Genomic DNA, 284,697 nt, shown 5'->3' with positions numbered 1-284,697 from the left:
GGGACACAAGTAGGGCCTCTCCCCAGTGTGGATGCGTTGGTGGCTGACAAGATGGGAGTTCTGCTTGAAGCCCTTACCACAGTCGGGGCAGAGGAAACGCCTCTCCTCGGAGTGAACCCGCTCATGCAGGAGGAGATTTGAGCTGCTGTGAAACCTCTCCCCACAAGTGGGGCACATGTAGGGCCTCTCCCCAGTGTGGATGCGCTGGTGCATGATGAGGTGGGAGTTTTGCTTGAAGCCCTTCCTGCAGTAAGGGCAGCGGAAGGGCCTCTCATCCGTGTGAATCCGCTGATGTACAAGGAGATTGGAGCTGCTGTGAAACCGCTTCTGACACTTGGGACACTCGTAGGGCCTCTCCCCAGTGTGGATGCGCTGGTGCATGATGAGGTGGGAGTTTTGCTTGAAGCCCTTCCTGCAGTAAGGGCAGCGGAAGGGCCTCTCATCCGTGTGAATCTGCTGATGTACAAGGAGACTGGAGCTGCTGTGAAACCGCTTCTGACACTTGGGACACTCATAGGGCCTCTTCCCAGTGTGGATGCGTTGGTGGCGGACAAGGGCAGAGCTGCAGCTGAAGTCCTTCCCACATTCCCCACACTCATAGGGCCTCTTCCCAGTGTGGATGTGTTGGTGGCGGACAAGGGCAGAGCTGCAGCTGAAGTCCTTCCCACATTCCCCACACTCGTAGGGCCTCTCCCCAGTGTGGATGTGTTGGTGGCTGAAAAGGGCAGAGCTGCAGCTGAAGCCCTTCCCACATTCCCCACACTCGTAGGGCCTCTCCCCAGTGTGGATGCGTTGGTGCCTGATGAGGTGGGAGCTCCAGCGGAAGCCCTTCCCACACTCCCCACACTCATAGGGCCATTCCCCGGTGTGGATCATCAGGTGTCGTTTCAGATTATTGATCTGCCTGAAGCTCTTCCCACACTCTGAGCACTCGTAGAGCTTCTCCCCATCATGCTGCTGCTCAGGGACCACCAGCTCCGAGCTCTGCCTGGAGCTCTGGCTGAAGCTCTGTCCACCTTCCTGGCCCAGAGTGGGTCTTTCCTCCTCAGAGCATCCTGGGCTGGGCTTGCAGCCCCTCCTCCTGTGGTGTCGCTGGGGATTTTCCTCCCTGTTGGATTCCTGCGCTGTGGAGTTGCTTAAAACAGCTTCTTCCATAAGGTTCTGCTGCAGGGATTTATCCTTCCTGGTCTCCATCCTCAGCTCCTGCTCTGGGGTAGGAAGGACAAAGAGAGGATGGTATTTGCCTCCATGCCACAGGGAAGGGCAAGGAGATCCCCCCAGGGCATCCCCAGCAGGAGGGCACCAGCAGCGGGGCTGTCCTGCAGCCGGGGGCTGTGCTGGGCTGGGAGATGGAGCAGGAGAGAGGGGGAAAGGGGCACTGACTTCCTCCTCACCTGCTTGTGGGTCCTGAGGCATCTTCCTCTTCCTCACAACCTTCTCCATGTGGCGAATGTTTGGGTATGGGAAATCCTGTTTTGGGAGGAAAACAAGTGATGAGCAAAGTGAGTTTTGTACTGGCTTCAAAGCAAACCAGGGGGAGAGTCTAGCCAGAATGACAATTGAATAAGAAAATTAAGATCAAAGCAATGATACAGAAACGCTGGTTTAAACTCACAGAATCAGGATATAACCTGACACGCCGTTGCTCAGGGTGGTGGTAGCTGTCTGATGAACTGGGGGCTGCAATCCGGCTCTGAAGGTCCAGTGGTGCTTATGGAGCTCTTGTCCTCTGGGAATCCAGTAGTCAAGGTGGTTGTGGTGTTGCAAGGGTGAGATTATATCCACATAGGAATGCTTGGTTCCTCCCCCTGGGCGGAGCATCCCACAATGGGATGATGTAATTTTATCAGTCCTGCAGTGACACTCAATGGCCCATTAACAGAAGATGGCCCCTGGAGAGCGTTATCAGGGCTGAGCCATGGAAGAGATAAAGAACACTGCCCCACCTGTTGATAACAGTTTATGGAGATGGGGACTGAAAACACTTTTGGTTACATCTGACACTGTAACCTGAAACAGTGAGGCAATCCCTGCTCGGGGTGGGGGGTGAACACCACCCCCCTTACCCAAACTGGCTCAGGTGTAAAACCCTCACCCTGGGAAGGCCACGCACACAGGGGACAATGGCACACTTGCCCCGCCCCATGGGACATTTCTGTCCCTGTCACTCCCTTGCTCTCCCCCCTTTTCTCTTTCTTTCCATCTCTCTGTACCTCACATGTACTGTTCAATAAAATCCACTTTGGATTTGGTCTTGTTAGCACCTTATTTGGGGCAGAGGCATCTCTCTAACAATTTTGTTAACCAGATTGCAACATTATTTTGGCAGAGTGACTTCAGGGCACTGTTGTCTGATCCCAAGTGCCTTTGACAACAGCCTGGTTCCCTCCTCTGAGGAGCTTGTGGCTCTTTCTGGAGGAAATCTTAGAAACTACAATGTAGCTTCCTCTTGAAATGAACAGGGTCTATGCCTTTATTAGTGTTCATCTCTTTATTAAAAAGTCAGCTCGGCGGGGGGGGGGAGTTGTAGCTTCTTCTGGTAGCCGAAGGGTGAGAAGGCTGCAGAGTCTGTCCCTGGAGTCTCCGTGGCATGCTGGTAGCCAGAGGTGAAGAGGTGTCCAGTCTGTATCTGAAGTCCGGATCAGCAGAGCGTCCTCTCTCCTTTCCTCCTGGCACACTGGTAGCCGCAGGGTGGGGGGATGTGCAGAGCCTGCTGCCAAGGTCCAGCAGCAGCTATCCCTCTCCTTCCCTCCTGGTAACACCAGGAAGAGTGTCTGATTCCTTGTGCCTGCTTCCCACAGCCCAGTCCAATCTGGTTCTCTGCAGGTTATAGTGACAGGTTAAACACAGACTAGGGATGGGGTTCCCTTTTCCCCAACCAGCACACCCATCCAGCCCCCTCCACTGTGCCCCTCTTTTTCATTTTGGGGTGTTTTTCATCCCCAAAAACCCTCTCCCATGATTCCACTGGCTTATTTTGCATTCTAGTCCTAGTTTGGGTGGGGGTGTAGGTGATTCCCAGGAGCGATTAGCTAATTAACATTTCAATGTCAGTACTTAGTTCGAGCCAAGTGTCCCTGCCAGGCTGTTTTGTTCATAACACGCTGAGCAACTTTTGGGAGAACTTATGAGGAAAATTGCTTTTGTGGGTGGCCATTGTAAAGAAAATATTTTGTTGTCCTTCTCTGAAAAGTTTGTTAAAATCACTGGAGGAAAGGGAACAAATGATACCAACGAGACTGACAAGGATCATTCACCACGCGGTGAGGAACACAAGGCTACTAAAGTCCTACAAGAAGCCCAGCTCAAGTAGCTAAATTCCCAAATAACTCCTGAATTCACGGGCTTTTGGGGGAGAAGCATTATTTTCTTGGTCCCTCTCACCTTTGTGACAGCTACACAGACCTTTCCCTTCCTTTTAATAATCTGTATTGGGACAAATTTCGACTTTTCTTTAATCAGAACCTGCCAGCATCTGAGCTGGAACTGTGCTGGAACTGATGAAATTTGGAATTGCCACAGAATTGCCTCTGTTGTTGGTTTATTAATGTTTGGGATTTGTTTGCATTTTCAATACAAGTGACTTGTGGGAAGAGCAAATCTTCCTCAAGGCATTTTATGGAGGGTTAAATTTGATTTCTGCTGAGTTTGTTTTGTCCAGTGCTCAGAGGATGCTCAAGGGGTCTCTGGTTTTGGTTTGTCCCTAATTTTCTTCCAATTTGTCTTTATCACTTAAAAGCACTTGAAAAATAACTAAAATTGTTATTGACCAGAGATGTCAAAAGTCCCACCATTTAAGAGGTATTTGAGGTGGAATTTATTGTTTGGGAACATATTCTGAAGGATTTGTGGCTTCTTGGGGGATATCTGGTAGTATTCTCCATATCTTTGCACTCCAAATAACAAGGTGGATTTGTCTGTCACCTCAAAATGACTGAATCCCACTGGAAACCCCTCAATCTAACCCCAAAATTGCTCAATCCCACCTCAAAATGGCTGGTTCCCACCTCAGCCCCATGCCAAAATTACTCAATTCACAGTCTCCAGGATGAGATGGGGTTGGAAGGAGATTGGGAGAAGTGAGATCCAAATTTGAGGTTGTGGGATCAGAATTGTGTGGGGCTGGGTGGTTGTGATTTATTTTGATAATAAATAAAACGATCAGAATTATTGATTTCTGTCCCATTCATTTTCTGTCAGTTCTGGTTTGCTTTTCAGAGTGCTGCCTTCTCAGCTGATTTTGTGACCTCCTGTCCCAGACTGAAAAGCAAGATGTGTTCTATTTGCCATCTGCATGGCAGTTGTCCTGTGTTAAGTGGGCAGTTTTCCTTATCTCTTCCACAATCAATCCTCCCTCAGGGGAGACATCTGCTGATAATGGGCTATTGAATGTCACAGCATGACTGATAAGAACTGTTGTGAGATGCTCCACCCAGAGGGAGGAGCCAAGCATTCCTACCTGCATCCAGTCTTGAGATTCTGGCCCACCAACACAGCTTTTCTGGGCTGGATTTTCCAGAGGAACAGCTGCCTCTTGCACTGCCTCTTCCGGAGAAGACACTCTTCTCTACAGGATCACTACTCCAACAGAACCACACCTATCACTCCAGGAGGACTGCAGCCACAATTCCAATTGGACTGTGACCAACAACCTGTTCAACAGAGTGTCAGGTTGTATTCTGGCTCTCTCAGTGTTGTTCTGGTTCACTGCATTGTTCATATTTTCATCTTCTTCCCTAATAAAAAACTGTTATTCCTCCTCCCATATTTTTACCTGAGAGCCCCCCTTAATTTCAAATTTATAACAATTCAGAAAGAAAGAGCCTACATTATTTCATTTCAGGGGAGGCTCCTGCCTTCCTTAGAAGACACCTGTCTTTCCAAACCAAAACACCTCCTTTCTCTCCTGCCTTCCTTTGCCTGCTCTGTTTCTCTCTCAGTGTCTCCCTTGAGCCAGGGAAGCTCCCACCAAAGACCCTGCCCTGATTTCATTCCCAATCCATGAGATGCAACAACCATGGGTGAAGTTAGGAAGGCTGGTAGTGAAATGTCACTGTAGGATCTTGCTCCACTTGGATTGTGGCTCCTAGTTAAGAGCTTTGCCTTCAAGAGCAGGAACATCTTTTCCTGTCTGGGAACTGGAATTCCAGCCCCTGGGAGTGTGTGCCATGGATCCCAGAGGGGCATTCCCGAGGCTCCCAGGGTTCTGCTCCTGCCGTACCTCCCAAGGAGCTGTGCAGGGCAGGGGACAAGGTGCAGCAGCTGTGTTGGTGCTCAAGTGCCACAACGGCCCCTGGTTCCAGGAGTTTCTGCACTGCCAACAGCGGTTCCTGGGTTCCATGATGCCCTGCTGTGTCCCCATGGATATTTGGTGCCATGAAGTTCTTCAGTGTCACAATGCCCACCTCGCTCCATGAGCTTCTGCAGTGTACAAATGCGCTCCTTAGACGAGCAGTGTCACCATGGACCATTGGCTCCATGCAGCCCCGCTGGGTCACCATGGACTCCTTGGTTCCATGAGGTTCTGGGGGTGTCTCCATGGTCTCCTTGGATCCACAGTGTCACAATGGACCACTGGATCCACGTGGCCCTGCTGTGTCACCATGGCCCCTTGGTTTCATGGGTCCCCAGGGTCACAATTGACTCCTTGCTTCCATGTCACACCCTCAGTGCCAAAATGGCCAATTTGTTCCATGTGGAACACAAAAGATTGATAGAAACATTGAGAAAATCCTGCTTAACACAGCTGGGAACATCTGTTTGCATTCCAAAGAGAGGTTAAAGGTGAGGCTGGCACCAGCAGCTTCCATCTGCAACAGAGATCCAGGGAAAGGACAGGGACAGATAATTCAGCTGGGAGACTCAGAGAATTCTGCTTCCAGAGATCAGCTCTGGTCATACTGTCCCTTGTAGAAAGGTGACACCACTCCAGGCAGCCTGTACTGAGCAGGTGGCTCCTGAGTGGGGTTTGTTGTTTAGGAAACCTGCTCAAGCTTTTCCATTCTTTCTTTCTCAACAGGAAAACTTCTCCTGGACGTGTGTGCAAGCAGAGCCCTTAGGAGAGCAGGTGGGACATGGTGTAATGGGCTGGGACATGGAGCTGCAGAGCTCAGGGACAAGGTTCTGCTGCAGGGCACAGGGATGTCAGTGCCAGGTGGGCAATGTCAGACATGGTAAGGCTGGGGGTGAGGAGCAGCTTGTCCAAACAGGGTCAGCCCTCAGGGGGCTCATTCTTCTACATGCCCAGACCTCCTAAGGAGACAGTGAGCATCAAGATCACTTCTATCAGCTCTTCTCTGAACTGGAAAAAAAAAAATACTCTGTTAAAATAAATAATTAATGTTCCATTAAATCTCTTTTCTTAAAGGATCTTTAAACTGACTCCAATCTGCTGTACAGGGCCTGAAAACTTGTAGACAATTGCAGGAAGAGGAAGCCCGCCCCACCGAGGGCTTTGTGTACTTTAATGAGCCCTACAATGGATCTTCAGCTGAGTCCAGGACCCTCAGGCACTGAGAGAAAGCTGAAGAAGCTGCTCATGAAGTCAGGAGCAAAACTCCAAGTCCCTTGGAGCATCACAGAGCCCCAATGAGGGCAGGGACTGCCAAAGGCTCCCAGGGACTGGTGAGAGCAGATCCTTGAGGCCAGGATTGCAGGGAGCCCAAGGCTCAGAGCAGGGAACTGCAATGCTGAGCAAGGCCTGGGCTTGCTGGGGGAAGCAGAAAGGCCAAGCCCTGAGCCCAGCCAGGCACAGCAGGGCCTGTCCCTCACGGGTGGCTCGGGGCTGTTTGTGGGGCAGGGGGATGTGAGGGGCAGCAAGGACAAATGCCAAAAATCTGCAACCCCTGCCAGTCTCCTCAGGGAGGGGCACGGGAGAACCAAGGTGCAGCCCCTCTGTCGTGGTTTGACACAGAAAGAGAATTTTTTTCCCGAAGGAAGAGGTCAATTTAGATATTGACCAATTGAAGTTGAACACGCCTCTGAGAACACAGAGGAGTTAAAAGCAGAATTCCCAGGGGAACTCGCTCTCTTTGGTTCTGGTCAGCGTGCAGTGCAAACTCTCCCCTGCCCAGCCACGAGCTGGGTGGGAGAGGGGAAGCCCCATGGCCTGAAAGGTAGGTCCCAAGGGTGGTGGAAGGACTGGAACCGGGCTGGCCCCTGCAGATGGAAGGGTGGAAGAAATCTGGGATATCTCCATTCCCCCCCCCACCCCAGAGTTTCTCTCCCGAGAAGGAGAGAGAAAAGAGACAGTGGCAGTCAGCGGCGGGGGGAAGCTGCAAGGTGCCCAGTTGCGTGGGAGTTGCTGGATGTCCGGGCATCGAGCCATCCCTGGGAGTTCGGACTTTTAACCCTTCCTTGAGAAATGAAAGCTTGTGAATTTTTCCTTCCCCTCCTCGGTTTGAAAGAGAGGAAGAGGGACACCTTGGACCCTGGGATGTTAGAAGGAGGAATTCTAGATGGGAGGGGGACAAGGAGTGGCTTTTGGCTGGACTTTTCCGTGTTAGCCACAACCTGAACCAATCTTCTCCTTCAAGAGGGACTGTGTTTTGGGAGGATGCCAGTGAGTCAAGAGACCTGCTTCGGCTGGGAAAAAGACAAAAGTGAACAGAGAAATGTTAGGGGGTTTGTGGTGTCGCCCCCTTGTCCTGGAAAGGAAAGAGAAGAGAAGAAGATCTGTGCTCTCGAGCCCTCGGCCCCAGGGGAAAATGGGGGGGACTGTGGTCCCAAACAATGAAAAATTGAACTGTTGTTTTCTCCCCTCTTGGCAGGGCATCCTTGAAAGGAAAAATCCTAAAAGCAGTCTGTCCATCCATGCATTGGTGGTGAGAGCACTGTGCATGGAAAGGAGAAGGGTCACCATGGCAAACTTTTTCTCTGGGCGGTGCCATGTGTGACATGGAAACACAGGATGTGGAGTGTGTTTCTTGGGGGGTCTGTGGCACAGGGGAGACTCTGTTCCCTCGATGGACTGAGTATCGATTGTTTGGAGGGTGGAAACCTGATTGGGGTCCAGATTGTGTCTCACTGTGGTTTGTTGGAGTTGGGTGGTGGGGGGAGGAATGTTTTGCAAGGTTTTCATTTGATCTTTGTGTGCTTTTTTTTTTCCCTTCTTTAGTTTTCTCTTTTCTTTTGTAGTAGTAGTTTAATAAAGTTTTTTTCTGTTATTAAGCTTGGGCCTGCTTTGCTCTGTTTAGATTCCACTTCACATCATTCAAGGGAGGGATCACATTTTCATGGGGGCACTGGCATTGTGCCAGTGTCAAACCATGACAGCCTCCGAGGAAAGTTCCTTCTGTGGGCCCTCCAGAGGTGCTGCCCGAGCCCAGGGACAAAGGCCTGGGTGCCTCTGTCCCTGCCCAGCCCTGCCCAGCCCTGCCCAGCCCTGCCCATCTGTCCTGGGGCTGTGCCCCCTGTGCACGCTGCTCCTCTGCCCTGGCCGGCTGCACTCGCCCATCTCACTGTGCCCCAGCATTTCTCACCCAGCGTTTCTGTGCCCTCCCTGGGCTTCCTGCACTCAGCGCTGCCGGCTCCTGGCACACAGAGCCAGGCCAGGAGCCCACCCTGCCAAGGGCCTTTGGAGCTGGGCGGTGGCTGCGATGGCTTCTGAGCTCAGCAGCTGCTCCTGGGATGGCTCCATGGAGACCCAGCCCAGCAACGCTGCTGTGCATATTCCCTGCTGAGGGTCACACACCGGCGGGGCACATTCCCTGGCTGCAGGATTCGTGCCCGACCCAAGCACTGCTCTTATGGCTCCAGCACTGCTTTCCAACAAACACAGGGGAAGGCAAACTGTGTGTAGCTCATGGTATGTTAGAGTGTCTAAAACTTGGTAAGTCACCAGTCTTAGAGGTGACATGCATTTGGAATTTATAAGATGGAGAACAAGATGGAAAAGGGGAGCATAGAAATAAATAGGGGAAAATATTTCAGATTGTTTCTTTTCATTTTCATTTCACTTCTGGAAAGCTGTTTTAGTTTTTCAGGAATCTTCTCCATAGTCCTCTTTGCTCTTCTCAAGAACCCTTCCTGGAAAATGAGGTCGAGCTCCTGTCACAGGATGTGCCACCAACTGCAGCTTCTCTTGGCTTTCCACACCCTGTGTGCTGCTGGACTCTTGCAGCAGAGCAGGACAAAGGTTTGGATAAGTTGACAGCTTGTCCTTTCTTTAACTGGTGGACTGGGGAGTTGTGCTGGGGGTAACGTTTTCATTGTTACTGTTGTAGGCTATGAAAACAGGAGGTGGTACCAGGAATTGTTAGGAAATACAAACCTGTCTGAATTCAGAGAAATAATCTCGAGCCTGCAGCCCAAAGTGGAGAGTTGTGTAATAATAATAACTCCAGCCTGTCAGTGGACATCTTGAAAATGATCTGGAATGTGAAAATGCTCTGATAGAGGGAGTTTGTTTCTGAGTTCAGTGTAGATGATTCCACATCTGGTGCATTGATGCATAAATCAAGAGTACAATCAGTTCCTGATAAGCACTAGAACAAGCTGGACCTCTCAGAGTAGCCGACTGAAAGAATCTGAAAAGGAGAAATGCAGGCAATGACTCGGTGAACCTTGCCTGGAAGAAAGGTGTTTTTCTTCTAATAATTACTAGTCCATTCCCATGGCTTTTGGCTTTATTAACAAGCACATTTCCATCCCAGATTCACCATGAAATGAGAAGCCTGAGCTTGTGGAAGTGCCTGAAAGATGCCCTGTTCCTCTGCAGGGACACTCAGGCTGGAGCAGGAGCCAGAGCCCTCTCTGGGGAAGCCTCCTCTGAGCTGGAATTTGTGCTGTGCTGGGAGAGGAGGAGGAGGGGGAGAAGGCTGGATGCTGTGTGGCAGGAGCAGGAGGTTTGGGCCGCAGGACATTCCGTCTGCGCCGCTGCCCCGCAATGGGCGGCCGTGCCCGGGGCTCTGGGCCTGGCCCCGCGTGCGCTGAACTCCCTGGGCTGGGCTCAGGCTCCCGCTGGGACTGGGCACAGGCTGGGCTCTCACTGTGCTCACCAGCAGGGAAAACACATCTGGGCTTTGACATTTCCTGCTGCTGGGAAGAATAATTGAAGCAAATTGAGAAGTTCTGGTTTCTGTTTCTCCTGGTGGATGTTTAAATTTAGTTCCACACTGCAGAGGCAATTTCTGTAATGGCCTCTGTCAGTTTATTCTATTTCATCAGCACCAGCAACAGGGCTGTGTTCGAGTACTGCAAATGTGACCTGTGTGGCTTTAATTCCCCTCACCTTAGTGCTCAGGAACTGGTGGGCATTCCAGTATCTGCTGATCTTTATGCCTGCAACAAAAATACTGACTTTGCTGTCATGAAAGCACTGTGGGTAGCACCAACTGAAAGAGGCACTTGCAGTTTTATGGATAAAATTCAGGTGGTAAGTAGCAGGGCAAGAGCAGCCGTGATCTGCAATTCCCAAGGCGAAGGCAGCAGCAGCCTCCTGCTGTCAGCTCAGGGTGAGTAAAACAGCGCTGAAAACAGCGCTGGAGCCCGATCCTTCCTTCCCCTGGGGGCTGGCTCGGGGCAGCACAGGCGGGCCCTGGGGAGCCAGGGCTGTGTGCGGGTGCTTGTTGCTCTGCTCCAGAGTCCATCTGGAAAAGCCCTCGGCAGCCGAGGCAGGAGCAGGCGGGAAGGGGCCGGCGCTGCTGCTGCTCCTGCCGGGAGCCCCGGCCGGGCCGGGCCGGCGCCCGCTGCGCTGCGGCTGCTGCTGCTGCCAGAGCCGGGCGGGGTCGGGACAGGGACGGACACGGCACAGCAAAGGCCGGGGCTGCAGGGCTGCTGGTGCTCGGCCAGCGCCGGCACAGAGCTTCAGCCCGCAGCCAGCCCAGAGCGAAAGGCTGGGAAAGGCTCCATTCCAGCCTTCCTTTGCTCGGCACTGGGAAGGGACTGAAATTAAAGGAGAACAGCAGGGCCCGACCCCTTCTCCTTGGGGAGGAGCCCCACAACTGGGGCTGTGAGGGGCCATGAGGGGCTGTGAAAGGCCAGGCACCTCATGGAACCAAGGGTCCATTGTGACACTGCAGAACCAAGGAGATCATTGCTGACAGCACTGAACCTCATGGAACCAAGGGGCCATTGGCACAGCAAGGCCTTGTGGAACCAAAGGGACCATGGTGGCACTATGGAACCTCATGGTACCACAGGTCCATTGTTACACAGCAGCCACAGCAGGGCCGCAGAACCAAGGAGATCATTGTGACACTACACAACCCCATGGAATCAAGGTGTCCATGTTACACTATTGAACCTGATGGAACCAAGGGTCCACTGTGACACTGTGGAAACAAGGAGACGGCTGTTGGCAGTACAAAAGCTCATGGAACCAAAAGTTCATTGTGGGGACTCATGGAACCATGGAGACCATTATGTGACGTGGGCAGTGGGGAAAAAGGCACACAATCAATATGATTGATAGCAAGCTCCAACTTTAATCAAAAAGCCACTTAGCTTATATAGGTATTCTACAAGCATAATCAGCAGTAAGCTCTCATTAGTTAATTTGCAAAGGTCTTTGTTTTATTTCTCCTATATGCAGTTACAGCTGCAGACAAGTTTCTCAAGCTAAGTTCTCATCTCTAAGTCACGTCTTCCAAGGACATTTCATCTTTGTTGAACATATCTTGTCTTACAGCCTGTTCTTGTACAAGCATATCTTCAAGGCTATGCCTGGCCTTATTATCTCATTCCTAGACCTTGTACAGAATGTGGTTTCCCAGGCCTAGACACAGAGCCTGGTTCCCAAGCTCTGTTCCCGGGTCAGACACAGCCTGATTCTGGGGTCTTAAACAGAGGTTTTTTGAAACAAGTATTCCATAGAATCATGGCCTTGTTCCAACAACCATTCTCCAAAAATTATGACATTTCAGGACTCACTGGAACCAAAGGGGCCATTGTGACACTACGGTGACTTGTATAACCAAAGGGTCATTGTAGCATGGCATGGCCTCATGGAATCAAGGGGATCACAGTGACAATGTGGGGCTCCATAAGGGGCCGTGGGGCTCCATAAGGGCCCGTGGGGCTCCATAAAGGGCCATGGGGCTCTATAAGGGGCTGTGGGTCTCCATGAGACCACGGGGTCATTCTGATTGTGGAACCAAGCACACCATTGTTACACTATGGGGCATCATGGTACCAAGGAGGCCATTGTGAAGCGTGGGGGAACCTGCTGAGACTATGGTGACACTTCAAGGGACACCATGGAACTGCAGGGCCTCATGGAACCAATGAGACCATTGTGACATGGCCCAGCCTCATGGGAGCAAGGGGCCCTTGTGACACTGTGGGGCCTTGCAGAACTGAGGGGACATGGTGACCCTGTGTGGCACCATGGAACCCAGGAGAGCTCTGTGACACTGCAGGGCTCTGTGGCACTGAGGACTCATGTAACAGTGAGGAGCCCAATGGAACCAAGGATCCATTCCGTACTGCAGGGCTTCAGGGAACCAAGGTGCCAGTGTGACACTGTGGAACCAATGAGACCATTGTGACACTGCGGGGCTCCATGGAACCAATGAAACCATTCTGACACTCCACGTCCCCATAGAACCCAGGGGCCATTGTGACACCACAGGGCCTCACAGAACCAAGGCAACCACTGTGACACTGCCAGGTCTCATGGAAGCAAGGGGCCATTGTGACACTGCTTCCCCATGGAAGGAAGGGGCCAGTGTAAACACATCCAGGCCTGGTGGAACCAAGGGGCCATTGTGACCTTGGGGAACCCAACAGAACCAAGGGACCATTTTGAGACTCTGTGACCTCATGTAACCAAGGGGCCATTGTGGCATTTTCCCATGGAAACAAGGAAACCATTTTGACACTGCAAGGCCTCATGGAAGCAAGCGGCCATTGTGCCACTGTGGAGCCAAGGAGACCATTGTGATATCACTGGGCCTCATGGAAACAAAGATCTGTTGCGATCCTACAGGCCTTCATGGAACCAAGGGGAAATTGTGATGCTGCAGGGCCCCAAGGATCCAAGAACATGGAACAGGTCTGGCTGGCTGGGCCTCCAGGGGTTGCATGACTGGTCCAAGTGACCTTGGTGTGTTGAGGGTTGTTTCTCATCTGTCCCTGAAACCCTAGAGTTCCATGCTTTCCTTCCTGTGGGAAGAACTGTCCTTCTCCTCCAGGGGTTCATGGCTGAAATTAGGATTATTCCTCTAAATTTGATTATATCCAAGGATTATTCCCATGTGAAAGCTGCCAGGACAGACAGCTCTGGGCTGGCCTTGGCCTCTTTGGGGCTACCTCTCATCTGCCTTCAAAACACTGGGGGCTGTGCCTTTTCTTCCCATGGAAAAAAAATATCTTTCATGGCCAAAATTGAGAATCCACCTCCAAAATTCCTTATATCATGGACAGCTCCCAGACAAAACCTGCCAGGACTGTCTAGGTTCCCTGGGCCAGGTCTCATATGCATTTCAAACACTGGGGCTGTGTACTTTCCTTTGTATGGAACACAACTGTCCTTCTTGTCCCAATGCCCATAGTCAAAAGTGGGATTTGGCCTCCCAGATTATATCTATCCAAGAATTCTTCCCTGAACCCAGGTCTGGCTGGCAGGTCTGGCTGCCTTGCCCTCCTTGGGGCTGCCTCTAATCAGCCTTTGAAACACTGGGACTCCACCCTTTCCTTCCCATGAGAGCTGTCATTCCAGTCCAGGAACCCACAGCTGAAATGGAATTCCAACCCTAAAACTCCCCATATATCCGAAGGCTGCTTTCAGACAAAAGCTGCAGGTACAGACAGGTCAGACTTGCCTTGGCCTCTGGTGACAGCTTCACATCAGCCTTCAAAGCCCTGGGGCTCTGTGGTTTCCTTCCTATAGACAAGAACTGTCCCTCTTGTCCAGGCGTTCTTGGCCTCAGGCACTTGACCACTCTACAGGGACAAAGGAGCTCTGTGCTCAGTGGGGTGGAGACAGAGTAGAGCAGAGGAGAGCAGAGGAGAGCCCTGGGAAGGATTGAAGGGTGATTGCAGAGATGGTAGATCCTTCTGACATAGCAGAGAACAGCCAGAGCAAGAAAGAATTAATGCCAAGGGCAGCTGGAGAGGCCCAGACCGGACAGCAGGAGAAAGGAATTTCCCTCCCAGGGCAGGGCTGTGGTGCAACATGTCCCCAGCAGGAGCCTGGAGCAGCCCAAGGCTTTGTGTGGCCAGGCAGGGGCAGCAGGAGGCAGAGCTGCCAGCAAAGGAAGGGCCAGCGAGGTGGGGCAGCCGGGGGTGATGACAGCTTGCAGGGACAGAGGCGCAGGGCAGGGACACCGTGGGACAGCCTGGGCTGCAGAGGGCTCAGGGATGTGCAGCAGCTGCAAGGCCCTGACAGAGCCAACCTGCGCAGCCCTTTGGCTACGGCTGCTGGCCCTGGGCCTGAGGCCACCAGGGGACAAGTGACCCTTGCAGCCCTGGGGCCTCAGTGCCTCCTTGTCCCTGCTCAGCAGCCTGGCAGGGGCCGCCCCATGGTCCTGCCCTTGGCACTGCACATCCCCACATGCCAGTGCCCATCCCGGGAAGAGCCCTGAGCAATGAGGGAGGGACAGGATCTGCCTTGCCAGGGGCTGTGGCTCAGGCCTGGGCCCTTTGCATTCCTGGAACACATCCAGGTTTGCTCAGCACCAGAGACACCTTTGCCTTGCTTGTCCCCAGCTGTCACCAGTGCCTCCAGTGTTCTGCTCTGACTGGAACCTGGGGACACTTTCTCAGTCCTGTTCCTGACAGGGATATTTTCAAAGTACAAGAACTTCGGAGTTTCAATGTAACTGAGGTCTTGAGGGTTTTGTGACATCACTGAGGCAATTGTGACATCACAGAGCTGGCTGTGATGTCACAGAATATGGTGTGAGGCCATAGATCAGACTCTGCCATCATCGAGGGTGGCTCTGTGGCATCAGAGAGAGGGTTGTGACATCACCAGGTGGCTGTGACATCATAGAGCAGGCTGTGTCATTGCAGGGTGACTTTGTGACATCATGGAGTCTTCTGTGACATCGCAGCACTGCTGTATGGCATCACAGGGTGACATCATAGAGCTGGATCTATGACATCACAGAGGCTGTGTGACATCACAGAGATGTCTGTGTGACATCACAGAGAGCTGTGTGACATCAAAGGAACAGTGTGACATCACAAAAAATGTCCTTATGAAATCGCAGAGATGTCTGTGTGACATCAAAGGAACAGTGTGACATCACAAAAAATGTCCTTATGAAATCGCAGAGATGTCTGTGTGACATCACAGAGATGTCAGTGTGACATCACAGGGACAGTATGACATGACAGAGATGGCTGTGTGATGTCATGGGGGTGTGACATCACAGATAAGTTTGTCTGACTTCACAGGAGTGTATGACATCTCAGGGGCTGTGTGACGTCACAGGAAGGCTGTGTAATATCACCATGCTCTTTTAAATGCTTTAAAGTTATTTTTAAGGTTTTCTATGCCTCCTAATGGTATATATGTCTTCTAGATTTCTCATACACTGTTCATGTAAATACTAATTGCTATACATTCTTCTTTATAAGAAGAGAGAATTGCTGGACTGTTAGTTTAAATAGTGAAATTAGAGAAGTAGCAATTACATCCTCTAATCCATTGCCGCTTTTAAATTTCATATAGTACAAAAATAAAAAATAATTGTTACTTCCTTTTACTCTTTTAATCTTCATATGAGTATGTGAGTTATTTTGTGGTTTAGTGCAACAGTATGATATGACAGGGGCTGTGTGACATCAAATGAAGCTGTGTGACATCACAGGGGCAATATGATGTCACATAAATGTCTGTGTGACATCACGGAGAGCTGTATGACATCAAAGGAACAGTGTGTCATCACAGGACTCCGTGTGATATCACAGGAGGTTGTGTGACATCACAGAAATGTCCATGTGTCATCACAGGATGCTGTGTGACACCTCAGGGGCTGTGTGACATCATGCAGCAGGCTGCGACATCACAGAACTGACTGTGACATTGCAGGGTGAATGTGACATCACAGGGGCAGTGTGACAACACAGAGATGTCTGTGGCATCACAGAGAGCTGTGTGACATCACAGAGATATCAGTGTGACATCACAGAGATGTCAGTGTGACATCAGAAGAGGTGTGACATCACAGAAATGTCCTTGTGACATCTCAGGAGGCTGTGAGACATCACAGGCATGTGCGACATCACAGGAAGGCAGTGTAATATCAACATGCTCTTTTAAATGTTTTAAAGTTACCTTAAAATTTTATCTGCCTCCTAATTTTTACATATTTCTACTAGACTTCTCATGCACTGTTCATGTAAATAATAATTGCTGTACATTCTTCTTTATAAGAAGGGAGAAATGCTGGACTGTTAGTTTAACCAGTGAAGTTAGAGAAGTAGCAATTACATCCTCCAATCCACTGCCACTGTGGACATTGTGACACTGTGGGGCCCTGTGAGACCAAGGGACCAGTGTGACACTGTGGGGCACCAGGGAACTATGGAGGCCATTGTGACACTGAGGGGACTCATGGGATCATGAGGACCATTGGGACACTATGAGGCCCCACGGAATAAGCAAAGCATTGTGACACTGGGAGTCTTCACGGCACCAGTGAGACCATTGTGACCCCCTGGGTGACCACAGAACCAAGAGGACCATTGTGACACTGTGGGCCTCGTGAAACCAAGAGGCCTTTGTGGCACTGCAGGGCTGTGGAACCAAAGGTCCATTGTGAAATTGTGGGGCCTCGTGTCATCAGTGCCCCATTGTGACACTGGGGAACCAAAGAAGATCATTGTGGCACCACAGGGCAGCATGGAACGTAGGGGCCATTGTGACATGATGGAACCCCATCAGGCCAAAGGTTCATTGTTATACTGCAGGGCTTTCTTTGGTTTGGAAAGACAGGTGTCTGCTAAGGAAAGCAGGAGCCTCCACTGTAATGGGAAAAAAAATGTAGACCCCCTCCCTCCGAATTGTTATAAATTTGAAACTAAGTGGGCTCTCAGGCAAAAATATGGGAGCAGGAATAACAGTTTTTTATGAGGGAAAAACATAAAAAGATAAAATAAGCAATGCAGTGAACCAAAACAACACTGACAGAGTCAGAATACAACCTGACACCCTCTTGGTCAGGGTGTTGACCACAGTCCGATTGGGAATTATGGCTGCAACCCTCCTGGAGTGTCAGGTGTGGTTCTGTTGGAGCAGTGATCCTATTGAAAAAGGGTGTAGTCTTCCTCTGAAGAGGCAGTGGAAGAGGCAGCTGTTCTTCTCAGAAAATCTAGCACAGAAAAAGCTGTGCTGGTAGGTCAGAGTCTCAAGACTATATATGCAGGTAGGAATGCTTGGCTCCTCCCTCTGGGCGGAGCATCTCACAATGGGATGCTGTCACTTTTCTCAGTCATGCAGTGACATTCAGTAGCCCATTAACAGCTGATATCTCGCCAGAGGGAGGGTTGGTTTGTGGAAGAGATAAAGAAAACTGCCCAAATAAGGGAAGATAACAGCCACACCTCTAGCAGATGGCAATGGAATACATCTTGCCTTGCAATCTAGGACAGGGCTGCAGGGAACCAAAGCTCCAGAGTGACACAGAGGGGCCTCCTGTCATCAATGGTCCATTGTGACACTGTGGAGCCGGGGGAGATCAGGAGACCTTTGTGGCACAGCAAAGCCCCAGGGTCCAGACGTCCATTGTGACACTGCAGTGATAATGGAACAGAGGAGTGACGTGTCAGTGTGGGGCCTGGGGAACCATGGAGACCTTTGGGACACTGCAGGGCCTCATGGAATCATTGGGACCTTTGGGACACTGCAGGGCTGGCTGGAACCTAGGGGCCATTGCCACACTGTGGAAGCCCATCAAACCAAGAGCTATTGTGACACTGCTGGAGCCCATGGAATCAAGGCCCTGTTCCAAGGTGCCACTGTGACACTATGGGGCACCATAAAACCAAGGGAACCTGAAAGAGGTCTGGCTTTGCCTCCTGGGGACCACCTGAGTCGTCCAGCTGACCTTGTTATGTGGAGGGTCTCATCTGCTGCTGAAACACTGGGGCTCCCTGCTTTCCTTCCTATGGAAAAGAACTGTCCTTGTCCAAGTGCTCATGGCCAAATTTGGGTTCCACCTCCAACATGGCCTATTGTGACAGACTGGGGGAGATTGTTGGCTGGAAACATTTCATGTGTGGGGGAGGAAGGGGCAGGTCCAGCCCTGCCCTGCCCTGGAACCCCAGCCCTGCCCTGCCCTGGAATCCCAATCCCCTCAGAGCCTCTATCCCAGCCCAGCAGTGTCTGCCAGTCCCTGGCACAGCACAGGCAATGCTGCACAGCCACCTCTGGAGCCCCAGCTCAGCTCCTGAGTGACCAAATGACCCCAAGTCCCACCTGGGGGAAGGGCCCAGGAACACCAAGGGGTATTTAAGGCTGACCACAAGGCAAGTGCACATCTTGACCCTACCTCCTCTTGGAATTTCCATCTGAACATTGCTGGAATCCAAGAGGAGGTAGGGTCAAGATGTGCTTCTCTGTATTTTATTTTTCTCTCTTTCTGTATCTACCTCTTCTATTTCTGTACTCTTGCAAATATTGATTAACTTTAAATTGAACAGGCTTAGAGTTTGTGAAGTTGAATGGGCCAAGTTAATGCTTAGAGAAGTTTTTTTTGTTGATTGAATGCCATATTAAAATGTTTGCCAAATTTTCTCTGATTTTTCTAAATTTCCTAGTAAAGGCTGTTTTGTTGTTTAGAGCTCCTGAGAAACTCTTGATAGTATTGCTCCAGTGCATCCAACTCAGAGGACACAAATTATTGTCATTCCTTTTAAATGTCTCCTTGAGAGAGTTTTTTAGTGAATGGGGCTCGGGGCTTGTCAGTCCTGCTTGGCACAGCCCAGGCAGGGCTTTCACAGCCCCATCCCACACTCCATTTCCCAGCTGGAGCCACTGGAGCCTCTGAGTTCTGCTACCCCAGCCCCAGGGACGCTCTCCTTGTCTGCCCATTCCCCCAGGGCCTCTGGGCAGGGATGGCCTCAGTGGGGGCTGCTGACATCCTCAGACACTTGGAGGCTGCTGCTGAATTTTACTGCTCCAGAGGCTTCTTCAGCCTTCAGCTCTTCAGTTCAGGAATTCAGTGCCCCAGGGTTCATTAATATTCAGAACACCTTAAGGAATCAAGCCTCTGGAAACAATTTGATCTAAGTTTTCAAATCTTCTGCAGCTAAGTAGAATTCAGAAGTGTATTTGAAATATATTATATGTAGCAAGTCAGTGAGAAAAGATTTCCTACGTCCTATTTAGGTTTTTTTTCCCCTTTTAATTCACTGTTATGTGCAATCTCCTATTGACACTGAATCCAAGCACCTCCTCATGCAATTTGAATAGATATGAAAATCAAATGTGGGCGTCAGAGGCTGCCTGGGGCACAGGGACCATGAAATAATCAAGTTTTCAATGATCTGTGAAAGAAGGAGGAGCAGCAACAAAATTTCCACACTGGAATTTAGGAAGGACAGCCTTTGGCCTATTTAGGATGCAGATTTGGGGAGTACTGAATCAGGTACTGATTTTTTAGGGGAAACAGCCCTTAAAAACAAAGGGGTCCAGGGAGAATGGACAGAGTTCCAGAAAGTAATCTTAAGGGGGAAGGAGCAGCCTGTACCAGTGTGGCAAAAATATGACCTGGTGAGGAAAATGACTGTCCTAGCTGCCCATGGAGACTTTGTGGGAACTCAGGGGAAAGAAGAATGTGCATCAACTTTGGACAGAAGGTCAGGCAACTTAACAAATGTTTAAGGATGTTGCTAGGTCATGCAGAAAATAAAGGAAAGAGGTGAAATCTCACTAAGAGATTAACCTGGCCACTTCTGTGAAAAATAATAAAAAATATTTTTTATGAATAAATTAATAGCAAAACGTGGGATAAGGAGAACCTCAACTCTTTTTTGGATGCAGAGAAAAATAGAGTAAGTAAAGATAAGGAAAAGGCAAAACTATTTAAGACTTTGTTTGTCTCAACTTTCAATATACGGAGAGATTGTCCTCAGGACAAGAGTTCTCCTGAGCTGGTAGATGGGCACAGGGAGCAGAACAGCCCCCTGTAATCCAGGAGGAAGCAGCTGCTGACCTGCTGAACCACTCAGATGCTCACAGGTGTATGGGATGAGATGGGATCCATCCTGAGGGGATGAGGGAGCTGGTGGATGAGCTCCCCAAAGTTGCTCCCCATCATTCACCATCAGTCCTGGCTCACCAGGGAGGTCCCAGAGCACTGGAGGTGCCAGTGTGAGCCCATCCCCAAGAAGGGCTGGAAGGAGGATCTGGGGAGCTCCAGGCCTGTCAGCCTGACCTCGGTGCCCGGCAAGGTTATGGAACAGATCACCTTGAGAGCCACCACAGGGCACCCACAGGATGGCCGAGGGGTCAGAGCCAGCCAGCGTGGATTTAAGAGGGGCAGGTCCTGCCTGAGCAACCTGATCTCCTTTTATAACCAGGTGACCCACCTGTGGATGTGGGAAAGGCTGTGGATGTGTCCATGTGGGCTTCAGCAAAGCCTTGGACACTGTCTCTGACAGCATTCCCTGGAAAAGCTGCAGCCCATGGCTTGGGCAGGTTCCCTCCTGGCTGGGAGATGGAAGAGCTGGCTGGAGGCTGGGCCCAGAGAGGGGTGGGGATGGTGCTGCACCCAGCTGGTGTCCAGTCCCTGGTGCTGTCCCCCAGGGATCTGTGTTGGGCCCAGTCCTGTTTAACATCTTCACCGATGATCTGGGTGAAGGGATCGAGTCCAACATCCCCAAATTTGCAGGTGACACCAAGCTGGGTGTGAGTGTGGATCTGCTGGAGGGCAGGACAAGAAGACACAGCCTCCAGCTGCACCAGGGGAGGATTAGGCTGGACAAGAGGAAGAAGTTCTTCACAGAAAGGGTGAGTGGGCATTGGAATGGGCAGGCCAGGGGGGAGGTGGCAGAGTCACTGTCCCTCTCCAGTGGCACTCAGTGGCATGGTCTGGGTGACAAGGTGGTATTAGGGCATTGGTTGGACTTGATGATCTCAAAGGTCTTTTCCAGCCTATTTGATTCTGTCATTCTGTGATGATTGGGACACTCTGGGACCATTGTGACACTGCAGGGCCTCGTGGAACTAAGAGGACCATGGTGACACTGTGCAGCCCCATAGAACCAGGGCTCCATTGTGGTGCTCTGGGGCCAAATGGAACCAGGGAGTCCCCGTGACACTGGGTCCTGGTGGAACCACAGAGGCCATGGTGACACTGCGGGGCCTCGTGTGACCGAGGGGTTTCATTTCACCACTGTGACACTGCCAAACCAAGGAGAGCATTGGGAGAGTCCAGGGCCCAGTGGAACCAAGGGGTCCTTCTGACACTGCGGGGCCTCATGGAACCAAGGGGACATTGTGACACTGCAGGACCTTGTGTAACCAAGGGGCCACTGTGACACTCTGGGGCCTCAGGGAATCTGGAAGGCTATTGTGACACTGTGGCCTCGTAGAAACAAGGAGTCCATTGTCACATTTTGGGGCCCCATGGAACCAAGGAGACCAGTGGGACAGTGCAGGGCCTGGTGTAACCAAAGGGACATTGTGACACTGAGGGGCCCCTTGGAACCAAGGACATCTTTGCAGATGACACCAAGCTGGATGTGCATGTTCATCTGCTGGAGGGTAGGAGGGCTCTGCACAGGGCCCTGCACAGGCTGTATCCAGGGCCCAAATCCAACAAGGTGAGGTTTAACAAGTCCAAGTGCTGGGTCCTGCACTTTGGCCACAACAACCCCTGCAGTGCTACAGGCTGGGACAGAGGGGCTGGACAGCAGCCAGGCAGAAAGGGACCTGCAGGGACTGATGGACAGCAGGCTGGACATGAGCCAGCAGTGTGCCCAGGTGGCCAAGAAGGGCAATGGCTCCTGGCCTGGATCAGGAATGGTGTGGCCAGCAGGAGCAGAGCTGCTGTGCCAGCACTGATCTGCCCCAGCTCTGCACACAGACATTGCTGCTGCAGCTCCAGAGAAGGAAACAAAAGGGCATCTCTGCAGAAAACTCTGCTGGGAGATCCTTTAGTTCCTTTAAAGCCACTGAGGGCACAGCCCCTCATTGACACAGTCTGGCACAGGGAAGGTGGAGAAAAGCAAAATGAGAAATGGCTCAAAAAATTACATTAATTGTGGAAAATATGAAAAAAGAAAAACAAAGGAAAAAAATCTCCACATCTAAACCAACAAGAAATACCAAAGATGACTTTTATTACAAGTGATTTGCATAAATTGACCAGCAGTTTAATGTCCCTGAAAGCATCCAGTCATCAGGCTCCTCACTGCAGCCTTGAGCTCCTGGTTCCTCAGGCTGTAGATGAGGGGGTTCAGTGCTGGAAGCACCACCGAGTACAGAACTGTCAGGACCAGATCCAGGGGTGGGGAAGACATCGAGGGGGGCTTCAGGTAGGCAAATATGGCAGAGCTGAGGAAGAGGAAGACCACAGCCAGGTGAGGGAGGCAGGTAGAAAAGGCTTTGTGCCGTCCCTGCTCAGAGGGGATCCTCAGCACAGCCCTGAAGATCTGCACATAGGAGAAAACAATGAACACAAAACAACCAAATGCCAAACACACACTAACTGCAATGAGCCCAAGTTCCCTGAGGTAGGATTTGGAGCAGGAGAGCTTGAGAATCTGTGGGATTTCACAGAAGAACTGGCCCAGGGCATTGCCGTGGCACAGGGGCAGGGAAAATGTATTGGCTGTTTGCATGAGCGCATTGAGAAAGGCACTGGCCCAGGCAGCTGCTGCCATGTGGGCACAAGCTCTGCTGCCCAGGAGGGTCCCGTAGTGCAGGGGTTTGCAGATGGACACGTAGCGGTCGTAGCACATGATGGTCAGGACATAGAACTCTGCTGAGATGAAGAACAGAAAGAAAAAGAGCTGTGCAGCACATCCTGTGTAGGAGATGTCCCTTGTGTCCCAGAGGTAATTGTGCATGGCTTTGGGGACAGTGGTGCAGATGGAGCCCAGGTCGCTGAGGGCCAGGTTGAGCAGGAAGAAGAACATGGGCGTGTGCAGGTGGTGGCCGCAGGCTACGGCGCTGATGATGAGGCCGTTGCCCAGGAGGGCAGCCAGGGAGATGCCCAGGAAGAGGCAGAAGTGCAGGAGCTGCAGCTGCCGCGTGTCTGCCAGTGCCAGCAGGAGGAAGTGGCTGATGGAGCTGCTGTTGGACATTTGCTGTGGCTGCACATGGGCACCTGTTCATGGAGAAAGGACAGTGAAGGGTTAGAGGAGATACTTGTAACCAACATCGAAGCCATTTCCCATGCACTCTTTTCTGGAGCACACTCAGACTCTGGAGCACACATTTTTATTTAAGAGTATGTATTTGTTTATAAGGTCCACAATATTTGTCACAGTATTCCTGGATATCAAGATCTCTGCATTTCTAGTTCCCCCAGGGAGAACAAAGCAAGTTCTCTGAAACAAAGTGAGGAGTGGAGAATGAGGGGAGGTGATCTCTCGGTCTGACCTGTTCAGATTTCTCTGGGCTTTAATCTCTCTCACCTTGAGGGTGATCACCTTCCCATGCGTCCCCTAAAATGTCACCAGGTACTGCTGAGAGCAGATGGATCCACCACAGCCCAGCTCCACATTTGGAGCCAAGGACTCACGTTGTTTATTTCACAAACCCAACAGCATTTGCAGTGTCACAACACCTCTTTCCCCATCAAACTTAAAACTCAAACATTCTCTAAGATAGGTTTGCACCCTGCATTGAAGCCCCCAGCTTGGACTGAAATCTCAGGGACACTTCCACGTCTCCTTCTGATGGCACTGGATGAAGGGAGGTGCAGCTCCTTCCCTGGCTGCACTGCCAGCATTGCCCAGAGCCGGGCACTGGGGACAGCTGTGTCACCCTGAGCCAGCTGTGCCCCTGCCAGAGCCCCCAGTGCCGGGCAGCTGCTCCCAGCCCTGTGCTCTGCAGAGGGAACTGGGCCCGGGGCTGCAGAGCTGCCCCACGGCTCTGCTGCAGCTCTGCCTGCACAGGAGGGGCTGCACGCCTTGGAGCCCCGGCCCTGAGGGCAGAGGCTTGGCTGGGGCACAGGAGGGAGGGGGCTTGTGCAGAGGGAGGGGCTGCACTGGAGGGGATCCTCTGGACATCTCTAAACTCTCCCTGCCTCAGCATTTCTGGGTTTTGTTTTCTCGCCTTCCCTGATCTTCTCTCTGCTTCCTGGAGATTTTCCTCCTGCAGCTGTTTCCCTCTGCCTGATCTCTCCCTGCCAGCATTCCCAGACCCCAAATCTCTGTGCACTCTCCTTGGCCTGACAGAACCCTGCCTGTTTGCAGGGCACTGGCTGGGGGCAGGTTCTGTTTGCAGCTTGGAGAAAGGACAGCTCAGACTGAGCCCGGTGGCTCCAGCAAAGGTGATGCTGGTGCTGTCCATGGGCAGAGTGGCTGAAAGCACATTAGGGATCTCCTGTGAATCTATAGATCACTAAAAGTAACAGTTCAGATGTCTCATGCACTAGTCAATATTCATAATCAACCTTTAATATTTATCCTTCTTTCCCTGCCACTCTTCAATAGTAGACAGCTGACTACAAATTCTTAGGAAATTTCCACATTTTTATCAAAATCCTTGTCTTGAAAATATTCTATGACTAATCAGAAGCCCTCAGTATGTCAGAGCTTCATGAGCATTTCACCTCCCCTGCACCAGAAATACTCAGTACTCACAGGATCTGTGGGCATTGGCATGTTCCAGCTTTAGGAGATCTCTCCAGGAGCTGCAGCTGCATTGTCCTGCAGCCAGAGGTTCCTGTGCCAAGGGCTAGTATGATTCTGTCCCAGGCACTTCTAAGCCCCTTCCCAGCCCTGACTGATTGAAGCTCTCTGTGCCTCTGTGCTGTGCCCGGGCTGGCTGCAGGCAGTGCCCCAGCCCTGCTGGGCTGGGAGAAGAGCTGCTCAGCAAGAGTAATGTGCTTTTGAAGCTCTGTTTGGTTACCAGGATCACCCTCTGTGCCAGGAGCCCGGCCCAGCTCAGCAGCACAGACACAGCACAAGGACTTTAATGACCGTCTCAGGGGCTGCTGTTGTTTTCATTAGTCTCATTCCCAGAGAGTGTGCTCAAAAAACTTCTCAAGAACTCAATGTATGATTGAAACACTGAAGTTTCTTGGACTTTTAATGGGTCCCACTGAGGGACACGACTGAGAAAGTGTCCCCAAGTAGAGCATAATGCTGGAGCAGAGATAACAGCAAGGGACAAGCAAGGGGAAGGTGTCTCTGGTGCTGAGCAAACCTGGATGTGTTTCAGGAATGCAAAGGGCCCAGGCCTGAGCCCCAGCCCCTGGCAAGGCAGATCCTGTCCCTCCCTCATTGCTCAGGGCTCTTCCCGGGATGGGCACTGGCATGTGGGGATGTGCAGTGCCAAGGGCAGGACCATGGGGCGGCCCCTGCCAGGCTGCTGAGCAGGGACAAGGAGGCACTGAGGCCCCAGGGCTGCAAGGGTCACTTGTCCCCTGGTGGCCTCAGGCCCAGGGCCAGCAGCCATGGCCAAAGGGCTGCACAGGTTGGCTCTGTCAGGGCCTTGCAGCTGCTGCACATCCCTGAGCCCTCTGCAGCCCAGGCTGTCCCACGGTGTCCCTGCCCTGCGCCTCTGTCCCTGCAGGCTGTCGTCACCCCCGGCTGCCCCACCTCGCTGGCCCTTCCTTTGCTGGCAGCTCTGCCTCCTGCTGCCCCTGCCTGGCCACACAAAGCCTTGGGCTGCTCCAGGCTCCTGCTGGGGACGTGTTGCACCACAGCCCTGCCCTGGGAGGGAAATTCCCTTCTCCTGTGTCCAGTCTGTCCTTCCCCAGCTGCATTTGTGGAATAATTTCTCTCCCTGCCTGATTCCCACTATGGAGAAAAGCTCCACCATTTCGGAATTCACCTTTCAAGCCCTGCCAGGCCACTCCTGATCTGTCGTCAGTCTCTTCACAGCTGAGCCCAGGCACATCAGCCTCCATACATGGGTTATGTTCCTGAGGCCTGCAAAACCCAGCTCGGGAGATCTCTGGGCCCTGTCCAAGGTGTTTTCAAAGGAAAACATTCTGCTCATATCACCAGAGGCCAAGGCCAGGCAGAACTGTATGTCCTGGCAGCTTTTGTCTGGGAGCAATCCTAGGATAGATGGAATTTTGGCGGCCACATTCCAGTTCCTGCCATGGCCCCTGCACAAGAGGGTCAGTTCTTTTCTGCAGGAAGGAAGGCACAGAGCCCCAGTGCTTCTGAGGCAACTGAGATGCGACCATCAGAGGCCAAGGCCAGCCAGAGCTGGAAGGTTTTTTTCTGGCAGATACCCTTACATACAGGAAATTTTTTAGGGGAAATACCAATTTCGTCCATGGGTGTCTGAAAAGAGGGACAGTTCTTTTCCATAGCAAGGAAAGCACAGAGCCCCAGTGGTTCATGGGCAGATGAGAAGCAGCCCTTGACATTCCAAGATCAGCCAGATCTGTCAGGTGGTCCCTGGGAGGCCAAGCCTGCCAGACCTGTTCCCTGTTCCCCTCATTCCATGGAGCCTGGTCCCTTGTTTCCAGAAGGCCCTGAGGTGTCACAATGCCCCCTTGGTGACACCAGGCCCTGAAGGGTCGGAATGGTCTCCATGGTTCCACAAGGCCCCACAGATTCATGGTGGTCTCTGGGTTCCATGGAGCCCCATGGTGTCACCGTGGCCCCAAAGTTTCACAATGCACTCCATGGTTCCTCCAGGTCCTCATCATGCCACCATGCTCCGCACAGGAAGGGAACAACCCAGCCCCAGTGCTGCAGGGGCAGATGAGCCACAGCCACCAGAGGCCAAAGGCAGCCAGATCAGATGGTGCTGGCAGATTTTGTCCTTGGATATAGGGAATTTTAGAGGTGGAATGCCAGTTTCAGACCTGGCTGCCTGGAGGAGAAGGACAGTTCTTTTCCATAGGAAGACAAGCACAGAACACCGGTGTTTCAGGGGCAGATGAAAGGTGACCATCAGAGGCCAAGGGCAGCCAGACCTCTCTGTTCTGGTATTTTTTTGTCTGAAAGCAACCCTTGGATATAGGGAATTTGGGAGGTGGAACCCCAGTTTCAGCCATTTCTGCATTGTTAAGAAGGATGGTTCTTTTCCATAGGAAGGAAAGCCCAGAGCCCCCGTGTTGCAGGGGCAGAAGCAGAGAGAGAAGGCTCCTGGGAGGCCAGGCCAGCCAGACCTGTTTGTCCTGGCAGCTTTTGTCACTGAGAAATCCTTGGACCTAGGGAATTCTGGAGGAGGATTCCAAACTTTGGCCATGGGCATCTGGTTGAGATGGATGGTTTTTCCCATAGGAAAGAGAAGCGTGGAGCCCAGGTGTTTTGGAAGGAGATGAGAGGTGGTCACCATAGGCCAAGAGAGCCAGACGTGTCTCTCTGGCACCTTTCATCTGGGGGAAATCCTTGGATATTCAGAATTTTGAAGGTGGAATCTCAGTTTTGGCCATGGGCACCTGGGCAGGAAGAAGAGTTCTTTTCATCAGAAAGAAAAGCACAAAGCCCCAGTGTTTCAAAGGCAGATAAAAATCAGCTCTTTGGAGACCAAGGCCAGCCAGACTTGTCTCTCCTGGAAGTTTTCACCTGGGAGAAATCCCTGGATATAGGGAATCCTGGAGGCGGATTCACAACTTTGGCCATGGGTGCCTGGATGTGAAAGGTGCTTTTTTCCCATAAGAAAGAAAAGCACAGCGTCCCAGTGTTTCACAGGAAGATGAGAGGTGGCCCCTGGGTGCCCAAGCCAGCCAGGTCTGTCTGTCCTGGCAGGTTTCATCTGGGAACAATCTTTGCATAGAAGCAAACTAAGAAGAGGAATCCAAATTTTGGCCATGGGCACCTGGAAGAGAAGGACAGTTCTTTCCACAGGAAGGAGAGCACCGAGCCACAGTGCTCCAGGGGCAGATGAGCAGCAGCCCTGGACATGCCAAGGTCAGCTGGACCTGTCAGGTGGCCCCCAGGTGGCCCAGCCAGCCAGGCCTTGATGCCTTGAGAGGCCACCTAGAGCAGAGGCTGGACAGTGTTACAGGAGTAAAGTGGGGATTTATTAAAAAGGCCTTCAAAGGATTCACCTGGGCAGTACAAGGGCCTGGCTGAGGGTACACCCAGGATGGACGCCAGGTCACGTGTTTACATACTTTTGTAAGATTTGGTTCATTTCCATATTGGGGTTAATTGTCCAATTATACCTTCAGGTTATGCAGCCCCACCCTCCCAGTCTGCTCTCCTCAATTCGCTGGTGTTTTCAATTTTTGGGCCTGAAGCTGCAGCGGTGTCTATGGTTCTCGGGCAGGAAAAGGATTGTTTTGTCTGACTACACTGTAAGAGAACTTGCTGACACTCTGTATGAAGTTCAGAGTTACAGACTGATACAGCACAGAATTGGGAAAATATGGAAGCTAAAACTTAAGGCATCAGCCTGTCCCATGTTCCCTTGCTTCCATGGGGACACACAGTGTTAAAATGGCTCCTCCATGACACTCTGGGCTCCACAGTGTCACCCTGGGCCCTTGGATCCATGGGAGCTTCCCAATGGTCTCCTCTGATTCCACGAGGTCCCCACAGTGTCACAACTGACCCATGGCTCCATGAGGTTCCCCAGTGTCACCAGGGTGTCCTTGGACCTGCCTTGTCACAACTGACCCATGGCTCCATGAGGCTCCATGAGGTTCCCCAGTGTCACCGTGGTCGCTGTCAGAGGCTGGATGAGATCAATGTTCCCAGACACCTTGGGCTGAGCTGTCAATCAGTCACACAGATGGGACAGCGCTGACCCAGCTCTGAACACCTGAGATATCAGAAGTCCCAGCTGGGGGGAGGCCCACAAAGGCCCAGGGGCTTAAAACCAAGGAGCACAAGGTCAGCCCCTGGTATGGACTCTGCCTTCTCCTGGGGTTTGTGTCTCACCCACACTGGAGCCCCAGGAGCTGGGAGCCACATGTGTGTCTTTCTGTGGAGCTTCTGTCTTCCTGCCTCTCTCTCTTTCCTCTCCTTCTAATGCTCTTTATATGGAACAGTTTTGGGCACCTGAACAACTGCAGTGTTTAGGGGTTTCCAGGTTAAATGGGCTGAGGGAATGAAGTTACAGCTGTGACAAGTGATTTAAGTTGGATTGGATTTGTATTAAATACTTTTCCAAAGTTCCTTGTTCTTTTGTACTTTGCCAGTAAAATTTTGGGGGTCCCGAATGGGCGCTGAGGGCACTTGGGGGTCCCGGAGGGTCTGGGGGACACTGATGGGAGAGATGGGGGCGGTACCGGGGTTCTGTGGAGCGCGGGGCATGACGGGCGTTGTAGTCCCGGCTTTAATGGGGCTCTATGGGGCCGCAGAGCATGACGGGAGTTGTAGGCAAAAGAAAAGATGGCGCAGGCCTTAGGCCCCGCCCCCAAAGCCGTGATCCCACGCGCTGATTGGTTGGAATCGTGATAGGCGGGAGCCTCGGCCAATGGGAGGCAGTGTGGGTGGGAACAGCCATTCAACCCCTCCAGTCCCTCCCAGTACAGCCCAGTTCATCCCCAGTACAGCCCAGTACAGCCCCAGTGCCCCTCCAGTCCCTCCCAGTACAGCCCAGTCCCTCCCAATACACCTGAGTTCATTCCCAGGCCCTCCCAGTTCCCCCCAGTTCCATCCATATCCCGCTCCAGTGTCCCCCAGCCTTCCCCACAGTGTTCCTGCCCATTGCGGGGCAGCGGCGCAGACGGAATGTCCTGCGGCCCAAACCTCCTGCTCCTGCCACACAGCGCCAGCCTTCTCCCCTCCTCCTCCTCTCCCAGCACGGCACAAATTCCAGCTCGGAGGAGGCTTCCCCAGAGAGGGCTCTGGCTCCTGTCTCAGCCCGAGTGTCCCTGCAGAGGAACAGGGCATCTCTCAGGCACTTCCACAAGCTCAGGGTTCCCATTTCATGGTGAATCTGGGATGAAAATGGCCTTTTTCAGAAAGACAAATGCAGAGGAGATGGATTAGAAATTATTTGGGAAAAGTGACCCTTCTTTCAGACAAAGTTCACCAAGTCATTGCCTGCATTTCTCCTTTTCAGATTCTTACAGTCATCTCCTGAAAGGTCCAGATTGTTCTGGTGCTTTTCATGAACTGATTGAAGTCTTGATATATATCAGTGCATGAGATGTGGAAGCTTCTAAAATGAACACAGAAACAAACTCCCTCTGTCAGTCCATTTTCATCTTCTACATCACTTTCAAGCTGTCCATGGGGATGTTGGAATGATTATCACACAGCTCTCCATTTCTGGCTGCAGACTCTGGAGATTCTTTCTCTGCATTCAGTCAGGCTTGCATTCCCTGACAATTCCTGGTAGCCCATCATGTTTTCTTAGGGTAGAACAATAACAGTGAAAATCTCACCAATGGCCCAACTGCCCAGCCCACAAGGAAAAGAAAGAACAAATTGTAAACTTTTTCAACTATTTGTCCCGCTTTTCTGCAAGAGTTGAGCTGCACACACGGTGTGGAAAGGCAAGAGAAGCTGCAGCTGGTGGCACATCTTGTGACAGAAGCTGCTCAAACCTTCCTCGTTTTCCAGCCAAGGTTCTTGGAAACAGCAAACAGGACTGTGTAGAATATTCTAGGAAAACTGAAACAGCTTTTAAGAAATGAAATGAAAATGGAAAGAAAAAATCCAAGATGTTTTTCTCTGTTTATTTTTATGCTACCCTTTTCTATCTTTCACTACTTCTCCTTCCCACTAATTGCAAATGGATCTCACTTTTATAATCCACGACGTGGCAAGTTTTAGACAAGTTTTGAGGTTGTGTTTTTTTTTTTTTTTTGGATATCAGTGCTGGGGACTAAGTGCAGTGCTTGGGTCAGGTACAAATTCAGCATTCAGGGAATGTGCTCCAAGAGTGTTTGACCCTCAGCAGGGACAATGCACATTCCTGTGCCCCTGGGCAGGACTCCAGACTCTGGGTCTGGGCTGGACACGGCAAAGTTCCCGTGTTTGGACAGGCTCAGGGGCTGCCCCGGGGAGCGCGGGGCTGGGCACGGGGGCAAGCGGGCAGCAGACACACGGACACAGGGACACACGGACACGGGGACACACGGACACGGGACAGATGGATACAGGGACACACGGACACGGGGAAACACAGACACGGGGACACACAGACACGGGGACACACGGACACGGGGACACACGGACATGGGGACACATGGACATGGACACACGGACACGGGGACACACGGACACGGGGACACATGGACATGGACACACGGACACGGGGACACAGGGACATCGAGCTTAAGCTGCAGCGGCAGCAGCAGCAGCGAAAGCAGCGAAAGCAGCGAAAGCAGCGAAAGCAGCGAAAGCAGCGAAAGCAGCGAAAGCAGCGAAAGCATCTGGCACTGGGGCGAGCTGGTGAGCGAGCGGGGCCAGCGGCAGAAGCCGGGCCGTGCCGGGCGGGGCTGAGCCGGGGCCCGGCAGGGTGGGAGCTGCCAGGACGCCTGGAGGGAGAGCGGGCGTGGGGCCAGCGCAGGGCGCAGAGCATCCCGGGCTGGCTGAGGGGTTCCCGACCCCCGGCACGGCATCAGCCCCACTGACGGCATCGTGCTCCTCCCGCAGCCCCACGGCACCAGCGCAGCCCTGGAGATCGCGCTGCTGGACAAGGTCTCCTCTGGCTGTGCTGGTGTCATTCAGCTCCAGGAGTGGCTTCAGCTCCCCGACAGCTTTGTGCTGGTGCTGGAGCATCCGGAGCGCGGCCAGGACCTGTCGGGTTTCCTGGCGGAGCGGGGGTTCCTGCCGGAGGAGGAGGCACGGGGGCTGTTCCGCCAGGTGCTGGAGGCCGTGCGGCGCTGCCCCAGCTGCGGGGTCCTGCACAGGGACATCAAACCAGGGAACATCCTGCTCGACCTGGCCACCGGGCAGCTGACACTGATCAAATTTGGCTGTGGCACTTTCCTCCAAGACACAGCCTACACCCAGTTTGCAGGTGAGCCCTGCCAGGGGATGCTTCTGGGCATCTCATGGCCCAGCCGAGGTGCAGCACCCGGGCTTCCCCTATTGCAGCCAGGATGGGATTAATGCTGGAGCCAGGTTGATTTGAGTGGGGTGTGAGGGGGCCAACTCCCATCCCTGCCGACAGCCTTCAGCACCCACTGTGCCCTGGGCTGGGGCTGGAGCTGGGGCAGCCAGCCCGACAAAAACCCCCATGGGGGTAGCAGAGAGGGGGGTCTGACCCCATGCCCCAGACAGTTTGGTGTGCAGGTGAGAAAGGGCTTGGACTGCTGTGCTCCCCTTGTTTGCCTTGGCTTATTAACATTTTGTGGGGCCATGCAAGCAGGGAGGAGAGGGGGTTTTCTCCACCACTGGGTGAGTTTCTTTTGTGTGTCATGGTTGTGCCTTCCCAGGGCTTCTACTGCCCTCTTCCAGCACCAGTGGCTTCTTTTCCAGGCCTGAGTCTGTACACAAGTCCCAGGTGCTGGCGAGAGGGCAGCGGTCACACCGTGTGCCACTGGGGCAGCCCCCACATGCCCAGGGGTACTGGGGCCAGGCTCTGGGAGCAGCAGCATCCCCCTGATGAATGTATCTGTGTTCCACAGGAACCCTGTCCTACAGCCCACCAGAGTGGATCCACCACCAACACTACCATGGCGAGGCAGCGACGATCTGGTCCCTGGGCCTCCTGCTGCACCACCTGGTCATGGGGAAGCACCCGTTCAGGAGGGGCCAGGAGATATCTGGGAGCAGATCTTGTTCCCAGGATGGCTTTCTCAAGGTGGATCCTCATCTCTGGGCACAGGGGCAAAGCCAGGGCGGGGAGACAGCAGCAGCTCATGCGCATCCTGCTCTGGTAGCTGCTGAGGAGGTGGCACATGTCCTGTTCTCCTGCTCTCCTCCAAACAGAGAATCCATGGGGAAGTTTAGGCCCAGCTCTGGGCACACCCAGCATGGCGTGGGCACGGAAACAGGGGGCAACTTCTCCAAATGACTGGTGATTTCTGGTTTCTCTCCCCAGAGTGCCAGGATGTCATTAAGAGGGGTTTGTCCATGCAGCCCTTGAACAGGCCATCCTTAGAAGAGATTTTCCGTGATCCTTGGGTGCAGGGTGTTCCTCTGCCCTAGAAGATGGGAGAGATCCAAGTGCACAGTTGGATCCAGGGGCCTGGCAGATAACAGCTCCACACATCTCTTGGCACTCAGTAGCAAAGCCAACCAGACAGGTTTTGTCCTGCCTGTAGCTCTGAGCAGGGATCAGCAGAAGGGAAGACGCAGCTCATGGGCTGGAGCTGAGCTGGAGACCTGGTGTGGCAAGCACTGGGGCCCACCATCCCCCTGGTTTTGCTTGCCATGGTTCATGGATGGCTGGGGCCCTGGGCAGAGCCCTGACAGCCTGGTCTGGCCCAGGGAAGGAGAAGGAGCCCCTCGAGAAGCTGTCCCAGGTGGGGCTGCTGCTGCTGGGGACAGTGAGGATGACGTCAAGGATGACAACCTCTTGCTCCACCTGGTCTCTGGCAGGCTGGAGATGGTGGACTTTGATTCTGACACCTTCTCCAAAGCCAGGTTCCACAGGGAATTTGCAGATGAGTCCACACACAGGGGGATGCTCCCAGATTTGGGCATTGTGCAGCCTGTCTGGGAACCAAAGGTTCCCCCTTTGCTGGGGCGGATGCAGCTGATCCTTCAGTCGGCTGCCAGGCTGCTTTTGGCAGGGCTGGGGACATGGGCTGGGGTGGGTACGAAATGGGAGTGAGCTCCTGGCCCTGCCAACAGCCCCCAGCACCCACCGTGCCTCGGGCTGGGGCTGGGCTGGGGCAGCCAGCCCGACACAAACACACCCCCATGGTGGGAGCAGAGGTGGGACTCCAGACCCTGTGCAGGGGCTGCTTTGCTTTGCAGGCAAGGAAGGGCTTGGGCTGCTCCACTGCCCTTGTTTGCTTTGGGATCACCATGGGGGCAGTGCAGGGGAAGGGAGAAAGCCTGGGATTCCCTCCCCCATGGTGCTTTTTTCCGTGGCATGCAGGGGTTGGGCCTTCCTTAAAACCCTGACAGAGGTAAGATTTTTGACCTTTTTTCTTGTTCCCCTTTTTGTCTGTAACCTATTTTCCATAATTTGATGTTTGTCTTTCTAGAGGAAGTGTTCCAGGTGGGGCCCAGTCTGGATCAGGACGTGCTTGGGAGCAGCTGCAGCGTGGATGGGCCGTGCCCTTGGAGAAGGCTGAGGGCATCGTTTGGGACCAGCTTTTCTTCCAGCGGGGCATGGCGTGAGGTGGGTCCTGTCTGCTGGGGATGGTGGGATCAGAGCTCTGGGGAGATGGCAGCGAGCACAGGAGCGTCCTGCTCTGGGCAGCTGCTGAGGGCTGGAGGTGCCGTGGCTGGCTGCAGGCTGGGCACATGTCCTGCCCTCCTGCTCTGCTCCCAAAGGCAGCAGTGATGGGCAGCTCTGGGCACAGCTCTGGCACGGCCAGCATGGCCTGGGCACCGCGGGCGGCTGGGACAAGGGGACAGGAGCCTTCAGCTGACGGGGCTTTCTGGTTTCTCTCCTTGCAGCCGGGCTCTGCGGGTGCTGAGGCTGCTCTGGGCTCTGCCAGGGCCCTGCTGGAGCTCAGCACCGGGCTGCAATCAGCCAAAGGAGAAATGAGGTGCCCTGCAGCACAGACTGGCTTGAGCATTTTAGCAATACAGCTCAAGAAAACATGCAGCCACCCAAAAAATAAACTTGTTCAATAACTTCTGAAATGAAATCAATCTGGGATGACCCCAAATGACTTTTTGCAGCTTGCTCAAGCAGTACCTCAGCCCTTCTCTGAACTGTTCTCTCCCCCACCTGCCTTTTACTTCCCAGCTGCTCCCTCTTTTCCCCCAGTGAGTTCCCAGCCCATTCCAGTCTCCATCACACTGTTGCGTTCCTTGTTGCCCCTCCCCATGAGGAAGGCTGAGCCCCAGGCTTAGGGACTCATCCTGTCACTGGCTGAGGAGCAGCAATGTCTCAGAGGTCCGGTGGGATTTTAGTGTCATTCAGAGCTTCTCCCCAGCCCCCAGCTCTCCTCACTGCTGAGTTCCCGCTCCCTTTTCCTTGTCCTTGCAGCAGGATGAGCTCTGTGAATCCCCTGGAGCCTCCCCACTCTTTCCAGCCCACGCACCCACCTCAGTTAGGCTGAAGCTGCAGCTTCTCTGTCTCCTCTGGCACACCAGTGCAGTCCCCTGTGCGGGGAGCCCCAGCCCCAGAGCACAGCACTCAGCAGTGCAGTCGGGGCTGGAGCAGCTGCCCTGCAGCCCTGCCTTGGCTCTTTGTGGCAGGGAATGCTCCCTGTTTGCAGCTGTCCCTGCAGGATGGCCCCAGGGCAGAGCCCAGCCGGGCTCCCACTGCAGCCCCTGAAGCTTGGGGCAGACAGTGGTCCCAGAGCTGAGGTTCACGGGGAGCTCCCGGAGCTGTGCCTCGCACTCTGTTGCCGTGTGTCACCGTGCAGGCTGGCTTGTACGGGGTGAATGTACCAGCCCTGCTTTGACTGACAGGGGCCGGGCCCATCACATCTCTCCCAAGGCTGCAGGCATTGCCCAGGCCAGAATCTGAAGGGGCACAGAGATCAGAGCAGTGAAATCATCCAGACCGGGTTTTCAAAGGCCCTTTAGAAGGAAGGGCTTGAGAATAAACGTGCTCTGTTTGCCACAAAAACATCAGGGTGAGTGGTCTCTTTGGCTCCAAACCACTTTCCTCCCCGAGCCAACGTTACCTTCTCCCTCACACGTCCCCCTCGTGCCTTCCCACTGCCTTGTCCTGTCAGGGCTTCCGCAGCCCCTCATCCCTTCATGGCCCCGTCCCCTCAGGGTCTCCCCAGCCCGGCCAACCTGCCCGGCTGCAGCGACGCAGCCCCACAGGAGCTCCAGAGGAGCCCCACCAAGAGGCACCTGGGAGCCCTCAGCAATCCAGCCAGCAACACACAGGCAGGAGGACACGGATGGCGCTTCCTGCCTGGGACAGGGCTTGTGGCCATCTCCAGGCACCGCTCTCACAGAGATCCCCACAGCTCCAGCCCCTGCCCATCTGCTCTGTGGGCAGCACAGAGGCTTCAGCAGAACCACCAAAGGCCAAGGGGCTTCTGGCCATTTTCCCTGCAACCCTGCAAGCCTGGGCAGCTTGCTGAGCCCAGGAACCCTTTTCTCCCTCTTCCCCTTGTCCCTGCAGAGCCTGGGCAGCCAAAGAAAGATCCTGGGAGTCTGTCTATAGCAACACATCCTATATTAACATGCTAAAAAAAAACAAAAAGAAAGAAAAGAACAATCTTAACGAAACAAAACATTCCTGCTGGCTCAGGTGGCCCCAGCAGACAGAGCCTCTGGAATCAGCTCTCTGCAGAGCTCCAGCAGCGCAGCCAGCCGAGCCCCGACAGACGAGGCCGTCTCCTCCATGCCCTGCAGAGCCGATCACGCAGGCTGTCAAAGATGGAATATGGAGCTCTCTCTGCTTCCTGGACGATGTACGGTGTTTGAACTGCCAGGCTTGCGACGGCGTCACTGATGTCATTGGCTGTGCCTTCAAGGGCTGAAAGAGAGAGGAACAGAGCCATGGTCAGTTCCCACATCTGAGGGGACCCGAGGGGACTCTGTGCCAGGGCCATCCCAGCCGGCTCTGGCCATGGCCAGCAGGGAGCAGGGACCAGCTGGATCAGCCCGAAGCTGCTGGCCACGAATCCCCCAGGTGCCCTGAAAGCTCTGTGTGCTCTGCCCACGCCGGCCCTGGTCCACACAGGGAGCAGAGCCCTCCGCAGCCGGGGCAGGGCTCGCAGCTCCCCCGGCAGCCCCCGCTGGCAGCCCGCTGCCCTTGGTCACCCTCAGAGAGGAGCTGGAGCTCTTCCTTCCTCCCCCTCAGGTGCCGCCCGGCCGTCCCTGGGAACACAGAGCCTGTCAGGCCCAGGGCACAGCTCCCTGCCAGCGGCGCCGCCAGCCCTGTGCCCACACGCCCTCCTGGCCCGGCTCGTGGCTCACCCATGAACCTGACGGCCGCCTCTCGCAGGGGCTCCTGTGGGCTCTGCAGGTAGGGCAGGGCCCGGCGCAGGTGCTCGGCCACGCTGCTGCTGTCCTCTGCCAGCTGGAGAGAGCGGCAGGAGGGAAGGGTTGGCCCCGCAGCCCCCCGGGCCGGGGCTCCATGGGCACCCGGCTGGGGCCGCAGGAGCCTGGAGCAGAGCCCGCGCGGCCTCGGGCTGCAGCAGCGGGCAGGGGCACAGCTGCCAGCCCGCACACCGAGCACCGCGCTCAGGGGCTGCTCCAGGCTGGGGCTGCGGCTTCCCGGCCCTCCTTACCAGGCACTCGGGGAACTGCCACAGCTTCTGGTTCTTCACCAGCTGTTCAAGGTCCCTCCTCCTGAGGAACTCGGTCGCACAAAGCAGTGTTTCCTGAGAAGCCTGGAGAGCAGCAGAGACGCGGAGATGGCCCCACAGCCCAGGGCGCAGGACCCCGTCCCTGTGCCAAGGCCAGCAGGAGCTGCAGCCTGCGAGGCGCCAGGGCAGGGCCAGCCCAGCCCCTGCCAGGGGCCAGCGGCAGCTGCCGAGTCCTCACCTCTGCCACTTGCTGGTTCTCATCGTGGCAGTGGAAGAAGAGTGGTACCAGGCTCTGGCGCACGTGTGCCTTGAGGACCTTTTTTTCCTCTTCCGGAAAAAAATCCAGCATCTCTCGGAAGATAAACAGGGAGCACAACTGCACCTGGCTGTCCTCCTGTATGAAAGGAAGGAAGAAAGACCTCAGCGTCAGCTGCTTCAGGCCCACCTGGGCACAGCCTGTGAGTGCACAGGGCACAAAGTGTGCGGGCAGCACCCACTGGCCGTGGCTGGAGGGGCAGAGCCTTACGTTATCAAAGAGTGGCAGGAGCGCCTCAGCCAGCTGCAGGGCGAGGGCGCTGGTTACTGGGGCACAATTGCAGAAAAATAACGCTCTGAGGAGAACCGTGGTCATCCTGAGCATGGTGCTGTCATCTTCGTGCAGGAGCTCCACGAGCCTTTCATGCAGGCTCCACATCCTTATGGCCATCTACTTGTGGAACACAAGTGTGTGAAACACCATCCTGCTGCCACAGGGCCCAGGGGCCAAAGGCCTGTGCCAATGCCCTGGGGCAGCTGCAGCAGGAGGCAGGAGAGCTGGCAGCAGCTGCCCCAGTGCCCCAAGGCCAGGCAAGCCCCAGGGACTGCCTTCCCCAGCCCCACGCTGGCAGCACGGCTTCAGCCCCTGCGCTCTTCTCACCGAGACACTGGTGGTGCCGAGCGCCACGAGGCCTCGGAGTGCCAAGCGACGCCTCCCCCTGCACTCGCTCTGCAGGTGCTTGGACAGGAACTGCAGGACGCTGTCACGGCACTCACTCAAGTTCAGGTGCTCCAGGATCTGAAAGGCACAGGCCGGTGACGGGGGAGCGGCCGGCGGGAGCCCAGAACCGCCCAGGGCCGGGCCCAGGCAGCAGCACAGGGCGCGGGCTCCGTCCCAGGCACTGCGGCCAAGAGAGGGCAGAGAGCCGGGAGGCAGCTCAGCGAGGCAGCGCCGGCCTTCAGGCTCACCTCCACAAGGAACGCCAGGGTGGCCAAATCCCGGCACGGCGTGTCCTTGCTGAGCAGCCCGAGCAGGTGGAACGCAATCCCGGAACACGCGGCTTCGGATGCGCGGTGCATTTCTCTGACAGGAGGAAACACGAGTCAAAGCCCTCAGCCAGCGGGGGCAAACCTCTCCCAGGACTGCCTCACAGAGGTCTGGCCTTTCTCCACCACCCTGCAAGGGGCAGCTGAGCCCTCTGGGAGGTTGCTGCCCTTGGGCATGCTCCTCTCCCAGCCTTTTGCAGCCTCCTTGGCCGTCCCTTGGTGACAAGGCCTTCTGGCCCACGGCCACGGGGACTGTGTGGGGCACCTCGGGCACAGGGCACACATGCCGGGGACAGCTGGGGAGCAGGGGGTCTCACCTGGCCAGCACGCCCACAGCACAGTGGTGGGTGTCAGCACAGAGCAGTGTGTCCCAGCCACGCTTGTCTTCCATGGCCACCACCACATCCTCATAGTGAAGTTGGCAGAGCAGGGCCTTGAGGGTCTGCTCTGCAAAGCTGTGCACAGAGCAAAGCTGAGGTTACACTGGGAGCACTGGCCCCTGCCCTGGGCACATGGCAGGGACAGGAGGACTGGCATGGAGCACCTGCTGGGGCTGGTGGCAAGACCATGTTGCTGCTGGCATCCCTTCCAGAAGGTATCGACCTCCTCTGGCACATCCAGAGTGCTGAAGAGCACTTGGAAGAGCAGATGCACAAAGAGGCCGGGGAAATGCACGGTGACTACATGTGGCACACAGGGCAGCTGGAGGATCTTCCACATCACCACGGTTGCCTGCAAAGGACAGAGCAGCCTGAGACAGCGCTCAGTGCCGAGGTGTCCGTGTGGCAGGGCCCGAGCACAGGAGGGAGATGCCCGGAGAGACACAGGGGGAGCACCGGGCCTGGTGGCCCTGGAGCTGCCCCGAGGCCAGGTTTCAGCCCAGCGCCTGAGGCAGGGAGATGCCGTGGGGGAGGGAGGATGGAGAGCTGCTGGAAAGGTGGCCTTGGGGCCAGCAAAGGCAGAAACTCACAGCCAGGGCAAGGACAGCCGTGTGGTCCCCATCGGAGGTGCACGTGCTGTGCTCTGGCCAGCTCCCCAGCACATCCAGGAGCATGAGCATGGCCGGCTCTGCAGTCCTCAGCGAGCACATGATGTTCTTCCACATGGCCAGAGCAGCTCTGTGGGGTCAGAGCTCTGTCTCAGAGGAGTCTGGGACACAGCAGCGTGGCCTGGGCGGCAGCGGGGAGCTGAGCTGCTCTGCCAGCCCTGCCTCTGCCCACTGCCCCTCACTGGCAGCACGCAGGCAGCCCAGCCCTGTGGGCACTGGCCCCTGAGGGGCAGGGGGAAAGCATGGCAGCCCTGGCAGGGGCCAGGGCTGGCAAAGGGAGCAGCCAGAGGGCCCTGGAATTCTCTGTGTCAGACACCTGGGACAGGCTGCACAGGGGGAAGGGCTGCTGAGCCCTGAGCCCTCTGGGCAGGTGGGCCCCGTACCTGTCACACAATGGGGCCACACGCAGGAGAGCCATCACCACGTCAGAGGGCTGTGCCTCTGTCAGATCCAGAAGGGGCCTGTACAGATTGTATTCAGGAAACTCATTGGCCACGAGCCACTGGTGGATGTACCTCACCATGGCGGGCACCTGGAGAAGGAAGGGGAGACTTGGAAAGCTGCCGGAGGAAGGAATGTGCCCAGCTGCCCCAGAGAAGTGCTTCCCTTGCCTCCACACTGCCATGGCCTCAAAGGCTCCCAGGGAGCAGCAGGTGTGGCTTGGGAGGCCAAGCAATTGCTGGGAGAAGAATAGCCAGGCCACAGGCTGCTTACTTGCTTTGGGCTGGAAGGACCCTCCTTCACAAGCATATCCAGCAGGGCAGCGCTGGTCTTGGTTTTGAAGATGGGAGAGTACGCTCTTAGCACGGTGCCCATGGCGCTGCTCTCTTCCTCCCGAATCCTCTTCATGAATTTGCAAACCATCTGCAGCAGAAGGGCAAGAAGCCCGGGATGCTGCATGGAGTGCTCCGAGCACAGTGCTGGGCTGAGCAGTGCCAGCAGGCCCAGCCCAGGTGGGGATGGCTGCAGGTACCTGCGCTGTTCTGCGGAAGCGGCCCCGGGTGCGTTCCTGCTCTCGTGTGCGCTGCACGGCTGCACCTGGGAAAGAGCGAGCGCAGCCCGAGCTGAGGGGCTGCGGGAGAGGCCGGAGAACACAGCCCAGCCCTGCGCTGCCCAGGCAGGGACAGCCCCGCAACGGCCCAGGGCACGGAGCACGGCTGTGGGGTGTCTGCCCGGCCCCTATTCCATCCTGTCCATGGGCATGGCCCCAGGGGATGGGATGGGATGGGATGGGATGGCATGGCATGGCATGGCATGGCATGGCATGGCATGGCATGGCATGGCATGGCATGGGGCCAAGCTGGCTGAAGGCACCAGCCCTGTGGCCCAGCTCTGCCACTCACCCTTCTGCCGTGGCTGGAACTGCTCCAGCTCTTCAGGCTGCTGTGCTGGGGCAGCTCCAGGGCCTTCTTTCTCCTCCTTCCCCCAGGCCAGCTTGGGCACGCTCGCAGGTCTGAGCTCTACGACACTGCCTGGATTCATGGCTGCTTGCAGAAGGTGAAAAGGAAAAGGTCCAAGTCAGCAAGTGCTGCAGTCGTGCCTTGAGGGCACCTGCAAGAGTGAAGACTTGGCAAGGCTACAGGACAGCAAGTCCTGCACTCTGGTCCTGGGGGCTCCAGCCACAAGGACAGGAGACTCCTGACAAGGGCAGTGAAAAGCAAATACCACGGTCTGCCCTCGAGGGCAGCTGCAGAAGAGATGCCTCGGGAAGGCCAGGGGTCACCAAGTGCTCTGGTCTGGCCACGAGCTCACCTGCAGGAGTAATACCTTGGGAAAGCTCTGGGTCAGCAAGGAACAAGTAGCTGTGCGAGGGCTCCTCACAGCACCGCTCTCTCGCGTCCTCTCTCGTCGTGTGCACCGAGCACTGTGGAGGGTAACTGTAACTTGTAACTGCCAACACCTCTGCCAGAGCGTGTCACCAAGGGCCCTTGGAATCCCTGTCCCGTTCCATTCCACGGTGACCATGCTGCACCGTGTCACAAAGGGCCCTTGCACGCACTGCCACCTGCCCTGGGGCCACCCCCAGCCCCCCAGAGTGGCCCAGGGTGGAAGGAATGCCTTGCCCCAGGTGTGTCAGACAGCCCAACAGGATCTTTAGGAAGGGCTCAGCCCATCAGCAAACGCTGCCCTGCTCTGCGGGCTCAGAGCAGCAGGAGCCCCCGCAGCTGCCGACGCAGCCGCGGCGGGAAGGGCACGGGGCCTCCACAGAAGCTGGCACGGCCTCCTCGGGACGCGTCCCACATGGTGGCCATCCTAAGCACGGCCGTGGGACACAGACCAGGAACGTGTGGGCCAGGGCAGGAATGCTGCTCTGAGCCCTGGGGCCCGGGCAGCGCTGACAGCAGCAGGTGAGGCACAGTCCCTGCCCAAGCAGAGTTCCCCCAAGCCCTGGCAGCACCGGTGCCCGTCTCCTGCCCCAGAAACCTGTGCCCCAAAAGGGCTTCTCTGCCCGAGGGCAGCCAAAGCTGGTGTGCACTGGGGGCTGTGCTCCGTCCTACAGGGGCTGTTGGTAGCAGCACCTGGAGCAACTGGTGGCAACACTTGGCGCGTGTCAGATGTTGTTGCTCCTTCCCAGAATGATTTTTTCATGGAATGGATTAGCAGCAGTACAGAAACACCAACAACTACTGAACAGGACAAAGAGACTCCACTGAAACACTGCCATGTTTCCGTATGCTTTTGCATCTTTCTTGCACTCTGAAAGAAGAAGAATTGGCCCAAGCCCTGCTATTAAAATCTCCAGCTGCTGTGTGTCTTCCTGTGGCAGCTCACTGCAAACACAACTGGCTGCCTGCTCAGCTGGGCAATGGACGGCCACAAACAGGGAGGGCCCTGGTGAACATCTCTTTGGTCTCGTGGGGCAGCGAGGGCACAGGAGACAAAGACTGCTCCTCCCGAGTTCATGGGGCAACAGAGAGATTTTATTTCCCAAGCCCCCCCTTACACAGGGCATTTGAAAGACCAGGCCTGGAAGCTCTCATTGGTTTGAGCTCCACGCCCCTTCAGGTTCTGGCCCGTGAGGTGCCTGCAGTTTTGGGAGATATTTGATTGGTCAAGACCCCTGTCAATCATGGGAACACCTCACCCTTCTTTTCTTTATAAAATTCTGTGTATTGTTCTCTGTCACCCATCTGCAAGGGCCCTTTGCCAACATGGTGACAGAGGACAGCGTGCATCTAATTTGCACTGGAGCTTCAGCATTCCCCTCCAGGAACTGTTAGGGGAGAACTCAGGCCACAGGCATAATGCTTCTTGGTTACAAATTGAACTTATCTCTAAAAGCAGAAAGCTATTTAACCCTGAGCCCATTTAACCCTTAGAGAAAAACCCAATTTTAAAAAAAAACCTTTAAGCACTTGATCCCTTGGGGAAAAACTGAACTCCCAGAAAACAATCTGTAAACAGAAAAACTGTTTGTAAACATGAGAAATAATTTGTAAACAAATCAAGTCCTTATATGAACTGTCCATGAGGCAGGTGATCATTTGTAATGCTGTCTGTGGTTTCCAGTGTCCATATTTTAGGCAGCTGTATTGTACTGTTGTAGGATTTATTGTAAAACATGAGAACAGACTCAGAGGGGAGGAGGGTGTACCCTCAATCCAACCCCTTTCCCCTTTTTTCGTTGTCTAAGAAATAATAATAGGATTAGAACATGGATTTTGAATACTATTAACTTATGCAAAATTTCATCCACGTTTACTGATAATATTTTTCTTTACCAGCCAGGTTCAGGGTGAAGAACTTGATTGGGAGATGTTTTGATCAGGGCAAGGAACTTGGTTAGGAGACATTTTCTGTATTTCTATTTTTTCTAGTGCAAACCATATACTTTTTTCCCTTTGTTCAAAGTTAGAAATTTTGTTGTTGACTTTAATAGCTGACTTTTAAAATGATGACAAGTGGCAGAATTTCAGTGAAAAAACTTTGCAACTGCAATTTGCTTATGATAAATCGATGTTCTATGTGTACCTCAGTGGATATTCTTTGAATCATACCAGTTTATCTTGAAACAATGCAAGAATAATTACTAGAATATTAAGAAAAGACATGTTAATACACATACTAGGACATCTTTAAGACAATGATTTACTGAAATATGAGTATCAATTTAATATTGATATCCAACTGAGATGGACAAAAACTCTCTAAGGGTTTAAAGTTAGAAAGTGTATGTTTATTGAGACAGCCGGGCAGTACATGGGATAATTCCCTAATGCACACTGCAAAAATCACAGGTATTACAAAGCTTTTTTATTTGCAGAAGTCTTGAATACACAAATATGAATGCATATTCATATCCCTGTCACTTCCTCTGCTCCGCTTCATGGGCTAATTGGCAAAAAGGCAATTAAGCATGTGTAGTTCTGTTCCCTGAAATGAGTCAGGGGTCCATTTTGGGGAGGGGTCTCCAAAATGAAGAAGCAAAATAAGTCTTCCTTGTTCTGACCTTTCTGCCTTTCCCATGCATACGTGACAAATGAATCTTTGCCGTTTTCCTGTGCTTAATGGATCCCTAAAGTATGGGAAGTCTGCAACTGTTTTTGTGCCCCTGAAATCTGTTTATCACCAGGAGCGGGGCTGGGATGTGCCCTGGTGCCTGGGACATCATCAGGAGCGGGGCTGGGATGTGCTCTGGTGCCTGGACATCACCAGGAGCAGGGCTGGGATGTGCTCTGGTGCCTGGGACATCACCAGGAGCGGGGCTGGGATGTGCTCTGGTGCCTGGGACATCACCGGGAGCGGGGCTGGGATGTGCCCTGGTGCCTGGGACATCACCAGGAGCGGGGCTGGCTCTGATGCTCTCTGGTGCCTGGGACATGACAAGGGGCGGTGCTGGCTGGGGTTTGTTTGGTGCCTGTGCAATCCCAAGGGCAGTGTCACAGCGGGGCAGCTCTCAGTGTCCCCAGCAGGTCACAGTGTCCAGGGCAGCCCGTGCCAGTGGTCACTGCGCACACGGGGCAGGCTGGGCTGGACAGGGGACGGGGCAGAAACGCTGCCCTGGGACTGGGGTCTCCCCCTGCCTCTGGGGCCCAGCCCCTGCTGGGAGCGCCTTGGGCAGGGCACGGGGCTGCTGCTGGGCCAGGGGGACAGGCCGTGCCCCCTGTCCCCTGCTGTTGGGCCAGGGGGACAGGCCGTGCCCCCTGTCCCCTGCTGCTGGGCCAGGGGACAGGCCGTGCCCCCTGTCCCCTGCTGCTGGGCCAGGGGGACAGGCCGTGCCCCCTGTCCCCTGCTGCTGGGCCAGGGGGACAGGCTGTGCCCCCTGCCAGCTGCCCAGGCCCCTCTGATGCCTGTCCCTCGTCCCTGTGGCTTCTGTCCCCACCACTCCCCACCACCTTCACTCCCTCTGTCAAAGCCCCACTCAACCCCTTCACAGTGACCTCTGGAAAGAAAGAATGAATGAAGGAAAGGAAGTGTTGTCTGTTCACCCTGGCTGGATGTCAGGCACCCACCAAAGCTGCTCTCTCACTCCCCTCCAGAGATGGACAGGAGGGAGAAAACAGAATGAAGGCTTCATGGGTTGAGCTAAGGACTGCGACAGATCACTCAGCAAATGCCATCATGGGCAAACCATTTTCAAAATTGGAGATATTAATGGAATTTTTGCTATCTGGATCAGGGCAGGATAGTGAGAAGTAAAACAAAGCTTTAAAAACACCTTCTGCCCTTTCCTCCCTCCTTCCCATCTCTACCTCCCCCCGCAGTGGGTGCAGGGAGACAGGGAATGGGGGCTCTGGTCAGTTCATCCCCGGTTGTTTCTCCTGCTGCTTGGGGAGAGGAGTCATTCCCCTGCTGTGCCAGGGGTCCCTCCTGGAGACACTTCTCCATGAACTTCTCTATGGTGAGTTCATCCCACGGACAGCAGTTCTCCACAAGCTGCTGCAGCGTGGCTCGCTCCTCCATGGGCTCACAAGTCCTGGCAGGGCCCTGCTCCAGCGTGGGCTCCTCTCCAGGGGTTTGCAGGTCCCTGCCAGGTCCCTGCTCCAGCACAGGTTTCTCATGGGGTCGCAGCCTCCGCTCAGGCATCCCCCTGCTCCAGCACGGGCTCCTCCAGGCGCTGCAGGTGCATCTCTGCCCTCTGTGCCCTCCATGGGCTGCAGGGCCCAGCTGCCTCCCCAGGGACTGACCAGGGAATCTCAGGGCAATCAGCTCCAGCAGCTGGAGCAGCTCCTGCCCCTCCTGCCCTGCCCTGCCCTGGGGGTGTGCAGAGCTGTTCCCTTCACAGGTCCTCACCCTGTTCCTCCCTGCTCACAGCCACAATTCCAGGATCACCCATTTCCTTAAATCTCTTATTCCAAAGGTGTTACCACCATTTCTAACTGGGCCAGCCTTGGCCAGCAGCCAGTCTGTCCTGGAGCCAGCTGGAATTGACTCTGTGGGACATGGAGGAACAGCTGCTCTCACAGAAGCTGCTCCTAGATCCCCTGCCTTACCAAAACCTGGCCATGCAAACCTGGTATAAGTATGGTAGGGTTTTTATTACCACTATTAATTCTTATTATTTCTATTCTCTCAATTTTTTGCTATTAATGGTACAGTTGTTATTATTATTACTAGTATTTTTAGTCTTTTGGACTCTATATTAATAGTGGCTAGATTAGAACTGGAAACAAAGGTACTTCATTGCAAGTAGCGGTTAGAGTTTTGTCAGCCTCTTTCCCTGCCCTGTTCTCTGTCATTGCTGTGTGTGAAGCTGCTGCTGCCAGGCCTCCCTATTTCCCTGGTTTGAGAAATTCCATGGCATTGCTCACATGTCAGAGAGGGCTTATTCCATTCAAACACATGCTCTTAGCTCTTCGAGTCCCATTGTTGGAAGCTTGTTTTCTAACATTGTTGACTTTCTCAGCTTCTGTTAATATTTGTGATTTTGTAACAAAATGTTCTTGGATGTGATTGTGCAAGATTCTCTAATCAGCTTCCAGTTTGCTCTTGGGTTTCTTACCGGTGTGTCCGAGCTGAAGGCAGCATTTTGGGTGGGAGGCTTCAGCGGGAGGTGGGATTGCCTCGGCAGCAGCTGGTTTTGCAATGTGAGCAGCGCTGACAGAGATTCCGTGCGCTGAATATTCCGCCTGGTTGGAGCCGCAGTGCCCGGCTGGAGGGAGCCGCGCCGGGCGCTGCGGGTTGTGCCGGGCCGGGCAGCGGCCGCAGCCCCGGCAGGGCCCGGCCGTGGACACGGAGCCTTTGCTGGGCAGGGCTCGGCCCTGCGGCGCCGGGCGGGCGGTGCCGCTCCCGCCGGGAGCCTGCGGGAGCCGGGACAGCGAGAGAGCCCGGGCCGAGCATCAGCCCCGGGGCACGGCCCGGGAGGGGCACAGCCCGGGGGTCCCGCAGAGCCTCCCTGCTCCAGAGCCGCGCCTGCCGCAGCGGGGCAGCTGCGGCACCTGCGGGGCGCGGAGGAGCCGCAGGCGGCGTTCCGAGCGCTCCTTCGGGGCAGGATTTTGTCCCGCTGCGGGGAATTCCCGCGGGCCGGGCGGGCCGGGGCCGCTGCCGAGCGCCGCCGCCTTTCCCGGGAGCCGCCGGGCAGAGCTCTCTGCTCGGGGCTGGGAAAAACACCTTCACTGCCCTGGGAACATTTAAAATGTTTAATACAGGACAAGAGGAGACAAGGGCCATAGAGCAAAGGTTCTTACGGCCGGGTGCATCTCGGCACTGAGCCAAGAGCACACGGTTATCTCCGGAGATACCCCTTGAATACCTTTTCCCTTACACCAGCCGGTTGCATATTCATAGTCCCTTATGCATAGTAAACTTTTTCCCAAGCTAGTTTACATATTCCAAGAACTGTTCAGCACGGCTCCTCCTCGGTTCCACTTTTTAGGGCATGTGTATTCCTTGGTTGTGGTTTTGGTCCTTTTTTATCATCATCTTCAGTTTGGCCCCGGCCCACACTGCCTTCAGACGGTGAGTGCTGATGGTTGGCAGATCTGTACAGGTGTCCTCATCCTGTGCTCACTGGATGTTATCCCATCCAAGCAGGAATTTTAACACAAGCATGCTTCTATCAGCTATGGCACTACTATGTCTGAGCGTAATCAATGAACAACAGAAATAAAAACTATATAACAAAGTTATTGTAACACCACACATATAAAATCCAGTGGAATATTTGCAAAAAGCCAATATTATAATATGTATCTATGACAGGGCCAAGGGCCGGGTGCCCGCTCGGTGGCCCCGGGACAGCAGAATTTTGGGGTCCCGGTGCTGGCTGCCGGCAGAGCCCCGGCGCTGGGCCGGGGATGCGTGGGACCCTCCCGCGGTGGGGTTGGGCTGCCCGGGGCAGGCGCTGCATCGTCAGCCCGGAGCCACCGGGGATCGCCCGGTACCGGCGGGGCGGGGCTGGGGAGCGGAGAAGGGCGGCACCGGAGCGGGGGGACCCTCTGCAGCCTGCGGGGTCGGACAGACCGATAAGGGGGTCCCCGGGAGCCTGGAACGTTGTGAAAAATGCTAATCACTTGGTTTTTAAAATTTTAAACGTTTAATAATAATAAAATGGTTATAAAAATAGTAACACAATTAGAGTAATCAAATTTAGAGTTAGGACAATTACAAGACAATAAAAAGCAAAAAATTATAGATGTCCAGATGCTCTCGGACACTTAAGCCAGGACAAGCATGCCTTGTGAACAAAGGAATAACCTTAAAAGCAATAGCCTATTGCATATTCATGTATCTTGTACATGATGCATAAATTACTTGCAAATTAGGAACTTTTCTGGATTTTGTCAACTTCTTTCCCTTAATCCTGGTGCTTCCATAAAGATGGAGACAAGATGGAAGAATGTTTGTCTTTTCTGATAAGGAGGTTGTAACTCTTTATGTGCCCCAAGTCACCGCCATCCCTGTGTGAAGAGTTTATTGATTATCTCATCTCTTGCTTGAGCAAGTAAAAAAATCCTACATCGCAGAGTTTCTATTTTAATATTATGTTGTTACCTAAAACTCTATTTAACACACTACTTAAGAGAATTAATACAGCATAATTTTCTAACATTACACATATAATATCCATTGTAACATTTGTGAAAAGCCAATCATAAAATAAGCATTCTTCACAGAAAGTGTTGAAATGGTAAAACCAGTCAAAACCCCTTAGGAATTGGAAGGAAAACCAGAGGCAGTGGCAGCTAACACCTCAGAAACCCGTGGCTTTTGCTCCTCTCTTCGACCTGAGAGCTTCCTGGGCAGGGGCGACTCTTCCAATTGCATCAGCGTGGCCATGGCTGGGAAGGGCAGCGAGCAGATGGGTTGAGCTTCTCCTGCCAGCCCCTGAAGTGCCAGCTGTCATTTGTGTGCGCTGAGGATTCCCTTCAGGCTCGGAGCTGGCGCAGCTGCTCCTGGGCGCTGCTCACCCGCGGGCGCAGCGGTGCTGCAGCCGCTGTCCCGCACACAGGGAGGGCTCTGGAGCCTCCCAGGGCACCAAGGAGCGGAGCAGGGAACGTGCCGGGATCTGCTGCAGGATCGTGGGGCTGTGGGGGATCCTTTGGTCTCTTGGATGGGGCAGGGAGGGGGCAAATGGAATCAAGGTGAGACAGGATCAGGCAGCCCCACGCCAGGCAGCGTTTTCTCCTCTGAGAGCTCCTCTGAGCTGAGCGAGCTGGTGAATCCTGCGGAGCAAATGAGACCCGGGAGCGAGGGAAAGGCTGGCTGGGAAGGAGTCAGATAAACCCAGTGGGTATTTCCCTTTCCAAGGGGCTCCTGGGGAGACAAAGGAGACAAGAAGGATTCCCCATCTCATGACATTCCCTTTTCTCCTTCAGAAGCTCTATTGCAGTCACTGCATACAAGAGTTTAGTTGATCCCTTTGATGCCAGGGAGCAGCCAGAACTTGAACCTCGCTGGATCCAGCCCTGTCTGCCTATCACCGAGCAGAGGGAAAAGATAAAGAACCTGGGTGGGGGTGGAGCCAAAATGGCATTTTGCCACTTCTGATCTGCTCCCAGCTTTTGCAGCAGGTCACCAACCCCATCGCTGCAAACCACTCCCTTTTGCAAGGCACACGTGGACCTCGCTGGTAGCTCAGGGCTCCTGAAGGGGCTGCTGCAGTTGGCAACTGGAGCTGTTGTTGAACTTTTCACATTGCTTAACGCCCCCTGCCAAATGCCATCAAGTGGCTGAGGAAGGACACAAAAATATTACCCTGGAGGGGCCAAAAACTTGGAAAAGGATGAAAGAAATGTTCTGATGATGACAATGACAAAAAAAACACAATTTATTTTTTACAGGAAATGAGTACCCACAGCCCTCCAGCCCTCCCAGACTGGCAGGCCGAGTGGGGCCGTTTCCATGGCATGAGGAGCTGGCAGCCTGCGGAGAGAAACCAGAGAGCCACGGTCAGTCACAGAAGGCTCCTGTGCCCCTGACCCACCACGGCCTGTGCCTGGGCCAGGCTGCTGTGTGCTCAGAGCCCAAACCTCCTGACCCATTCTCCGTTTTTAGAGAAGGGCAGAGTGGTAAGCCACATTCCATCTCCTCTGCTGAAGCACAGCCCAGCAGCCTCCTCAGCAGCTGACAGGGCAGGATGCCCGTGTGCCTGGTTTCCTGGCTCCCCGGAAGACCAGGGGTTAAACGTTGGGTGTCTCCTGGATTGTCCCCGGAAAGGGCCCATCTCTACACCGAGACACCTTTTTTCATTTGTAAATTAGGTCTTTCTTTCTCTGCCACTGTGGTTTCTCCAGCCCGGGCTGCAGCTACTGGTCATATAAAACTTTAAGAATCTTTTTCTACAAGCACAACAGACTTGATGTATATTTTCCATAAGCACAAATTATTCCATAACATATATTACAATGGGGCTGCGGAGATCCCCTGCAGATCCACGGGGATGCAGAGATCCCCCTGCAGGTCCATGGGGATGCAGGGATCCCCTGCAGGTCCATGGGGATGCAGAGATCCCCCGCAGGTCCATGGGGATGCAGAGATCCCCTGCAGCCCCTGGAGGAGCCGGGCTGGAGCTCGGCGATGCCTGAGAGGAGGCTGTGAGCCCGCGGGCAGAGGGGCCCCGCTGGAGCAGCCTGTCCTGGCAGGACTGAGCCCGTGGCACAGTGACCCACGCTACAGCACTCGGAGGGGGCTGTGCCCAGGGGATGGACTCCGCTCCGAGAAGTTCCTGGAGAAGTCTCGGCCGGGAGAGAGCGCAGGGTGCAGCAGGGAACGACTCCTGTCCCTGAGCAGAGGGAGAAGCCCCGGGGGATGAGCTGAGCATGGCCCCATTCCCTGTCTCCTGCCCTGCCGGGGGAGGAGGTGCAGCTGGGAGCAGGGAGGCGCGGGGAAAGCTGCATTTAAGACTCTGCACTGACTTCTCCTGCTCCTGCTCCGAGTCTTTGGAGTTTTCTGACAGAAATCTCTCCCCTGCCCCACCCACAGGGCTTGGGGCAGGTTTCCCTTTAGGGGGAAATCAAAGCGAAGCACTGATGCGCTAACGAGGGGCAGGAGAAGTGAGGCTCCTGGGCTTCCCGCAGAGGCGGAGGCACGGGAGGCGCAGGGCCGGGAAAGCCGTGGCGGGAGGCGCGGAGAAGTTTGTTTGTGTGGGCAGCTCAATCCCGGCTCGGCCCGGGCCCGTGCCGGGGCTGTTCCTCATCTCCGGCTTTCCCCTCACGCAGCCCGGGGGCGCCGAGAGCGCGGGGCGAGGCGGGGCCGTGCGCAGAGCCCGCCCCGAGCTCGCTGCCATTGGCCGCCGGTGCCGTCAGTCGCGGTTGCGGCGCGCTGATTGGTGGGAGAGGGGCGCGGCGCGGCCCCGGCGGCGGGCTGAGGGCGGCCGTGGCCGCGCAGCGCCGCCATTGGCCGAGCGGCTGCGCGGGCCCGGCAGCGGCGGCAGCGGCCGGAGCGCGGTGAGGCGGCGGCGGCGGAGCTCGGAGGCGGCCCCGGCGCAGGTGGGAGCCGCGCTGGGCTCTGCGGGGGCTCGGGGCCGGCTGCGGGCGGAGGGGGCGGCAGGGGGCTCCGGCGGCTCGCCGGTGCCGTGTCCGGCCCGTGCCGGCCCCGGGCTGAGGGCGCTGCGGGAGCGGCTGCCCGCGGTCTCCTTCCCGCCGGGGCCGGGCAGGAGCCGCTGCCGGAGCAGCGCTGGCTCGGCCCGGCTGCTGTGGGTAGGACAGAGGGGCTGCCCCGCGGCCGGGAGCGGGCGGGGAAATTCCCGTCGCCGGAGGTTCGTGTGCCCGGCGGAGAGCGAGGAGTCCTGTCAAAGTGACTTTATTGCCGAGCAGGGGCAGAGGCCGTGGGGCATTTGCCGTGCGCTCTCTGCCGTGGCTGTAGTCCGCAGCCTCCTTTTTATCCTCATTTTCCCGGCCGCATCTCCCTCTGCCTTTGCCCACCGGCTGAGTTCCTTGGAAGGTTCCGACTTCCCGATGCGCCTGGAGCCTGTCCTCGTTAATGTGCACCCTCCTTTTGTAGAACAGCCGATATTCATGGCTCTGTTAAGTCTTTGTTCTTCTCCTCGAAGTTCGGGAATGTGGCGGGACTTTGAGCAGCTCTCTGGGTCAATTTGTAACATTTATTGGACCTGATGGTTTCTCCCCTTCTCTACAACTCCCTGGCCCTATGTCCAGGCAGATTCACTCCTTGACTCTGTTTTGTCCTTCCCGGGTCCTCTTTGGTTTTGGGATTATTCTCGGTGCCCTCATTCCCTGTCCTTTTGTAGCCGTTTGTGGATCAGGAGGCCTGGCTGCCACCTGCATGCCCTGGCTCAGCTGCTGGATGAGCTGCACTGCCAAGGTGTGGAGCATGGTAAAAAGATGAGAGTTGCTGCAGCACAGAAGAGGAGAAGCAGCATTCCTTTAACCCCTGGTGTGCTGGGGAGCCAGGAAAGCGTGTCCCATTCCCATCCTTTCCATGTTTGGACCAATACATAAACTGCTCTCCTATTTCCTTTCTTATCTTTTTCAGCACTTTTCCCTTGTCATCTCTTTGCCAACTGCAGTTTGAGCCATTTAGTTTTCCACAAACTCCTCCTTTTTCTGTTCACAGATAATCTGATCCCATCTCCTGCTGAAATGTTGTGTTCCTCATTTCAGTGGCTTGGTCGGCAGGAAGGTCAGGAGCTGGAGTTGTCTGGTTGGTTCTTATTCCGAGGACAGCTTGTAATCAAATTATGCCATTCAAATGAAAAATGGGTTCTCTGTCTCCTGATATGAATTTGTGAGAAACGCCAATCACTTGGTTTTTAAAATGTTAGAAGTTTAATACTAGTAAAATGGTTATAGAAGTAGAAATACAATTAGGCTAATAAAAATTTAGGGTTAGGACAATTGCAAGACATTAAAAAGCAAAGACTTACAGATGTCTAGGTGCTCTCTTGGGCGCTTAAGCCACAACAAGAATACCTTGTGAATAAAGGAATCACCCCTAAAAAAATACACTGTTGCATATTCTTATATCCTTCATGGTTATGCATACATTTTATTTAAAACAAGAAACTCTGTCTGTTGTATGTCAGCTATTTTTTTTAATCCCCACGGCATCCTCCAGTCTGAGCATGGCCTGAAGAAATTAACTTCTTCTAGTAAGAAAACCATAAATTCCTCTTGTCTGGAGAATGTAGGTGTACCTTGAGCGAATTTAGGTGTTCTCATTCCTTAACCCCCCCCCCCCCCACACACACACACACACATGCATATTTTCTCTTTTAACTACTAAAGCTTAATTTTATCTACAAAGCTACGTTTACCATACTATTAAGATGTTCATACAGCACAAGTTATCATTATAACATAATACATGTAGTAACTATCTGCACAGAGCCATATAACATGCATTTTTCACAAAATCATTTTGGTTCCCAGGGGCTGGTCCATGGTGTTGTAGGATTTGTTCTGGTGGCTGTTCATCTTTTCCCCATGTTGGGGCGCTCCCTCAAGCTGGGGCTGCATCAATTGACCATTTTTTTTCTTACTCCTTCATCATATACTTGAATTCCAACTGATTTCCCTGAACTTGTTCTAGCAAAACCCCCAGTGCTCTGATACACCCTGTACAGCACAGACAGTGACAGCAGATGTTGGAGTGGGCAGAGGGATGTTCCCCCCCTTATTTTAGTGAAGTTTTCACAACATTCTCCATTTGCTGTTTCCCTTTGCAGCTTCAGCCATTTCTGTTGCAGAGTCAGAGATCCTCAGCATGGGCTCTGCCTTCAGCTGTGCAGATTCCATCTGTGCAAGCAGGCAGAGCTTGGGGTGAGGGGCAGAGGGAATCAGCCAATTCCTGCCCCAGGCAAGAAGAGCCAGGTACATTGTCCCCAGTTTGCCCCAGCAGTGTTAATTTGCATTTCTGAAGCTCCTCCTGGGTGCCTGGAATGCAGCTTCTCTTCCACAGCAGCCTTCAGCAGCCTCAGTTGTGCCCCCCCCCCACACCTGCTGCTTTTTTGTTTTCCTTCAAATCATCTATTTATTGTTTATGAGTTAAAGGGTCACCTTTAAATCTCATCTAGTTTTGAAAATTTTGAAAAACTCTTATCACTTGGTTTTTAAAATTTTAAAAGTTTAATAATAATAAAATGGTTATAAAAATAATAATACAATTAGAGTTAGGACAATTAGAAGACAAAAAAAGCAAATAATTACGGACGTCCAGATGCTCTTGGACCCTAAGTCAAGAAAAGCTTGACTTGTGAACAAAGGAATCACCCTTAAACCAATACCCTTGTTGCATATTCATACATCCTTCATGGTTATGCATACATCCTGTTCTAAACAAGAAACTCTGTTGTATGTCAACTGTTTCCTTTAATCCCCTGGCGTCTTCAAGTCTGAGCAAGGCCTGAAGAAATTAGCTTCTTCTGATCAGAAGCCATAAATTCCTCTCCTTTGGAAGATTTAGGTGTTCTTCGAAGTGAGTATCTCATTCCTAAAAGAAAACTCCCCCCACATACATAATCTCTATTTTAACATAATGTTGTAACCTAAAACTACACTTAACACAATACGTAAGGGAATTAATACAGCATAACTTTCTAACGTGACACATATAATATTCAATGTAACATTTGCGAAAAGCCAATCATAAATATGCATTTTTCACAATCCCACCTCTTACTGCTCAAGCCAAATGATTTATAAAGAATATTTCCTGTCCTCTTGCATTCTTTGGACTCTGTTGGTAATCAAATAAAACATGGGATTAAACAAAGAAGAAATAACAAAACACTTGTAACACATAAAAGGAAGAATCCTAATTTCTTCCAGCATCCCATTCTCAATACATTACCCCACCTGCTAGTTTTTAACATTATTTTCCCATTTTTGGACTGATACCTAGGTCATAATTTTTTTCTGATATCCTTTGTTTTTTCCAGGATGACATCCTCATTGCCATCTATTTTCAACAATCTGTACACCCCATTCTTTAGCCAATAAATAGCGTAAAGCCAACCTATTTTAATGCACTGCAGGTGATGTTTGGATTTGCTTACTCAATATTTATTCCAATGCCTGAGCAGCTTTGTTTATTATCTTCTCTATAACTGCTTGGAGTCATTTAATATGACTCAGGATATAATTTGGGGTTAACACAGAGCTAGACTGCTGTGCTTGTTTTACCTTTTTTTTACTAATTGTCTCTTTACCGAATCTTGGACTATATTTCTAAGATCAAATGTAAAACAAATCCACCTCTCTCCTTTTGGACATTCCATGCCCCAAGTATTACTACTTTTCCCTAAGTTCTTTGTAATGTGATAATTTTCCCCCTTTTTCCTGCAGGTACTTAATTTGGATGGGTTATAACAGTGGCTGTTGACATGGGTGTGTGTAACAAAAAGGAACTTTGGTTTCTTTCCATGTGATACTTTCTGTAGCATTTGTGACACGATCTTGCTGCTATCTCAGAAGGGAAAAGACAACAAATGAGAGACAGAAACAGGAATGACAGAGGTCTGGCATGGCTTATACCCCCACCTCCCCTGCCTGGGGGGCTGCTGCCCACAGCAGGTACGTGTGATCTTCTCCCTGGTGAGTACAGTGCTCAATCCAGGCTTGCCCTCTGTTTCCCTTGTCACTCCTTTTTTACTCATTTCCAGGCAAATTGTTTTTGACACCTTTTATCTGTGGTTTTCCACCATTCCTCAGGTATCTCTCAGTCCACAGGCATTGATAATCCCCATCTACAAAAGCAATTTATTACTTCAGTTTTTGAGGTCTTTCTGTATAGGGGATTGATTCAGTACTCAATACTTCTTGCCACGAGAACATAGATTTTGTGAGCTACAATGCCAATTATTCTCATAATTTAAACATTCACTTATAACCCAGCTGCCATGTCCAATATGGGGATGAATCAAATAAAGTATACAGCATAGTATTAATGGCAATTTCCCTTCTTGCCTGTACAAGTCACAGGCTAAGGCCAGACTATAAGAACTCTTTGACTCAAACACTCCCGATCCTCCTGTTTGAAGTGGCAGTGTTCCTCTGCCAAGGAGGTGTCGGAGGCGTCTCAGGGCTTATTCAGGCAGGGCTTAGAACCAGTGATGCAAGCTTTGCCTTATTTCTCAGTTAGGTGTTATTCTTTGTACCTGCCTTGGATCATTTGGGTCTTCCCAAACCATTACCACCCAGTCCTGGTTGAAAGTCAGTTTGGTATCACCTGGTTTTGATGTGATAGTCCATTCCTCACGTTTCTTCACAAATTCTTTTATTTTGCTGTCATGAATTCACCCTCTTTTCCATGGTTGGGATTGCTACTTTAGTAGTACCTGGAAAGGATTTCTCAATAACACAGTGTTAAAAGAAAAACAATACTGCATTAACTTTTACCATTATTTTTTTTTCAAAACTTTCTGGGTTTAACTACAAACTTTTTCTATAGCTGCTTCTTCTTCTTGTATCCAGCTGTGCTAATTGCTGCAGAGGCCAATTCTTCTTCCTGTGAGCTATAATTAGTTAAATAAAAAAAGACTAGCCCAAATTTAACACAAGATGTATCACATCTCTTGGTTTTTTGCTTTTTAGGCAACATCTGTTTTAGTCTTACAGACCCATTCTTCAGAACAAAAGCCTTCTCTTCTTAACAACAAAAATCAGAAGGAAAGAAAAGAAGTCTTGTTTAAAAAAATAAACCACTTTGTGAGAGTCAGCTATCTCTGCTTTGATCTTATCTCTATTGGCAGTCCCACTCTCCCTGTTTTTCACAGCTTTGGTTTTGACTCTGTCCTTGTCACTCCCCCTCCCCTTGTTGTCACTCTGTCTAGCAGGAATGGGGGAGAACTTACAGATAGCTACAGTATGGGGACTTTGGGGCGTATTTCGCTCTCCCTCTTTCTCTTTCTCTCTGTTTCCCTTTCTCTCTCTTTTTCTCTCTTTTTCTCTTTTTCTCTCTTTTTCTCTCTTTTTCTCTCTTCTTCTCTCTTTTTCTCTCTTTTTCTTTCTTCTTCTCTCTTTTTCTCTCTTCTCTCTTTTTCTCTGTTTTTCTCTTTTTCTCTCTTCTCTCTTTTTCTCTCTTTTTCTCTTCTTCTCTCTTCTTCTCTCTTTCTTCTTCTCTCTTCTTCTCTCTTCTTCTCTCTTCTTCTCTCTTCTTCTCTCTTCTTCTCTCTTCTTCTCTCTTCTCCCTTTCTCTCTCTTTCGCTCTCTTTTTCTCTCTTCACATTTCAACATCCACATTCCAATATCAGTCCACTTTCTAACATTAGTCCTACATCCTGGAGAGGTGAGTCTGCCAATCACCTCTCCCCCCATTTTCAACTTCCTTACAAATTTAATTACTTTTGTTATGTGTGTTCTGCAGGCCTTTAATTCACGGCACCCTCCACCAAGGGCTACCAGCTACCCACAGCTGACAGTGCTAAAACTAAAGACTTATTTTGCTGTCACAATTTTCCATTCACAAGCTTGAAAGGGTTGTAGGAACAAGGTAAACCACAACTTACTTCCAAAGTGACCTTGCCTGCACTAAAAAATTTAAGGCAATCCTTGTTCATGCAATATAATTTGCAAAGAAGCCAAGGTTTGATTTGGGAAGGGCATCTGAGGACACAGAGCATGAGTTTTACAAATCTATAATTTGAAGAGGGAATAGACAAAATGTGGATACAGTGGGGGAGACAGCAAGTAAGGAATTTATCTCTGCAATACTCTCTTTTTGACTGCCAGGAGACACTCTCTGAAGAGGTTCTTACAGTACAAACAATAACTGGATGGGAAGAGGCACTCTTGAATTTAAGCTTTGGTGTCAAAATAGGAAACTGCCCCTGAGCACTGCAGTGCTGGAGCACCCTGCCTGCAAACTCACCAGAGGCAAGCCACTGCTGCCACGCTGCAGGGCTGCCTGCAGCACAGAGGGAACCATGGCCAAGCCCTCCCTGCAGGCCTGGGTAATCCACACAAGGAATCACAATTGCTTCATAGCTCTCTAACTCATTCAAGAAATAGGAAACTGTAGTAAACAGAGATCTCCCTCACCATCTTTTTCATATGTGTGTGTCACAAACCCACTGTGATGCTGGAAGTAAAAAATTAACAGTTTACATTAGAAGATACTGAAACTTTGTAGTTTTCCTTTTCTGTATGTAGCCACCTCCCATTCTGGGAAAAAATGAGCCCTATTTTTTTACAAGTGTTTGGTATGCACAACTTGAATTGCTGTTCTAGATACACTGCAAGTAGTTAGCACTTCAAGAAAAACTAACAAACAAACAAAACAAACGAAGAAAGCAAAACACATTTGGGTACATGAAAAAGGACTGGTTGGAAGGAAAAATGTTTCTCATTGACCTACCAAGCAGCTGGTGTTACCTTTAGTTTAACTTTACACACTGAGAACACTTGATTGAACAGCCTGCATTGACTCAAATTAATAGCAGGTTTTGCTATGTCACAGCTGTAAACTAGTTTTTCAATGTTAGAGTACAGTAAGTTATGTATTTCAAGATAAAAATCACAATGCAAATTGGAAGAAATTTAGTACTGCATGAGGTGTGCACACAATTAATTTACCTCCAAAAGTCAGTTTATGACTTTCCTCTACCAGGATTGCAGTAGCTGCTATAGCTTGAATACACACTGGCCAGCCTTGATTTACTGGATCCCACATCTTTGATAAATAAGCCATGGGTCTCTTTACTCCTCCCCACTCTTGAAACAAAACCCTATGAGCTACCCCCTTTTTTTCATTTACATACAAATGAAAGGGTGTTGCTAGTGAAGGTAAGCTTAAAGTTGATATTGGGGCTAGTTTTAACTTCTTTTTTCTTAATTTTTCATTATCCTTTTTGATCCATTTTATATCATCTCCCTCTGTCAGTTTTTTTTATTCAAAAATTTTATTGCCTGTGTATATCCTTCAATCCACAATCTATAATATCCCAATAATCTGAGTATCTTTCTGATTTCCCCCTTTGAAGAGGGAGGGGGAAGGGATAGAATCCCTGTGTTTCAGTCTGGGTTGAGCTTCCAACTACCCTTTCTAAGCAAGTGTCCAAGATATTTTACCTCTGATTCTACAATTTGCAGCTTCCCTTTTGATACCCTTAATCCTTTTTCCCCAAGAAAATTCAAAAGCTTTATAGTAGCCTCTCTAACTTCAGCTTCAGCTTCCCCAGAAAGTAAAAGATTACCCACATATTGGATAATTTGTATTCCAGGGGGAGTGGGGAAAGTTTGTAGTATTGTTTCTAAAGCTTGTCCAAATAAGTTTGGGGATTCTGTAAGCCCCTGTGGTAGTTTTGTCCATCTTAATTGCTGTTTTCTCCAGTTAGTGGGTCCTTCCATTCAAAAGCAAAGATAACTTGCTCTCCTGGGCTAATGGGCAAGCCCAAAAGGCATCTTTAAGGTCCACTACACTAAACCACTGATGCTGGGGAGGAACTTTACTGAAAAGAGTATAAGGATTTGGTACCACTGGATAGCAGGTCTGAGTTCCTTTGTTAACCTCCCTTAAGGCTTGTACCAGTCTATAGCTCCCGTCAGGCTTCTTTACTGGGAGTATTGGGGTATTATGGGGAGACATACAAGGTTCTAATGTCCCATCCTTTGTTAGTCCTTCTATTACTGGCTTTAAACATTCCCGTCCTTCTAAAGATACAGGATACTGCCGTACATGTATGGGACAATTTTTTTTTCCTCAGTTGTAATCTTTATGGGGTCAATATTTAATCTTCCCCTATTTCCCTCCCCAGCCCAAACTTCCTTGTTAATTCTTCTTCCATCCTCCTGGCCTAGTTTTAAAAGTCTAGCTGTCATCTTCCCATCTTCTGGAACAACCCCTATTCCTAATTTCACTTGTAAATCTTGTCCCAATAAATTGCTACCTGCCCCTGGGACCAAGAAAACATCCCTCATCCAAAATTTAGTTTCTCCCTCTATTACCACATTTTTAATAACGGGTACTGTGAAACTCTCTCCTTTTCCTCCTGTTACTATTACGGTATCTTTGCTTACACTATAACCTTTTGGAATATTTAACAGAAAGGTTCATTCTGCCCCTGTGTCTACCACAAATTCCAATTCTTCTTCTTGGGGACCCACTCTTAAAATAATCTCAGCATTCCCCACCTGGACCCCACCTGCGCCCCCCCTCGGCCCCATGGCCCCGCGAGGGGAATTTGGGGAGGTGGGAGTGGGGCAGCGCCAAGGCCGGGCCCCCCCGCGCTGTCCTGGCGGGAGCGGCTGCAGTGGGGACCGAGTGCGGGCGGGAGCGGCCGAGAGCCCAGCGCTGCCCCAGCCCGACCTGCCCCAGCTCCATCCCTGCCCCTGCGCTGGGATGCTGTGGGGCTGGGGGGAAGAGGGAGCCGGCAGTGGGTGCTGGGGCTGGGGGCAGGAGGAGAAGGGAAGGAGAAGCAGGCTTGAGGAACAGAATGGTCAAACGATGGATGTGGCAGGAGAGGGTGGGATTGTGCAGGAGAAGGAGGAATAGCAAGAGGAAGAGGAGTGTGAGGAAGAGTAGAGACACAGGAGGAGGAGGAGGAGCAGAAAGAGGAAGCAGCAGAAGGTTCCACCCCTCCCTGTGTCTGCAGCCTCCCCCCAGCCCAGGAGTGCTGCTCTCTCCACATGCAGCAGGTGACTGTGGAGGGGGATCCACGATTTTCACGGGGTGAATCTTGGTGTTTCTGAGCTTTATTGGGCTAAATGTTGGTGCTTTGGTTTTATGTGGGAACTGAATCTTTATCTTGTAGAGGAGGTTTTTGCTGACTTGTGATGTTCAGGGAGTTTTTGATTTGTGTCTTGAAGTTTGTGGGACTTTTGGGCTGAATCTTGGTGTTTTGGAGGTTCTTACAGACACAAGATTCCCAATGACTTCCAGGGATGGACTTGGGCAATGCGGAACCTCCAGTCCAAGCAGCTCTTCTCTTGTTTTTCCCTCTAACCAGGATTTGTCATTTCCAGGGTGTGGCTGGATGGAGGAGGAGGAAAAGCCCCGGAGATGCTGCAGGAGGAGGAGCTGCAAACCCAGCCCAGGGAGCTGCGGGGAGGAAAGAGCCCCCCTGAGCCAGGAAGGCGGGCGGAGATCCAGCCAGAGCTCGGAGCTGGTGGAGAAGCCTCATGGCAGGGAGAAGCCCCACAAGTGCTTGGAATGTGGGAAGGGTTTCAGCTGGAGCTCCAACCTGATCGAGCACCAGAGGATCCACACTGGGGAGAGGCCCTATGAGTGTGGGGAGTGTGGGAAGAGGTTTCAGACCAGCTCCCATCTCCTCAGACACAAGCGGAGTCACACAGAGGAGAGGCCCTTCTGCTGCCCCGACTGCGGGGAGGGCTTCAAGGACAACTCCCACCTCATCAGGCACCGGCACATCCACACCGGAGAGAGGCCCTACGAGTGTGGGAAGTGTGGGAAGAGCTTCATACAGAGGTCTAGCCTGTTCGAACACCAGGTGATCCACACTGGGGAACGGCCCTATGAGTGCTTGGAATGTGGGAAGAGCTTTGGGTGGAGATCCCAACTGAAAGCACACCAGCGCATCCACACTGGGGAGAGGCCCTACGAGTGTCCCCAGTGTGGGAAGAGGTTTCAGACCAGCTCCAATCTCCTCCTTCATGAGCGGAGTCACACAGAGGAGAGGCCCTTCCACTGCCCCGACTGCGGGAAGGGCTTCAAGCACAACTCCAGCCTCACCGTGCACCGGCGCATCCACACCGGAGAGAGGCCCTACGAGTGTGGGAAGGGCTTCAAAGAGAGGTCTGGCCTGATTGAGCACCAGGTGATCCACAGTAGGGAACAGTCCTATGAGTGCTTGGAATGTGGGAAGAGCTTTGGGTGGAGCTCACACCTGATCCGACACCAGAGCATCCACACTGGGGAGAGGCCCTACGAGTGTCCCCAGTGTGGGAAAAGGTTTCAGACCAGCACCCATCTCCTCCTACATGAGCGGATTCACACAGATGAGAGGCCCTACCGCTGCCCCGACTGTGGGAAGGGCTTCAACCGCAACTCCAATCTCACTGTGCACCGGCGCATCCACACTGGGGAGAGGCCCTACGAGTGTGGGAAATGTGGGAAGAGCTTCACAGGCAGGTCTGGCCTGATCCAGCACCATGTCATCCACACCGGGGAACGGCCCTATGAGTGCTTGGAATGTGGGAAGAGCTTTGGGTGGAGCTCTGCCCTGAGAACACACCAGCGTATCCACACTGGGGAGAGGCCCTACGAGTGTGGGAAGAGCTTCTCCATGAGCTCAAACTTGACCAAACACCAACGGAGGCACCACTAAGGGAAGCCCTGTGCGTGACCCGAGTGAGGGAAGAGCTTGGAGTGAGGGGAGAGCTTGGAGTGAGGGGAGAGCTTGGAGTGAGGGGAGAGCTTGGAGTGAGGGGAGAGCTTGGTGCGCTGCTGCAGCTCCATCCCCCATGGGAGGATCAGGGCTGGATGATCCCCAGTGACCCCCGTTGGGCAGAGCCCTGCTGATCCATGGTCCTGGTGATCCCTGTTGGGTGTGGGGAAGGTTTTGGCTTTTTCTCCTTGTGCTGCTGTGATTTGGGTGGGTTCCCATGGATGGGGGATGGGAGGTGAGTGGGGGGTCCTGGCGCACTGCGGGGGGCTCATGGCTGGGGGGGTCGGTGAAGGGGGGAAACAGTGAATGGAGGGGGTCCCAGTAAACTGGGGGGGCCCTGATGATAACAGGGGTTCCTGGGAGATAACGGCGAGGGGTGGGGGAAGGACCAAACCCTAAGGGACTCCCCTGGTGCTGCTGAACCCTCCCGTGCCTCCCCAGCGCTTGGGGTCCCCCCCAGTCCCAGCACTGTTCCTGGGGGTCCCGCAGCTCTGGGGGGTCAAAGGGGAGGAGATGGAACCTCTGTCATGGGTGGGGGACACAAAGGGGAATCCAGGCCCAGTGCTTGGGGGGGTCGGTGCACGAGGGGGGCCCGGTCCCTGTCCCTGTGAGGAACTGCATTGACTTGTTTGTTCATCAAAAGTATGAAATTAGGATAAAAGGGGGGGAAGTCGGGACATGGAATTTGAAGGCTTGACTGGTAACCACAAACAAAGATTGTGAAAGATTTTGCAGGACTGGCTGGAACTGATAACAGCAGTGGAAACCCATTGTTGCTGAAAACTGATAACCGCAGTAGAAGGAGACACACCACCCCCACTTGTGAAACCCATTGTGCTGGAACTGATAACCACAGTGGAACGAGACCCATCACCCCCACTTATGCAGGATAAAAAAGGACTGAGGAGAAGGAAAGGGTGTCAGCTTTTGGCGGAGCCAGGCTCCCAGCTGAACCCAGCGCTGTTTTGCTTGCTATCGCTTGCTGTAATTAATAAAATTATTAATTGATCTTAAAAGGCTGAATCAAATTATTCGCCTCAACTTATAACAAATTTGGTGCCGTGACTCAGATCGGAACACCCAGAGAGGAGGCCTTGCTGAGGAGGCACCCCACTGCCTTTGCTTTAACAGTGGCCTTACGGGGACACTCCTTCCCGGACTCCGACTGACGAACCTAAAATCCGATAGCAAGCAAGGAACTGCCGGCTACCCCCTTAATCTTTGTGCACGAAGCCCCAGGCGAAGACACCGGATGGTGTAAGTATTTTCCGAAGGACCGGGTGTCCAGAGGAGGCCTGTTCTGGGAGAATGGGACCGCCTGGTCGGGGGTTGGAGATCCTGGAGTGTGACGAGTGTGGTGTATGAGAGGGGGGCCGGCAGCTCGGACTCCCCAAGCAAGTGCGGACCTCATAGTAGTGCGGTTCCCATATCTGGCGACGGACTGGGCCACGAATTGAGGGAAGCAAGTGTGTGTGTTAGAAGGCACTCCAGAAGATGGGTCAGAGGAAAAGCAAGCCTGCTGAACCCATGGGTGGGGGAATCCCTGTAAAACTTCCCCATATTTCAGAGGATAGTCCATTAGGCTTAATGATTAAATATTGGAATGCCTTTCCTTCTAGGAAGGGAAAAGATAAAGTAAAAATGGCTCATTACTGCATGGAAGTTTGGGGGGAAAAACAAATAAGAGGGAATCAGTTATATTGGCCAGTATTTGGGTCTTCTGAGGATTGGATCTGTCAGGCCTTAAATGTCTACGTTAATTCAAAAGAACCCTTTAATCTAGAAGAAAGTGAATATGCAGCCCTCTGGATAAGAGGAGAGACAAGGGCAAAATTATTTGCTCTCAATACCGAGAGGAAGAAAAAGAGGTCAAAAGAAATTGAATTACCTCCAGGCATTCCCCCTCCATACATACCGCCACCACCCCCACCTCTTCCATTGCCACCTCCACCGCCACAGCTTGTAGACCCCCCCCTCCCGGAACCTTCGCTAATCGACCACCCGGGTCCCTCGGCACCCACCCAAGAATTATCGGAGGATGAGGGACCAGCAGGTGAAAGGTTGGAGGAAAATATCCCTGAGGGTTCTCGGCGAGTAACCCGAAGCCAGACCTGACAAAAGGGAAAGCAAGAATTGGGTATATTTCCCCTTAGAGAGCATGGAATGGGAATGGTGCCTAACCCGAATGCTGCGCAACCAGGACAGCCTGCTCAGATTCTGGGAATAGGGTACATATCCGTCCCATTAAACTCAGGGGATGTTAGGGAATCTAAAAAAAAGGAAATGGCACATTTGTTAGAAGATCCTTTAGGGGTGGCGGAGTGGTTGGATCAATTTTTGGGACCTAATATTTATACTTGGGAGGAGATGCAATCCATGTTAGGGATTTTGTTTTCTGCAGAAGAAAGGAGAATGATTAGAGAAACGAGCATGAGAATCTGGGATGATGAACATCAACAGGGACCATTAACAGATATTAAATGGCCCCTACATAATCCCCAGTGGAATAATCAAGACCCGTTACACCGTACCCATATGGGCGATTTGCGAAATATAATAATACAGGGAATAAGGAAGGCTGTCCCTCGTGGACAGAATGTACAAAAGGCATTCAAGGAACAACAAAAGAAGGATGAAGATCCAACTGAATGGTTGGAGAGGCTGAGAAAAGCCTTTCAGTTATATTCAGGGGTGGACCCTAACACTCCTGAAGGAGACGCATTGTTGAAAGTTCATTTTGTGGTAAATTCGTGGGTGGATATTCGAAAGAAGTTGGAAAAGTTAGAAGGGTGGCAAGCAAGGGGGCTGGATGAGTTACTGCGGGAGGCTCAGAAGGTTTATGTTAGGAGGGAGGATAAGAACTACAAGAAGCAGTCTAAGATTATGTTAGCAGCTGTAAGGGAAGGACAGAGGCAATCTCCCCAGAGAAGGGGTGGTGGTCACCCAGGAGGTTTGAGGGGAGCTGGTCGACAGGTGCATGAAGGAAGACAAGGTGGAGGAGATAGAATTGTTTGCTTTTATTGTGGGGAAAAGGAACATATGAAGCAGGAATGCTGACAAAGGATGGCTGATGAAGAGCAGTTTAAGGAAGATTACGGGTGTCAGGGGCTCTATCTGCTGGGGACAAGAGAAAGAACAAAGCCCCTGGTAAAATTTAAAAAAAAAAAAAAAAAAGTCCCCAGCAGCAAGAATATGAGTTCCTTGTGGACTCAGGGACGGAAAGATCGACCGTCCAGACCCTTCCCCAAGGGTGTAAGATTTCATCTGAAATAATACAGGTGATTGGAGCCAAAGGGGAACCCTTTGGAGTACCTATAATCAAGGATGTGCTCTTAAAAAGTAACTCCAAATTAAGAATTGGGTCGTTTTTATTAGTACCAGAAGCAGATTATAATTTACTGGGAAGGGATTTAATGATTGAATTAGAAACAGGGATAGAGATTAATAAGGGAGAACTGACAGTAAAATTGTGTCCTCTCCAGGCTGAAGATGAGAAAAAGATTAATCCAGAAATTTGGTACACCCCTGATAGTATAGGAAAATTAAGTATTAAACCCTTTGAAGTAACTATTAGGAACCCGGAGATACCTGTCAGAATTAGACAATATCCTATATCTAAGGAGGGGAGGCAAGGACTGAAACAAAAAATAGAAAGGCTTTAAAAAAAAAAAAAAAAACAAAACAAAAAAAAAAAAAAAAAGAAGCTTACAGGCGATAGTGGCCACTGCTCTCCTAGTAGAGGAAGCTGGGAAGATAACCTTTAGAAGTGAGCTAAAAACCTTATCTCCCTATAACATTCATGGAGTTTTGCAACAAAAGGCCGACAAATAGATAACGGATGCCAGATTCTAAAGTATGAAGGCATCCTAGTCTCCTCTCCTAAGTTAAGAAACAATGGGCCTGAAAAACCCAGCCCAGTTTTTTTTTTTTTTATATAAAAAACCAATTACAGAACTAACACATGATTACCTCCAACAAATAAAAGAACAAACAAAAATAAGGCCAGATCTTGAGGAAGAAAAACTAAAAGAAGGGACTCAATTATATGTGGACAAGTTCTCTCAAGTTCTGAAAAAAAAAAAAAAAAAAAAAATCCGAGTATGCTACAATAGATGAGAAAAACATTTAAGACAGTAGAATCTGGTCCCCTTAGCCCCAGCTGGTCGGCCCAAGCATGCAAATTATATGCTGTGCTTAAAGCTCTAAATTTATTGAAAGGAAAAAGTGGGACTATTTTTACTAATTCTAAGTATGCCCATAAAGTAGTTCATACTTTTGGTAAAATTTGAGAAGAAAAGAAGACTACAAAAACTGCAATACGGATGGCCGAAAAAGAGTGGACGCATGCCAGTCGAGTTAAAAGTCCGGCCACCACGGATGACCAGTGGAAGGTAGACAGCCAGCCTGGGAATTTAAAGGTTACCATTAAGAAAAATCTATGAACTCTGTGTACATCATTTAAGTCGATCGCAAAAGAGAACAAAAAGGGATATAATTACCTACTTATTAGTAATTATTTAGTAGTTTATAATAAGGTAAATTATAATTATTATCCTTTTGTATGTGTTAGTAATTATTTTAACGATTATTTAATAATTTGTAATAAGGTAAATTGTGATTGTTGTCCTTTTAAGTGCTTTACATGTAAAATTTGCCAAGAACGGTGGCAGGTCCATTGCCAAGGGGGGAAGCCACCAACTGGGGTCTGAACAGAAATTGTGGTAAAATCAAGAAAATTGAAAAATCAGTAGATTTGTTTGGAGTCTGAGGACTGGTAAAAAAAAAAAAAATATATATATATATATATATATACATATATATATATATATATATATATATATACACCAAAGGAGTGCATCAGGAAACTTTTGTTTCCATATTAACAAACCCACTCCATTTGTTGCCCAAATTCTAAAAAGGTGTTGTCAGAGGGAACTAAAGGGGGTCCCGTGCCACCCACCCCGGGTCAAAGATAAAAATAGGGAACAGTACAAGGTTAGGCGGGAGCAGGGGAAGGGACGCCTAGGCGAGTACCACTGCTGCCGAGAAGATAATTTACCTCGCGGCTCGAAGCAACCGGGTCGGCGAGCGAGGCAGAGGGGAAAAAGCCAGGTCCCCCCCCATAGAATAATGCTGAAATGCTCCAACTATTGCCAACCGAGTACTAGGCTCCCCCAGACGACCGGTCTAATTTCCTCTGAAACACCAGAAAGGCAACAAACCCAAAAAGGGAAAACAGAATATCATGCCACAAAAACAAGGTCAGGACCCCACCCTTATTGGCAAATTATAAGTATTTTAATGCTTTATATCATACATAAGGGGGAGAGTTCCCCGGTCCTGCACCAGCCCTTTAAGTGGACGCTAACCGGAATAGATGGCAGGGTAATTCGGAGTCAGATAACATCCAAACCCCCTATTTTTACCCCACAGTTATGTGAACTAGCCCCTGTAGAGCCCTGTTTTAATACCGCAGGATTTTACATGTGTCCAGCATCGAACCCAGGAAAGGGGTATTGCAATTACCCTGGAGAATATTTCTGTGGGTACTGGGGGTGTGAAACAATAGCCTCAGACTGGCAAGCAGCAGGAGATAAATTTCTTAAAGTATCATGGGGACCCTATGGGTGTACCCCTCCACAAAAGGATTCTAATGGCGCCTTCTTGGGCGGGTGGAAAGGGAGTTGCCAATTTGTACATTTAAACATAACTGAGCCCACAGACCCAGGATGGATGGTGGGAAGATCATGGGGCTTTCAGTATTGGGAACCTGGAAAAGACAGAGGGAGCGTATTTACCATAAAGAAAGGGCCTGTACCAGCAGACACACAGGCAGTGGGCCCTAATCCTGTAATAGTTGGGGATTTAACAGCTAGGAACCTGATAACAGATAACCAAACTACAACTCCTACAACAGCGCCAAGTGGGGATTCCCGGTTTAACACTCTCTGGAAATTAATGGAGGGAGTATATAAAGTCTTAAATGCTACTCAGCCAGAATTAACAGAACACTGTTGGCTCTGCTTTGATGTTAGGCCTCCATTTTACGAAGCTGTAGGGATATCTGAAAAAGCGAGACGTCTTAATGGTAGCAATCCCCCACAATGTAATTGGAAAGATTCCCAGGGTAAAGGAATGACTTTGGCTTCAATAACAGGGAGGGGACGATGTATTGGCAGAGTACCCACACACCTGGAATATTTATGTGAGACTGTTACTAAAGCTAAATGGGAAGATACTCCAGCTAAATGGCTAGTTCCCGCTAAAAACACCAAGTGGATCTGCTCAAAAGGAGGATTCACCCCCTGTATTTCCTTAGAAATATTTAACGAAACCTCTAACTATTGTATACAGGTGGCTGTGATTCCCAAAATTATCTATCACCCCAACGAATATATGTATAATGTACAAAACATCCCAGAACACCACATACAAAAACGAGAGCCTTTGACCGCACTTACAGTGGCAGTTTTAATGCTTGCAGGGGGAGCAGGTATCGGTACAGGAGTAGCCTCCCTAGTAAAACAAACAAAGGAGTTTAATTCCCTGAGGATTGCTGTAGACGAAGATTTGGAACTTATAGAACAATCAATATTAGCATTGGAAAAGTCAGTAAGGTCCTTATTGAAAGTAGTTCTGCAGAATAGAAGAGGACTAGATCTTCTATTCTTACAACAGGGAGGACTGTGTGCGGCTCTCTGGGAAGAATGTTGTGTGTATGCAGATCACACTGGGGTGGTACGAGACACTATGACAAAACTGGAAGCAGGACTTGAGAAAAGGAAAAGGGAAAGGGAGGCCCAGCAGAGCTGGTATGAGACCTGGTTTAATCACTCCCCTTGGTTAATTACTTGCTATCTACAATTGCGGGTCCTTTAATATTATTAGTGTTAGGAATAACATTTGGCCCATGTATATTCAACAAGGCAATTGAAATAGTAAAAAGAAGATTGGAAGCAGCACACCTGATGCTAATCAAAGCCAAATATGAAACTCTCCCTAGAGAACCTGAAGTAGAAGAGACTTTGATTCTAGCCCACCAAGAAATAAAACGATTTGATGAACAAAATGATAAAAAATGAAATGGGGGACTGTGAGAAACTGCATTGACTTGTTTGTTCATCAAAAGTATGAAATTAGGATAAAAGGGGGGGAAGTCGGGACATGGAATTTGCAGGCTTGACTGGTAACCACAAACAAAGATTGTGAAAGATTTTGCAGGACTGGCTGGAACTGATAACCGCAGTGGAAACCCATTGTTGCTGAAAACTGATAAACCGAAGTGGAATGAGACTCACCACCCCCACTCATGCAAGATAAAAAGGGACTGAAGAGAAGGAAAGGTTGTCAGCTTTTGGCGGAGCCAGGCTCCCAGCTGAACCCAGCGCTGTTTTGCTTGCTATCGCTTGCTGTAATTAATAAAATTATTAATTGATCTTAAAAGGCTGAATCAAATTATTCGCCTCAACTTATAACACAGGAGGAGCTCTGAAAATGCAGCAAACAGGGATACCCCATAGCCCAGCCTGAACACTGAGGAGGAACAAGGACGGGAGCACAGCAGAGGAAACAGGACCTTTAGTCACTGCTACTTCTGACTAAAGCCAGCAAGCCGTGTTCCCGCGGGGATCTTTGTTCTTGCTCTAAAAACAAGCAAGGTGCTCCACTCTAAATATACAGAAAGCAGGAACTGGGCAGGAGGTGGGATTAGGAAGGAGGAGGAGGAGGGAGAGAGGAAAAGGAGGAGGAAGAGTAGGATCAGGAGCAGGAAAAGGAGGAGAAACAGGAGGTTCCAGTGCCCCCTGAGGCCGCAGCACCCTTGGCCCCGGGACCATCGCCCCCAGCTCATCCTGCAGGTGAGAGGGGAGGGGGAGCTCGCCCCAAATATATCGGGGGGTCCCTGAGAGGGTTTTTTATTGGGGTGTGTTTGGAGCTTGCAGATTGTGGAATTGAGCCCAGATGTTGTCTGGGAGGCCCAAATATACCCTGGGAGGTTTTTTTCTCTGTGTGTGTGTAGGTTTGGATCTTGCAGGACCCCAAAGCTGAGCCCCTTGGGGGATCTTTGGGAGTCCACGTGGCCATTGCCCAGTGTCACCAGGGGGAGGACATTGTCCTGGGGACCCCCGGGGGAGCAGAGGAGGGGAACCCCTGGGACCCCCGGAGTGGGGAGAGCAGAGAGGGGCGATCCTGGAGCTGGGGGACCCCCGGCTGGCTGGAAAGGGGGGGAGCCTGGAGAGGAGGAACCCCTGGGACACCTGGGATCTCAGAGTAGAGCATCAGGGGAAAAGGGACCCCATGGAGCCCCAACAGCCCCTGGATCATCCCTAAGCAGGACACCTGAGAAGGGGGAACCCCTGGAGACATTGGACCCCCATCATCCCAAGGAAAGGAAACCTCTGGAACCCCAAAAGTGGAGAGATCAGAGATAGGGAACTCCCGGGAGAGTTGTTTTGGGCTGAACCTTGATATTGTGGAGATTTTCATGGACACAAGAGTCCTGCTGAGTTCTAGGGATGGACTTGGGCAGGAGGAGCCTCCAGTCCAAGGCAGTCTCACCTTGGTTTTCCCCAAACCAGGATTTTTCATTCCCAGGGTGTGGCTGGATGGCAGAGGAGGAAAAGCCCCGGAGATGCTGCAGGAGGAGGAGCTGCAAACCCAGCCCAGGGAGCCAAGTGATTGGCGTTTTTCACAATTCTGGTAGCACAGGATGGTTTCTAACACCTCTCTGCCGGGGCCTGAGGTGAATCAGGGTGAGGAAGACGGGTCCTGCCCTATTTAGGCAGCCTCGCTCTGTTCCCCTGGGGTGTGACCACAGACACAGGTTATGATCCATGGGCAAAAGGAGACAATAAAACAAAGAAAAGGGAAAGGATTCCCTAAAACCGCGGTAATTAGCCTCTGAGACTAAAGTGTACACGAAGAACCAAGACCCAAGGACAAAGGACAGGTGAGTATTTGTTGGGATGGGGCGGATAAGGGGGGAATGAATGTGTGTGACAGAGGCTGCTGGGTACCCCAGACTTGCCAAGTGATTGCTGCAGCCTCTCACGCTGCTTTTCGTCTTTTTCGTGGGAAAAGCGGCCAGTAAAGAGACCAAGGGAGTGATAAAAAAGAGAGAATCCCCCCCGGGGAAACTGGGACTGGGTCTTAGGAAGAAGAGGAGTGAGAGTGGAGAGAAGAAGCCGAGGGTTTCCTGGCCACTGTTATAACCCATCCAAATTAAGTACCTGCAGGAAAAAGGGGGAAAATTATTAGATTGCAAAGAACTTAAGAAAAAGTAGTAATACAAAAACCATAGAATATCCAAAAGGAGAGAGATGGATTTGTTTTACATTTAATCTTAAGAACATAGTCCAAAATCCAGTAAAAAACAAATAGTAAACAAACAAACAAAAAAAAGTAAAACCAACACAACAGTCTAACTCTTTATTAACCCCCAATTATATACTAAATCATATTATAAGTCTCCAAACAGTTATAAGGAAGATAACAAACAAAGCTACTCAAAAATTAGAATTAATATTAAGTCAAGAAAACCAAACAAAAACTGCACTGTATTAAAATATGTTAGCTTTAAACTATTTATTAGGTAGAAAAAAGAGTATACAAATTATTAAAAATAGATAGCAATAGGGAAGTCATCCAAGAAAAGAAAAAAAAAAAAAAGATATATTAAAAAAATTATGACCCAGGTATCAGTCCAAAAATGAGAAAATAATGTTAAAAACTAGAAGTGGGGTAATGTATTATGAATGAAATAGTAGAAAAAATTAAAATTCCTTTTATGTGTTACAAGTGTTTTAATGTTTCTTCTTTGTTTAATCCCATGTTTTATTAGATTACCAACGGAGTCCAAATAATACAAGTAAATAAAAAATATTGCTCAAGCCAAATGACTTATAAAAAATAAGAAGAAAGATTGTGAAAAATGCATATTTTATGATTGGCTTTTCACAAATATTACAATTAATATTATATGTGTAATGTTAGCAAGTTATGCTGTATTCATTCACTTAAGTAGTGTGTGACATAAATTAATTGTGTAAGTTTCAGGTTCCAACATAATGTCAAAATAGAGACTATGTATGTGGTGGGAGGTTTTTTTTTTTTAGAATGAGATACTCGCTTCGAGGAACACCTAGATCATTAAAAAAAAAAATAGTTTTGTTATCAAAATAAATTAATTTCTCCAAGCCCTACTCAGATTCGAAGATGCCTTAAGAATTAAAAAAAACAGTTAACATACAACAGTTTTTATTTTAAATAGAATGTATGCATAACCATGAAAGATATAGGAATATGAAAACAGCTATTGCTTTTAAAGCTATTCCTTTGTCCAAAAAGAATGCTTTTCATAACTTAGTGTCCAAGAGCATCCAGACGTCAGTAATTCTTTCCTTTTATTGTCTTATAATTATCCCAACTCTAAACTGTACTAATTTATTCGTATTATTATTTTTATAACAATTTTATTATTATGAAAGTTAAAAAATTTTAAAAACCCAGTAATTAGCGTTTTTCACAACGGCGATGCCTGAGAGGAGGCTGTGAGCCCGCGGGCAGAGGGGCCCCGCTGGAGCAGCCTGTCCTGGCAGGACTGAGCCCGTGGCACAGTGACCCACGCTGCAGCACTCGGAGGGGGCTGTGCCCAGGGGATGGACTCCGCTCCGAGAAGTTCCTGGAGAAGTCTCGGCCGGGAGAGAGCGCAGGGTGCAGCAGGGAACGACTCCTGTCCCTGAGCAGAGGGAGAAGCCCCGGGGGATGAGCTGAGCATGGCCCCATTCCCTGTCTCCTGCCCTGCCGGGGGAGGAGGTGCAGCTGGGAGCAGGGAGGCGTGGGGAAAGCTGCATTTAAGGCTCTGCACTGACTTCTCCTTCTCCTGCTCCGAGTCTTTGGAGTTTTCTGCCAGAAATCTCTCCCCTGCCCCACCCACCCACAGGGCTTTGGGCAGGTTTCCCTTTTCGGGGGAAATCAAAGCGAAGCACTGATGCGCTAACGAGGGGCAGGAGAAGTGAGGCTCCTGGGCTTCCCGCAGAGGCGGAGGCACGGGAGGCGCAGGGCCGGGAAAGCCGTGGCGGGAGGCGCGGAGAAGTTTGTTTGTGTGGGCAGCTCAATCCCGGCTCGGCCCGGGCCCGTGCCGGGGCTGTTCCTCATCTCCGGCTTTCCCCTCACGCAGCCCGGGGGCGCCGAGAGCGCGGGGCGAGGCGGGGCCGTGCGCAGAGCCCGCCCCGAGCTCGCTGCCATTGGCCGCCGGTGCCGTCAGTCGCGGTTGCGGCGCGCTGATTGGTGGGAGCGGGGCGCGGCGCGGCCCCGGCGGGGGGCTGAGGGCGGCCGTGGCCGCGCAGCGCCGCCATTGGCCGAGCGGCTGCGCGGGCCCGGCAGCGGCGGCAGCGGCCGGAGCGCGGTGAGGCGGCGGCGGCGGAGCTCGGAGGCGGCCCCGGCGCAGGTGGGAGCCGCGCTGGGCTCTGCGGGGGCTCGGGGCCGGCTGCGGGCGGAGGGGGCGGCAGGGGGCTCCGGCGGCTCGCCGGTGCCGTGTCCGGCCCGTGCCGGCCCCGGGCTGAGGGCGCTGCGGGAGCGGCTGCCCGCGGTCTCCTTCCCGCCGGGGCCGGGCAGGAGCCGCTGCCGGAGCAGCGCTGGCTCGGCCCGGCTGCTGTGGGTAGGACAGAGGGGCTGCCCCGCGGCCGGGAGCGGGCGGGGAAATTCCCGTCGCCGGAGGTTCGTGTGCCCGGCGGAGAGCGAGGAGTCCTGTCAAAGTGACTTTATTGCCGAGCAGGGGCAGAGGCCGTGGGGCATTTGCCGTGCGCTCTCTGCCGTGGCTGTAGTCCGCAGCCTCCTTTTTATCCTCATTTTCCCGGCCGATCTCCCTCTGCCTTTGCCCACCGGCTGAGTTCCTTGGAAGGTTCCGACTTCCCGATGCGCCTGGAGCCTGCCCTCGTTAATGTGCACCCTCCTTTTGTATAGCAGCCGATATTCATGGCTCTGTTAAGTCTTTGTTCTTCTCCTCGAAGTTCGGGAATGTAGCGGGACTTTGAGCAGCTCTCTGGGTCAATTTGTAACATTTATTGGAACTGATGGATTCTTTCGTTGCTTCCTTATCTACAAGTGCCCGGCCCTATGTCCAGGCAGATTCACTCCTTGACTCTGTTTTGTCCTTCCCGGGTCCTCTTTGGTTTTGGGATTATTCTCGGTGCCCTCATTCGCTGTCCTTTTGTAGCCGTTTGTGGATCAGGAGGCCTGGCTGCCACCTGCATGCCCTGGCTCAGCTGCTGGATGAGCTGCACTGCCAAGGTGTGGAGCATGGTAAAAAGATGAGAGTTGCTGCAGCACAGAAGAGGAGAAACAGCATTCGTTTAACCCCTGGTGTGCCGGGGAGCCAGGAAAGCGTGTCCCATTCCCATCCTTTCCATGTTTGGACCAATACATAAACTGCTCTCCTATTTCCTTTCTTATAATTTTTAGCAGTTTTCTCGTCATCTCTTTGCCAACAGCAGTTTGAGCCATTTAGTTTTCCACAAACTCCTCCTTTTTCTGCTAACAGATAATCTGATCCCATCCCCTGCTGAAATGTTGTGTTCCTCATTTCAGTGGCTTGGTCGGCAGGAAGGTCAGGAGCTGGAGCTGTCTGGTTGGTTCTTATTCCGAGGACAGCTTGTAATCAAATTATGCCATTTAAATGAAAAATGGGTTCTCTGTCTCCTGATATGAATTTGTGAGAAACGCCAATCACTTGGTTTTTAAAATGTTAGAAGTTTAATACTAGTAAAATGGTTATAAAAGTAGGAATACAATTAGACTAATAAAAATTTAGAGTTAGGACAATTGCAAGACATTAAAAAGCAAAGACTTGCAGATGTCCGGATGCTCTCTTGGGCACTTAAGCCACAACAAGCATACCTTGTGAATAAAGGAATCACCCCTAAAAAAATACACTGTTGCATATTCTTATATCCTTCATGGTTATGCATACATTTTATTTAAAACAAGTAACTCTGTCTGTTGTATGTCAGCTGTTTTTTTTAATCCCCACAGCATCCTCCAGTCTGAGCATGGCCTGAAGAAATTAACTTCTTCTAGTAAGAAAACCATAAATTCCTCTTGTCTGGAGAATTTAGGTGTTCCTTGAGCGAATTTAGGTGTTCTCATTCCTTAACCCCCCCCCCACCACACACATGCATATTTTCTCTTTTAAGTACTAAAGCTTAATTTTATCTACAAAGCTACGTTTACCATACTATTAAGATGTTCATACAGCACAAGTTATCATTATAACATAATACATGTAGTAACTATCTGCACAGAGCCATATAACATGCATTTTTCACAAAATCGTTTTGGTTCCCAGGGGCTGGTCCATGGTGTTGTAGGATTTGTTCTGGTGGCCGTTCATCTTTTCCCCATGTTTGGGCGCTCCCTCAAGCTGGGGCTGCATCAATTGACCATTTTTTTTCTTACTCCTTCATCATATACTTGAATTCCAACTGATTTCCCTGAACTTGTTATAGCAAAACTCCCAGTGCTCTGATACACCCTGTACAGCACAGACAGTGACAGCAGATGTTGGAGTGGGCAGAGGGATGTTCCCCCCCTTATTTTAGTGAAGTTTTCACAACATTCTCCATTTGCTGTTTCCCTTTGCAGCTTCAGCCATTTCTGTTGCAGAGTCAGAGATCCTCAGCATGGGCTCTGCCTTCAGCTGTGCAGATTCCATCTGTGCAAGCAGGCAGAGCTTGGGGTGAGGGGCAGAGGGAATCAGCCAATTCCTGCCCCAGGCAAGAAGAGCCAGGTACATTGTCCCCAGTTTGCCCCAGCAGTGTTAATTTGCATTTCTGAAGCTCCTCCTGGGTGCCTGGAATGCAGCTTCTCTTCCACAGCAGCCTTCAGCAGCCTCACTTGTGCCCCCCCCACAACCTGCTGCTTTTTTGTTTTCCTTCAAATCATCTATTTATTGTTCATGAGTTAAAGGGTCACCTTTAAATCTCATCTAGTTTTGAAAATTTTGAAAAACTCTAATCACTTGGTTTTTAAAATTTTAAAAGTTTAATAGTAATAAAATGGTTTTAAAAATAATAATACAATTAGAGTTAGGACAATTACAAGACAAAAAGAGCAAAGAATTACAGACGTCTAGATGCTCTCAGACCCTAAGTCAAGAAAAGCTTGACTTGTGAACAAAGGAATCACCCTTAAACCAAGACACTTGTTGCATATTCATACATCCTTCATGGTTATGCATACATTCTGTTCTAAACAAGAAACTCTGTTGTATGTCAACTGTTCCCTTTAATCCCCTGGTGTCTTCAAGTCTGAGCAAGGCCTGAAGAAATTAGCTTCTCCTGATAAGAAGCTATAAATTCCTCTCCTTTGGAAGATTTAGGTGTTCTTCGAAGGGAGCATCTCATTCCTAAAAAGAAAACTCCCCCCACATACATAATCTCTATTTTAACATTATGTTGTAACCTAAAACTACACTTAACACAATACGTAAGGGAATTAATACAGCATAACTTTCTAACATGACAGATATAATATTCATTGTACCATTTGCGAAAAGCCAATCATAAATATGCATTTTTCACAATCCCACCTCTTACTGCTCAAGACAAATGATTTATAAAGAATATTTCCTGTCCTCTTGCATTCTTTGGACTCTGTTGGTAATCAAATAAAACATGGGATTAAACAAAGAAGAAATATCAAAATACTTGCAACACATAAAAGGAAGAATCCTAATTTCTTCCACCATCCCATTCTCAATACATTACCCCACCTGCTAGTTTTTAACGTTATTTTCCCATTTTTGGACTGATACCTGGGTCATAATTTTTTTCTGATATCCTTTGTTTTTTCCAGGATGACATCCTCATTGCCATCTATTTTCAACAATCTGTACACCCTATTCTTTAGCCAATAAATAGCGTAAAGCCAACCTATTTTAATGCACTGCAGGTGATGTTTGGCTTTGCAGACTCCATATTAATTCCAATGCCTGAGCAGCTTTGTTTATTATCTTCTCTATAACTGCTTGGAGTCATTTAATATGACTGAGGATATAATTTGGGGTTAACACAGAGCTAGACTGCTGTGCTTGTTTTACCTTTTTTTTTTACTAACTGTCTCTTTACCGAATCTTGGACTATATTTCTAAGATCAAATGTAAAACAAATCCATCTCTCTCCTTTTCGACATTCCATGCCCAAAGTATTACTACTTTTCCCTAAGTTCTTTGTAATGTGATAATTTTCCCCCTTTTTCCTGCAGGTACTTAATTTGGACGGGTTATAACAGTGGCTGTTGACATGGGTGTGTGTAACAAAAAGGAACTTTGGTTTCTTTCCATGTGATACTTTCTGTAGCATTTGTGACACGATCTTGCTGCTATCTCAGAAGGGAAAAGACAACAAATGAGAGACAGAAACAGGAATGACAGAGGTCTGGCATGGCTTATACCCCCACCTCCCCTGCCTGTGGGGCTGCTGCCCACAGCAGGTACGTGTGATCTTCTCGCTGGTGAGTACAGTGCTCAATCCAGGCTTGCCCTCTGTTTCCCTTGTCACTCCTTTTTTACTCATTTCCAGGCAAATTGTTTTTGACACCTTTTAACTGTGGTTTTCCACCATTCCTCAGGTATCTCTCAGTCCACAGGCATTGATAATCCCCATCTACAAAAGCAATTTATTTACTTCAGTTTTTGAGGTCTTTCTGTATAGGGGATTGATTCAGTACTCAATACTTCTTGCCACGAGAACATAGATTTTGTGAGCTACAATGCCAATTATTCTCATAATTTAAACATTCACTTATAACCAAGCTGCCATGTCCAATATGGGGATGAATCAAATAAAGTATACAGCATAGTATTAATGGCAATTTCCCTTTTTGCCTGTACAAGTCACAGGCTAAGGCCAGACTATCAGAACTCTTTGACTCAAACACTCCCGATCCTCCTGTTTGAAGTGGCAGTGTTCCTCTGCCAAGGAGGTGTCGGAGGCGTCTCAGGGCTTATTCAGGCAGGGCTTAGAACCAGTGATGCAAGCTTTGCCTTATTTCTCAGTTAGGTGTTATTCTTTGTACCTGCCTTGGATCATTTGGGTCTTCCCAAACCATTACCACCCAGTCCTGGTTGAAAGTTAATTTGGTATCACCCAGTTTAGATGTGATAGTCCACTCCTCACGTTTCTTCACAAATTCTTTTATTTTGCTGGCATGAATTCACCCTCTTTTCCATAGTTGGGATTGATGCTTTAGTAGTACCTGGAAAGGACTTTTTAATAACACAGTGTTAAAAGAAAAGAAAAACAATACTGCATTAACTTTCACTATTAGTTTTCTTCAAAACTTTCTGGGTTTAACTAAAAACTTTTTCTATAGCTGCTTCTTCTTCTTGTATCCAGCTGTGCTCATCGCTGCAGAGGCCAATTCTTCTTCTTGTGAGCTATACTTAGTTAAATAAAAAAAAGACTAGCCCAAATGTAACACAAGATGTATCACATCTCTTGGTTTTTTGCTTTTTAGGCAACATCCAACTGTTTTAGTCTTACAGACCCATTCTTCAGAACAAAAGCCTTCTTTCCTTAACAACAAAAATCAGAAGGAAAAAAAAGAAGTCTTGTTTAAAAAAATAAAGCACATTGTGAGAGTCAGCTATCTCTGCTTTGATCTTATCTCTATTGGTGGTCCAGCTCTCCCTCTTTATCACAGCTTTGCCTTTGACTGTACTTCCTCACTCCCCTCCCCATGTTGTCACTCTGTCTAGCAGGAATGGGGGAGAACTTACAGATAGCTGCGGTATGGGGACTTTGGGGGGTATTTCACTCTTTCTCTTTCTCTCTCTTTCCCTTTCTCTCTCTTTCTCTTTTTCTCTCTTCTTCTCTCTTCTCCCTTTCTCTCTGTTTCGCCCTCTTTTTCTCTCTTCACATTTCAACATCCACATTCCAATATCAGTCCACTTTCTAACATTAGTCCTACATCCTGGAGAGGTGAGTCTGCCAATCACCTCTCCCTCCTTTTTCAACTTCCTTACAAATTTAATTACTGTTGTTATGTGTGTTCTGCAGGCCTTTAATTCACGGCACCCTCCACCAAGGGCTACCAGCTACCCACAGCTGACAGTGCTAAAACTAAAGACTTATTTTGCTGTCACAATTTTCCATTCACAAGCTTGAAAGGGTTGTAGGAACAAGGTAAAGAAAAACTTACTTCTGAAGTGATCTTGCCTGCAATAAAAAATTTAAGGCAATGCTTGTTAGTGCAATATAATTTGCAAAGAAGCCAAGGTTTTATTTGGGAAGGGCATCTGAGGACACAGAGCATGAGTTTTGCAAATCTATAATTTGAAGAGGGAATAGACAAAATGTGGATACAGTGGGGGAGACAGCAAGTAAGGAATTTATCTCTGCAATACTCTCTTTTTGACTGCCAGGAGACACTCTCTGAAGAGGTTCTTACAGTACAAACAATAACTGGATGGGAAGAGGCACTCTTGAATTTAAGCTTTGGTGTCAAAATAGGAAACTGCCCCTGATCACTGCAGTGCTGGAGCACCCTGCCTGCAAACTCACCAGAGGCAAGCCACTGCTGCCACGCTGCAGGGCTGCCTGCAGCACAGAGGGAACCATGGCCAAGCCCTCCCTGCAGGCCTGGGTAATCCACACAAGGAATCACAATTGCTTCATAGCTCTTTAACTCATTCAAGAAATAGGAAACTGTAGTAAACAGAGATCTCCCTCACCATCTTTTTCATATGTGTGTGTCACAAACCCACTGTGATGCTGGAAGTAACAAATTGTTTACATTAGAAGATACTGAAACTTTTTCTTCATCTAGCTTTGTAGTTTCCCTTTTCTATATGTAGCCACCTCCCATTGTGGGAAAAAATGAGCCCTATTTTTTTACAAGTGTTTTGTATGCACAATTTTATTTGCTCTTCTAGATACACTGCAAGTAGTTAGCACTTCCAGAAAAAACAGCAAACAAACAAAACAAAAAAACGAAGAAAGCAAAATACATTTGGGTACATGAAAAAGGACTGGTTGGAAGGAAAATTGTTTCTCATTGACCTACCAAGCAGCTGGTGTTACCTTTAGTTTAACTTTACACACTGAGAACACTTGATTGAACAGCCTGCATTGACTCAAATTAATAGCAGGTTTTGCTATGTCACAGCTGTAAACTAGTTTTTCAATCCTAGAGTACTGTAAGTTATGTATTTCAAGATAAAAATCACAATGCAAATTGGAAGAAATTTAGTACTGCATGAGGTGTGCACACAATTAATTTACCTCCAAAAGTCAGTTTATGACTTTCCTCTACCAGGATTGCAGTAGCTGCTATAGCTTGAATACACACTGGCCAGCCTTGATTTACTGGATCCCACATCTTTGATAAATAAGCCATGGGTCTCTTTACTCCTCCCCACTCTTGAAACAAAACCCTATGAGCTACCCCCTTTTTTTCATTTACATACAAATGAAAGGGTGTTGCTAGTGAAGGTAAGCTTAAAGTTGATATTGGGGCTAGTTTTAACTTCTTTTTTCTTAATTTTTCATTATCCTTTTTGATCCATTTTATATCATCTCCCTCTGTCAGTTTTTTTTATTCAAAAATTTTACTGTCTGTGTATATCCTTCAATCCACAATCTATAATATCCCAATAATCTGAGTATCTTTCTGATTTCCCCCTTTGAAGAGGGAGGGGGAAGGGATAGAATCCCTGTGTTTCAGTCTGGGTTGAGCTTCCAACTACCCTTTCTAAGCAAGTGTCCAAGATATTTTACCTCTGATTCTACAAATTGCAGCTTCCCTTTTGATACCCTTAATCCTTTTTCCCCACGAAAATTCAAAAGCTTTATAGTAGCCTCTCTAACTTCAGCTTCAGCTTCCCCAGAAAGTAAAAGATTATCCACATATTGGATAATTTGTATTTCAGGGGGAGTGTGGAAAGTTTGTAGTATTGTTTCTAAAGCTTGTCCAAATAAGTTTGGGGATTCTATAAGCCCCTGTGATAGTTTTGTCCATCTTAATTGCTGTTTTCTCCAGTTAGTGGGTCCTTCCATTCAAAAGCAAAGATAACTTGCTCTCCTGGGCTAATGGGCAAGCCCAAAAGGCATCTTTAAGGTCCACTACACTAAACCACTGATGCTGGGGAGGAACTTTACTGAAAAGAGTATAAGGATTTGGTACCACTGGATAGCGGGTCTGAGTTCCTTTGTTAACCTCCCTTAAGGCTTGTACCAGTCTATAGCTCCCGTCAGGCTTCTTTACTGGGAGTATTGGGGTATTATGGGGAGACATACAAGGTTCTAATGTCCCATCCTTTATTAGTCCTTCTATTACTGGCTTTAAACATTCCCGTCCTTCTAAAGATACAGGATACTGCCGTACACATATGGGACAATTTTTTTTTCCTCAGTTGTGATCTTTATGGGGTCAATATTTAATCTTCCCCTATTTCCCTCCCCAGCCCAAACTTCCTTGTTAATTCTTCTTCCATCCTCCTGGCCTAGTTTTAAAAGTCTAGCTGTCATCTTCCCATCTTCTGGAACAACCCCTATTCCTAATTTCACCTGTAAATCTCATCCCAATAAATTGCTACCTGCCCCTGGGACCAAGAAAACATCCCTCATCCAAAATTTAGTTTCTCCCTCTATTACCGCATTTTTAATAACGGGTACTGTGAAACTCTCTCCTTTTGCTCCTGTTACTATTATGGTATCTTTGCTTACACTATAACCTTTTGGAATATTTAACAGAAAGGTTAATTCTGCCCCTGTGTCTACCACAAATTCCAATTCTTCTTCTTGGGGACCCACTCTTGAAATTATCTCAGCATTCCCCACCTGGACCCCACCTGCGCCCCCCCTCGGCCCCATGGCCCCGCGAGGGGAATTTGGGGAGGTGGGAGTGGGGCAGCGCCAAGGCCGGGCCCCCCCGCGCTGTCCTGGCGGGAGCGGCTGCAGTGGGGACCGAGTGCGGGCGGGAGCGGCCGAGAGCCCAGCGCTGCCCCAGCCCGACCTGCCCCAGCTCCATCCCTGCCCCTGCGCTGGGATGCTGTGGGGCTGGGGGGAAGAGGGAGCCGGCAGTGGGTGCTGGGCCTGGGGGCAGGAGGAGAAGGGAAGGAGAAGCAGGCTTGAGGAACAGAATGGTCAAAAGATGCAGGTGGCAGGGGAGGGTGGGATTGTGCAGGAGAAGGAGGAATAGCAGGAGGAAGAGGAGAGACACAGGAGGAGGAGGAGGCGGAGCAGAAAGAGGAAGCAGCAGAAGGTTCCACCCCTCCCTGTGTCTGCAGCCTCCCCCCAGCCCCAGGAGCGCTGCTCCCCCCACATGCAGCAGGTGACTGTGGAGGGGGATCCACGATTTTCACAGGGTGAATCTTCTTGTTTCTGAGCTTGCTTGGGCTAAATGTTGGTGCTTTGGTTTTATGTGGCAGCTGAATCTTTATGTTTTGGAGGTGGATTTGCTGAGCTGCTATGTTTGGGGAGGTTTTGTACTGTGTCTTGAAGTTTGCAGGATTTTTGAGCTAAATCTTGGTGTTTTGTAGGTTCTTATAGACACAAGATTCCCAGTGACTTCCTGAGATGAACTTGGGCAAGGAGGAACCTCCAGTACAAGGAGCTTTTCTCTTGTTTTTCTGTCAAATCAGGATTTGTCATTTCCAGGGCGTGGCTGGATGGAGGAGGAGGAAAAGCCCCGGAGATGCTGCAGGAGGAGGAGCTGCAAACCCAGCCCAGGGAGCTGCGGGGAGGAAAGAGCCCCCCTGAGCCAGGAAGGCGGGCGGAGATCCAGCCAGAGCTCGGAGCTGGTGAAGAAGCCTCATGGCAGGGAGAAGCCCCACAAGTGCTTGGAATGTGGGAAGGGTTTCAGGCGGAGCGACCACCTGGTCCAGCACCAGAGGATCCACACTGGGGAGAGGCCCTACGAGTGTGGGGAGTGTGGGAAGAGGTTTCAGAGAAGCTCCACTCTCCTCAGACATGAGCGGAGTCACACAGAGGAGAGGCCCTACCGCTGCCCCGACTGTGGGAAGGGCTTCAAGCACAACTCCGACCTCACCGTGCACCGGCGCATCCACACCGGGGAGAGGCCCTACGAGTGTGGGAAATGTGGGAAGGGCTTCAAAGACATGTCTGGCCTGATCCAGCACCAGGTGATCCACACTGGGGAACGGCCCTATGAGTGCTTGGAATGTGGGAAGAGCTTTGGGAGGAGCTCAGGCCTGCGAGCACACCAGTGCATCCACACTGGGGAGAGGCCCTACGAGTGTCCCCAGTGTGGGAAGAGGTTTCAGACCAGCTCCAATCTCCTCCTCCATGAGCGGATTCACACAGAGGAGAGGCCCTTCCACTGCCCCGACTGCGGGGAGGGCTTCAAGCAAAACTCCCACCTCACCAAGCACCGGCGCATCCACACCAGGGAGAGGCCCTATGAGTGTGGGAAGTGTGGGAAGAGCTTCTCACAGAGCTCAGCCTTGACCACACACCAACGGAGGCACCACTAAGGGAAGCCCTGTGAGTGCCCTGAGTGAGGGATGAGGGTTTGGGAAGAGCTTGGAGTGAGGGAAGAGAGTGAGGGAAGAGCTTGGTGTGCTGCTGCAGCTCCATCCCCCATGGGAGGATCCAGGCTGGATGATCCCCAGTGACCCCCGTGGGGCAGAGCCCTGGTGCCCCGGTATGGGGAATAAAACAGAGAGTAAAGCAATGGAGCTGATCAAGGGGCCTGATATCTGAGGCCTGACTGAGCAGAAACTGTGGGAGACACAGACACACTTGAAGTCTCCCTGGGCAAGAAGTGACCAGGCAACATGGTGTGAGTCTTTGTGATAACATAAATGTTCCCAGGTTACTGGATGTCACCAAGAAGGTGTAACCAATGGGAAATTGTTACCAAAAACAGAGCCCTCTATAAGCCCCATACAAGTAAATCCCTGTATAAACACCTGGTACACTCAATAAAATTGGCTTTGCTCTAAACTCGGATGTCCCCGTCTCTCCATGGTGGATAACCCTGTTGTGGGTGATCCCCGTTGGGTGGGGGAAGGTGCTGGAGGGATTTCTTTCCCTTCTCCTGGTGCTGCCGTGGTTTGGTTGGTAATAAATTCCCTCCCTGTGCCCAGGCCGGGTCTGTTGTCCCCGTGCCGGTGCTCGGGGCGGGATCTCTCCCGTTCCTTCTCTGCACTGCCGGGCCTCTCCTCAGCCAATGAGAGAACGCGGTGGAGAAGAGTCAGCCAATCAGCGAGAGCGGGGCTGATGACTCACCAGTTGCCGGGCAGACCCGCAGCAGGCAGTGTTCCCCACCTGGACCCGCCCTCCCTGCCCAGGGCCGGCCCCGCCGTGGGGTCCCCCCAAGTCCCTCCCCAGTGCCCCCATGAACTGGGCTGGGTTTAACTGGGAAGCTTTACTGGGAACACTGGGAACAGGCGGGCAGGGGCAGAGTGACAGCAGGGCTGGGGGACACTCGACCCTCCCAAAATCAGCGTGGGGATAGAGCGGGGGGGGTCCCGGCAAGGCCCGAGGTCACAGGGAGCGGCTGCGGCCGCCGGCGGCTCAGGAGCTCTGTGGGCAGAGAAAAGGGGGTGACACCAGGCTGGGGGCCCCGGGGAGCACACACATTCCAGAGGAGGGGGGACACGACACACGGGACCCCCCAGACTCTCTTGCACAGGTAGAACCCGATCCCCAGTGCCAGGAAGACGAAGCCCAATTTGGGAGTCTCCAGTTCCTGTCAGCATCTTGCTGCGGCAGCATCCAGCAACATCTCTGGGTGGTCCGCAGGGGTCAGGATCTCCTAAAAACTCTCACAGACACTCAAGCCCCTCCAAGCACTTTCCTAGTCTCTCCCAGCCCACTCAGGATCCCTTGAAACCTCCCTCTTGATCCCTTCCTGACCTCCCCAGGACCCACCAAAGCCCCTCCTGTCCCTCTCAGGATCCCACAGCCTCCTTATAGTCGTCCCCCACTGCCCCAGGACCCCTAAAGCCTATCCCAGTCCCTTCCCAGCCCCACCAGGACTCACCCAGAGCCCTCCCAGTCTCTTCCCAGCACAACCAACCTCATCCCAATCTCTGCTTTTCCATCCCCAATCTCCATCCAGCTCCTTCAGGCTCACTCTATTCCCTCCCACTTAAACCTAGCGCACCCAAACGCCCTCCCAGTGCCCAACAGGACCCCCAGAACCTCATCCCACCCTCCCCAGTATCCTTCAAACCCCTTCTTAGCCCTTCTAAACCCCCAACTTCCTCTCCCAGTTGAAACCAGGCTCTCTCCAACTCCCTCCCAGGTTCTCCCAGCACATCCCAGTGGCTCTCCGAGCACCCTCAGTTCCTCCCCCATACCCCAGTTCCAGCTCACAGGTTGTTCCAGGCTGATGTTGTTGGCAGGTGGAGGTGAGCCCAGCCTGGGTTGGGGTTTCCAGCAGCACCAGGAGCTGGTGGGTCCAGTCCCCGTTGGGGACCACGTCGGTGGCCACCACAGAGAGCTCCTGCTGGCCCTGGAACCACCTCAGCTGGATGGGAGCAGGCGGCCGGGGCCGGGCTGGGAGCTCGAGGGCAGCAGAGAGATGGACACGCTGGGGGGCACTGGGAGAGAGTGGGTGTAATAAATAAAATGGTCTTTGTTCATCAAAATGAGTGTTAAAGGAGACAAGAATTTGAACTGAGTAGGGAATGCAACTAGCATAGAAGACTGTGTAACTAATTATATACAAGTTAACTTTTAGGCCAAGGACAATCTGCAAGGAAGATGAGGAGCCTTCATTCCTGCGACCTCCAAGGGCAGAAAAAAAGACCCCCAGCAACCAATTGCACCGACGCAGAGTGCATCGAGAGAAAATACGTCAACCGGGACGTATAAAAACAAAAAGGTCAAAGGGGGAAGGTGCTCCGTGGCAGAGCAGAGGCTCCCCAGCCACCCAGCGCTGTTCTTTTGCTTAATACCACTTGCTTAATAAATTCTTGTTAATTGATTTATCGATAATTAGCCTCCCCAATTGAATTTGTCCATAACAAATTTGGTGCCGTGACTCGGATAAGGGCGACCGGGTGGGAATTCCTAATCAGGGAGTCACCCTGCTGCCTCTGCAGCGGCTCTGGTGCAGGCTTTTCCTTCCCAGACCCTTACCGACAAACCCAAATTCGGTATTGAGCACAAGGGATACCAGTAACCCCGTAATCTTTGTGCACGAAGCCGGGCGAAGACGCAGGACAGCGTGAGTATAAAAGTGGGGATCCGCTGGGTTGGGCTGGGATCCCAGGACATAACGCGTGAGACGTCCTTGTAGGACGAGGCACGGGCAGAGCTCTGAGTAGTGCGGTTTGCAGAGCCCGCGAGGGGCTGGGCACCAACAGGGGCCGCGAGTGTGTGTGTGCCTGAAGGTGTCCTGGGAGATGGGACAGAGGAAAAGCAAGCCCTCTGCTTCCATGGGGACGGGGACCCCGGTAACGCTTCCCCAGATCCCCCCTGACAGTCCGTTAGGTCTAATGATAAAATCTTGGGATGAATATCCTTCAAGGAAAGGGAAGGATAGGGCAAAAATGATACATTATTGTATAAAAGAATGGGGAGGAAAACAAATCTGTAGTGATAATTTATTTTGGCCAGTGTTTGGAAACTTCAAGGACTGGATTTGCCAGGCATTAAACATTTATGTAAACTCTAGAGAACCTTTTGATATGGAAGAGAGCAAGTATGCTGCTCTCTGGATAGTGGGGGAAGCAAGAGCAAAACTTTTTGCCTGAAGCACCCAGGGAGGGAAAAAGAAAAATAAAAAGCCTGAGGAAGTTCCAACTGCACCCCCTCTACCATACATACATCCTCCTCCTCCACCCCCACCAGCACCACCCGCAGTCTACCCCGATTTAGATCAAGGGGGAGATTTTGATAACCAAGAGGTAGAAATCCCAGAGCCGGTCCCTGAGGAAAATTGCTGTGTTACTCATAGTCTAACAAGGGGGGAAAGAGAAAGGGAAGGGCAAGCTCTATATCCATGAAGGGAAGTAGCTTTGGGAATGATCCCTAACCCCAGTGCTGGTCAGCAGGGACAACCAACCCAAATTCTGAGAATAGTTATGTGGAGGTACCTCTCAACTCAGGAGATGTGAGGGAGTTCAAGAAAGAAATGGGAGCATATGGGCCAGATCTTAAAGGAATTTTCTGACCCTAAAGCCTGGGACTTCCCATGTGAACAAATTCAGAATCCAGCTGAGGTGGCAATGTACCTGAAAGAGAAATGCCATGATAAGTCTGAGGAGAAAAATATTGCAGCAAGCTGGGCCCTGGCATGTGCTTATCACACCCTGCTAGATACTGTAGGGCAGCAGACAGAGGAAGGGGGGCAGGGAGATAAATCAGCAGCGATCCCAGTCACTCAGGCTGCAGCCAACAGCCCCGGCTTGAAGCCAGCAGCTAAAACAGACAGTGAGCCTAAGCCAGCAGCTAAACCAGACTGTGAGCCTAAGCCAGCAGCTAAACCAGACTGTGAGCCTCAACCAGTGGCTGTTGCTATGAGCACAATGGGCCAGTGATGCCTCAGGCCATCAGGGCAGAGATGCCACCTACAAGTGGGCACGAGACCGAGGGATGGATCTAACCATGGACAGTATTTCTCAGGTGATCCATGACTGTGAGACCTGTGCTGCCATCAAACAGGCCAAGCGGGTGAAGCCCCTGTGGTATGGTGGGCGGTGGTCCAAGTACAAGTATGGGGAGGCCTGGCAGATTGACTACATCACACTGCCCCAGACACGCCAAGGCAAGCGCTACGTGCTCACCATGGTAAAAGCCACCACTGGATGGTTGGAAACCTACCCTGTGTCTCATGCTACAGCCTGTAACACCATCCTGGGCCTTGAAAAGCAGGTCCTTTGGAGGCATGGTACCCCTGAGAGGATTGAGTCAGACCATGGGACTCATTTCAAGAACAGCCTTATCAACACCTGGGCTAGGGAACATGGCATTGAGTGGGTGTACCACATCCCCTACCATGCACCAGCTGCAGGCAGAGTGGAGAGGTACAATGGACTGTTAAAAACCACCTTAAAAGCATTGGGTGGGGGATCTTTCAAAAATTGGGAGCAGCATTTAGCAAAGGTCACCTGGTTAGTTAACAGCTGAGGTTCCACCAATCGAGCAGGTCCTGCCCAGTCTGAGCCCCTGAGTATAGTTCATGAAGTCCCAGTGGCACATGTCAGAGGTTTGTTAGGGAAATCAGTGTGGATCAATTCTGCCTTGAGTACAGACAAACCCATTTGTGGGATTGTCTTTGCTCAGGGACCAGGTTGTACATGGTGGATAATGCAGAGAGATGGAGCAACACGATGTGTACCTCAGGGGGATCTGATTGTGGGGTGAGACTCATGTGCAAATATCACTGTTTGCTGGATGTTGCTGCCAGTGTCTGCGCATGAAAACACACAGACATGAGACAGAAAGAAATGTGTAAGTGTCAAAGGTTTGAGCAAGTGAAATAGAAGGAAATGTGTAAGTGTTGAAGGTTTGAGTAATTGAGATGGAAGGAAATGTGTATGAGTAAGTGAAAGATGGAAGTTTTAACTTGATGAAGTTTTTACATGATGTTGAAGATATGGAGATAAGGGGTGGAATGTCCCAGGGTGAGGTTCTGGTGTTTGTATCTCCAATCGTGGGTTCTGTTTATGTTTGATATTCTGTTCTGTGCTTTCAGAACTGACTCTGAAAGTGAAGGTTTGTTTTGCCTTGTTATCAGCCGGCTCACCTCCCCCCGTGGTCTGCTGTCTAGAAGAGGCCAGTGCTGGCTGGCTTTTGCTTTACTTGGCTTGCTTGGCTTGCTTCTGCTTTTGCCTTTGCTTCCTAGTTAGTTTAGCTGAGCAGTCCAGTTCTTTCCCTGGACTGTTTCTTTTCCTTTCCTCTTCCTGAATACCATCCAACCTGCTCCGGACTGGGATCTGGGAAACACCGAGGAGCACCGGGAGCCTGCGCTCTGCGATCTGCAGCAGCCATCCCCAGTGCCCAGAGCAATCCCCAGCGCCCAGACCCGGGCGACCACCCCCAGGAGAGACTTTCTGGATTTGTCATCTCTGCAGAGTGGTGAAAGAGTTTTGTTGTCATCTGTTGTTGTTCATTTTTTTAGTGCTGGGAAGGGTTTTGTTTGTTAAATAAACAGGTTCTTTTCCACTTCTCTCAGAGAAAATTCTTCCCGAATCAGGTGGGTGGGGAGGGGCCATGGGGGTTTCTTTTCTGGGGGCTCCTTCCAGAGGTTTTTCTCCCAGATTTGCTCTGAACTAGGACAAATATTTTGCTTCCCATTTCATGGCTGGAGAGAGGGAAAAAAAAAAAAACAAACTCATTCTAATCATATTTTGCTTCCAATTACTTTGTGTTAGTATGGAGCAGTTACTGGCTTTGTTGTTTGAATTCATAGTGTCTTTTTAGAGTGGAGGCCTGTATGTGTTTCTGGTCCCTAGGGTTTTTTTGAGATCTTAATCCCTCTATGGTCCCTAGGTTTATTTTCTTATCCAGGAATAACTCCAGTATTGTCCCTAATACGTAGTTTTTGCAGTAGAAGGCCACTGACCAGAATATCCATCAGGTTGGGCTTGGGTGTAATGGCTTTCAGGGGTTTATGAAGGTGCTGAAGTCTGTTCCAGGAATGCATGGCTCATGGTCATGGTTGTGCAGCCAGTTTGTTAGAGGGGAAGCAGGGGATGAGGCTTTTCAGATGTTGCTTTCCTTCTTCTCCTCTGAATCTCTCAGCTACCTATTAGAGAATGTTCCGTTTCCCCTGACTGTTAAAGAGACCATCTTCCTGGTGTTTAATCTGGTAAGCTTTCTCTCTACAGTCTGCAGTCTCTCTAGAATGAGGGCTGAGATTTCTAGAGGGGCTGAAGAGACCCCTGACCCAGGAGTAGACCCAGGTGTGAGAAATCCTGAGTGGTGTGGGAAATGGGGGGGACGGGAATTGGCACATAGACCGTTGTCATGGTTTGACACTGGCACAATGCCAGTGCCCCCATGAAAATGTGATCCCTCCCTTGAATGCTGTGAAGTGGAATTTAGAATAGAGCAAAGCAGGGCCAAGCTTAATAACAGAAAAAAAACTTTATTAAACTACTACTACAAAAGAAAAGAGAAAACTAAAGAAGGAGAAAAAAAACACACAAAGATCAAATTAAAACCTTGCAAAACATTCCTCCCCCCACCACCCAACTCCAACAAACCACAGTGAGACACAATCTGGACCCCAATCAGGTTTCCACCCTCCAAACAATCGACACTCAGTCCATCAAGGGAACAGAGTCTCTCCTGTGCCACAGACCCCCCAAGAAACACAGCTCCACATCCTGTGTTTCCATGTCACACATGGCACCGCCCGGAGAAAAAGTTTGCCATGGTGACCCTTCTCCTTGCCATGCACAGTGCTCTCACCACAATGCATGGATGGTCACTGCCTTTAGGATTTTTCCTTTCAAGGATGCCCTGCCAAGAGGGGAGAAAACAACAGTTCAGTTTTTCATTGTTTGGGACCACAGTCCCCCCCATTTTCCCCTGGGGCTGAGGGCTCAAGAACAGAGATCTTCTTCTCTTCTCTTTCCTTTCCAGGGCAAGGGGGCACCACCACAAACCCCCTAACCTTTTCTCTGTTCACTCCACTTTTGTCTTTTTCCCAGCCGAAGCAGGTCTCTTGACTCACTGGCATCCTCCCAAAACACAGTCCCTCTTGAAGGAGAAGATTGGTTCAGGTTGTGGCTAACACGGAAAAGTCCAGCCAAAAGCCACTCCTTGTCCCCCTCCCCTCTAGAATTCCTCCTTCCAACATCCCAGGGTCCAAGGTGTCCCTCTTCCTCTCTTTCAAACCGAGGAGGGGAAAGGAAAATTCACAAAGCTTTCATTTTCTCAAGAAAGGGTTAAAAGTCTGAACTCCCAGGGATGGCTCGATGCCCGGACATCCAGCAACTCCCACACAACTGGGCACCTTGGAGCTCCCCCCGCTCCTCCTTCCTTGTGGTGGAATTGCTGACAGGACAGGATCGCTGCCGTCTCTTTCTCTCTCCCCCTCCGGAGAGAAACCGGGGGGGGGGGAAATGGAGACATCCCAGATTTCTTCCACCCTTCCATCTGCAGGGGCCAGCCCGGTTCCAGTCCTTCCACCACCCTTGGGGCCTACCTTTCAGGCCATGGGGGCTTCCCCTCCCCCACCCAGCTCGTGGCTGGGCAGGGGAGGTTTGCACTGCACGCTGACCAGAACCAAAGAGAGCGAGTTCCCCTGGGAATTCTGCTTTCACCCCTCTGTGTTCTCAGAGGCGTGTCTACTTTCAATTGGTCAATATCTAAATTGACCTCTTCCTTCGGGAAAAAAATTCTCTTTCTGTGTCAAACCACGACAGAGGGGCTGCACCTTGGTTCTCCCGTGCCCCTCCCTGAGGAGACTGGCAGGGGTTGCAGATTTTTGGCATTTGTCCTTGCTGCCCCTCACATCCCCCTGCCCCACAAACAGCCCCGAGCCACCCGTGAGGGACAGGCCCTGCTGTGCCAGGCTGGGCTCAGGGCTTGGCCTTTCTGCTTCCCCCAGCCAGCCCAGGCCTTGCTCAGCATTGCAGTTCCCTGCTCTGAGCCTTGGGCTCCCTGCAATCCTGGCCTCAAGGATCTGCTCTCACCAGTCCCTGGGAGCCTTTGGCAGTCCCTGCCCTCATTGGGGCTCTGTGATGCTCCAAGGGACTTGGAGTTTTGCTCCTGACTTCATGAGCAGCTTCTTCAGCTTTCTCTCAGTGCCTGAGGGTCCTGGACTCAGCTGAAGATCCATTGTAGGGCTCATTAAAGTACACAAAGCCCTCGGTGGGGCGGGCTTCCTCTTCCTGCAATTGTCTACAAGTTTTCAGGCCCTGTACAGCAGATTGGAGTCAGTTTAAAGATCCTTTAAGAAAAGAGATTTAATGGAACATTAATTATTTATTTTAACAGAGTATTTTTTATTTTCCAGTTCAGAGAAGAGCTGATAGAAGTGATCTTGATGCTCACTGTCTCCTTAGGAGGTCTGGGCATGTAGAAGAATGAGCCCCCTGAGGGCTGACCCTGTTTGGACAAGCTGCTCCTCACCCCCAGCCTTACCATGTCTGACATTGCCCACCTGGCACTGACATCCCTGTGCCCTGCAGCAGAACCTTGTCCCTGAGCTCTGCAGCTCCATGTCCCAGCCCATTACACCATGTCCCACCTGCTCTCCTAAGGGCTCTGCTTGCACACACGTCCAGGAGAAGTTTTCCTGTTGAGAAAGAAAGAATGGAAAAGCTTGAGCAGGTTTCCTGAACAACAAACCCCACTCAGGAGCCACCTGCTCAGTACAGGCTGCCTGGAATGGTGTCACCTTTCTACAAGGGACAGTGTGACCAGAAATGATCTCTGGAAGCAGAATTCTCTGAGTCTCCCAGCTGAATTCTCTGTCCCTGTCCTTTCCCTGGATCTCTGTTGCAGATGGAAGCTGCTGGTGCCAGCCTCACCTTTAACCTCTCTTTGGAATGCAAACAGATGTTCCCAGCTGTGTTAAGCAGGATTTGCTCAATGTTTCTATCAATCTTTTGTGTTCCACATGGAACAAATTGGCCATTTTGGCACTGAGGGTGTGACATGGAAGCAAGGAGTCAATTGTGACCCTGGGGACCCATGAAACCAAGGGGCCATGGTGACACAGCAGGGCCACATGGATCCAGTGGTCCATTGTGACACTGTGGATCCAAGGAGACCATGGAGACACCCCCAGAACCTCATGGAACCAAGGAGTCCATGGTGACCCAGCGGGGCTGCATGGAGCCAATGGTCCATGGTGACACTGCCCATCCAAGGAGGGCATTCGGATACTGTGGAAGCTCATGGAGCGAGGTGGGCATTGTGACACTGAAGAACTTCATGGCACCAAATATCCATGGGGACACAGCAGGGCATCATGGAACCCAGGAACCGCTGTTGGCAGTGTGGAAACTCATGGAACCAGGGGCCGTTGTGGCACTTGAGCACCAACACAGCTGCTGCACCTTGTCCCCTGCCCTGCACAGCTCCTTGGGAGGTACGGCAGGAGCAGCACCCTGGGAGCCTCAGGAATGCCCCTCTGGGATCCATGGCACACACTCCCAGGGGCTGGAATTCCAGTTCCCAGCCAGGAAAAGATGTTCCTGCTCTTGAAGGCAAAGCTCTTAACTAGGAGCCACAATCCAAGTGGAGCAAGATCCTACAGTGACATTTCACTACCAGCCTTCCTAACTTCACCCATGGTTGTTGCATCTCATGGATTGGGAATGAAATCAGGGCAGGGTCTTTGGTGGGAGCTTCCCTGGCTCAAGGGAGACACTGAGAGAGAAACAGAGCAGGCAAAGGAAGGCAGGAGAGAAAGGAGGTGTTTTGGTTTGGAAAGACAGGTGTCTTCTAAGGAAGGCAGGAGCCTCCCCTGAAATGAAATAATGTAGGCTCTTTCTTTCTGAATTGTTATAAATTTGAAATTAAGGGGGGCTCTCAGGTAAAAATATGGGAGGAGGAATAACAGTTTTTTATTAGGGAAGAAGATGAAAATATGAACAATGCAGTGAACCAGAACAACACTGAGAGAGCCAGAATACAACCTGACACTCTGTTGAACAGGTTGTTGGTCACAGTCCAATTGGAATTGTGGCTGCAGTCCTCCTGGAGTGATAGGTGTGGTTCTGTTGGAGGTAGTGATCCTGTAGAGAAGAGTGTCTTCTCCGGAAGAGGCAGTGCAAGAGGCAGCTGTTCCTCTGGAAAATCCAGCCCAGAAAAGCTGTGTTGGTGGGCCAGAATCTCAAGACTGGATGCAGGTAGGAATGCTTGGCTCCTCCCTCTGGGTGGAGCATCTCACAACAGTTCTTATCAGTCATGCAGTGACATTCAATAGCCCATTATCAGCAGATGTCTTCCCTGAGGGAGGATTGATTGTGGAAGAGATAAGGAAAACTGCCCACTTAACACAGGACAACTGCCATGCAGATGGCAAATAGAACACATCTTGCTTTTCAGTCTGGGACAGGAGGTCACAAAATCAGCTGAGAAGGCAGCACTCTGAAAAGCAAACCAGAACTGACAGAAAATGAATGGGACAGAAATCAATAATTCTGATCGTTTTATTTATTATCAAAATAAATCACAACCACCCAGCCCCACACAATTCTGATCCCACAACCTCAAATTTGGATCTCACTTCTCCCAATCTCCTTCCAACCCCATCTCATCCTGGAGACTGTGAATTGAGTAATTTTGGCATGGGGCTGAGGTGGGAACCAGCCATTTTGAGGTGGGATTGAGCAATTTTGGGGTTAGATTGAGGGGTTTCCAGTGGGATTCAGTCATTTTGAGGTGACAGACAAATCCACCTTGTTATTTGGAGTGCAAAGATATGGAGAATACTACCAGATATCCCCCAAGATCCCACAAATCCTCCAGAATATGTTCCCAAACAGTAAATTCCACCTCAAATACCTCTTAAATGGTGGGACTTCTGACATCTCTGGTCAATAACAATTTTAGTTATTTTTCAAGTGCTTTTAAGTGATAAAGACAAATTGGAAGAAAATTAGGGACAAACCAAAACCAGAGACCCCTTGAGCATCCTCTGAGCACTGGACAAAACAAACTCAGCAGAAATCAAATTTAACCCTCCATAAAATGCCTTGAGGAAGATTTGCTCTTCCCACAAGTCACTTGTATTGAAAATGCAAACAAATCCCAAACATTAATAAACCAACAACAGAGGCAATTCTGTGGCAATTCCAAATTTCATCAGTTCCAGCACAGTTCCAGCTCAGATGCTGGCAGGTTCTGATTAAAGAAAAGTCGAAATTTGTCCCAATACAGATTATTAAAAGGAAGGGAAAGGTCTGTGTAGCTGTCACAAAGGTGACAGGGACCAAGAAAATAATGCTTCTCCCCCAAAAGCCCGTGAATTCAGGAGTTATTTGGGAATTTAGCTACTTGAGCTGGGCTTCTTGTAGGACTTTAGTAGCCTTGTGTTCCTCACCGCGTGGTGAATGATCCTTGTCAGTCTCGTTGGTATCATTTGTTCCCTTTCCTCCAGTGATTTTAACAAACTTTTCAGAGAAGGACAACAAAATATTTTCTTTACAATGGCCACCCACAAAAGCAATTTTCCTCATAAGTTCTCCCAAAAGTTGCTCAGTGTGTTATGAACAAAACAGCCTGGCAGGGACACTTGGCTCGAACTAAGTACTGACATTGAAATGTTAATTAGCTAATCGCTCCTGGGAATCACCTACACCCCCACCCAAACTAGGACTAGAATGCAAAATAAGCCAGTGGAATCATGGGAGAGGGTTTTTGGGGATGAAAAACACCCCAAAATGAAAAAGAGGGGCACAGTGGAGGGGGCTGGATGGGTGTGCTGGTTGGGGAAAAGGGAACCCCATCCTTAGTCTGTGTTTAACCTGTCACTATAACCTGCAGAGAACCAGATTGGACTGGGCTGTGGGAAGCAGGCACAAGGAATCAGACACTCTTCCTGGTGTTACCAGGAGGGAAGGAGAGGGGTAGCTGCTGCTGGACCTTGGCAGCAGGCTCTGCACGTCCCCCCACCCTGCGGCTACCAGTGTGCCAGGAGGAAAGGAGATAGGACACTCTGCGGATCGGGACTTCAGATACAGACTGGACACCTCTTCACCTCTGGCTACCAGCGTGCCACGGAGACTCCAGGGACAGACTCTGCAGCCTTCTCACCCTTCGGCTACCAGAAGAAGCTACAACTCCCCCCCCGCCGAGCTGACTTTTTAATAAAGAGCTGAACACTAATAAAGGCATAGACCCTGTTCATTTCAAGAGGAAGCTGCATTGAAGTTTCTAAGATTTCCTCCAGAAAGAGCCACAAGCTCCTCAGTGGAGGGAACAAGGCTGTTGTCAAAGGCACTTGGGATCAGACAACAGTGCCCTGAAGTCACTGTGCAAAATAATGTTGCAATCTGGTTAACAAAATTTTTAGATAGATGCCTCGGCCCCAATTAAGGAGCTCAGGAGACCAAATCCAAAGTGGATTTTATTGAACAGTACATGTGAGGTAGAGAGAGATGGAAAGAAAGAGAAAAGGGGGGAAAGCAAGGGAGTGACAGGGACAGAAATCTCCCCTGGGGCGGGGCAAGTGTGACATTGTCCCCTGTGTGCGTGGCCTTCCCAGGGTGGGGGTTTTACACCTGAGCCAGTTTGGGTAAGGGGGGTGCTGTTCACCCACCACCCAGAGCAGGGATTGCCTCACTGTTTCAGGTTACAATGTCAGATGTAACCAAAAGTGTTTTCAGTCCCCATCTCCATAAACTGTTATCAACAGGTGGGGCAGTGTTCTTTATCTCTTCCATGGCTCAGCCCTGATAACGCCCTCCAGGGGCTATCTTCTCTTAATGGGCCATTGAGTGTCACTGCAGGACTGATAAAATTACATCATCCCATTGTGGGATGCTCTGCCCAGGGGGAGGAACCAAGCATTCCTGCCTGGATATAATCTCACCCTTGCAACACCACGACCACCTTGGCTACTGGATTCCCAGAGGACAAGAGCTCCATAAGCACCACTGGACCTTCAGAGGAAGACCAGACCCTTCTACAGGATCACTGCTTTGACAGAATCACGTTCATCACTCCAGCCGGTCTGCAGCCACCAGTTCATCAGACTGCTACCACTACCCTGAGCAACGGGTGTCAAGTTATATCCTGACTCTGTGAGTTTAAACCAGTGTTTCTGTATCATTGCTTTGATCTTAATTTTCTTATTCAATTGTCATTCTGGCTTAGACTCTCCCCCTGGTTTGCTTTGAAGCCAGTACAAAACTCACTGTGCTCATCACTTGTTTTCCTCCCAGAACAGGATTTCCCGTACCAAAACATTTGCCAGATGGAGAAGAAGGTTGCGAGGAAGAGGAAGATGCCCTGGGACACTGAGGCAGGTGAGGAGGAAGTCAGTGCCCCTTTCCCCTTCTCTCCTGCTCCATCTCCCAGCCCAGCCTGGCCCCCAGCTGCAGGACAGCCCCGCTGCTGGTGCCCTCCTGCCGGGGACGCACTGGGGGGATCTCCTTACCCTTTCCTGTGGCATGGAGGCAAATCCCATCCTCTCCTTGTCCTTCCTCCCCCAGAGCGGGAGCTGAGGATGGAGACCAGGAAGGACAAATCCCTGCAGCAGAACCTTATGGAAGAAGCTGTTTTAAGCAACTCCACAGCGCAGGAATCCAACAGGGAGGAAAATCCCCAGCAACACCAGAGGAGGAGAGGCTGCAAGCCCAACCCAGGGTGCTCTGAGGAGGAAAGACCCACTCTGGGCCAGGAAGGTGGACAGAGCTCCAGGCAGAGCTCGGAGCTGGTGGTCCCTGAGCCGCATCATTATGGGGAGAAGCCCTACGAGTGCTCAGAGTGTGGGAAGAGCTTCAGGCAGATCAATAATCTGAAACGACACCTGATGATCCACACCGGGGAATGGCCCTACGAGTGTGGGGAGTGTGGGAAGGGCTTCCGCTGGAGCTCCCACCTCATCAGGCACCAACGCATCCACACTGGGGAGAGGCCCTACGAGTGTCCTGAGTGTCAGAAGAGGTTTCGCAGCATCTCTGATCTCCTCAGACACCAGCGGATTCACAAGGATGAGAGGCCCTTCCACTGCCCCGACTGTGGCAAGGGCTTCAAGCAAAACTCCCACCTCATCAGGCACCAGCGCATCCACACCGGGGAGAGGCCCTACATGTGCCCCACTTGTGGGAAGAGGTTTAACAGCAGCTCCCATCTCCTCCTTCATGAGTGGATTCACTCCGAGGAGAGGCATTTCCTCTGCCCCGACTGTGGCAAGGGCTTCAAGCACAAGTGCAACCTTGTCAGGCACCGGCACACTGGGGAGAGGCCCTACGAGTGTGCCCAGTGTGGGAAGAGCTTCAGCCAGAGCTCTCACTTGACCAAACACCAACGGAGCCATCAGTAAGGGAAGTCCTGAAAATGCCCCAGGTGCAGGAAAAGCTTTGTGCACTGATCCAGCTTCATCCCCCATTGGAGGACCCTGTTGGGAAGAGCCCTGGTGATCCATGTTCCCTGTGATCCGTGCTGGGAAGACACCTGTGCCTTTTCCTGCCCCTGCCAATGACCTGATATGGGATTGAAGAACATGAGGGTCTGGCCATGGCCCTGTCACTACATTCACTCCCACCTCAGGTCAGTGCCAGGGGCAGGAAAGGGACTCTTTCTTTCTCCCTGAGGAGAAGGGTGTTCTTTCCATGCAGGAGGAAACATGTGGCCAGGAAGATACAATTGATGGTGATGTAGTTTTCCCTGCAAGTAGTTTTTCTTACCCCTTCTGTTGTCAATATTTTTTCTGCTTCTGTTTGTTCCTTATTTTGTTGCTGTTCCCAATAAATTGTTCTTATCCCAGCCTGGGATCTTTCCCTTTTTTCCTTCAATGGATGGTGGGAAGGCAACGAGCGCCAGCAGGGTTTTAGTGAGAGCAGGAAATTGGGGAATCCTATTCCTGAACCCCGGCCCTTGGAAATGGAGCATCCCAGCTGGTGCCAGCCCTGGTGGCCATGGCAGCAGCCTTGGGAGCGGGTCCCTGGCTGGGGCTGAGGGAACCTCTTCACTCTGGTGCCCAGGGACAGGAGTGGAGGGAGCGGCTGCAGCTGAGTCGGGGCAGGTTGAGGTTGGATCTCAGGAAAAGGTTTTTGCCCAGAGGCTGCTGGGGCACTGCCCAGGCTCCCCAGGGAAGGGTCACAGCTCCAGGGCTCTCTGAGCTCCAGCAGCGTTTGGACAGCGCTGCCAGGCCCAGGCTGGCAGTGTTGGGGTGTCCTGTGCAGGGCCAGCAGTTGGACTCGAGGATCCTGATGGGTCCCTCCCAGCTCAGCCAATTCTGTGGTTCTGGATCCATGACCCTGGGGATGGGAGTGCCAATGGTTGCCATGGCAACGGGCTCCAGGCCTGAGCTGGTGTCCATGGCAACCACCCCTGGCATGGGGTCTCCATGGAGCTGCCCAGGGACTGACCATAGCAACAGGGGCTGGGGATGGTTGCCATGGAAACTGACCATAGCAACAGGGGATGGGGATGGTTGCCATGGAAACTAACCATAGCAATGGCCATATTGGGATTTCACCTCCAATATTGACTGTTGTGACAGACTGGAGGAGATTGCTGGCTGAAAACATTTCATGTGTAGGGGAGGAAGGGACGGGATCAGCCTTGCCCTGCCCTGGAACCCCAGCACTGCCCTGCCCTGGAACCCCAATCCCCCCAGAGCCTCTCTCCCAGCCCAGCAGTGTCTGCCAGTCCCTGGCACAGCACAGGCAATGCTCCACAGTCACCTCTGGAGCCCCAGCCCAGCTCCTGAGTGACCAAATGACCCCAAGTCCCACCTGGGGGAAGGGCCCAGGAAGACCAAAGGGTATTTAAGGCTGACCACAAGGCAAGCACACATCTTGACCCTACCTCCTCTTGGAATTTCCATCTGAACATTGCTGGAATCCAGGGGTTGGTAGCTGTGTGTGTGCTTCTCTGTATCTTATTATTCTCTCTTTCTGTATCTATTTCTTCTATTTCTGTATTCTTGCAAATATTGATTAACATAAAATTGAACAGGCTAAGAGTTTGTGAAGTTGAGTGGGCCAAGTTAATGCTTTGGGAAGTTGTTATTTTTGTTGATTGAATGCGATATTAAAACGTTTGCCAAAGTTTCTCTGATTTTTCTAAATTTCACAGTAAAGGTTGTTTTGTTGTTTAGAGCTCCTGAGAAACTCTTGATAGTATTGCTCCAGTGCATCCAATTCAGAGGACACAAATTATTGTCATTCCTTTTAAATGTCTCAGTGAGAGAGTTTTATAGTGGATGGGGGTCAAGGCTTGTGTGTCCTGCTTGGCACAGCCCAGGCAGGGCTTTCCCAGCCCCATCCCACACTCCATTTCCCACCAGGAGCTGCTGGTGCCTCTGAGTTCTGCTGCCCCAGCCCCAGGGACACTCTCCTTGTCTGCCCATTCCCCCAGGGTCTCTGGGCAGGGATGGCCTCAGTGGGGGCTGCTGACATCCTCAGCAACTTGGAGGCTGCTGCTGAATTTTCCTGTTCCAGAGGCTTCTTCAGCCTTCAGCTCTTCAGTTCAGGAATTCAGTGCCCCAGGGCTCATTAACATACAGAACACATTAACAAGCCAAGCCTCTGGGAATAATTTGATTTAAGTTATCAAGTCTTCTGTGGTTAATTCAACATGTTTCAGAACCATACTCAGAGTGAATGCATTATTTTTACAAAGACAGTGACAAAAGTTTTTTAGGTCCTGTTTTTTTTGTTGTTTTTTTTTTTTATTGTTAATACATTGATATGTGCAATCTCCAATGGACACTGAAACCAAGCACCTCCTCATGGAGTTTGAATAGATATGAAAATCAAGAGCCTTTATGGCTGACAATCCATCAGACTCTGTCCCTACCCCCACCCACCCAGTTCCCCCATCCAAGCCCTGGCACTCAGAGCAGCCTTGTGCAAATCTGAGCTCCCTCCAGCCCAGGCTGCACCTGCACGTTTCAGCTCCTGGGCTCCAACTACCACCTGCTTTCCTTGGAGAAGGAGCTGCCCCAGACACAGAGGGATGTTCATTTCTTGCCAGCCAACAAAGCCAAGGGAAGGCACAGCTTCATCCAATGCAAAAGTCATTCCTCTGCTGGCTATTAAATCCACTGTGCACAGCAGACAGTCTCAGAGCAGTGGAAAACACCTTCTGTGCCCAGCACAGATCCCAAGGTCCGCCCAAACCCTCCCTGCCCCAATTCTGACCAGATTTGCTCTTTGCACACACACAAGTCACAGGCTGGAGGCAGGAGCTCCCTCCATGCCCAGAGGGAGGAAAGAGGGAAAGTGGATGAAGAGCTCTCCTGTGCAGAGCCAAGGTCCAAGTGCAGCCCCTGCAGTGGGAACCACAACTCATCAGGTTTGTGTCCTTTGGGCTCAGGGACTGGTGACACTCAGAGGCACAGAAAGATTTCTTGCCGACAAACACAAGTTGAACATTTGAACAGTTTAATAACCATCACAGGTCTTCCCTCAGTTCTCTGGGATGTCCCAGCAGCATCTGACATGTTCCCATCCCCAAGGGATTTCCATATAGGTACAGCTTCAGATAAACATATAAGAAAATGTAATTATGTGATAGATATAAACACAATAAGGATGTTGACTGATACGATATTTATATTAACTTTAGAAAAATTGAACAACTCCCTGAAGCTCAAAGCATGAAACCAGTCGTTTGAGAGGAACTTGAATGACCAGAAAGCATCTGGAGGCGTAAATCTGGGAGCAGCAGGATGTACATTGATCCATCTGGCCTAGTGAAGAGATGCCCTTAGACATGGCCATTTCAACAGGAGAGCTGGAAACACCTGAAGGAAAAGGGAGAGCAAGGAATAAACAGAAAATTGGCAACACAAGTGGAAGGCAATGTCAGTATTTCTCCTCCTGCCATTAGTACAGGAAATTCCTGTTCCTGGACAGACAACTTTTGTCTTTCTTAAAAGTACTGAACTAACCCAGAAAATAAAAAATTTCCATCCATAGTATGAAAAGTACAAGTATTAAAACTTGAGCCCCCTTCCAGACAGACATCAGCTGTGTGCCCATGAACAGGCAGTGCCACTTGTGCCCTGAGGTGCCGAGCTGGGATTGGATCTCTCAGAGAGGAGCTGAGGGACAGCAGAGAACCTTGCAAGCTGCAGGTCCCTGCCAGCACCGCAGGGCTCCTGTGCCATCAACATCTGCTCTGCTCCAGTCTGGAACAGGGCCCAGCACGGTGCCAGGATCATCAGAGAGCTGAGGTGTGTGCTGGAATTCCATACCCTCCCCATGGCTCAGCAGCCCTGCATTTCCCTGCTCCAGCCTTGGTCTCCAGCACAGCCATGGAGGCTCTTTGGGCTCCTGAGTGTTCCTGCAGCCCCCAAGGCCAGCTGAGCTCTGCCTTGGGCACAGGCAGCCCTGGCCAGCGCAGGCCATGCTCAGCAATTCCTTGTCTGTGCCCGGCCTTGCTGCCAGCCCCGGCAGCGGCTGCGTGGCCCCTCGGTGGCCCTGTGCTGGCCCAGCCATGGTGCCACAGCCCTTGTGCAGCCCAGCCCAGGACAGGAGCATTGCGGCTGGGAACGGCCCCTGTGCCGTGGGGCCCTGGGCAGCCTTGGGGCTCTGTGCCCCATGGCCTCCCTGCTGGGCAGCCTCTGCCAGCTCCTGCCGAGCCCGTGGCACCTGTGGGGCTGCACAGACAGCCCTGCCCAGGCTCTGCCGGCCTCTGGGCCAGCAGAGAGGCGGCCAGGGCTGGCCACGGCCGGGAACAGGCCCTGAGCCCCGCAGGAGGATGGAGCTGGGCCACAGCCAAACTCAGCCCAGGGCAGAGCTGGGCTCAGCAGCCAGGGCTGCCCAGGGCTGGCACAGACAGAGGCTGGCACTGACAAATGTCCTGGGCCCCTCCCTGCTCTGTCCATGGCCCAAGGGCACAGAGCAGCCTCCTCTCTCGGGCTCTTGCCTGTTTTCAATGCCTGCCCAGGCGCTGGCCCTGCCCCACAAGGCCTGGGCTGAGTCCTGCCCCTGCCCGCTCAGCCAGGCTGAGATGGACACTGATGGTTTCTGTGCCAGGCTCTCCCAGCCCAGCCCAGCTCCCTGCCAGCTCTGCCAGCTGCCCTGAGCTCTGGGCAGCACCAAGGGCCTCTCCCCAGCACAGCCCAGCCAGCTCTGGCCCCACAGCTCTGCTCAGCCCAGGCTGCTCTGGGCACTGCCCCACGGCCTCAGCCCCTGCCAAGGGCACAGCAGCAGCTGCAGCTCAGCCAGGACTCAGCCCCACCATGGGGGAAGGGGCTTGGCCAAGGCCAAAGGAGCTCCCTGGCTGCCCTGCTCCCCTCTGCCTGAGGTGCTGAGAGCTCTGCAGCCCCTCCTGCCATCCCATCTGCCCAGGGCAGCACAAGAGCCCCGGCCCTGGGGCCCTCCAGAGCTGCTCCTGCTCCAGGCCCAGGGCCCATCCCAGAGCTGGGGCAGCCACAGAGCTGTGCCCACTTCTGCTCATTGCTGCTCTGATGGGGATGCACCCTCAGCCACTTGGTTGTTGCTGATGAATTTTCCTACTCCAGAGGTCTCTTCCTTCTTTAGCCCTTCATTCAGGAATTCAGTGAGAAATGCTCATAAATATTTGTTCAAAATACCCAAACAAGAAAAGTTGCTCAGAATAATTGAGGATTTCAACTCTCCTGTGGTAAATTAGACAGATTTCAGAAGTGTATTCAAAGTGAATATACTATACTGAAAAGAGTGCCGAGAGAATTGATTTGTCCCGTTTAGTTTTCTTTTCCTCTTTATAAATTGATATCAACAATGTCCAATTTATATTTACCCCAGCACCTTCTAATGTAATCTGAACAGATATGAAAATCAAGACCCTTCATGGCTGACAATCAATAGCACTTTGTCCTTTTCCCGTGCCCACCATTTCTCTCATTGAACCCCTGGCACTCCTATGGATCAGGAATGGTGTCGCCAGCAGGACCAGGGCAGTGATTTTTCCCCTGTTCTTAGCACGGGATGGCAGCACCTCGAGTGCTGTGTCCAGTTTGGGCCGCCAATTAAGGAAGGACATGGAGGGCTGGAATGTGTCCAGAGAAAGGCAACAAGGCTGGTGATGTGTCTGGAGCACAAGTACTGAGGAGCGGCTGAGGGCGCTGGGGTTGTTGATCCTGGAGAAGAGGAGGCTCAGGGGAGACCTCATCACTCTCTACAATTCCCTGACAGGAGGGTGCAGCCAGGTGGGGGTCAGACTTTTTTCCCAGGGAACAGGGACAGGACAAGAGAACACAGTCTTCAGCTGCACCAGGGGAGGTTTATGCTGGACATCAGGAAATATTCTTCACACAAAGGGTGATTGGGCATTGGAATGGGCTGCCCAGGGAGACGGGTGAGTCTCTGTCCCTGGAAGTATTTAAGGAAAGACTGGACGTGGCACTCAGTGCCATGGTCTGGGTGACAAGGTGGTGTTGGGTCCCAGGTTGGACTTGATGCTCAACAAGGCCTTTTCCAGCCTGGTTGTTTCTCTGATGACTGTGACACTGCAGGGCCCTGGGGAAGCAAGGGGCCATTGTGACACTGTGGGGCCTGGTGGAACCATGCAGAGCTTTGCGACAGAGCAGGACCTTGTGTCATGATGGGGCCATGGCGACCCTGCAGGGCCCCATGGAACAAAGGGGCCTGAGCTGCTCCTCAGGGACTCATGGAATAATGAAAACATGTTTGACACCGTGGTGGCCCTTGGGATCAAGAGGCCACTGTGACACTGAGGGACTAAGGAGAGCATTGCTGCCCTGCCAGACCTCATAGAACCAAAGATCCACTGTGACACTGCAGGGCCTTTGGCGGCCATGGTGATATCGTGACACTGCAGGGCCCAAGGATCCAAGGCACCTTGTGACACCAAGGGTCTCATGGAACCAAAGGGACATTGTGACACTGGGAGGCCTCATGGAATCATGGAGACCATTGGGACACTCTGGGGCCTCATGGAACCCTGGTGACACCAAGTTGGCTGGGAGTGTTGGTCTGCTGGAGGGTAGGAGGGCTCTGCAGAGGGACCTGGATAGGCTGGATCCAGGGCCCAAATCCAACAAGGTGAGGTTTAACAAGTCCAAGTGCCAGGTCATGCCCTTTGGTCACAACAACCCCTGCAGCGCTACAGGCTGGGGACAGAGGGGCTGGACAGCAGCCAGGCAGAAAGGGACCTGCAGGGATTGATGGACAGCAGTAGCACAGACAAATACATTTATTTGTAAACAATACTGAATAAGTAAAACAAAGAAAAAGAACCTCCAAAATGCAACAGACAGGAAGCATGGAAGATTAATTTATGACCAGTGGTCTGCAGAAACTGGCCAGCAGTTTAATGTCCCTGAAAGCATTCAGTCATCAGTGTCCTCACTGCAGCCTTGAGCTCCTGGTTTCTCAGGCTGTAGATGAGGGGGTTAAGGGCTGGAGGCACCACCGAGTACAGAACTGACAGGGCCAGATCCAGGGATGGGGAGGAGATGGAGGCGGGCTTCAGGTGAGCAAATGCTGCAGTGCTGACAAAGAGAGAGACCACGGCCAGGTGAGGGAGGCAGGTGGAAAAGGCTTTGTGCTGTCCCTGCTCAGAGGGGATACTCAGCACAACCCTGAAGATCTGCACATAGGAGAAAACAATGAACACAAAACAACAAAATGATAAACTGCTAGTAACCACAAGAAGCCCAAGTTCCTTGAGGTGGGATTTGGAGCAGGAGAGCTTGAGGACCTGAGGGATTTCACAGAAGAACTGGCCTAGAGCATTTCCATGGCACAGGGGCAGGGAAAATGTATTGGCTGTGTGCAGCAGAGCATTGAGAAAGCCACTGGCCCAGGCAGCTGCTGCCATGTGGGCACAAGCTCTGCTGCCCAGGAGGGTCCCGTAGTGCAGGGGTTTGCAGATGGACACGTAGCGGTCGTAGCACATGATGGTCAGCAGGAAGTACTCTGCTGAGATGAAGAACATAAAGAGCTGTGCAGCACATCCTTTGTAGGAGATGTTCCTGGTGTCCCAGAGGGAATTGTGCATGGCTTTGGGGACAGTGGTGCAGATGGAGCCCAGGTCGCTGAGGGCCAGGTTGAGCAGGAAGAAGAACATGGGCGTGTGCAGGTGGTGGCCGCAGGCTACGGCGCTGATGATGAGGCCGTTGCCCAGGAGGGCAGCCAGGGAGATGCCCAGGAAGAGGCAGAAGTGCAGGAGCTGCAGCTGCCGCGTGTCTGCCAGTGCCAGCAGGAGGAAGTGGCTGATGGAGCTGCTGTTGGACATTTGCTGTGGCTGCGCATGGGCACCTGTTCATGGAGAAAGGACAGGGACAAATCAGGAGAGGCTGCTTGGAGCCAAACCTGGGCCATTCCCTGCAGCCTGTCCTGCTGGGACTCACCCACCTTTGTTCCTGCTCTGGGAAAACCTTCACCCAGGTCCCTGCCTGAGCTCCAGTTGTGCTGGCTGAGTGTGCCAGGAGCAGCAAGGGCTATATGTGGGGGCTCTGGAGGAGCCATCCCTGCCCTGCTGCCTTGGGTTTGTGGCCATGTGGCAGAGGGACAAGGCTGGGTATTCAGGATTTGTCACAGGAATCACTCCTAATGCAGAAAGGCTTGGTACCATCTGCACTTACACTTCTAAGATAAATTGATGGTAGGGGTTGGATTTAGGAATTGATTTCCTACCCACACACGATTCCTGTCTCTTTGAGGTCAGAAATCCCCAGAATTCCTGCTGCACTCAGAGTTTGCCACAGAGAGATGTGAGAGGCAAAGGATTCCCTGTGGCTGAGGGAAGCTGAGGGGCTTTATGGGCTTGTTCCCCCAGCACTGCTCTGCTCAGCCCCCTCTGCTTCCCTGAGCATCTCCCTGGGCCTGGACATCCCCTCCTGAGAGGTGCCTTGTCCCTGCCAGCGCTCACAGAGCCCATCCCACCCTGTGTGCCCTCGGCCCGGCCCTACAGAAACCTGCCTGTGTGCAGGGCCCTGGCTGGGGCAGGCTCTGTGTGCAGCTGGGCAAGGGCAGCTCAGGAGAGCCCTGCTGGGCCCTGCAGAGGTGATGCTGCTGCTGTCCAGGGCTGAGGAGTGGCTGAAGGCCCTTTGGGAGGCTCCCAGCCGAGACACTGACCAGTCAAAGTCACAGTTCTGGAGTCTCTGTAAATGTTCAAACATTCCTTTGATGATCCTGTGTGTCCCTTTCAACTCAGAATGTTCTGTGATTCTGGGATTACAATTCCTGTTCTGCTTCTCTCATCCCCCTGTTGTCTATAATCAAAAGAGGAAAAAAAAGAACCCTTGCAACAGTGTTAGAACAGTGAAGTTAAAACCAGACCTTTAATGGAAGCTTCCAGGTGTCCCAGTGGGGATGAGGCACACCCAGCCCCTGATTTCAACAATTTGTTAATGTTGATTATTTAGGATATTTAACAGGAACATCCAATGGGAGATTCAGTACCCAGTTACACACCCCTGGCTCAACCCACTGGAATAAGTCCAGGGCCTTCTTTGTCTAATTTTTCTTATCACTGCTCACATTCAAAACCCAAAATACTCTTCTTGTGGGTTCTTTCTCTGATAAAAAGATTATATAGCACTTTAAAAATGTATTTAGACAGGTTATAGTTCTAAAATCTAAGAGAAGGTAAGGAAACATACTAGAGTTAATTAAGAATCATAAATACATTAAATATATAATAGTAGTTAAAAAGAGTTATTTAAGAGTTTAATAGAGTTAGTTAAGGATTATAATTTTAAAACTACATAACAGTAATTTACAGAACTATGAATATATGAAAAATATATAAAAAGCAAAAATATTTTTATCATCATCACAACTTCATCATCTTTCTCCAAGCAGAAAATTGAAAACACTCTCAGGAAAGCTCCTGACCTTTACAGCAAACCCAGGCTTACCTTCTTTGGGAAGTGCCCACTGGAGCTGGTCTGGAGCTGGAAGCAGCCCTGCCCCAGCCAGCCCCTCTCAGCAGCAGCACCTGCCCTGCTCAGGGTGGCTCCTTCCCCCCACAGCTCCTGGCCAGCGCTGGGAGCAGCTCCAGGGCCGGCTGAGAGCTGTCCCTGGCAGGCAGCAGAGTCCCTGGCCCAGCACAGCGCCCTGGGCTGCAGGACCCTGCTCTGCAGGACAGCCCTGGGCACCCCTGGCTGCTCTGCACAGGAGATGAGCAGAGAATGCACTCACAGGCTCTGTGGGCATTGGCATGTTCCAGCTTTAGGAGATCTCTCCAGGAGCTGCAGCTGCATTGTCCTGCAGCCAGAGGTTCCTGTGCCAAGGGCTGGCAGTGATTCTGCCCCAGGCACTTCTCAGCCCCTTCCCAGCCCTGACTGATTGAAGCTCTCTGTGCCTCTGTGCTGTGCCCGGGCTGGCTGCAGGCAGTGCCCCAGCCCTGCTGGGCTGGCAGAAGAGCTGCTCAGCAAGAGAAATGTGCTTTTGAAGCTCTGCTTGATTACCAGGATCACCCTCTGTGCCAGGAGCCCGGCCCAGCTCAGCAGCACAGACACAGCACAAGGACTTTAATGACCCTCTGGGGCTTTGTGCTCAGGCCCTGAACATCAGGCCCTGAGAGGGAGCTGCAGAAACCTCTCCAGAACTCCAAGTCAGAATCCAACTCCAAAGTTTCTTGGACTTTTAATGGGTCCCACTGAGGGACACGACTGAGAAAGTGTCCCCAGGCCCCAGGCAGGGCAGAGAACTGGAGGCACTGATGCCAGGTGGGGACAAAGAGAAGCCAAGTCTTGGTGCCCTGGGGCACAGCAGGGTCTGTGCCACCAAGGGCTGTGAGGAGACACCTTGTCCTGAGGCCCTGGGGCCTCCTGGCACAGCCCCAGCCAGGCTGGGCACTGTCAGCCCCTGCTCCTGCCCTCAGCATCCCCCCCATGCCCACATCCCAGTGGCCTCAAGGATCTGCTGGAAGGAGTCCCTGGGGAGCCTTGGTCAGGAATGGCTCTGGGGGCTCCTTCATGCTCCCAGGGACTGCAGGTTTTTCAAAGGACTTTGGCTTTTGCTTTTGCCTTGCAGTCTCTGAGAGCTTTGTGCAATCATGGCTTCCAATTATCTGCTGTAATTAGTCCCTGGAGAGGCTTTGTCAGTAACAACACTCAGTGGGGTCATTAATGCTTCAAGGTACTCAGTTCTTTTAAGGTACTTGGTGTTTCACTTTTGTTACAGACTTTGTGAGAAGTTTGTGGAATCATGGCCCCAATTATCTGCTTTAATGAGTCCTGCGAGAGCTTTGTACTGACACTCAGTGGGGTTCATTAATACTCTGAGATACTCAACTTTTGTGAGGGTCTTTGAATTCTTCTTCCAAAACTGAGAGGTTTTTGTGCCATTTTGAGTGTCTGAGAGGTTTTTGTGCCATCCTGGCCTCCAGTTCACTCCTCCAAGGAGTCCATCAGGAACCGTTGTTGGGGATGGATCTCAGTGGGTCCCATTAATACCTCGAGAAACTTTGGGGTTTTTTTCTGACTTTTGCCTCCTGGAAAGGTTTGTGCAATCTCCTCTCAGGCCCTGAGGTTCCCGGGCTCAGCTCCAAATGCACCACGGGATTCATTAGGATCAAGCAAGTCCTGACAAACCATGGCTGTGCCTCGATTTCCCTCTTGTCTGGTGCAGTTCATCAGGAAGATTTCTATGGTGGTTTCCGTTTGCCTATTTGATATTTCTTGGTCAACGCATCAATTAGTGTGGTGGGTTCAGTGCTGGCTAATTACCAGTGCACTTACTAGAATATACTTACTCATTTCCTGCTGTGAGATAGGATTAGGAGAAAGGAAAAGTGGGCTCAAAACTTTAAAAGAGTGTAAAGAAAAGTTTATTAACAGTAACTAAATGAAAGAGTAATAAGAATATGAACAAAACTTTCAGATCACATCCTCTCTCCATACAACCTGACAATGTAGAGACAAAACCTGAAATTTTCAAGTCAGTTTACCACCTCTAGAATATTCTAATCTTTCTTCAGTTCACATCAGGAGAGAAGTACCTCTTGTTAATGTTATGGAGAATTCTCCACAAGAAAACATTTATCTCATGGCTTTTCATTTCCATGAATAACCACTGCCTGGAAAAATCTTCAATTGTGAAGTCCCTCCCATGTTTTCACAGCTTTTCCCACAGCTGTGTTTAGCGGCCATGACAACTTATGGGGTATTAGTTTCAAGATGAGCTGTTTAAGAGCAAAGGATCTCTTCATCTATTTATGAAATCATCTTAATCTCTGGGAACAGAGATCTTCTTCTCTCCCTGAGGGCACAGGGTCTCATCACTCTTCTCTCTTTCAATGTTCAGACTTCTCATGAGATCACAGCTACTTCAACATTTCCCTACTTTAGCATGGAGGCCTTTGCTGAAACAAGTCATCTCCTCATACTTTTCAATGCCTTATAGGGAAAAAGAGAGTCTGATGTATCAATGACATCCTTCTCCACAGCTTTAGCAGAGGATTTCAGCCCCAAGATCAAGGCATCTCCTCATCCCTCCCATCTGGGACTCAACTTCCTCTTCCCTGACCTCAGTGTGTTCATGTTGCTCCTCTGTGTGCCTGCCCTGTGTCCTTTTCTCTCACTGGAGGGAGGATGGCAGCACTGGCAGAGTCAATATCTCCCCCTGGGTCTACAGATGGCTATTTGACTCCGGCTGGGCTTGATGTCCAATTCTTATTTTGGCCATGCTTCCTGGACATGAGGACCAGTTGTTTTCCATAGGAATGAAGGAACAGAGTCCCACTGTTTTAGGGGCAAATGAGAAGTGACCACCTAAGGACAAGGCCAGCCAGAGCTGCCAGATTTTGTTCTTAGAGATACCCTTGAATATAGGAAATTTTTTAGGCAGAGTATCAGTTTTGGCAATGGGCATCTGAAAAGGCAGACAGTTCTTTTCCATACAGAGGAGAGCACGGAGCTGCAGTTCTCCAGGAGCTGATGAGAAGCAGCCCTTGACATCCCAACATCAGCCAGACCTGTCAAGTGGCCCCTGGGAGGCCAAGCCAGCCAGACTTGGTCCATGTTAGCTCGCTTCCATGGGGCCCCACAGTGTCCCAATGGTCCCTTGCTTCCAGGAGGCCCTGAGGTGTCACAATGCCCCCTTGGTGACACCAGGCCCTGAAGGGTCGGAATGGTCTCCATGGTTCCATCAGGCCCCACAGAGTCATAATGGTCTCTGGGTCCATGAAGCCCCACGGTGTCACCATGGCCCCTTGGTTCCATGGGCTCCAGTGGTGCCACAATGATCCCCTTGGTTCCATGAGGTGCCCACAGTGTCACAGTGATCTCCATGGGAAGGAAAGAACCGAGCCCCAGTGAGGCAGGGGCAGCCACCAGAGGCCAAGGCCAGCCAGAGTTAATGGTACTGGCAGATTTTGCCTGGGAGCAACCCTTGGATATAGGGAATTTTAGAGGTGAAATCCCAATTTCAGACATGGACACCCAAAGTAGAAGGATGGTTCTTTTCCACAGGAAGAAAAGCACGGAACACCGGTGTTTCAGGGACAGATGAAAGGCTTCCACCAGAGGCCTAAGGCAGCCAGACTTCTCTGTCCTGGTAGCTTTTGTCTGAAAGCAACCCTTGGATATAGCGAATTTGGGAAGTGGAACCCAAATTTCAGCCATTTCTGTGTAGATAAGGGCAGTTCTTTTCCATAGGAAGGAAAGCACAGAGCCCCAGTGTTTCAAAGGCAGAAGTGAAGAGAGGTGGCTCTTGAGAGGCCAAGCCAGCCAGACCTGTTTGTTCTGGCAGCTTTTGTCATGGAGAGATCCTTGGATATATGGAATTTGGGAGAAGGAATCTCAATTTTGACCATGAACACCTTGAGAAGAAGGACAGGTCTTTTTCATTGGAAGGAAACCACTGACCCCAGTGTTTTGAAAGCAGGTGAGAGGCATCCCCAAGAGGCCAAGGGCAGGCAGATCTGTCTGTCCTGGCAGATTTCACTGGGAGCAATCGTTGGATGTACAGAGTTTTGGAGGTGGAATCCCAGTTCTGGCCATGGATGCCTGCTCAGGATGGATGTTTTTTTCCTATAGGAAAGAAAAGCACAAAATCCAAGTGTTCTAGAAGAAGATGAGATGTGGCCAGCCTTAGGCCAAGCCAGCCAGACCTCTCTCTCCTGACAACTTTCGTCTAGGGGCTATCCTTGGACATACGGCATTTTGGAGGTGGAATCTCAGTTCTGGCCGTGAACACCTAGACAGGAAGAAGAGTTCTTTTCATTAGGAATGAAAGCACAGAGTCCCAGTGTTTCAGAGGCACATGAGTTCCAGCCCTCAGGAAGCCAAGGCCAGCCAGATTTGTGATTCCTGGCATCATTTTTCTGGGAGCTGTCATTGGATATAGGGAATACTGGAAGCAGATGCCCAATTTTGGCCATGGGTACCTGGTTGAGATGGATGTTTTTTCCCCATAATAAAGAAAAGCACATGGTCCCAGTGTTTGAAAGGCAGATGAGAGGTGGCCCCCGGGTGGCCAAGGCAGCCGGATCTGTCTCTCCTGGCAGATTTCATCTATAAACAATCCTTGCAATATAAGGAAATTTGGAGGAGGAATTCCAGTTTTGGCTATAGGCCCCTGGAGGAGAAGAATAGTTGTCTCCCATAGGAAGGAAAGCCCAGAGCCCCAATGTCACTAAGGGACATGAGAAGACATGATGGGCACCTTTGCATTTCTGACGGTAAAAGAAATGTAATTTATTTCTGACTCCAACATTTATAGTTTTCCAAAGGTGACAGTGGATTGGAGGGTGAAAGTGCCACCTTCCAATGACACTGGACAAAACTACCACCCATCAAATTTCTCCTCCTCTATGAAGGAATGCAAAGAAATAAGTTATTTACAGAAAGTTGTGTGAGAAAATTTGCTACAAGAATGTAAACTCAGAAGGTCTTAGAAAACCTTAAAAAATCAGGGCGACACCCCAGTGCTTCAGGGGCAGATGAGAAGCAGCCCTCGATATGCCAAAGTCAGCCAGACCTGTCAGGTGGTCCCCAGGAGGCCCACCCTGCCAGACCTGTGCCATGTTCCCTTGGTTCCATGGGACCCCACAGTGTCACAATGGTCTCCTTGGTTCCATCAGGCGCTGGAGTGCCACAATGTTCCCCTTGCTTCTGCAGTGTCACAATGGCCCCGTGCTTCCATGAGGCCTTGCAATGTCACAATGGCTTCATGGTTCCACTAAGCCCCGATGTGTCACAATGGCCCCTCGGCTCCGTGTGCCCTCGCTGTGTCACAACGGCTCCTCTGTGACACTGCGGCTGCACAAGGTCACCATGGACCCTTGGTTCCTTGGGGTCTCTGAGTTCACAATGGTCTCCTTGATTCCATGAGGCAGCACAGTGCCACAATGGCCCCTTGGTTCCATGATGATCTGCAGGGTCACACAGGTTTGTGACATTTGTCCTTGCTGCCCCTCACATCCCCCTGCCCCACAAACAGCCCCAAGCCACCCGTGAGGGACAGGCCCTGCTGTGCCAGGCTGGGCTCAGGGCTTGGCCTTTCTGCTTCCCCCAGCCAGCCCAGGCCTTGCTCAGCATTGCAGTTCCCTGCTCTGAGCCTTGGGTTCCCTGCAATCCTGGCCTCAAGGATCTGCTCTCTCCAGTCCCTGGAAGCCTTTGGCAGTCCCTGCCCTCAGTGGGGCCCAGTGATGCTCCAAGCGACTTGGAATTTTGCTTCTGACTCCTTGAGCAGCTTCTTCAGCCTTCTCTCAGTGCCTGAGGGTCCTGGACTGAGTCCCAAATCCATGGTGGGGATAATCAAAATACGGAAAGGCCTCAGGGGCACTTTGTCTTCATTCAATTGTCTGCAAATCTCCAGGGCTTGTGCAGCTGATTGGAGTCAGTTTGGAGTTCTTGTAAGGAGGAGGATTTCAAAGTGCACCTCATGACTTTTTTTCTTTAATCAAGTGAGTATTCTTAGTTTCCAGTTCAGAGAAGAGCTGATAGAAGCATTCCCCAAGTGATCTTGATGCTCAGTGTCTCCTTAGGAGGTCTGGGCATGTAGAAGAATGAACCCCCTGAGGGTTGACCCTGTTTGGACAAGCTGCTCCTCACCCCCAGCCTCACCATGTCTGACATCGCCCACCTGGCACTGACATCCCTGTGCCCTGCAGCAGAACCTTGTCCCTGACCTCTGCAGCTCCATGTCCCAGCCCATTGCACCATATCCCACCTGCTCTCCTCAGGGCTCTGCCTGCACACAGGCCCAGGAGAAGTTTTCCTGTTGGGAAAAAAAGAATGGAAAAGCCTGAGCAGGTTTCCTGAACAATAAACCCCACTCAGGAGCCACCTGCTCAGTACAGGCTGCCTGGAGTGGTGTCACCTTTCTACAAGGGACAGTGTGGTCAGAAATGATCTCTGGAAGCAGAATTCTCTGAGTCTCCCAGCTGAGTTCTCTGTCCCTGTCCTTTCCCTGGATCCATGTTGCAGATGGAAGCTGCTGGTGCCAGCCTCACCTTTAACTTGTCTTTGGAATGCAAACAGATGTTCCCAAGTGTTTTAAGCGGGATTTGCTCAATGTTTTTATAAATCTTTTGTGTTCCCCATGGAATGAAGGGGACATTTTGGCACTGAGGGGATGACGTGGAAGCAAGGAGTCAATTGTGACCCTGGGGTCCCATGGAACCAAGGGGCCATGGTGACACAGCAGGGCCATGTGGATCCAGTGGTCCATTGTGACACTGTGGATCCAAGGAGACCATGGAGACACCCCCAGAACCTCATGGAACCAAGGAGTCCATGGTGACCCAGCGGGGCTGCAAGGAGCCAACGGTCCATGGTGACACTGCCCATCCAAGGAGGCCATTTGGATACTGTGGAAACTCATGGAGCGAGGTGGCCATTGTGACACTGAAGAACTTCATGACACCAAATATCCATGGGGACACAGCAGGGTATCATGGAACCCAGGAACTGCTGTTGGCAGTGTGGAAACTCCTGGAACCTGGGGCTGTTGTGGCACTGAAGGACCAACACAGCTGCTGCACCTTGTCCCCTGCCCTACACAGCTCCTTGGGAGGCACAGCAGGAGCAGCACCCTGGGAGCCTCGGGAATGCCCCTCTGGGATCCATGGCACACACTCCCAGGGCTGGAATTCCAGTTCCCAGCCAGGAAAATATGTCCCTGCCCTTGAAGGAAAAGCTCTTATGAAAGAGCCAAAAAACAAGTAGAGCTTGATCCTACAGTGACATTTCACTGCCAGCCATCATAACTTCACCCATGATTGTCGTAGCTCATGGATTGGGAATGAAATCAGGGCAGGGTCTTTGGTGGGAGCTGCCCTGGGTCAAAGGAGACACTGAGAGAGAAACAGAGCAGGCAAAGGAAGGCAGGAGAGAAAGGAGGTGTTTTGGTTTGGAATGACTGGTGTCTGCTAAGGAAGGCAGGAGCCTCCCCTGAAATGGAAAAATGTAGACTCTTTCTGAATTGGTATAAATTTGAAATTAAGGCGGGCTCTCAGGTAAAAATATGGGAGCAGAAATAACAGTTTTTTATTAGGGAAGAAAATTAAAATATAAAATAAACAAGGCAGTAAACTAAAACAACACTGACAGAATACAATGTGACTCCCTGTTGGACAGGGTGTTGGCCGCAGTCCAATGGAAACTGTAGGTGCAGTCCTCCAGGAGTGTCAGGTGTGGTTCTGTTGGAGAAGTGATCCTGTAGGAATGGGTGTCTTCTTCTAAAGAGGAAGAGGCAGCTGTTCCTCTGGGAAATCCAGCACAGAAAGAGCTGTGTTGGTGGGCCAGAATCTCAAGACTAGATGCAGGTAGGAATGCTTGGCTCCTCCCTCCAGGCAGAACATCTCACAATGGGATGTTATAGTTCTCATCAGTCATGCAGTGACATTCAATAGCCCATTATCAGCAGATGTCTCCCCTGAGGGAGGATTGATTGTGGAAGAGATAAGGAAAAACTGCCCACTTAACACAGGACAACTGCCATACAGATGGCAAATAGAACACATCTTGCTTTTCAGTCTGGGACAGGAGGGCATAAATTCAGCTGAGAAGGCAGCACTCTGGAAAGCAAACCAGAACTGACAGAAACTGAATGGTACAGAAATCAGTAATTCTGATCGTTTTATTTATTATAAAAATAAATCACACCCACCCAGCCCCACACAATTCTGATCCCACACCCTCAGATTTGGATCTCACTTCTCCCGATTGCCTTCCAACCCCATCTCATCCTGGAGGCTGAGGAATTGAGTAATTTTGGCATGGGAGTGAGGTGGGAACCAGCCATTTTGAGATGGGATTGAGTAATTTTGAGGTAACAGACAAATCCACCTTGGATTTTGGAGTGCAAAGATATGGAGAATAGTCCCATATATCCCCCAAGAACCCACAAATCCTCCAGAATATGTACCTAAATCATAAATTCCACCTCAAATGCCTTTTAAATGGTGGGACTTTTGACATCTCTGGTCAATACTATTTTTAGTCATTTTTCAGGTGTTTTTAAGTGATAAAGACAAATCAGAAGAAAATTATAGCCAAACCAAAACCAGAGACCCCTTGAGCAACCCCTGGGCACTGGACAAAACAAACTCAGCAGAAATCAAATTTAACCCTCTATAAAATGCCTTGAGGAAGATTTGCTCTTCCCACAAGTCACTTCTGATGGAAACACAAACAAATCCCAAAAATTAATAGACCAACAACAGAAGCAATTCTGTTGTAATTCCAAATTTCATCAGTTCCAGCACAACTCCAGCTCAGATGATGGCAGGTTCCGAAAAAAGAAACATGGAAATTTGACCCAATACAGATTATTAAAAGGAAGAGAACAGTCTGTGTAGCTGTCACAAAGGTGACAGGGATGAAGAAAATAATGATTCTCCTCCCAACCCTGTGAATTCAGGAGTTATTTGTAAAATAACTTGAGCTGGGATTCTTGTAGGACTTTAGTAGCCTTGTGTTTCTCACCTTGGGGTGAATGATCCTTGTCAGTCTCGCTGGTATCATATTTTCTTTACCCTGGCCACCCACAACTTCCACTTTCCTCATAAGGTCTCCCGAAAGTCACTCAGAGGAAGCTGTATCCAAGTTTCCAAGAGTTCCTCCGGAAAGAGGCAGAACCTCTGTACGGGAGGGAACCAGGCTGTTGTCAAAGGAACTTGGGGTCAGACAACAGTGCCCTGAAATCACAGTGCAAAATAATATTGCAGTTTGGTTAATAAAATTGTTAGAGATGCCCCTGCCCCAATTAAGGTGCTAACAACACCAAATCCAAAGTGGATTTTATTGATCAGTAAATGTGAGGTAGAGAGAGAGATGCAAAGAAAGAGAAAAGGGGAGAGAGCAAGGGAGTGACAGGGACAGAGATCTCCCCTGGGGCAGGGCAAGTGTGACATTGTCCCCTGTGTGCGTGGCCTTCCCAGGGTGGGGGTTTTACACCTGAGCCAGTTTGGGTAAGGGGGGTGGTGTTCACCCCCCACCCCGAGCAGGGATTGCCTCACTGTTTCAGGTTTCAGTGTCAGATGTAACCAAAAGTGTTTTCAGTCACCATCTCCATAAACTGTTATCAACAGGTGGGGCAGTGTTCTTTATCTCTTCCATGGCTCAGCCCTGATAACGCCCTCCAGGGCCATCTTCTGTTAATGGGCCATTGAGTGTCACTGCAGCACTGATAAAATTACATCATCCCATTGTGGGATGCTCCGCCCAGGGGGAGGAACCAAGCATTCCTGCCTGGATATAATCTCACCATTTGCAACACCAGGACCACCTTGCCTACTGCATTCCCAGAGGACAAGAGCTCCATAAGCACCACTGGACCTTCAGAGGAAGACCAGACCCTTCTACAGGATCACTGCTTTGACAGAATCATGTTCATCACTCCAGCTGGACTGCAGCCACCATTTCGTCAGACTGCTACCACCACTCTTATTATTGGGGTGTCAGGTTATATCCTGACTTTGTCAGATTAAGCCAGTGTTTCTCTATTATTGCCTTGATTTTAATTTTCTTATTCAATTGTCATTCTGTCTTAGACTCTCCCCCTGATTTGCCTTCAAACCAGTACAAACCTCACTGTGCTTATCCCTTGTTTTCTTCCCAAAACAGATTTTCCCATCCCCAACCCTTTGCCAGATGGAGAAGGCTATGAGGAAGAGGAAGATGCCCTGGGACACCGAGGCAGGTGAGGAGGAAGTCAGTGCCCCTTTCTCCCTCTCTCCTGCTCCATCTCCCAGCTCAGCACGGCCCCCGGCTGCAGGACAGCCCCGCTGCCGGTGCCCTCCTGCCAGGGACGCACTGGGGGGATCTCCTTGCCCTTCCCTCTGGCACTGAGGTAAATCCTGTCCTCTCCTTGTCTTTCTTACCCCAGACAAGAAGCTGAGGATGGAGACCAGAGAGGACAAATCCCCACGGCAGAACCTGGTGGAAGAGGGTGTTTTGAGCGGCTCCACAGCACAGGAATCCAACAGGGAGGAAAAGCCCCAGCGACACCACAGGAGGAGGGTCTGCAAACCCAGCCCAGGATGCTCTGAGGAGGAAAGACCCACTCTGGGCCAGGAAGGTGGGCAGAGCTTCAGCCAGAGCTCGAAGCTGGTGGTCCCTGAGAAGCTTCATGATGGGGAGAAGCCCTACAAGTGCTTGGAGTGTGGGAAGAGCTTCAGGAAGAGCAACAACCTGATCCGCCACCAGATGATCCACACAGGGGAATGGGCCTACGGGTGTGGGGAGTGTGGGAAGGGCTTTGGTTGGAACTCAGAACTCATCATCCACCAACGCATCCACACTGGGGAGAGGCCCTATGAGTGTCCTGAGTGTCAGAAGAGGTTTCACACCAGCTCTGATCTCCTCAAACACCAGCGCATTCACACAGATGAGAGGCCCTTCCGCTGCCCCGACTGCGGGAAGGGCTTCAAGCACAACTCCACACTTGTCAAGCACCGGCGCATCCACACCGGGGAGAGGCCCTACAAGTGTCCCCAGTGTGGGAAGAGCTTCACCCAGAGCTCTGACTTAACCAAACACCAACGGAGGCATCGGTAAGGGCAACCCTGCCAGTACCCCAACTGCAGGAAAAGCTTTGTGCTCTGCTCCAGCTCCATCCCCCACTGCAGGACCCACACTGGGCACAGGTCTGGTGACCCACATTCCCTGTGATCAATGTTGGGAACAAACCTTGCTGCTTCTCCTTTTGATTTGGCCCTAATTTTCCTCTGATTCATCTTTATTCTTTAAACACAGCCAAAGCAGGGTTAAATTAAAGAAATTGATCAAAAATATCGGAAGTCGCACCATTTTACAGGAGTCTGAGGGGGAATTTAGGATTTGGGGACGCATTCTGTGGGGAGTGCCCCTGTTGCTAAGAGGCAGGAGTTTGATCTCACCCTTCTTGTGTTGCCAGTAATTCCTCCCTTGACCCAAACCCAAACTCCACCCCTGGGATACCCTATACAAACCCCACGGCCCTGCCTTTACCCTGTCTTTCGGGGGGTAAGAAATGGATTCTGGAACCAAGACCCGTCTCATTTGATCCTGCCACCGGCAGCTGCACCCTCCCTGAACAGTCTGAACTCAACCTCTGGAGGATTTGTGGGTTCTGGGGTGATTTTGGGCAGTGTTCTCCACCTCTCTGAATTTCAAAAGCCAAGAGGGATGGTTCTGTAACCACAAATCCACTCAATCCCACTGAAAACAACTGAATTTTAACCTTTAAAGGCACAGTCCTGTGGAGTTGCGTTATTTGTATGTTTTATTATCCCTGTATTATGTATTGGTTTATTCCTTTGTACCCCTGTGTGCAACTTGGTTTATCCCCAGTTTTCCCGCCTTGTCCTCCCTTCCCGCCTTTCCAGTATCTATCCATCACCCTGAAAGAGGCATTTTACCCCCCCCCGGGTGCCTTGTCTATCACTCAGTGCCCCTTCCCATCCATCCAGAAGCTTCTACTCAGGGCACCGGGTGATTGGGCGAGGACCTGGGGCTCCCCCCATATCCTTCCCCCATTGGACCCCACCATATCCCCCCATCCCGGAGCCACCCCCTAGCCCTATCCCCATTGGTCGTTGGATACCCCTCCCTTACAGTTTATAAGCCAGTGCAAGCACCTTGTGCTTGTTCCTGTTGGCTGGCACCGTTCTAGGATATTTGGCCCCGTTGGGCTACAATAAACTCGGACTTAGCCCCCAGTAGGATCCGCTCTTCATCTACCACCGCGAGGCTTGCTAGCGCTGCCCGGAACCCACAAAGGCACTCTCCAAACCCCAGCTGGGAGCGGCGGAGGGTGCCTCCATCGCCCGCCCTCGCCCCACAAGAGCTAGCCGGGGCTGAGACAAAGGGAACCGGGGCGGGAGCGCGGCACAGTCCCACCTCAAATTGCTTGTTTCCACCTCAAAAAAACTCAGTCCCACACAAAGCTCATTCAATTCCACAGCTGCCAGCGTGAGATGGGGTTGGAGGAGATTCGTAGAAGTGGGATTCCAATTTGAAGCGGTGGGATGGGGATTGTGTGGGGCTGGGTTTCTGGGATGTATTTGATAGCAAATAAAACGTTCAGACTTACTGATTCCTGTCCCATTCATTTTCAGTCAGTTCTGTTTGCAGAGTGACACCTGAGCTGATTAAACTCCTATAAAAATCCCTTTTTTAAAACCATCTAGCCCAAACAATCAAAAAAATAATATCCAAATAAAACCACCCATCTGCAATTAATTTTTTAAAATAATTTAAATTTTTTAGAGTAGTTAAGGATGTTATTAAAGTTTAATTATTTTCTTAAAATGTATGAGAAATTATAGTTGTGTGGTTTTTTGTGTTTAGTAAATTTGTAATTTGAATTGTTTACTAAGGTGTGTTAGATTGTATCTTATATTTTTTGGATATTTTTTATCTAAAGTCTATTAGATAATGAGTTGAAACTTTCAAAAGGTATTTCTTGGTATATAAGTTATTTATTTATATTTATTGGTAATGTTACATTAATAGTTATTGTTGTTTTGGGTTAAATCATTGTTGGAGTATTGTATTAAGAGCTGAAATACTTATATTTCATTTTTTTCCTATTTAATTTTTTATTCTAATTTATTGATGTATAATTTTATTATAATTTGTTGAAATAATAGGAAGGAAATTCAAAGGCAGGAACATTTTTTCCTGGACAGGAACTGGAATTCCAGACCCTGGGAGTGTGTTGTGGTTTAACACAGAAGGAAGAGGGTCAAGCCAGTCAGTGATTGGGGTTGGATATTGGCACTTGGGGTGACCAATTGAGGCTGGACACACCTCTGAGAACACAGAGGGGTTAAAAGCAGAATTTCCAGGAGAACTCGCTCTCTCTGGTTCTGGTCAGGGCGCAGTGCAGCCTCTCTCCTGCCCAGCCCGTGGCTGGGTGGGGAGGAGAAGCCCCACGGCCTGACTGAGGTAAGTCCGAAGGGTGGAGGGGATGGAACCGGGCTGGCCCCCTGCAGATGGAAGGGTGGAGAAATCTGGGATGTCTGCGTTCCCCCTCCAGAGTCTCTGCGGAGAGAGAGAGAGAAAGAGACAGCAAGAGCGGGAAGGGGAGCAGGAGGTGCCCAGCGGGGGAGCTGGAGGTCTGGGCAGAGAGCCTGGCCAGCTGGCCGGGGAATTTGGACTTTTAACCCCTTCTTGGATGATGAAAGCTTTGGGAAATATATTCCTCCTCGATTTGAAAGAGAAGATAAGAGACAGTCTGGGGCCTGAGATGTAAGAAGGAGAAATTCTAGGTGGCAGGAGATGATGGAGTGTTTTTTGGCTGGACTTTCTCTTGTTAGCCATAGACTGAACCAATTTTCTCCTCCAAGAGAGAAACTGTATTTTAGGAGGATTCATGATGAGGCAAGAGACCTGCTTCAGCAGCTGAGAATAAACAGGAGTGGAGTGAATAGAGAAGAGCTGAGGAGGGTTGTGGTGATGCCCCCTGTCTTCAGAGAAGAAGAAGAGAAGATCTCTGTTCTTGGACCTTCAGCCCCAGGGGGAAATGGGACGGGACTGCAGTCCCAAAAATGAAAAACAGAACTGTGGTTTTTTTTTTGGTTTTTTTTTTTTCCACTTGGCAAAGCATCCTTGAAAAGAAAAATCCTAAGAGCAGTCTGTCCATGCATGGTGGTGAGAGCACTGTGACATGGAAAGGAGAGTGTCACACTGGCAGATTCTCTCCGGGTGGTGCCATGTGTGACATGGAAACACAAGAGATGGCAGCTGTGTTTCTTGGGGGTCTATGGCACAGGAGAGACTCCTCTTTCCCTCGATGGACTGAGTATTGATCCTCTGAAGGGTGGGAACCTGACTGGGGTCCAAGTTGTGTCTCACTGTGGTTTGTTGGAACTGGGGGGAGCAAGAAGGAGTGTTTTGGAAGGTTTTAATTTTGGATTTAATTTTTCTTGCTTTTTTAATTTTATAGGAGTAGTAGTTTAATAAAGTTTCTCCTTTGTTATTGAGCTTTCGCCTACACTGCTCTGTTCCTGATTGCATTTCACAGCAGTCATTTGTGGGGTTGCATTTTCATGGGGATGCTGGCATTGTGCCAGTGTCAAACCATGACACAGGGGCCACCTGACAGGTCCAGCTGATCTTGGAACATTGAGGGCCACCTGTCATCATCCCCTGGAGAACTGGGGATCTGTGCTTTCCTTCCTATAGAAAAGAACCATCAATTTTTTCCAGGTGTCCACAGCCAAAATTTATACTCCCCCTGAAAAATTCCCTATATGCAAGGGTTCTCCCAGGAAAAAGCCACCAGGACAGACAGCTCTGGCTGGCCTTGGCCTCTGGTGGTCACCGCTCATCTCAGGGAAGACTTGAGAAAAATATTTGAACAGGTTTGGCAGCTGGAACATCAATGAGTCTCTCATCCTCTAAAAATTCAGATGCTCTTCTGATAAAATGTGTATTTTTTTTTCTCATTGTGCATTATGTGTGAAAGATAATTTTCAGCAAAGAAATATTACTCTTATCACTCTCCCAGTGTTATCTGACACAAAACACCTCGTCTACATATGGATCCAGGCCACCTGTATAAACAAACACAATAAAGAATCCAGCAGGAATTATTTGTCTCTGCTCCCATCTGTCACATCTCCTCTGGAGCTGGAGGCACAGCCCCAGCCCTTGGGAGGGCTCAGGGGGTCACAAGCTCAGCTCCCACACAGAGAACTTGTGGACCTTGGATGATTTTCCTGCCCCTGCCCGCTCAGCCAGGCTGAGATGGACACTGATGGTTTCTGTGCCAGGCTCTCCCAGCCCAGCCCAGCTCCCTGCCAGCTCTGCCAGCTGCCCTGAGCTCTGGGCAGCACCAAGGGCCTCTCCCCAGCACAGCCCAGCCGGCTCTGGCCCCACAGCTCTGCTCAGCCCAGGCTGCTCTGGGCACTGCCCCACGGCCTCAGCCCCTGCCAAGGGCACAGCAGCAGCTGCAGCTCAGCCAGGACTCAGCCCCACCATGGGGGAAGGGGCTTGGCCAAGGCCAAAGGAGCTCCCTGGCTGCCCTGCTCCCCTCTGCCTGAGGTGCTGAGAGCTCTGCAGCCCCTCCTGCCATCCCATCTGCCCAGGCCAGCACAAGAGCCCCGGCCCTGGGGCCCTCCAGAGCTGCTCCTGCTCCAGGCCCAGGGCCCATCCCAGAGCTGGGGCAGCCACAAAGCTGTGCCCATTTCTGCTCATTGCTGCTCTGATGGGGATGGATCCTCAGCCACTTGGAGGTTGTTGATGAATTTTACTATTCCAGAGGCCTCTTCTTTCTTGAGCTCTTTAGTTCAGGAATTTAGTACAACAAAAGCTCTAAACATTTGTACAAATGCATAAAACAGAGAAGTTTGTGGGAATAATTTAAGTCTTCAATTCTTCTGTGTTTAATGAGGCAGATTTCAGAAGTGAATATGCTATACTGAAAATAATGCAGAGAGAATTTTTTGTCCTTTTTTCTGTTCCTGTTTATATATTGGTATCAACAATGTCCAATTAATATTGACCCACAGGAGCTTCTAATGTAGTTTGAATGTTTCACTGACAATGAATAACAATTTGGCCCAACTCCCTCCCCACCATTTCCCTCATGCAACCCTTTGCACTCCTATCAATCAGGAATGGTGTGGCCAGCAGGACCAGGGCAGTGATTCTTCCCCTGTGCTCATCAGTGCTTGGTCAGCACCTCGAGTGCTGCGTCTAGTTCTGGCCCTCCAATTTAGGAAGGACATGGAGGAGTTGGAGCGTATTCAGAGAAGGGCAATAAGGCTGGTGCAGGGTCTGGAACACAAGAGTGGCTGAGGGAGCTGGGATTGTTTATCCATGAGAAGAGGAAGCTCAGGGGAGACCTCATCACTCTCTACAATTTCCTGACAGGAGGGTGCAGCCAGGTGGGGGTCAGGCTATTTTCCCAGGTAACAGGGACAGGACTAGAGGACACAGCCTTCAGCTGCACCAGGGGATGTTCAGGCTGGACATCAGGAAATATTCTTCACACAAAGGGGGATTGGGCATTGGAATGGGCTGCCCAGGGAGGTGGGTGAGTCACTGTCCCTGGAAGTGTTTCAGGAAAGACTGGATGTGGCAATCAGTGCCATGGTCTGGTTGATAAGATGGTGTTGGGTCCCAGGCTGGACTTGATGCTCTCCAAGGTCTTTTCCAGCCTGGTTGATTCTCTGATGATCGTGACACTGCAGGGCCCTGGGGAAGCAAGGGGCCACTGTGACACTGCGGGGCCTGGTGGCACTAAGAGGACCATGGTGACACTGTGTCTGACATGGCACCACAGAGCCATGGGGACATTGTGACACTGTGGGGCTGAATGGAAGCAAGGAGTGCATTGTGACAGTCTGGGTCCTGGTGGGACCACAGAGGCCACTGTGACCCTGCAGGGCCTTGTGGAACCAAGGGACCATTGTGACACTGAGGGACCAAGGAGACCCTTGGGAGAGCCTGGGGACAATGGAATCAAGAGGCCATTGTTCCATTGCAAGGACTCTGGGAACTGAGGGAACAATTGTGACACTGTGGTGCCGCATGGAACTGTGAGTTGTGGTTGTTCATTCTGAAGAAGAAAACCATCAAAGGAGACAAGGCAGTGTCAGGGCACAGGTTGAACTTGATGATCTCCAAGGTCTTTTCCAACCTTGCTGATTCTGGGATTCTCTGAAACCACCCTTGGAGAAGTTGCAGAAGGAGCCCTGGGCCTCCTCTTCAGAAGCTCCAGCAGTCCAGGTCCCTCAGCTTCTCCTCACAGCCCCAAAGCCCATCCTGTCAGTCCTGCAGAGCCTCTGCAGCTCCTCCTCACCTCCCAGAACAGGGAGCCCCAGAGCCAGACACAGCAGCCCAGATGTGCCCCCCTGGCCTGGGGTGCCTCTGGCAAGGGAGCAGCACCAGGCACTGCAGGAGCCTGCAGACAATTCCTGCAGCACTTGTGGGATGATCCTGCTCCCCAAGGGACGTTCCCATGGTGCCAAGTCAGGAACAGCAATGGGGAGTGGGGCCAGAGAGGAAAGGGCAAACAGGGATGGGCTGTTTGCAGGGGAGGGAATAGGGGTGGACAACAGGAAGAAATTTGTATCAGGAAGAGTAAAGAAAGCAAAGGGGAAGCCAAGGAAATGGTCAGGGCAGTGTGGGGGTGGCTGCCAGGCAGCCGTGGCTCTGAGCAGCAGCGTCTGCAGTGGGACAGGAAACTCCCAGCTGATGAGAACAAACTCTCTGACTGACTGCAGAGGCCAGGAAAAAGCTGAGTGGTTTCCCTGGTGTCCCCCAGCCCTTCCTGGCCCCAGGGGCTGATGGCATTTGTGCTGCCTCAGGTCCATGTCCCCACAGCCCCAGCATGGGGGTGCTCCCGCCTGCTGTGTGGAATGCAAACAGGGGCTGCTGAGCCAGTGCTGCCGTGTCTGTGCCTGCAAGGATGCGGCACCTCTGTGAGCTGGGGGAGAGGCCAGGGCTGCAGAGGGGGGATGTTGTTGGCAGCTCCATGAGGACGCTCTGGGACGCTGCCCTGGGCTGTGCAGCGCACTGGGGATGGATCAGCCCCTGCTCTGCTGCTCCTTCCCGTCTCCCCCAGGCCCTTGCAGAGCACCAGCCGTGCTGTTTGCCCCCAGCCTGCCCACGGCCAGCCTGGGGCTGCTCACAGGGGTTTTCTGTGCTGAGCATTGGCCTGGCTGTGTTCTTGAGAGAGCCTGGGCAAGGAGCCTGGAGCCCCCAGGCCCTGGCCTGAGGTGTCAGCGCTGCCCCAGCAGTGCCCATGGCCTGTCCCTGCTGCAGCCCCGGCACTGCCACCCCCAGGACTGTGCCCGGCCCCGAGAGCACTCAGGCCCTGCAGCAACACCAGGGCCACCAGGGCAGCGGGGCAGGGCCACGGGAGCAGCACTGGCAGCACCAAGTGCTGCTGCTCCTGGGCACAGCTGCTGTGCCAGCACTGATCTGCCCCAGCTCTGCACACAGACATTGCTGCTGCAGCTCCAGAGAAGGCAACAAAAGGGCATCTCTGCAGAAAACTGTGCTGGAACATCCTTTAGTTCCTTTAAAGCCACCGAGAATACAGCCCCTCATTGACACAGTCTTTGGGCACAGTGAAGATGGAGAGAAACAAAATTAAAAATGGCAAAAGGAATGACTTTTCTTGTTGACAAGATTAAGAAAGTAAAACAAAGAAAAAGGACCTCCAAAATGAAACCAACAAGAAGTATCAAAAAAATACTTTTACTACAAGTGATTTGGCAAAATTTTCAGCAGTTTAATGTTTCTGATAGCATCCAGTCCTCAGTCTCCTCACTGCAGCCTTGAGCTCCTGGTTTCTCAGGCTGTAGATGAGGGGGTTCAGGGCTGGAGGCACCACCGAGTACAGAACTGACAGGGCCAGATCCAGGGATGGGGAGGACATCGAGGGGGGCTTCAGGTAGGCAACTGTGCCAGTGCTGACAAACAGGGAGATCACGGCCAGGTGAGGGAGGCAGGTGGAAAAGGCTTTGTGCCGTCCCTGCTCAGAGGGGATCCTCAGCACGGCCCTGAAGATCTGCACATAGGAGAAAACAATGAATACAAAACAACCAAATAGTAAAGAAATGGAAAACACAAGAAGCCCAACTTCCTTTAGGTAGGATTTGGAGCAGGAGAGCTTGAGGATCTCTGGGATTTCACAGAAGAACTGGCCCAGGGCATTGTCATGGCACAGGGGCAGGGAAAATGTATTGGCTGTGTGCAGCAGTGAATAGAGAAAGGCACTGGCCCAGGCAGCTGCTGCCATGTGGGCACAAGCTCTGCTGCCCAGGAGGGTCCCGTAGTGCAGGGGTTTGCAGATGGACACGTAGCGGTCGTAGCACATGATGGTCAGGAGGAAATACTCTGCTGAGATGAAGAACATGAAGAAAAAGAGCTGTGCAGCACATCCTGTGTAGGAGATGGTTCTGGTGTCCCAGAGGGAATTGTGCATGGCTTTGGGGACAGTGGTGCAGATGGAGCCCAGGTCGCTGAGGGCCAGGTTGAGCAGGAAGAAGAACATGGGCGTGTGCAGGTGGTGGCCGCAGGCTACGGTGCTGATGATGAGGCCGTTGCCCAGGAGGGCAGCCAGGGAGATGCCCAGGAAGAGGCAGAAGTGCAGGAGCTGCAGCTGCCGCGTGTCTGCCAGTGCCAGCAGGAGGAAGTGGCTGATGGAGCTGCTGTTGGACATTTGCTATGGCTGCCCATGGGCACCTGTTCATGGAGAAAGGAACAGTGAAGAGTTAGAGGAGATGCTTGTAACAAAAGTTAAAGCCATTTCCCATACACCCTCCTCTGTAACACAGATGTATACACTTCTGTATTTAAGAGCTTTGAGGTTTTCTTCTTATGCTGCCCCCATGTTTCTCCTGGTATTCTTGGATATCAGAAACCCTCAGCATATCTCCTTCCCATTGAAGAACACAGTGAATTTTCTGAGGAAAGATGATGAGTGGAGACTAAGAGAAGATTATTTTTCATTCTGTTTGGAGCTTCTCTGGGCTTTCATCTTTCTCACTTGAAGGATGTTCATACTCCCATGGAGGTACAGGTAAGAGCAGATGGATCCACCACAGCTCGGCTCCACATTTATAGCCAACCCTAAAGCATTTTCAGTGTCACAACACCTCTACCTTTCCCCATCAATCTTATAACTCAGAGATGCTCTAAGACAGGTTGGCACCCTGCATTGAAGCTCCCAGCTTGGACTGAAATCTCAGGGACACTTCCAAGTGTCCCTCTGATGGCACTGGATGAAGGGAGGTGCAGCTCCTTCCCTGGCTGCACTGCCAGCATTGCCCAGAGCCGGGCACTGGGGACAGCTGTGTCACCCTGAGCCAGCTGTGCCCTGCCAGAGCCCCCAGTGCCGGGCAGCTGCTCCCAGCCCTGTGCTCTGCAGAGGGAACTGGGCCCGGGGCTGCAGAGCTGCCCCACGGCTCTGCTGCAGCTCTGCCTGCACAGGAGGGGCTGCACGCCTTGGAGCCCCGGCCCTGAGGGCAGAGGCTTGGCTGGGGCACAGGAGGGAGGGGGCTTGTTCAGAGGGAGGGGCTGCACTGGAGGGGATCCTCTGGACATCTCTAAACTCTCCCTGCCTCAGCATTTCTGGGTTTTGTTTTCTCTCCTTCCCTGATCTTCTCTCTGCTTCCTGGAGATTTTCCTCCTGCAGCTGTTTCCTTGTGCCTGATCTCTCTGTGCCAGCACTCCCAGACCCCAAATCTCTGTGCACTCTCCTTGGCCTGACAGAACCCTGCCTGTTTGCAGGGCACTGGCTGGGGGCAGGTTCTGTTTGCAGCTTGGAGAAAGGACAGCTCAGACTGAGCCAGATGGCTCCAGCAAAGGTGATGCTGGTGCTGTCCATGGGCAGAGTGGCTGCAAGCACATTAGGGATCTCTTTTGAACCTATTGATCACTAAAATAACAGTTCTAATGTCTCATGCACTTGTCAAAATTCATAATCCACCATTAATATTTATCCCCCTTCCCTGCCACTCTCCAATAATAGGAAAGTGAATAAAAAGTCTTAGGATATTTCCTACTTTTTATCAAAATCTTTGTCTTGGGAAAATTCTATGAATGATAAGAAACCCTCACCATGTCAGAGCTTCATGAGTATTTTCACCTGCCCTGCACCAGAAATACTCAGAGTTATACTCACAGGGTCTGTGGGCATTGGGATGTTCCAGCTTTAGGAGATCTCTCCAGGAGCTGCAGCTGCATTGTCCTGCAGCCAGAGGTTCCTGTGCCAAGGGCTGGCAGTGATTCTGCCCCAGGCACTTCTCAGCCCCTTCCCAGCCCTGACTGATTGAAGCTCTCTGTGCCTCTGTGCTGTGCCCGGGCTGGCTGCAGGCAGTGCCCCAGCCCTGCTGGGCTGGCAGAAGAGCTGCTCAGCAAGAGAAATGTGCTTTTGAAGCTCTGCTTGGTTGCCAGGATCACCCTCTGTGCCAGGAGCCCGGCCCAGCTCAGCAGCACAGACACAGCACAAGGATTTTAATGACCCTCTCAGGGGCTGCTGTTGTTTTCATTAGTCTCAGTCCCAGAGAGTGTGCTCAAAAAACTTCTCAAAACTCAAAGTGAGATTGAAACACTGAAGTTTCTTGGACTTTTAATGGGTCCCACTGAGGGACACGACTGAGAAAGTGTCCCCAAGTAGAACATAATGCTGGAGGCAGAGCTAACAGCTGGGGACAAGCCAGGGAAAGGTGTCTCTGGTGCTGAGCAAACCTGGATGTGTTTCAGGAATGCAAAGGGCCCAGGCCTGAGCCCCAGCCCCTGGCAAGGCAGATCCTGTCCCTCCCTCAGTGCTCAGGGCTCTTCCCGGGATGGGCACTGGCATGTGGGGATGTGCAGCGCCAAGGGCAGGACCATGGGGCGGCCCCTGCCAGGCTGCTGAGCAGGGACAAGGAGGCACTGAGGCCCCAGGGCTGCAAGGGTCACTTGTCCCCTGGTGGCCTCAGGCCCAGGGCCAGCAGCCATGGCCAAAGGGCTGCACAGGTTGGCTCTGTCAGGGCCTTGCAGCTGCTGCACATCCCTGAGCCCTCTACAGCCCAGGCTGTCCCACGGTGTCCCTGCCCTGCGCCTCTGTCCCTGCAGGCTGTCGTCACCCCCGGCTGCCCCACCTCGCTGGCCCTTCCTTTGCTGGCAGCTCTGCCTCCTGCTGTCCCTGCCTGGCCACACAAAGCCTTGGGCTGCTCCAGGCTCCTGCTGGGGACGTGCTGCACCACAGCCCTGCCCTGGGAGGGAAATTCCTTTCTCCTTGTGTCCAGTCTGGGCCTCTCCAGCTTTCTTTGCATTAATTCTTTCTTTTTCTGGCTGTTCTCTGCTATGTCAGAAGGATCCACCATCTCTGAAATCACCCTTCAGTCCCTCCCAGGGCTCTCCTCTGCTCTCCTCAATCTCCACCCCACTGAGCACAGAGATCCTGTGTCCCTGTAGAGTGGTCAAGTGCCTGAGGCCAAAAATGCCTGGACAAGAGGGACAGTTATTTTCTTCAGGAAGGAAACCACAGAGCCCTAGGGCTTTGAAGGCAGATGAGAAGCTGTCACCAGTGACCAAGGCAAGCCTGACCTGTCTGTACCTGCAGCTTCTGTCTGAAAGCAGCCTTTGGATATATGGGGAGTTTTAGGGTTGGAATTCCATTTCAGCTCTGGGTTCCTGGACAGGAATGACAGTTCTCTACAGGAAGGAAAGGATGCAGTCCCAGTGTTTCAAAGGCTGATTAAAGGCAGCCCCAAGGAGGCCAGGGCAGCCAGACCTGTTTTCAGGGAGGAACCCTTGGGCAGACAAAATATGGGAGGCCAAACCCCACTTTTGTCTATGGCTGCCTGGATAAGGACAGTTCTTTTCCATAGGAAGGAAAGTACAGAGCCCCAGTATTTGAATGGCAGATGAGAGTTGGCCCTCAGGAAGCCAACAGAACCTGGACAGTCCTGGCAGGTTTTGTCTGGGAGCTGTCCATGTATATAAGGAATTTTGGAGGCAGATTCTCAATTTTGGCTATGGATGCCTGGACTTGAACGATGGTTTCTTCCATGGGAAGAAAAGCACAGGCCCCCAGTGTTTTGAAGGAAGATGAGAGGTGGCCCCCAAGAGGCCAAGGCCAGCCAGAGCTGTCTGTCCTGGCAGGTTTGACATGGGAATAATCCTTGGATATAATCAAATTTGGAGGAGTAATTCTAATTTCAGCCATGAATAACTGGAGGAGAAAGACAATTCTTTTCCACAGGAAGGAAAGCATGGAACTCTAGGGTTTCAGGGACAGAGGAGAAACAACCCTCAACATGCCAAGGTCACTTGGATCAGTCATGCAGCCCCACAGAGGCCCAGCCAGCCAGACCTGTTCCATTTTCTTGGATCCTTGGGGCCCTGCATCATCACAATTTACCCTTGGTTCCATGAAGGCCTGTAGGATCGCAACAGATCTTTGTTTCCATGAGGCCCAGTGATATCACAATGGTCTCCTTGGTCCACAGTGGCACAATGACCCCTTGCTTCCATGAGGCCTTGAAGTGTCAAAATGGTTTCCTTGGTTCCATGGGAAAATGCCACAATGGCCCCTTGGTTCCATGAGGTCACAAAGTCTCAAAATGGCTCCTTGGTTCTGTTAGGTTCCCCAGGATCACAATGGCCCCTTGGATCCACCAGGCCTGGATGTGTTACAGTGGCCCCTTGCTTCCATGGGGAAGCAGTGTCACAATGGCCCCTTGCTTCCATGAGACCTGGCAGTGTCACAGTGGTTGCCTTGGTTCTGTGAGGCCCTGTGGTGTCACAATGGCCCCTTGGTTCCATGGGGACTTGGAGTGTCAGAATGGTCTCATTGGTTCCATGGAGCCCCACAGTGTCACAATGGTCTCTTTTGGTTCCGCAGTGTCACACTGGCACCTTGGTTCCATGAAGCCCTGCAGTATGGAATGGATCCTTGGTTCCATTGGGCTCCTCACTGTTACATGAGTCCTCAGTGCCACGGAGTCCTGCAGGGTCACAGAGCTCTCCTGGGTTCCATGGTGCCACACAGGGTCACCACGGCCCCTCAGTTCTGCAAGGCCCCACAGTGTCACAAGGCCCCCTGCTCCCATGAGGCTGGGCCATGTCGCAATGGTCTCATTGGTTCCATGAGGCCCTGCAGTTCCACAATGGCCCTTGAAGTGTCACCATAGTCTCTGTGGGTTCACCCACTGGTTCACAATGTCCTTGGTACCATGATGCCCCATAGTGTAACAATGGTGTCCTTGGTTCCACAGTCAGAATGGCTCCATGGTCTCATGGTGCCCCACAGCCCCTTATGGAGCCCCATGGCCCCTTATGGAGCCCCACATTGTCACTGTGATCCCCTTGATTCCATGAGACCATGTCATGCTACAATGACCCCTCGGTTATACAGTATCACAATGGCCCCTTTGGTTCCAGTGAGTCATGAAATGTCATAATTTTTGGAGAATGGTTGTTGGAACAAGGCCATGAGTCTATGGAATACTTGTTTCAAAAAACCTCTGTTTAAGACTTCAGAATCAGGCTGTGTCTGACCTGGGAACAGAACTTGGGAACCAGGCTCTGTGTCTAGGCCTGGGAAACCGCATTCTGTACAAGGTCTAGGAATGAGATAATAAGGACAGGCATAGCCTTGAAGATATGCTTGTACAAGAACAGGCTGTAAGACATGTTCAACAAAGATGAAATGTCCTTGGAAGATGTGACTTAGAGATGAGAATTTACCTTGAGAAACTTAGCTGCAGTTGTAACTGCACATAGGAGAAATAAAACAAAGACCTTTGTAAATTAAGTAATGAGAGCTTACTGCTGATTATGCTTGTAGAATACCTATATAAGCTAAGTGGCTTTTTGATTAAAGTTGGAGCTTGCTATCAATCATATTGATTGTGTGCCTTTTTCCCCACCGCCCACGTCACATAATGGTCTCCATGGTTCCATGAGTCCCCACAATGAACTTTTGGTTCCATGAGCTTTTGTACTGCCAACAACAGGCTCCTTGGTTCCACAGTGTCACAATGGACTCTTGGTTCCATCAGGCTCAGTAGCATAACATGGACACCCTGATTCCATGGGGTTGTGTGGTGTCACAATGATCTCCTTGGTTCTGCGGCCCTGCTGTGGCTGCTGTATAACAATGGACCTGTGGTACCATGAGGTTCCATAGTGCCACCATGGTCCCTTTGGTTACACAGGGCCTTGCTGTGCCAATGGCCCCTTGGTTCCATGAGGTTCAGTGCTGTCAGCAATGATCTCCTTGGTTCTGCAGTGTCAAAATGGACCCTTGGTTCCATGAGGTGCCTGGCCTCCCACAGCCCCTCACAGCCCCTCATGGCCCCTCATGGCCCCTCACAGCCCCTCACAGCCCCTCATGGCCCCTCATGGCCCCTCATGGCCCCTCACGGCCCCTCACAGCCCCTCATGGCCCCTCACAGCCCCTCACAGCCCCTCATGGCCCCTCATGGCCTCCCACAGCCCCTCACAGCCCCTCACGGCCCCTCACAGCCCCTCACAGCCCCTCACGGCCCCTCACAGCCCCTCATGGCCCCTCACAGCCCCAGCCGTGGGGCTCCTCCCCAAGGAGAAGGGGTCGGGCCCTGCTGTTCTCCTTTAATTTCAGTCCCTTCCCAGTGCCGAGCAAAGGAAGGCTGGAATGGAGCCTTTCCCAGCCTTTCGCTCTGGGCTGGCTGCGGGCTGAAGCTCTGTGCCAGCGCTGGCCGAGCACCAGCAGCCCTGCAGCCGCGGCCTTTGCTGTGCCGTGTCCGTCCCTGTCCCGACCCCGCCCGGCTCTGGCAGCAGCAGCAGCCGCAGCGCAGCGGGCGCCGGCCCGGCCCGGCCGGGGCTCCCGGCAGGAGCAGCAGCAGCGCCGGCCCCTTCCCGCCTGCTCCTGCCTCGGCTGCCGAGGGCTTTTCCAGATGGACTCTGGAGCAGAGCAACAGGCACCCGCACACAGCCCTGGCTCCCCAGGGCCCGCCTGTGCTGCCCCGAGCCAGCCCCCAGGGGAAGGGAGGATCGGGTTCCAGCGCTGTTTTCAGCGCTGTTTTACTCACCCTGAGCTGACAGCAGGAGGCTGCTGCTGCCTTTGCCTTGGGAATTGCAGATCACGGCTGCTCTCGCCCTTCTACTTACCTGCCTTCCTTTGCCTGCTCTGGTTCTCTCTCAGTGTCTCCTTTAACCCAGGGCAGCTCCCACCAAAGGCCCTGCCCTGATTTAATTCCCAATCCATGAGCTACGACAACCACAGGTGAAATTATGAAGGCTGGCAGTGAAATGTCACTGTAGGATCTTGCTCTACTTGGCTTTTGGCTCTTCCATATGAGCTTTGCCTTCAAGAGCAGGAACATCTTTTCCTGGCTGGGGAACTGGAATTCCAGCCCCTGGGATCCAGCCATGGATCCCAGAGGGGCATTCCCAAGGCTCCCAGGGTGCTGCTCCTGCTATTCCTCCCAAGGAGCTGTGCAGGGCAGGGGACAAGGTGCAGCAGCTGTGCTGGTTCTGCAGTGCCAAAATGGCCCCTGGTTCCAGGAGTTTCCGCACTGCCAACAGCGGTTCCTGGGTTCCATGATGCCCTGATGTGTCCTCATGGATATTTGGTGCCATTAACTTCTTCGGTGACACAATGGCCATCTCACTCCATGAGCTTCCACAGTGTCCAAATGGCCTCCTTGGATGGGCAGTGTCAGCATGGACCATTGGCTCCATGCAGCCCCGCTGGGTCACCATGGACTCCTTGGTTCCATGAGGTTCTGGGGGTGTCTCCATGGTCTCCTTGGATCCACAGTGTCACAATGGACCACTGGATCCATGTGGCCCTGCTGTGTCACCATGGCCCCTTGGTTCCATGGGACCCCAGGGTCACAATTGACTCTTTTCTTCCTCATCCTATGGGAGAGAACTGTCCTTCTCCTCCAGGGGCCTATGGTCAAAACTGGGATTCCTTCCCCTGATTTCCTTATATGCAAAGATTGTTCCCTGATGAAATCTTCCAATAGAAACAACTCTGGCTGTCTTGGCCATCCAGGGGCCACCTCATCTGCTTTTCAGACACTGCGTCCATGTGCTTTTCTTGCTTATGGGCAAAAAGCATCCATCTCAGCCAGGCACCCATGGCCAAAATTTGGCATCTGCCTCCAGTATTCCCTATATACAAGGATAGCTTCCAGAAAAATGATGCCAGGAATCACAAGTCTGGCTGGCCTTGGCTTCCTGAGTTCTGGCACTCATGTACCTCTGAAACACTGGGGCTCTGTGTTTTCCTTCCTAATGAAAAGAACTCTTCTTCCTGTCCAGGCACCCATGGCTAAAACTGGGATTCCACCTCCAAAACTCCGAACATCCAAGGATTGCACCCAAGTGCCAGCTGTCAGGATGGACAGGTCTGGCTGCCTTTGGCCTCTTGGGGGCCTCTTTCATCTGCTTTTGAAACACTGGAGCTCAGTGCTTTCCTTCTAATGGAAAAGAACCTTATTTCTTCTCAAGGTGTCCATGGTCAAAACTGAGATTCTTCATCCCAAATTCCATATATCAAAGGGTTACTCCATGACAAGAGCTGCCAGGGGAAACAGGTCTGGCTGGCTTAGCCTCAGAGGAGCCACTCTCTCCTCTCCTCTCCTCTCCTCTCCTCTCCTCTCCTCTCCTCTCCTCTCCTCTCCTCTCCTCTCCTCTCCTCTCCTCTCCTCTCCTCTCCTCTCCTCTCCTCTCCTCTCCTCTCCTCTCCTCTCCTCTCCTCTCCTCTCCTCTCCTCTCCTCTCCTCTCCTCTCCTCTCCTCTCCTCTCCTCTCCTCTCCTCTCCTCTCCTCTCCTCTCCTCTCCTCTCCTCTCCTCTCCTCTCCTCTCCTCTCCTCTCCTCTCCCTAGCCCCTTCCCTCCCCTCTCCCATAGAAACACTTGGCCTCTGTGCTTTCCTTCTTATAGAAAAATCTATCCCTATGTACACAGAAATGGCAGAAATTTAGGTTCCCAAATTCCCTATATCCAAGGGCTGCTTACAGAAAAAAGCTACCAGGACAGAGAAGTCTGGCTGGCTTAGGCCTCTGGTGGCCGCCTTTCAACTGTCCTTGAAACACCAGTATTCCATGCTTTTCTTCCTATGCAGAGAACTGTCCTTCTACTCTGGGTGTCCATGCCTGAAATTGGGATTCCACCTCTAGAATTCTGTCTATCCAAGAGTTGCTCCCAGCCAAAATCTGCCAGTACCATCAAGTTTGGCTCCCCTTGGCCTCTGGTGGCTGCCCCTGCCACACTGGGGCTCGGTTCTTTCCTTCCCATGGAGATCACTGTGACACTGTGGGCACCTCATGGAACCAAGGGGATCATTGTGGCACCACTGGAGCCCATGGAACCAAGGGGCCATGGTGACACCGTGGGGCTTCATGGACCCAGAGACCATTATGACTCTGTGGGGCCTGATGGAACCATGGAGACCATTCCGACCCTTCAGGGCCTGGTGTCACCAAGGGGGCATTGTGACACCTCAGGGCCTCCTGGAAGCCAGGGACCATTGGGACACTGTGGGGCCCCATGGAAGCGAGGGAACATGGACCAGGTCCAGCTGGCTTGGCCTGCCAGGGACCACTTGACAGGTCTGGCTGATGTTGGAATACCAAGGGCTGCCTCTCATCAACTCCTGGAGCACTGGGGCTCCGTGCTTTCCTTGCTATGGGAAAGAACCATCCATCTTTTCAGATGCCCATTGCCAAAATTGGTGTCCTCCTTAAAAAATTTCCTATATGCAAGGGTATCTCTCAGAACAAAGCCTACCAGCTCTGGCTGGCCTCTTGTGGTCACCTCTCATCCATCCAGGGAAACACTGGGGCTCTGTTCCTTACTTCCTATGCTATAGAACCGGCCTGCATGTCTAGGTCCGTGGCCAAAATGAGAATTTGTCCTCCCAAAATCCATATATCCTAGGATTGCTCCCGGTCAAAAGCAGCCAGGACAGACAGGTCAGGCTGGCCCTGTCCTCTGGTGATTTTCTTAGACCATGAGCTGAATGTTTTCATTTGAAAACACCTTGGAGAGGGCCCAGAGATCTCGCAAGGAGGGATTCTGAGGCCTTGGGCACATGACCACTAAATATGGACAAAGGAGCTCTGTGCTCTGTGCTGCTGTGGTGGTTTTGCATCATGGAAGTGATGTCCTGAGAGAAGCTGCTAGCAGTTTCCTCTGTGTCTGACAAAAAACAATCAGTAATTAGCTTTGAGAATGGACAATCAGTTAAACTTAAGGAACTAAGGAATGCCTCTGTGCAGACTCAAGTTACAGATGAGAAAGCCTGGCTGGGTCTCTTTCCCTTCTGGCCCCACAGAGGTGCCAAGGCTGGCCCAGCCCCATCTCAGCCTTCTGGCCTGGCTGCTGAGATCCTGGTCCTGCCCCAGCGCGGCCCAGCCTGACACAGCCCCAGCGCAGCCGCTGCAGAAACCTCCATGGCAAAACAGCTCCGGCCGCAAGCACCGAGCCCGGCCGGGCTCACGGAACCATCTGCAGCCCCGGGAGATATTGACTCTGCCAGTGCTGCCATCCTCCCTCCTGTGAGAGAAAAGGACACAGGGCAGGCACACAGAGGAGCAGCATGGACACACCGAGGGCAAGGAAGGGGAAGTTGAGTCCCAGATGGGAGGGATGAGGAGATGCCTTGATCTTGGGGCTGAAATCCTCTGCTGAAGCTGTGGAGAAGGATGTCATGGATATATCAGACTCTCTTTTTCCCTGTAAGGCATTGAAAAGTATGTGGAGATAATTTTTTTCACCAAAGGCCTCCATGCTACAGTTAGTAAACTTTGAAGTAGCCGTGATCCCATGAGAAGTTTGAAAAGAAATAGTGATGAGACCCTGTGCCCTCAGGGAGAGAAGACCTCTGTTCCCAGAGATGAAGATGATTTCAGAAATAGATGAAGAGAATATTTGCTCTTAAATAGATCATCCTGAAACTAATACCTCGTTAGTTAACATGGGCTATAAACACAGTGTTGGGAAAAGCTGTGAAAAAATGGGGGGGACTTGACAATTACAGATTTTTCTGGGGAGCTGTTATTCGTGGAAATGAAAAGCCATGAGATAACTGTTGTCTTGTGGATAAGTCTCCATAACCTTAACAAGAGGAACTTGTCTCCCTAAGAGAACGGACAGAAAATTTTAGGTTTTGTCTCTTTACATTGCCAGGTTTTATGGAAAGGGTAAGTGTTCTGAAAATTTTGTTCTGATTCTTATTACTCTTTCTTTTAATTACTGTTAATAAACTTTTCTTTTAAAGTTCAGAGCCTACTTTGCCTTTCTCCTATCTTAGAGCAGGAAATGACAAACTATATTCTAGTGAGTGCACTGGTAATTAGCCAACACTGAACCCACTACACTAATTGATGCATTGCCTGAGAAATCTCAAATTGGCGAACGAAAACCACCATAGAAACTTCCTGACGAACTGCCCCAGACAAGGGGGAAATCAAGGCAGAACCATGGTTTGTCAGGACTTGCTTGATCTGAATGAGCCCCGTGGTGCATTTGGAGCTGAGCCCTGGAACTTCAGGGCCTGAGAAGAGATTGCACAGACCTATCCAGGAGTTAAAATCCAGAGGAAACACCCAAAGTGTCTCAAAGAATGAATAAGTCAAACTGAGTTCCATGGCCAACAAAAACTCCTCATGGACTCCTTGGAGGAGGGAGCTGGAGGCCACGATGACGCAAAAACCACTCAGTGTGGAAAGGAATATCCAAAGTACCTTAAAAACTTTAAGTATGTCAAAGTATTCATGAGCCCCACTGAGTGTCAGTACAAAGCTCTCAAGAGACTCATTAAAGCAGATAATTGGGTCCATGATTACACAAAGCTCTCACAGAGTCTAGATCAAAAGGGAAACACCAAGTACCTTAAAATAACTGAAGTATATTGGAGCATTAATGAGCACCACTGAGTGTTGTTCCTGACAAAGCCTCTCCAGGGACTAATTACAGCAGATAGTTGGAGGCCATGATTGCACAAAGCTCTCAGAGACTCCAAGGCAAAAGCAAAAGCCAAAGTCCTTTGAAAAGCCTGCAGTCCCTGGGAGCATGAAGGAGCCCCCAGGGCCATTCCTGACCAAGGCTCCCCAGGGACTCCTTCCAGCAGATCCTTGAGGCCACTGGGATGTGGGCTAGGGGGGGATGCTGAGGGCAGGACCAGGGGCTGACAGTGCCCAGCCTGGCTGGGGCTGTGCCAGGAGGCCCCAGGGCCTCAGGACAAGGTGTCTCCTCACAGCCCTTGGTGGCACAGACCCTGCTGTGCCCCAGGGCACCAAGACTTGGCTTCTCTTTGTCCCCACCTGTCATCGGTGCCTCTAGTTCTCTGCTCTGCCTGGGGCCTGGGGACACTTTCTCAGTCATGTCCCTCAGTGGGACCCATTAAAAGTCCAAGAAACTTTGGAGTTGGATTCTGGAGAGGTTTCTGCAGCTCCCTCTCAGGGCCTGATGTTCAGGGCCTGAGCACAAAGCCCCAGAGGGTCATTAAAGTCCTTGTGCTGTGTCTGTGCTGCTGAGCTGGGCCAGGCTCCTGGCACAGAGGGTGATGCTGGTAACCAAGCAGAGCTTCAAAAGCACATTTCTCTTGCTGAGCAGCTCTTCTGCCAGCCCAGCAGGGCTGGGGCACTGCCTGCAGCCAGCCCGGGCACAGCACAGAGGCACAGAGAGCTTCAATCAGTCAGGGCTGGGAAGGGGCTGAGAAGTGCCTGGGGCAGAATCACTGCCAGCCCTTGGCACAGGAACCTCTGGCTGCAGGACAATGCAGCTGCAGCTCCTGGAGAGATCTCCTAAAGCTGGAACATGCCAATGCCCACAGACCCCGTGAGTGCATTCTCTGCTCATCTCCTGTGCAGAGCAGCCAGGGGTGCCCAGGGCTGTCCTGCAGAGCAGGGTCCTGCAGCCCAGGGCGCTGTGCTGGGCCAGGGACTCTGCTGCCTGCCAGGGACAGCTCTCAGCCGGCCCTGGAGCTGCTCCCAGCGCTGGCCAGGAGCTGTGGGGGGAAGGAGCCACCCTGAGCAGGGCAGGTGCTGCTGCTGAGAGGGGCTGGCTGGGGCAGGGCTGCTCCCAGCTCCAGACCAGCCTGGGCACAGCTCCGGAGGACACTTCCCAAAGAAAGTAAGCCTGGGATTGTTTTAAAATTCAGGAGCTTTCCTGAGGGTGTTGTCAATTTCCTGCTTGGAGCAGGATGGGAAAGACAAGGTTGCTGACAAAGATTTTTGCTATTTATACATTTTTCATATAGCCATAGCTCTGTAAAGAACTATTATATTCTTTTAAAGTTATAATCTCTACTTTACTGTATTAAACTCTTAATTAGCTTTATCAAACTACTATTGTGTACTTATATAATAGTAATCTTTGCTGACACTAGTATGTTTCCTACCTTTGTCTTAGATTTTAGAACAATAAACTGACTGTCTAAATATATTCCTGAAATAGTGTATAGTCTTAGGAAGAGTGCCTACAAGAAGAACATTTTGGTTTTTGACCACAATGTGAACAGTCATAACTAAAACTGGGGAAAAGAAGCCCTTGGACCTACTCCAATGTGTTTGAGCCAGGGGACTGTAACTTGGGCAAGTGAATCTCCTATTGGATGTTCCCGGTAAATATCCTAATTAATCAACCTTAATGAATTGTTGAAATCAGAGGCTGGGTGTGCCCCATCCCCAGTGGGGCACATGGAGGTTTCCAATAAAGGTCTGGTTTTTACTTTACTGTTCTACCACTGTTGCAGGAGTTTTTTTTTTCTCTTTTGATTATAGACAACAGGGGGATCAGAGAAGCAGAACAGGAATTGTAATCCCAGAATGACAGAACATTCTGAGTTGAAAGGGACACACAGGATCATCAAAGGAATGTTTGGACATTTACAGAGACTCCAGAACTGTGACTTTGGCTGGTCAGTGTCTCTGCTGGGAGCCTCCCAAAGGGCCTTCAGCCACTCCTCAGCCCTGGGCAGCAGCAGCATCACCTCTGCAGGGCCCAGCAGGACTCTCCTGAGCTGCCCTTGCCCAGCTGCACACAGAGCCTGCCCCAGCCAGGGCCCTGCACACAGGCAGGTTTCTGTAGGGCCGGGCCGAGGGCACAGAGGGTGGGATGGGCTCTGTGAGCGCTGGCAGGGACAAGGCACCTCTCAGGAGGGGATGTCCAGGCCCAGGGAGATGCTCAGGGAAGCAGAGGGGGCTGAGCAGTGCAGTGCTGGGGGAACAAGCCCATCCAGCCCGTCATCTTCCCTGAGCCACAGGGAATCCTTTACCTCTCACAGCTCTCAGTGGGAAACTGTGAGTGCAGTAGGAATGCTGGGGATTTCTGACCTCAGAAGGCCAGCAATGATGTGTGGGTAGGAAAACAATTCCTTAAACCAACGCCTGCCATTCCTTAGACCTGGGAGTGCAGATGCTAGCAAGCTTTTCTGCAGTAAAAGAAACTTCCATGACAAATCCTAATATACAGCCTTGTCCCTCTGCCACATGGCCACAAACCCAGCGCAGCAGGGCAGGGATGGCTCCTCGAGAGCCCCCATGCACAGCCCTGGATGCTCCTGCCACACTCAGCCAGCACAACTGGAGCTCAGGCAGGGACCTGGGTGAAGGTTTTCCCAGAGCAGGAACAAGGGTGGGTGAGTCCCAGCAGGACAGGCTGCAGGGAATGGCCCAGGTTTGGCTCCAAGCAGCCTCTCCTGACTTGTCCCTGTCCTTTCTCCATGAACAGGTGCCCATGTGCAGCCACAGCAAATGTCCAACAGCAGCTCCATCAGCCACTTCCTCCTGCTGGCACTGGCAGACACGCGGCAGCTGCAGCTCCTGCACTTCTGCCTCTTCCTGGGCATCTCCCTGGCTGCCCTCCTGGGCAACGGCCTCATCATCAGCGCCGTAGCCTGCGGCCACCACCTGCACACGCCCATGTTCTTCTTCCTGCTCAACCTGGCCCTCAGCGACCTGGGCTCCATCTGCACCACTGTCCCCAAAGCCATGCACAATTCCCTCTGGGACACCAGAACCATATCCTACACAGGATGTGCTGCACAGCTCTTTTTCTTTGTCTTTTTCATCTCAGCAGAGTATTTCTTGCTGACCATCATGTGCTATGACCACTACGTGTCCATCTGCAAACCCCTGCACTACGGGACCCTCCTGGGCAGCAGAGCTTGTGCCCACATGGCAGCAGCTGCCTGGGCCAGTGCCTTTCTCAATGCTCTGCTGCACACTGCCAATACATTTTCCCTGCCCCTGTGCCATGGCAATGCCCTGGGCCAGTTCTTCTGTGATATCCCACAGATCCTCAAGCTCTCCTGCTCCAAATCCTACCTCAAAGAACTTGGGATCATTACTGTTACTGTGTCTGTTGGATTTGGTTCTTTTGCATTCATTGTTTTCTCCTATGTGCAGATCTTCAGGGTTGTGCTGAGGATCCCCTCTGAGCATGGACAGCACAAAGCCTTTTCCACCTGCCTCCCTCACCTGGCCGTGGTCTCCCTGTTTGTCAGCACTGCAGTGTTTGCCAATCTGAAGCCCCCCTCCATGTCCTCCCCATCCCTGGATCTGGCCCTGTCAGTTCTGTACTCGGTGGTGACTCCAGCCCTGAACCCCCTCATCTACAGCCTGAGGAACCAGGAGCTCAAGGCTGCAGTGAGGAGACTGATGACTGGATTCTTTCAGGAACATTAAAGTGCTGGCCAACTTCTGCAAATCACTTACAATAAAAGTCATCTTTGATATTTATTTTTGGTTTCATTTTGCAGGTTATTTTTATTTGTTTTACTTTTTTTCATATTGTCCACAATAAATTAATTTTTTGGTGCCATTTCTAATTTTCTTTCTCTCAACCTTCCCTGTGGCCACAGACCATGTCAGTGAGGGGCTGTGCTCTCAAGAGACTCAAGAATATCCCAGCACAGTTTTCTGCATAGATGCCCTTTTGTTGCCTTCTCTGGAACTGCAGCAGCAGTGTCTGTGTGCAGAGCTGGGGCAGATCAGGGCTGGCACAGCAGCTGTGCCCAGGAGCAGCAGCACTTGGTGCTCCAGTGCTGCTCCCGTGGCCCTGCCCCGCTGCCCTGGTGGCCCTGGTGTTGCTGCCGGGCCTGAGTGCTCTCGGGGCCGGGCACAGTCCTGGGGGTGGCAGTGCCAGGGCTGCAGCAGGGACAGGCCATGGGCACTGCTGGGGCAGCGCTGACGCCTCAGGCCAGGGCCTGGGGGCTCCAGGCTCCTTGCCCAGGCTCTCTCAAGAACACGGCCAGGCCAATGCTCAGCACAGAAAACCCCCGTGAGCAGCCCCAGGCTGGCCGTGGGCAGGCTGGGGACAAACAGCATGGCTGGTGCTCTGCAAGGGCCCTGGGGGAGACGGGAAGGAGCAGCAGAGCAGGGGCTGATCCATCCCCAGTGCTGTACAGCCCAGGGCAGCATCCCAGAGCGTCCTCATGGAGCTGCCAACAACATCCCCCCTCTGCAGCCCTGGCCTCTCCCCCAGCTCACAGAGGTGCCGCATCCTTGCAGGCACAGACACGGCAGCACTGGCTCAGCAGCCCCTGTTTGCATTCCACACAGCAGGTGGGAGCACCCCCATGCTGGTGCTGTGGGGACATGAACCTGAGGCAGCACAAATGCCATCAGCCCCTGGGGCCAGGAAGGGCTGGGGGATGCCAGGGAAACCACTCAGCTTTTTCCTGGCCTCTGCAGTCAGCCAGAGAGTTTGTTCCCATCAGCTGGGAGTTTCCTGTCCCACTGCAGACGCTGCTGCTCAGAGCCACGGCTGCCTGGCAGCCACCCCCAGACTGCCCTGATCATTTCCTTGGCTTCCCCTTTGCTTTCTTTACTCTTCCTGATACAAATTTCTTCCTCTTGCCCACCCCTGTTCCCTCCCCTGCAAACAGCCCATCCCTGTTTGCCCTTTCCTCTCTGGCCCCACTCCCCATTGCGGTTCCTGACTTGGCACCATGGGAACGTCCCTTGGGGAGCAGGATCATCCCACAAGTGCTGCAGGAATTGTCTGCAGGCTCCTGCAGTGCCTGGTGCTGCTCCCTTGCCAGAGGCACCCCAGGCCAGGGGGGCACATCTGGGCTGCTGTGTCTGGCTGTGGGGCTCCCTGTTCTGGGCAGTGAGGAGGAGCTGCAGAGGCTCTGCAGGACTGACAGGATGGGCTTTGGGGCTGTGAGGAGAAGCTGAGGGACCTGGGCTGCTGGAGCTTCTGAAGAGGAGGCCCAGGGTTCCTCCTGCAACTGCTCCAAGGGTGGTTTCAGAGAATCCCAGAATCAGCAAGGTTGGAAAAGACCTTGGAGATCATCAAGTTCAACCTGTGCCCTGACACTGCCTTGTCTCCTTTGATGGTTTTCTTCTTCAGAATGAACAACCACAACTCACAGTTCCATGCGGCACCACAGTGTCACAATTGTTCCCTCAGTTCCCAGAGTCCTTGCAATGAAGCAATGGCCTCTTGATTCCATTGTCCCCAGGCTCTCCCAAGGGTCTCCTTGGTCCCTCAGTGTCACAATGGTCCCTTGGTTCCACAAGGCCCTGCAGGGTCACAGTGGCCTCTGTGGTCCCACCAGGACCCAGACTGTCACAATGCATTCCTTGCTTCCATTCAGCCCCACAGTGTCACAATGTCCCCATGGCTCTGTGGTGCCATGTCAGACACAGTGTCACCATGGTCCTCTTAGTGCCACCAGGCCCCGCAGTGTCACAGTGGCCCCTTGCTTCCCCAGGGCCCTGCAGTGTCACGATCATCAGAGAATCAACCAGGCTGGAAAAGACCTTGGAGAGCATCAAGTCCAGCCTGGGACCCAACACCATCTTATCAACCAGACCATGGCACTGATTGCCACATCCAGTCTTTCCTGAAACACTTCCAGGGACAGTGACTCACCCACCTCCCTGGGCAGCCCATTCCAATGCCTAATCCCCCTTTGTGTGAAGAATATTTCCTGATGTCCAGCCTGAACATCCCCTGGTGCAGCTGAAGGCTGTGTCCTCTAGTTCTGTCCCTGTTACCTGGGAAAATAGCCTGACCCCCACCTGGCTGCACCCTCCTGTCAGGAAATTGTAGAGAGTGATGAGGTCTCCCCTGAGCTTCCTCTTCTCATGGATAAACAATCCCAGCTCCCTCAGCCACTCTTGTGCTCCAGACCCCGCACCAGCCTTGTTGCCCTTCTCTGAATACGCTCCAACTCCTCCATGTCCTTCCTAAATTGGAGGGCCAGAACTAGACGCAGCACTCGAGGTGCTGACCAAGCACTGATGAGCACAGGGGAAGAATCACTGCCCTGGTCCTGCTGGCCACACCATTCCTGATTGATAGGAGTGCAAAGGGTTGCATGAGGGAAATGGTGGGGAGGGAGTTGGGCCAAATTGTTATTCATTGTCAGTGAAACATTCAAACTACATTAGAAGCTCCTGTGGGTCAATATTAATTGGACATTGTTGATACCAATATATAAACAGGAACAGAAAAAAGGACAAAAAATTCTCTCTGCATTATTTTCAGTATAGCATATTCACTTCTGAAATCTACCTTATTAAACACAGAAGAATTGAAGACTTAAATTATTCCCACAAGCTTCTCTGTTTTATGCATTTGTACAAATGTTTAGAGCTTTTGTTTTACTAAATTCCTGAACTAAAGAGCTCAAGAAAGAAGAGGCCTCTGGAATAGTAAAATTCATCAGCAACCTCCAAGTGGCTGAGGATGCATCCCCATCAGAGCAGCAATGAGCAGAAATGGGCACAGCTCTGTGGCTGCCCCAGCTCTGGGATGGCCCCTGGGCCGGGAGCAGGAGCAGCTCTGGAGGGCCCCAGGGCCGGGGCTCTTGTGCTGGCCTGGGCAGATGGGATGGCAGGAGGGGCTGCAGAGCTCTCAGCACCTCAGGCAGAGGGGAGCAGGGCAGCCAGGGAGCTCCTTTGGCCTTGGCCAAGCCCCTTCCCCCATGGTGGGGCTGAGTCCTGGCTGAGCTGCAGCTGCTGCTGTGCCCTTGGCAGGGGCTGAGGCCGTGGGGCAGTGCCCAGAGCAGCCTGGGCTGAGCAGAGCTGTGGGGCCAGAGCCGGCTGGGCTGTGCTGGGGAGAGGCCCTTGGTGCTGCCCAGAGCTCAGGGCAGCTGGCAGAGCTGGCAGGGAGCTGGGCTGGGCTGGGAGAGCCTGGCACAGGAACCATCAGTGTCCATCTCAGCCTGGCTGAGCAGGCAGGGGCAGGGAGATCATCCAAGGTCCACAAGTTCTCTGTGTGGGAGCTGAGCTTGTGACCCCCTGAGCCCCACCAAGTGCTGGGGCTGCACCTCCAGCTCCAGAGGAGATGTGACAGATGGGAGCAGAGACAAATAATTCCTGCTGGATTCTTTATTGTGTTTGTTTATACAGGTGGCCTGGATCCATATGTAGACGAGGTGTTTTGTGTCAGATAACACTGGGAGAGTGATAAGAGTAATATTTCTTTGCTGAAAATTATCTTTCACACATAATGCACAATGAGAAAAAAAAATACACATTTTACCAGAAGAGCATCTGAATTTTTAGAGGATGAGAGACTCATTGATGTTCCAGCTGCCAAACCTGTTCAAATATTTTCCTCAAGTCTTCCCTGAGATGAGCGGTGACCACCAGAGGCCAAGGCCAGCCAGAGCTGTCTGTCCTGGCGGCTTTTTCCTGGGAGAACCCTTGCATATAGGGAATTTTTCAGGGGGAGTATAAATTTTGGCTATGGACACCTGGAAAAAATTGATGGTTCTTTTCTATGGGAAGGAAAGCACAGATCCCCAGTTCTCCAGGGGATGATGAGAGGTGGCCCTCAATGTTCCAAGATCAGCCAGACCTGTCAGGTGGCCCCTGTGTCATGGTTTGACACTGGCACAATGACAGCATCCCCATGAAAATGCAACCCCACAAATGATTGCTGTGAAATGCAATCAGGAGCAGGGCAGAGTAGGCCCAAGCTCAATAACAAAGGAGAAACTTTATTAAACTACTACTCCTATAAAATTAAAAAATCAAGAAAAATTAAATCCAAAATTAAAACCTTCCAAAACACTCCTTCTTGCTCCCCCCAGTTCCAACAAACCACAGTGAGACACAACTTGGACCCCAGTCAGGTTCCCACCCTTCAGAGGATCAATACTCAGTCCATCGAGGGAAAGAGGAGTCTCTCCTGTGCCATAGACCCCCAAGAAACACAGCTGCCATCTTTTGTGTTTTCATGTCACACATGGCACCACCCGGAGAGAATCTGCCAGTGTGACACTCTCCTTTCCATGTCACAGTGCTCTCACCACCATGCATGGACAGACTGCTCCATGGACAGACTGCTCTTAGGATTTTTCTTTTCAAGGATGCTTTGCCAAGTGGAAAAAAAAAAAAAAAAACAACAGTTCAGTTTTTCATTTTTGGGACCGCAGTCCCACCCCATTTCCCCCTGGGGCTGAAGGTCCAAGAACAGAGATCTTCTCTTCTTCTTCTCTGAAGACAGGGGGCATCACCACAACCCTCCTCAGCTCTTCTCTATTCACTCCACTCCTGTTTTTTCTCAGCTGCTGAAGCAGGTCTCTTGCCTCACCATGCATCCTCCTAAAATACAGTTTCTCTCTTGGAGGAGAAAATTGGTTCAGTCTATGGCTAACAAGAGAAAGTCCAGCCAAAAAACACTCCATCATCTCCTCCCACCTAGAATTTCTCCTTCTTACATCTCAGGCCCCAGACTGTCTCTTATCTTCTCTTTCAAATCGAGGAGGAATATATTTCCCAAAGCTTTCATCATCCAAGAAGGGGTTAAATGTCCAAATTCCCCGTCCAGCTGGCTGGGCTCTCTGCCCAGACCTCCAGCTCCCCCGCTGGGCACCTCACGCTCCCCTCCCTGCTCTTGCTGTCTCTTTCTCTCTCTCTCTCCGCAGAGACTCTGGAGGGGGAACGCAGACATCCCAGATTTCTCCACCCTTCCATCTGCAGGGGGCCAGCCCGGTTCCATCCCCTCCACCCTTCGGCCTTACCTCAGTCAGGCCATGGGGCTTCTCCTCCCCACCCAGCCAAGGGCCGGGCAGGGGAGAGGCTGCACTGTGCCCTGACCAGAACCAGAGAGAGCGAGTTCTCCTGGGAATTCTGCTTTTAACCCCTCTGTGTTCTCAGAGGCGTGTCCAGCCTCAATTGGTCACCCCAAGTGCAAATATCCAATCCAAATCACTGACTGGCTTGACCCTCTTCCTTCTGTGTTAAACCACGACACACTACCAGGGTCTGGAATTCCAGTTCCTGTCCAGGAAAAAATGTTCCTGCCTTTGAATTTCCTTCCTATTATTTCAACAAATTATAATAAAATTATACATCAATAAATTAGAATAAAAATTAAATAGGAAAAAAATTAAATATAAGTATTTCAGCTCTTAATACAATACTCCAACAATGATTTAACCCAAAACAACAATAACTATTAATGTAACATTACCAATAAATATAAATAAATAACTTATATACCAAGAAATACCTTTTGAAAGTTTCAACTCATTATCTAATAGACTTTAGATAAAAAATATCCAAAAAATATAAGATACAATCTAACACACCTTAGTAAAACAATTCAAATTACAAATTTACTAAACACAAAAAACCACACAACTATAATTTCTCGTACATTTTAAGAAAATAATTAAACTTTAATAACATCCTTAACTACTCTAAAAAATTTAAATTATTTTTAAAAATTAATTGCAGATGGGTGGTTTTATTTGGATATTATTTTTTTGATTGTTTGGGCTAGATGGTTTTAAAAAAGGGATTTTTATAGGAGTTTAATCAGCTCAGGTGTCACTCTGCAAACAGAACTGACTGAAAATGAATGGGACAGGAATCAGTAAGTCTGAACATTTTATTTGCTATCAAATACATCCCAGGAACCCAGCCCCACACAATCTCCATCCCACTGCTCCAAACTGAGATCCCACTTTTCCGAATCTCCTCCAACCCCATCTCACGCTGGCAGCTGTGGAATCAAGTGAGCTTTGTGTGGGATTGAGTTTTTTTGAGGTGGAAACAAGCAATTTGAGGTGGGACTGTGACTTTAAAGGTTAAAATTCAGTTGTTTTCAGTGGGATTGAGTGGTTTTGTGGTGACAGAACCATCCCTCTTGGCTTTTGAAATTCAAAGAGATGGAGAACACTGCCCAAAATCACCCCAGAACCCACAAATCCTCCAGAAGTTGAGTTCAGACTGTTCAGGGAGGGTGCAGCTGCCTTTGGCAGGATCAAATGAGATGGGTCTTGGTTCCAGAATCCATTTCTTACCCCCGAAAGACAGGGCAAAGGCAGGGCCCTGGGGTTTGTATAGGGTGTCCCAGGGGTGCAGTTAGGGTTTGGGTCTAGGGAGGAGTTATTGGCAACACAAGAAGGGTGAGATCAAACTCCTGCCTCTTAGCAACAGGGGCACTCCACACAGAATGCGTCCCCAAATCCTAAATTCCCCCTCAGACTCCTGTGAAATGGTGCGACTTCAGATATTTTTGATCAATTTCTTTAATTTAACCCTGCCTTGGCTGTGTTTAAAGAATAAAGAAGAATCAGAGGAAAATTAGGGCCAAACCAAAAGGAGAAGCAGCCAGGTTTGTTCCCAACATTGATCACAGGGAATGTGGGTCACCAGACCTGTACCCAATGTGGGTCCTGCCGTGGGGGATGGAGCTGGAGCAGAGCACAAAGCTTTTCCTGCAGTTGGGGTACTCGCAGGGTTGCCCTTACCGATGCCTCCGTTGGTGTTTGGTCAAGTCAGAGCTCTGGGTGAAGGTCTTCCCACACTGCAGACACTCATATGGCCTCTCCCCTGTGTGGATGCGCCGGTGCCTGATGAGGGTGGAGTTGTGCTTGAAGCCCTTCCCGCAGTTGGGGCAGCGGCAGGGCCTCTCATCCGTGTGAATGCGCTGGTGTTTGAGGAGATCAGAGCTGGTGTGAAACCTCTTCTGACACTCAGGACACTTGTAGGGCCTCTCCCCAGTGTGGATGCGTTGGTGGATGATGAGTTCTGAGCTCCAACCGAATCCCTTCCCACACTCCCCACACTCATAGGCCCATTCCCCTGTGTGGATCATCTGGTGACGGATCAGGTTGTTGCTCTTCCTGAAGCTCTTCCCACACTCCAAGCACCTGTAGGGCTTCTCCCCATCATGAAGCTTCTCAGGGACCAGCAGCTCTGAGCTCTGGCTGAAGCTCTGCCCACCTTCCTGGCCCAGAGTGGGTCTTTCCTCTTCAGAACACTCTGGGCTGGGTTTGCAGCCCCTCCTCCTGTGGTGTTGCTGGGGATTTTCCCCCCTGTTGGATTCCTGTGCTGTGGAGGCACTCAAAACAGCCTCTTCCACCAGGTTCTGCCGTGGGGATTTGTCCTCTCTGGTCTCCATCCTCAGCTTCTTGTCTGGGCTAAGAAGGACAAGGAGAGGATGGGATTTGCCTCCGTGCCACAGGGAAGGACAAGGAGATCCCCCCAGTGCATCCCCGGCAGGAGGGGACCGGCAGCGGGGCTGTCCTGCAGCCGGGGGCCAGGCTGGGCTGGGATATGGACCAGGAGAGAGGGAGAAAGGGGCACTGATTCCTCCTCACCTGCCTTGGTGTCCCATGGCATCTTCCTCTTCCTTATAGCCTTTTCCATCTGGCAAAGGGCTGGGGATGGGAAAATCTGTTTTGGGAAGAAAACAAGGGATAAGCACAATGGGTTTGTACTGGTTTGAAGGCAAATCAGGGGGAGAGTCTAAGACAGAATGACAATTGAATAAGAAAATTAAGATCACGGCAATGATACAGAAACACTGGCTTAATCTGACAGAGTCAGGATATACTCTGACACCCCGTTGCTCAGGGTGGTGGTAGCAGTCTGATGAAATGGTGGCTGCAGTCCAGCTGGAGTGATGAACGTGATTCTGTCAAAGCAGTGATCCTGTAGAAGGGTCTGGTCTTCCTCTGAAGGTCCAGTGGTGCTTATGGAGCTCTTGTCCTCTGGGAATCCAGTAGGCAAGGTGGTCGTGGTGTTGCAAATGGTGAGATTATATCCAGGTAGGAATGCTTGGTTCCTCCCCCTGGGCGGAGCATCCCACAATGGGATGATGTAATTTTATCAGTGCTGCAGTGACACTCAATGGCCCATTAACAGAAGATGGCCCCTGCAGGGCGTTATCAGGGCTGAGCCATGGAAGAGATAAAGAACACTGCCCCACCTGTTGATAACAGTTTATGGAGATGGGGACTGAAAACACTTTTGGTTACATCTGACACTGTAACCTGAAACAGTGAGGCAATCCCTGCTCGGGGTGGGGGGTGAACACCACCCCCCTTACCCAAACTGGCTCAGGTGTAAAACCTCCACCCTGGGGAGGCCACGCACACAGGGGACAATGTCACACTTGCCCTGCTTCAGGGGAGGTCTCTGTCCCTGTCACTCCCTTGCTCTCTCCACTTTTCTCTTCCTTTCCATCTCTCTCTACCTCACATTTACTGGTCAATAAAATCCACTTTGGATTTGGTGTTGTTAGCACCTTAATTAGGGCAGGGGCATCTCTCTAACAATTTTATTAACCAAACTGCAATATTATTTTGCACAGTGAGTTCAGGGCACTGTTGGCTGACCCCAGGTTCCTTTGACAACAGCCTGGTTCCCTCCTCTGCGGAGGTTCTGCTTCTTTCCGAAGGAACTCTTGGAAACCTGGATGCAGCTTCCTCTGAGTGACTTTTGGGAGAACTTATGAGGAAAGTGGAAGTTGTGGGTGGCCAGGGTAAAGAAAATATTTTTTTTTTCCTGCTTTGAAAAGTCTGTTAAAATCACTGGAGGAAAGGGAACAAATGATACCAGCGAGACTGACAAGGATCATTCACCCCAAGTTGAGAAACACAAGGCTACTAAAGTCCTACAAGAAGCCCAGCTCAAGGTATTCCCAAATAACTCCTGAATTCACAAGCTTGGGGGGAGAATCATTATTTTCTTCATCCCTGTCACCTTTGTGACAGCCACACAGACCGTTCCCCTCCTTTTAATAATCTGTATTGGGTCAAATTTCAATATTTTGTTTTTTGGAACCTGCCAGCATCTGAGCTGGAGCTGTGTTGGAACTGATGAAATTTGGAATTGCCAGAGAATTGCTTCTGTTGTTGGTTTATTAATGTTTGGGATTTGTTTGTGTTTCCATCTGAAGTGACTTGTGGGAAGAGCAAATCATCCTCAAGGCATTTTATAGAGGGTTAAATTTGATTTCTGCCGAGTTTGTTTTGTCCAGTGCTCAGGGGATGCTCAAGGGGTCTTGGGTTTTGGTTTGGCCCTAATTTTCTTCTGATTTGTCTTTATCACTTAAAAACACCTGAAAAATTACTAAAAAGAGTATTGACCAGAGATGTCATAAGTCCCACCATTTTAGAGGTATTTGAGGTGGAATTTATTGTTTGGGAACATATTCTGGAGGATCTGTTGGTTCTTGGGGGATATCTGGTAGTATTTTCCATATCTTTGCACTCCAAAAGCCAAGGTGGATTTGTCTCTCACCTCAAAATGACTCAATCCCACTCGAAACCCCAAAATCTTACCCCAAAATAGGTGAATCCCACCTCAAAATGGCTGGTTCCCACCTCAGTCCCATGCCAAAATTACTCAATTCCTCAGCCTCCAGGGTGAGATGGGGTTGGAAGGAGATCGGGAGAAGTGAGATCCAAATTTGAGGGTGTGGGGTCAGGATTGTGCGGGGCTGGGTGGATGTGATTTATTTTGATAATAAATAAAACTATCAGAATTATTGATTTCTGTCCCATTCATTTTCTGTCAGTTCTGGTTTGCTTTTCAGAGTGCCCGCCTTCTCAGCTGATTTTGTTTGTGACCTCCTGTCCCTGACTGAAAAGCAAGATGTGTTGTATTTGCCATCTGTATGGCAGTTGTCCTGTGTTAAGTGGGCAGTTTTTCCTTATCTCTTCCACAATCAATCCTCCCTTGGGGGAGACATCTGCTGATAATGGGCTATTGAATGTCACTGCATGACTGGTAAGAACTGTAACATCCCATTGTGAGATGCTCTGCCCGGAGGGAGGAGCCAAGCATTCCTACCTGCATCTAGTCTTGACATTCTGGCCCACCAACACAGCTTTTTCTGGGCTGGATTTTCCCAGAGAAACAGCTGCCCCTTCCTTTTCAGAAGAAGATTCCCATTCCTACAGGATCACTTCTCCAACAGAACCACACCTGACACTCCTGGAGGACCGCACCCACAGTTCCAATTAGACTGTGGCCAACACCCAGTCCAACAGGGTGTCAGGTTGTATTCTGACTTTGTCAGTGTTGTTTTAGTTAACTGAAATGTTTATCTTTTTATTTTCTTCCAAATAAAAACCTATTATTCCTTCTCCCATATTTTTACCCAACAGCCCACCTTAATTTCCAATTTATAGAAATTCAAAAAGAATCTACATTTTTCCATTTCAGGGGAAGTCCCTGCCTTCCTTAGCAGACACCTGTAATTCCAAACCAAAACACCTCCTTTCTCTCCTGCCTTCCTTTTCCTGCTCTGTTTCTCTCTCAGTGTCTCCTTTGACCCAGGGCAGTTCCCACCAAAGACCCTGCCCTGATTTCATTCCCAATCCATGAGCTAGAACAACCATGGGTGAAGTTAGGATGGCTGGCAGTGAAATGTCACTGTAGGATCTTGCTCCACTTGGCTTTTGGCTTTTCCATAAGAGCTTTTCCTTCATGGGCAGGAACATTTTTCCTGGCTGGGAACTGGAATTCCAGCCCCTGGGAGCATGTGCCATGGATCCCAGAGGGGCATTCCCAAGGCTCCCAGGGTGCTGCTCTTGCCGTGCCTCCCAAGGAGCTGTGCAGGGCAGGGGACAAGGTGCAGCAGCTGTGTTGGTGCTGCAGTGCCAAAACGGCCCCTGGTTCCAGGAGTTTTCAAAACTGCAACAGCAGTTCCTGGGTTCCATGATGCCCTGCTGTGTCCCCATGGATATTTGGTGCCATGAAGTTCTTCAGTGTCACAATGTCCCACCTCGCACCATGAGCTTCCACAGTGTCCAAATGGCCTCCTTGAATGGGCAGTGTCACCATGGACCATTGGCTCCATGCAGCCCCGCTGGGTCACCATGGACTCCTTGGTTCCATGAGGTTCTGGGGGTGTCTCCATGGTCTCCTTGGATCCACAGTGTCACAATGGACCACTGGATCCATGTGGCCCTGCTGTGTCATCATGGCCCCTTGGTTCCATGGGATCCCAGGGTCACAATTGACTCCTTGCTTCCATGTCACACCCTCAGTGCCAAAATGGCCCCTTCGTTCCATGGGGGACACAAAAGATTTATAGAAACATTGAGGAAATCCTGCTTAACACACCTGGGAACATCTGTTTGCATTCCAAAGAGAGGTTAAAGGTGAGGATGGCCCCAGCAGCTTCCATCTGCTTCCATCACCGGGACAGAGAATCCATCTGGGAGACTCAGAGAATTCTGCTTCCAGAGATCATTTCTGGTCACACTGTGCCTTGTAGAAAGGTGACACCACTCCAGGCAGCCTGTACTGAGCAGGTGGTTCCTGAGTGGGGTTTGTTGTTCAGGAAACCTGCTGAGGCTTTTCCATTCTTTCTTTCCCAAGAGGAAAACTTCTCCTGGGCCTGTGTGCAGGGAGAGCCCTGAGGAGAGCAGGTGGGACACGGTGCAAATGGGCTGGGACATGGAGCTGCAGAGCTCAGGGACAAGGTTCTGCTGCAGGGCACAGGAATGTCAGTGCCAGGTGGGCAATGTCAGACATGGTGAGGCTGGGGGTGAGGAGCAGCTTGTCCAAACAGGGTCAGCCCTCAGGGGGCTCATTCTTGTACATGCCCAGACCTCCTAAGGAGATCTTCAGTGTCAAGATCACCTGTGGAATGCTTTTATCCGCTCTCCTCCAAACTGGGAAATAAAAAAACCCACTCATTTGATTGAAGAATAAAAGGTCATGACGTGCACTTGGAAATCTTCCTCCTTAACAGAACTCCAGACTGACTCCAATCAGCTGCACAAGCCCTGGAGACTTGCAGACAATTGAATGAAGACAAAGCACCCCTGAGGGCTTTCTGTATTTTGATGATCCCCACCGTGGATTTGTGGCTGAGTCCAGAACCCTCAGGCACTGAGAGAAGGCTGCAGAAGCTGCTCAAGGAGTCAGAAGCAAAACTCCAAGTCCCTTTAAGCATCACTGGGCTCCACTGAGGGCAGGGACTGCCAAAGGCTCCCAGGTTGTGGGAACTCAAAATGTCTCTCAGACATTTTTAGAGGTTCCAGGCCTTGGTCAGAGGCAGTCTAGACCCCAGCAGGCAGCTGGAAACAGCTGTGATTTTGAGTTTGAACCATGGAATGAATTACCAACTTTGGAGGTGGAACAAGCAGTCACAAAGGGTTAGATAGTATAGTATAAGTAGTTACAAAGTAGAGGGGAAATTTTTTTAGTATTGTACAGGAGGGTTTTAACACTTGTACAGGGGGGTTTTTACTTTGTACATGGGGGTCAGAAGTTCTAAGATGGAGGAAAGTGGGCTGATCCTGTTCTTCCTCCTTCTTCTTCCTTGCCTCCATGTTCTTGGTGATGTTGGCACTCACAGATTGGTTTAGAGTAGAAAAGCACTTGGTAATATAGGTAGTAGGTATTGGGGAATAATTGTAAACATGTTATACATAATATATCTTATAAAAGACAGCAGCAGCCCTGGGCGGGGAGAGAGAAGAAGAAGACAGCAGACAGTCAGGGTGTCAGGAGTGTGTGCTTCTCTGCCTGGGCCGCTGACCAAAGGGCTGCAGCCCGAGAACCTAATCTGTTAGATAACTAGCAATAAATCGTCTTGAGACCGAACAAGAAGAGGCTGCGGAGTTTTTCTTTGGGAACACGGGTTGGAGGAGAAGCTTTACCACCACACGAGACCCCAAACCAAACCCGGGGTTCTCACATCTGGCATCCCTGAGTGTGGGCAACATCAAGAAGACCGAAAAGAAACATCAAACAACCTCCAACCTGCATCAGCGGAGAAAAAAAAAAAAAAAAAAAAGAAGAGCAGAGCACACATACTCGCCGTAAATTCCAAGAAGAGAGGGAGTGGACAGCTCGAGATAAGAACCTGACCTTCACCGAAACAACTAATCTCGGGGACTTTCCAGGGAGGAGATGACCCAGAAGCGTGCCTGGGATCTCTCACCTGTGACCTGCTGGACGGTGATCAGTGCCATCTCCAGACAGACCTCGGGCTGACTCAGCTTTTGGTGAGAACGGTCAAAATTAAGAACATGGGGAGGGAATTCTCCCAAGAGGAAAAAGAAATTGTATCTGCCTTCCAGGGCATCTTCTCTGCCCATCTGGTGGAGATTGCTCAAAAGGAGCTGAAAGATTTATTATTGTGGGTGAGGTGTAACTTCCCACACTCAGATCCAGATTTATTGTTTGAGCCAAATTTTTGGCAGGAAATTAATAAGCAATTATATTATCAGGCTATAAGAAATAATAAGCTTGCCGCAAAACTTTTATCTTCAGCAAGAACAGTTTTAGAGTCACTCTCACAATGCGGCAGCTCAAGCCAGGCAGCTACGGCTCCTGGTGACAAACAGGAGGGGGGACAGTCCAGCCAGCAGCTTGGGACAGATCCTCTCACCACAGACACAGGACAGGCAGGATTGCTTCCTGTGGAAAATCAGGGAGATGATACCCCATCACGTCCCGTGTCCCCGGGCTCTCACTGTTCCTCAGTTTCCCAAGAGTCCCTAAGCTCCTCCGATGCAGAAATTCCCCAGACGGAGGCAAGTGAGCCAGGCACAGCCGCGACCCTCAGTGGGAGGAAGGCATTGCCCAAGTCCAAACCCACGGTGGGGCGGCAGCGGCGGCAGCTCCGGTGGGGGAGGGTGCGAACGTGAGTGCAGAGCAGGGGGAGGAGGGAGAGGAAAGTGCCTCCACATCTGCACAGGCTGGGAGTTCAAAACAGCCCTCACAGAAAGCGAGGCCGGGGAGAGCGGTGGGGGCGGGACGGATCGGGGCGAAAGCGGGGGGTGCGAGTGCGGCGGTGGTACGCTCGGAGTGCCCGGGGACGCGTTCAATGTCGAGAATCCATGAAGCCACAGAAGCGGCCACCCAAGAGGCGCAGGAAGATATCTCCCTGACCACGGCAGCCAGGGCTGCTGAGGAAGCGGCAGAGGGACAGCGGGAGGCGTTCCTCGCTGCAGCTCAGGCGGCGGGCACGTGTGTGAAGGTTGAGCAAAACCCGACAGCCACGGGTGGAGGGGATTTCTCACATTTTGAACGCGTGGGACGGGCACACAGGGGGCGGAGCCGGCGCGCGCGGGCTGTGAGTGCTGGCACAGAGCCAGGAGATGGGCAAAGTGAGACGGAGACATCAGGGCCGGAATGGGAACAGGAGGGTGGATACATCAGTCTAGGGGGGGACGGCAGTGGCTCTGATTCGGAGGTGGTGCGGGGTGGAGCGAGGCCAAAGCATAGCCAGGGTCGGAGCAGGAGCGATCACTCCCCTGAGATGACGCAGGCAGGGATGGGGCGTGGCCAGGATGTAAACATTTCTCAGGGCACCGCTCCATCACAGTTCCCATGGCAACAGACAGCCCAAGCCCACGGCCAATCCCTGTCTGCTTCAGACATGGCCAAATTAGAACAGTTATTGCAACGAGAGTCAGTTTCACCGACTGCAGGGATTGCAAACGTGAATCAGTTATTAGGAGAAATGCTCAAAGGTTTATCGGGAATTAGTGCGGGATTTGCAAATGTAAATCAATTGTCAGAAGAAATGCTCAAATGTTTATTGAAGTGCAGATTGAAGAGCAGAGTGCGGTTCCCACCTCAGCTGGTCAGGCGGCAGCGCCATCTAGCGGCGGAACCACAACATTGCAACAGGCGGCACAGAACTTGTCCGGTCGAGGCACTGCGCCACCCAGTGGTGGGACTGTGACATTGCAGGACTTTTTTCCAGTCTCTTATAAGAAAAACTCCAGGGTGAAAAAGGTCACATCTGCACGGCAGCAGGAACCTCCACTGACACCGGAACAGTGCGGGACTCAGGACACTTCTGCTGAGGTGCAGCAACGGGAAGAAACGATACGCATCACTGCTTCAGAGGGTGTCCCAGCTTGGACAATTCCAAAATCAAGGTCTGCCAAACTTTCGGGGCAGGGAGAGTCAATTTTAATATCAAAGGTGGTTGTTGAATTTCTTTTACGATATTTAAGCACAGCCTTGGAGTCACAGCCAGAACTGTTGGTTCATCTTCCAAAAATTTTCCAAATAACGCAAGGCAGTCGTGTGTTCTCCTCCACAGCAGATGCTTCACTTTTCTCCAGAGACTTCCAGCCTTCATCTTCGCAGATGCTACAGACACCGTTAGTATCGGTGAGTGCTGCTGCACCAGAGCTGCAGCCACAACAGATGACTCCACTCTACAGGCAAGTACCCACTGAATTTACAGCTTTGCAGAGCGCAAAAGTGGACTGGCAGGACATTCGAGCAGAGTTGGAGAAAGAGAAAGGTTTATTGCAGGGCTCGGGAAATATAATGATGCCGGTGAGCTATGACGCTCAGGGCCAAGACCCGAGATGGGAACGTCTGGACCGTGGAGCAATCAAAGATTTATCTAAGGCCATTCGGGACAATGGGTTGTCATCACCATATTTCAAGCAGATGTTAAAAAGCATTTTTGGCATGTATGATTTAACACCATATGATCCTAAATATCTTGCAACATCAGTTCTTACAGACACCCAAGCTCTTGTGTGGCAGAAGGTGTGGAGGAGATCCCTGGAGGAGCTGAGAGCCAGATACCAGGGCGGGCCGAATGCGAACCTCACCATGGTGCAGCTTGCTGGTGATCCTCCTGAGGACGATCCAACTCAACAGGCGGTGAGGCTCCTGTGTCACATGCTCAGCGACATCAAAGAGGCAGCACGGAGGGCAATTCTTCAGATTGCTCCAGCGGGGGTCCAGGACAACATCTGCACCGAGATCAAACAGGGTCCTTTGGAGCCGTTTTCTTCATTTGTGGATCGTCTTTCTCAGGTGGTGGAGCGGCAGGTGACCGAGGAGGGAGCAAAACCACACCTGGTCAAAAGCCTCGTGTTCTCCAATGCCAATCCAGAGTGCAGATGGATCATCAGAATGATGCGCACCAGGCCACCTTGGCAGACATGATCAAGGCTTGCAGCAAGGTGGGGACACCACAACATGTTGCTTCCATCATGGAGGAACACTTGGGGGATCAAATTGAAAAACGTGTTAGGGAAGCTCTTGCAAATTATACAAAGGGCAACTCCAATGCAGAGAGACAGTGCTTTGGGTGTGGGGCACAAGGACATATTAAAAGGAACTTCCCACAACTTGCAAAGCCCAACAAACCACCAGACCTTTGCCCTCGATGCAGGAGAGGGAAACATCTCACAAGTGAGTGTCACTCACAGACAGATATGGATGGGAAACTTCTTCCTATTCCGGGAAACGGGAAAAAGCGCGAATCAACGCTAGCGCTCTCAGACACAAATCCTGGCAGTGACACAGAACCAGCAGGAACAATCCTCGGGGAGCAACAAACAGAACCCCTCAGCAGAGCAATCTCCAAAATCCCCAGCGACCCAGACTTGGTACCACCCAGATTCCAATGCTCCTTGGCAACCTCCAAGTTGACGTGTCTTTTGGACAATAGCCATGCAGTGATACCTACAGGTGTCACAGGGACTTCTTGGAAAAGGCAGGACTTTTTAATAATGGCCAGGGACAGGAGCAGTATCCTTGGACTTGTTGTTTATCCATCTTTGATTTCAGCAAACCGTAATGAGGAGTTGATGGTCACGGCAAAAGCCTTGCGACCACCTCTGACAATTCCACAAAACACACCGATTGCTCGAGCCATGGCTTTGCCATCTCACCCAGAAAGGCAAGCCATGCCGGTGTTCAACAAACGGGACTCTTTTCCTGGTGATCAAGCAGAGGTGCATGCATCTTGGGTGAAACATTTGAGCCGGGATCGACCCATCGTTACTTGTCAGTTGACTTGTAACGAGAAGACAATTGCTATTACAGGGATGCTTGACACAGGAGCGGATGTTACAGTTATTTCATACATTTTTTGGCCTTGGGAATGGGACTTGGTTGCACCTTTGGGTTCTCTCACAGGCATAGGGGGGAGTTCCCTGTGCATGCAGAGTGAGAACGCAATTGTTGTCACAGGCCCAGGAAAAAAGACAGCAGTTATCCGTCCTTTCATCGTGCAAAAGCCCATCACAGTATGGGGAAGGGACCTTTTGGCACAATGGGGACTGGAATTAGAATTGGATTTTTAACAGGGGTCACTGTGGCACTTTGAAACTGACCTGGAAAACAAATGATCCTGTTTGGGTGGATCAGTGGCGCCTGGAGTGGAAAAAATTGAGTGCATTGAAAAAGTTGGTCCAGGAACAGCTGCAGAAGGGACACATCAAACCAACAGACAGCCCATGGAATTCCCCAGTGTTTGTCATTCACAAGAAAACTTCAGGGTCTTGGAGACTGCTTCATGATCTCAGGAAAATCAACGAGGTCATCAGGACATGGGGCCACTGCAGCTTGGGCTTCCATCTCTCTCGATGATCCCGAGGGACTGGTCGCTTGTGATCATTGATCTCAAGGACTGTTTTTTCAGCATTCCACTTCATCCAGATGATGCTTCACGCTTTGCATTTTCTGTCCCAAGCATCAACAGAGAAGAACCTTTGCAGAGATACCACTGGACGGTTCTTCCTCAGGGACTCAAAAATTCTCCAAGCATTTGCCAATGGTACGTGGCCCAAGCTTTGCATCCAGCACGAGAAAAAGATCCAAAACCAAAAATTATCCATTATATGGATGATTTTCTCATTGCAGCACCAACAAAACAGGAGGAGCAAGAGGTTCATGACTGTGTGATTGTGCAGGTGCAAAAATCAGGACTGGAAATTAGTACACCAAAAATACAGGAAATTGCACCTTGGAAATACCTGGGATGGAAGATCACAAAACAAACAATAAGGCCACAGAAACTGAAAGTCAACACAAAGGTCACCAATCTCCAGGACTTGCAACAGCTTTTGGGGGAGATAACTGGATGAGACCGATCCTGGGAATCACCAATGATGACATCTCGTCGTTGCTCGACCTTTTGAGAGGGGACAATAACATCAAATCTCCCAGAACTCTGACGCCTGAAGCAAAAAGAGACCTTGAAAAGATCACAGACATGATTCAGCAGAGACAAGCACATCACTTTGTAGAATCATTGCCTTTTCATTTAGCAGTGTTGGGGGAAACAGCACAGTTATATGGGTTGATTTTTCAATGGGATTTGTCTCAAATGGACCCTCTTTTGTTGATAGAATGGGTTTTCTTAGCTTACAGGCCCTCAAAAACAATTCTCACAGATCTAGAAATGGTAGCACAGATTATTATTAAGGCGAGAACCAGGTTGCTGACAATGTCAGGCAGAGATTTCTCAGTTATTCATGTTCCTTTGAAAAAAGTGTATTTTGAATGGGCGATGCAGAAATCACAGGATTTTGCAATTGCTTTGTTAGGTTATCCGGGAATTTGTACAGTTCATTTTCCAGCTCACAGGATGCTGAATGCGAAAGTAAGTTTCAGGGAAAAGCCAAAAATAAGCCAGGAACCAGTGGATGGGGTGACAGTATTCACTGATGGTTCGGGAAAAACTCACAAATCAGTAGTTACATGGCAAAATTCAAAAACAGGGGAGTGGAAATCAGACATAAAAATGGTACAGGGTTCACCACAAATTGTGGAATTGGCAGCAGTGGCCAGGGTTTTTCAATTGTTTCAGGAACCTCTCAATCTGGTCACAGATTCAGCATATGTTGCAAATGTGGTCAAACGGTTAGAGGAATCACTTTTGAAACACACTGACAATGAAATTTTATATTCATATTTGTCATGCATGAGGACAATTCTGGAAAATATAGAACATGAATATTTTGTTACACATATCAGGGCACACTCATCACTCCCAGGGTTCTTAGCAGAGGGAAATGCTCAAGCAGACAGACTCACAATGACCATATCTCAGACATTGCCGCATATTTTTGAGCAGGCAAAATTGAGCCATGCATTTTTCCATCAGAATGCACAGGCATTGATGGAATCCTTTTGCCTCTCCAAAAGTCAGGCGAGGGAGATCATCAATGCTTGTCCAGACTGTCAGCTTGTGCAGCCTCCTGCGTCTACAGGAGCTGTCAATCCAAGGGGATTGCAGAGTCTTCAGCTCTGGCAAGCTGATGTCACAAAATACCCATCTTTTGGGAGGCTCAAAAATATCCATGTCTCAGCTGACACATTTTCAGGGGCGATTTTTGCATCATTACATACAGGGGAGACCGCAGAACATGCCTGCAGACACTTTTTACAAGCATTTGCATCACTCGGGATGCCACAAGAAATAAAAACAGATAATGGTCCAACTTATACAGGCAAGGTGCTTGACAAATTTCTGAAAAAATGGGGAGTGAAGCACATTTTTGGTATTCCTTATTCTCCCTCAGGTCAAGCAATCTTTGAAAGAACACATCACACCCGGAAATCCCTTTTGGATAAACAGAAAAGGGGAGAGGCAGGCTCAACACCTTATATGCAGCTGAACAAAGCTCTGTATGTATTGAATTTTTTAAATGGTTCTTTCTCAGAGCCCACACCACCAATTGTCAGGCATTTTACAAACAGTGCACAAGCAAAGTAAAGGGAAAATCCTTTGGTTTTGATCAGAAATCCAGAATCAGGACAAATTGAAGGTCCATTTACATTAATAACTTGGGGCAAGGGTTTCGCTTGTGTTTCCACAGAGCGAGGACCGAAGTGGGTGTCGGCGAGGCACGTGAAACCTTTTCGGGTGCAGACGCAGGTGGACGCAGACCCGAGGAGCAAAGAAGAGAGCACGCAGACGGAGGCAGACAAGGACGCTGCAGACGTCTCGTCAGACAACGATTGATTATTCAGAGACTTGGGGTTTTTTCAGGGAAATTAAGTGTCATTTGAACATTGCTGCATTGAGGGGTTTTTCACAGAGGTTGGGGACATGGACATGGAGTTTAGACAGGCAGTGTTCATGTGTCTCATTTTCTTGTCTGCTGCTTTGGACAATGAGACAGACTTTCCCATGAAACAACCGAGGGAAAATGTGTGGGAAACTTTGGCAAAGGCAGCGGGTCTGGACAGTATTTGTCTGACTCATTCAAAGCCAGGGAAACCATTTTCAACATGTTTGGTAGGTGTGCCAGTGAAGGAGTGGCCAATTCCAAAAAATATCCCTCCAAAGGTTTTGAAAACCTTTTTGGATCCTGTGGAAGGGTGGCATGTTTGGACACAATACCTTCCTGTGGCTCACCTGGAACCCCCAGAGTTAGACATTTTTGGGTCAACAAAAATGAAATACTGTATCAAATTTAATCCAGTGGGAGTGGCAAAGACAGATAATCACACAATAGATGTCACTTCGAATCAGTCTTTTTATAAAAATGCATCATCCTGGTGCAATTACACCAAGGTGACAAGCAAAGCATCCTTTCAACACCCAGTCACTTTACCAAAGGGAGTGTTTTTGATTTGCGGGGACAGAGTTTGGCCTGCTATCCCTGCAAAAATCAAGGGCGGTCCATGCAGCATTGGGGAGCTCTCATTGATAACACCTGATTTGAAAACTTTAAAGGAGCAGACACACAGGGGAAAAAAGATCCCTTGATCAATATAGTCCGAATTGTGATGATGATGTTTATACCTGGGACAAGGCTCAGAGAATTGCAGTTGCAATTTTCTCGCCCCAAACATCATCGGGGGTGGCCTTGACACAATTGGACCACATAGCTTGCTGGTTGAGTAAACACAGTTGTGCCATTTCGTCTGCACTGAGTGACATGTTAACAAACATCAGCAGTGCAAGACAGGCAGTGCTTCAAAACCGGGCAGCAATTGATTATTTGCTGCTGTCACATAGGCACGGATGTGAAGAATTTGAGGGGATGTGCTGCATGAATTTGTCCGATCATTCAAAATCCATTCATGAAAATATAAAACAAATAGAAAGTAGTATCACCAAGTTGAAAAAAGTAACAGGGTCCTGGTGGGATGATTTCTTTAACCTTTTTGATCTCTCACCACTGTGGAAAGAAATTTTGAAAATAATATCTTACATTCTTATAGGGCTTGTAGTTCTTCTGCTTGTTATGCCATGCATTTTCATGTGCATTCGAAGGGCCTTGAACAAAGTGGCAAAGCAGGTGTTTTTGGTTCAAACAGGGAGGGGAGATGTGGGAACTCAAAATGTCTCTCAGACATTTTTGGAGGTTCCAGGCCGTGGTCAGACGCAGTCTGGACCCCGGCAGGCAGCTGGATTTAGCTGTGATTTCGAGTTTGAACCATGGAATGAATTACCAACTTTGAAGGTGGAACAAGCAGTCACAAAATGCTAGATAGTATAGTAAATGCAGTCACAAAGAAGAGGGAAAAAAATTTGGTAGTGTACAGGGGGGTTTTAGTGCATGTAGAGGGGGGTTTTTACTTTGTACATGGGGGTCAGAAGTTCTAAGATGGAGGAAAGTGGGCTGTTCCTGTCCTTCCTCTTTCTTCTTCCTTACCTCCACGTTCTTGGTGATGTTGGCACTCACAAATTGGTTTAGAATAGAAAAACACTTGGTAAAGTAGGTAATAGGTATTGGAGAATAATTGTAAACATGTTATATGTAATATATCTTATAAAAGATAGCAGCAGCCCTGGGCGGGGAGAGAGGAGAAGAAGACACCAGACAGTCAGGGTGTCAGGAGTGTGAGCCTCTCTGCCTGGGCTGCTGACCAAAGGGCCGCAGCCCGAGAACCTAATCTGTTAGATAACTAGCAATAAATCGTCTTGAGACCGAACAAGAAGAGGCTGCGGAGTTTTTCTTTGGGAACACGGGTTGGAGGAGAAGCTTTACCACCACATGAGACCCCAAACCAAACCCGGGGTTCTCACACATGGGTCCCACTGAGGGACACGACTGAGAAAGTGTCCCCAGGTTCCAGGAACAGCAGAACACTGGAGGCACTGGTGACAGCTGGGGACAATCAAGGGAAAGGTGTCTCTGCTGCTGAACAAACCTGGATGTGTTTCAGGAATGCAAAGGGCCCAGGCCTGAGCCCCAGCCCCTGGCAAGGCAGATCCTGTCCCTCCCTCATTGCTCAGGGCTCTTCCCGGGATGGGCACTGGCATGTGGGGATGTGCAGTGCCAAGGGCAGGACCATGGGGCGGCCCCTGCCAGGCTGCTGAGCAGGGACAAGGAGGCACTGAGGCCCCAGGGCTGCAAGGGTCACTTGTCCCCTCGTGGCCTCAGGCCCAGGGCCAGCAGCCATGGCCAAAGGGCTGCACAGGTTGGCTCTGTCAGGGCCTTGCAGCTGCTGCACATCCCTGTGCCCTCTGCAGCCCAGGCTGTCCCACGGTGTCCCTGCCCTGCGCCTCTGTCCCTGCAGGCTGTCGTCACCCCCGGCTGCCCCACCTCGCTGGCCCTTCCTTTGCTGGCAGCTCTGCCTCCTGCTGCCCCTGCCTGGCCACACAAAGCCTTGGGCTGCTCCAGGCTCCTGCTGGGGACGTGTTGCACCACAGCCCTGCCCTGGGAGGGAAATTCTTCTCCTGTGTCCAGTCTGGACTTCCCCAGCTGCATTTAGGGCATAATTTCTCTCCCTGCCTGATTCCCGCTATGAAGAAAAGTTCCACCATTTCCACATCCACCCTTGAAGCCCTGCCAGGCCACTCCTGATCTGTCCTCAGTCTCTTCACAGCTGAGCCCAGGCACATCAGTCTCCATACGTGGGTTATGTTCTTGAGGCCTGCAAAACCCAGCTCAGGAGATCTCTGGGCCCTGTCCAAGGTGTTTGCAAAGGAAAACATTCTGCTCATATCACCAGAGGCCAAGGTCAGGCAGAACTGTCTGTCCTGGCAGCTTTTGTCTGGGAGCAATCCTAGGATAGATGGAATTTTGGCGGCCAAATTCCAGTTCCTGCCATGGCCCCTGGACAAGAGGGTCAGTTCTTTTCTGCAGGAAGGAAGGCACAGAGCCCCAGTGCTTCTGAGGCAACTCAGATGTCACCACCAGAGGCCAAGGCCAGACAGAGCTGGCAGGTTTTTTTCTGGCAGATACCCTTGCATACAGGAAATTTTTTAGGGGAAGTACCAATTTTGAAGGGTTGGAATGGTCTCCATGGTTCCACAAGGCCCCACAGAGTCATGGTGGTCTCTGGGTTCCATGGAGCCCCGTGGTGTCACCATGTCCCCAAAGTGTCACAATGGACTCCATGGTTCCACCAGGTCCTCACCGTGCCACCATGGTCTCCACAGGAAGGGAACAACCCAGCCCCAGCGCTGAAGGGGCAGATGAGCCACAGCCACCAGAGGCCAAGTGTAGCCAGATCAGATAGTGCTGGCAGATTTTGTCCTTGGATATAGGGAATTTTAGAGGTGTAATGCCAGTTTCAGACCTGGCTGCCTGGAGGAGAAGGACAGTTCTTTTCCATAGGAAGACAAGCACAGAACACTGGTGTTTCAGGGGCAGATGAAAGGTGACCATCAGAGGCCAAGGGCAGCCAGACCTCTCTGTTCTGGTATTTTTTTTGTCTGAAAGCAACTCTTGCATATAGGGAATTTGGGAGGTGGAACCCCAATTTCGGCCATTTCTGCATTGTTAAGAAGGACGGTTCTTTTCCATAGGAAGGAAAGCCCAGAGCCCCCGTGTTGCAGGGGCAGAAGCAGAGAGAGAAGGCGCCTGGGAGGCCGGGCCATCCAGACCTGTTTGTCCTGGCAGCTTTTGTCACTGAGAAATCCTTGGACCTAGGGAATTCTGGAGGAGGATTCCAAACTTTGGCCATGGGCATCTGGTCAAGATGGATGGTTTTTCCCATAGGAAAGAGAAGCGTGGAGCCCAGGTGTTTTGGAAGAAGATGAGAGGTGGTCACCACAGGCCAAGAGAGCCAGACCTGTCTCACCTGGCACCTTTCATCTGGGGGAAATCCTTGGATGTTCAGAATTTTGAAGGTGGAATCTCAGTTCTGGCCATGGTCACCTGGGCAGGAAGAAGAGTTCTTTTCATCAGAAAGGAAAGCACAAAGCCCCAGTGTTTCAATGGCAGATAAGAATCAGCTCTTTGGAGACCAAGGCCAGCCAGACTTGTCTCTCCTGGAAGGTTTCACCTGGGAGAAATCCCTGGATATAGGGAATCCTGGAGGCGGATTCCCAACTTTGGCCATGGGTGCCTGGATGTGAAAGGTGCTTTTTTCCCATAAGAAAGAAAAGCACAGGGTCCCAGTGTTTCACAGGCAGATGAGAGGTGGCCCCTGGGTGCCCAAGCCAGCCAGGTCTGTCTGTCCTGGCAGGTTTCATCTGGGAACAATCTTTGCATAGAAGCAAACTAAGAAGAGGAATCCAGATTTTGGCCATGGGCACCTGGAAGAGAAGGACAGTTCTTTCCACAGGAAGGAGAGCACCGAGCCCCAGTGCTCCAGGGGCAGATGAGCAGCAGCCCTGGACATGCCAAGGTCAGCTGGACCTGTCAGGTGGCCCCCAGGTGGCCCAGCCAGCCAGGCCTTGATGCCTTGAGAGGCCACCTAGAGCAGAGGCTGGACAGTGTTACAGGAGTAAAGTGGGGATTTATTAAAAAGGCCTTCAAAGGATTCACCTGGGCAGTACAAGGGCCTGGCTGAGGGTACACCCAGGATGGACGCCAGGTCACACGTTTTCACAATTTTGTAAGATTTGGTTCATTTCCATATTGGGGTTCATTGTCCAATTACACCTTCAGATTATGCAGCCCCACCCTCCCAGTCTGCTCTCCTCAATTCGCTGCTGTTTTCACTTTTTGGGCCTGAAGCTGCAGCGGTGTCTATGGTTCTCGGGCAGGAAAAGGATTGTTTTGTCTGACTGCACTGTAAGAGAACTTGCTGACACTCTACATGAAGTTCAGAGTTACAGACTGATACAGCACAGAATTGGGAAAATATGGAAGCTAAAACTTAAGGCATCAGCCTGTCCCATGTTCCCTTGGTTCCATGGGGACCCACAGTGTTACAATGGCTCCTCGTGACACTCTGGGCTCCACAGTGTCACCCTGGGCCCTTGGATCCATGAGAGCTTCCCAGTGGCCCCCTCTGAATCCATGAGGTCCCCACAGTGTCACAATTGACCCATGGCTCCTTGAGGTTCCCTGGTGTCACCAGGGTGTCCTTGGACCTGCCTTGTCACAACTGAGCCACGGTCCCATGAGGTTCCCCAGTGTCACCGTGGTCGCTGTCAGAGGCTGGATGAGATCAATGTCCCCAGACACCTTGGGCTGAGCTGTCAATCAGTCACACAGATGGGACAGCGCTGACCCAGCTCTGAACACCTGAGATATCAGAAGTCCCAGCTGGGGGGAGGCCCACGAAGGCCCAGGGGCTTAAAACCAAGGAGCACAAGGTCAGCCCCTGGTATGGACTCTGCCTTCTCCTGGGGTTTGTGTCTTGCCCACACTGGAGCCCCGGGAGCTCGGAGCCACATGTGTGTCTTTCTGTGGAGCTTCTGTCTTTCTGTCTCTCTCTCTCTTTCCTCTTCTTCTAATGCTCTTTATATGGAACAGTTTTGGGTACCTGAACAACTTCAGTGTTTAGGGCTTTCCAGGCTAAATGGGCTGAGTGAATGAAGTTACTGCTATGACAAGTGATTTAAGTTGGATTGGATTTGTATTAAACGCTTTTCCAAAGTTTCTTGTTCTTTTGCACTTTGCCAGTAAAATTTTGGGGGTCCCGAATGGGCGCTGAGGGCACTTGGGGGTCCCGGAGGGTCAGGGGGACACTGATGGGACAGATGGGGGCGGTACCGGGGTTCTGTGGAGCGCGGGGCATGACGGGCGTTGTAGTCCCGGCTTTAATGGGGCTCTATGGGGCCGCAGAGCATGACGGGAGTTGTAGGCAAAAGAAAAGATGACGGGGCCCCCAGGCCCCGCCCACAATGCCATGATCCCTGGCGCTGATTGGTTGAAGCCGTGATCGGCGGGAGCCTCGGCCAATGGGAGCCAGTGCGGGCGGGAACAGCCCATTCAACCCCTCCAGTCCCTCTCAGCACAGCCCAGTTCATCCCCAGTACAGCCCAGTACAGCCCCAGTGCCCCTCCAGTCCCTCCCAGTACAGCCCAGTTCATCCCCAGTACAGCCCAGTACAGCCCCAGTGCCCCTCCAGTCCCTCCCAGTACAGTCCAGTCCCTCCCAATACACCTGAGTTCATTCCCAGGCCCTCCCAGTTCTCCCCAGTGCCATCCATATCCCGCTCCAGTGTCCCCCAGCCTTCCCCACAGCGTTCCTGCCCATTGCGGGGCAGCGGCGCAGACGGAATGTCCTGCGGCCCAAACCTCCTGCTCCTGCCACACAGCGCCAGCCTTCTCCCCTCCTCCTCCTCTCCCAGCACGGCACAAATTCCAGCTCGGAGGAGGCTTCCCCAGAGAGGGCTCCGGCTCCTGTCTCAGCCCGAGTGTCCCTGCAGAGGAACAGGGCATCTTTCAGGCACTTCCACAAGCTCAGGGTTCCCATTTCATGGCGAATCTGGGATGCCGGGGGAGAACGCCGGGGCATGGCCGGCCCGGGGCGCTCGGGCGGCGCTCGGGGCCGCTCCTGGCCCGGGCCGAGCGCTGACAGCCGCGTCCCGCCCGCAGGGAAGGCGCAGGAGGCCCGGCAGGAGCGGCCCCGGCGGGTTCGCTGCTGGGCAGCGGCGGCTGCGGCGGCGGCTGCGCGGCCACGCGGCTCTCGGACGGCGCCCGGGGAGCGGCGGGGCCGGCGGCGGGCACGGAGGAGGGGAAGGAGGAGGAGGAGGAGAGAAGGAGAAGGAGGAGAAGGATGGGGCTGTGCGGGGCAGGCGGCGAGCTCAGCCCGCTGCTGCCCTCGGCTCGCAGTTGGCCATCAAAAGGGTGCCAGGGAACCGCGTCCGGCACCGGGGCGAGCTGGTGATGAGCGGGGCCAGCGGCAGAAGCCGGGCCGTGCCGGGCGGGGCTGAGCCGGGGCCCGGCAGGGTGGGAGCTGCCAGGACGCCTGGAGGGAGAGCGGGCGTGGGGCCAGCGCAGGGCGCAGAGCATCCCGGGCTGGCTGAGGGGTTCCCGACCCCCGGCACGGCATCAGCCCCACTGACGGCATCGTGCTCCTCCCGCAGCCCCACGGCACCAGCGCAGCCCTGGAGATCGCGCTGCTGGACAAGATCTCCTCTGGCTGTGCTGGTGTCATTCAGCTCCAGGAGTGGCTTCAGCTCCCCGACAGCTTTGTGCTGGTGCTGGAGCATCCGGAGCGGTGCCAGGACCTGTCGGGTTTCCTGGCGGAGCGGGGGTTCCTGCCGGAGGAGGAGGCACGGGGGCTGCTCCTCCAGGTGCTGGAGGCTGCAGCATCCCCCTGATGAACTGTGTCTGTGTTCCACAGGAACCCTGTCCTACAGCCCACCAGAGGGGATCCACCAGCAACGCTACCACGGTGAGGCAGCGACGATCTGATCCCTGGGCCTCCTGCTGCACCACCTGGTCACGGGGAAGCTCCCATTCAGGAGGGGCCAGGAGATATCTGGGGTCAGATCTTGTTCCCACCATGGCTCTCTCAAGGTGGATCCTCATCTCTGGCCTCGGGAGCAATACCAGTGCTGGGAGACAGCAGCAGCTCATGGGCATTCTGGTCTGGCAGCTGCTGAGGAGGTGGCACATGTCCTGCTCTCCTGCTCTCCTCCAAACAGAAAATCCATGGGGAAGTTTAGGCCCACCTCTAAGCACACCCAGCATGGCCTGGGCACGGGAAAAGGGGGCAACTTCTCCAAATGACTGGTGATTTCTGGTTTCTCTCCCCAGAGTGCCAGGATGTCATTAAGAGGTGTTTGTCCATGCAGCCCTTGGACAGGCCATCCTTAGAAGAGATTTTCCGTGATCCATGTTCCTCTGCCCTAGAAGATGGGAGAGATCCACATGCACAGTTGGATCCAGGGGCCTGGCAGGTAACAGCTCCACACATCTCTTGGCACTAAGTAGCAAAGCCAACCAGACAGGTTTTGTCCTGCCTGTAGCTCTGAGCAGGGGTCAGCAGGAGGGAACACAGCTCATGGGCTGGAGCTGAGCTGGAGACCTGGTGTGGCAAGCACTGGTGGCCAACATCCCCCTGGTTTTGCCTGCCATGGCTCATGGATGGCTGGGGCCCTGGGCAGAGCCCTGACAGCCTGGTCTGGCCCAGGGAAGAAGGAGCCCCTGGAGAAGCTGTCCCAGGTGGGGCTGCTGCTGGGGACAGTGAGGACACAGGGGAATGCTCCCAGATTTAGGCATTGCACAGCCTGGCCGGGAACCAAAGGTTCCCCCTTTGCTGGGGCGGATGCAGCTGATCCTTCAGTCGGCTGCCAGGCTGCTTTTGGCAGGGCTGGGGGCATGGGATGGGGTGGGTACGAAACGGGAGTGGGCTCCTGGCCCTGCCAACAGCCCCCAGCACCCACCGTGCCCCGGACTGGGGCTGGGCTGGGGCAGCCAGCCCGACACAAACAAACCCCCATGGTGGGAGCAGAGGTGGGACTCCAGACCCTGTGCAGGGGCTGCTTTGCTTTGCAGGCAAGGAAGGGCTTGGGCTGCTCCACTGCCCTTGTTTGCTTTGGGATCACCATGGGGGCCGTGCAAGGGAAGGGAGAAAGCCTGGGATTCCCTCCCCCATGGTGGGTTTTTCCCTGGCACGCAGGGGTTGGGCCTTCCTTAGGCCCCTGACAGAGATAAGATTTTTGACCTTTTTTCTTGTTCCCCTTTTTCTCTGTAACCTATTTTCCATAATTTGATGTTTGTCTTTCTAGAGGAAGCATTTCAGGTGGAGTCCAGTCTGGATCAGGACGTGCTTGGGAGCAGCTGCAGCGTGGATGGGCTGTGCCCTTGGAGAAGGCTGAGGGCATCGTTTGGGAGCAGCTTTTCTTCCAGCGGGGGATGGCGTGAGGTGGGTCCTGTCTGCTGGGGATGGTGGGATCAGAGCTCTGGGGAGATGGCAGCGAGCACAGGAGCGTCCTGCTCTGGGCAGCTGCTGAGGGCTGGAGGTGCCGTGGCCGGCTGCAGGCTGGGCACATGTCCTGCCCTCCTGCTCTGCTCCCAAAGGCAGCAGTGATGGGCAGCTCTGGGCACAGCTCTGGCACGGCCAGCATGGCCTGGGCACCGCGGGTGGCTGGGACAAGGGGACAGGAGCCTTCAGCTGATGGGGCTTTCTCGTTTCTCTCCTTGCAGCCGGGCTCTGTGGGTGCAGAGGCTGCTCTGGGCTCTGCCAGGGCCCTGCTGGAGCTCAGCACCGGGCTGCAATCAGCCAAAGGAGAAATGGGGTGCCCTGCAGCACAGACTGGCTTGAGCATTTCAGCAACACAGCTCAAGTTTGCAGAGTGTACACCTCCAAGAGAAAACATGCCACCACCCAAAAAATAAGCTTGTTCAATAACTTCTGAAATTGAATCAATCTGGGATGACCCCAAATGACTTTTTGCAGCTTGCTCAAGCAGTAGCTCAGCCCTTCTCTGAACTGTTCTCTCTTCTCCCTGCCTTTTACATCCCAACTGCTTCCTCTTTTCCCCCAGTGAGTTCCCAGCCTATTCCAGTCTCCATCACACTGTTCCCTTCCTTGGTGCCCCTCGCCATGAGGAAGGCCAAGCCCCAGGCTAAGGGACTCATCCTGTCACTGGCTGAGGAGCAGCAATGTCTCAGAGGTCTGGTGGGATTTTAGTGTCATTCAGAGCTGCTCTCCAGCCCCCAGCTCTCCTCACTGCTGAGTTCCCGCTCCTTTTTCCTCGTCCTTGCAGCAGGATGAGCTCTGTGAATCCCCTGGAGCCTCCCCACTCTTTCCAGCCCACGCACCCACCTCAGCTAGGCTGAAGCTGCAGCTTCTCTGTCTCCTCTGGCACACCAGTGCAGTCCCCTGTGCAGGGAGCCCCAGCCCCAGAGCACAGCACTCAGCAGTGCAGTCGGGGCTGGAGCAGCTGCCCTGCAGCCCTGCCTTGGCTCTTTGTGGCAGGGAATGCTCCCTGTTTGCAGCTGTCCCTGCAGGATGGCCCCAGGGCAGAGCCCAGCCGGGCTCCCACTGCAGCCCCTGAAGCTTGGGGCAGACAGTGGTCCCAGAGCTGAGGTTCACGGGGAGCTCCCGGAGCTGTGCCTCGCACTCTGTTGCTGTGTGTCACCATGCAGGCTGGCTTGTACGGGGTGAATGTACCAGCCCTGGTTTGACTGACAGGGGCCGGGCCCATCTCATCTCTCCAAAGGCTGCAGGCATTGCCCAGGCCAGAATCTGAAGGGGCACAGAGATCAGAGCAGTGACATAATCCAGACCGGGTTTTCAAAGGCCCTTTAGAAGGAAGGGCTTGAGAATAAACGTGCTCTGTTTGCCACACAAACATCAGGATGAGTGGTCTCTTTGGCTCCAACCCACTTTCCTCCCTGAGCCAACGTTACCTTCTCCCTCACACGTCCCCCTCGTGCCTTCCCACTGCCTTGTCCTGTCAGGGCTTCCGCAGCCCCTCATCCCTTCATGGCCCCGTCCCCTCAGGGTCTCCCCAGCCCGGCCAACCTGCCCGGCAGCAGCGCCGCAGCCCCACAGGAGCTCCAGAGGAGCCCCACCAAGAGGCACCTGGGAGCCCTCAGCAATCCAGCCAGCAACACACGGGCAGGAGGACACGGATGGTGGTTCCTGCCTGGGACAGGGCTTGTGGCCATCTCCAGGCACCGCTCTCACAGTGATCCCCACAGCTCCAGCCCCCGCCCATCTGCTCTGTGGGCAGCACAAGGGCTTCATCAGAGCCACCAAAGGCCAAGGGGCTTCTGGCCATTTTCCCTGCAACCCTGCAAGCCTGGGCAGCTTGCTGAGCCCAGGAACCCTTTTCTCCCTCTTCCCCTTGTCCCTGCAGAGCCTGGGCAGCCAAAGAAAGATCCTGGGAGTCTGTCTATAGCAACACATCCTATATTAACATGCTAAAAAAAAACAAAAAGAAAGAAAAGAACAATCTTAACGAAACAAAACATTCCTGCTGGCTCAGGTGGCCCCAGCAGACAGAGCCTCTGGAATCAGCTCTCTGCAGAGCTCCAGCAGCGCAGCCAGCCGAGCCCCGACAGACGAGGCCGTCTCCTCCATGCCCTGCAGAGCCGATCACGCAGGCTGTCAAAGATGGAATATGGAGCTCTCTCTGCTTCCTGGACGATGTACGGTGTTTGAACTGCCAGGCTTGCGACGGCGTCACTGATGTCATTGGTCAGGCCTTCAAGGGCTGAAAGAGAGAGGAACAGAGCCATGGTCAGTTCCCACATCTGAGGGGACCCGAGGGGACTCTGTGCCAGGGCCATCCCAGCTGGCTCTGGCCATGGCCAGCAGGGAGCAGGGACCAGCTGGATCAGCCCGAAGCTGCTGGCCACGAGTCCCCCAGGTGCCCTGAAAGCTCTGTGTGCTCTGCCCACGCCGGCCCTGGTCCGCACAGGGAGCAGAGCCCTCCGCAGCCGGGGCAGGGCTCGCAGCTCCCCCGGCAGCCCCCGCTGGCAGCCCGCTGCCCTTGGTCACCCTCAGAGAGGAGCTGGAGCTCTTCCTTCCTCCCCCTCAGGTGCCGCCCGGCCATCCCTGGGAACACAGAGCCTGTCAGGCCCAGGGCACAGCTCCCTGCCAGCGGCGCCGCCAGCCCTGTGCCCACACGCCCTCCTGGCCCGGCTCGTGGCTCACCCATGAACCTGACGGCCGCCTCTCGCAGGGGCTCCTGTGGGCTCTGCAGGTAGGGCAGGGCCTGGCGCAGGTGCTCGGCCACGCTGCTGCTGTCCTCTGCCAGCTGGAGAGAGCGGCAGGAGGGAAGGGTTGGCCCTGCAGCCCCCCGGGCCGGGGCTCCATGGGCACCCGGCTGGGGCCGCAGGAGCCTGGAGCAGAGCCCGCGCGGCCTCGGGCTGCAGCAGCGGGCAGGGGCACAGCTGCCAGCCCGCACACCGAGCACCGCGCTCAGGGGCTGCTCCAGGCTGGGGCTGCGGCTTCCCGGCCCTCCTTACCAGGCACTCGGGGAACTGCCACAGCTTCTGGTTCTGCACCAGCTGTCCAAGATCCCGCCTCTTGAGGAACTCGGTCGCACAAAGCAGTGTTTCCTGAGAAGCCTGGAGAGCAGCAGAGACGCGGAGATGGCCCCACAGCCCAGGGCGCAGGACCCCGTCCCTGTGCCAAGGCCAGCAGGAGCTGCAGCCTGCGAGGCGCCAGGGCAGGGCCAGCCCAGCCCCTGCCAGGGGCCAGCGGCAGCTGCCGAGTCCTCACCTCTGCCACTCGCTGGTTCTCATCGTGGCAGTGGAAGAAGAGTGGTACCAGGCTCTGGCGCACGTGTGCCTTGAGGACCTTTTTTTCCTCTTCCGGAAAAAAATCCAGCATCTCTCGGAAGATAAACAGGGAGCACAACTGCACCTGGCTGTCCTCCTGTATGAAAGGAAGGAAGAAAGACCTCAGCGTCAGCTGCTTCAGGCCCACCTGGGCACAGCCTGTGAGTGCACAGGGCACAAAGTGTGTGGGCAGCACCCACTGGCCGTGGCTGGAGGGGCAGAGCCTTACGTTGTCAAAAAGTGGCAGGAGCGCCTCAGCCAGCTGCAGGGCGAGGGCGCTGGTTACTGGGGCACCATTGCAGAAAAATAACGCTCTCAGGAGAACCGTGGTCATCCTGAGCATGGTGCTGTCATCTTCCTGCAGGAGCTCCACGAGCCTTTCATGCAGGCTCCACATCCTTATGGCCATCTACTTGTGGAACACAAGTGTGTGAAACACCATCCTGCTGCCACAGGGCCCAGGGGCCAAAGGCCTGTGCCAAAGCCCTGGGGCAGCTGCAGCAGGAGGCAGGAGAGCTGGCAGCAGCTGCCCCAGTGCCCCAAGGCCAGCCAAGCCCCAGGGACTGCCTTCCCCAGCCCCACGCTGGGAGCACGGCTTCAGCCCCTGCGCTCTTCTCACCGAGACACTGGTGGTGCCGAGCGCCAGGAGGCCTCGGAGTGCCAAGCGACGCCTCCCCCTGCACTCGCTCTGCAGGTGCTTGGACAAGAACTGCAGGAGGCTGTCACGGCACTCACTCAAGTTCAGGTGCTCCAGGATCTGAAAGGCACAGGCTGGTGACGGGGGAGCGGCCGGCGGGAGCCCAGAACCGCCCAGGGCCGGGCCCAGGCAGCAGCACAGGGCGCGGGCTCCGTCCCAGGCACTGCGGCCAAGAGAGGGCAGAGAGCCGGGAGGCAGCTCAGCGAGGCAGCGCCGGCCTTCAGGCTCACCTCCACAAGGAACGCCAGGGCGGCCAAATCCCGGCACGGCGTGTCCTTGCTGAGCAGCCCGAGCAGGTGGAATGCAATCGCGGAACACGCAGCTTCGGATGCCCGGTGCATTTCTCTGACAGGAGGAAACACGACTCAAAGCCCTGAGCCAACGGGGGCAAACCTCTCCCAGGACTGCCTCACAGAGGTCTGGCCTTTCTCCACCACCCTGCAAGGGGCAGCTGAGCCCTCTGGGAGGTTGCTGCTCTTGGGCACGCTCCTCTCCCAGCCTTTTGCAGCCTCCTTGGCCGTCCCTTGGTGACAAGGCCTTCTGGCCCACGGCCACGGGGACTGTGTGGGGCACCTCGGGCACAGGGCACACATGCCGGGGACAGCTGGGGAGCAGGGGGTCTCACCTGGCCAGCACGCCCACAGCACAGTGGTGGGTGTCAGCACAGAGCAGGGTGTCCCAGCCACGCTTGTCTTCCATGGCCACCACCACATCCTCATAGTGCAGTCGGCAGAGCAGGGCCTTGAGGGTCTGCTCTGCAAAGCTGTGCACAGAGCAAAGCCCAGGTCACGCTGGGAGCACTGGCCCTGCCCTGGGCACATGGCAGGGACAGGAGGACTGGCATGGAGCACCTGCTGGGGCTGGTGGCAAGGCCGTGTTGCTGCTGGCATCCCTTCCAGAAGGTATCGACCTCCTCTGGCACATCCAGAGTGCTGAAGAGCACTTGGAAGAGCAGATGCACAAAGAGGCCGGGGAAATTCACGGTGACTACATGTGGCACACAGGGCAGCTGGAGGATCTTCCACATCACCACGGTTGCCTGCAAAGGACAGAGCAGCCTGAGACAGCGCTCAGTGCCGAGGTGTCCGTGTGGCAGGGCCCGAGCACGGGAGGGAGAGGCCCGGAGAGACGCAGGGGGAGCACCGGGCCTGGTGGCCCTGGAGCTGCCCCGAGGCCAGGTTTCAGCCCAGCGCCTGAGGCAGGGAGACGCCGTGGGGGAGGGAGGATGGAGAGCTGCTGGAGAGGTGGCCTTGGGGCCAGCAAAGGCAGAAACTCACAGCCAGGGCAAGGACAGCCGCGTGGTCCCCATCGGAGGTGCACGTGCTGTGCTCTGGCCAGCTCCCCAGCACATCGAGGAGCACGAGCATGGCCGGCTCTGCAGTCCTCAGCGAGCACATGATGCTCTTCCACATGGCCAGAGCAGCTCTGTGGGGTCAGAGCTCTGTCTCAGAGGAGTCTGGGACACAGCAGCGTGGCCTGGGCGGCAGCGGGGAGCTGAGCTGCTCTGCCAGCCCTGCCTCTGCCCACTGCCCCTCACTGGCAGCACGCAGGCAGCCCAGCCCTGTGGGGACTGGCCCCTGAGGGGCAGGGGGGAAGCATGGCAGCACGCTGGGGGGCTGGCAGGGGCCAGGGCTGGCAAAGGGAGCAGCCAGAGGGCCCTGGAATTCTCTGTGTCAGACACCTGGGACAGGCTGCACAGGGGGAAGGGCTGCTGAGCCCCAAGCCCTCTGGGCAGGTGGGCCCCGTACCTGTCACACAATGGGGCCACACGCAGGAGAGCCATCACCACGTCAGAGGGCTGTGCCTCTGTCAGATCCAGAAGGGGCCTGTACAGATTGTACTCAGGAAACTCATTGGCCACGAGCCACTGGTGGATGTACCTCACCATGGCGGGCACCTGGAGAAGGAAGGGGAGACTTGGAAAGCTACTGGAGGAAGGAATGTGCCCAGCTGCCCCAGAGAAGTGCTTCCCTTGCCACCACACTGCCATGGCCTCAAAGGTTCCCAGGGAGCAGCAGGTGTGGCTTGGGAGGCCAAGCAATTGCTGGGAGAAGAATAGCCAGGCCACAGGCTGCTTACTTGCTTTGGGCTGGAAGGACCCTCCTCTACAAGCATATCCAGCAGGGCAGCGCTGGTCTTGGTTTTGAAGATGGGAGAGTACACTCTGAGCACGGTGCCCATGGCGCTGCTCTCTTCCTCCTGAATCCTCTTCATGAATTTGCAAACCATCTACAGCAGAAGGGCAAGAAGCCCGGGATGCTGCATGGAGTGCTCCGAGCACAGTGCTGGGCTGAGCAGTGCCAGCAGGCCCAGCCCAGGTGGGGATGGCTGCAGGTACCTGCGCTGTTCTGCGGAAGCGGCCACGGGTGCGTTCCTGCTCTCGTGTGCGCTGCACGGCTGCACCTGGCAAAGAGCGAGCGCAGCCCGAGCTGAGGGGCTGCGGGAGAGGCCGGAGAACACAGCCCAGCCCTGCGCTGCCCAGGCAGGGACAGCCCCGTGACGGCCCAGGGCACGGAGCACGGCTGTGGGGTGTCTGCCCGGCCCCTATTCCATCCTGTCCATGGGCATGGCCCCAGGGGATGGCATGGCATGGCATGGCATGGCATGGCATGGCATGGCATGGCATGGCATGGCATGGCATGGCATGGCATGGCATGGCATGGGGCCAAGCTGGCTGCAGGCACCAGCCCTGCGGCCCAGCTCTGCCACTCACCCTTCTGCCGTGGCTGGAACTGCTCCAGCTCTTCAGGCTGCTCTGCTGGGGCAGCTCCAGGGCCTTCTTTCTCCTCCTTCCCCCAGGCCAGCTTGGGCACGCTCACAGGTCTGTGCTCTACGACACTGCCTGGATTCATGGCTGCTTGCAGAAGGTGAAAAGGAAAAGGTCTGAGTCAGCAAGTGCTGCAGTCGTGCCTTGAGGGCACCTGCAAGAGTGAAGTCTTGGCAAGGCTACTGGACAGCAAGTCCTGCACTCTGGACCTGGGGGCTCCAGCCACAAGGACAGGAGACTCCTGTCAAGGGCAGTGAAAAGCAAATGCCACGGTCTGCCCTCGAGGGCAGCTGCAGAAGAGATGCCTCGGGAAGGCCAGGGGTCACCAAATGCTCTGGTCTGGCCACGAGCTCACCTGCAGGAGTAATACCTCTGGAAAGCTCTGGGTCAGCAAGGAACAAGTAGCTGTGCGAGGGCTCCTCACAGCACCGCTCTCTCGCGTCCTCTCTCGTTGAGTGCACCGAGCACTGTGGAGTGTAACTGTAACTTGTAACTGCCAACACCTCTGCCAGAGCGTGTCACCAAGGGCCCTTGGAATCCCTGCCCCGTTCCATTCCACGGTGACCATGCTGCACCGTGTCACCAAGGGCCCTTGGAATCCCTGCCCCGTTCCATTCCACGGTGACCATGCTGCACCCTGTCACCAAGGGCCCTTGGATCCCCTGTCCCGTTCCATTCCACGGTGACCATGCTGCACCGTGTCACCAAGGGCCCTTGCACGCACTGCCACCTGCCCTGGGGCCACCCCCAGCCCCCCAGAGTGGCCCAGGGTGGAAGGAATGCCTTGCCCCAGGTGTGTCAGACAGCCCAACAGGATCTTTAGGAAGGGCTCAGCCCATCAGCAAACGCTGCCCTGCTCTGCGGGCTCAGAGCAGCAGGAGCCCCCGCAGCTGCCGACGCAGCCGCGGCGGGAAGGGCACGGGGCCTCCACAGAAGCTGGCACGGCCTCCTCGGGACACGTCCCACATGGTGACCATCCTGAGCACGGCCGTGGGACACAGACCGGGAACGTGTGGGCCAGGGCAGGAATGCTGCTCTGAGCCCTGGGGCCCGGGCAGCGCTGACAGCAGCAGGTGAGGCACAGTCCCCGCCCAAGCAGAGTTCCCCTGAGCCCTGGCAGCACCGGTGCCCGTCTCCTGCCCCAGAAACCTGTGCCCCAAAAGGGCTTCTCTGCCAGAGGGCAGCCAAAGCTGGTGTGCACTGGGGGCTGTGCTCTGTCCTACAGGGGCTATTGGTAGCAGCACCTGGAGCATCTGGGGGCAACATTTGCTGCGTGTCAGATGTTGTTGCTCCTTCCTGGGATGATTTTTTCATGGAGGGGATTAGCAGCAGCACAGAAACACCAACAGCTACTGAACTTCACAGGACAAAGAGACTCCACCAAAACACTGTCGTGTTTCCTTGTGCTTTTGTGTCATTCTTGCACTCTGAAAGAAAAAGATTTGGCCCAAGCCCTGCTGTTCAAATCTCCAGCTGCTGTGTGTCTTCCTGTGGCAGCTCACTGCAAACACAACTGGCTGCCTGCTCAGCTGGGCAATGGACAGCCACAAACAGGGAGGGCCCTGGTGAACATCTCTTTGGTCTCGTGGAGCAGCGAGGGCACAGGAGACAAAGACTGCTCCTCCCGAGTTCATGGGGCAACAGAGAGATTTTATTTCCCAAGCCCCCCTTACACAGGGCATTTGAAAGACCAGGCCTGGAAGCTCTCATTGGTTTGAGCTCCATGCCCCTTCAGGTTCTGGCCCGTGAGGTGCCTGCAGTTTTGGGAGATATTTGATTGGTCAAGACCCCTGTCAATCATGGTAACACGTCACCCTTCTTTTCTTTATCAAATTCTGTGTATTGTTCTCTGTCACCCATCTGCAAGGGCCCTTTGCCAACATGGGGACAGAGGACAGCGTGCATCTAATTTGCACTGGAGCTGCAGCATTCCCCTCCAGGAACTGTTAGGGGAGAACTCAAGCCACAGGCATAATGCTTCTTGGTTACAAATTGAACTTATCTCTAAAAGCAGAAAGCTATTTAACCCTGAGCCCATTTAACCCTTAGAGAAAAACCCAATTTTAAAAAACAACCTTTAAGCACTTGATCCCCTGGGGAAAAACTGAACTCCCAGAAAACAATCTGTAAACAGAAAAACTGTTTGTAAACATGAGAAATAATTTGTAAACAAGTAAAGTCCTTATATGAACTGTCCATGAGGCAGGTGATCATTTGTAATGTTGTCTGTGGTTTCCAGTGTCCATATTTTAGGCAGCTGTATTGTACTGTTGTAGGATTTATTGTAAAACATGAGAACAGACTCAGAGGGGAGGAAGGTGTACCCTCAATCCAACCCCTTTCCCCTTTTTTCTTTGTCTAAGAAATAATAATAGGATGAGAACATGGATTTTGAATACTATTAACTTATGCAAAATTTCATCCACGTTTACTGATAATATTTTTCTTTACCAGCCAGGTTCACAGCGAAGAACTTGATTGGGAGATGTTTTGATCAGGGCAAGGAACTTGGTTGGGAGACATTTTCTGTATTTCTATTTTTTCTAGTGCAAACCATATACTTTTTTCCCTTTCTTCAAAGTTAGAAATTTTGTTGTTGACTTTAATAGCTGACTTTTAAAATGATGACAAGTGGCAGAATTTCAGTGAAAAAACTTTGCAACTGCAATTTGCTTATGATAAATCGATGTTCTATGTGTACCTCAGTGGATATTCTTTGAATCATACCAGTTTATCTTGAAACAATGCAAGAATAATTACTAGAATATTAAGAAAAGACATGTTAATACACATACTAGGACATCTTTAAGACAATGATTTACTGAAATATGAGTATCAATTTAATATCGATATCCAACTGAGATGGACAAAAACTCTCTAAGGGTTTAAAGTTAGAAAGTGTATGTTTATTGAGACAGCCAGGCAGTACATGGGATAATTCCCTAATGCACACTGCAAAAATCACAGGTATTACAAAGCTTTTTTATTTGCAGAAGTCTTGAATACACAAATATGAATGCATATTCATATCCCTGTCACTTCCTCTGCTCCGCTTCATGTGCTAATTGGCAAAAAGGCAATTAAGCATGTGTAGTTCTGTTCCCTGAAATGAGTTGGGGGTCCATTTTGGGGAGGGGTCTCCAAAATGAAGAAGCAAAATAAGTCTTCCTCGTTCTGACCTTTCTGCCTTTCCCATGCATACGTGACAAATGAATCTTTGCCGTTTTCCTGTGCTTAATGGATCCCTAAAGTATGGGAAGTCTGCAACTGTTTTTGTGCCCCTGAAATCTATCACCAGGAACGGGGCTGGGATGTGCCCTGGTGCCTGGGACATCATCAGGAGCGGGGCTGGGATGTGCTCTGGTGCCTGGGACATCACCAGGAGCGGGGCTGGGATGTGCTCTGGTGCCTGGGACATCAACAGGAGCGGGGCTGGGATGTGCTCTGGTGCCTGGGACATCAACAGGAGCGGGGCTGGGATGTGCTCTGGTGCCTGGGACATCACCAGGAGTGGGGCTGGGATGTGCCCTGGTGCCTGGGACATCACCAGGAGCGGGGCTGGCTCTGATGCTCTCCGGTGCCTGGGACATGACAAGGGGCGGTGCTGGCTGGGGTTTGTTTGGTGCCTGTGCAATCCCAAGGGCAGTGTCACAGCAGGGCAGCTCTCAGTGTCCCCAGCAGGTCACAGTGTCCAGGGCAGCCCGTGCCAGCGGTCACTGCGCACACGGGGCAGGCTGGGCTGGACAGGGGACGGGGCAGAAACGCTGCCCTGGGACTGGGGTCTCCCCCTGCCTCTGGGGCCCAGCCCCTGCTGGTAGCGCCTTGGGCAGGGCACGGGGCTGCTGCTGGGCCAGGGGGACAGGCCGTGCCCCCTGTCCCCTGCTGCTGGGCCAGGGGGACAGGCCGTGCCCCCTGTCCCCTGCTGTTGGGCCAGGGGGACAGGCTGTGCCCCCTGCCAGCTGCCCAGGCCCCTCTGATGCCTGTCCCTCGTCCCTGTGGCTTCTGTCCCCACCACTCCCCACCACCTTCACTCCCTCTGTCAAAGCCCCACTCAACCCCTTCACAGTGACCTCTGGAAAGAAAGAATGAATGAAGGAAAGGAAGTGTTGGCTGTTCACCCTGGCTGGATGTCAGGCACCCACCAAAGCTGCTCTCTCACTCCCCTCCAGAGATGGACACGAGGGAGAAAACAGAATGAAGGCTTCATGGGTTGAGCTAAGGACTGCGACAGATCACTCAGCAAATGCCATCATGGGCAAACCATTTTCAAAATTGGAGATATTAATGGAATTTTTGCTATCTGGATCAGGGCAGGATAGTGAGAAGTAAAACAAAGCTTTAAAAACACCTTCTGCCCTTTCCTCCCTCCTTCCCATCTCTACCTCCCCCCGCAGTGGGTGCAGGGAGACAGGGAATGGGGGCTCTGGTCAGTTCATCCCCTGTTGTTTCTCCTGCTGCTCGGGGGGAGGAGTCATTCCCCTGCTGTGCCAGGGGTCCCTTCTGGAGACACTTCTCCATGAACTTCTCCACGGTGAGTTCATCCCACGGACAGCAGTTCTCCACAAGCTGCTGCAGCGTGGCTCGCTCCTCCATGGGCTCACAAGTCCTGGCAGGGCCCTGCTCCAGCGTGGGCTCCTCTCCAGGGGTTTGCAGGTCCCTGCCAGGTCCCTGCTCCAGCACAGGTTTCTCATGGGGTCGCAGCCTCCGCTCAGGCATCCCCCTGCTCCAGCACGGGCTCCTCCAGGCGCTGCAGGTGCATCTCTGCCCTCCGTGCCCTCCATAGGCTGCAGGGCCAAGCTGCCTCCCCAGGGACTGACCAGGGAATCTCAGGGCAATCAGCTCCAGCAGCTGGAGCAGCTCCTGCCCCTCCTGCCCTGCCCTGCCCTGGGGGTGTGCAGAGCTGTTCCCCTCACAGGTCCTCACCCTGTTCCTCCCTGCTCACAGCCACAATTCCAGGATCACCCATTTCCTTAAATCTCTTATTCCAAAGGTGTTACCACCGTTTCTAACTGGGCCAGCCTTGTCCAGCAGCCAGTCTGTCCTGGAGCCAGCTGGAATTGACTCTGTGGGACATGGAGGAACAGCTGCTCTCACAGAAGCTGCTCCTAGATCCCCTGCCTTACCAAAACCTGGCCATGCAAACCTGGTATAAGTATGGTAGGGTTTTTATTACCACTATTAATTCTTATTATTTCTATTCTCTCAATTTTTTGCTATTAATGGTACAGTTGTTATTATTATTACTAGTATTTTTAGTCTTTTGGACTCTATATTAATAGTGGCTAGATTAGAACTGGAAACAAAGGTACTTCATTGCAAGTAGCGGTTAGAGTTTTGTCAGCCTCTTTCCCTGCCCTGTTCTCTGTCATTGCTGTGTGTGAAGCTGCTGCTGCCAGGCCTCCCTATTTCCCTGGTTTGAGAAATTTCATGGCATTGCTCACATGTCAGAGAGGGCTTATTCCATTCAAACACATGCTCTTAGCTCTTCGAGTCCCATTGTTGGAAGCTTGTTTTCTAACATTGTTGACTTTCTCAGCTTCTGTTAATATTTGTGATTTTGTAACAAAATGTTCTTGGATGTGATTGTGCAAGATTCTCTAATCAGCTTCCAGTTTGCTCTTGGGTTTCTTACCGGTGTGTCCGAGCTGAAGGCAGCATTTTGGGTGGGAGGCTTCAGTGGGAGCTGGGATTGCCTCGGCAGCAGCTGGTTTTGCAATGTGAGCAGCGCTGACAGAGATTCCGTGCGCTGAATATTCCGCCTGGTTGGAGCCGCAGTGCCCGGCTGGAGGGAGCCGCGCCGGGCGCTGCGGGTTGTGCCGGGCCGGGCAGCGGCCGCAGCCCCGGCAGGGCCCGGCCGTGGACACGGAGCCTTTGCTGGGCAGGGCTCGGCCCTGCGGCGCCGGGCGGGCGGTGCCGCTCCCGCCGGGAGCCTGCGGGAGCCGGGACAGCGAGAGAGCCCGGGCCGAGCATCAGCCCCGGGGCACGGCCCGGGAGGGGGCACAGCCCGGGGGTCCCGCAGAGCCTCCCTGCTCCAGAGCCGCGCCTGCCGCAGCGGGGCAGCTGCGGCACCTGCGGGGCACGGAGGAGCCGCAGGCGGCGTTCCGAGCGCTCCTTCGGGGCAGGATTTTGTCCCGCTGCGGGGAATTCCCGCGGGCCGGGCGGGCCGGGGCCGCTGCCGAGCGCCGCCGCCTTTCCCGGGAGCCGCCGGGCAGAGCTCTCTGCTCGGGGCTGGGAAAAACACCTTCACTGCCCTGGGAACATTTAAAATGTTTAATACAGGACAAGAGGAGACAAGGGCCATAGAGCAAAGGTTGTTAGGGCCGGGTGCATCTCGGCACTGAGCCAAGAGCACACGGTTATCTCCGGAGATACCCCTTGAATACCTTTTCCCTTACACCAGCCGGTTGCATATTCATAGTCCCTTATGCATAGTAAACTTTTTCCCAAGCTAGTTTACATATTCCAAGAACTGTTCAGCATGGCTCCTCCTCGGTTCCACCTTTTTAGGGCATGTGTATTCCTTGGTTGTGGTTTTGGTCCTTTTTTATCTCATCTTCAGTTTTGGCCCCGGCCCACACTGCCTTCAGACGGTGAGTGCTGATGGTTGGCAGATCTGTACAGGTGTCCTCATCCTGTGCTCACTGGATGTTATCCCATCCAAGCAGGAATTTTAACACAAGCATGCTTCTCTCAGCTATGGCACTACTGTGTCTGAGCTTAATGAATGAACAGCAGAAATAAAAACTATATAACAAAGTTATTGTAACACCACACATATAATTTCCAATGGAATATTGGCAAAAAGCCAATATTATAATATGTATCTATGACAGGGCCAAGGGCCGGGTGCCCGCTCGGTGGCCCCGGGACAGCAGAATTTTGGGGTCCCGGTGCTGGCTGCCGGCAGAGCCCCGGCGCTGGGCCGGGGATGCGTGGGACCCTCCCGCGGTGGGGTTGGGCTGCCCGGGGCAGGCGCTGCATCGTCAGCCCGGAGCCACCGGGGATCGCCCGGTACCGGCGGGGCGGGGCTGGGAGCGGAGAAGGGCGGCACCGGAGCTGGGGAACCCTCTGCAGCCTGCGGGGTCGGACAGACCGATAAGGGGGTCCCCGGGAGCCTGGAACGTTGTGAAAAACGCCAATCACTTGGTTTTTAAAATTTTAAACGTTTAATAATAATAAAATGGTTATAAAAATAGTAACACAATTAGAGTAATCAAATTTAGAGTTAGGACAATTACAAGACAATAAAAAGCAAAAAATTATAGATGTCCAGATGCTCTCGGACACTTAAGCCAGGACAAGCATGCCTTGTGAACAAAGGAATAACCTTAAAAGCAATAGCCTATTGCATATTCATGTATCTCATACATGATGCAGAAATTCCTTGCAAATTAGGAACTTTTCTGGATTTTGTCAACTTCTTTCCCTTAATCCTGGTGCTTCCATAAAGATGGAGACAAGATGGAAGAATGTTTGTCTTTTCTGATAAGGAGGTTGTAACTCTTTATGTGCCCCAAGTCACCGCCATCCCTGTGTGAAGAGTTTATTGATTATCTCATCTCTTGCTTGAGCAAGTAAAAAAATCCTACATAGCAGAGTTTCTATTTTAATATTATGTTGTTACCTAAAACTCTATTTAACACACTACTTAAGAGAATGAATACAGCATAACTTTCTAACATTACACATATAATATTCATTGTAACATTTGAGAAAAGCCAATCATAAAATAAGCATTCTACACAGAAAGTGTTGAAATGGTAAAACCAGTCAAAACCCCTTAGGAATTGGAAGGAAAACGAGAGGCAGTGGCAGCTAACACCTCAGAAACCCGTGGCTTTTGCTCCTCTCTTTGACCTGAGAGCTTCCTGGGCAGGGGCGACTCTTCCAATTGCATCAGCGTGGCCATGGCTGGGAAGGGCAGCGAGCAGATGGGTTGAGCTTCTCCTGCCAGCCCCTGAAGTGCCAGCTGTCATTTGTGTGCGCTGAGGATTCCCTTCAGGCTCGGAGCTGGCGCAGCTGCTCCTGGGCGCTGCTCGCTCGCGGGCGCAGCGGTGCTGCAGCCGCTGTCCCGCACACAGGGAGGGCTCTGGAGCCTCCCAGGGCACCAAGGAGCGGAGCAAGGGAACGTGCCGGGATCTGCTGCAGGACCGTGGGGCTGTGGGGGATCCTTCGGTCTCTTGGATGGGGCAGGGAGGGGGCAAATGGAATCAAGGTGAGACAGGGATCAGGCAGCTCCACGCCAGGCAGCGTTTTCTCCTCTGAGAGCTCCTCTGAGCTGAGCGAGCTGGTGAATCCTGCGGAGCAAATGAGACCCGGGAGCGAGGGAAGGGCTGGCTGGGAAGGAGTCAGATAAACCCAGTGGGTATTTCCCTTTCCAAGGGGCTCCTGGGGAGACAGAGGAGACAAGAAGGAGTCCCCATCTCATGACATTCCCTTTTTTCCTTCAGTAGCTCTATTGCAGTCACTGCATACAAGAGTTTAGTTGATCCCTTTGATGCCAGGGAGCACCCAGAACTTGAACCTCGCTGGATCCAGCCCTGTCTGCCTATCACCGAGCAGACGGAAAAGATAAAGAACCTGGGTGGGGGTTGAGCCAAAATGGCATTTTGCCACTTCTGATCTGCTCCCAGCTTTTGCAGCAGGGCACCAACCCCATCGCTGCAAACCACTCCCTTTTGCAAGGCACACGTGGACCTCGCTGGTAGCTCAGGGCTCCTGAAGGAGCTGCTGCAGTTGGCAACTGGAGCTGTTGAACTTTTCACATTGCTTAACCCCGCCATCCAAATGCCATCAACTGTCTGAGGAAGGACATAAAAATATTACCCTGGAGGGGCCAAAAACTTGGAAAAGGATGAAAGAAATGTTCTGATGATGACAATGACAATGACAAAAAAACACAATTTATTTTTGACAGCAAATGAGTACCCACAGCCCTCCAGCCCTCCCAGACTGGCAGCCGAGTGGGGCCGTTTCCATGGCATGAGGAGCTGGCAGTCTGCAGAGAGAAACCAGAGAGCCACGGTCAGTCACAGAAGGCTCCTGTGCCCCTGTCCCACCACGGCCTGTGCCTGGGCCAGGCTCCTGTGTGCTCAGAGCCCAAACCTCCTGACCCATTCTCCGTTTTTAGAGAAGGGCAGTGTGGTAAGCCACATTCCATCTCCTCTGCTGAAGCACAGCCCAGCAGCCTCCTCAGCAGCTGCAAGGGCGGGATGCCCGTGTGCCTGGTTTCCTGGCTCCCCGGCAGACCAGGGGTTAAACATTGGGTGTCTCCTGGATTGTTCCCGGAAAGGGCCCATCTCTGCACGCAGCTACCTTTTTTCATTTGTAAATTAGGTCTTTCTTTCTCTTCCAGCTGTGGTTTCTCCAGCCCCGGCTGCAGCCACTGGTCATATAAAACTTTAAGAATCTTTTTCTACAAGCACAACTGACTTGATGTATATTTTACAAAATCACGAATTGTGCCATAACATATATTACAATGGGGCTGCGGAGATCCCCCTGCAGGTCCCTGGGGATGCAGAGATCCCCCGCAGGTCCATGGGGATGCAGAGATCCCCTGCAGCCCCTGGAGGAGCCGGGCTGGAGCTCGGCGATGCCTGAGAGGAGCTGTGAGCCCGCGGGCAGAGGGGCCCCGCTGGAGCAGCCTGTCCTGGCAGGACTGAGCCCGTGGCACAGTGACCCACGCTGCAGCACTCGGAGGGGGCTGTGCCCAGGGGATGGACTCCGCTCCGAGAAGTTCCTGGAGAAGTCTCGGCCGGGAGAGAGCGCAGGGTGCAGCAGGGAACGACTCCTGTCCCTGAGCAGAGGGAGAAGCCCCGGGGGATGAGCTGAGCATGGCCCCATTCCCTGTCTCCTGCCCTGCCGGGGGAGGAGGTGCAGCTGGGAGCAGGGAGGCGTGGGGAAAGCTGCATTTAAGGCTCTGCACTGACTTCTCCTGCTCCTGCTCCGAGTCTTTGGAGTTTTCTGCCAGAAATCTCTCCCCTGCCCCACCCACCCACAGGGCTTCGGGCAGGTTTCCCTTTTCGGGGGAAATCAAAGCGAAGCTCTGATGCGCTAACGAGGGGCAGGAGAAGTGAGGCTCCTGGGCTTCCCGCAGAGGCGGAGGCACGGGAGGCGCAGGGCCGGGAAAGCCGTGGCGGGAGGCGCGGAGAAGTTTGTTTGTGTGGGCAGCTCAATCCCGGCTCGGGCCGGGCCCGTGCCGGGGCTGTTCCTCATCTCCGGCTTTCCCCTCACGCAGCCCGGGGGCGCCGAGAGCGCGGGGCGAGGCGGGGCCGTGCGCAGAGCCCGCCCCGAGCTCGCTGCCATTGGCCGCCGGTGCCGTCAGTCGCGGTTGCGGCGCGCTGATTGGTGGGAGCGGGGCGCGGCGCGGCCCCGGCGGCGGGCTGAGGGCGGCCGTGGCCGCGCAGCGCCGCCATTGGCCGAGCGGCTGCGCGGGCCCGGCAGCGGCGGCAGCGGCCGGAGCGCGGTGAGGCGGCGGCGGCGGAGCTCGGAGGCGGCCCCGGCGCAGGTGGGAGCCGCGCTGGGCTCTGCGGGGGCTCGGGGCCGGCTGCGGGCGGAGGGGGCGGCAGGGGGCTCCGGCGGCTCGCCGGTGCCGTGTCCGGCCCGTGCCGGCCCCGGGCTGAGGGCGCTGCGGGAGCGGCTGCCCGCGGTCTCCTTCCCGCCGGGGCCGGGCAGGAGCCGCTGCCGGAGCAGCGCTGGCTCGGCCCGGCTGCTGTGGGTAGGACAGAGGGGCTGCCCCGCGGCCGGGAGCGGGCGGGGAAATTCCCGTCGCCGGAGGTTCGTGTGCCCGGCGGAGAGCGAGGAGTCCTGTCAAAGTGACTTTATTGCCGAGCAGGGGCAGAGGCCGTGGGGCATTTGCCGTGCGCTCTCTGCCGTGGCTGTAGTCCGCAGCCTCCTTTTTATCCTCATTTTCCCGGCCGATCTCCCTCTGCCTTTGCCCACCGGCTGAGTTCCTTGGAAGGTTCCGACTTCCCGATGCGCCTGGAGCCTGTCCTCGTTAATGTGCACCCTCCTTTTGTAGAACAGCCGATATTCATGGCTCTGTTAAGTCTTTGTTCTTCTCGGCGAATTTCGGGAATGTAGCGGGACTTTGAGCAGCTGTCTGGGTCAATTTGTAACATTTATTGGAACTGATGGTTTCTCCCGTTACTTCCTTCTCTACAACTCCCTGCCCCGATCTCCAGGCAGATTCACTCCTTGACTCTGTTTTGTCCTTCCCGGGTCCTCTTTGGTTTTGGGATTATTCTCGGTGCCCTCATTCCCTGTCCTTTTGTAGCCGTTTGTGGATCAGGAGGCCTGGCTGCCACCTGCATGCCCTGGCTCAGCTGCTGGATGAGCTGCACTACCAAGGTGTGGAGCGTGGTAAAAAGATGAGAGTTGCTGCAGCACAGAAGAGGAGAAGCAGCATTCCTTTAACCCCTGGTCTGCTGGGGAGCCACGAAAGGCTGTCCAATTCCCCTGCTTTCCATGTTTGGACCGATACATAAACTTCTCTCCTTATTTGTTTTCTTAGCTTTTTTACCACTTCTCCTTTGTGATCTCTTTACCAGCAGCAGTTTGAGCCACTTAGTTTTCCACAAACTCCTGTTTTTTCTGCTCACAAATAATCTGATCCCATCCCCTGGTGAAATGTTTTGTTCCTCATTTCAGTGGCTTGGTCGGCAGGAAGGTCAGGAGCTGGAGCTGTCTGGTTGGTTGTTATTCCGAGGACAGCTTGTAATCAAATGATGCCATTGAAATGATAAATGGTTTATCTGTCTCCTGATAGGAATTGGTTTGGGTTCTCAGGGGCTGGTCCATGGTGTTGTAGGATTTGTTCTGGTGGCCATTAATCTTTTCCGCATTTTTGGGTGCTCCCTTCAGCTGGGACTCCATCAATTGATCTCTTTTTTCTAATTACATCATCAAATACTTGAATTCCAACTGATTTCCCTGAACTTGTTCTAGCAGAAACCCCAGTGCTGTGATACACCCTGTACAGCACAGACAGTGACAGCAGATGTTGGAGTGGGCAGAGGGATGATCCCCCCCTTATTTTAGTGAGGTTTTCACAACATTCTCCATTTGCTGTTTCCCTTTGCAGCTTCAGCCATTTCTGTTTCAGAGTCAGAGATCCTCACCATGGGCTCTGCCTTCAGCTGTGCAGATTCCATCTGTGCAAGCAGGCAGAGCTTGGGGTGAGGGGCAGAGGGAATCAGCCAATTCCTGCCCCAGGCAAGAAGAGCCAGCTACATTGTCCTCACTTTGCCCTGTCAGTGTTAATTTGCATTTCTAAAGCTCCTGTCCAGGCTACCTGTTTAAACATTAAGGGCTCACCATTAAATCTCTTCTAGTGATGCAGCCTAAAGGTGAACTTTGAAAAACCCAGATCAACATTTTTCTATCTTTTACAGCTACGCAAAAACATAGAGAAAAAATCCCAAGGTAATTCAGTTTTGTCTACTTCCCCTCGGAAGGAAAACTCATATTCACATCCTTTACCCAAACCTAACCAGCTATATAGAAGTATGCGTAATAAAAAAATACTCTAATGCTCTAAACTTTGCACTGAAACTTCAGAAAAAATAAAAACTTCACTAATCTTTTTAGTGTTAGAGTCAAGGCATTCCTTGATTCTGGCCAGGATGTGCAACAGAAATCATTCCATTCCCACATAGCCTTGGTGTGCCGAGAAAATAGTTCCATTACATGCGGGTTTTACTCGATTTTTCCCAAACTTGTGTAGTCTGAAGCAATCTAAATCCACTGGTTTAATATTCTGTAGTTTCAAGTTGTGCAGTTTTTAGTATTTGGTTTCCTATTGGGCCTGGATTTCTTTGCTTGTGCTGTTAATGAGGTGGGAAATGCTGGATTTCCTTCTCAGCCTTTTGCAGACCAGGTGTCTGCAGCCCTGCCGGGGGCAGTGTCTGGGGTAGGTGTTGGTTGCTGTTTGCTGCTGGGGTTGATGTTTTGCTGCTGGTCGTTGTCTTTGTGGGTATCTTTTGGGCCATTCCCAGTGTGTTGAGATGTGAAACTCATCTCCACTGAGTGGTGTAACATCCCTTAACAAAACCTTTAACATTTTTTTCCCCAAGGCCAAGGCAAAGCAAGCCTGAGTAGAGAAATCAAAGGTTAACAATGTTCAAGTCTATGAGCTGGTCTATTTTCCATGGATGCACTGGCAAGCAGGGTAGTGTGTGAGTGTGAGTGAGAGCCAGAGTGGAATTGTCCCGGTGTCTCCCCAGCAGCTGTGGCAGTGCAGGCCCAGCGAGCACTGAAGCTGCAGCAGTGGCAGCAAGGGCTGGCCCCGGTGGCTGGAGCTGCCCAGGGAGGGTGGCCAGGCCGAGGATTTCAGCAGAGGAGGTGTGGGCAGGCCCAGGGCCTTGCCCCGCTGTGGAGCCCTGGCTGCTGCTGCGCTGCCTTCAGTGCAGGCTCAGGGGGGCCTCCCATCCTCCTGCTGCAGGCGGGAAGTGCAAATCTCCGGGGCTGCAGAGACCTGGAGCCCAGGCTGAGGGGTCCCCCCGTGTTCAGCTGTGCTGGCGGCTGTTTCTGGCCTCGGGGCCCCTTGGCATGGGCCACGCCACTTGGCCACCAGTGGTGCTGCTTTGCACTCCTTAGGCAGAGCCCATGTCCTGCTTGGATGTTGGCAGCAGCAAAGTGCCAAGGCAGGCTGTGTGCCAGCCCAGCTTCCTGGGGGAGAGATTGCACCAGAGACAGGATTCTGGCCACAGACTGCTTTAAATGTGCATCCCTTATCTCCACCCTGCACTAGGTGGAGAATTCCCAGGGTAAGGAATTCGCAAGATCAATTGCAAGGGAGAGAATTGAATATCTGCCCTGGCTCTGGCTCTTCTTCTTACCCAAGCCAATGGCAAAAGCCGTACCCATGGCATCTTGGTCTCTATCACCAGCTTCCAAAGGTGTTTCTTTCTTTCCCCTTTCATTCTTTGTACCCTGCCTGAGCTCTGGGGGTGACAGGGGTTATATAGGTCCCATTGTATTCCTAAAGCTGCCATAACCCCCTGGAGGATTTTTTCCTGTAAAATGAGTTCTGCTGTCTGAGTTTGTTGCTTCTACAATCCCTTTTATTGGAATGATTTCTTTTAGAGATACCTTAATAAGTGATCCAGTGGTTGCTGAGCAGTCAGAATTGCTTTTGCCCCCCTGTTAGGTGAGATGGTGTCACCAGAAGATATTGAAGCCTTCCTGCTCAGGGCATTTCAGTGCCAGGCTCTTACAAGCACACACAGCTGTGCCGGTTGAGCTGACCATGGGGGTAACCTGCGCTTTGTCTGATTCCCTTTCCTCAATAACAGCGTGTCGTGGAACTCTTTTCCCTTCTGCTGCCCTTGAAGAGCCATCCACAAAGACATTTTCTCCATTTTCAGATCAAGACTGAGCGTTCTCCAGGGCTCCAGTGTGGTGGGTCCCCAGTGGGATGGGAGCTCAGAGAGCCCTACCAATCCATGTCCATGCAGGGGTGGACTTGCTCCTGCTGAGGGTGCTGCTGTCTGTGCTTGCAGTGTCCTTGTGGGCTGCAGCTGGAGCCCTGACTCCTTCCCAGGGGCTGTTTGGGTGGGCTCTGCCCTGGCCAGGAGGGCAATGCCTCTGCCAGGTGCTTGTGGCCGACCCCGTCATGCCCTGGGTGCTGGGGCCCCCTTGGGCCCTGGGGTTGATCCCTCAGGGGCTGTAGGAACTCTGCCATGGCCTTTGCCTTCAGCTTGGCCTTTTGCTCATCCCTTCTTGCCTTCAGCTGCTGTGCCCTTGTGCCCAAGTGCTGCAGGGCTTCTTCTGCCACTCCTGCAGCCCGGGTCACTGCCTGTGGGTGCTCATCCTCTGAGAGCTGCTGAGCTTTCTGCAAAACCTTTCCTTTCTGCAGGGACCCAAAGCAAATCCTGAACAGCAAATCCTGATCCTTCATGTGCACTCTGCATTTCCCAGCTGTTCCTTTGTGTTCCCCGTTGTGCTCAGGGTCCCTGCCCAGCCCGTGTGGCAGAGCCGGTGCCTGTCCTGCCGCAGTGTCCAAAGGCGGCCCCCCCGGCGGGCAGGGCCGGCAGCTCCCCGGGGCCGGGCAGCGGCCGGGGCGTCCTGCAGCCTCCTGGGGGCCGGGGGCCACTGCCGGCCCTGCCCGGGGCTGGTGGGGTCAGGCAGCGCCCGGCGCTGAGCCCCGGCTGCCCCACAGCCCCGGCCCGGCCCCGCAGCTCCCCACAGGCCCCAGCCCGTGCTCCCGGTGCCGCACCTCTGCGCCCGGTGCTGCCGCTGCCACCGCAGAGAAACCCCTGGCATCCTGACCTCCTGCTTTTCCTGTCTGGGAAACTGGGGATGCGAAGGATCTGGATCAGCTGGCAAATGTGAGGATAAGACCCTGTTGAAAAACATCTCAGTCCTCTGTATTTTTCTCTTTCTTCTCTTTTCCATCATCCATTTTCTTACCACATAGATTCCTCCTGCTGCTTCTTACCTGAACCATATTGCTGCACAGTCCTCTTCACCTGATCCCTTCCCAGCACACCAACCCCATCCATCCCCTGTTGTCCAAATCCCTTCTCCCCTTCCCTTATTGCCCCCCTGGGTGTCCATGTCCTTAATTACCTCTGGGGAAATATGCAAACTACCTCAGCATTCTCCCAAGGGACCCTTCAGAGACATTTTGGGATCATCATCCCTTTGGCCAGGCCCCCTCCCTGGCTTTCCCTTTTCTCCCCTCCATGGGTGCCCTGCCATGTTCACTCCCCGAGGATCCCAGGGCACTCACTGATGAGATTTTCAGTGCTCTCTCCCTGCTGACTCTTCACAGACCCCCTGATGTGTCACTCATCTATCTCCTGGTCACTCCCGGGTCCCCAATCAATCCCCGGTGCTGCCGCCAGCCAAGGGAGCCGATCACCGAAAGTGGGTGAGGCACCTTCAGCTGCACTCCCTGCCCGCCGCCCCGGATGGTGGAAGGAATTCGGGATGAGCCCCAGGGTGTGTGGGTAAACTTACATCACCAGAGAATTCTGTCCACAGAGCAGACAGAGGTGTCCTGTAGAAGTAATTTCATTCCAAAAAATGGGAAAGGCCATTGGACATTCCCCATGGGATCTCTCCAACTGTTGGAGGACATAGCCTCCTTTTCATCCTAATTCTCCTGGCCACATCTCCCTCTGCTTTCCCCACTGGCTGAAGTTCTTGAGAGCTAAAGACTTCCCAGTCCACCTAATACATACCCACCTTGATATGCTCCCTGCTGTTATATAGCAAACGATATTCATGGCTCTGTTAAGTCTTTGTTGTTCCTCTGGAAGTTCATGAATTGAGCAGAACCTTGGCTGAGCAGCAGTCTGTGTCATCAATTAATATAATTTTCTGAAACCAATGGCTTCTCCTGTCACTTCCTTCTGTGCAGGTCCCTGGCCCTATCTCTGAGCAGATTCAGAGCATCTGTTTGTAAAGACACGTTCCTGTGGTTCCTTCCATGGGGTCCCCCGTTTGTGGGACATCCCCCCTGGAGCAGGGTGTCCCCTCTGTGCTGCAGCCCCAGGGCTCGGGCCGAGCTCAGCCAATCAGAGCCCGCGGCGCTGATGACTCACCAGTTGCCAGGCAGACTCGCAGCTCCCCGCGTTCCCCACCTGGACCCACCTGCGCCCCCCCTCGGCCCCATGGCCCCGCGAGGGGAATTTGGGGAGGTGGGAGTGGGGCAGCGCCAAGGCCGGGCCCCCCCGCGCTGTCCTGGCGGGAACGGCTGCAGTGGGGACCGAGTGCGGGCGGGAGCGGCCGAGAGCCCAGCGCTGCCCCAGCCCGACCTGCCCCAGCTCCATCCCTGCCCCTGCGCTGGGATGCTGTGGGTGTGGGGGGAAGAGGGAGCCGGCAGTGGGTGCTGGGCCTGGGGGCAGGAGGAGAAGGGAAGGAGAAGCAGGCTTGAGGAACAAAATGGTCAAAGGATGCAGGTGGCAGGAGAGGGTGGGATTGTGCAGGAGAAGGAAGAATAGCAAGAGGAAGAGGAGTGTGAGGAAGAGTAGAGACACAGGAGGAGGAGGCGGAGCAGAAAGAGGAAGCAGCAGAAGGTTCCACCCCTCCCTGTGTCTGCAGCCTCCCCCCAGCCCCAGGAGTGCTGCTCCCCCCACATGCAGCAGGTGACTGTGGAGGGGAATCCACGATTTCCACAGGGTGAATCTTGGTGTTTCTGAGCTTTATTGGGCTAAATGTTGGTTCTTTGGTTTTATGTGGCAGCTGAATCTTTATTTTTGGGATAGGTTTTTGCTGACTTGTGATGTTTGGGGAGTTTTTGTTTTGTGTCTTGAAATTTGTGAGATTTGATTTTTGGGCTGAATCTTGGTGTTTTGGAGGTTCTTACAGATACGAGATTCCCAATGATTTCCTGAGATGAACTTGGGCAAGGCGGAACCTCCAGTCCAAGGAGCTCTTGTCTTGTTTTTTTCCCTCAAACCAGGATTTTTAATTCCGTGGGCGTGGCTGGATGGAGGAGGAGGAAAAGCCCCGGAGATGCTGCAGGAGGAGGAGCTGCAAACCCAGCCCAGGGAAGTGCAGGGAGGAAAGAGCCCCCCTGAGCCAGGAAGGCGGGCGGAGATCCAGCCAGAGCTCGGAGCTGGTGGAGAAGCCTCATGGCAGGGAGAAGCCCCACAAGTGCTTGGAATGTGGGAAGGGTTTTAGCCAGAGATCCAGCCTGATCGAACACCAGAGGATCCACACTGGGGAGAGGCCCTACGAGTGTGGGGAGTGTGGGAAGAGGTTTCGGACCAGTTCCCATCTCCTCAGACATGAGCGGAGTCACACAGAGGAGAGGCCCTACCGCTGCCCCGACTGCGGGGAGGGCTTCAAAAACAACTCCCACCTCACTTTGCACCAGCGCATCCACACCGGGGAGAGGCCCTACGAGTGTGGGAAGTGTGGGAAGGGCTTCAGAGACATGTCTGGCCTGATGATGCACCAGGTGCTCCACACTGGGGAACGGCCCTATGAGTGCTTGGAATGTGGGAAGAGCTTTGGGTGGAGCTCTGCCCTGAGAAGACACCAGGGCATCCACACTGGGGAGAGGCCCTACGAGTGTGGGGAGTGTGGGAAGAGGTTTCGGACCAGCTCCCATCTCCTCAGACATGAGCGGATTCACACAGAGGAGAGGCCCTTCCGCTGCCCCGACTGCGGGAAGGGCTTCAAGCACAACTTCAGCCTCACCGTGCACCAGCGCATCCACACTGGGGAGAGGCCCTACGAGTGTGGGGAGTGTGGGAAGGGCTTCGTACAGAGCTCAGCCTTGACCCAACACCAACGGAGGCACCACTAAGGGAAGCCCTGTGAGTGCCCTGAGTGAGGGAAGAGCTTGGAGTGAGGGAAGAGAGCGAGGGAAGAGCTTGGAGTGAGGGAAGAGCTTGGTGTGCTGCTGCAGCTCCATCCCCCATGGGAGGATCCGGGCTGGATGATCCCCAGTGACCCCCATTGGGCAGAGCCCCGGTGCCCCCGTATGGGGAATAAAACAGAGAGTAAAGCAATGGAGCTGATAAAGGGGCCCGATATCTGAGGCCTGACTGAGCAGAAACTGTGGGAGACACAGACACAGTTTCAGTCTCCCTGGGCAAGAAGTGACCAGAAAAAATGGTGTGAGTCTTTCTCATAAGATAAATGCTCCCAGGTTACTGGATGTCACGAAGAATGTGTAACCAATGGGAAATTGTTACCAAAAACAGAGCCCTCTATAAGCACCATACAAGTAAATCCCTGTATAAACACCTGGTACACTCAATAAAATTGGCTTTGCTCTAAACTCGGATGTCCCCGTCTCTCCATGGTGGGTAACCCTGTTGTGGGTGATCCCCGTTGGCTGGGGGAAGGCGCTGGAGGGATTTCTTTCCCTTCTCCTGGTGCTGCCGTGGTTTGGTTGGTAATAAATTCCCTCCCTGTGCCCAGGCCGGGTCTGTTGTCCCCGTGCCGGTGCTCGGGGCGGGATCTCTCCCGTTCCTTCTCTGCACTGCCGGGCCTCTCCTCAGCCAATGAGAGAACGCGGTGGAGAAGAGTCAGCCAATCAGCGAGAGCGGGGCTGATGACTCACCAGTTGCCGGGCAGACCCGCAGCAGGCAGTGTTCCCCACCTGGACCCGCCCTCCCTGCCCAGTGCCGGCCCCGCCGTGGGGTCCCCCCAAGTCCCTCCCCAGTGCCCCCAGGAACTGGGCTGGGTTTAACTGGGAAGCTTTACTGGGAACACTGGGAGCAGGCGGGCAGGGGCAGAGTGACAGCAGGGCTGGGGGGACACTCGACCCCCCCAAAATCAGCGTGGGGATAGAGCGGGGGGTCCCGGCAAGGCCCGAGGCCACGGGGAGCGGCTGCGGCCGCCAGTGTCTCAGGAGCTCTGTGGGCAGAGAAAAGGGGGTGACACCGGGCTGGGGGCCCCGGGGGAGCATTCACACTCCAGGGGAAGGGGGACACGACCCCCGGGACCCCCATTTCTTGTGCAGGTAGAACTCCATCCCCAGTGCCAGAAAGACGAAGCCCAACTTGGAGTCTCCAGTTCCTGTCAGCATCTTGCTGCGGCAGCATCCAGCAGCATCTCTGCGGTTTCCACAGGGGTCAGTGTTATGATTGAGCACAAGAGGCCATCTGATCCGATTAACAGAATTTATTTAATTCATTTAAGAGAGTATATGAGAGCAAAGCAAAAAGCAGCGCTGCGGCGACAGAGGGGAGCAACCGCTCCGCCAAACTGCCACGCCGTGATCCCCCTAGCTCACTGTTTTTATCCCCTTCTTTAGTTCACTCGTTTCTTCTGCGCAGTCGCATTCTGTTGCTAGGTGGTCGTTTTCTGCCTCCTGGTGGTCGTGGGATGAAGGCTGGTTGTCTTCCTCACAGGTGTCCTTTGATCTGGGGATTCTCACAGTCTCAAGTATACGTGTTATCTTAGAAATGCATGTTATCAGTTAAGCACTGCAAAGCCTATTGCCTACTACCGCTGTAAAAGGTTAGGAATGCGTGTTATCAGCAATTCACAGCCTGTTGCCTATTACCGCTGTAAAAACAAACTTCTTTGAAACAAATTACTATCTGCAGCTGCATCGAACAAAAAGGTCACCCTTCTCTTACAATTTCTCCCTTTTTTTTTTTATCCTTCTTTTTGTTCGTTGAACCGTATTAATTCTTTTCTGCTAAGCTCTAGATAGTTTTCGGTCTCTATCTGAGTGAGTGATTCATATTTTGATCTTACTATCATTAAATGAGCGGCCTCTAACCTACTCTTTACTATTGCAATAAGCTTATTAAAGATGCAGGGTCCGAAAGTTAGCACTAAGATGAGCAGAATTGCCGGTCCTGCAATGGTAGACAAAAGAGTTGTTAACCAAGGGGAATGAGTAAACCATGATTCATACCAGTTTTGTTGAGCTTCTTGCTCTTTTTTTCTTTGCTCTATTTGTTTGCGTAATTCTGCCATAGTATCAACCACAATTCCTGTGTGGTCTGCATAAGTGCAACATTCTTCTCGTAAGGCAACACAGAGCCCCCCTTGTTGTAAAAATAATAAATCAAGTCCCCGTCTATTTTGTAACACAACCTCAGAGAGGGATCTGACTGATTTTACTAACCCATCTATGGCCTTTTCGATTCTGCTCAAGTCTTCATCTACGGATACTCGTAAATTTTTCATACCTTGTTGTTGATTTACTAGGGAGGCTACCCCCGTTCCCACTCCAACTCCACTTACACTAAGCAAGATTGCTACTGTTAATGCTGTGAGTGGTTCTCTTTTGACTAGATGGTGTTCGGGAGTTGTTTGATGCTCTAGTACATACTCCTTTGGGTGATATGATATGCGAGGGACAATTAACACCTGTACACAATAATCTGAACTTTCATTGAAAAGCCTTATGGATAAGCAAGGGGTGGTTCCGAGTTTATTACATACCCATTTGGTGTTGGGCGCTGGCAGGAGCCATTCTGCTAGTTTGTCTTTTCTCTTGATGCTAATTGTCGTCTCACATAAGTGTTGCATTATTGCGGGTACCTTTCCCACACATTTCCCTTTCCCTCTTACTTGTGCTAGGGTTATTCCTGGGGTGCTATCTTTTCCCTGTTTCCACAGACATTCTCTTGGGTTTGTCCCATTAATTCTTCTGGTTTTGGCAGAGGATCCTATCGCCTCATAAAAGGGTGGATTCATCATGTAACAGAGCCAGCAACCTTCTGTCAGATTCGGGTATGTATAGTTTAAAACGCCAAATGTGGCTTGCATTATTTTCCACAAGGTGGCATGCTCGGGTTTAGGAACACCTGGCTCATCTATGTTAATATGGCTGGTAATAACCTCTGTCTCTGTGTAGTTAATTGTCTTAGTTTTAATGTCACTTATTACTTTGTTGGGTCCAATTGGTGCAGGGTCATAGGGAATAGGTTCTTTCTTAATAATTATTAGGTTTCCCAAATCGTGTCCCTCTATCCAATGCCTAATTCCCCATATCTTTCCCAACAGCCACCCCGGGTCATTTGGATGAGTAACATTGAGGTATATGAAAGTACAGTTCCCTAGTAAATCTTTCCCTGTCCATGGCCATTCTTGTGGCTTTACACATCCAGCTGGTCCATATCCCACCCTTAGGTATTTATCTGACCCTCCTCCCGGGGCCCATGCTGATGCTATTGTCTCACAACCTCAATAACCACAGTAGTAATGCCCGGGGAGGTTACAATATGACCTCCCTAAATTTGAAGCAGGGCACATATAGAAGCTTGTCAAATTTAACAGCCGCCCACAGCTTGGATTTTTGGTCATGTTACATACTCCAGCTTTAAAGCTTGGTGCCCCGGGGGTTATCACAGTCTGCAGGTTGTAATGAGTATCATGATTTTCCCACCTACTTAATGTCCATTTAAAGGGTTCATGGGTTTCAGTAGCAACACTTTGGAGAGGAAAGCATATCATCACAAATGTAAGAATCTTTAGGGCTGAGTAGTACACACTGCAGGGGATGCTGCTTATCATGCCCAATTTCACATTCCTACTTTTTCTCATTCCATTGTCACCATTCCCGTGCCTATGGTGGTCAGTGTTTTTTCTTACGATTTGGGAGGGTCCCCCATCCCCACTAGCTATCTCTCTGTCTCTCCTGTCAACTTGGTTGCTACAAGCTACAGGGTAGGCCATCTTCTTGACAGCAGAGATATTCTTCAGGGGCGGGATTATTTCCACTCTCTCACTTTGACCTCCGGGAGTTTCAATTTTTCTCATTTAATTGTGGGGTGTCGCACCTCAGTCCCTTGACCAGCCTGCGACACTTGACCTGGACTATGTCCGTAAGAAATGGACTTGAAAGCTCATTGGAGTGGTAGCAATGGAATTCAGGATTTATTCTTTTCACAAAAATTTCCCACCACTCGGGAGATTCTTTAGTCAATTCCCGAGTGGCGACCTTATAATTCAATATTTCAGAGGTCAACTTGCGTTGTTCTAGCCAGCAGCGCTGACACACACTTTTTGGAGCCCTCCCCTTTCTACAGTGAGCCCACTACAGCCCTTTACAAATTTTACAAGAAAAGCAAGCAAAAGGGAAACAATCACAATCTAACCAGCTACATTTTATTTTAATATCTTCATGCTCGGCATGACCCTCCCCTTCCCAAGGTCTCTGCTCCCTTTCGAGTCGGATGGGCTGATAATAGGGCTGCTGAGCTAAGTCTTCTAAATGCTTACAGTATCCTGGGGGTTTTGTTTCTCCTATCAGTTGTGTTTGCAATCCCCAGTCATTCCCGACCCAAATGTCCCCGGAACTGGCAGTGTCCATTAAGATTACTTGAGGGTTCTCTTTACTGTTAGCTTCAAATCTCCCGGCTTCCCATCAATCTTCCAGCTCGTCTCTCTGGAAGTTGCATGAAATCGAGTCGGGTCCACTGGCCCCTTTATTCTGCTAGCATGGGTCCATCCCTTTTCTGCCGTACGAACTGCGGAATCAGTGGTGATTATAACCAGATACGGTCCGTCCCACCTTGGGGTGATTGAATCTTCCTTCCAGCTTCGGATGAGAACCCAGTCGCCGGGTTGTACCTGGTGTAATACAAGATCTAGTGGTGGTCTTTGGGCCCACATCCCCTTTTCCCATAACTGTTTCTTGTATTTCATTAAAACAGTTAAATATTTGTTAATACTTTGGTCAGTGATATTAGGATTAGATTGAACTTTCTCTAGGGAGTAGGGCATCCCATATAACATTTCAAATGGGGAAAGCCCTATGTCTGATCGTGGTTGAGTCCGAATATTTAATAATGCTAGTGGCAGATATTTTATCCAAGATAACTTAGTTTCTAGTACTAATTTAGTGAGTTGTTTCTTAATTTCTCTATTCATTCTTTCCACCCTCCCGGAACTCTGGGGGTGCCAGGGAGTATGTTGTTCCCATTTTATGCCCAGGGCTTCTGCTAGCAGCTGTGTTATTTTTGAAGTGAAGTGGGGGCCTTTATCGGAGTCTATTGTTTCTGGGAGTCCATACCTGGGTATTATTTCTTCTAGCAGGGCCTTTGTCACCGTTCGGGCTGTCTCCCTAGTGGTGGGGATTGCTTCCACATAATGTGTTAGATGATCTATTATAACTAAAAGATATTTTATCCTCCCCACTTTGGGAAGCTCTGTAAAGTCTGCCTGTAAATTTGTAAAAGGCCTCTTTGCCACGGGTCTCCCTCCTAAGGGTGGCTTCCTTAAATTCTTCCTATTTACACGTAAACAGGTTGGGCAACCCTTAGTAATATTTTTTGTTAGATCATGGAGACCCACAGTCATATAATGGGTGGCAAAGTGGTCTACCAGCCCTTGAGCGCCCCAGTGTGTTTTCTGGTGTAATTTATTAAGCATTTGCTGGGCTACGGCCCTAGGCAGAACCTCCCTCCCATCTGTTAACAGCCACTTCCCCGATTCTTCTTTTATCCCCAATTTTGCAAGTTTCTCCCGCTCTTCTATAGTAAATATAAATTTATCCTGGGTGGTTAACCCAGGATTCTCTGGGGTATCTGTAGGATCCCTCCTGGCTCTCTCGCTCAAGGTCAGTGCCTCGATAATTGCAGCCTTCTTCGCTTCATGGTCTGCCGCGTTGTTACCCCTACTCCGGTTATCCATTCCCCGCTGACGCCCTTTTAAATGAACTACAGCTATCTTTGCAGGGCCTCTCAAGGCCTTCAGGAGGGCTACTATTAATCTCTGATGCACCAGGTTCTTTCCTTGTGAATTCACAAGGCCCCTTTCCTCCCATAATTTTCCAAATGTATGTACTACCCCATACCCATATTTAGAGTCTGTATAAATGGTTCCCTCTTTTCCCTTTAATAATTCTAAGGCTCTTAGGATGGCGTATATTTCACAGGCTTGGGCTGACCATGTTTTGTCCAGGGCTCCGGACTCAATTACTTCTAGGTCAGGTCCCCCTACTATGGCATACCCTGATTTTCTTTGGCCTTCTACTATTCTGGATGATCCATCTACAAACAGCTTTTCTCCAGTCTCTAACTCCTCTTCTTCCAAGTCAGGTCTAATTTTAGTTTGCTCCTCTATAGTGATCACACAGTCGTGAGTCAGTGGGTCAGTCTCTGGCTCTCTGAAGAGGAAGGAGGCTGGATTTTGTAATGAGGTGGTTTCTAAAGTGAAATTAGGGGTTTCTAATAGAATCCCCTCATACTTTAGGAGCCTGGCATCAGATATTTATTTGTCTGCTTTTTGCTGCATCACACTCCGTATGTTATGTGGAGTTAACACCTTCAGAGTGGCATTAAAGGTGATTTTCCTTGTTTCTTCTACTAACTCTGCACAGCCTGCAATTATTTGTAAACAGCCCGGCCATGCCCTACTTACAGGGTCTAGAATTTTAGATAGATATGCAATAGGTTTCTTTTTCCCCGCCCAGTCCCCGCTCCAGTACTCCATAAGTTACTCCATCTGTAATATTGACAAATAAAAAGAAGGGCCTCTTTAAATCTGGGAGACTTAGGACTGGAGCATGGACCAGAGTTTCTTTTAATTCTTGGAATTTAGATTTTTCCTCTTCTGTCCACTTAAGGTGCCCATCTTGGGTAAGTTTTTGATACAGAAATCTTGCTTTCCCACTATAGTTTTCGATCTACTGCCTACAATACCCTCTAAGTCCTAATATCTGACGAATTTGTCGTTTATTTTGCGGTAAAGGCAGGGATAGGATTGCTTCTACTCTATCTGGATCAATTTTCTTTTCTCCCTTTTTCAAATAATGTCCCAGGTATCTAACTTCCTTTTCTACAAATTGTAGTTTTGCTTTAGAAACTTTTAATCCTTTTAGTCCCAGGAAATTTAATAGTTTGATACTTTCTTTCTGGACTTTGTTTTCTTCTTTACCTGCTATTAACAAATCATCCACATACTGAACTAGCTTTACCTCTGGGTCTGTTTTATAATCTTGCAAAATTTGTTCTAGGGCTTGCCCGAATAAATTGGGAGATTCCGTAAATCCTTGAGGTAATACAGCCCACCTGAGTTGCTGTCGCCTCCCCGTGTCAGGGTCCTCCCATTCAAAGGCAAAATAATCTCGACTGGATTCGTCCAGAGGGCAGGCCCAAAAGGCATCTTTCAGGTCTATTACACTATACCACTCGTTTTCAGGTCCTAATTTACTCAAAAGGGTATAGGGGTTTGCCACTACTGGGAACCGAGCCACGGTTCGCTTATTAATTTCCCTAAGGTCATGCACCAGCCGATAGGATCCGTCTGCCTTTTTAACTGGGAGTATGGGGGTGTTAAAAGGCGACATACATGGTTCCAATAATCCTTTATTTAGTAATCTTTCAATTTCGGGTTTCAATCCTTTCCTTCCCTCTAGTGAAATAGGGTACTGTTTTATTCTCACCGGGACCTCAGGGTTTCTGATCTTTACCGTGAATGGAGTCATATTCAATTTGCCCACGGTTCCCGGATTGTACCATACTTCAGGATTTATTTTCTCTTCATCTTCTAATCAAAGAGGGCAAAGCCTGATTTTCAATTCCTTTTCTACCACTTCGATTTGAATTCCCAGTTCAACAATTAGATCTCTCCCCAATAGGTTGTAATCTGTTTCAGGGACTAATAAGAAGTCACCCACCCCCATTTTAGTTTCTGATTCTACCATTACCTCTTTAATAATTTGTATTTCAAATGGTTCCCCTTTTGCCCCTACTACCATAGCTGTCTGTTTTGACAGGGTACAGCCTTGGAATTGAATGGTAGATCTTTCCGCCCCTGTATCGACTAAGAATTCTATTTCCTGGCTTTGGGGACCCACCTTTAATTTTATCAAGGGCTCTTTTTGATGTCTCCGGGTCCCCATAAAGTAGAGCCCCTGACCCCCCTAGTCGGCCTTGAATTCTTTCTCATCTCTAAGCTGCACTCTGCACTCTCTCTTGAAGTGTCCCTTTTTGCCACAATAATAACAAGTCTTTTCTTCCGTTCCCCCCCCCTTTTCTTTGTTACCTGCTTTGTCTCGAGTAAACTTCTTCTGTCCTGTCTCTATGCTCCTACTTTCCCTTACCGCAGCAACCATCATTTTAACTTGCCTCTTCTGACTCTCTTCCTCTCTCTGGACGTACACTTTCTGTGCCTCCCACAGCAGCTCTGCCAAATCCCTATCCTGCCAATCCTCCATCTTTTGTATCTTCTTTCTAATATCGTCCCAAGACTTGGATACAAAATGCACTTTTAATATTGCCTGCCCCATTGGATCATTCGATCTTAATCCTGAATATAATTGGAAGTTCTTTCGCAGCCTCTCCAGCCACTCAGTGGGTGTTTCATCTTTCCTCTGTCTGTCATTGAATGCCTTATTGATATTTTGACCCCTGGGGACCGATTCCCGAATACCATCAATTAATATGGTTCGGAAGTCCCGCATATTGGCCCTATGATCCTGGTCTTGGTCATTCCAATTAGGATTTTGAAGAGGCCACTTAGTGTCAGCTGGGTGTTGAGCATGTGCCGGCTGGGCATCCCAGACCCGCATCCCAGCTGCCCTAATCATGTTCTTTTCTTCAACCGTAAATAGGATATTCAGTATGGACTGCAGTTCTTCCCAAGTGTATATATTGGGGCCCAAAAATTGATCCACTCTTTCTGCCACACCTAAAGGATCGTCTAATAGGCTTCCCATCTCCTTCTTGAAATCTCTCACATCTCCCGAACTCAAGGGAACAGAAATGAATCCTATTCCTGGTTGTGGCCCCCCCATGGGCATTTCCCTCAGGGGAAACAGTTTGCCTTTTGCCCTGCTCCGGGTGACTGGGCCAGGCTGTTCAGAATCTGAGTCAGACTCATCATCCGATGAGGGGAGGGGGGGTGCTCGTGGTACAGGAGGAACATAAGGAGGTGGGGCTACTATCAGTTCCTCTGGTCGTCCCTTTCTTTTCCCCTTAGGTTTTTCGGAAAGTTTGAATACAAGCACCTCTGGTCGACTCACCCAGATCTTAGCATAGTCACTCTCCTCTGGGCTAGGGGGTTGTTTAGTGCTCACCCAGATGTTTAGAGCTTGTCTAACCCATTCCTCTGAGGACCCGAATATGGGCCAGAATGCATTTTTGGAAACTTCCTTCCCTCCCCACACTTCTATACAGTAATGTATCATTTTTGCTTTATCCTTTCCCCTCGTTCCTGGGAAGTGTTCCCAATTGGTCAACATGAATCCCGGGGGACTGTCCTTAGGAATCGAAGGGAGTTTTACCCCCACTGGGGAGGGGGATTTACTCTTCCCCTGCCCCATTCCTCCGGAGTGCCTTCTAACACACACAAATAATCAAATAATCACAATCACTTCCCCTGGTTCGTGGCCCAGGCCCTCGCGGGCTTTGGGAACCGCACTACTGAGGGTCCGTGTTCACTTGGGGCGTCCGGCTGCCGGCTCCCCTCTCATGCAACTCACACACTCGCCACACTCCGGGATCCCGACCCCGCCAGAACGGAACCCTTATACTTACGCTTCCTGCGTCGTCGTTCGGACTTTGTGCACAAAATTTAAGGGGTATCCTGGGCCCGCTTCCCTTTCTTTGCTTTCCTCTCAAGGCTTTTGGGTTCGTCAGTCGGGATGAGGACAAGACCCCCAGTCTGAGTCCGCTCAAAAGAGCGGAGTGGTGGCGCCTCTCCCAGAGAGGGGTCCTCCAAATCCACGATCCGAGTCACGGCACCAAATTGTTATGAGTGAGCACAAGAGGCCATCTGATCCGATTAACAGAATTTATTTAATTCATTTAAGAGAGTATATGAGAGCAAAGCAAAAAGCAGCGCTGCGGCGACAGAGGGGAGCAACCGCTCCGCCAAACTGCCACGCCGTGATCCCCCTAGCTCACTGTTTTTATCCCCTTCTTTAGTTCACTCATTTCTTCTGCGCAATCGCATTCTGTTGCTAGGTGGTCGTTTTCTGCCTCCTGGTGGTCGTGGGATGAAGGCTGGTTGTCTTCCTCACAGGTGTCCTTTGATCTGGGGATTCTCACAGTCTCAAGTATACGTGTTATCTTAGAAATGCATGTTATCAGTTAAGCACTGCAAAGCCTATTGCCTACTACCACTGTAAAAGGTTAGGAATGCGTGTTATCAGCAATTCACAGCCTGTTGCCTATTACTGCTGTAAAAACAAACTTCTTTGAAACAAATTACTATCTGCAGCTGCATCGAACAAAAAGGTCACCCTTCTCTTACACAGGTGCTGGAGGCTGCAGCATCCCCCTGATGAACTGTGTCTGTGTTCCACAGGAACCCTGTCCTACAGCCCACCAGACGGGATCCACCATCAATGCTACCACGGCGAGGCAGCGACGATCTGGTCCCTGGGCCTCCTGCTGCACCCTGGTCATGGGGAAGCACCCGTTCAGGAGGGGCCAGGAGATATCTGGGGGCAGATCTTGTTCCCACCATGGCTCTCTCAAGGTGGATCCTCATCTCTGGCCTCGGGAGCAATACCAGTGCTGGGAGACAGCAGCAGCTCATGGGCATTCTGCTCTGGCAGCTGCTAAGGAGGTGGCACATGTCCTGCTCTCCTGCTCTCCTCCAAACAGAAAATCCATGGGAAAGTTTAGGCCCACCTCTAAGCACACCCAGCATGGCCTGGGCACGGGAAAAGGGGGCAACTTCTCCAAATGACTGGTGATTTCTGCTTTCTCTCCCCAGAGTGCCAGGATGTCATTAAGAGGTGTTTGTCCATGCAGCCCTTGGACAGGCCATCCTTAGAAGAGCTTTTCCGTGATCCATGTTCCTCTGCCCTAGAAGATGGGAGAGATCCACATGCACAGTTGGATCCAGGGGCCTGGCAGGTAACAGCTCCACACATCTCTTGGCACTCAGTGGTAAAGACAACCAGCCAGGTTTTGTCCTGCCTGTAGCTCTGAGCAGGGGTCAGCAGAAGTGAAGACGCAGCTCATGGGCTGGAGCTGAGCTGGAGACCTGGTGTGGCAAGCACTGGTGGCCAACATTCCCCTGGTTTTGCCTGCCATGGTTCATGGATGGCTGGGGCCCTGGGCAGAGCCCTGACAGCCTGGTCTGGCCCAGGGAAGAAGGAGCTCCTGGAGAAGCTGTCCCAGGTGGGGCTGCTGCTGCTGGGGACAGTGAGGACATCAAGGATGACAACCTCTTGCTCCACCTGACCACCGGCAGGCTGAAGATGGTGGACTTTGATTCTGACACCTCCTCCAAAGCCAGGTTCCACAGGGAATTTGCAGATGAGTCCACACACTGGGGGATGCTCCCAGATTTGGGCATTGCACAGCCTGGCTGGGAACCAAAGGTTCCCCCTTTGCTGGGGCGGATGCAGCTGATCCTTCAGTCGGCTGCCAGGCTGCTTTTGGAAGGGCTGGGGACATGGGCTGGGGTGGATATGAAATGGGAGTGGGCTCCTGGCCCTGCCAACAGCCCCCAGCACCCACCGTGCCTCGGGCTGGGGCTGGGCTGGGGCAGCCAGCCTGACACAAACAAACCCCCATGGTGGGAGCAGAGGTGGGACTCCAGACCCTGTGCAGGGGCTGCTTTGCTTTGCAGGCAAGGAAGGGCTTGGGCTGCTCCACTGCCCTTGTTTGCTTTGGGATCACCATGGGGGCCGTGCAGGGGAAGGGAGAAAGCCTGGGATTCCCTCCCCCATGGTGGGTTTTTCCCTGGCACGCAGGGGTTGGGCCTTCCTTAGGGCCCTGACAGAGATAAGATTTTTGACCTTTTTTCTTGTTCCCCTTTTTGTCTGTAACCTATTTTCCATAATTTGATGTTTGTCTTTCTAGAGGAAGTGTTTCAGGTGGAGTCCAGTCTGGATCAGGACGTGCTTGGGAGCAGCTGCAGCGTGGATGGGCCGTGCCCTTGGAGAAGGCTGAGGGCATCGTTTGGGACCAGCTTTTCTTCCAGCGGGGGATGGTGTGAGGTGGGTCCTGTCTGCTGGGGATGGTGGGATCAGAGCTCTGGGGAGATGGCAGCGAGCACAGGAGCGTCCTGCTCTGGGCAGCTGCTGAGGGCTGGAGGTGCCGTGGCTGGCTGCAGGCTGGGCACATGTCCTGCCCTCCTGCTCTGCTCCCAAAGGCAGCAGTGATGGGCAGCTCTGGGCACAGCTCTGGCATGGCCAGCATGGCCTGGGCACCGCGGGTGGCTGGGACAAGGGGACAGGAGCCTTCAGCTGACGGGGCTTTCTGGTTTCTCTCCTTGCAGCCGGGCTCTGTGGGTGCTGAGGCTGCTCTGGGCTCTGCCAGGGCCCTGCTGGAGCTCAGCACCGGGCCGCAATCAGCCAAAGGAGAAATGGGGTGACCTGCAGCACAGACTGGCTTGAGCATTTTAGCAATACAGCTCAAGAAAACATGCAGCCACCCAAAAAATAAACTTGTTCAATAACTTCTGAAATGAAATCAATCTGGGATGACCCCAAATGACTTTTTGCAGCTTGCTCAAGCAGTAGCTCAGCCCTTCTCTGAACTGTTCTCTCCCCCACCTGCCTTTAACTTCCCAGTTGCTCCTTCTTTTTCCCCAGTGAGTTCCCAGCCCATTCCAGTCTCCATCACACTGTTCCCTTTCTTGGTGCCCCTCACCATGAGGAAGGCTGAGCCCCAGGCTTAGGAACTCATCCTGTCACTGGCTGAGGAGCAGCAATGTCTCAAGAGGTCTGGTGGGATTTTAGTGTCATTCAGAGCTGCTCTCCAGCCCCCAGCTCTCCTCACTGCTGAGTTCCCGCTCCCTTTTCCTCATCCTTGCAGCAGGATGAGCTCTGTGAATCCCCTTGAGCCTCCCCACTCTTCCCAACCCATGCACCCACCTCAGCTAGGTTGAAGCAGCAGCTTCTCTGTCCCCTCGGGCACACCAGTGCAGTCCCCTGTGCAGCTGTCCACAGCTGTCATCTTCCTTCAGGAGCTCCACGAGCCTTTCATGCAGGCTCCACATCCTTATGGCCATCTATTTGTGGAACACAAGTGTGTGAAACACCATCCTGCTGCCACAGGGCCCAGGGGCCAAAGGCCTGTGCCAATGCCCTGGGGCAGCTGCAGCAGGAGGCAGGAGAGCTGGCAGCAGCTGCCCCAGTGCCCCAAGGCCAGCCAAGCCCCAGGGACTGCCTTCCCCAGCCCCACGCTGGCAGCACGGCTTCAGCCCCTGCGCTCTTCTCACCGAGACACTGGTGGTGCCGAGCGCCACGAGGCCTCGGAGTGCCAAGCGACGCCTCCCCCTGCACTCGCCCTGCAGGTGCTTTGACAAGAACTGCAGGACGCTGTCACGGCACTCACTCACATTCAGGTGCTCCAGGATCTGAAAGGCACAGGCCGGTGACGGGGAAGCGGCCGGTGGGAGCCCAGAACCGCCCAGGGCCGGGCCCAGGCAGCAGCACAGGGCGCGGGCTCCGTCCCAGGCACTGCGGCCAAGAGAGGGCAGAGAGCCGGGAGGCAGCTCAGCGAGGCAGCGCCGGCCTTCAGGCTCACCTCCACAAGGAACGCCAGGGCGGCCAAATCCCGGCACGGCGTGTCCTTGCTGAGCAGCCCGAGCAGGTGGAATGCAATCCCGGAACACGCGGCTTCGGATGCGCGGTGCATTTCTCTGACAGGAGGAAACACGAGTCAAAGCCCTCAGCCAGCGGGGGCAAACCTCTCCCAGGACTGCCTCACAGAGGTCTGGCCTTTCTCCACCACCCTGCAAGGGGCAGCTGAGCCCTCTGGGAGGTTGCTGCTCTTGGGCACGCTCCTCTCCCAGCCTTTTGCAGCCTCCTTGGCCGTCCCTTGGTGACAAGGCCTTCTGGCCCACGGCCACGGGGACTGTGTGGGGCACCTCGGGCACAGGGCACACATGCCGGGGACAGCTGGGGAGCAGGGGGTCTCACCTGGCCAGCACGCCCACAGCACAGTGGTGGGTGTCAGCACAGAGCAGTGTGTCCCAGCCACGCTTGTCTTCCATGGCCACCACCACATCCTCATAGTGAAGTTGGCAGAGCAGGGCCTTGAGGGTCTGCTCTGCAAAGCTGTGCACAGAGCAAAGCTGAGGTTACACTGGGAGCACTGGCCCCTGCCCTGGGCACATGGCAGGGACAGGAGGACTGGCATGGAGCACCTGCTGGGGCTGGTGGCAAGGCCGTGTTGCTGCTGGCATCCCTTCCAGAAGGTATCGACCTCCTCTGGCACATCCAGAGTGCTGAAGAGCACTTGGAAGAGCAGATGCACAAAGAGGCCGGGGAAATGCACGGTGACTACATGTGGCACACAGGGCAGCTGGAGGATCTTCCACATCACCACGGTTGCCTGCAAAGGACAGAGCAGCCTGAGACAGCGCTCAGTGCCGAGGTGTCCGTGTGGCAGGGCCCGAGCACAGGAGGGAGATGCCCGGAGAGACACAGGGGGAGCACCGGGCCTGGTGGCCCTGGAGCTGCCCCGAGGCCAGGTTTCAGCCCAGCGCCTGAGGCAGGGAGACGCCGTGGGGGAGGGAGGATGGAGAGCTGCTGGAAAGGTGGCCTTGGGGCCAGCAAAGGCAGAAACTCACAGCCAGGGCAAGGACAGCCGTGTGGTCCCCATCGGAGGTGCACGTGCTGTGCTCTGGCCAGCTCCCCAGCACATCGAGGAGCACGAGCATGGCCGGCTCTGCAGTCCTCAGCGAGCACATGATGCTCTTCCACATGGCCAGAGCAGCTCTGTGGGGTCAGAGCTCTGTCTCAGAGGAGTCTGGGACACAGCAGCGTGGCCTGGGCGGCAGTGGGGAGCTGAGCTGCTCTGCCAGCCCTGCCTCTGCCCACTGCCCCTCACTGGCAGCACGCAGGCAGCCCAGCCCTGTGGGCACTGGCCCCTGAGGGGCAGGGGGGAAGCATGGCAGCACGCTGGGGGGCTGGCAGGGGCCAGGGCTGGCAAAGGGAGCAGCCAGAGGGCCCTGGAATTCTCTGTGTCAGACACCTGGGACAGGCTGCACAGGGGGAAGGGCTGCTGAGCCCTGAGCCCTCTGGGCAGGTGGGCCCCGTACCTGTCACACAATGGGGCCACACGCAGGAGAGCCATCACCACGTCAGAGGGCTGTGCCTCTGTCAGATCCAGAAGGGGCCTGTACAGATTGTATTCAGGAAACTCATTGGCCATGAGCCACTGGTGGATGTACCTCACCATGGCGGGCACCTGAAGAAGGAAGGGGAGACTTGGAAAGCTGCCGGAGGAAGGAATGTGCCCAGCTGCCCCAGAGAAGTGCTTCCCTTGCCTCCACACTGCCATGGCCTCAAAGGCTCCCAGGGAGCAGCAGGTGTGGCTTGGGAGGCCAAGCAATTGCTGGGAGAAGAATAGCCAGGCCACAGGCTGCTTACTTGCTTTGGGCTGGAAGGACCCTCCTCCACAAGCATATCCAGCAGGGCAGCGCTGGTCTTGGTTTTGAAGATGGGAGAGTACGCTCTGAGCACGGTGCCCATGGCGCTGCTCTCTTCCTCCCGAATCCTCTTCATGAATTTGCAAACCATCTGCAGCAGAAGGGCAAGAAGCCCGGGATGCTGCATGGAGTGCTCCGAGCACAGTGCTGGGCTGAGCGGTGCCAGCCGGCCCAGCCCAGGTGGGGATGGCTGCAGGTACCTGCGCTGTTCTGCGGAAGCGGCCACGGGTGCGTTCCTGCTCTCGTGTGCGCTGCACAGCTGCACCTGGCAAAGAGCGAGTGCAGCCCGAGGTGAGGGGCTGCGGGAGAGGCCGGAGAACACAGCCCAGCCCTGCGCTGCCCAGGCAGGGACAGCCCTGTGACGGCCCAGGGCACGGAGCGCGGCTGTGGGGTGTCTGCCCGGCCCCTATTCCAACCTGTCCATGGGCATGGCCCCAGGAGATGGGATGGCATGGCATGGCATGGCATGGCATGGCATGGCATGGCATGGCATGGCATGGCATGGCATGGCATGGCATGGCATGGCATGGCATGGCATGGCATGGCATGGCATGGCATGGGGCCAAGCTGGCTGCAGGCACCAGCCCTGTGGCCCAGCTCTGCCACTCACCCTTCTGCCGTGGCTGGAACTGCTCCACCTCTTTAGGCTGCTCTGCTGGGGCAGATCCAGGGCCTTCTTTCTCCTCCTTCCCCCAGGCCAGCTTGGGCACGCTCGCAGGTCTGTGCTCTACGACACTGCCTGGATTCATGGCTGCTTGCAGAAGGTGAAAAGGAAAAGGTCCAAGTCAGCAAGTGCTGCAGTCGTGCCTTGAGGGCACCTGCAAGAGTGAAGTCTTGGCAAGGATACAGGACGGCAAGTCCTGCACTCTGGTCCTGGGGGCTCCAGCCACAAGGACAGGAGACTCCTGTCAAGGGCAGTGAAAAGCAAATGCCACGGTCTGCCCTCGAGGGCAGCTGCAGAAGAGATGCCTCGGGAAGGCCAGGGGTCACCAAGTGCTCTGGTCTGGCCACGAGCTCACCTGCAGGAATAATACCTTGGGAAAGCTCTGGGTCAGCAAGGAACAAGTAGCTGTGCGAGGGCTCCTCACAGCACCGCTCTCTCGCGTCCTCTCTCGTCGTGTGCACTGAGCACTGTGGAGTGTAACTGTAACTTGTAACTGCCAACACCTCTGCCAGAGCGTGTCACCAAGGGCCCTTGGAATCCCTGCCCCGTTCCATTCCACGGTGACCATGCTGCACCGTGTCACCAAGGGCCCTTGGAATCCCTGTCCCGTTCCATTCCACGGTGACCATGCTGCACCGTGTCACCAAGGGCCCTTGGAATCCCTGTCCCGTTCCATTCCATGGTGACCATGCTGCACCATGTCACCAAGGGCCCTTGCACGCACTGCCACCTGCCCTGGGGCCACCCCCAGCCCCCCAGAGTGGCCCAGGTTGGAAGGAATGCCTTGCCCCAGGTGTGTCAGACAGCCCAACAGGATCTTTAGGAAGGGCTCAGCCCATCAGCAAACGCTGCCCTGCTCTGCGGGCTCAGAGCAGCAGGAGTCCCCGCAGCTGCCGACGCAGCCGCGGCGGGAAGGGCACGGGGCCTCCACAGAAGCTGGCACGGCCTCCTCGGGACACGTCCCACATGGTGGCCGTCCTAAGCACGGCCGTGGGACACAGACCAGGAACGTGTGGGCCAGGGCAGGAATGCTGCTCTGAGCCCTGGGGCCCGGGCAGCGCTGACAGCAGCAGGTGAGGCACAGTCCCCGCCCAAGCAGAGTTCCCCCGAGCCCTGGCAGCACCGGTGCCCGTCTCCTGCCCAGAAACCTGTGCCCCAAAAGGGCTTCTCTGCCCGAGGGCAGCCAAAGCTGGTGTGCACTGGGGGCTGTGCTCCGTCCTACAGGGGCTGTTGGGAGCAGCACCTGGAGCAACTGGTGGCAACACTTGGTGAGTGTCAGATGTTGTTGCTCCTTCCTGGGATGATTTTTTCATGGAAGGGATTAGCAGCAGCACAGAAACACCAACAGCTACTGAACTTCACAGGACAAAGAGACTCCACCAAAACACTGTCATGTTTCCTTGTGCTTTTGTGTCTTTCTTGCACTCTGAAAGAAGAAGAATTGGCCCAAGCCCTGCTATTCAAATCTCCAGCTGCTGTGTGTCTGCCTCTGGCAGCTCCCTGCAAACACAACTGGCTGCCTGCTCAGCTGGGCAATGGACGGCCACAAACAGGGAGGGCCCTGGTGAACATCTCTTTGGTCTCGTGGGGCAGCGAGGGCACAGGAGACAAAGACTGCTCCTCCCAAGTTCATGGGCAACAGAGAGATTTTATTTCCCAAGCCCCCCCTTACACAGGGCATTTGAAAGACCAGGCCTGGAAGCTCTCATTGGTTTGAGCTCCATGCCCCTTCCGGTTCTGGCCCGTGAGGTGCCTGCAGTTTTGGGAGATATTTGATTGGTCAAGACCCCTGTCAATCATGGGAACACCTCACCCTTCTTTTCTTTATCAAATTCTGTGTATTGTTCTCTGTCACCCATCTGCAAGGGCCCTTTGCCAACATGGTGACAGAGGACAGCGTGCATCTAATTTGCACTGGAGCTGCAGCATTTCCCTCCAGGAACTGTTAGGGGAGAACTCAGGCCACAGGCATAATGCTTCTTGGTTACAAATTGAACTTATCTCTAAAAGCAGAAAGCTATTTAACCCTGAGCCCATTTAACCCTTAGAGAAAAACCCAATTTTAAAAAAAACCTTTAAGCACTTGATCCCTTGGGGAAAAACTGAACTCCCAGAAAACAATCTGTAAACAGAAAAACTGTTTGTAAACATGAGAAATAATTTGTAAACAAGTAAAGTCCTTATATGAACTGTCCATGAGGCAGGTGATCATTTGTAATGCTGTCTGTGGTTTCCAGTGTCCATATTTTAGGCAGCTGTATTGTACTGTTGTAGGATTTATTGTAAAACATGAGAACAGACTCAGAGGGGAGGAGGGTGTACCCTCAATCCAACCCCTTTCCCCTTTTTCGTTGTCTAAGTAATAATAATAGGATTAGAACATGGATTTTGAATACTATTAACTTATGCAAAATTTCATCCACGTTTACTGATAATATTTTTCTTTACCAGCCAGGTTCAGGGTGAAGAACTTGATTGGGAGATGTTTTGATCAGGGCAAGGAACTTGGTTAGGAGACATTTTCTGTATTTCTATTTTTTCTAGTGCAAACCATATACTTTTTTCCCTTTGTTCAAAGTTAGAAATTTTGTTGTTGACTTTAATAGCTGACTTTTAAAATGATGACAAGTGGCAGAATTTCAGTGAAAAAACTTTGCAACTGCAATTTGCTTATGATAAATCGATGTTCTATGTGTACCTCAGTGGATATTCTTTGAATCATACCAGTTTATCTTGAAACAATGCAAGAATAATTACTAGAATATTAAGAAAAGACATGTTAATACACATACTAGGACATCTTTAAGACAATGATTTACTGAAATATGAGTATCAATTTAATATCGATATCCAACTGAGATGGACAAAAACTCTCTAAGGGTTTAAAGTTAGAAAGTGTATGTTTATTGAGACAGCCGGGCAGTACATGGGATAATTCCCTAATGCACACTGCAAAAATCACAGGTATTACAAAGCTTTTTTATTTGCCGAAGTCTTGAATACACAAATATGAATGCATATTCATATCCCTGTCACTTCCTCTGCTCCGCTTCATGTGCTAATTGGCAAAAAGGCAATTAAGCATGTGTAGTTCTGTTCCCTGAAATGAGTTGGGGGTCCATTTTGGGGAGGGGTCTCCAAAATGAAGAAGCAAAATAAGTCTTCCTCGTTCTGACCTTTCTGCCTTTCCCATGCATACGTGACAAATGAATCTTTGCCGTTTTCCTGTGTTTAATGGATCCCTAAAGTATGGGAAGTCTGCAACTGTTTTTGTGCCCCTGAAATCTATCACCAGGAACGGGGCTGGGATGTGCCCTGGTGCCTGGGACATCATCAGGAGCGGGGCTGGGATGTGCTCTGGTGCCTGGACATCACCAGGAGCAGGGCTGGGATGTGCTCTGGTGCCTGGGACATCACCAGGAGCGGGGCTGGGATGTGCTCTGGTGCTTGGGACATCACCAGGAGTGGGGCTGGGATGTGCCCTGGTGCCTGGGACATCACCAGGAGCGGGGCTGGCTCTGATGCTCTCCGGTGCCTGGGACATGACAAGGGGCGGTGCTGGCTGGGGTTTGTTTGGTGCCTGTGCAATCCCAAGGGCAGTGTCACAGCGGGGCAGCTCTCAGTGTCCCCAGCAGGTCACAGTGTCCAGGGCAGCCCGTGCCAGCGGTCACTGCGCACACGGGGCAGGCTGGGCTGGACAGGGGACGGGTCAGAAACGCTGCCCTGGGACTGGGGTCTCCCCCTGCCTCTGGGGCCCAGCCCCTGCTGGGAGCGCCTTGGGCAGGGCACGGGGCTGCTGCTGGGCCAGGGGGACAGGCCGTGCCCCCTGTCCCCTGCTGCTGGGCCAGGGGGACAGGCCGTGCCCCCTGTCCCCTGCTGCTGGGCCAGGGAACAGGCCGTGCCCCCTGCCAGCTGCCCAGGCCCCTCTGATGCCTGTCCCTCGTCCCTGTGGCTTCTGTCCCCACCACTCCCCACCACCTTCACTCCCTCTGTCAAAGCCCCACTCAACCCCTTCACAGTGACCTCTGGAAAGAAAGAATGAATGAAGGAAAGGAAGTGTTGTCTGTTCACCCTGGCTGGATGTCAGGCACCCACCAAAGCTGCTCTCTCACTCCCCTCCAGAGATGGACAGGAGGGAGAAAACAGAATGAAGGCTTCATGGGTTGAGCTAAGGACTGCGACAGATCACTCAGCAAATGCCATCATGGGCAAACTATTTTCAAAATTGGAGATATTAATGGAATTTTTGCTATCTGGATCAGGGCAGGATAGTGAGAAGTAAAACAAAGCTTTAAAAACACCTTCTGCCCTTTCCTCCCTCCTTCCCATCTCTACCTCCCCCCGCAGTGGGTGCAGGGAGACAGGGAATGGGGGCTCTGGTCAGTTCATCCCCTGTTGTTTCTCCTGCTGCTCGGGGGGAGGAGTCATTCCCCTGCTGTGCCAGGGGTCCCTTCTGGAGACACTTCTCCATGAACTTCTCCACGGTGAGTTCATCCCACGGACAGCAGTTCTCCACAAGCTGCTGCAGCGTGGCTCGCTCCTCCATGGGCTCACAAGTCCTGGCAGGGCCCTGCTCCAGCGTGGGCTCCTCTCCAGGGGTTTGCAGGTCCCTGCCAGGTCCCTGCTCCAGCACAGGTTTCTCATGGGGTCGCAGCCTCCGCTCAGGCATCCCCCTGCTCCAGCACGGGCTCCTCCAGGCGCTGCAGGTGCATCTCTGCCCTCCGTGCCCTCCATAGGCTGCAGGGCCAAGCTGCCTCCCCAGGGACTGACCAGGGAATCTCAGGGCAATCAGCTCCAGCAGCTGGAGCAGCTCCTGCCCCTCCTGCCCTGCCCTGCCCTGGGGGTGTGCAGAGCTGTTCCCCTCACAGGTCCTCACCCTGTTCCTCCCTGCTCACAGCCACAATTCCAGGATCACCCATTTCCTTAAATCTCTTATTCCAAAGGTGTTACCACCGTTTCTAACTGGGCCAGCCTTGTCCAGCAGCCAGTCTGTCCTGGAGCCAGCTGGAATTGACTCTGTGGGACATGGAGGAACAGCTGCTCTCACAGAAGCTGCTCCTAGATCCCCTGCCTTACCAAAACCTGGCCATGCAAACCTGGTATAAGTATGGTAGGGTTTTTATTACCACTATTAATTCTTATTATTTCTATTCTCTCAATTTTTTGCTATTAATGGTACAGTTGTTATTATTATTACTAGTATTTTTAGTCTTTTGGACTCTATATTAATAGTGGCTAGATTAGAACTGGAAACAAAGGTACTTCATTGCAAGTAGCGGTTAGAGTTTTGTCAGCCTCTTTCCCTGCCCTGTTCTCTGTCATTGCTGTGTGTGAAGCTGCTGCTGCCAGGCCTCCCTATTTCCCTGGTTTGAGAAATTCCATGGCATTGCTCACATGTCAGAGAGGGCTTATTCCATTCAAACACATGCTCTTAGCTCTTCGAGTCCCATTGTTGGAAGCTTGTTTTCTAACATTGTTGACTTTCTCAGCTTCTGTTAATATTTGTGATTTTATAACAAAATGTTCTTGGATGTGATTGTGCAAGATTCTCTAATCAGCTTCCAGTTTGCTCTTGGGTTTCTTACCGGCGTGTCCGAGCTGAAGGCAGCATTTTGGGTGGGAGGCTTCAGTGGGAGCTGGGATTGCCTCGGCAGCAGCTGGTTTTGCAATGTGAGCAGCGCTGACAGAGATTCCGTGCGCTGAATATTCCGCCTGGTTGGAGCCGCAGTGCCCGGCTGGAGGGAGCCGCGCCGGGCGCTGCGGGTTGTGCCGGGCCGGGCAGCGGCCGCAGCCCCGGCAGGGCCCGGCCGTGGACACGGAGCCTTTGCTGGGCAGGGCTCGGCCCTGCGGCGCCGGGCGGGCGGTGCCGCTCCCGCCGGGAGCCTGCGGGAGCCGGGACAGCGAGAGAGCCCGGGCCGAGCATCAGCCCCGGGGCACGGCCCGGGAGGGGGCACAGCCCGGGGGTCCCGCAGAGCCTCCCTGCTCCAGAGCCGCGCCTGCCGCAGCGGGGCAGCTGCGGCACCTGCGGGGCACGGAGGAGCCGCAGGCGGCGTTCCGAGCGCTCCTTCGGGGCAGGATTTTGTCCCGCTGCGGGGAATTCCCGCGGGCCGGGCGGGCCGGGGCCGCTGCCGAGCGCCGCCGCCTTTCCCGGGAGCCGCCGGGCAGAGCTCTCTGCTCGGGGCTGGGAAAAACACCTTCACTGCCCTGGGAACATTTAAAATGTTTAATACAGGACAAGAGGAGACAAGGGCCATAGAGCAAAGGTTGTTAGGGCCGGGTGCATCTCGGCACTGAGCCAAGAGCACACGGTTATCTCCGGAGATACCCCTTGAATACCTTTTCCCTTACACCAGCCGGTTGCATATTCATAGTCCCTTATGCATAGTAAACTTTTTCCCAAGCTAGTTTGCATATTCCAAGAACTGTTCAGCATGGCTCCTCCTCGGTTCCACCTTTTTAGGGCATGTGTATTCCTTGGTTGTGGTTTTGGTCCTTTTTTATCATCATCTTCAGTTTTGGCCCCGGCCCACACTGCCTTCAGACGGTGAGTGCTGATGGTTGGCAGATCTGTACAGGTGTCCTCATCCTGTGCTCACTGGATGTTATCCCATCCAAGCAGGAATTTTAACACAAGCATGCTTCTCTCAGCTATGGCACTACTGTGTCTGAGCTTAATGAATGAACAGCAGAAATAAAAACTATATAACAAAGTTATCGTAACACCACACATATAATTTCCAATGGAATATTGGCAAAAAGCCAATATTATAATATGTATCTATGACAGGGCCAAGGGCCGGGTGCCCGCTCGGTGGCCCCGGGACAGCAGAATTTTGGGGTCCCGGTGCTGGCTGCCGGCAGAGCCCCGGCGCTGGGCCGGGGATGCGTGGGACCCTCCCGCGGTGGGGTTGGGCTGCCCGGGGCAGGCGCTGCATCGTCAGCCCGGAGCCACCGGGGATCGCCCGGTACCGGCGGGGCGGGGCTGGGGAGCGGAGAAGGGCGGCACCGGAGCTGGGGAACCCTCTGCAGCCTGCGGGGTCGGACAGACCGATAAGGGGGTCCCCGGGAGCCTGGAACGTTGTGAAAAACGCCAATCACTTGGTTTTTAAAATTTTAAACGTTTAATAATAATAAAATGGTTATAAAAATAGTAACACAATTAGAGTAATCAAATTTAGAGTTAGGACAATTACAAGACAATAAAAAGCAAAAAATTATAGATGTCCAGATGCTCTCGGACACTTAAGCCAGGACAAGCATGCCTTGTGAACAAAGGAATAACCTTAAAAGCAATAGCCTATTGCATATTCATGTATCTCATACATGATGCATAAAATCCTTGCAAATTAGGAACTTTTCTGGATTTTGTCAACTTCTTTCCCTTAATCCTGGTGCTTCCATAAAGATGGAGACAAGATGGAAGAATGTTTGTCTTTTCTGATAAGGAGGTTGTAACTCTTTATGTGCCCCAAGTCACCGCCATCCCTGTGTGAAGAGTTTATTGATTATCTCATCTCTTGCTTGAGCAAGTAAAAAAATCCTACATCGCAGAGTTTCTATTTTAATATTATGTTGTTACCTAAAACTCTATTTAACACACTACTTAAGAGAATTAATACAGCATAACTTTCTAACATTACACATATAATATTCATGGTAACATTTGTGAAAAGCCAATCATAAAATAAGCATTCTACACAGAAAGTGTTGAAATGGTAAAACCAGTCAAAACCCCTTAGGAATTGGAAGGAAAACCAGAGGCAGTGGCAGCTAACACCTCTGAAACCCGTGGCTTTTGCTCCTCTCTTTGACCTGAGAGCTTCCTGGGCAGGGGCGACTCTTCCAATTGCACCAGCGTGGCCATGGCTGGGAAGGGCAGCGAGCAGATGGGTTGAGCTTCTCCTGCCAGCCCCTGAAGTGCCAGCTGTCATTTGTGTGCGCTGAGGATTCCCTTCAGGCTCGGAGCTGGCGCAGCTGCTCCTGGGCGCTGCTCGCCCGCGGGCGCAGCGGTGCTGCAGCCGCTGTCCCGCACACAGGGAGGGCTCTGGAGCCTCCCAGGGCACCAAGGAGCGGAGCAGGGAACGTGCCGGGATCTGCTGCAGGACTGTGGGGCTGTGGGGGATCCTTCGGTCTCTTGGATGGGGCAGGGAGGGGGCAAATGGAATCAAGGTGAGACAGGGATCGGGCAGCCCCACGCCAGGCAGCGTTTTCTCCTCTGAGAGCTCCTCTGAGCTGAGCGAGCTGGTGAATCCTGCGGAGCAAATGAGACCCGGGAGCGAGGGAAGGGCTGGCTGGGAAGGAGTCAGATAAACCCAGTGGGTATTTCCCTTTCCAAGGGGCTCCTGGGGAGACAAAGGAGACAAGAAGGATTCCCCATCTCATGACATTCCCTTTTCTCCTTCAGTAGCCCTATTGCAGTCACTGCATACAAGAGTTTAGTTGATCCCTTTGATGCCAGGGAGCACCCAGAACTTGAACCTCGCTGGATCCAGCCCTGTCTGCCTATCACCGAGCAGAGGGAAAAGATAAAGAACCTGGGTGGGGGTGGAGCCAAAATGGCATTTTGCCACTTCTGATCTTCTCCCAGCTTTTGCAGCAGGGCACCAACCCCATCGCTGCAAACCACTCCCTTTTGCAAGGCACACGTGGACCTCGCTGGTAGCTTAGGGCTCCTGAAGGGGCTGCTGCAGTTGGCAACTGGAGCTGTTGTTGAACTTTTCACATTGCTTAACCCCCCCATTCAAATGCCATCAACTGTCTGAGGAAGGACACAAAAATATTACCCTGGAGGGGCCAAAAACTTGGAAAAGGATGAAAGAAATGTTCTGATGATGACAATGACAATGACAAAAAAACACAATTTATTTTTGACAGCAAATGAGTACCCACAGCCCTCCAGCCCTCCCAGACTGGCAGCCGAGTGGGGCCGTTTCCATGGCATGAGGAGCTGGCAGTCTGCAGAGAGAAACCAGAGAGCCACGGTCAGTCACAGAAGGCTCCTGTGCCCCTGTCCCACCACGGCCTGTGCCTGGGCCAGGCTCCTGTGTGCTCAGAGCCCAAACCTCCTGACCCATTCTCCGTTTTTAGAGAAGGGCAGTGTGGTAAGCCACATTCCATCTCCTCTGCTGAAGCACAGCCCAGCAGCCTCCTCAGCAGCTGCAAGGGCGGGATGCCCGTGTGCCTGGTTTCCTGGCTCCCCGGCAGACCAGGGGTTAAACATTGGGTGTCTCCTGGATTGTTCCCGGAAAGGGCCCATCTCTGCACGCAGCTACCTTTTTTCATTTGTAAATTAGGTCTTTCTTTCTCTTCCAGCTGTGGTTTCTCCAGCCCTGGCTGCAGCCACTGGTCATATAAAACTTTAAGAATCTTTTTCTACAAGCACAACTGACTTGATGTATATTTTACAAAATCACGAATTGTGCCATAACATATATTACAATGGGACTGCGGAGATCCCCCTGCAGGTCCCTGGGGATGCAGAGATCCCCCGCAGGTCCATGGGGATGCAGAGATCCCCTGCAGCCCCTGGAGGAGCCGGGCTGGAGCTCGGCGATGCCTGAGAGGAGCTGTGAGCCCGCGGGCAGAGGGGCCCCGCTGGAGCAGCCTGTCCTGGCAGGACTGAGCCCGTGGCACAGTGACCCACGCTGCAGCACTCGGAGGGGGCTGTGCCCAGGGGATGGACTCCGCTCCGAGAAGTTCCTGGAGAAGTCTCGGCCGGGAGAGAGCGCAGGGTGCAGCAGGGAACGACTCCTGTCCCTGAGCAGAGGGAGAAGCCCCGGGGGATGAGCTGAGCATGGCCCCATTCCCTGTCTCCTGCCCTGCCGGGGGAGGAGGTGCAGCTGGGAGCAGGGAGGCGTGGGGAAAGCTGCATTTAAGGCTCTGCACTGACTTCTCCTGCTCCTGCTCCGAGTCTTTGGAGTTTTCTGCCAGAAATCTCTCCCCTGCCCCACCCACCCACAGGGCTTGGGGCAGGTTTCCCTTTTCGGGGGAAATCAAAGCGAAGCTCTGATGCGCTAACGAGGGGCAGGAGAAGTGAGGCTCCTGGGCTTCCCGCAGAGGCGGAGGCACGGGAGGCGCAGGGCCGGGAAAGCCGTGGCGGGAGGCGCGGAGAAGTTTGTTTGTGTGGGCAGCTCAATCCCGGCTCGGGCCGGGCCCGTGCCGGGGCTGTTCCTCATCTCCGGCTTTCCCCTCACGCAGCCCGGGGGCGCCGAGAGCGCGGGGCGAGGCGGGGCCGTGCGCAGAGCCCGCCCCGAGCTCGCTGCCATTGGCCGCCGGTGCCGTCAGTCACGGTCGCGGCGCGCTGATTGGTGGGAGCGGGGCGCGGCGCGGCCCCGGCGGCGGGCTGAGGGCGGCCGTGGCCGCGCAGCGCCGCCATTGGCCGAGCGGCTGTGCGGGCCCGGCAGCGGCGGCAGCGGCCGGAGCGCGGTGAGGCGGCGGCGGCGGAGCTCGGAGGCGGCCCCGGCGCAGGTGGGAGCCGCGCTGGGCTCTGCGGGGGCTCGGGGCTGGCTGCGGGCGGAGGGGGCGGCAGGGGGCTCCGGCGGCTCGCCGGTGCCGTGTCCGGCCCGTGCCGGCCCCGGGCTGAGGGCGCTGCGGGAGCGGCTGCCCGCGGTCTCCTTCCCGCCGGGGCCGGGCAGGAGCCGCTGCCGGAGCAGCGCTGGCTCGGCCCGGCTGCTGTGGGTAGGACAGAGGGGCTGCCCCGCGGCCGGGAGCGGGCGGGGAAATTCCCGTCGCCGGAGGTTCGTGTGCCCGGCGGAGAGCGAGGAGTCCTGTCAAAGTGACTTTATTGCCGAGCAGGGGCAGAGGCCGTGGGGCATTTGCCGTGCGCTCTCTGCCGTGGCTGTAGTCCGCAGCCTCCTTTTTATCCTCATTTTCCCGGCCGATCTCCCTCTGCCTTTGCCCACCGGCTGAGTTCCTTGGAAGGTTCCGACTTCCCGATGCGCCTGGAGCCTGTCCTCGTTAATGTGCACCCTCCTTTTGTAGAACAGCCGATATTCATGGCTCTGTTAAGTCTTTGTTCTACTCCTCGAAGTTCGGGAATGTAGCGGGACTTTGAGCAGCTCTCTGGGTCAATTTGTAACATTTATTGGAACTGATGGTTTCTCCCCTTATCTACAGGTGCCCGGCCCTATCTCCAGGCAGATTCACTCCTTGACTCTGTTTTGTCCTTCCCGGGTCCTCTTTGGTTTTGGGATTATTCTCGGTGCCCTCATTCCCTGTCCTTTTGTAGCCGTTTGTGGATCAGGAGGCCTGGCTGCCACCTGCATGCCCTGGCTCAGCTGCTGGATGAGCTGCACTGCCAAGGTGTGGAGCATGGTAAAAAGATGAGAGTTGCTGCAGCACAGAAGAGGAGAAGCAGCATTCCTTTATCCCCTGGTGTGCTGGGGAGCCAGGAAAGCGTGTCCCATTCCCATCCTTTCTGTGTTTGGACCAATACATAAACTGCTCTCCTATTTCCTTTTTATCTTTTTTAGCAATTTTCTCGTCATCTCTTTGCCAACAGCAGTTTGAGCCATTTAGTTTTCCACAAACTCCTCCTTTTTCTGCTAACAGATAATCTGATCCCATCCCCTGGTGAAATGTTGTGTTCCTCATTTCAGTGGCTTGGTCGGCAGGAAGGTCAGGAGCTGGAGTTGTCTGGTTGGTTCTTATTCCGAGGACAGCTTGTAATCAAATTATGCCATTCAAATGAAAAATGGGTTCTCTGTCTCCTGATATGAATTTGTGAGAAACGCCAATCACTTGGTTTTTAAAATGTTAGAAGTGTAATACTAGTAAAATGGTTATAAAAGTAGGAATACAATTAGACTAATAAAAATTTAGAGTTAGGACAATTGCAAGACATTAAAAAGCAAAGACTTGCAGATGTCCGGATGCTCTCTTGGGCACTTAAGCCACAACAAGCATACCTTGTGAATAAAGGAATCACCCCTAAAAAAATACACTGTTGCATATTCATATATCCTTCATGGTTATGCATACATTTTATTTAAAACAAGTAACTCTGTCTGTTGTATGTCAGCTGTTTTTTTTAATCCCCACAGCATCCTCCAGTCTGAGCATGGCCTGAAGAAATTAACTTCTTCTAGTAAGAAATCCATAAATTCCTCTTGTCTGGAGAATTTAGGTGTTCCTTGAGCGAATTTAGGTGTTCTCATTCCTTAACCCCCCCCCCCAACACACACATGCATATTTTCTCTTTTAAGTACTAAAGCTTAATTTTATCTACAAAGCTACGTTTACCATACTATTAAGATGTTCATACAGCACAAGTTATCATTATAACATAATACATGTAGTAACTATCTGCACAGAGCCATATAACATGCATTTTTCACAAAATCGTTTTGGTTCCCAGGGGCTGGTCCATGGTGTTGTAGGATTTGTTCTGGTGGCTGTTCATCTTTTCCCCATGTTTGGGCGCTCCCTCAAGCTGGGGCTGCATCAATTGACCATTTTTTTTCTTACTCCTTCATCATATACTTGAATTCCAACTGATTTCCCTGAACTTGTTCTAGCAAAACCCCCAGTGCTCTGATACACCCTGTACAGCACAGACAGGGACAGGAGATGTTGGAGTGGGCAGAGGGATGATCCCCCCCTTATTTTAGTGAAGTTTTCCCAACATTCTCCATTTGCTGTTTCCCTTTGCAGCTTCAGCCATTTCTGTTGCAGAGTCAGAGATCCTCAGCATGGGCTCTGCCTTCAGCTGTGCAGATTCCATCTGTGCAAGCAGGCAGAGCTTGGGGTGAGGGGCAGAGGGAATCAGCCAATTCCTGCCCCAGGCAAGAAGAGCCAGGTACATTGTCCCCAGTTTGCCCCAGCAGTGTTAATTTGCATTTCTAAAGCTCCTCCTGGGTGCCTGGAATGCAGCTTCTCTTCCACAGCAGCCTTCAGCAGCCTCAGTTGTGCCCCCCCCCCACAACCTGCTGCTTTTTTTTCCCCTTCAAATCATTTCTTTACTGTTTATGAGTTAAAGGGTCACCTTTAAATCTCATCTAGTTTTGAAAATTTTGAAAAACTCTAATCACTTGGTTTTTAAAATTTTAAAAGTTTAATAATAATAAAATGGTTATAAAAATAATAATACAATTAGAGTTAGGACAATTACAAGACAAAAAAAGCAAAGAATTACGGATGTCCAGATGCTCTTGGACCCTAAGTCAAGAACAGCATGATTTGTGAACAAAGGAATCACCCTTAAACAAAGACACTTGTTGCATAGTCATACATCCTTCATGGTTATGCATACAACCTATTCTAAACAAGAAACTCTGTTGTATGTCAACTGTTCCCTTTAATCCCCTGGCATCTTCAAGTCTGAGCAAGGCCTGAAGAAATTAGCTTCTCCTGATAAGAAGCCATAAATTCCTCTCCTTTGGAAGATTTAGGTGTTCTTCGAAGGGAGCATCTCATTCCTAAAAAGAAAACTCCCCCCACATACATAATCTCTATTTTAACATAATGTTGTAACCTAAAACTACACTTAACACAATACGTAAGGGAATTAATACAGCATAACTTTCTAACATGACACATATAATATTCATTGTAACGTTTGCGAAAAGCCAATCATAAATATGCATTTTTCACAATCCCACCTCTTACTGCTCAAGCCAAATGATTTATAAAGAATATTTCCTGTCCTCTTGATTTCTTTGGACTCTGTTGGTAATCAAATAAAACATGGGATTAAACAAAGAAGAAATATCAAAACACTTCTAACACATAAAAGGAAGAATCCTAATTTCTTCCACCATCCCATTCTCAATACATTACCCCACCTGCTAGTTTTATAACATTATTTTCCCATTTTTGGACTGATACCTAGGTCATAATTTTTTTCTGATATCCTTTGTTTTTTCCAGGATGACATCCTCATTGCCATCTATTTTCAACAATCTGTACATCCCATTCTTTAGCCAATAAATAGGGTAAAGCCAACCTATTTTAATGCACTGCAGGTGATGTTTGGCTTTGCAGACTCCATATTAATTCCAATGCCTGAGCAGCTTTGTTTATTATCTTCTCTATAGCTGCTTGGAGTAATTTAATATGATTCAGGATATAATTTGGGGTTAACACAGAGCTAGACTGCTGTGCTTGTTTTACCTTTTTTTTACTAATTGTCTCTTCACCGAATCTTGGACTATATTTCTAAGATCAAATGTAAAACAAATCCATCTCTCTCCTTTTGGACATTCCATGCCCCAAGTATTACTACTTTTTCCTAAGTTCTTTGTATGTGATAATTTTCCGCCTTTTTCCTGCAGATACTTAATTTGGATGGGTTATAACAGTGCCTGTTGACATGGGTGTGTGTAACAAAAAGGAACTTTGGTTTCTTTCCATGTGATACTTTCTGTAGCATTTGTGACACGATCTTGCTGCTATCTCAGAAGGGAAAAGACAACAAATGAGAGACAGAAACAGGAATGACAGAGGTCTGGCGTGGCTTATACCCCCACCTCCCTGCCTGTGGGGCTGCTGCCCACAGCAGGTACGTGTGATCTTCTCGCTGGTGAGTACAGTGCTCAGTCCAGGCTTGCCCTCTGTTTCCCTTGTCACTCCTTTTTTACTCATTTCCAGGCAAATTGGTTTTGACACCTTTTAACTGTGGTTTTCCACCATTCCTCAGGTATCTCTCAGTCCACAGGCATTGATAATCCCCATCTACAAAAGCAATTTATTACTTCAGTTTTTGAGGTCTTTCTGTATAGGGGATTGATTCAGTACTCAATACTTCTTGCCACGAGAACATAGATTTTGTGAGCTACAATGCCAATTATTCTCATAATTTAAACATTCACTTATAACCCAGCTGCCATGTCCAATATGGGGATGAATCAAATAAAGTATACAGCATAGTATTAATGGCAATTTCCCTTCTTGCCTGTACAAGCCACAGGCTAAGGCCAGACTATAAGAACTCTTTGACTCAAACACTCCCGATCCTCCTGTTTGAAGTGGCAGTGTTCCTCTGCCAAGGAGGTGTCGGAGGCGTCTCAGGGCTTATTCAGGCAGGGCTTAGAACCAGTGATGCAAGCTTTGCCTTATTTCTCAGTTAGGTGTTATTCTTTGTACCTGCCTTGGATCATTTGGCTCTTCCCAAACCATTACCACCCAGTCCTGGTTGAAAGTCAATTTGGTATCACCTGGTTTAGATGTGATAGTCCATTCCTCACGTTTCTTCACCAATTCTTTTATTTTGCTGGCATGAATTCACCCTCTTTTCCATGGTTGGGATTGCTGCTTTAGTAGTACCTGGAAAGGACTTCTTAATAACACAGTGTTAAAAGAAAAACAATACTGCATTAACTTTCACCATTAGTTTTCTTCAAAACTTTCTGGGTTTAACTAAAAACTTTTTCTATAGCTGCTTCTTCTTCTTGTATCCAGCTGTGCTAATTGCTGCAGAGGCCAATTCTTCTTCTTGTGAGCTATAATTAGTTAAATAAAAAAAGACTAGCCCAAATTTAACACAAGATGTATCACATCTCTTGGTTTTTTGCTTTTTAGGCAACATCCAACTGTTTTAGTCTTACAGCCCCATTCTTCAAAACAAAAGCCTCCTTTCCTTAACAACAAAAATCAGAAGGAAAAAAAAGAAGTCTTGTTTAAAAAAATAAAGCACATTGTGAGAGTCAGCTATCTCTGCTTTGATCTTATCTCTATTGGTGGTCCAGCTCTCCCTCTTTTTCACAGCTTTGCCTTTGACTGTACTTCCTCACTCCCCTCCCCTTGTTGTCACTCTGTCTAGCAGGAATGGGGGAGAACTTACAAATAGCTGCAGTATGGGGACTTTGGGGCATATTTCGCTCTCCCTCTTTCTCTTTCTCTCTCTTTCCCTTTCTCTCTCTTTCTCTTTTTCTCTCTTCTTCTCTCTTCTCCCTTTCTCTCTCTTTCGCCCTCTTTTTCTCTCTTCACATTTCAACATCCACATTCCAATATCAGTCCACTTTCTAACATTAGTCCTACATCCTGGAGAGGTGAGTCTGCCAATCACCTCTCCCTCCTTTTTCAACTTCCTTACAAATTTAATTACTGTTGTTATGTGTGTTCTGCAGGCTTGTAATTCACGGCACCCTCCACCAAGGCTACCAGCTACCCACAGCTGACAGTGCTAAAACTAAAGACTTATTTTGCTGTCACAATTTTCCATTCACAAACTTGAAAGGGTTGTAGGAACAAGGTAAACAAAAACTTACTTCTGAAGTGATCTTGCCTGCAGTAAAAAATTTAAGGCAATGCTTGTTAGTGCAATATAATTTGCAAAGAAGCCAAGGTTTGATTTGGGAAGGGCATCTGAGGACACAGAGCATGAGTTTTACCAATCTATAATTTGAAGAGGGAATAGACAAAATGTGGATACAGTGGGGGAGACAGCAAGTAAGGAATTTATCTCTGCAATACTCTCTTTTTGACTGCCAGGAGACACTCTCTGAAGAGGTTCTTACAGTACAAACAATAACTGGATGGGAAGAGGCACTCTTGAATTTAAGCTTTGATGTCAAAATAGGAAACTGCCCCTGAGCACTGCAGTGCTGGAGCACCCTGCCTGCAAACTCACCAGAGGCAAGCCACTGCTGCCACGCTGCAGGGCTGCCTGCAGCACAGAGGGAACCATGGCCCAGCCCTCCCTGCAGGCCTGGGCAATCCACACAAGGAATCACAATTGCTTCATAGCTCTCTAACTCATTCAAGAAATAGGAAACTGTAGTAAACAGAGATCTCCCTCACCATCTTTTTCATATGTGTGTGTCACACACCCACTGTGACGCTGGAAGTAACAAATTGTTTACATTAGAAGATACTGAAACTTTTTCTTCATCTAGCTTTGTAGTTTCCCTTTTCTATATGTAGCCACCTCCCATTCTGGGAAAAAATGAGCCCTATGTTTTTTACAAGTGTTTTGTATGCACAATTTTAATTTCTGTTCTAGATACACTGCAAGTAGTTAGCACTTCCAGAAAAAACAGCAAACAAACAAAACAAAAAAACGAAGAAAGCAAAACACATTTGGGTACATGAAAAAGGACTGGTTGGAAGGAAAAATGTTTCTCATTGACCTACCAAGCAGCTGGTGTTACCTTTATTTTAACTTTACACACTGAGAACACTTGATTGAACAGCCTGCATTGACTCAAATTAATAGCAGGTTTTGCTATGTCACAGCTGTAAACTAGTTTTTCAAAGTTAGTACAGTAAGATATGTATTTCAAGATAAAAATCACAATGCAAATTGGAAGAAATTTAGTACTGCATGAGGTGTGCACACAATTAATTTACCTCCAAAAGTCAGTTTATGACTTTCCTCTACCAGGATTGCAGTAGCTGCTATAGCTTGAATACACACTGGCCAGCCTTGATTTACTGGATCCTGTGGGAACCCCAGCCTTGTTTTGGGGCCACATGTGGTGGTGAAATTCCTCCTCCAACCCGTGCTTCCAAAGAAAAACTCCGCAGGCTTAGCTGTTCGGTCTCAAGGCAGTTTATTGCTAGTTATCTAACAGATTATGTTCTTGGTCTGCAGCTATTTGATCAGTGGCCTGGGTAGAGGCACACACACACCCTGACATCCTCTCTATCTGCTGTCTTCTTCGTCTCTCTCCCCGCCCAGGGTTGCTGCTATCTTTTATAAGATATATTACGTATAACATGTTTACAATTATTCCCCAATACCTACTACCTACGTTGCCAAGTGTTTTTCTATTCTAAACCAATCTGTGAGTGCCAACATCACCAAAAACATGGAGGTAAGGAAGAAGAAGGAAGAAGGATGGGTTCAGCCCACTTTCCTCCATCTTAGAACTTCTGACCCCCATGTACAAAGTGAAAACCCCCCTGTACATGTGCTAAAACCCCCCTGTACAATACTAAAAAATATTTCCCTCTACTTTGTAACTACTTTTACTATACTATCTAACCTTTTGTGATTGCTTGTTCCACCTCCAAAGTTGGTAATTCATTCCATGGCTCAAACTCAAAATCACAGTTGTTTTTCAGCTGTCTGCCAGGGTCTAGAATGCTTCTGACCAAGGCCTGGAACCTCTAAAAATGTCTGAGAGACATTTTGAGTTCCCACAGGATCCCACATCTTTGATAAATAAGCCATGGGTCTCTTTACTCCTCCCCACTCTTGAAACAAAACCCTATTTTGAGCTACCCCCTTTTCTTCATTTACATACAAATGAAAGGGTTTTGCTAGTGAAGGTAAGCTTAAAGTTGATATTGGGGCTAGTTTTAACTTCAGTTTTCTTAGTTTTTCATTATCCTTTTTGGTCCATTTTATATCATCTCCCTCTATCAATTTTTTTTTTATTCAAAAATTTTACTGCCTGTGTATATCCTTCAATCCACAATCTATAATATCCCAATAATCTGAGTATCTTTCTGATTTCCCCCTTTGAAGAGGGAGGGGGAAGGGATAGAATCCCTGTGTTTCAGTCAGGGTTGAGCTTCCAACTACCCTTTCTAAGCAAGTGTCCAAGATATTTTACCTCTGATTCTACAAATTGCAGCTTCCCTTTTGATACCCTTAATCCTTTTTCCCCAAGAAAATTCAAAAGCTTTATAGTAGCCTCTCTAACTTCAGCTTCAGCTTCCCCAGAAAGTAAAAGATTATCCACATATTGGATAATTTGTATTTCAGGGGGAGTGGGGAAAGTTTGTAGTATTGTTTCTAAAGCTTGTCCAAATAAGTTTGGGGATTCTGTAAGCCCCTGTGGTAGTTTTGTCCATCTTAATTGCTGTTTTCTCCAGTTAGTGGGTCCTTCCATTCAAAAGCAAAGATAACTTGCTCTCCTGGGCTAATGGGCAAGCCCAAAAGGCATCTTTAAGGTCCACTGCACTAAACCACTGATGCTGGGGAGGAACTTTACTTAAAAGAGTATAAGGATTTGGTACCACTGGATAGCGGGTCTGAGTTCCTTTGTTAACCTCCCTTAAGGCTTGTACCAGTCTATAGCTCCCGTCAGGCTTCTTTACTGGGAGTATTGGGGTATTATGGGGAGACATACAAGGTTCTAATGTCCATCCTTTATTAGTCCTTCTATTACTGGCTTTAAACATTCCCGTCCTTCTAAAGATACAGGATACTGCCGTACACATATGGGACAATTTTTTTTCCTCAGTTGTAATCTTTATGGGGTCAATATTTAATCTTCCCCTATTTCCCTCCCCAGCCCAAACTTCCTTGTTAATTCTTCTTCCATCCTCCTGGCCTAGTTTTAAAAGTCTAGCTGTCATCTTCCCATCTTCTGGAACAACCCCTATTCCTAATTTCACTTGTAAATCTTGTCCCAATAAATTGCTACCTGCCCCTGGGACCAAGAAAACATCCCTCATCCAAAATCTAGTTCCTCCCTCTATTACCACATTTTTAATAATGGGTACTGTGGAACTCTCTCCTTTTGCTCCTGTTACTATTACGGTATCTTTGCTTACACTATAACCTTTTGGAATATTTAACAGAAAGGTTAATTCTGCCCCTGTGTCTACCACAAATTCCAATTCTTCTTCTTGGGGACCCACTCTTGAAATTATCTCAGCATTCCCCACCTGGACCCCACCTGCGCCCCCCCTCGGCCCCATGGCCCCGCGAGGGGAATTTGGGGAGGTGGGAGTGGGGCAGCGCCAAGGCCGGGCCCCCCCGCGCTGTCCTGGCGGGAGCGGCTGCAGTGGGGACCGAGTGCGGGCGGGAGCGGCCGAGAGCCCAGCGCTGCCCCAGCCCGACCTGCCCCAGCTCCATCCCTGCCCCTGCGCTGGGATGCTGTGGGGCTGGGGAGAAGAGGGAGCCGGCAGTGGGTGCTGGGCCTGGGGGCAGGAGGAGAAGGGAAGGAGAAGCAGGCTTGAGGAACAGAATGGTCAAAGGATGCAGGTGGCAGGAGAGGGTGGGATTGTGCAGGAGAAGGAGGAATAGGAAGAGGAGTGTGAGGAAGAATAGGGACACAGGAGGAGGAGGAGCAGAAACAAGGATCACCACAAGGTTCCATCCCTCCTTGTATATATAGCCTCCCCTCAGCCCCAGGAGCATTGCCACCCCACATGCAGCACGTGACTGTTGAGGGGTTCCACGATTTTCACAGGAGTGAATCATGGCATTTCTCAGCTTTATTGGGTTAAATGTTGGTGCTTTATTTTTTTTAGGGGCTGAATCTTTATGTTTTGGAGGAATTTTTTACTGAATCTTGATGTTTGGGGAGGTTTTGATCTGTGTCTTAAAGTTTTGAGGATTTTTATGCTGAACCTTGGTGTTTTGGAGGTTCTTATAGACACACAATGCCCAATGACTTGGTGAGATGAAGTGGGGACAGGAGGAACTCCCAGTCCAAGATGCTCTGTTCTTTTTTTTTTCCCCCAGACCAGGATTTTTCATTCCCGGGGAGGAATAAAAATGGAGGAAATGGAGGAGGAGGAAAAGCCCTGGAGATCCCGCACAAGGAGTGGCAGCAAACCCAGCCCAGGGAGCTGCGGGGAGGAAAGAGCCCCCCTGAGCCAGGAAGGTGGGCAGAGATCCAGCCAGAGCTCAGAGCTGGTGGAGAAACCTCGTGGCAGGGAGAAGCCCCACAAGTGCTTGGAATGTGGGAAGGGTTTCAGCCGGAGCTCCAACCTGATCGAGCACCAGGTGATCCACACTGGGGAGAGGCCCTACGAGTGTGAGGAATGTGGGAAGCGTTTCCGCTGGAGCTCCAGCCTGAGACATCACCAGAGATTCCACACCGGGGAGAGGCCCTTTGAGTGTGGGGAGTGTGGGAGGAGCTTCAGCAAGAACTCCATTCTGATCCAACACCAGAGGATGCACACTGGGGAAAAGCCCTTTGAGTGTGGGGAATGTGGGAAGAGCTTCAGCCAGAGGAGCAGCCTGATGCAGCACTCGGTAATCCACACTGGGGAAAAGCCCTTTGAGTGTGGGAAATGTGGGATGAGCTTCAGCCAGAAGGGCCACCTGATGCAACACCAGAGGATGCACACTGGGGAAAAACCCTATGAGTGTGGGGAATGTGGGAAGAGCTTCAGGCAGAGCTCTGGCCTGAGGAGACATGAGAGGATCCACACTGGAGAAAAGCCCTATGAGTGTGGGGTGTGTGGGATGAGCTTCAGCCTCAACTCCCAGCTTACGGAACACAAAAAGATCCATACTGGGGAAAAGCCCTACAAGTGTGGGGAATGTGGGAAGAGTTTCAGGGAAAGCTCAGCCCTGATTCGGCACCAGGTGATCCACACTGGGGAACGGCCCTACACCTGCTTGGAATGTGGGAAGAGCTATGGGTGGCACTCAGACCTGAGAAAGCACCAGCGCATCCACAGCGGGGAGAAGCCCTACGAGTGTTCCCAGTGTGGGAAGAGGTTTCAGATCAGCTCCAGTCTCCTCGTACATCAGCGGAGTCACACCGAGGAGAGGCCCTACCGCTGCCCCGACTGTGGGAAGGGCTTCAAGCACAACACCAATCTCACCGTGCACCGGCGCATCCACACCGGGGAGAGGCCCTACGAGTGTGGGAAGTGTGGGAAGAGCTTCTCACAGAGATCAGCCTTGATCAGACACCAACGGAGGCGCCACTAAGGGGGGAAGCCCTGTGAGTTCCCCAAGGGTGGGAAGAGCTTCTTATGCTCCTCCCAGCTCCATTCCCTATGGGAGGATCCATGATGGATGATCCTGAGTGACCTTCATTGGGCAGTCTTGGTGATCTATGGGCCTGGTTATCTGTGTTGGGAAGACACTTGGCTGGGAGGCTCCACATCTTCCTCGTTCCCTGCGGGCACCTAGATAAACCCAGTGGCAGGAACATCCATTGGGGCACAGACCAACAATGAGAATTCCTTGGGGAGAGCAGATTTAATGACTTCTAACTCCATAAAATCTTTTGCATTCAATCCTATATTCTGGTGGCATCAAGGAATACTGAATGGTCTTGGAGGTATGTCCTAGGTTGACTATATGATGCTTGTATCTCCAGTTGTTTGTTGTGTTTATGGTGAATTATAATTTTTGCACCTTTAAGACTTGTTCCGAGAGCAAAGGAGGGAGAGAAGGGCAGAGTTTGTTTTCAGAAACTGCACTCACTCCTCCACATTCTTGCTCCTGGGCCGGGTTGTCTGCAGATGGACAGACAGAGGTACAGAGCTCTCCTTTGCTGTTAATTAGTTTTAGCTAGCTGTGGCAGAGAAGTTCCCTGGACTGTGGCTGCTTTTCCCTTTTCTTTGGACCTGTTTAAACCTGCTCTGGCCTGAACACCCAGAAGAGCACCGGCAGCTCACACCTGTGGCCCAGCGGGCCAGGCCTGGACTGTGGCATTTCCAGCACTGGAGGGACTGATAAGAGACTGAGTGAGCTGAGCTACAACCCACGGAGGGACTTCCTGAGTTTGTCTATCTTTTAGAGCAGCAAGAGGTTTTATTGTTTAATATTGTTTAGGTTTTATTCTTTAAAAAACAGTTTTTTCCACTGTTCTCCAAGGAGATACTTTTCCCAAACTGGCTGGGGGAGGAGCCAATTGAATCTGCTTTCCAGAGGAATCCCTTTGGAGGTTCTCTCCCAAATTTGCTCTGAACCAGGACAAGGTCTTTTCCAACTTCAGGGATTCCACGATTTTGATTTCCTATTGCCCAAGGGTGTCTTCTGCAGCCAGATGGTGGAAAAACTGGGGAAAGACCAAGATTTTGGAGACAGTGGGGTAGAAACTCCACCAAAACGGTTCTTCCCTCCACCCAAGCACGTGGATCCTCAGCCGGCATGGACATGGAAGTCTTTTTCTTTTGGCCTTGATTTTGTTTTCATTTCTCTTTATCCCTTTAAAATATCCAATATTGAAGTAAAAATAGACATTGGACTAAGTTAGTGGATGTGGTCATGGTAGGACACAGACATGGTGGGACACGTGTAAGAATGTGCCCTCTGTTGACAGAGTAAACAAGTTAACCTTTTGTTCCCTTAAAAAGGACAAAAGGCCAGGTGTTTCTCTCCTCAATTTGGTTGAAAGACACCTCATAGGACCTTGGGGACTTCACCTCAAACTTAAGGGTAGCTAATTGGACAGGAGCCAAAAAGTCCCACCTAAGCAATTCCCTAGAAAAGAAGAGAACAAAAGAAGTTAATTGCTTTAGTGAAGTGTTTTAGCAAGAGCAAGAGCCTCTGCCCTGACTTGGCTTTTCTCTGTAAAAAGCTTTTTTATTTTTGCCTTTTATTAAAACTTTTTATTCCCAACACTGTCACATGAGCCATCCTGCTTGTTTTATGCCACCTGAGGTAGCTGAGCTATCAAGGGTATAATGCTTATCTCTGAGAGCTTATAAGACCAGGCTCAAAAAGAGAAAAAGCATTAGACATGGAGAGTGACATGGGCACGCATGGACATGGAGGGGGACAGGGCCATCCCTAGGGACATGGGGAGACACAGGCATGGATGGAGACATGGGGGGCAGTGACAGGGATGGAAACATGGTGGGGAGACAGCCATGGGTGAGGACATGGTGGGACATGGCCAGTGACAAGTAGGGACATGGCCATGGCCGGTGCCATGGGAGGAACTTGCAGGGGATGAGGGGGATGCTGGGTTTGAGGGAGTTGAGGGTTCCTGTGCAGGACTTGGACCTTGCTGAGGCCTTTGGGGAGCCCAGGCCGAGCGGCTCCGGCTGCACTGGGAGACCCTGGTGGAGGTTCTGGGGCAGCTGCTCAAGGACCCCTGACCTGGAGCCCCAGCTGGGCATTGGGCTCCTGGAAGGGGATGAACGTCCTTGTCCCTAGGAGGGAAATCCCAACACCCCCAGGGTGTCGGGAACAGCTGAGGGGCCACAACAGGGAGGAGAAAGCCCGACAGAGCTGTTCTCCTCCTAAGCTACATCCTAAAAGTCCCAAAACTCAGGGATTCCTCCCAGGAAAAAGCTGCCAGGAGCTGCCTGAATTGAGGGAAAGGGGGGATGTGATCCCCAAACTGAACAGGAGGGGCCTGGATCCCCAAATCCAAGCCTAGGGGTGAGAGGTAGAGCTGGAGGCACAATGGGGAAGGGGTGGGAGAGCAGGGGAAAAGAGGATTCTGACCAGGAGAGGAATGGGACCCTCAGATTGAGTTGGGAGGGGTCTTTGGGTTGGGGGAACAATGGGAGTGGGGAGGGAAGGGTGGGGATGGGATCAAAAATGGGTGGTTCCATGGGGATCCCTTAGTGTCCCCATCGCTTGATCCCTGGAGTGATTTCCGTGAGGCTCTGGGAGGGGGGAATGGATCTGCACTGGGTGGGTCCTCAAGCCCCCTGCCCATACCTGGGGGGCTCATGGGAGGTTCCCTCTACCCAAACGCTGGTGCTGCAGCCATGGGGGAGAGGTGGGTAGGAAAGGGGAATCTGGGGTGGTCAGGGAGGAGGAGGAATAGGAAGAGGAGATAGAGATGAGGAGGAGGTTAGGGAAAAGAAGGAACAGGAACAGGAGGAGGAAGAGGAGGAACCGCAGCAGATCCACACGGTTTGCCTGCCCTTCTGCTGAGTCTGCAGCTCCCCTGGTCAGGGCAGCATTTACTCCCCCAGATCCTGCAGGTAAGTGGGGAGGGGGAGCTCACCCCAAATCCATTGGGGGATTTCTGGGAGTTTTTTTTGCAGGGAAAGGGATATTTGGATCTTGCATTGCCCCAAAGGTGAGATGCAGATGCCCCTTTGGAGACTTGTGAAGGGTTCCTGTAGCGATCTCTGTACTGGCTGGGGCAGTGGTAACAGTTTGGGGGGGACATTGGTTTTGGGGTTCCAATTGGCATCGGAGTGGGGAGAGCAGCAATGGCCAATCCTGGAGCTGGGGGATCCCAGCAGCCTGGAGGAGTGGGGGACTCTGGAGATGAGCAGAGTCTGGGCCCATCCAACTGTGAACAGGGTGGTGACTTCTCGAGCTGGACTTGGGCAGCAGGACCAAGGTGCTCACCCTTTGTTTTTCCCCCAAGCCGGGATTTGTCCATCCCAACCTTTGTGCAGGTGGAGCTGGTGGAGGCTGTGAGGTAAAGGAAGATAGCATGGAACACTGAGGCAGGTGAGGGGTAAGTCACTGCCCCTTTCCCCCTCTCCTCTGCTCCACCTATCAGCCCAACATTGCCCCTGGCTGCAGGACAGCGCTGCTGCCAACGCTGTCCTGCCAGGGATGAATTGGTGGGATCTCCTTCCCCTTCCCTCTGGCATGGAGGCAAATCCCATCCTCTCCTTGTCCACCCTCCTTCCTCTTCTCATTCTATCCTTCTTCCTTTCCACATTCCTTCCTCTTCTTTTCTTTCCTTACCCCAGGCACTGAGCTGCAGACAGAGACCTGGGAGGACAAATCGCTGCTCAGAACCTCTGTTTTGAGGCTGTTTTGAGCAGCTCCACAGCATGGGAACCCAATGGGGAGGAAAAGCCCTGGAGATCCCACACAAGGAGGGGCTGCAAACCCAGCCCCGGGAGTTGTGAGGAGGTAAGAGCCCCTCTGTGCCTAGAAGGCAGCCAGAGATCCATTTGGCACTCAGAGATGGTGGAGATGACTCATGGTGGGCAGAAGCTCCACAAGCGCTTGGAATGTGGGAAGGGCTTCAGCTGGAGCTCCGGAGATCAGACCTGATCTGGCACCAGGTGATCCAGATGGGGAATCAATCAGCCCTACAAGTGTGGGGAGTGTGGGAAGGGCTTTGGGTGGATCTCCAAGTTCATCAGCACCACAAGATTCACACCAGGGAGAGGCCCTATGAGTGTCCCAAGTGTAGGAAGTGGTTTCTGAGAAGCTCCAATCTCATCGTAATGAGCCAAGGGGTCAGCTGGAAAAGTATTTAGGATAATTGAAAACTGTGGATGAGTCAAGGGGACAGCTGGGAATATAACTGAGATAGTAGAAGATTACATATTTTAGTTAAGATTTTAAAATTAGTTAAGAAGCCAAGTTGCTAGCAAAAATCACATGCCTTAGTTAAAGAGTAGCAAATATATTAGAAAAGTAAAGCTAGGAGTGACAGGGATAGATGTAGGAATTGTGAAGGAGCAGAGACCATAGAAATATCTTGCCTTAAGAATAATCAGCAGTTAGGAGACGCTACCGTGATCAGCAGATCAAAAAGTCCTGCAAACTGGCCATGGGTGAAGAGTTTACCTTGAGGAAGACAGCTTTCTCTCTCCCTTACACCCACTCCCTTATTTCAAAATCCCAAAGACCCAGTTAAGGAAACACGATTGCACAGCCGTAATGGATATTCAGCTGATTATAATACAAAGCGGGCAGGTAATGATTATGTATTATGTGTCCTTAGAAACAGCTTGGATATGTAAAACCTTTTCTGTATAAATAGAAAGCAGGAGTCTGCAACTCCTCGCACATGTACTTGGAAATGATTCCATGTGTGTCCAGCACTGCAATAAAATACCCTTCGTTCCAGCTTTAATTAGTCGAGGAGCCGTCTGTCCATGCTTCAGTGCATCAGTGGATTCACACACAGGAGAGGCCCTTCTGCTGCCCTGAGTGCGGGAAGGGCTTCAAGCACAGCTCCAGCCTCGTCACCCACAGGCACATCCACACCGGGGAGAGGCCCGGTGAGTGTCCTGTGTGTGGGGAGAGATTCTCCAGAAGCTCTCGCTTGACCCAACACCAAAGGAGGCACCATTAAGGGAAGCCCTGCGAGCACCCCCAGTCCCAGTGTCACCCCCTTTCCTGCCCACAGAGCTCCTGAGCCAGCGGCGGCCGCAGCCGCTCCCCGTGGCCTTGCACAGGACCCCCTGTGATGGGGCAGGGAGGATTCGGGAGGATTTGGGGAGGATTCGGGAGGGTTTGGGAGGATTTGGGGAGGATTTGGGGAGGGTTTGGGAGGATTGGGGAGGATTGGGGAGGATTTGGGAGGATTCGGGAGGATTTGGGAGGATTTGGGGAGGATTTTGGAGGATTCGGGAGGATTTGGGGAGGATTCGGGGAGGATTTGGGGAGGATTTGGGAGGATTTGGGAGGATTCGGGAGGATTTGGGAGGATTTGGGAGGATTTGGGAGGATTCGGGAGGATTGGGGAGGATTCGGGGAGGATTTGGGGAGGATTCGGGAGGATTTGGGGAGGATTCCGGAGGATTTGGGAGGATTCAGGAGGATTGGGCCGTGGCGGGGCGGGTCCGGCCGGGACCGCTGGTCGCTGCGGGTCTGCCCAGCAACTGGTGAGTCATCAGCCGCGCTGTCTCTGATTGGCTGAGGGAAGGCGGGAGCAGGAAAAGGATCGGGAGAGATCCCGCCCCGAGCACCAGCACTGGCAAAACAGTCCCAGCCCGGGCACAGGGAGGGAATTTATTACCATCCAAATCACAGCAGGAGAAGGGAAAGAAATCTCTACAACACCTTCCCCCCACCCAACAGGGATCACCCAGACCAGGGGTTATCAATGATGGAGAGTCGGGGGCATCTGAGTTGGGATCAGAAGCCAATTTTATTGAGTGTATCAGGTGTTTATATAGAGTTTCACTTGTATGGTGCTTATATAGGGCTCTGTTTTTGGTAACAATTTCCCATTGGTTACACTTCTTTATGACATCACATGACCTGGTAATATTATTTTATCACTATGTCTCACAATATGTTTCTTGGTCACTTCTTGCCCAGGGAGACTTTCTCTGTGTCTGTCTCTCCCATGGTTTCTGCTCAATCAGGCAGAAGAAGAAGATATCAGGCCCCTTTATCAGTTCCACTGTACTTTCTGTTTTATTCCCCATACCTCCCCCTATCTGTTCAAACAAAAATACATTCTTAAGTGATTTGACTATTAATTTTTTCACACAATATAAAATACAAGGAATAAGCATAACAATACATAATATAATCCTAATACATATAAGCCTATTTTAACTAAATTTCTTATCCATCCACCAAGTCTCCAATCCCCCAGAAGCTGATCTAGCCCTGTAAGCCCTGATACCACTGGGTAATCATAACCATTTCCCCAAGGGCATAAGTCTGTTAGAGGTTAAACAGGTGCTGATGTGGTGGCGAGGTCCTATTCACAAGAGTTCTCCAATGTTGATGTTCAAGGTGAATCTGCAAATGATGCAGTCAAAGAATCTCAAAACGCCTTCACATTGTTTGCTGGAATCCACTTGGAACCATTCTCTGTGGACATGCAAGCAAAACCTCTACCCCAGCCTGGTCAGAGAGAAAGCCAGGTAAACTTTCCTAGGAATTGTTCTGGGGAGTTTTGAGAAGGCTGAGAGAAAGAATTAAAGCAATCTTGCAGCTGGTGTTTTGAACAGCTGTTTTCTTATAAGATGTTTACTAAAGGGTGTTTCCTTAATTAGCCAATCATGTGAGGTGTGTTGATTAAAGGACCAGTCAGGTCCACCGGTGTTGGAGCAGTGTATAAAAAGAAATGGGTTCCTAATAAAATTAGTATTAGTCTCCTGGAGAGTTAGATTTTATGTGTCGCCTGACTCTTGTTCCTGACTCAGTGGTGACACCAGGTGACATCAGGTGACCTAAGGATAAAGCCCCAATATCTTACCAGATCCTGGATCCTTCACTAAGGCAAGGGATTTTTCCTTTTGTTGCAATTGTGAATTGCAATTAAAATGTCAAACAATCAAGGGTTGGGGTCCATCAAAGATCATTTCAAGAAGTTGAACACATAAAAGGCTTTCTGCAGTCTCTCGGAAGGGTTGTCCTCTCTGGCCCCCCCTTTCTATTGTACCAGGAGACGCTTGAGGGAGCCATGTTCAGTGACAGATTGGCCTTTTGAGGAATGAGGAATACCTGTTTTGTGCATAATTCCCCAAAGGCAAAAAAGGTAGCAACTCAGCAGGAAGTATAAGCTGGGCCATTGCCTTTACTTCAGGTGGTATACCCAGAGTTACAAAAGCAGCAGTGAAGTTCTAGAGACATCTTTAGCCTTTTTCCCTGAACGGGCTGATGCAATGTCTTGGTTTGAAAAGACAGGAGTCTGTGTAGGAAGGCAAGACCCTCCTGTGAAATGGAAAATGTAAACCCCCCCTCCCTCCGAATTACCACAATTTCAAAATTAAAAGGCTCTCAAGCAAAGATATGGGAATGGGAATAACAGTTCTTTACTAGGAAAAAAACTAAATTTAAAAAAATGCAGTTAGTACAAACAAAACTAGTGATGGAGTCAGAAACCTGACACCCTGAGGAGTCAGGGTGTTGGTAATAGTCCAGTTAAATGGTGGTTGCTCCTCCTGGAGTGGCTGATGAAATGCTGCTGAAGCGGTGATCTCTAGAAGGGTGGAGTTTTCTCTGAAGGTCTGGTAGTAGTTGGGCCTGGTCTTCCTCTGGGAATCCAGCAGAGAAGAAGCTGCTCCTCGGGGAATCCAGCGAAGTGTCTGCCAGTGTCTCAAAAAGTGCTGATTTTATGCAGGTAGGAATGCTTGGCTCCTCCCTCTGGGTGGAGCATCTCACAATGGGATGATGTAACTTTACTGGTCATGCAGTGAGTCATTCAATGGTCCATGAACAGAAGATATCTCCTCGGAGGGAGACATTGTTCTTGGAAGAGATAAGAAAACTGCCCAACCTCCAACAGATGGCAAATAGAATACATGCTGATCTTACAAACCAGGACACCCCACATCCCCATTGTCCCCATTGTCCCCAGTGTCCCCCTACTGTCCCGATGTTCCCAATGTCCCCGATGTCTCTGATGTCCCCAATGTCCACCCGTTATCCCTGATGTCCCCCCAAATGTCCCCACATCCCTGATGTCCCCCTATTGTCCCTTATGCTCCTGCATTGTCCCCATGTCCTCAGTGTCCACCCATTATCCCCGATGTCTCTGATGTCCCCAGTGTCCCCTCCCCATTGGCCCAAATATCTCAATGTCTCCAATGTCCCCACATTGTCCCCATGTCCCCCAATGTCTCCTATGCCCCTGCACTGTCCTCATGCCCCCAGTGTCTCTTCATTGTCCCCACATCCCTGATGTCCCCCCACATCCCCATTGTCCCTGATGTCCCCAGTGTCCCCCCACATCCCTGATGTCCCCACATCCCAAATGTCCCCCCGTTGTCCCCGATGTCCCCACACCCCTGACGCACTGTCCCACCCCTCAGTGTCCCTGTTGGTGTCCACGCGGACGCCGCAGACGCGGGCACTGCTGGGGGCGCCGGGGCGGCTGCACTGCGCCTTCGCGCCCCCGGCCGAGCCCTTCATGCTGCAGTGGCTGCGGCACCGCCACGGCGCCATGCGGCGCCTGCTGGCCTTCGACTCGGCCGCCGCCCGCCGCACCGAGGCTGCGCCGGGGGTGCTGCTGTTCCTGGGGGGCCACGGGAGCCCCCCCGGCACCGCGCAGGTGAGGGGAGGGGAGGGGCTGCAAAGCCCTGCGGGGACAGCAGAGGGCGCCACCGAGCGGGGGGGTGTCGGGTGCTCCCGGCCGCCTCCTGGCCACTATGGGGCGCCACTGGGCAGCCTCGGTCCTCCCGGCCGCTAGGGGGCGCTGGGGGCATGAAACCGCTTTTGTCATCCTGGCCACCAGGGGGCGCCGCTGGCACTGGAAAGCCTCGGTCCTCCCGGCCGCTAGGGGGCACTGCGGGCATTGAACGGTTTTTGGAAGGTTTTGGGAGCATTTTTCGGGGACATTTTTTGGGAAGTCCTGGGGGGGTTCGGTGAGTGATTTTGGGGGGTTTTGTTGTGGGGGGGCTTGGAAGCATTTTTTGTGTTTAGGGAGGTCGTTTTTGGGGGCATTTTTTGGGGGTTTTTTGGGGGGTTTTGGGCACGGCCATGGTCCTCCCAGTCACCACGGGGTGCCACTGAGGCCGAACGTTTCCTCGGTCCTCCCAGCCGCCGGGGGGCGCCAGGGAGGTGTCGCTGCAGCTGCCGCCGCTCTCGGTGTCAGACGACGGCGCCTTCGTCTGCTCCGTGAGCGCGCCCCAGGGCAGGTGCAGCAGGTGCTGCGGCTGCGCCTGATTGGTCAGTGCCGGGAATGGGCGGGGCCGGGGCTCCCAGTTCCCAGTATGTCCCAGTCCCTCCCAGTCCATCCCAGTCCCTCCCAGTTCCCTCCCAGTATGTCCCAGTCTTCTCCCAGTATGTCCCAGTCCCTCCCAGTTCCCTTCCAGTCCCTCCCAGTTCCTTCCCAGTCCCTCCCAGTATCCCCAGCTCACTGTCTCGTGTCCCAGCCCCTCCCCGGGTGTCCCTGCTGCCGTCCCGGCTGTCCCTGGGCTCCCGGCCGAGCTGCGCTGTGACGCCGTCGGCTTCTTCCCGCTGGACGTGGAGATCCGCTGGGAACACCGCGCCCACGGACACCCCAGGCCACGCTTGGGGGACACTGAGGGGGACACTGAGGGGGACACTTTGGTGACCACCCTGGGGCCCGGCTGGGACGTGCCACACCGGGTCACTGTGGTGGTGGCGGGTGAGGGACACCTGGGGACATCAGGGATGGGGTTTGGGGACACCTGGGGACATCAGGGACAGGGTTTGGCCACAGCTGGGGACATCAGGAACGGAGTTTGGGACACTTGAGAACATCAGGGATGGGGTTGGGGACATCTGGGGACATCAGGGATGGGATGTGGAGGGTCTTGGGACACCAGGACTGGAGCTGGTGACACCTGGGATGGGGTTTGGGACATTGAGGATAGAGTTGGGGACACCAGGACGGAGTTGGGGACATCAAGAGTGGGGTTGGGGACAGCTGGGGACATCGGGTTTGGAGGGTCTTGGGACAGCAGAGATGCCTGGGGACACTGGGGACAGGGTTGGGGACACTGGGGACAGGACTGGGATCTCCTAAGGGACATCAGGAGCAGAGCTGGGGACATCGGGGGGTGGCCGGTGCCACCAGGATGGGCTCGGTGCCACCCGGGGGTGTCGGTGCCACCCAGGGGTGTCGGTGACACGTCCGCAATGTCCCCACAGGTGCCACCAGGCCCAGCGTGGAGAACATGGCGGGGATGGCCCTGGTGGACATTTGGGGAGGTCTGGGGAGGTTTGGGGACATCTGGGGAGGTTTGGAGACATTTGGGGAGGTTTGGGGACATTTGGGGAGTTTGGGGACATTGGGGACACCGGTGGGGTTGGTGACACTTGGGGAGTTTGTTCCAGTTTGGAATTTAAGGTTCTTTTTTAAAGCATTGATTAAAAAACCCAAAGCACGAATTTAAAGTCATTAAAGAACCAATTACCCAGCTCCAATTGTTCACTGGATTTTTTTTAAAAATCAATTTTTAAAAAGTTCCGTTTCCCATTTTATTGATTTTTCAGCAAATCTTCATTTTTGTCACGGGAGAGAGGGGCAAAAAAAGGAGAAAAAAATGGGGAAAAAAAGGAAAAAAAAGGAGATTTCCTTTCCCATTGTTCCTTCATGTCCACACATCCGAATCAATAGCAGAGAGTTAGCAATGATCAATAGTAGGGAGTTATCAATAATCAATAGTGAGTTATCAATAATCAATAGTGGATTATCAATAATCAATAGCAGTGAGTTATAAAAAATCAATAGCAGATTATCAATAATCAATAGCAGTGAGTTGTCAATAATCAATAGCAGATTATCAATAATCAATAGCAGGGAGTTATCAATGATCAATAGCAGGGAGTTATCAATAATAGCAGATTATTAATAATCAATAGCAGTGAGTTATCAATAATCAATAGCAGTGAGTTATCAATAATCGATAGCAGATTATCAATAATCAATAGCAGGGTGTTATCAATAATCAATAGCAGGGAGTTATCAATAATCAATAGCAGTGCATCATTTAATCGGCATTTTTCACAATATTACAAAGAAATCAATCCAATATTATTTATTGATTATTGATTATTGATACTTGATTATTAATTATTAACCATTACAAATAAATTTATCCAATATCAACTATTGATTATTAATTAATCAACACTAAAAATAAGTTGATCTATTATTAATTATTAAGGATTAAATAATCAATATTACAAAGAAATCTATCCAAAATTAATTATTAATTATTGATTATTAAGAATCAATATTACACATAAATTAATCCTATGTTATTAGTTATTTATTATTAATCAATATTACAAGGAAATCAATCCTATATTATTAATTATTATTAATATTACAAAGTAACAAATCCAATAGTGTTAATCAATGTTAAAAATAAAATAATCAAATATAAATTATAAATTATTAATCAATATCACAAAGGAATCAATCTATATTATTAGATATTAGTAATTATTAATTATTAATCACTCGATATTACAGAAACTTTTATCCACTCTTTATTATTATTTATTATTAATCAATGCTACAGAGGAATCAATCCAATGTCAATTATTTATTATTAATTAATCAATATCACAAATTAATAGTTCCAGCATTAGTTATTAATTATTGATTATTGATCAGTGTCGCACAGGAATCGATCCAGCATTAGTTACTGATTATTGATTATTGATCAGTATCACACAGGAATCGATCTAAAGCTCGTTCCCGTGTAACGTTTCCCGCTCGCCGCGAGCTCTGAAAGCGCCGATCGCAGGTCTGTAAAATCACAAACTAATCACTAATTACACAAGTTAATTAATAATAAACTAATTATTACACAAGTTAGTTAGTAATAAATAACTAAACAAGTTAATTAGTAATGAAATAATAATAGCGATAAAATCGGAGCAATAAAAACGTGGACAATGAGGGTCAGGACACCATGAGATTATAAAAAATGAAAAATTTTGGACACCCAGGAGTTCTTGGGCACTGTGAAAACACCGATCAGTTGTTCTTGAAATGTTAAAAGTTTATTAATAATAAAATAGTTATTAAAAATATAAAATAAAAAATTAAAATAATAAAATTAAAATACAAAATAAAATCAGAGTTATCAAAATCTGGACAATGACATTTAGGCAACCACAAGGCGATAAAAAGAAAATCATTTTGGATGCCCAGATGTTTTTGGGCACCGTGAAAAATGCCAGTCTGGTTCTTTAAAATATTTTTTAAATTCCTGATTCAAACAAGTTAATTAGTAATAGAATAGTTATAAAAATAGCAATAAATAGGAGTAATAAAAATTTGGACAATGAGGGTCAAAGCACCACGAGATGATAAAAAATGAAGAATTTTGGACATCCAGGAGTTTTTGGGCACTGTGGAAAATAACAATCAGTTGTTTTTTAAATTTTAAAAGTTTATTAGTAATAAAATAGTGAGTAAAAAAAAAACAAACAAACAAACCAAAAAATAATAAAATACTAAATAAAATCAGAGTAATAAAAATATGGACAATGAGGATAAGAACACCACAAGATGATAAAAAATGAATTTTGGACATCCAGGAGTTCTTGGGCACTGTGAAAAGCACCATTCGCTGGTTTTTGAAATTTAAAATTTTACAAAGTCAAAAAGTTAATTAGTAACAAAATAGTTATAAAAATAGCAATGAAATCGGAGCAATAAGAATCTGGACAATGAGGGTCAGGACGATGACAAGACAATAAAAAGTGAAGAATTTCGGACATCCGGATGTTTTTGGGCACTGTGGAAAACACCAGTCAGTTGGTTTTTAAAATTGTAAAGGTTTATTAGTAATAAAACAGTTAGTAAAAAAACAGCGATAAAATCAGAGTAATAAGAATGTGGACAATGAGGTCAGGACAGTGACAAGACAATAAAAAGCGAGGGATTACGGACGTCCGGATGGTTCGGGCACTGAGCTGCCAAAGCCACGCCTTGAACAAGGAATAACCCAAAAGCAGCAGCCTGTTGCATATTCATCGATCTCATGCATGATGCATCAATCCTGTCCAGCCACAGAGCCCGGAGCAGTGGCAGCCTCTTCTCAATCCCGCGGCGCCCGCAGGGCTGAGCGGGACACGGAGAGTGAATTTCCTTTAATCAGGGAGCGCTTGTGGCAGCACATTGCTCTGCCTCCCAGCATTTTCCACAGAGGAGCACAGAGGGAAACGAAAGAGAAAACAATTTCTGTTTCTGCTCCTTGTTTTAGCATGTGGAATGTGTTTGGAGAATTGTTTACCAATTTGTTACCCAAATTGTTGTGGGGTGGTTGCTGGGTTGGGTTCTGGTGAGGATCGTTTGAGCCTGGGGCCAATCCAACCCACCTGGGGCTGGAATCTCAGAGAGGGTCACGAGTTGTGAGGAGTTACATTTGGGAGTTAGAAAAAGCGGGTTTGTGGTTGTAGTGTCTCCTTTAATCAGTATATTAATAGAAAAAGCAGGTTTGTAGTATTAGTGTCTCCTTTAAACAGTATATTAATAGAAAAAGTAGGTTTGTAGTTTTAGTGTCTCCTTTAAACAGTATATTAATAGAAAAAGTGGGTTTGTAATTTAGTATCTCCTTTAAATAGTATATTAATAGAAAAAGTGGGTTTGTAGTTTTAGTATCTCATTTAAACAGTATATTAATGTATATTACTATAGTTGTAATAAAGAAATCATTCATCCTTCTGAGCTGGAGTCAGGCATCGTCATTTCTTCCCCCCGGCTCGCCTGCATTTACAATGAGCTGTAAATTCTTTTTCTCTGGAAGATTTCGGTGTCCTTGGCTGCTGTCCCGGTGCAAGTACCTCATTCCTTTCTTCCCACACACAGAGTTTCTATTTTAACCACAAAAGCTCCGTTTTAACCACAAATCTACATTTACCCTACCATTAAAATGTTAATACAGCACTACTAATCAATGTAACATAATAGAAATCCTATTCAATTTAATACTTGCAAAAGCCAACCATAAAATATGCATTTTTCACAGAGGACATCCCGAGGCTGCTGCAGGGACAGCGATGTCACTGCTGTGATGTCATTGGGGACGGTTGTCGCTGTCGAGGCAGGACGGGAATGATAAGACTCTGACTCAGAAGGCTGCCGAGAGTAAAACTCCGATTTATTCAAAATACACCGTTCTTCTATACAGAGCTCCATGACGACCAATTCCATTGGTGCAGAGTGCTTGATGCACAGTGATAGAACTTAACTATAAACAATGTGAACAACAAGAGAGATAAAGAATTATTTACATTCTTCTCCAACTCTTTCCCAGGCTTCTGCCTGGATAGAAATTCTCCATTTCTCTCTTTGACTGAATCTGAGACCCACATTTTCCCCTTTTTGTTTAAAGAAAGAGTCAGTGTTTGTCTCCTTTCTGTGAGGCCTCTTGCAGAAGAGAGGACAAACACAACTCCGAGGTTCACTCGTTGATAATTCAAAACCTCATTGGATGTTGGCTCAGAACGGTCAAAGAGCTTCCAAACTTAAAATTTTCAAGGAATCAGTTGCCAACTCTAAGATAATAACAACTCATTGTCAGACTGCCAAAGGACTGGCAGTCCAACTTGTCAAAACCCATTTCCCAGTGTGAGCATGACATGAGAGAAAAGAAGGTACTTACAACACATGCACATACCCAAATTAGGCAAATTTGAATTTGGCAAGATGAATAACATCTGTTTACCACAGCTGCAAAACCTTTAGGCCTCTGGGATTTGTCCCAGACAGTAAGGTGCAGCAGGTGAAGCCTTGGTTGGCATTCATCAGAATTGCTTTTGCAAGGTGTGTGCACTTGATAGAAGAATCATGCAAGGCTTTGCCTATGCAGTCATGTCCTCAATGGTCAGCTTGAGTGATTAAATTGAACTAAGGTCCAAATTGCATCCTCAAAGCTTTCAAAACAATTGAATTAAATTGACCCAATTCAGAAAGGACCAAATTCAAAACACTTGAGAGACCTCTGAAATGCCATGAAATCCCTGAAATGCCATGGCCACAGCCCTTAATTCAATCAGTTGGGCTGAGGTTGATTCGTGGCTTTCCAGTACTTTGAGCTGTCAGTGAAAACACAGCTCTTTCTGCCTTTTTTTTTTTTTTTTTTTTTTTCCTGAAGAGCCAGTGGTAGGCTCTAGGACCCAGCGATGCTTGGCAAGGCGGGGGACCCGGCCCCGTGGGCAGGGCCAAGTGCCCCAAATCCGGCCAGGGGAGCAGGGAGCCCAGGCTCTCTGCTGAGCCAAGATTCACCTGGCTCGGCCCCCAGCTTCTCTTTGGTATTTCCTGGGGCCCCTGAATTTGGGGTCCCTGGGACACTCCAAGACCATCAATAAATGCGTGACCTCTCCCAACTTTATACTTCAGGGCACACTCCCAACAGGCTGCAAGAAACCCAGCAATCCCTCTGAGTTTCTGCCCTTCCCCCACCCCGCCTAGCCACGGGTCTTCCCACAGCTTCTCGGCATCCCGCTCTGTGAACCACAAGAGCAGGACCCACAGGGTTCGACAAAGGGGTGTTTCCCCAGGAATATAAAATTCCACCCAGGCTCCAGGGCTCCCTGCACCACCCAAGCCCACCCAGTACAACGGGCTGCTCCTCTTTCCCAGTGTGTCTGCGCTGCTGCGGAATGCAATTCCTCGCTACACAGCTCCCTGATTTGCGTCCCCATCCCCTCATTCCCACCTCTGGGACCAGCAGCAGTGGTGCTGCTGGGGACCAGGCTGGTGCCCCCTTCCGCCGCCTCTCCCTTGGAGGGGCAGAGCTCGGTACAGTCTGGAGGGAGCAAAGGGAGTGACGGGGTGGGTTCAGGCTCTGCAAACAAACAGGCTGGACTCAATGTCCAGCATGGGGGTCTCGGCCGCTGGATCGCAGGGCGGAGTCGCTGCTGATAAGCCAGCTTCAGGGGGCACGGTGGCAGGAGCTGCAGCGCCCTGTGGGCACCCCTCACACACAGTGAGTGGCATGGGCAGTGTTGCCATGTCTCCTGGCGGTAGTGGCCGCAGCACTTCTGCCGATTCCGAGGTCGGCGGCAGTGGCAGCGCTCTTGGTACTTGCAGTTGCAATGCAGAAGGCAGCACGGGCACTGGAGCTGCAGCGGGCAGTGCCATGGCTGAGGTGGTTTCTCCCGAGAGTGACGTTGGCGGTCCCAGGCTGGGCAGAGGCGAGGCTGCTGCTGCTGCTGGAGCAGTGGTGGGCAGGATGGTGAAGCCCGCTGTCAGCAGGGGCAGTGGCATGGCAGGCATGGCATGGAAGGCAGGCACCACCCCCGGCATGGGAGTCCGTCCCACAGTGGGCAGGGTGGAGAATAACATGGCTGTCCCGCCCAAGACGTGCTGTTGGACAACTGATGCCGGCACCGTAAATGAAATCAAAGCAGCCGGTTCGCACAGCACGCAGAGGGCCAGACCAGGAGTCAAAGCATGTCCTGCCGGCACAAATTGAAATCCCCGCGGGTGGCGGTGAGTGTCCCAGGGGATGGACCAAAGGCTGCAGTGGCGTCTGTGCAGGCTCCATCAGCGAAGGAGTCGGGAGGGAGGCAACCCCCACTCCGTGATGTGTGACAGGCAGCGCTGGCCCCCCGCAAATGCAGTTTGGAAAGCGGGGCGCTGTGGGTCCTGCCAGTCTGAGGCTGCCCCGTGCAGTCCATGCAACGCCGGGTGTGCTGAAGCTGATAGTTGTGGCCAAGGCACCCTGGCTGCCTCCTGAAGGGCGGGTGATATCACTGGCACCACTCTCTGGGCAGGGTGTGCCTGCGCAGCCAGCCGCCGTGTGGGCTGCGGCATGGTTCATGTCCGGAATCCCGAAATGTTCCGGTCAGAATCGCTGCCTGTGTCCAAGGCTATGTCAATGCCCACTCAGATTGGAGCCAATTCAGATGCCGTAGCATCCCCTTTGCACATTTGTGCCATGAGACAGCGTCCCAAGTTGAGCCAGACCTTATGATCAAAGGGGGACGTAGGATTCGCAGAAAATCCCCGGTCCCGAGCCCAACTCAAGAGTCTGACCATGTCTTCCTCAGAGAGCCAAGCTCCCACAAGAGGGATACAGGCTTGCCAGGCAGTCAAGACAACTCGCTCGACTGCAGATGGCTGGTTTCCCATTGTTAGAAAACCTTTCCCTAGCAGATGTCAACTTCAAGAGTCCAACAGTCTGCTCTTTCAGGGAAAACCCGTCCCATGCAGTTCCGGCCTCTAAGAGCAGGCCCGCAGTCCAAACAGGACAAGCCTTCTCTGGAAGGCATGCAGTTTCAGCATCACCTTTCATTAAGAAGGCAAAGGTGTCTGAGCACAGCCTCCAGGCTCTTGGCGTGGAACCACGCCAGCAGGAGACCCCCTGCAAGATGCCAGGTTTGGGTCTGCAACCGAGGGTGCAATTCCACGTCAGGTCACCATACCCTGTCCCTTCAGGGTAATGTGCCATATCATGTTGGGGTCACCACATGTTGCTCTCGAGGAAGAATGGGAATGAGAAGACTGAGTCAGAAGGCTGCCGAGAGTAAAACTCTGATTTATTCAAAATACACCATTCTTCTATACAGAGCTCCATGAGGACCAATTCCATTGGTCCTGAAATGAAAACAACCACACCATTGGTGCAGAGCGCTTGAAGCACAGCGATAGAACTTAACTATAAACAATGTGAACAACAAGAGAGATAAAGAATTATTTACATTCTTCTCCAACTCTTTCCCAGGCTTCTGCCTGGATAGAAACTCTCTGTTTCTCTCTTTGACTGAATCTGAGACCCACAGAGTAGCAATGGAGTGATGTAACTACAACCAATGGGGTAAGGGGAAGGGGTGGTTTGCATGGGGGAACCAATGGGAAACCGAGGAACACAGAGCTTTCTAGAACAGAGGGCTAGAGCAAACAATGACTGACAGGAAGTGGGGGAGGATACAACACTTGATAGACAGAAAGGAGGGGGTGGGAATCTTATGTAGTAGTTGTTTCCCATAGCAACCCTGAACAGTTCTTCCCCTACCCGCCTCCCACACCCAAGATTGTGAAAAGTCCTTTTCTCCCAGCCCGCGCGGCCAGAGAAGGAGTTGAGATGCGGAGTTTTGCTTCTCAGGGCCGTTTATTTTCCCTTGTCTCCAACACGCTTTGTCCCCTCTGCTGAGCTCTGTCTGGCAGCTCGGTCTGTGGCAGCCTCCCTGCCCTCAGGGCGCTGTTTGCCTTTTACACTAAAAACTACCTCTACTGTGTTTACAGTAACGTGCCAATATCTATCATTTATGTTGGACAGTGTGTCTCTACCTTCAACCAATAGAAAAGTGTCACCATCACAGCAAGACATGGAGGGCAAGAAGAAGGAGAAGAAGGTCAGGACATGCCCAAATCCCTCCATCTTATTCCCTTGAACCCCCTATTTTAAAACCCCAAAATTCTACTTTTCCACCCTGTGTTAATTCACCTACCAACCTACTCAAACCCTTGTTGCTTGTAATTCCTCTTCCCAAGTTGGAAATTTTCTCCATGGGCTAAAACCAAAGCCACCGGTGTCCTTGACACCGTGCCAAGGCCTCCGACCCCCTGCCAAGGGCTTGAGTCATCCAGGGCAGCCAGAGGGATGTCCTGGACTCCAACACCCCCCAGTTACCGAGCACCGGGAAACCCCTGTGCATTGATCCCCCCATCACTGAGCACTGCGACAGGGGCCGGGTCCCACCTTGTGCACCAACCCCCTCAAACACCGGGCCCGGACCCACCTTTGTGCCCCCCACCAATCACGGGGGTTCTGCCCCCTCCCCTTTGATCCCCCAGAGCCATGGAACCCCCTGGAAACAGCGCCAGGACTGGGGACACCCAGGCGCTGAGAGGTCACAAGGGGGTTGAACTGCACGAGGGGGGCTCCCTTAGGACTCAGTCGTATCCCCCACCATTGTCAGCAAGGACTCCCACTGTCACCAGGAATCCCCCAGTTTACCTGGACCCCCTCCCTTCACTGCCTCTCCCTGTGCTCTGACCCACCAAAGTGCTGGGACCCCTCACGCCATGAGCCCCCCACAGTGCACCAGGACCCACCACTCACCTCCCACCCCCAATCTATGGGAACCCACCCAAATCACAGCAGTACAAGGAGAAGAAGCCAACACCTTCCCCACACCCAGCATGGATCACCAGGACCAAGGATCAGCAGGATCAGGAGGGCTCTGCACAACAGGGCTCACTGAGGATCATCCAGCTCGGATCCTCCCATGGGGAATGGAGCTGGAGCAGCACACCAAGCTCTTCCCTCACTCCAAGCTCTTCCCTAACTCCAGGCACTCACAGAGCTTCCTTTAGTGGTGCCTCCGTTGGTGCTGGGTCAAGTTTGAGCCCGTGGAGAAGCTCTTCCCACACTCCCCACACTCGTAGGGCCTCTCCCCGGTGTGGATGCGCCAGTGCACAATGAGATGGGAGTTGTGCTTGAAGCCCTTCCCGCAATCAGGGCAGCGGTAGGGCCTCTCCTCTGTGTGAATCCGTTCATGTACAAGGAGATGGGAACTGGTCCGAAACCTCTTCCCACACTGGGAACACTCGTAGGGCTTCTCCCCAGTGTGGATGCGCTGGTGTGTTCTCAGGGCAGAGTGGCACTCAAAGCTCTTCCCACATTCCAAGCACTCATAGGGCCGTTCCCCGGTGTGGGTCACCTGGTGCTGAATCAGGTCAGAGCTTTCTCTGAAGCTCTTTCCACATTGCCCACACTCGTAGGGCCTCTCCCCAGTGTGGATCCTCTTGTGATGCCGGATCAGGGAGGAGCTCTGGCTGAATCCCTGCCCACACTCTCCACACTCATAGGGTTGTTCCCCAGTGTGGATCCTCTGGTGATGGACCAGGTGAGAGCGCTGGATGAAACACTTCCCACACTCCCCACACTTGTAGGGCCGATCCCCAGTGTGGATCCTCTGGTGCTGGATCAGGGTGGAGCTCCGGTTGAAACCCTTCCCACATTCCAAGCACTTGTGGGGCTTCTCCCTGCCACGAGGCTTCTCCACCAGCTCTGAGCTCCGGCTGAATCTCTGCCCGCCTTCCTGGCTCAGGGGGGCTCTTTCCTCCCCGCAGCTCCCTGGGCTGGGTTTGCAGCTCCTCCTCCTGCAGCATCTCAGGGGCTTTTCCTCCTCCTCCATCCAGCCACGCCCAGGGAATGAAAAATCCTGGTTTGAGGGAAAAACAAGAGGAGAGCACCTTGGACTGCAGGTTCCTCCTTGCCCAAGTTCATCTCAGAAAATCATTGGGAATCTTGCGTCTGTAAGAACCTACAAAACACCAAGATTCAGCCCAAAAATTCCATAAACTTCCAAGACACAGATCAAAAACTCCCCAAACATAACAAGTCAGAAAAAACCTCCTCCAAAAGATAAAGATTCAGCTACCACATACAACCAAAGCACCAACATTTGTCCCAAGAAAGCTCAGAAACACCAAGCTTCACCCCCTGAAAATCATGAATCCCCCTCCACAGTCACCTGTGCATGTGGGGGGAGCAGCATTCCTGGGGCTGGGGGGAGGCTGCAGACACAGGGAAGGGTGGAACCTTCTGCTGCTTCCTCTTTCTGCTCCTCCTCCTCCTCCTTTTGTGTCTCTACTCTTCCTCACACTCTTGTTTCTCCTTCTCCTGCACAATCCCACCCTCTCCTGCCATGTCCATCATTTCACCATTTTGTTCCTCAAGCCTGCTTCTCCTTCCCTTCTCCTCCTGCCCCCAGGCCCAGCACCCACTGCCGGCTCCCTCTTCCCCCCAGCCCCACAGCATCCCAGCGCAGGGGCAGGGATGGAGCTGGGGCAGGTCGGGCCGGGGCAGCGCTGGGCTCTCGGCCGCTCCCGCCCGCACTCGGTCCCCACTGCAGCCGCTCCCGCCAGGACAGCGCGGGGGGGCCCGGCCTTGGCGCTGCCCCACTCCCACCTCCCCAAATTCCCCTCGCGGGGACATGGGGCCGAGGGGGGGCGCAGGTGGGTCCAGGTGGGGAACGCGGGGAGCTGCGAGTCTGCCTGGCAACTGGTGAGTCATCAGCGCCGCGGGCTCTGATTGGCTGAGCTCGGCCCGAGCCCTGGGGCTGCAGCACAGAGGGGACACCCTGCTCCAGGGGGGATGTCCCACAAACGGGGGACCCCATGGAAGGAACAACAGGAAAGTGTCTTTACAAACAGATGCTGTGAGTCTGCTCGGATATAGGGCCAGGGACCTGTACATAAGGAAGTGACAGCAGACACAATCTGTCTCAGAAAATGTTATTAACTGATGACACAGACTGCTCCTCAGCCAAGGTCCTGCTCAGAAGTTCCAGAAGAAAAACAAAGACTTAACAGAGCCATGAATATCATTTGCTATATAAAAACAGGGAGCATATTATGGGAGTATGTAGTAGGTGGATTGGGAAGTCTGTACCTCTCAAGTACTTCAGTCAATGCGGAAAGGGAGAGGAAGAAGTGGCCAGGAAAATTAGGATGAAAAGGAGGCTGTGTCCTCCAACACTGTCCGGGGCGGCGGGCAGGGAGTGCAGCTGAAGGTGCCTCACCCACTTTGGGTGATCGGCTCCCTTGGCTGGCGGCAGCACCGGGGATTGATTGGGGACCCGGGAGTGACCAGGAGACAGACGAGTGACACATCAGGGGGGTCTGTGAAGAGTCAGCAGGGAGAGAGCACTGAAAATCTCATCAGTGAGTGCCCTGGGATCCTCGGGGAGTGAACATGGCAGGGCAACCATGGAGGGGAGAAAAGGGAAAGCCAGGGAGGGTCCTGGCCAAAGGGATGATGATCCCAAAATGTCTCTGAAGGGTTCCTTTCGAGAATGCTGAGGTAGTTTGCACATTCCCCCACAGGTAATTAAGGACATGGACACCCAGGGAGGAAATAAGGGAAATTGAGAAGGCATTTGGAAAACAAGGGAATGGAGGGTGTTGGTGTGCTGTGAAGGGATCAGGTGAAGGGGAGTGTGCAGCAATATCATTACAGCAAGAGGCAGCAGGAGGAATCTATGTGGTAATAAAAAGGATGACGGAAAAGAAGAGAAGGAGAAAAATACTCAGGATTGGGATGATTTTCAGCAGGGTCTTATTCTCGAAATTTGCCAGCTGATCCAGATCCTTTCCATCCCCGGTTTCCAGGAGAGGAAAAGCAGGAGGTCAGGATGCCAGGGGTTTTTCTCTGGGTTGAATGACCCAGAGTGGGTGTGGGCAATCTCAGAAGTAACACTACCCATGAACAAAAAGGAGCTGTGACAATGCTGAGGATTAGAAGGGAATTACACAACCTGGATTGAGGATTCTCTGTTCCAGCCAGAACACTGTAGGACTTTTTAACCCCAGACAGCCTCCATATTGTGGTATGGGCAGGAGAAAGAGAGCAAAACTTGAGAAAATGAACAACCAAAAATATTGATGCCTCAGCTGTGGCTCTTTCAGACTCAGAAAAGTGTTGGGAAGGATGGATATATTTAATTATTCATAATACAGCCAGGCTGAAAACAATCCTCCCTACTGGCTGGACAATACAGTTACCTACGGATAAATCCAAAAGTCAAATAGACTGTTCCATCTCACCCCCCAAAATGTATGGTTCACCCCGCACCTGTAACCCTCCCCTAAAACATCAAGTGCCTGTAACCCCATTGGCCCAAGTCTTGTTCCAGCCCACCTTGAAGTCCCTGATAAGGAGTCTCCCAGGGGCCAGACGCTCTCTTGGATCTTCCCCCCTCTCAGGACCTCCACCCTGTCCTAGAGCATCCTCTTCTCTCTCCCCTCCCCCATCCCCTCAAGCTTGCCAGGTGCTGCATCTGGCAGCTCCAAGCAAGACCTTTCTCCATCCCTAATAAACCTCATATCCTAAGAGCAGCCTTCAGAGATCTCTCGTCTCCATTCACCTAAACCGTCCTGGAGCACAGTGCTCCCTACAGAAAAGAAATTGGAATTCTAGGTGAATGTTAAAGGGGGCCATGCCAAAGGAATTCTTGGGCCAAAATGTTTCACCCAGTGGCCACAGTGGCCTCATTGGCTGCAGAATTGTGCAGCCACAGCTTCCACGGGAACCGAGGCCCAAAACCTGATGACAACAGGATCTCCAACTGTTCCAGTCTGCCATCAAAGTCAAGCTTTGATAACCAAAAGAGCCTCGCAATGGATGAGCAGTGCTCGGTTATTACAGTGTGAAACTTGATCAGTGGCACAGGAGGATTCAGAACTGAGGACAGGGGAAGGGTTTAACCCAGCCTCCTGTTTGAACAGCCCACAGAGGGGCTGGGAAGAAACCCAGCACTGCATTCAAGTGACACAGCTCCAGACCCAGCCTGGGGGAGATTCAGGAGACATTGCCTGGCCTGAGGCAGAAAATGTCTTTGTGGATGGCTCTTCAAGGGCAGCAGAAGGGAAAAGAGTTCCAAGACACGCTGTTATTGAGGAAAGGGAATCAGACAAAGCGCAGGTTACCCCCATGGTCAGCTCAACTGGCACAGCTGTGTGTGCTTGTAAGAGCCTGGCACTTAAATGTCCTGAGCAGGAAGGCTTCAATATCTTCTGGTGACACCATCTCACCTAACAGGGGGGCAAAAGCAATTCTGATTGCTCAGCAAACACTGGATCACTTATTAAGGTATTTCCAAAAGAAATAATTCCAATAAAAGGCATTGTGGAAGAAACAGACTCAGAGAGCAGAACTCATTTCACAAGAAAGATCCTCCAGGGGGTTATGGCAGCTTTAGGAATACAGTGGGACCTCCATAATCCCTGGCACCCCCAGAGCTCAGGATGGGTACAAAGACTGAATGGGGAATTGAAATAAACACCTTTGGAAGCTGGGGATAGAAACCAAGATGCCATGGGTACGGCTTTTGCCATTGGCTTGGGCAAGAAGAAGAGCCAGACCTAGGGCAGATATTGAATTATTTCCCCTTGCAATTGATCTCAGGAATCCTTACCTAGGAATTCTGCACCTAGTGCAGGGTGGAGATAAGGGATGCACATTTAAAGCAGTCTGTGGCCAGAATCCTGTCTCTGGTGCAATCTCTCCCACAGGAAGCTGGGCTGGCACAGAGCCTGCCTTGGCACTTTGCTGTTGCCAACATCCAAGCAGGACATGGGCTCTGCCTAAGGAGTGCAAAGCAGCACCACTGGTGGCCAAGTGGCGTGGCCCATGCCAAGGGGCCCCGAGGCCAGAAACAGCCGCCAGCACAGCTGAACACGGGGGGACCCCTCAGCCTGGGCTCCAGGTCTCTGCAGCCCCAGAGATTTGCACTTCCCGCCTGCAGCAGGAGGATGGGAGGCCCCCCTGAGCCTGCACTGAAGGCAGCGCAGCAGCAGCCAGGGCTCCACAGCGGGGCAAGGCCCTGGGCCTGCCCACACCTCCTCTGCTGAAATCCTCGGCCTGGCCACCCTCCTTGGGCAGCTCCAGCCACCGGGGCCAGCCCTTGCTGCCACTGCTGCAGCTTCAGTGCTCGCTGGGCCTGCACTGCCACAGCTGCTGGGGAGACACCGGGACAATTCCACTCTGCCTCTCACTCACACTCACACACTGCCCTGCCTGCCAGTGCATCCATGGAAAATAGACCAGCTCATAGACTTGAACATTGTTAACCTTTGATTTCTCTACTCAGGCTTGCTTTGCCTTGGCCTTGGGGAAAGAAACGTTAAAGGTTTTGTTAAGGGATGTTACACCACTCAGTGGAGATGAGTTTCACATCTCAACACACTGGGAATGGCCCAAAAGAGACCCACAAAGACAACGACCAGCAGCAAAACATCAACCCCAGCAGCAAACAGCAACCAACACCTACCCCAGACACTGCCCCCAGCAGGGCTGCAGACACCTGGTCTGCAAAAGGCTGAGAAGGAAATCCAGCACTTCCCACCTCATTAACAGCACAAGCAAAGAAATCCAGGCCCAATAGGAAACCAAATACTAAAAACTGCACAACTTGAAACTACAGAACATTTTGTGGAAGAATGGCTTTGTGAGAAAGGACATGACTACGTGCAGTTAGTGAAGCAGTAGCTGAAAATTGCACAGTGCAGCAATAGCAGATGTAGCAATAATATCTTATGTCCTTGGGTAAGCTGGTTCCCAACAGTAGAATAGTCAGCAAAAAGATAAATGTAAGGGAAAACAAAGCAAGCTTAGAAAGCTCTAAAGGCGGGGTTGACCTGTTTTTCATACACCAATGATGAGCTTAAATTTTGCAATATGCATGAGCTTCATTATAACGGGTATAACTATACATGTGTGCTTGAAATAAACTGAGACTTGTTGACATTATAGAATGGACTTGTCTCCCGTCATTTTTTCCACAAAATGGTGACTCGATCAACGTGATAGGCGCCACGGTGGAGTGACGAAAAAGGGTTCGGGTCCTGATGCAGCCAGGACGGCAAAAGTGCTGAATTGAAATAGAGTGCACCGTGCCCCAGGTGACCGCACAGGCAAGCCTGGCCGATACATGCTGCCGACGACCTCGGAGGGCTGCAACAGTGCTGACAATATAGGTATGGAGAGGCAAGCAGCATATGATTTATTTACTGCATTCTTGCAGAGAAGGCAGATTAAAGGCATTGATTTGCAAAAAGATCTGCCAGGGTTATTAACATATGGGTATTCTAAGGGGTTCTTTGTAAATCCTCATACAGTACATGAGTTGTCTGAGTGGCGTAAGTTTGGGGATAAACTGTGGGAGGAAGTTTTAGATGATGATAAGACAGCTAAAAAGTTGGGAAAGTGGTGGAAGGTAGTTCACAATGAGTTATTACAACATCAGGCAGAAAAGAAAGCTGCCGAGCAGAGAACTTCAGCACTAGAGAAAAATAGAGGTTTTAGCGGGGAGGATTGGTTGCCTGGTGTTTCCATGCCACCTGCTGTGTCTACAGTGGAGTTACCTCCATTGCGACCTGTGTCTGAGGCTACGGAAACAGAGTCACGTTGTGAGCCCACGGCTCCTCCAGCCCCCTCAGAACAGAAATCGACAGTTCGTCAAAGTTTGTCTGCCAGTAAGCCGACCCCTAGGGCAGAGTCTGACCTAACGGAGGCTCTGGCCAGGGAACGGAGGGAAGTTTGGGCGACTTTGGCAAGAAAGGAGCTGGACAAAGGAGATGGGCAGGCTTTGGAACTAGCAACAGAACTGGCTTGTCCTGTAATTTTTCAGCAGCAGGCAGGCGGAGGGTTAACAGCTCAGATTACACCGTTAGATTGGAAGTTATTGTCACAGTTGCGAGCTACAGTGAGTCAATTTGGAGTTACTAGTGAACCGGCTAGGCAGATATTGGATTATGTTTGGAGTACTAATATATTGCTACCAGGAGATTGTAGAAGTCTTGCTAAGCTTATTTTCTCGCCACATCAGAGGCTTTTGTTTGGTGCACACTGGCAGGCAGAGGTTAATGAAGCTGTAGCTATACAAAGGCAGCCTGGAGATCCTCTTCATGGAGTAACTATGGATGAATTGATGGGCTTAGGACCATATTTTCGCACTGAGGCACAAGCTATGCTAGGACCTGAGAAGTGTCGAGAGGCAATGCGACTAGCTCGAAGGGCTATAGATAAGGTGAAAGACCCGGGAGGTTTGCCAGCGTATATGGGAATTAAACAAGGAAGGGATGAGACTTTTGGAGCATTTATTGATAAGGCAGCGGCAGCAATAGAGAGAGCTGGAGTGCCTGAGTTTATGCGTGGATCATTGTTGAAGCAGTGTGCTTTGCAAAATTGTAATGCTTCTACAAGAAGTGTGTTAAACACATTAGGAGCTAATTGGACTATAGAAGATGCATTACAGAGGATGGCTACTATACCAACGGGGCAGCAGGCATTTTTAGTTGAGGCTATTAAAGAGCTGGGGGAGGGATTAAAAGAGCAGGCAAAAGCTTCACAGACACAAGTGTTAGCTGCTCTTGCACCCCTCCAAGCGTCAGTAGCAACCCAGGGAAATGTTTACAGCAGTCGTATGAGATGTTTCCGATGTGGAGGGACAGGACATGTTCGGCGAGAATGCTCTGCTGCTGGAATATGATGTCCTAAATGCAAATCGGATACTCATAACATTGCTGCCTGTAAGAGGAGACCGGGAAACGCCCGAAACAGCGCGAACAAGAGCAGCTGTGCTCCGACACAAATAGCTGCTCCAGCTTGTCCAACAGGACACCTTGCGTTCAGCCACAAGAGGGAGCCTCGGGATGGACTTGGCAGCTGCAGTAGAAGTGACTTTAATGACACCACAGCCACAGAAGGTCCCCACTGGAGTTAATGGACCTATTATAATCAAGGGCAGGACAATGGGAGCTTTGTTATTGGGAAGATTATCGGCCTCTATGCTTGGATTATTTGTGCTGCCTGGTGTCATTGATGCAGACTATACTGGTGAAATTATGATTATGGTTCATACTCCATTTCCTCCTATTCGGATTAATAAAGGACAAAGGATTGCTCAATTGGTTCCTCTAGAGCAAGTTACTAAGGCTGTATCCTCACGGAAAAGCCGTGGAGGAGATGGATTTGGATCTACAGGAGGTTTGACTCTATTAACTTTGGATCTGAATGACAGACCAAGAAAAGAGGTTTTGTTGGAATATAAGGGACAAAAATGCATGCTTACAGGTTTGCTGGACACGGGTGCTGATTCAAGTATTATTGCACCACAGTGTTGGCCTGCACATTGGCCTTTACAGCCAGCTGCTACAGCAGTAACAGGAGTTGGAGGTTTAACTCTTGCAAGTCGCTCGCCATCTCTTACTGTCTCAATAGATGGTAAAGTCATAAAGGCAATATTTTCTGTTGTTCAGTTACCACCTACGGTGCAATGCCTAATTGGGCGAGACATTTTGACACAGTTAGGGGTTGTCCTGACAAATGAGCACCCTTTGGGATAATAGCCATTGCTTGGACTTTCCCGATTCCCATAATTTGGAAAAGTGATGAGCCTATATGGGTAAAGCAATGGCCTTTAAAAAGGGAAAGTCTGCAACATGCTCATGCCTTGGTTACTGAACAATATCAACAAGGGCATCTGAAATTATCTACAAGTCCTTGGAATACCCCTATCTTTGTGATAAAGAAAAAGTCAGGAAAATATCGCTTGCTACATGACTTGCGGGAGGTTAATAAACAGATGGAGCCAATGGGTGCACTACAGCCAGGTCTGCCTAATCCAGCAATGTTACCTGAAGGATGGCCTCTATTGATAATAGATCTCAAAGATTGCTTTTTTACAATAGCTTTGCATGACAGGGATACAAAGCGTTTTGCATTTACTTTGCCAGCTCTGAACAGAGAAGGTCCAGATCAAAGATTTGAATGGACGGTTTTGCCTCAGGGTATGCGTAACAGCCCTACTTTATGTCAACTTTACGTAGATTCTGCATTACAACCATTGAGGCAACAGTGGCCACAAGCTATCATTTATCACTATATGGATGATATTTTGATTGCTCAGCCTAAGTCATTTACAAGTCAACAGGTTAAACATGTACAAAACTTGCTGGGACGTTTTAAGCTTGTTGTGGCCCCAGAGAAAATACAGTTAACTTCTCCTTGGAAATACTTGGGATGGACATTGTCTCAAAGTTTGGTAACACCTCAGAAATTAGAACTGAAAACACAGATTGTTACTTTAAGTGATGCTCAGAAATTACTAGGTGATTTACAATGGCTTAAACCTATAGTGGGCTTTCCAAATGAACTGTTGGATTCTCTTAGACCCTTATTGAAGGGCACAGACCCAACAACACCAGTGACCCTTATTCCTCAGCAGAAAAAAACTCTTCAGCAAATTACAGACTGTGTGGTTCAGGGTCGTGTACATCGGCGAATACTGGGAATCCCGCTTAATCTCACTATATGGTGTGGTGAAAAACATTTGCTGGGAGCTTTAACACAGCTAGAAACAAAAACGGGGGAGATAAGGGTGTTGGAATGGCTATCCCCTCCACTTCAGCAAACAAAAACTTTAATTCAAAAAATTGAACTGTTAGCAGCTTTGATAAGACGGGGTCGTGAGAGAATTTTGCAGGTTGATGGGCGAGAGCCTGAATTAATACAGATTCCTATGAAAAAGGACTCTTTACAATGCTATTTGGTCAATAGTGAAGAATTGCAAGAAGCTCTGCTAGGAATAGGAGGTGCTGTCATAACTGAAAGTATTAAAAATCCTCCATTACAGTGGATTGGAAAATTGAGTTGGATGGTTCGGCCACAGTGAGAAAAGGAGCCGATTCCTGGTGCAATAACAGCATACACAGATGCAGGAAAGAGGTCAAGAACAGCAGCAATTACATGGCAGGAGCAGGGAGTCTGGAATCATGAAATTCTTACTGCAAATGATTCAGATACCCTTCAGACCTTGGAGTTAGCAGCTGTGGTATGAGCTCTAACAGTCCTGAAGGGGCCTTTGAATATTGTTACAGATTCCTTGTATGTAGTTGGTGTCGTGGAAAGAATAGAGGATGCTGCTATCGAGGAAGTACAGAATCAGAGACTATTTGAACTGTTCATACAACTTCAAAAAGCAATAAAAATCCGAGAACATCCTTATGCTATCATTCATATAAGAAGTCACAAATGGGAAATTGGCTTAGGAGAGGGTAATGCTCGGGCAGATAAGCTCGTCACAGTGACTCAAACTTCTCCTTTATCAGGGCAAATGCTTGCTAGGGAGGCACATTCTATGTTTCATCAGAACGCAAAAGGGTTACAACGGGAGTTTGGAATATCCCATGCAGATGCCACTGCTATAGTGAGAGCTTGTCCTACCTGTAGTCATCATAATGGGGGTCATGGCATGGGATGGGGAGTTAACCCACGAGGTCTTTCATCTAATGAACTCTGGCAGATGGACGTTACTCATGTAAATAGTTTTGGTTGCTTGAAATATGTTCATGTTACTATAGATACATATAGTAAATACATCTGGGCAACAGCTCAAGCTGGAGAAAAAGCATTACATGTTATAAGGCATTTGTGTAGTTGTTTTGCAGTAATGGGAGTGCCAAAGCAGATTAAGACAGACAATGGTCCTGCATACATTGGTGGCAGGGTGAATAGATTTTTAAAATCATGGGGAATTAAGCACATTACAGGAATAGCACATTCTCCCACTGGACAAGCAATTGTAGAAAGGGCAAATGGAACTTTGAAGAGATATCTGGAAAAACATAGAGAGATTGGAGATGTTCAGGAAAGATTAATGAAAGTGCTCTTTGTTCTTAATCATTTGTGTGTATTTGGGGATTCAGAGGCACCACCTGCAATAGTACATTATGGACAAAAAGAAATGAGAAAAAAGGGCAAAGAAGTATGGGTCAAGTATAGGGACCCTAAAACAGGTATTTGGCAGAACCCAGCAAAGGTCCTATATTGGGGAAGGGGATATCTTTGTGTTTCCACCCCTACAGGTTCACTCTGGGTGCCAGCAAAGTGGACTAAACCAGCTCTGGATGAGTCGTCTCTTAGCTCGCCTGACGGATCAGGACCAGAGGAGAATTGAAGAAAAGCTGATTCGCACAGTGGGACCTATTCTTCAAGAGATAAGAGGACTTTCCCCAGTGACTGATCAATTTTTGCCTTCAGAGTTAACTTTTACATCAATTGTTACAGCTATTGAGGCTTTACAGACTGTTCATATTCCAGGACCAAAGAATCCTGAGTGTCTTAGTTGTGGAAATTTTAATTGTAACAGTTGGATTGCTTTTGTTTGTGGGGGTTGTGGAAAAACATACTGGGAAGATCAAGTATTTTTAAAACGACATTTTTGGTGTAAACATTGTGACTTTCAAAAACGAGGAGATTCTTGGCAGAGAGATTTAATACGAGACACAGGCTTAGGAGTTGCTATAGCTTTACAGTTATTTGAAGCACCAGAACAAAAAATATTAGCTTTTTATAGGTGGGAAGCAGAACACGCTTGTGATAGATTAATTAAGCAAGCAAATTCAAAAGTTTTATCAACAAGGTGTCAAAAGCAAGTGAAGGTATCTATAAGATCTTATTTAGGAAAACCAGTAGTAGGAAATCCAGACATAGAATTAGATAAGCTTATTAAATATGTGCAGACATTAAAATTAAAATCCAAGCAGAAGAAATCATGAAAGCAATAAGGTGGATAATCTATTTTGTTCTTTTGACTAATCTTTGTCATGGACTAATAGAATTTAATCAGCCCAGAGAAAATATTTGGGTAACCTTGGCTAACATGACTAATCAAAGTTCACTATGCCTTAGCTTGGGAGGAGTGACAAATCCATTTCGTACCTGCCTAACAGGTGTTCCTGTCTGAAGACCAGAGGAATTTTGTGGGTTGATAAGGAATCAGACGCTTTGCAAGAATTTTGCAAAGGTGAAAGGGCCAGACAAGAATATTGGTTATACAGAAGCTCAAAGAGATGGCTATAGGCAATGTCTGTTGATACTGTCACTTAAAGAAACATTGCAATCTCCACCAGAGGAATTAGATCTCTTTGGAAGTGCTAATGATAGTTTAGGGAATGTTTCAACAGGAGGATGGTTTAGCTTTGTTCCATTGAATTTACAGAGTGTAAATAACCCAAGAAACAAATGGGCTTCTCTGGACTCTTCACTGGACTCAGAAAGGGTATCATCTCAGTTATATTCCAACTGTGATGGTTCCAAGATAACGAAACCCTTAAGGTTGCCAAAGGGTGTGTTTTTGATTTGTGGAGATAGAGCTTGGAATGGAATACCGGTAAAACCACAAGGGGGACCCTGTTACCTAGGAAAACTAGCACTGTTCCATCCTAATATATCCTTGCTAATGCAATGGGACAGGCTAGGGAAGACAAGGAAGAGGCGTGATGTGCATGACTTAAAATGTGATCAGGTTGGACAACCTCAATTTTGGAGTACTTTAAAACAGGTAATAGTGGCAACCCTGTTACCAGGAGGAGCTGCCAGAAAGGCTATGGTGTTAGCTGAACAATTGGGATGCTGGACTAAAGATGAACTTAACAAAACATCGGAGGTTTTATCTATGCTTGCTATGGATGTACAAAGTGTAAATCATGCTGTACTGCAGAACAGAGCAGCCATTGATTTTTTGTTGTTAGCCCAGGGACATGGATGTGAGGAATTTGAAGGAATGTGTTGCATGAATCTCTCTGATCATTCTGTATCAATACATGCTAAGATTAAAGAACTACAACAGGGCCTTCATCAATTAAAAGAAGAAGATGGTCTGGGGATAGAAGAATGGCTTAAAAGCTTAGGAATCGGTCCTTGGCTAAGAACTTTTATCATGTATGCAGTGAGAATCTTGATTGTTGTTTTACTACTCTTGCTGATTTTGCCCTGCCTGTTTAACTGTCTTCAGAAGCTAGTGGAACGCATGGTTCAAAAGATGTGGACAACTAACTTAATGGTCCAAAACAAAAACGGGGGAAATATGGAGAGTTTTGTGGAAGAATGGCTTCGTGAGAAAGGACATGACTACGTGCAGTTAGTGAAGCAGTAGCTGAAAATTGCACAGTGCAGCAATAGCAGATGTAGCAATAATATCTTATGTCCTTGGCTAAGCTGGTTCTCAACAGTAGAATGTTCAGCAAAAAGATAAATGTGAGGGAAAACAAAGCAAGCTTAGAAAGCTCCAAAGGCAGGGTTGACCTGTTTTCCATACACCAATGATGAGCTTAAATTTTGCAATATGCATGAGCTTCATTATAACGGGTATAACTATACATGTGTGCTTGAAATAAACTGAGACTTGTTGACATTATAGAATGGACTTGTCTCCCGTCATTTTTTCCACAAAAGAGGATGAGGATGGGGTGGAGAAAGAGGAGGAGCAGGAGGAGGAAGAGGAGGAGGAGGAAGACAACAAGGACTAGGGCAAGCACAAGGAAAATGAGGAGGAGGAGGAGGACAAGGAAGAGGAGGAGGCAGAGAAGCATGAAGAGGAGGAATAGGAGGAGGAAGAGAGAGGACAAGGACAAGGAGGATGATGAGGATGAGGAGGAGGACAACGAGGAGGAGGAGGAGGAGAAGAAGGATGAGTACGAGGATGAGGAGGAGAAGGATGAGGAGGAGGACGAGGAGGACGAGCAGGACGACAAGGACGACGAGGAGGAGGACGAGGAGGAGGATGAGCAGGAGGAAGAGGAGGACGACGACGACGATGAAGAGGAGGTGGAAGATGAGGAGGAGGAATAGGAGGAGGAAGAGAGAGAACAAGGACAAGGAGGATGATGATGAGGAGGAGGAGAACGAGGAGGAAGAGGAGAATGAGGATGAGGAAGAGGAGGAGGAGGAGGACAATGACAAGGAGGATGAGGAGGGGGAGGAGAAAGAGGAACAGCAGGAGGAAGAGGAGGAGGAGGAGGACGACAAGGAATAGGGCAAGCACAAGAAAGATAAGGAGGAGGAGGAGGACAAGGAAGAGGAGGAGGCAGAGAAGCATGAAGAGGAGGAATAGGAGGAGGAAGAGAGAGGACAAGGACAAGGAGGATGAGGAGGAGGAGGAGGAGGACAACGAGGAGGAGGAGGAGTAGAAGAAGGATGAGGACGAGGACGAGGAGGAGAAGGATGAGGATGAGGAAAAGGATGAAGATGCATAGGACAAGGAGGATGAGGAGTAGGAGGAGGAAGATGAGGAGGAGGAGTAGGAGACATAGGAGGACAAGGAGGACGAGGAGGACAAGGAGGAGGAGGACGAGGAGGAGAAGGAAGATTAACAGGAGGAGGAGGAGGACAAGGTGGAGAATAAAGAGGAGGAGGACAAGGATGAGGAGGACCAGGAGGAAAAGGATGAGAAGGATGAGGATGAGCAGGATGGAGGATGAGGAGGAGGAGAATGAGGAGAATGAGGATGAGGAGGACAATGAGGAGGATGAGGAGGATAAGGATGCGGAGGATAAGGAGGAGGAGGATGAGGAGTAGGACAAGGATGAGGAAAAGGCCATCACAGCCAGAACAATTTCCCAGGCAGTCCCAGTCTCACTGCCCAGGGCTGTATTTGCACACTGGGAGCAGCCGTGCACAGCCAGGGGGTTTCCATTTCCCCATGGACCATTGTTAAGGGCATGGAGCACATCTGGGAGATGGGTTCTCCATGGAGACAGGTTCCCAGCTCCTCATTCTTTAACTGCTCTTTTAACAACTCCTTCTCCGCCTCCTCCTCCTCCTCCTCCTCCTCCTCATACTCCTCATCTTCCTACTTCTCATCCCAGTCCTCGTCCTCATCCTTGTCCTCGTCCTCGTCCTCGTCCTCGTCCTCCTCCCCCTCCTCCTCCTCTTCCTCCTCCTACTGGTCTTCCTCATCCTCCTTGTCCTCTTCCTCCTCCTTGTCCTCATCCTCCTCCTCCTCCTCATCCTCCTCCTCCTCCTCCTCCTCCTCCTCCTCCTCCTCCTCCTCCTCTTCATCCTCCTCCTCCTCCTCGTCCTCCTCGTCCTCATCGTCCTCCTCGTCCTCCTCGTCCTTCTCGTCCTCCTCGTCCTCCTCTTCCTCCTTGTTCTCATCCTCCTCCTCATCCTCCTCCTCCTCCTCGTCCTCCTCGTCCTCCTCGTCCTCCTCATCATCCTCCTCCTCCTTGTCTTCCTCGTCCTCCTCCTCCTTGTCCTCCTTCTCCTCCTTGTCCTCCTTGTCCTCCTTTTCCTCCTCATCCTCGCCCTTTTCCTCATCCTTGTCCTCCTCCTCATCCTCCTCCTCATTATCCTCCGCATCCTTATCCTCCTCATCCTCCTTATTGTCCTCCTCATCCTCATTCTCCTCCTTCTCCTCCTCCTCATCTTCCTCCTCTTCCTCCTCCTCGTCCTCCCCATCCTGCTCATCCTCATCCTCCTCGTCCTTCTCCTCCTGGTCCTCCTCATCCTTGTCCTCCTCCTCTTTATTCTCCTCCTTGTCCTCCTCCTTCTCCTACTCCTCCTCCTCCTCCTCATCTTCCTCCTCCTCCTCCTCATCCTCCTTGTCCTCTGCATCTTCATCCTTTTCCTCATCCTCATCCTTCTCCCCCTCGTCCTCGTCCTCATCCTTCTTCTCCTCCTCCTCCTCCTCGTTCTCCTCCTCCTCATCCTCAACATCCTCCTTGTCCTTGTTCTCTCTCTTCCTCCTCCTATTCCTCCTCCTCATCTTTCACCTCCTCTTCGTCGTCGTAGTCGTGGTCGTCGTCCTCCTCGTCATCCTCCTCGTCCTCCTCCTCATCCTCCTCGTCCTCCTCCTCGTCCTCCTCGTCCTCCTCCTCGTCATCCTCCTCGTCCTCCTCTTCGTCATCCTCCTCATCGTCCTCCTTGTCCTCCTCATCCTTCTCTTCGTCCTCCTCATCCTCCTTGTCCTTCTCCTCGTCTTCTTTGTTCTCGTCCTCCTCGTCCTCCTTCTCCTCCTCGTCCTCATCCTCCTCCACCTCTCCCTCCTCCTCCTCGTCCTTCTCCTCGTCCTCCTCCTCCTTGTCCTCCACCTACTCGTCCTCCTCGTCCTCGGCCTCCTCCTCCTCTTCGTCCTCGTCCTCCTCCTCGGCCTCCTCCTCCTCCTCCTCCTCGTCCTCCTCCTCCTCCTCCTCGTCCTCCTCCTCCTCCTCCTCCTCGTCCTTCTCCCCGTCTTCCTCCTCCTCGTCCTCCTCCTCGTCCTCCTCCTCATCCTTTTCAGTGTCCTCCTCCTCCTCGTCCTCCTCCTCCTCCTCCTCCTCCTCCTCGTCCTTCTTTTCCTCCTCATCCTCGTCCTCCTCGTCCTCGTCCTCGTCCTCGTTATCCTCCTCCTCGTCCTCCTCCTCCTCGTCCTCCTCCTCGTCATCCTCCTCATCCTTTTCCTCGTCCTCCTCCTCGTCCTCCTCGTCTTCCTCCGCCTTCTCCCCCTCCTCCTCCTTTTCCTCCTCCTCTTCCTCCTCCTCCTCCTCGTCCTCCTCGTCCTCCTCGTCCTCGTCCTTCTCCTCGTCCTCCTCCTCCTCGTCCTCCTCCTCATGCTTTTCCTCGTCCTCCTCCTCGTCCTCCTCGTCCTCCTCGTCCTCGTCCAGCCTCGTCTTCATCCTCCTCCTCCTCGTCCTCCACCTACTCGTCCTCCTCATCCTCATCCTCCTCGTCCTCATCCTCCTCCTTCTCCTCATCCTCCTCCTCATCCTTTTCCTCGTCCTCCTCCTCGTCCTCCTCATCCTTCTCGTCCTCCTCCTCCTCCTCCTCCTCCTCCTCCTCCTTCTCCTCCTCCTCCTCCTCTTCCTCCTCCTCCTCCTCCTCTGTGTGTGGTTCTCAAGATTCAATGACTCTAGGATTCCAGGAACCTGGAACTCTGGGATTCCATGGCTCTGTGACCCCATGGATGGATTCAGGACTGTCTCCAAGGCCACAAGGGAACGTTGGTGCCAGCGGGAGGGGCTGCAGTGCAGGGGCACCAACAGCTGAGAGGCGACTGCAGCTGCTGCTGCTGCTGCTGCTACTGCTGCCGCTGCTGCTGCTGCTGCTGCTGCTGCTGCTGCTGCTTGTGGGGGTGCTGTTGGCATGGGCAGGGCCCTGGTGTGGCTGAGCGTTGCCATCTCAGCCTGTGAGCTCCTGGGAGCTCAGGACAGGGCCAGGACTGACCCAGGTTGGCACTGCACTTGAGGACAGACACAGAGAATGGAAAGTGCCCATGGAGTGGTTCCGAGCAGGTCTGTGGGAAGGAGGAGGGAGGGAGGATGAATCCCCTGCCCAAGGCTGCCAAGGGAAGGCTTTGGGAGGGAAAGCAAGCCTTGACCTGACACTAAATCCTTCAAGGGCTCAGTTGCCAACGCTGAGCAGGATTTAATTGCGCAGAACTGACAGGGCCAGATCCAGGGATGGGGAGGACATCGAGGCAGGCTTCAGGTGAGCAAATTCTGCAGTGCTGACAAAGAGAGAGACTACAGCCAGGTGAGGGAGGCAGGTGGAAAAGGCTTTGTGCCGTCCCTGCTCAGAAGGGATCCTCAGCACAGCCCTGACGATCTGCACATAGGAGAAAACAATGAACACAAAACAACAAAATGATAAACTGCTAGTAACCACAAGAAGCCCAAGTTCCCTGAGGTGGGAATTGGAGCAGGAGAGCTTGAGGATCTGTGGGATATCAGAGAAGAACTGGCCCAGGGCATTGCTATGGCACGGGGACAGGGAAAATGTATTGGCTGTGTGCATGAGAGCATTGAGAAAGCCACTGACTCAGGCAGCTGCTGCCATGTGGGCACAAGCTCTGCTGCCCAGGAGGGTCCCGTAGTGCAGGGGTTTGCAGATGGACACGTAGCGGTCGTAGCAAATGATGGACAGGAGGGAATATTCTGTTGCAGCACAGAAAAAAAAAACAACTTGTGCAGCACATCCTGTGTAGGAGATGTTTCTGGTGTTCCAGAGGGAATTGTGCATGGCTTTGGGGACAGTGGTGCAGATGGAGCCCAGGTGGCTGAGGGCCAGGTTGAGCAGGAAGAAGAACATGGGCGTGTGCAGGTGGTGGCCGCAGGCTACGGCGCTGATGATGAGGCCGTTGCCCAGGAGGGCAGCCAGGGAGATGCCCAGGAAGAGGCAGAAGTGCAGGAGCTGCAGCTGCCGCGTGTCTGCCAGTGCCAGCAGGAGGATGTGGCTGATGGAGCTGCTGTTGGACATTTGCTGTGGCTGCACATGGGCACCTATTCATGGAGAAAGGACAGGGACAAGTCAGGAGAGGCTGCTCGGAGCCAAACCTGGGCCATTCCCTGCAGACTGTCCTGCTGGGACTCACCCACCTTTGTTCCTGCTCTGGGAAAACCTTCACCCAGGTCCCTGCCTGAGCTCCAGTTGTGCTGGCTGAGTGTGCCAGGAGCAGCAAGGGCTGTATGTGGGGGCTCTGGAGAAGCCATCCCTGCTCTGCTGCCCTGGGTTTGTGGCCATGTGGCAGAGGGACAAGGCTTGATATTCAGGATCCGTCAGGGGAATCACTCCTACTGCAGCAAGTCTTGGTACCATCTGCCCTTACACTTCTAAGAGAAATTGATGGCAGGGGTTGGATTTAGGAATTGATTTCCTACCCACACACGATTCCTGTCTCTTTGAGGTCAGAAATCCCCAGCATTCCTGCTGCACTCAGAGTTTGCCACTGAGAGATATGAGAGGCAAAGGATTCCCTGTGGCTGAGGGAAGGTGAGGGGCTGGATGGGCTTGTTCCCCCAGCACTGCTCTGCTCAGCCCCCTCTGCTTCCCTGAGCATCTCCCTGGGCCTGGACATCCCCTCCTGAGAGGTGCCTTGTCCCTGCCAGCGCTCACAGAGCCCATCCCACCCTGTGTGCCCTCGGCCCGGCCCTACAGACACCTGCCTGTGTGCAGGGCCCTGGCTGGGGCAGGCTCTGTGTGCAGCTGGGCAAGGGCAGCTCAGGAGAGCCCTGCTGGGCCCTGCAGAGGTGATGCTGCTGCTGCCCAGGGCTGAGGAGTGGCTGAAGGCCCTTTGGGAGGTTCCCAGCAGAGAGACTGACCACCCAAAGTCACAGTTCTGGAGTCTCTGTACATGTTCAAACATTCCTTTGATGATCCTGTCTGTCCCTTTCAACTCACAATGTTCTGTGATTCTGGGATTACAATTCCTGTTCTGCTTCTCTTATCCCCCTGTTGTCTATAATCAAAAGAGAAAAAAAAGAACCCTTGCAACAGTGTTAGAACAGAAAAGGAAAAAACACACCTTTATTGGAATCTCCCAGGTGTCCCAGGTGGGATGAGGGACACCCAGCCCCTGATTTCAACAGTTCATTAAGGTTGATTAATTAGAATATTTAACAGGAACATCCAGTAGGAGATTCAGTTGCCCCAATTACACAACCCTGGCTCAACCTATTGGAGGAGGTCCACAGACTTCTTTGCCCAGGTTTTGTTATCACTGTTCACATTCAAAAACCAAAATGTTCTTCTTGTAGGTCCTCTTCCTGATAATAAGACTATATAGTATTAAAGGGATATATTTAGACAGTCAGCTTATTGTTCTAAAATATAGGGGAAAGGTAAGGAAACGTATTAGAGTTAATTAATGATAATAACTATATTAACAATATAATAGTAGTTTAAAATAGTTAAGTGTTTAATAGAGTTAGGTAAGGATTATAATTTTATAACTATATCATAGTAATTTACAGAACTGCGAATATATGACAAATATTTGAAAAGCAAAAACCTTTTTGTCATCACCCCAAACTTCCCACCCTGCTCCAAGCAAGAAGTTGAAAACACTCTCAGGAAAGCTCCTGACCTTTATAGCAATGCCAGGCTTACCTTTATTGGGAAGTGCCCTCTGGAGCTGTGCCCAGGCTGGTCTGGAGCTGGGAGCAGCCCTGCCCCAGCCAGCCCCTCTCAGCAGCAGCACCTGCCCTGCTCAGGGTGGCTCCTTCCCCCCACAGCTCCTGGCCAGCGCTGGGAGCAGCTCCAGGGCCGGCTGAGAGCTGTCCCTGGCAGGCAGCAGAGTCCCTGGCCCAGCACAGCGCCCTGGGCTGCAGGACCCTGCTCTGCAGGACAGCCCTGGGCACCCCTGGCTGCTCTGCACAGGAGATGAGCAGAGAATGCACTCACAGGCTCTGTGGGCATTGGCATGTTCCAGCTTTAGGAGATCACTCCAGGAGCTGCAGCTGCATTGTCCTGCAGCCAGAGGTTCCTGTACCAAGGGCTGGCAGTGATTCTGCCCCAGGCACTTCTCAGCCCCTTCCCAGCCCTGACTGATTGAAGCTCTCTGTGCCTCTGTGCTGTGCCCGGGCTGGCTGCAGGCAGTGCCCCAGCCCTGCTGGGCTGGCAGAAGACCTGCTCAGCAAGAGAAATGTGCTTTTGAAGCTCTGCTTGGTTACCAGGATCACCCTCTGTGCCAGGAGCCTGGCCCAGCTCAGCAGCACAGACACAGCACAAGGACTTTAATGACCCTCTGGGGCTTTGTGCTCAGGCCCTGAACATCAGGCCCTGAGAGGGAGCTGCAGAAACCTCTCCAGAACTCCAAGTCAGAATCCAGCTCCAAAGTTTCTCTGACTTTTAATGGGTCCCACTGAGAGACACGACTGAGAAAGTGTCCCCAGGCCCCAGGCAGAGCAGAGAACTGGAGGCACTGATGCCAGGTGGGGACAAAGAGAAGCCAAGTCTTGGTGCCCTAGGGCACAGCAGGGTCTGTGCCACCAAGGGCTGTGAGGAGACACCTTGGCCTGAGGCCCTGGGGCCTCCTGGCACAGCCCCAGCCAGGCTGGGCACTGTCAGCCCCTGGTTCTGTCCTCAGCATCCCCCCCATGCCCACATCCCAGTGGCCTCAAGGATCTGCTGGAAGGAGTCCCTGGGGAGCCTTGGTCAGGAATGGCCCTGGGGGCTCCTTCATGCTCCCAGGGACTGCAGGTTTTTCAAAGGACTTTGCCTTTTCCTTTGGCCTTGGAGTCTCTGAGAGCTTTCTGCAATCCTGGTCTCCAATTATCTGCTTTAATTAGTCCCTGGAGAGGCTTTGTCAGTAACAACACTCAGTGGGGCCCATTAATGCTTCAAGGTACTTCAGTTCTTTTAAGGTACTTGGTGTTTCCCTTTTGCTACAGACTCTGTGAGAGGTTTGTGCAATCATGGCCCCAATTATCTGCTTTAATGAGTCCCTTGAGAGCTTTGTACTGACACTCAGTGGGGTTCATTAATACTCTGAGATACTCAACTTTTGTGAGGGTCTTTGAATTCTTTTTCCAAAACTGAGAGGTTTTTGTGCCATTTGGAGTCTCTGAGAGGTTTTTGTGCCATCCTGGCCTCCAGTTCACTCCTCCAAGGAGTCCATCAGGAACCGTTGTTGGGGATGGACCTCAGTGGGTCCCATTAATACCTCGAGAAACTTTGGGGTTTTTTTCTGACTTTTGCCTCCTGGAAAGGTTTGTGCAATCTCCTCTCAGGCCCTGAGGTTCCAGGGCTCAGCTCCAAATGCACCACGGGACTCATTAGGATCATGCAAGTCCTGACAAACCATTTCCCTCTTGTCTGCGGCAGTTCATCAGGTAGATTTCTATGGTAGTTTTGGTTTGCCTATTTGATATTTCTCGGTCAACGCATCAATTAGTGTGGTGGGTTCAGTGCTGGCTAATTACCAGTGCACTCACTAGAATATACTTACTCATTTCCTGCTGTGAGATAGGATTAGGAGAAAGGAAAAGTGGGCTCAAAACTTTAAAAGAGTGTAAAGAAAAGTTTATTAACAGTAACTAAATAAAAGAGTAATAAGAATATGAACAAAACTTTCAGATCACATCCTCTCTCCATACAACCTGACAATGTAGAGACAAAACCTGAAATTTTCAAGTCAGTTTACCACCTCTAGAATATTCTAATCTTTCTTCAGTTCACATCAGGAGAGAAGTACCTCTGGTTAATGTTATGGAGAATTCTCCACAAGAAAACAGTTATCTCATGGCTTTTCATTTCCATGAATAGCCACTGCCTGGAAAAATCTTCAATTGTGAAGTCCCTCCCATGTTTTCACAGCTTTTCCCACAGCTGTGTTTAGCGGCCATGCCAACTTATGGGGTATTAGTTTCAAGATTTGCTGTTTAAGAGCAAAGGATCTCTTCATCTATTTATGAAATCATCTTAATCTCTGGGAACAGACGCCTTCTTCTCTCCCTGAGGGCACAGGGTCTCATCACTCTTCTCTCTTTCAATGTTCAGACTTCTCATGAGATCACAGCTACTTCAACATTTCCCTACTTTAGCATGAAGGCCTTTGCTGAACAAGTCATCTCCCCATACTTTTCAATGCATTGTAGGGAAAAAGAGAGTCTGATGTATCAATGACATCCTTCTCCACAGCTTTAGCAGAGGATTTCAGCCCCAAGATCAAGGCATCTCCTCATCCCTCCCATCTGGGACTCAACTTCCCTGACCTCAGTGTCTTCACGTTGCTCCTCTGTGTGCCTGCCCTGTGTCTTTTCTCTCACTGGAGGGAGGATGGAAGCTCTGGAAGAGTCAGTATCTACCCCTGGGCCTGCATATGGCTATTTGACTCCAGCTGGGCTTGATGTCCAATTCTTATTTTGGCCATGCTTCCTGGACATGAGGACCAGTTCTTTTCCATAGGAATGAAGGAACAGAGTCCCACTGTTTTAGGGGCAAATGAGAAGTGACCACCTGTAAGAGGCCGTCTGAAGACCCTCACTCATTTGCCTGCCGATTGCCACGAGCAGGATTTCCCTTCCCCCTCTGCAGTTCCGGCTTGGAGAAGGCAACAGTGCAGGTGTAGCCGCTGTACCATTACGTGCTGTTCCCAACGAGGACCGGCAAGAACTTGGCAAGGAGTTGGCAAGGACTTGGCGAAGACCCAGCGTGGACCCAGCACAGAGCGGCCTACTGCAATTCCTGCTTCACTCTCCACCTTTAAGCCAAATGAACTGTTGGGGTGACTCTGGTGGTCTCTCACTGAAGACCCCTCATCTGCCTCGCTACCACCGTGATAGACGGAGATCAAGAACCCTCTCCCCAAGGACTGCGACTGAGATTCCTACCACAAACAGTGGGCGAAGGGAGAGAATGACCTGACCTGTTCTTCTCCAGTAACTTCAATGGACTTATCCCTTATTGTGTTTGTTCAGCCTAGATGACGCTTGTTCCCCCACAGCAATTTCAATAGACTCTCATTGTTCTGCCTGCTCCCCCCTTTTCCCTCTGTGGACTATAACTGGACCCCTGGGATAGGTAGAACTTTGGAGACTCTCCCCAACACAACAAGACGGATCCACATCGTCCGGACCAGTGAGGACTCCGCCTGTGTTGGTAGCTATTCCCATCCCCCCTTCTCTCTCTCTCTCTATCCTTTTTATTTCTTTTCTGAACCCACTATCGCATTTATTGTTTTGGCCCTTAATAAAGGTGCATTTGTTGTGATTAAACTGCTGATTGTCTTTTGCACTTTGGGATCGGCTAACGAACCATCACGACACCCCGCTATAAGCGGATCGTGACATTAAAATTGGCGTCACGGACAGGATTTCTGTCTAGGCAGAAGGGTGCAGGTTCCGTGTAGTCTGTAACAGGGGAAGGACGTTTCTTGCCAGCCGCACCTAGCCTGCCAGTACAAAAGACTGAGCATGGTCTGGAGAGCAAGGGGTAAGATTCAGATTTCCCACAGACTGCACATTGCCTAGGTGAAAAAGCACCCACACTGTCTTCAGAAATTGCAAAAGATCTCTTAGTGCAAAAGGCGGGACACTGTTGTGATTATGTGTGTGTTTGGACTGTCTGGGAAGGAAGAGACAACTTGAAGAAACTAAGCAGAGCCTCCCAGGCAGATTTTGTCTCTTCACCCACCCAGGGAAGTGAAGGGCGACACAGCGAAGTCTGTGTGCTTTGAGTAACTTACACTGTTGTTTTATGTGTGTGTTTGGACTGTCTGGGAAGGAAGAGACAACTTGAAGAAACTAAGCAGAGCCTCCCAGGCAGATTTTGTCTCTTCACCCACCCAGGGAAGTGAAGGGCGACACAGCGAAGTCTGTGTGCTTTGAGTAACTTAAGTTTGTACCTCCCTGCTGTGGTTTTGGTCCCTTCACAAAATGAGTAATAACCTTAACGATAAGGGTAAAGTTGAATTTTATGCTTTACTAGCTAAATACAATGCCAAACCTTCTCCGGGAGGAGAAGAATGGGCACAAAGTAATTGGTTTAATTTGGATAATGTGGTTGATAGAATATGTTCTTTACAACATGGTACAAAATTCAAACTGAGCAGAAATAAATCTATCTTATGCTCAGTTTTGGGAGCTTGTCTTACGGCAGCTGTAGAAACTCGCTTCCAGCGAAGAGGTGAGCAAGAAACAATAATAGACTCCCTTCAAAATTTGGTTGAAATTTTACAAAAACAATTACATGAAGAAAGGAATGAAAAACATTCACTGAGAAATGAGAACTATGCATTAAGAGCTGCCTTAAAAGAGGAACACGTTAACAAATCATCTAATGCTGATTCCTCTATAAATCCTGAGGGAAAGGAAACTCCTCACATTAACCAAATTTATCCTCACAAAGAACTTGAGGCAGTAAATAATTGTGGGGAACATTGCTGCTCTCACTTAAGACCCTTAATTAAAACAGAATATAACTATCTCAGTGATGATGATCTTGACCCCCACATCACAACCAAACACATACCATACACCGCCACTGAATTGGCTAAGCTTAAAAAAGAATATGGACGCCTCCCATACGAATCAGAAACAGAATATGTCTTCCGGGTGTCCCTCACTGGTGGCGATCAAATTAAACTAACTGAACAAGAAGCCAGTGGGTACTGGGGACATGGTGTCTTCTTAACAACAGGAGATAAACGTGACTCATGGTCCCTGACACAGCACGCGGCTTTTTGGGCCGGGGGAACGAACCCCTTGGAAAGGGGAGATCCTATAGCTATAATTAGCACCCCCGACCAACTCCTAGAAAGTGTACACAAAGCCGCCTGTTTGAAAATGATTCATGAAAAGAAATTAATTCCTGGCTTTGAATCCCCAATGCAATTACCTGTGAAGCCTGAACTAATGACTCCTTTAATTCGTGGGCTTCCAGAAACACTCAAACCTACTGCCATAGCCTTACAGAAAACTATCATGACATTAAGCCCTACAGAAAAACTAGACAGATTTCTTGGTAACCCCACTAATCGCACTGGATCTACTGGTCCTACCTTTACTCCATCCTGCTCTCCATTCCAAGCTGTAAATTCACAAGCCAGTTCACCTGGCAGTAATCATAAAATTTGGACATGGGGTGAAGTTGCAGAGGATTTGATCAATTATTGTAGAAAATATGGACCTGTAAAAACCCCGGAAGAGAAACCAGAAAAATCAGAGAAAACAAAAGGGATTCGGTCTATTGGGACTCCTTACAGTAAAAATCCAGAAAAGGGAAAACAGAACCCTAGCCGCCAGCATTGGTGGTCACTGGGAGTCCAAAAGGGGGTCCCCAGAGAAGTGATGGATGGTCTGCCCCTTGATAAATTACAGAAAATAATAACTAATTGGTGCTCTCGAAAATCAAATCCATCAGTTCAACCCAGTACACACCCTAGTGCACCCACTCTTCCTCATAACATGGGCAGCGAACCAACTCTCCCTCAGCCTCTCCTTCCTCTCCCAAACACGGGTAAGGAAACAACTTTCTCACTGTCCCTCCTGCAAAACAGGGGCAGTGGACAAAAACTAACCATATCACAGCTTTCCTCTCAGAACTCAGGCTGTGACCCAAAATTAACATTCTCCCAGTTTCTCTCTCAAAATCCAGGCAGTGAGTCATCTCTTTCTCAGCCTTTTCCTCAAAATCTGAGCAGAGATTCCTGTGGTTTCAGAGACGCTGAGAAAAGGTACGCTACCTGGGAGAAGGGATTGTTTGTGGTCAGCCTGGCTCTCATTGAAGTGGAAAGACTTGCACTACAACTACCAATTGTATTGAGAAGCCCTTTCAATGATATTAAGACAGTCACTACTGGGACCCTCCCTCCTGACGGGGTGGCCCAGAGGGCCTCGGTAAGAAAGTGGTATGCTCAGACTGAACATTACTGTCACTTTTGCTCAATAACAGACGGAGTTGTGAAAAATTTGGCAATACAAGAAACTGAGAGCTTGGATAGCAGCCAGGACACACCTGCCTCTGTAATCAAAATGGCCCCTCCTTTTTCCCCCAAACAATTGGCAAGTTCTTGGTTCACTGAACTAATTAATACTGAGGGAGAAGGCAGTGCTCGGGTTGGGGAGCTGATAGCTGTTTGGAGTGCTTTTCAACGTAAGGTACAGAACATCTCTCTTGTCTCTATCTACACTGACTCCTATGCTGTGCACCAAATGATCCTGATAATCCAGCACATTACCCTGGCCAAACTGTTCTGGTGGATATCCCTTACTACAGGGCTGGTACCACTTGTGCTAAAACCCCCTTGGAATGAATGTGCATGGAAAGCCTCTGGTGCTCTAGGGAAAGAACATTGGATAAATACATGCTGGATAATTCCATCATTCTAACCTTTTCTGCTTCTCGCTGGCAGGAGTCTGTTGTGTTTACTTTTACAGAAGAACTCTGAGGGACATGAAGACCACCTAATCCATGATAAAACTGGTAATACTTTCCTGCATCCTACCACAACCCCAGAGCCAGAAATCAGCTGAGTGTTTGTGGCCTGAAATAATTGTGGTAGCATGCAGAAAAAGTGAAAAGATCTCTTTAAGCACAAAAAGGTTTGTACGCACCAAAGCGTACAGGATTGTTGGCACAATTTAACATTAACACAAACTGCAGAAGTAGTTTGTCTTCGGTTCAAAAATACTGAAGGACTTTCTTTTAAATTTATTCATACCACCACCACCACTCAAACCCAACCACCAGTTATGCTTACCCCGAAAATTTCTAAAGTTGGACCATATATAATTAGGGAAACTGGCCAACAACAGATATTGTTCAATCCGGCATGGTCTCTTAAACAAGTTAAATTGCTAATGCAAAGCAATGTCTCTGAAATTCAGCCAGCTTGTTCACCTTTCTTGCAAACTTCTTTCCACGGTTGGACGACCTGGTTGCGACAATGGAACCCTTCTGAAACACGGATGCCAAGAGACATAACTGGTGTTGTGGGAACAGGATTGGGAATTCTAAATAGTATTAAGATTTCCAATCCTGGTGGAATTTGGTGAACTTTACTTATGATCCCACCACAAACTTAGCCACAGCTTTTGTGTTAACCATTCGCAATGCCTCGGTGCATTCAATATTCCCCATTATTGCATTAGGATTAAATCATGATGGAGCCACTCTCTATCCTTCCGAGCATAGAGAATGGGCCCGACAAATTGACGGTAAATGGCAAACTGTTAATTTAGAATCCTGTATTGTCCGAGAACAACAAGGGTTCATCTGTGAAGGCAATGCAATTATAGCTCAAGATATCTGTTTAGACACAGAACAAAATATCTGTCACTTTGAAATCCATCCTAACAAAACTTCTAAAACATTCCTTGTATATATAGGAAATGGATGTGCATGTTTTAGAACTGCTTGTAATACAGTGTATGTAGAAGACACAGTAGTAGATACTAAAAACCATTCAAATTTTTGTGCTTGTAATTTCACTAAAATTTCTGGATGTGATTTTTCGTTTGAAACTCCAGTTACTTCATATCAACTTTTAGAGTCCAATTACACGCTGATTCATAAGCTATTGCCTACCCCCATTGGAATGAATCTTACTCTGGTGAGGCAATTGTTGCTTCACCAGGATTTAATTGAAATCTTAGGAAAAATCAAGGAGAACGGACAGAAAACATTGGTAACTGTTCATCATGATGTACAAGAAATACATCGGGTTATAGAAAGGGTGAAAAGTGATGCTGAACACAGGTGGTGGGATACACTTTTTGGGTGGTCACCTACTGCTACAGGTATCCTGAACAAATTGTGTCATCCCATTGTTGTCCTTTTGATTTTAGTTTTGATTGGTTTTGCTTTATCAGCAATCTTGTTTGTCATAAATTGGAGAATGATAAAACGATTAACAAAATTGACAGCTATAATTAATGCACACCACCTGGCCAATGTGCTTTATACTGTAGACATCCCTAAGACTATAGACACAAAGCAATTATAAAATTAGAAGATGATTTGTTTTAGTCACTTAGAAAACCTGATTTGAATTTTTATATTGGTTTATTAGAAAATTGTTTATTATCAATATTGATTATATTGCTTATTGTTGTTTCAATTAATACTAATTATTGTTTTAGTATTTTCCCTGTTCTCTTTTCCTCTCCTTTTCCTTTTTTCCCTTCTCTGGGATATGCTGCCAACACTAGACGAGTCCTGAAGACTTCACAACAACACTACGAAACCCTGCTGAACATCTCTCGAGGGCAATCGTCAGTCACGGGGTGGTGTAAGAGGCCGTCTGAAGACCCTCACTCATTTGCCTGCCGATTGTTACGAGCAGGATTTCCCTTCCCCCTCTGCAGTTCCGGCTTGGAGAAGGCAACAGTGCAGGTGTAGCCGCTGTACCATTACGTGCTGTTCCCAACGAGGACCGGCAAGAACTTGGCAAGGAGTTGGCAAGGACTTGGCGAAGACCCAGCGTGGACCCAGCACAGAGCGGCCTACTGCAATTCCTGCTTCACTCTCCACCTTTAAGCCAAATGAACTGTTGGGGTGACTCTGGTGGTCTCTCACTGAAGACCCCTCATCTGCCTCGCTACCACCGTGATAGACGGAGATCAAGAACCCTCTCCCCAAGGACTGCGACTGAGATTCCTACCACAAACAGTGGGCGAAGGGAGAGAATGACCTGACCTGTTCTTCTCCAGTAACTTCAATGGACTTATCCCTTATTGTGTTTGTTCAGCCTAGATGACGCTTGTTCCCCCACAGCAATTTCAATAGACTCTCATTGTTCTGCCTGCTCCCCCCTTTTCCCTCTGTGGACTATAACTGGACCCCTGGGATAGGTAGAACTTTGGAGACTCTCCCCAACACAACAAGACGGATCCACATCGTCCGGACCAGTGAGGACTCCGCCTGTGTTGGTAGCTATTCCCATCCCCCCTTCTCTCTCTCTCTCTATCCTTTTTATTTCTTTTCTGAACCCACTATCGCATTTATTGTTTTGGCCCTTAATAAAGGTGCATTTGTTGTGATTAAACTGCTGATTGTCTTTTGCACTTTGGGATCGGCTAACGAACCATCACGACACCCCGCTATAAGCGGATCGTGACACCACCTAAGGACAAGGCCAGCCAGAGCTGCCAGATTTTGTTTGAAGAGATACCCTTGAATATAGGAAATTTTTTAGGCAGAGTATCAGTTTTGGCAATGGGCATCTGAAAAGACGGATGGTTCTTTTCCATACAAAGGAGAGCCCGGAGCTGCAGTTCTCCAGGAGCTGATGAGAAGCAGCCCTTGACATCCCAACATCAGCCAGACCTGTCAGGTGGCCCCTGGCAGGCCAAGCCAGCCAGACCTGGTCCATGTTCCCTCTCTTCCATGGGGCCCCACAGTGTCCCAATGGTCCCTGGCTTCCAGGCAGCCCTGAGGTGTCACAATGTCCCCTTGGTGACACCAGGCCCTGAAGGGTCGGAATGGTCTCCATGGTTCCATCAGGCCCCACAGAGTCATAATGGTCTCTGGGTCCATGAAGCCCCGCGGTGTCACCATGGCCCCTTGGTTCCATGGGCTCCAGTGGTGCCACAATGATCCCCTTGGTTCCATGAGGTGCCCACAGTGTCACAGTGATCTCCATGGGAAGGGAAGAACCGAGCCCCAGTGTGGCAGGGGCAGCCACCAGAGGCCAAGGCCAGATAGACTTGACGGTACTGGCAGATTTTGTCCGGGAACAAACCTTGGATATAGGGAATTTTAGAGGTGGGATCACAGTTTCAGATATGGACACCTGGAGAAGTACAGGTTTTTCCGTAGGAAGGAAAGCCCAGAGCCAAAGTGTTTCAAAGGCAGATGAAGAAAGAGGTGGCTTCTGAGAGGCTGAGACAGCCAGACATGATCTTCATGGCAGCTTTTGTCATGGAGGAATCCTTGCATACACAGAATTTGGGAGGAGGAATCTCAATTTTTATCACAGACATCTTGAGAAGAAGGACAATTCTTTTCATTGGAAGGAAAGCACTAAGCCCCAGTGTTTCAAAAGCAGATGACAGGCAGCTCCCAAGAGGCCAAGGGCAGTCAGACCTGTCTGTTCTGGCAGTTTTCACTTGGGAGCAATCCTTGGATGTACAGAGTTTTGGAGGATGAATCCCGATTTTGGCCATGGCCCATGGAGGAGAAGGAGAGTTCTCTCCCATAGGAAGGAAAGCCCAGAGCCCCAGGGCTTCAGGGCAGGTGAGAAGCAGCCCGACATGCCAAGGTGGCCAGGTGGTCCCCAGGAGGCCCAGCCAGCCAGACCTGGTCCGTGTTCCCTTGGTTTGGTGGTGATGCCTTGAGAGGCTGCCTAGAACAGAGCCAGGCAGTGTTAAAGGAATAAAGCAGGTATTTATTAAAAGGCCTTCAAGGGATACACCTTGGGCAGTACAAGAGCCTGGCCCTGGCTCCATCCTAGATGGAGCCCAGGTCACAAGTTTTAACTGGGGCAAAGAGGGGGATTTGGTCTGGCAGGATGTGTAAAACAATCTCCTGTAATATCTACTTGTTCTCACACAGAGCACTTGGCTGCAGGGACACATTCCCATCGTTCCTGCCCAGGTTTCAGGATTCAAACACTGCTGTCCTTCCCAGGAGCTGTTC

The 284,697-nt window shown here is 51.3% G+C and overlaps 4 protein-coding genes and 2 long non-coding RNA genes across 6 annotated transcripts in view; 4 read left to right on the top strand and 2 right to left on the bottom strand.

Moving 5' to 3' along the window:
- Positions 1-891, bottom strand: part of LOC144248440 (uncharacterized) — a 1,074-nt gene extending 183 nt beyond the window's left edge. The window contains exon 1 of the mRNA XM_077790608.1: positions 1-891. This exon is cut by the window's left edge and continues 183 nt beyond it. Within this exon, the coding sequence (XP_077646734.1) occupies positions 1-876 (876 nt within the window). The 5' untranslated portion in view covers positions 877-891.
- Positions 892-55,261: 54,370 nt separating this feature from the next.
- LOC144248442 (uncharacterized) lies at positions 55,262-56,689 on the top strand. Its single transcript, XR_013341736.1, has 2 exons — positions 55,262-55,547; positions 56,568-56,689. It is a non-coding gene; the product is annotated as an uncharacterized LOC144248442 (long non-coding RNA).
- A 3,741-nt stretch (positions 56,690-60,430) lies between these two features.
- LOC144248439 (uncharacterized) lies at positions 60,431-62,349 on the top strand. Its single transcript, XM_077790607.1, has 2 exons — positions 60,431-60,642; positions 60,936-62,349. The coding sequence occupies exons 1-2, from the start codon at positions 60,600-60,602 to the stop codon at positions 62,255-62,257; spliced, it is 1,365 nt and encodes a 454-aa protein (XP_077646733.1). The 5' UTR covers positions 60,431-60,599; the 3' UTR covers positions 62,258-62,349.
- Positions 62,350-75,001: 12,652 nt separating this feature from the next.
- Positions 75,002-78,221, top strand: LOC144248441 (uncharacterized). The gene is made up of 3 exons (XR_013341735.1): positions 75,002-75,390; positions 77,576-77,803; positions 77,942-78,221. It is a non-coding gene; the product is annotated as an uncharacterized LOC144248441 (long non-coding RNA).
- Positions 78,222-83,069: 4,848 nt separating this feature from the next.
- LOC144248444 (uncharacterized) lies at positions 83,070-236,134 on the top strand (the record flags this gene model as incomplete). The annotated part of the gene is made up of 7 exons (XM_077790610.1): positions 83,070-83,797; positions 97,651-98,031; positions 118,624-118,836; positions 121,007-121,009; positions 196,086-196,713; positions 197,829-197,836; positions 233,533-236,134. Coding segments are annotated over 7 exons (2,922 nt in total), but the record flags the coding sequence as incomplete, so codon positions are not given.
- A 17,738-nt stretch (positions 236,135-253,872) lies between these two features.
- LOC144248443 (uncharacterized) lies at positions 253,873-260,013 on the bottom strand. Its single transcript, XM_077790609.1, has 2 exons — positions 259,993-260,013; positions 253,873-254,617 (listed from the first exon to the last, which is right to left on the bottom strand). The coding sequence occupies exons 1-2, from the start codon at positions 260,011-260,013 to the stop codon at positions 253,886-253,888; spliced, it is 753 nt and encodes a 250-aa protein (XP_077646735.1). The 3' UTR covers positions 253,873-253,885.
- Positions 260,014-284,697: the final 24,684 nt, after the last annotated feature.

This window comes from Lonchura striata, unplaced genomic scaffold (assembly GCF_046129695.1).
Source record: "Lonchura striata isolate bLonStr1 unplaced genomic scaffold, bLonStr1.mat Scaffold_126, whole genome shotgun sequence".
Taxonomy (NCBI): Eukaryota; Metazoa; Chordata; class Aves; order Passeriformes; family Estrildidae; genus Lonchura; species Lonchura striata.
This window is presented reverse-complemented; position numbering and strand designations above follow the sequence as displayed.

What these genes read in the sequence shown, in the direction of transcription:
- LOC144248439 (XM_077790607.1), top strand. Translation starts at nt 60,600, where the DNA reads ATGCAGCAGGTGACTGTGGAGGGGGATCCACGATTTTCACGGG. An exon ending in GGATCCACGATTTTCACGGG is followed by an intron (nt 60,643 to 60,935) that starts GTGAATCTTGGT and finishes TGTCATTTCCAG; the next exon opens with GGTGTGGCTGGATGGAGGAG.
- LOC144248443 (XM_077790609.1), bottom strand. Translation starts at nt 260,013, where the DNA reads ATGTATCGGCCAGGCTTGCCT. An exon ending in TGTATCGGCCAGGCTTGCCT is followed by an intron (nt 254,618 to 259,992) that starts GTGCGGTCACCT and finishes CCCCTGAGCCAG; the next exon opens with GAAGGCGGGCAGAGATTCAG.